Source organism: Dothidotthia symphoricarpi, assembly GCF_010015815.1.
Source record: "Dothidotthia symphoricarpi CBS 119687 unplaced genomic scaffold P153scaffold_20, whole genome shotgun sequence".
NCBI lineage: Eukaryota > Fungi > Ascomycota > Dothideomycetes > Pleosporales > Dothidotthiaceae > Dothidotthia > Dothidotthia symphoricarpi.
This window is the reverse complement of record NW_022985027.1, coordinates 458520-720793: the sequence shown is the minus strand read 5'-3', so window position 1 is coordinate 720793 and position 262274 is coordinate 458520. Positions and strand designations below refer to the sequence as shown.

At 43.9% G+C, this 262274-nt stretch overlaps 79 protein-coding genes across 79 annotated transcripts; 40 read left to right on the top strand and 39 right to left on the bottom strand.

Moving 5' to 3' along the window:
* Positions 1-1594: 1594 nt before the first annotated feature.
* Positions 1595-3006, bottom strand: P153DRAFT_324890 (cytosolic Fe-S cluster assembling factor cfd1). The gene is made up of 2 exons (XM_033665255.1): positions 1718-3006; positions 1595-1667 (listed from the first exon to the last, which is right to left on the bottom strand). Exon 1 carries the CDS (start codon positions 2748-2750, stop codon positions 1830-1832), a length of 921 nt encoding a protein of 306 aa, XP_033519901.1. The 5' UTR covers positions 2751-3006; the 3' UTR covers positions 1595-1667; positions 1718-1829.
* Positions 3007-4426: 1420 nt separating this feature from the next.
* Positions 4427-5877, top strand: P153DRAFT_389660 (uncharacterized protein; the record flags this gene model as incomplete). Its single annotated transcript, XM_033670857.1, has 2 exons — positions 4427-5127; positions 5205-5877. 2 exons carry the CDS (start codon positions 4427-4429, stop codon positions 5875-5877), a joined length of 1374 nt encoding a protein of 457 aa, XP_033519900.1.
* A 622-nt stretch (positions 5878-6499) lies between these two features.
* P153DRAFT_348739 (uncharacterized protein) lies at positions 6500-8463 on the top strand. The gene is made up of 5 exons (XM_033666216.1): positions 6500-6938; positions 6995-7215; positions 7267-7564; positions 7654-7788; positions 7842-8463. Exons 1-5 carry the CDS (start codon positions 6827-6829, stop codon positions 8210-8212), a joined length of 1137 nt encoding a protein of 378 aa, XP_033519899.1. The 5' UTR covers positions 6500-6826; the 3' UTR covers positions 8213-8463.
* A 1218-nt stretch (positions 8464-9681) lies between these two features.
* Positions 9682-11577, top strand: P153DRAFT_300079 (uracil permease; the record flags this gene model as incomplete). The annotated part of the gene is made up of 5 exons (XM_033664312.1): positions 9682-9761; positions 9833-9922; positions 9976-10016; positions 10069-10640; positions 10714-11577. The coding sequence occupies 5 exons, from the start codon at positions 9682-9684 to the stop codon at positions 11575-11577; spliced, it is 1647 nt and encodes a 548-aa protein (XP_033519898.1).
* Positions 11578-11635: 58 nt separating this feature from the next.
* On the bottom strand, positions 11636-12607 carry P153DRAFT_114768 (uncharacterized protein). The gene is made up of 2 exons (XM_033661931.1): positions 12144-12607; positions 11636-12083 (listed from the first exon to the last, which is right to left on the bottom strand). Exons 1-2 carry the CDS (start codon positions 12421-12423, stop codon positions 11695-11697), a joined length of 669 nt encoding a protein of 222 aa, XP_033519897.1. The 5' UTR covers positions 12424-12607; the 3' UTR covers positions 11636-11694.
* P153DRAFT_114745 (uncharacterized protein) lies at positions 12270-12849 on the top strand. Its single transcript, XM_033661930.1, has one exon. It carries the CDS (start codon positions 12465-12467, stop codon positions 12795-12797), a length of 333 nt encoding a protein of 110 aa, XP_033519896.1. The 5' UTR covers positions 12270-12464; the 3' UTR covers positions 12798-12849.
* Positions 12850-13755: 906 nt separating this feature from the next.
* On the bottom strand, positions 13756-15790 carry P153DRAFT_370162 (putative AP-1 adaptor complex subunit MU). The gene is made up of 4 exons (XM_033668977.1): positions 15621-15790; positions 14720-15568; positions 14298-14669; positions 13756-14248 (listed from the first exon to the last, which is right to left on the bottom strand). The coding sequence occupies exons 1-4, from the start codon at positions 15657-15659 to the stop codon at positions 14168-14170; spliced, it is 1341 nt and encodes a 446-aa protein (XP_033519895.1). The 5' UTR covers positions 15660-15790; the 3' UTR covers positions 13756-14167.
* A 199-nt stretch (positions 15791-15989) lies between these two features.
* On the bottom strand, positions 15990-17828 carry P153DRAFT_348731 (uncharacterized protein). Its single transcript, XM_033666215.1, has 4 exons — positions 17375-17828; positions 17054-17325; positions 16881-17005; positions 15990-16794 (listed from the first exon to the last, which is right to left on the bottom strand). The coding sequence occupies exons 1-4, from the start codon at positions 17658-17660 to the stop codon at positions 16098-16100; spliced, it is 1380 nt and encodes a 459-aa protein (XP_033519894.1). The 5' UTR covers positions 17661-17828; the 3' UTR covers positions 15990-16097.
* Positions 17829-18951: 1123 nt separating this feature from the next.
* On the top strand, positions 18952-20885 carry P153DRAFT_324878 (uncharacterized protein). Its single transcript, XM_033665254.1, has one exon. It carries the CDS (start codon positions 19014-19016, stop codon positions 20589-20591), a length of 1578 nt encoding a protein of 525 aa, XP_033519893.1. The 5' UTR covers positions 18952-19013; the 3' UTR covers positions 20592-20885.
* A 266-nt stretch (positions 20886-21151) lies between these two features.
* On the top strand, positions 21152-22077 carry P153DRAFT_370160 (uncharacterized protein). The gene is made up of 2 exons (XM_033668976.1): positions 21152-21381; positions 21461-22077. Exons 1-2 carry the CDS (start codon positions 21174-21176, stop codon positions 22045-22047), a joined length of 795 nt encoding a protein of 264 aa, XP_033519892.1. The 5' UTR covers positions 21152-21173; the 3' UTR covers positions 22048-22077.
* A 132-nt stretch (positions 22078-22209) lies between these two features.
* On the bottom strand, positions 22210-23511 carry P153DRAFT_348722 (alpha-methylacyl-CoA racemase; the record flags this gene model as incomplete). Its single annotated transcript, XM_033666214.1, has 3 exons — positions 22210-22681; positions 22733-23390; positions 23421-23511. The coding sequence occupies 3 exons, from the start codon at positions 23509-23511 to the stop codon at positions 22210-22212; spliced, it is 1221 nt and encodes a 406-aa protein (XP_033519891.1).
* Positions 23512-23819: 308 nt separating this feature from the next.
* Positions 23820-26309, bottom strand: P153DRAFT_370157 (uncharacterized protein). The gene is made up of 6 exons (XM_033668975.1): positions 26263-26309; positions 26132-26201; positions 25976-26070; positions 25161-25905; positions 24215-25112; positions 23820-24163 (listed from the first exon to the last, which is right to left on the bottom strand). The coding sequence occupies exons 1-6, from the start codon at positions 26280-26282 to the stop codon at positions 23910-23912; spliced, it is 2082 nt and encodes a 693-aa protein (XP_033519890.1). The 5' UTR covers positions 26283-26309; the 3' UTR covers positions 23820-23909.
* Positions 26310-26725: 416 nt separating this feature from the next.
* On the bottom strand, positions 26726-29320 carry P153DRAFT_370156 (vacuolar ATP synthase catalytic subunit A). Its single transcript, XM_033668974.1, has 9 exons — positions 29008-29320; positions 28910-28946; positions 28825-28846; positions 28730-28778; positions 28598-28682; positions 27930-28545; positions 27826-27877; positions 26879-27778; positions 26726-26824 (listed from the first exon to the last, which is right to left on the bottom strand). The coding sequence occupies exons 1-9, from the start codon at positions 29014-29016 to the stop codon at positions 26768-26770; spliced, it is 1827 nt and encodes a 608-aa protein (XP_033519889.1). The 5' UTR covers positions 29017-29320; the 3' UTR covers positions 26726-26767.
* Positions 29321-29714: 394 nt separating this feature from the next.
* Positions 29715-31064, bottom strand: P153DRAFT_300299 (uncharacterized protein; the record flags this gene model as incomplete). Its single annotated transcript, XM_033664322.1, has 5 exons — positions 29715-30055; positions 30108-30175; positions 30236-30618; positions 30667-30734; positions 30869-31064. The coding sequence occupies 5 exons, from the start codon at positions 31062-31064 to the stop codon at positions 29715-29717; spliced, it is 1056 nt and encodes a 351-aa protein (XP_033519888.1).
* Positions 31065-34270: 3206 nt separating this feature from the next.
* P153DRAFT_370152 (NADH-ubiquinone oxidoreductase) lies at positions 34271-35364 on the top strand. The gene is made up of 3 exons (XM_033668973.1): positions 34271-34652; positions 34765-34932; positions 35017-35364. Exons 1-3 carry the CDS (start codon positions 34320-34322, stop codon positions 35149-35151), a joined length of 636 nt encoding a protein of 211 aa, XP_033519887.1. The 5' UTR covers positions 34271-34319; the 3' UTR covers positions 35152-35364.
* A 402-nt stretch (positions 35365-35766) lies between these two features.
* On the top strand, positions 35767-36942 carry P153DRAFT_370150 (UPF0047-domain-containing protein). Its single transcript, XM_033668972.1, has 3 exons — positions 35767-36016; positions 36113-36386; positions 36442-36942. Exons 1-3 carry the CDS (start codon positions 35802-35804, stop codon positions 36598-36600), a joined length of 648 nt encoding a protein of 215 aa, XP_033519886.1. The 5' UTR covers positions 35767-35801; the 3' UTR covers positions 36601-36942.
* On the bottom strand, positions 36833-39446 carry P153DRAFT_324855 (uncharacterized protein; the record flags this gene model as incomplete). Its single annotated transcript, XM_033665253.1, has 3 exons — positions 36833-37940; positions 38178-38582; positions 38814-39446. 3 exons carry the CDS (start codon positions 39444-39446, stop codon positions 37194-37196), a joined length of 1785 nt encoding a protein of 594 aa, XP_033519885.1. The 3' UTR covers positions 36833-37193.
* A 185-nt stretch (positions 39447-39631) lies between these two features.
* On the top strand, positions 39632-40981 carry P153DRAFT_370148 (uncharacterized protein). Its single transcript, XM_033668971.1, has one exon. It carries the CDS (start codon positions 39864-39866, stop codon positions 40761-40763), a length of 900 nt encoding a protein of 299 aa, XP_033519884.1. The 5' UTR covers positions 39632-39863; the 3' UTR covers positions 40764-40981.
* P153DRAFT_370147 (insulin-degrading enzyme) lies at positions 40872-44712 on the bottom strand. The gene is made up of 2 exons (XM_033668970.1): positions 41642-44712; positions 40872-41580 (listed from the first exon to the last, which is right to left on the bottom strand). The coding sequence occupies exons 1-2, from the start codon at positions 44385-44387 to the stop codon at positions 41060-41062; spliced, it is 3267 nt and encodes a 1088-aa protein (XP_033519883.1). The 5' UTR covers positions 44388-44712; the 3' UTR covers positions 40872-41059.
* Positions 44713-44991: 279 nt separating this feature from the next.
* Positions 44992-46085, bottom strand: P153DRAFT_370146 (uncharacterized protein). Its single transcript, XM_033668969.1, has 2 exons — positions 45529-46085; positions 44992-45474 (listed from the first exon to the last, which is right to left on the bottom strand). Exons 1-2 carry the CDS (start codon positions 45856-45858, stop codon positions 45100-45102), a joined length of 705 nt encoding a protein of 234 aa, XP_033519882.1. The 5' UTR covers positions 45859-46085; the 3' UTR covers positions 44992-45099.
* A 954-nt stretch (positions 46086-47039) lies between these two features.
* Positions 47040-48071, bottom strand: P153DRAFT_324846 (alpha-acetolactate decarboxylase). The gene is made up of 2 exons (XM_033665252.1): positions 47834-48071; positions 47040-47780 (listed from the first exon to the last, which is right to left on the bottom strand). Exons 1-2 carry the CDS (start codon positions 47870-47872, stop codon positions 47178-47180), a joined length of 642 nt encoding a protein of 213 aa, XP_033519881.1. The 5' UTR covers positions 47873-48071; the 3' UTR covers positions 47040-47177.
* Positions 48072-48528: 457 nt separating this feature from the next.
* P153DRAFT_434530 (uncharacterized protein) lies at positions 48529-50405 on the top strand. Its single transcript, XM_033673088.1, has 5 exons — positions 48529-49060; positions 49113-49132; positions 49181-49285; positions 49344-49732; positions 49783-50405. Exons 1-5 carry the CDS (start codon positions 48829-48831, stop codon positions 50285-50287), a joined length of 1251 nt encoding a protein of 416 aa, XP_033519880.1. The 5' UTR covers positions 48529-48828; the 3' UTR covers positions 50288-50405.
* A 173-nt stretch (positions 50406-50578) lies between these two features.
* On the top strand, positions 50579-52845 carry P153DRAFT_370143 (alkaline phosphatase family protein-like protein). Its single transcript, XM_033668968.1, has 3 exons — positions 50579-50674; positions 50736-50747; positions 50817-52845. The coding sequence occupies exons 1-3, from the start codon at positions 50597-50599 to the stop codon at positions 52566-52568; spliced, it is 1842 nt and encodes a 613-aa protein (XP_033519879.1). The 5' UTR covers positions 50579-50596; the 3' UTR covers positions 52569-52845.
* Positions 52846-52865: 20 nt separating this feature from the next.
* P153DRAFT_348691 (tRNA methyltransferase complex GCD14 subunit) lies at positions 52866-54353 on the bottom strand (the record flags this gene model as incomplete). Its single annotated transcript, XM_033666213.1, has 1 exon — positions 52866-54353. One exon carries the CDS (start codon positions 54351-54353, stop codon positions 52866-52868), a length of 1488 nt encoding a protein of 495 aa, XP_033519878.1.
* Positions 54354-54553: 200 nt separating this feature from the next.
* Positions 54554-57719, top strand: P153DRAFT_370142 (cysteinyl-tRNA synthetase). Its single transcript, XM_033668967.1, has 2 exons — positions 54554-55961; positions 56009-57719. The coding sequence occupies exons 1-2, from the start codon at positions 54769-54771 to the stop codon at positions 57225-57227; spliced, it is 2412 nt and encodes an 803-aa protein (XP_033519877.1). The 5' UTR covers positions 54554-54768; the 3' UTR covers positions 57228-57719.
* Positions 57333-58022, top strand: P153DRAFT_114085 (uncharacterized protein). The gene is made up of 2 exons (XM_033661929.1): positions 57333-57774; positions 57897-58022. The coding sequence occupies exon 1, from the start codon at positions 57438-57440 to the stop codon at positions 57723-57725; it is 288 nt and encodes a 95-aa protein (XP_033519876.1). The 5' UTR covers positions 57333-57437; the 3' UTR covers positions 57726-57774; positions 57897-58022.
* A 1860-nt stretch (positions 58023-59882) lies between these two features.
* Positions 59883-61561, bottom strand: P153DRAFT_370140 (carbohydrate-binding module family 50 protein). The gene has a single exon (XM_033668966.1). The coding sequence runs from the start codon at positions 61535-61537 to the stop codon at positions 60335-60337; it is 1203 nt and encodes a 400-aa protein (XP_033519875.1). The 5' UTR covers positions 61538-61561; the 3' UTR covers positions 59883-60334.
* A 613-nt stretch (positions 61562-62174) lies between these two features.
* Positions 62175-62855, top strand: P153DRAFT_114034 (uncharacterized protein). Its single transcript, XM_033661928.1, has one exon. It carries the CDS (start codon positions 62369-62371, stop codon positions 62768-62770), a length of 402 nt encoding a protein of 133 aa, XP_033519874.1. The 5' UTR covers positions 62175-62368; the 3' UTR covers positions 62771-62855.
* Positions 62856-62964: 109 nt separating this feature from the next.
* P153DRAFT_378915 (SET domain-containing protein) lies at positions 62965-64671 on the top strand (the record flags this gene model as incomplete). The annotated part of the gene is made up of 3 exons (XM_033669836.1): positions 62965-64296; positions 64354-64512; positions 64576-64671. 3 exons carry the CDS (start codon positions 62965-62967, stop codon positions 64669-64671), a joined length of 1587 nt encoding a protein of 528 aa, XP_033519873.1.
* A 42076-nt stretch (positions 64672-106747) lies between these two features.
* P153DRAFT_251036 (uncharacterized protein) lies at positions 106748-107434 on the top strand (the record flags this gene model as incomplete). Its single annotated transcript, XM_033662710.1, has 1 exon — positions 106748-107434. A coding segment is annotated over one exon (687 nt), but the record flags the coding sequence as incomplete, so codon positions are not given.
* Positions 107435-110480: 3046 nt separating this feature from the next.
* P153DRAFT_113972 (SPX-domain-containing protein) lies at positions 110481-112655 on the bottom strand. The gene is made up of 3 exons (XM_033661925.1): positions 112575-112655; positions 110897-112523; positions 110481-110846 (listed from the first exon to the last, which is right to left on the bottom strand). The coding sequence occupies exons 1-3, from the start codon at positions 112586-112588 to the stop codon at positions 110586-110588; spliced, it is 1902 nt and encodes a 633-aa protein (XP_033519871.1). The 5' UTR covers positions 112589-112655; the 3' UTR covers positions 110481-110585.
* Positions 112656-113966: 1311 nt separating this feature from the next.
* Positions 113967-115115, top strand: P153DRAFT_114018 (uncharacterized protein). The gene is made up of 4 exons (XM_033661927.1): positions 113967-114207; positions 114267-114368; positions 114539-114621; positions 114879-115115. The coding sequence occupies exons 1-4, from the start codon at positions 114077-114079 to the stop codon at positions 114899-114901; spliced, it is 339 nt and encodes a 112-aa protein (XP_033519870.1). The 5' UTR covers positions 113967-114076; the 3' UTR covers positions 114902-115115.
* A 125-nt stretch (positions 115116-115240) lies between these two features.
* On the bottom strand, positions 115241-117988 carry P153DRAFT_113999 (uncharacterized protein). The gene is made up of 4 exons (XM_033661926.1): positions 117969-117988; positions 117844-117911; positions 115491-117797; positions 115241-115430 (listed from the first exon to the last, which is right to left on the bottom strand). Exon 3 carries the CDS (start codon positions 117761-117763, stop codon positions 115517-115519), a length of 2247 nt encoding a protein of 748 aa, XP_033519869.1. The 5' UTR covers positions 117764-117797; positions 117844-117911; positions 117969-117988; the 3' UTR covers positions 115241-115430; positions 115491-115516.
* A 495-nt stretch (positions 117989-118483) lies between these two features.
* On the top strand, positions 118484-120274 carry P153DRAFT_400287 (uncharacterized protein; the record flags this gene model as incomplete). Its single annotated transcript, XM_033671805.1, has 3 exons — positions 118484-118717; positions 118775-119755; positions 119812-120274. Exons 2-3 carry the CDS (start codon positions 118896-118898, stop codon positions 120272-120274), a joined length of 1323 nt encoding a protein of 440 aa, XP_033519868.1. The 5' UTR covers positions 118484-118717; positions 118775-118895.
* Positions 120275-120590: 316 nt separating this feature from the next.
* On the bottom strand, positions 120591-121734 carry P153DRAFT_370134 (uncharacterized protein). Its single transcript, XM_033668965.1, has 3 exons — positions 121323-121734; positions 121111-121251; positions 120591-121055 (listed from the first exon to the last, which is right to left on the bottom strand). The coding sequence occupies exons 1-3, from the start codon at positions 121333-121335 to the stop codon at positions 120817-120819; spliced, it is 393 nt and encodes a 130-aa protein (XP_033519867.1). The 5' UTR covers positions 121336-121734; the 3' UTR covers positions 120591-120816.
* A 329-nt stretch (positions 121735-122063) lies between these two features.
* Positions 122064-123081, top strand: P153DRAFT_425865 (alpha/beta-hydrolase). The gene is made up of 2 exons (XM_033672570.1): positions 122064-122167; positions 122214-123081. The coding sequence occupies exons 1-2, from the start codon at positions 122104-122106 to the stop codon at positions 122882-122884; spliced, it is 735 nt and encodes a 244-aa protein (XP_033519866.1). The 5' UTR covers positions 122064-122103; the 3' UTR covers positions 122885-123081.
* Positions 123082-123243: 162 nt separating this feature from the next.
* Positions 123244-125114, top strand: P153DRAFT_324820 (exopolyphosphatase-like protein). The gene is made up of 2 exons (XM_033665251.1): positions 123244-123408; positions 123459-125114. Exons 1-2 carry the CDS (start codon positions 123294-123296, stop codon positions 124661-124663), a joined length of 1320 nt encoding a protein of 439 aa, XP_033519865.1. The 5' UTR covers positions 123244-123293; the 3' UTR covers positions 124664-125114.
* A 337-nt stretch (positions 125115-125451) lies between these two features.
* Positions 125452-131315, top strand: P153DRAFT_113892 (uncharacterized protein). Its single transcript, XM_033661924.1, has 4 exons — positions 125452-125778; positions 125894-127293; positions 127342-127451; positions 127505-131315. Exons 1-4 carry the CDS (start codon positions 125592-125594, stop codon positions 131088-131090), a joined length of 5283 nt encoding a protein of 1760 aa, XP_033519864.1. The 5' UTR covers positions 125452-125591; the 3' UTR covers positions 131091-131315.
* Positions 131316-131546: 231 nt separating this feature from the next.
* P153DRAFT_370129 (uncharacterized protein) lies at positions 131547-134481 on the bottom strand. The gene has a single exon (XM_033668964.1). It carries the CDS (start codon positions 134392-134394, stop codon positions 131992-131994), a length of 2403 nt encoding a protein of 800 aa, XP_033519863.1. The 5' UTR covers positions 134395-134481; the 3' UTR covers positions 131547-131991.
* A 222-nt stretch (positions 134482-134703) lies between these two features.
* P153DRAFT_434518 (uncharacterized protein) lies at positions 134704-138840 on the top strand (the record flags this gene model as incomplete). Its single annotated transcript, XM_033673087.1, has 1 exon — positions 134704-138840. One exon carries the CDS (start codon positions 134704-134706, stop codon positions 138838-138840), a length of 4137 nt encoding a protein of 1378 aa, XP_033519862.1.
* On the bottom strand, positions 138769-139962 carry P153DRAFT_370128 (NDK-domain-containing protein). The gene is made up of 4 exons (XM_033668963.1): positions 139818-139962; positions 139730-139760; positions 139477-139624; positions 138769-139414 (listed from the first exon to the last, which is right to left on the bottom strand). The coding sequence occupies exons 1-4, from the start codon at positions 139934-139936 to the stop codon at positions 139149-139151; spliced, it is 564 nt and encodes a 187-aa protein (XP_033519861.1). The 5' UTR covers positions 139937-139962; the 3' UTR covers positions 138769-139148.
* Positions 139963-140067: 105 nt separating this feature from the next.
* Positions 140068-143479, top strand: P153DRAFT_348662 (glycoside hydrolase family 31 protein). Its single transcript, XM_033666212.1, has 3 exons — positions 140068-140196; positions 140288-141065; positions 141115-143479. The coding sequence occupies exons 1-3, from the start codon at positions 140109-140111 to the stop codon at positions 143231-143233; spliced, it is 2985 nt and encodes a 994-aa protein (XP_033519860.1). The 5' UTR covers positions 140068-140108; the 3' UTR covers positions 143234-143479.
* A 283-nt stretch (positions 143480-143762) lies between these two features.
* P153DRAFT_370125 (thymidylate kinase) lies at positions 143763-145026 on the top strand (the record flags this gene model as incomplete). Its single annotated transcript, XM_033668962.1, has 3 exons — positions 143763-143889; positions 143954-144062; positions 144172-145026. 3 exons carry the CDS (start codon positions 143766-143768, stop codon positions 144587-144589), a joined length of 651 nt encoding a protein of 216 aa, XP_033519859.1. The 3' UTR covers positions 144590-145026.
* On the bottom strand, positions 144597-145703 carry P153DRAFT_378907 (uncharacterized protein; the record flags this gene model as incomplete). The annotated part of the gene is made up of 1 exon (XM_033669835.1): positions 144597-145703. The coding sequence occupies one exon, from the start codon at positions 145701-145703 to the stop codon at positions 144597-144599; it is 1107 nt and encodes a 368-aa protein (XP_033519858.1).
* A 745-nt stretch (positions 145704-146448) lies between these two features.
* P153DRAFT_370124 (histone demethylase JARID1D) lies at positions 146449-152493 on the top strand. Its single transcript, XM_033668961.1, has 6 exons — positions 146449-147185; positions 147283-147331; positions 147387-148223; positions 148281-148387; positions 148437-151120; positions 151167-152493. The coding sequence occupies exons 1-6, from the start codon at positions 146754-146756 to the stop codon at positions 152056-152058; spliced, it is 5001 nt and encodes a 1666-aa protein (XP_033519857.1). The 5' UTR covers positions 146449-146753; the 3' UTR covers positions 152059-152493.
* A 115-nt stretch (positions 152494-152608) lies between these two features.
* P153DRAFT_370122 (mitochondrial export translocase Oxa1) lies at positions 152609-154623 on the top strand. The gene is made up of 3 exons (XM_033668960.1): positions 152609-152707; positions 152807-153775; positions 153830-154623. Exons 1-3 carry the CDS (start codon positions 152618-152620, stop codon positions 154502-154504), a joined length of 1734 nt encoding a protein of 577 aa, XP_033519856.1. The 5' UTR covers positions 152609-152617; the 3' UTR covers positions 154505-154623.
* Positions 154624-154800: 177 nt separating this feature from the next.
* On the bottom strand, positions 154801-155279 carry P153DRAFT_299832 (TOM13-domain-containing protein; the record flags this gene model as incomplete). The annotated part of the gene is made up of 2 exons (XM_033664300.1): positions 154801-154929; positions 155004-155279. 2 exons carry the CDS (start codon positions 155277-155279, stop codon positions 154801-154803), a joined length of 405 nt encoding a protein of 134 aa, XP_033519855.1.
* A 402-nt stretch (positions 155280-155681) lies between these two features.
* On the top strand, positions 155682-157450 carry P153DRAFT_113643 (SEP-domain-containing protein). Its single transcript, XM_033661923.1, has 3 exons — positions 155682-155904; positions 155960-156429; positions 156480-157450. The coding sequence occupies exons 1-3, from the start codon at positions 155827-155829 to the stop codon at positions 157219-157221; spliced, it is 1290 nt and encodes a 429-aa protein (XP_033519854.1). The 5' UTR covers positions 155682-155826; the 3' UTR covers positions 157222-157450.
* A 1073-nt stretch (positions 157451-158523) lies between these two features.
* P153DRAFT_299986 (uncharacterized protein) lies at positions 158524-161013 on the top strand (the record flags this gene model as incomplete). Its single annotated transcript, XM_033664306.1, has 2 exons — positions 158524-159029; positions 159081-161013. 2 exons carry the CDS (start codon positions 158524-158526, stop codon positions 161011-161013), a joined length of 2439 nt encoding a protein of 812 aa, XP_033519853.1.
* Positions 161014-161434: 421 nt separating this feature from the next.
* On the bottom strand, positions 161435-162677 carry P153DRAFT_370120 (uncharacterized protein). Its single transcript, XM_033668959.1, has one exon. It carries the CDS (start codon positions 162389-162391, stop codon positions 161720-161722), a length of 672 nt encoding a protein of 223 aa, XP_033519852.1. The 5' UTR covers positions 162392-162677; the 3' UTR covers positions 161435-161719.
* Positions 162678-162947: 270 nt separating this feature from the next.
* Positions 162948-164127, bottom strand: P153DRAFT_370119 (glutathione S-transferase). The gene has a single exon (XM_033668958.1). It carries the CDS (start codon positions 163906-163908, stop codon positions 163186-163188), a length of 723 nt encoding a protein of 240 aa, XP_033519851.1. The 5' UTR covers positions 163909-164127; the 3' UTR covers positions 162948-163185.
* On the bottom strand, positions 164012-166174 carry P153DRAFT_378899 (dimethylaniline monooxygenase; the record flags this gene model as incomplete). Its single annotated transcript, XM_033669834.1, has 5 exons — positions 164012-164078; positions 164309-165144; positions 165340-165486; positions 165534-165804; positions 166044-166174. The coding sequence occupies 5 exons, from the start codon at positions 166172-166174 to the stop codon at positions 164012-164014; spliced, it is 1452 nt and encodes a 483-aa protein (XP_033519850.1).
* A 456-nt stretch (positions 166175-166630) lies between these two features.
* P153DRAFT_370118 (TauD-domain-containing protein) lies at positions 166631-168261 on the top strand. The gene is made up of 3 exons (XM_033668957.1): positions 166631-167219; positions 167270-167415; positions 167467-168261. The coding sequence occupies exons 1-3, from the start codon at positions 166764-166766 to the stop codon at positions 168011-168013; spliced, it is 1149 nt and encodes a 382-aa protein (XP_033519849.1). The 5' UTR covers positions 166631-166763; the 3' UTR covers positions 168014-168261.
* Positions 168262-168442: 181 nt separating this feature from the next.
* Positions 168443-170090, bottom strand: P153DRAFT_400269 (S-adenosylmethionine decarboxylase; the record flags this gene model as incomplete). Its single annotated transcript, XM_033671804.1, has 2 exons — positions 168443-169917; positions 169970-170090. The coding sequence occupies 2 exons, from the start codon at positions 170088-170090 to the stop codon at positions 168443-168445; spliced, it is 1596 nt and encodes a 531-aa protein (XP_033519848.1).
* A 419-nt stretch (positions 170091-170509) lies between these two features.
* Positions 170510-171063, top strand: P153DRAFT_400268 (uncharacterized protein; the record flags this gene model as incomplete). Its single annotated transcript, XM_033671803.1, has 2 exons — positions 170510-170845; positions 170908-171063. The coding sequence occupies 2 exons, from the start codon at positions 170510-170512 to the stop codon at positions 171061-171063; spliced, it is 492 nt and encodes a 163-aa protein (XP_033519847.1).
* A 107-nt stretch (positions 171064-171170) lies between these two features.
* P153DRAFT_370117 (uncharacterized protein) lies at positions 171171-174396 on the bottom strand. Its single transcript, XM_033668956.1, has 8 exons — positions 174120-174396; positions 173455-174070; positions 173313-173410; positions 173025-173267; positions 172620-172973; positions 172332-172575; positions 171752-172278; positions 171171-171705 (listed from the first exon to the last, which is right to left on the bottom strand). The coding sequence occupies exons 1-8, from the start codon at positions 174213-174215 to the stop codon at positions 171223-171225; spliced, it is 2661 nt and encodes an 886-aa protein (XP_033519846.1). The 5' UTR covers positions 174216-174396; the 3' UTR covers positions 171171-171222.
* Positions 174397-177441, top strand: P153DRAFT_370116 (DNA repair helicase rad25). The gene has a single exon (XM_033668955.1). The coding sequence runs from the start codon at positions 174688-174690 to the stop codon at positions 177097-177099; it is 2412 nt and encodes an 803-aa protein (XP_033519845.1). The 5' UTR covers positions 174397-174687; the 3' UTR covers positions 177100-177441.
* Positions 177402-178833, top strand: P153DRAFT_434506 (NAD(P)-binding protein; the record flags this gene model as incomplete). The annotated part of the gene is made up of 3 exons (XM_033673086.1): positions 177402-177471; positions 177692-178317; positions 178413-178833. 3 exons carry the CDS (start codon positions 177402-177404, stop codon positions 178566-178568), a joined length of 852 nt encoding a protein of 283 aa, XP_033519844.1. The 3' UTR covers positions 178569-178833.
* Positions 178834-179675: 842 nt separating this feature from the next.
* Positions 179676-182301, top strand: P153DRAFT_348622 (uncharacterized protein; the record flags this gene model as incomplete). The annotated part of the gene is made up of 7 exons (XM_033666210.1): positions 179676-180268; positions 180316-180607; positions 180689-180833; positions 180957-181149; positions 181202-181290; positions 181346-181550; positions 181600-182301. The coding sequence occupies 7 exons, from the start codon at positions 179676-179678 to the stop codon at positions 182180-182182; spliced, it is 2100 nt and encodes a 699-aa protein (XP_033519843.1). The 3' UTR covers positions 182183-182301.
* Positions 182302-186432: 4131 nt separating this feature from the next.
* On the bottom strand, positions 186433-188432 carry P153DRAFT_324768 (uncharacterized protein). Its single transcript, XM_033665250.1, has 2 exons — positions 187949-188432; positions 186433-187891 (listed from the first exon to the last, which is right to left on the bottom strand). Exons 1-2 carry the CDS (start codon positions 188395-188397, stop codon positions 186451-186453), a joined length of 1890 nt encoding a protein of 629 aa, XP_033519842.1. The 5' UTR covers positions 188398-188432; the 3' UTR covers positions 186433-186450.
* A 215-nt stretch (positions 188433-188647) lies between these two features.
* Positions 188648-191017, bottom strand: P153DRAFT_370109 (Metallo-dependent phosphatase). Its single transcript, XM_033668954.1, has 7 exons — positions 190651-191017; positions 190216-190547; positions 189911-190168; positions 189503-189863; positions 189379-189456; positions 188860-189328; positions 188648-188808 (listed from the first exon to the last, which is right to left on the bottom strand). Exons 1-7 carry the CDS (start codon positions 190802-190804, stop codon positions 188772-188774), a joined length of 1689 nt encoding a protein of 562 aa, XP_033519841.1. The 5' UTR covers positions 190805-191017; the 3' UTR covers positions 188648-188771.
* Positions 191018-191926: 909 nt separating this feature from the next.
* On the bottom strand, positions 191927-194442 carry P153DRAFT_370108 (lytic polysaccharide monooxygenase). Its single transcript, XM_033668953.1, has 2 exons — positions 193883-194442; positions 191927-193682 (listed from the first exon to the last, which is right to left on the bottom strand). Exons 1-2 carry the CDS (start codon positions 194190-194192, stop codon positions 192283-192285), a joined length of 1710 nt encoding a protein of 569 aa, XP_033519840.1. The 5' UTR covers positions 194193-194442; the 3' UTR covers positions 191927-192282.
* Positions 194443-195467: 1025 nt separating this feature from the next.
* P153DRAFT_425843 (uncharacterized protein) lies at positions 195468-200307 on the bottom strand. The gene is made up of 7 exons (XM_033672569.1): positions 200125-200307; positions 199709-200072; positions 199204-199649; positions 198980-199049; positions 198059-198922; positions 197795-198000; positions 195468-197736 (listed from the first exon to the last, which is right to left on the bottom strand). Exons 1-7 carry the CDS (start codon positions 200219-200221, stop codon positions 195923-195925), a joined length of 3861 nt encoding a protein of 1286 aa, XP_033519839.1. The 5' UTR covers positions 200222-200307; the 3' UTR covers positions 195468-195922.
* Positions 200308-200491: 184 nt separating this feature from the next.
* Positions 200492-202215, bottom strand: P153DRAFT_370106 (NAD(P)-binding protein). The gene is made up of 5 exons (XM_033668952.1): positions 202104-202215; positions 201677-202052; positions 201228-201515; positions 200848-201081; positions 200492-200794 (listed from the first exon to the last, which is right to left on the bottom strand). Exons 1-5 carry the CDS (start codon positions 202129-202131, stop codon positions 200767-200769), a joined length of 954 nt encoding a protein of 317 aa, XP_033519838.1. The 5' UTR covers positions 202132-202215; the 3' UTR covers positions 200492-200766.
* Positions 202216-202475: 260 nt separating this feature from the next.
* On the top strand, positions 202476-203353 carry P153DRAFT_300232 (cleavage and polyadenylation specificity factor, 25 kDa subunit; the record flags this gene model as incomplete). Its single annotated transcript, XM_033664319.1, has 3 exons — positions 202476-202729; positions 202777-203024; positions 203076-203353. Coding segments are annotated over 3 exons (780 nt in total), but the record flags the coding sequence as incomplete, so codon positions are not given.
* Positions 203354-204380: 1027 nt separating this feature from the next.
* On the bottom strand, positions 204381-205106 carry P153DRAFT_370104 (uncharacterized protein). The gene has a single exon (XM_033668951.1). It carries the CDS (start codon positions 204681-204683, stop codon positions 204441-204443), a length of 243 nt encoding a protein of 80 aa, XP_033519836.1. The 5' UTR covers positions 204684-205106; the 3' UTR covers positions 204381-204440.
* Positions 204589-205879, bottom strand: P153DRAFT_113098 (uncharacterized protein). Its single transcript, XM_033661922.1, has one exon. The coding sequence runs from the start codon at positions 205599-205601 to the stop codon at positions 204792-204794; it is 810 nt and encodes a 269-aa protein (XP_033519835.1). The 5' UTR covers positions 205602-205879; the 3' UTR covers positions 204589-204791.
* Positions 205880-206157: 278 nt separating this feature from the next.
* Positions 206158-208918, bottom strand: P153DRAFT_378885 (WD40 repeat-like protein; the record flags this gene model as incomplete). The annotated part of the gene is made up of 3 exons (XM_033669833.1): positions 206158-208690; positions 208739-208851; positions 208901-208918. The coding sequence occupies 3 exons, from the start codon at positions 208916-208918 to the stop codon at positions 206158-206160; spliced, it is 2664 nt and encodes an 887-aa protein (XP_033519834.1).
* Positions 208919-209087: 169 nt separating this feature from the next.
* Positions 209088-210957, top strand: P153DRAFT_400256 (Septin). The gene is made up of 7 exons (XM_033671802.1): positions 209088-209213; positions 209284-209361; positions 209417-209426; positions 209475-209517; positions 209571-209733; positions 209783-210093; positions 210141-210957. The coding sequence occupies exons 2-7, from the start codon at positions 209322-209324 to the stop codon at positions 210717-210719; spliced, it is 1146 nt and encodes a 381-aa protein (XP_033519833.1). The 5' UTR covers positions 209088-209213; positions 209284-209321; the 3' UTR covers positions 210720-210957.
* Positions 210958-211106: 149 nt separating this feature from the next.
* On the top strand, positions 211107-211786 carry P153DRAFT_425839 (uncharacterized protein; the record flags this gene model as incomplete). Its single annotated transcript, XM_033672568.1, has 2 exons — positions 211107-211147; positions 211263-211786. The coding sequence occupies exons 1-2, from the start codon at positions 211135-211137 to the stop codon at positions 211784-211786; spliced, it is 537 nt and encodes a 178-aa protein (XP_033519832.1). The 5' UTR covers positions 211107-211134.
* A 326-nt stretch (positions 211787-212112) lies between these two features.
* On the bottom strand, positions 212113-213190 carry P153DRAFT_300042 (lytic polysaccharide monooxygenase; the record flags this gene model as incomplete). The annotated part of the gene is made up of 5 exons (XM_033664310.1): positions 212113-212344; positions 212446-212560; positions 212643-212856; positions 212914-212941; positions 213060-213190. 5 exons carry the CDS (start codon positions 213188-213190, stop codon positions 212113-212115), a joined length of 720 nt encoding a protein of 239 aa, XP_033519831.1.
* Positions 213191-214298: 1108 nt separating this feature from the next.
* P153DRAFT_324742 (uncharacterized protein) lies at positions 214299-217476 on the top strand. Its single transcript, XM_033665249.1, has 7 exons — positions 214299-214737; positions 214790-214847; positions 214895-214997; positions 215047-215171; positions 215222-216983; positions 217036-217196; positions 217250-217476. Exons 1-7 carry the CDS (start codon positions 214689-214691, stop codon positions 217326-217328), a joined length of 2337 nt encoding a protein of 778 aa, XP_033519830.1. The 5' UTR covers positions 214299-214688; the 3' UTR covers positions 217329-217476.
* A 132-nt stretch (positions 217477-217608) lies between these two features.
* P153DRAFT_324741 (uncharacterized protein) lies at positions 217609-218785 on the top strand. The gene is made up of 2 exons (XM_033665248.1): positions 217609-217881; positions 218053-218785. The coding sequence occupies exons 1-2, from the start codon at positions 217693-217695 to the stop codon at positions 218518-218520; spliced, it is 657 nt and encodes a 218-aa protein (XP_033519829.1). The 5' UTR covers positions 217609-217692; the 3' UTR covers positions 218521-218785.
* Positions 218786-219498: 713 nt separating this feature from the next.
* Positions 219499-221934, top strand: P153DRAFT_370097 (uncharacterized protein). Its single transcript, XM_033668950.1, has one exon. It carries the CDS (start codon positions 219541-219543, stop codon positions 221815-221817), a length of 2277 nt encoding a protein of 758 aa, XP_033519828.1. The 5' UTR covers positions 219499-219540; the 3' UTR covers positions 221818-221934.
* A 19-nt stretch (positions 221935-221953) lies between these two features.
* Positions 221954-222421, bottom strand: P153DRAFT_370096 (uncharacterized protein). Its single transcript, XM_033668949.1, has one exon. The coding sequence runs from the start codon at positions 222359-222361 to the stop codon at positions 222119-222121; it is 243 nt and encodes an 80-aa protein (XP_033519827.1). The 5' UTR covers positions 222362-222421; the 3' UTR covers positions 221954-222118.
* A 23770-nt stretch (positions 222422-246191) lies between these two features.
* On the bottom strand, positions 246192-255386 carry P153DRAFT_400249 (uncharacterized protein; the record flags this gene model as incomplete). The annotated part of the gene is made up of 2 exons (XM_033671801.1): positions 254838-255386; positions 246192-246206 (listed from the first exon to the last, which is right to left on the bottom strand). Exons 1-2 carry the CDS (start codon positions 255369-255371, stop codon positions 246192-246194), a joined length of 549 nt encoding a protein of 182 aa, XP_033519826.1. The 5' UTR covers positions 255372-255386.
* An 804-nt stretch (positions 255387-256190) lies between these two features.
* P153DRAFT_300187 (uncharacterized protein) lies at positions 256191-258264 on the bottom strand (the record flags this gene model as incomplete). Its single annotated transcript, XM_033664317.1, has 2 exons — positions 256191-256833; positions 256889-258264. 2 exons carry the CDS (start codon positions 258262-258264, stop codon positions 256191-256193), a joined length of 2019 nt encoding a protein of 672 aa, XP_033519825.1.
* Positions 258265-259125: 861 nt separating this feature from the next.
* On the top strand, positions 259126-260608 carry P153DRAFT_370094 (esterase/lipase). The gene has a single exon (XM_033668948.1). It carries the CDS (start codon positions 259490-259492, stop codon positions 260501-260503), a length of 1014 nt encoding a protein of 337 aa, XP_033519824.1. The 5' UTR covers positions 259126-259489; the 3' UTR covers positions 260504-260608.
* A 400-nt stretch (positions 260609-261008) lies between these two features.
* On the bottom strand, positions 261009-262273 carry P153DRAFT_370093 (GTP cyclohydrolase I). Its single transcript, XM_033668947.1, has 2 exons — positions 261490-262273; positions 261009-261443 (listed from the first exon to the last, which is right to left on the bottom strand). Exons 1-2 carry the CDS (start codon positions 262183-262185, stop codon positions 261141-261143), a joined length of 999 nt encoding a protein of 332 aa, XP_033519823.1. The 5' UTR covers positions 262186-262273; the 3' UTR covers positions 261009-261140.
* Between the last annotated feature and the right edge of the window lies 1 nt (position 262274).

Below are 262274 nucleotides of genomic sequence, written 5' to 3'. Positions count from 1 at the left end.
TAGCTTTGACTTCACAGCCTGCAGCTTCGACGCCAGAAACGATGTTCCACCACGTAGGTCATCAGTGTTGTCTTCGTGCTCATCCTCGTCGTGCGAAGCTAGTCCGTCTTCCTCGGAATCAGAATCTTGGGCATCAGCCATGTTTGTATCATCCTCGTTTACTTGTCCCTGGAAGTCCTGCCTGCTAGGGCCGGCCACGGTATTATCCCTGATGAAACGTTCCATAGAATCGGTGCGGACGAAGCCATAGCCATCATCCTGATCGTCATGCTCGTCAAGTTCGTCAACGATTTCGTCAATCTGAAGTTCAGCATCGGTGCTGATTGTTTGACGTGCGTCGCACATTGACTCTTCTTGCGAGGCGTTATATTCTTCAAGACAACTGCCGAGCTGCTGTCCCTCAGCTTGCGGCTCCTGCTTAAGCAGAAGAGTTGGAAAAGGGTCTTGATGTCGGTCGACCAGGGGGCTGTTACGCGGACCTTCCAAGATGACTGCACGCTCGGTAGCTTCATCCTGATCCTGGAGCCCTGTAAAGCCTATACTATGTGACAGGTCATCCAAGCTAAAACGAACCTTCTCACCAAGTCCTGGCTCCAGCTTCACAAAACCTTCTGAACCATGATTCATGGCAACGTCGTCTGAAATGGTTTGCTTTACATGGTCGCCGACGGAAGGTAGATATACTTCTTCCTCTGAGATATGAGGACTAGCGGATTGGTGATCTTGGTGCACAACCTCACTGCCCGTATGCTCTTGCACCGTCAACCCCAACTCTTTCTGAGACCCCTCTGCCTCAAGATCTGGATCATTGGAATCGATCATCAATTCTTGCGACGCCTTATCCGTGCTCTTGTTGTGTTGTTGCTGGCCCGCGACCTCAACCTCTTGCCTCGCGTTCTCAACCTGACTAGAATCAAACCTAGTCTTGTGCATGTCGTTGTCAGCTTGGTGGTTACCGCTCGGGTCGTGCTGTGTGTTTCCGCCGCCTTGCAGTCGATCTTCAATATCGGAGTCGCTCGTACCGTCCATGGCGCTCATCGCTCACTGCTTACGAGAACTGGAACAGAAGTTTCGCGGTGAGTCTGCCAAGGGCAACCGGCAAGTTTTCGCTTTCGCAGCGATCGGTATTTGCTTCTGAGTTGCGTCTTGTTCGAGATCGAGGAGAAAGAGAGTCACAAGTTGAGAGGTGGGGTGTAAGATATGAGGTCGCAAATAGGGAAAGGCTTGGTGACGGCTGATTTATATAGCACATATGGCTAGCGTGTGTGCTGATAGCTACACTGGGGCTACCTTTACCTCGAAGCTTGCGATTAAGCTGCCTGGTTTCTCACCTGCTAGCAAAGATTTGTGCAAATCCAGTTGTGGCGAAGAGAGGTGTAGTCCAGTCGCCTAGGCAATATGAGCGCAGGAAGTCCATGAATGACTCATGGAAATGGGGTCTCGAATGGTTGGTGACAAACAAACTACCCATCATAACCCATGATGTAGACAGGCGATGAATGTAGACGAAAAATATACCGAGCAACGAAGGTGTGCGAGCATGAGCACTGCTGTGCATTCTCTATAAGCACAACATGCCTAAGAGTGAACTCGTCGAGTATAACAAGGCTGCGAAAGGCAGTTCGGGATGCAAGTGTGTGCGGGAGTGGAGTGATAAAGGTCGAGTGCTGCAAGAAAGTGAGTCTCAGTCGTGCTTGTCTCCAAAATGGGACTTCACCTCAAGAAGTGAGGAAACGGAGCACCTCGAGTATCGTAATCACCGGTCATGAATACGTGGAATTTGGTATGTTCGTTAAAGCCTTGATTATCCAGTCCTCACAATCTCGTGTCTAGCTCCTACTCCGGATATCATTGACCAGTCGTGTCACAAACCCATCAAACATCGGCGCCAACGAGCAATCTCGATACTTATCCACCAACGACTCCTCCCCCCCTTTTGCTGCTAATACCTCTTTTCCATCAACGATAGTCCCCTTCGGATACACAGGCCTTGTCCCTTCTTCAATCAACTGCACAAACGCTGGATCGATCGGTACACTCCCTAGAAATGGCACTTGGAAGTCCCTCGCCATGACCTCTCCACCCCCCTTTGAGAACACATTCGTGCATTCGCTGCAATTCGGGCACACGAACCCTGCCATATTCTCCACCACACCCAGCACTCTGATCCCCGTCTTTTTGCAGAAATTGAGTTCCTTCTTGACATCGGATATTGAAATGGCTTGTGGCGTTGTCACGATGACGGCGCCAGCAAGTTGCTTGGTCCCGGCCGTTTGTTTCAAGAGGGTCTCGAGAAGTGAGATGTGCTCATCCGAAGTACCAGGTGGTGTATCGATGAGCAAGTAATCAAGGCGCGGCCACAGCACGTCAGTGAGAAATTGACGCACCATTGCGGTTTTCTTGGGGCCACGCCAGATAACTGCGTCGCTGCGGGAGGCAAGAATAAAGCCTAGAGACATGCATGATAGCTCCCCCACTTCTTGCGCTCCATCTTGGTTTGTGTGTGTGGGCAACTTCTGCCGCCCGTGAACCTCAACCGGTATCCAACCCCCAGGTGCCTGCCTGACCTTCTTGTCTTCTATCCCAAAGAATCGCGGTATGGATGGGCCTGTAAGGTCGATGTCCAGAACGCCAACCGTGTGGCCTTGCAACGAGAGCGTCAGGGCGAGCTGCGTGGTGATGCTGGATTTGCCTACCCCGCCTTTGCCGGAGAGGACGAGAATGATGTTCTGGATGTTTTCGAGCGGCATCTTGGACTCAGTCGGGTGCACGCGTCGGTGTGTATAGGAAGGGCGGTGGTGTGGGTCGTAGCATTGTGACTGTGAGGTTGGTACAGTGCTTTGAAATCGATATCGGTGGAAGTGGCGGCGGGATCGGAGGCAGGGATCAGCGAATGAGGCTTTCTGCACGCCCCAAGGGTTCAGTGGCACATCCTCATGGGTCGATGCATGTCTTTGACATGTCTCAAGTACCAAATGATAAAGTCTATCTAGTTGGTCTCGCGAAATGTGCTTTTCGAATTCGTGATATGCATGTAGATTGCAAAAAGCACAGGAGCTAAGCCCGTTCAAAATCCGGCGCTAGATGGCGCGTCGCGTCTCCATTGTGCTGCCACCATCAACATTTGCCTCCCGTCCTTGACGTACTTCATCATCGTAACATTGTCTCAGACACCTCGAAAGTTCGCTACAGCCGCTGGTAATACCCCAGACGCGCGATGCACCATCTGCACCTACGTACCCAGCCTATCAGAGCGCACATCCCAGTATCCTCGACGATCCAACACTGCTCTTTCGCGGAGTACGGGGGAGTGTATGAGGGCAAAGCTCAAATGATAGGCGATTACTCTCTGTCGCAACAGCAACCAACCCAGACTTGTATTGATTGTCAGTCACGATGACTGTGTTCTCAGAACCCTCAGGCCACCTTTTTTTCATTATTCTCGCTCTCATCTCCTACCGACCATTTTTCGAACCTCATCCCTCCGGAAATTGAGCGAGTGGAAGAACCTCTCCGAGATAACGTAAAATGGAATGGATCGAATCCGTGCCCCTAAAGCAGCTCTCCACGCCTACCAAAGACTACACTTGCATAGCCGCGGTTCGTCACATCCATACCACAACACCAGGAGTACTCAATGCACTTTTCCAACATGCCGATCGCAAAGGACTCCAAGAGCTAAATCGATGCACCCGAAAAAAGTCGGTGATATTTGGGATATTGACAAAAGTTCTACCAGAGCCAGACTACCAGCCAACGAGGTTTAAGTACCCAGAAATCACCAGAAAAAGGCCAGCGAGCTACAGAAAAAGCAGAGCGTATCCGCCTGGATCTATAGTTCCGTTCTGGTGTTTAAGAAACAGTTGGTTTACCAGCCAGATCTTCAACATAGGATGGTACTAATACCATGTGACTTCACCTCAATGGAAGCCAGTCGGTTCTAGCTTTGGATCACAGTGAGAGGCATCCTTGTTGAGATAACAAGAGCAGAAACTAAGTCAAAAAGGTACAAGAAGCTTTGACCTTGATCATCATTCTTCTAAAGGTCACAATTTGAGCGTAATTGACAATGCCAATCTCATATCCCTCCGAAGTCTACACCTGCTATGAAGTTGGTACGAACCCCTCATCACTGAACTCCTTCCATGAGGTGTTGATGTGTACCAAAAAAGTAAGTCAGCTTCCCGATCTATTTTGCTTTTGCTGATCTCGTTACGAGATGCCGGTACGCAGTCAATATGGCCTCCAGATATCGAATGATTTTGTTTTAACATCAGCGTGCTTACCTTAACTGCTCAACAACGTGGAGATATGTTTGCGCTTGTCCCAAACCACCTCATCACCCCGCATCGCACTTTCAATTAGTACCAAGGGTTACTACATTCATAACTCACACCTTCAACCTATCACAAACCCTTCTACTACTATGCCATTTTGCCACAAACCACAGTCTCTGGTGCCGGCCAATGCGATTCAAGTCACCGTTGATATCGTTGTGGAGATCAGTGAAAGCAATACATCGTCCAACTCTTACGACATGGCACGTCCAACGACACCTCCAATTCCAGTACCATCCATGACTACGATTGTGGCCAGCTCGTCACAGCACATTTCGGCTCCTGTCGGCGAGCAGCTGCCATCTGGCGATGCGTTTGCTCAAGCGGCATTACTCTCGATCGTCCAAAGCGAGCGGCTAGGGTTCTATCCAACGTTCAGCGTTTCGGACCTACCGCCACTAATCCCTGTGTTCACTGCCGAAGAAGCTGTCAGCCAGATCCGGAGGAGCATGGAAGAACTTGCATGTCTTGGCCAACGACTGACAAAGTCCGAGAAACTGGAGTTCCACGCGGAAGTTGCTCCTGCAGAGGATATTGAGCTATCTCAAAGTGTGTCACATTGGGTGTTCAGTCTTGCAACACTCCAGCAAGTGGATTTTTCGCTATATCACATTCTGCGTGATTCTTTGTATCCTCACACCCCAAGACATATCTTCCTACGCTGGAATGCCTTTCGAAGTCATCTCAACGCGACTGGACATATGCTTGCGAACGTGGTACGGCAGGCAGAGGAGCTACCTCAGCGGAAGTGGTCGCCGCTACTCTGGGAATTCTACTTCCTTCTTCTTGAGTATGTCACCAACATCCACAAGTTCTGCTCGTATCGATGTACCAGCGGTCTTCGAACTTATTGCTGATGCCTAACAGTCACAACAATGCTTTGGCTGAAGACGCTTCGTTTGATCGCACAAACCCTGACAGCATTGGATGCCAATTGAGTGCTTATTGCATTGCTCTTCGTATCAGGTTCTATCTCTGGCGCATGTCGCAAAAGAATCCTATGTGCAGTTTGCGGACTTACAGGAGGCGAGTGCAGGCGGAAAAGTTTCGCGACTACCTGAAAGAGCTTCTCGCCATCTTGGCTCAGGAATTCAACCGCCAGCAAGACCCTGCACTGGGGCACCTCCCCAGTGTTCAACGTACTATTGTTGGCAGACCAGTCGACGTCGCTTCTATCACCGAGCCGCTATCAGGAGCCACCTACGAATTTTGCAGCATCTGTCAGGATGAACACGCAGCAGTTGCATGCGTTAAGTCCCTCGAATGTAATTGTGTTTTTGGTCGAGACTGCCTAGAGCCATTGCTCAATCGCGACACCCCTTTCAGTAGCACCTGTCCAAACTGCAGAGCACACTTCCACAAACCGTTGAAATGGAAGTCCATTCAGACGACTAGCGACCGAGAGCTGCAAGTCGTCTCCCTTTGGTCACTAAGATACAATATGGCGTCGCTCAAACGCGAGATCATGGCTGACCCTGAGCCTTTCGTCGCACGCCAGCGTCTTGTGGACTGGGCGAGCCGCCTCATCCATGGACGCTGAGATCGAATGGGGCTGAAGAGAACGTAGGGTGACTACGGCGATGTAGTGTCAGATACTTCCGAAAGATCAGACTTGGGTGAAAGAGTCTGTAGGTACTGGTTAATCTCTAAGTCGAAGTATGCAACCTTGACAGGATCAATGACAAACTTACCATAAATAATTTTGTTCGAACAGGAGGACGTATACGGGTAGCGACGTAACATGAGATTGACGGATACTGTTCTTGGTATGCAAGGCGACTCATTGGACGGTTTTATCACGTTACATCTATCCAGCTTTGCAGCGCATGATTTCTAAACACCGAACTCCTGAGGTTATTCTAACCTCAAAAGCAGATCATTCGCGGGTCGTTTGACGTTGCCGTGTGCCATGCTTACGGAAGATTGCTGGGGAACAATGTCAAGTTGTCATGTCTCACAGTGCCCTGTCACGGCGAACTCCGAAACGCGAACTTTTGATACCCGAAACTCAACGCGCCTCATACCTTGTCTTGATAAACCGTGTTTGTACCGTAGGGTAGAATCATATTCTCCTGTATTTATCGGCGCCGCTCAATGTGGCTATCTTAGTGTTTGAAGCTGGTGGATACGCTTCATCATGCATGTTGATCTGCAAGGGAGTACCGACTACAAGCACTACCAGACGTTGCCAAGAGTAGTCTGAGGCGCTGACAGGATGTTATCACACACACACGTTCCTTCAGTGTGACGGTAGTATGTCTCGTAGCAGTGGACACCACTGTGGGTACTATACGAGATTATTACTCTTCCTCTAAGCGCCCGACATGGCCTTACGGACTACATATATGAGTTGCTTGCGGGACTACTTGCTCTCATCATCAAACATCATTTGGCTCACACTTCAGTTTCTTTGTCTTTCTTTCAACCCTCCTTCTATTCTATTCTATTCGAAGCGCCGGACGCACTCTTTATCTTAAACCTCAATCAAAATGTATTACAGCTCTCCCATCTTCGCGCTAGCCGCACTTATTTCCATTGCGCATTCGCATGGTGTCCTTCTTTCCGCGGTGGGAGACTCTGGTGAGAGTCAAGGCTTTTTAGGTACGCCTACATTTATTGCAAACCATCGTCAGTGACCTCCTACTAACACTGTCCAGTTAATCCTGAACTTGCGCGTAACTGTACCACCATTTCGCCCTGCCAGCAAGACTCAACCATCATCCGCGATTCTGAAATCAAACAAAACATTGTCAACGCGTGCGGACGTACCGAAATCGCCGGCAACATCGACATTGGAGAGCAGACAGAGAACGAACTAGCCGTGAAACGAGTTACCAAGGTTTCTGGAGGCAGTGTCCTGGCCGTGACTATCCACCAGGTACATCTACCCACACTTTGACTGCACGCAATGTAAACTAACATTATTTAGGTCAACGCGGACGGCGCGGGCCCCTATGAGTGCGATATGGACGAGACCAGCAACGCAACAACAGATTTCACCCCGTTAACTGTATCCAACAACATCCCAGGCGCCAACGGCCTCTCCCAAGCGAAAGAACAAGACTTTGTCATCAACGTGCAGATGCCAGACAAATTTAACTGCATTGGTGCCTCCACGGGCAACATCTGTACCGTGCGATGCCGCAACGCCGCTGTTGCAGGGCCGTTTGGAGGATGTTTTGCGGTCCAACAGACTGATGGGCAGGGAAGAAAAGCCGGTGCTTCCGGTAAGTCCAACGCAATTTCCTAGGTCTTTCTATCGATCAAGACACATGCACCTCTATATAGTTGGTGAGTCCATGCTGAGGTTCGCTAGGTGTCAATACAGCACAGACACTTAAAGGTATTCAAGCGCAGATCCTGCAGAACCAAAAAGATCTTGATGCTGCTATTGCGGCGAACCAAGCGGCTGGGGCAGCGGGAGGAAATGAGGGCGCGAGTGCTATTTCTGGTGCGTTTTTCGCTTGATAACAATGATGGAAAAGAGGCTAATCCAATGTGAAGCACTTGCTACTGCGACTGCTACGGCGGCAACGACTTCGAATGCTGCGGCCACTGCTTCAGCCTCTGCTACGGCGGGTGCTGGGAAGGGCAACGGCAGGGGCAAGGGCAACGGAAATCAGAACCAGAACGGCCAAGCCGCTGGCCAGAACGGTAACACCAACGCCGGTCAGGGGGGCAACGGGAACAGAGTCGGAAACGGAAATGCAGCCAACAACCAGCAGGGTAACGCTAATGCCAATACCGGTGCGCAGAACGGTATTGGGAACACCGGTAATGGAATTGGCGGCGGCCGTGGCAACGGCATTGGCAATGGCAACGGACGAAATCAGAATAAGAAGAGGGGTGCGAGGTTTATGTCCAAGATTTGGTAGGCTTGGCTTGGTCTTGGGATGTGAGGATGGAGTGTCGAGCTTTTGGTAAACACTCCTTCTCTTTCTCAACTTGAGCATAGGATGAAGGAGCTCGTTTTGATTTTGTCCTCGTGTAGATATACATAAGACGTACTTCGCAGCTGGTGAGAGCTACTGCAATATACTAGGGTCCTTGAACGATACTTTCGTATATTGCTGTAGCTTTGTTTATAGTTGAAAATTGTAGAGATAGTGGTTATACTCCTTGGTACAACTTTGAGAAACGATGAGTGCTACCCAATTCCTGTGCGGGTCAGATATGTTCGACTTGACGAGATACGTATGTTGAGAAGAGATTGAGAGTAAATGTTGAATGTCATGTATGTCAGCGGTGTTATAACATAAATCATTTTCCCATTCGTTAGTTTTACCTTGATTTTTTGCTGTTGCTAGCTGTATGGAACATGTATACCAGCCCGCACTGCATCTCGGTGTCATGTGTCCTATCTATTAATCCATAACTCGCTAGCGTTCGATTTGTGTAGAGCTGAATTATGTATAACACGCTAGCACTGACGTATGACTTTGGCGTTCTCTCTAAGACGCCAACATGCTAACTCTTCAAGAAATGGAAGGATCATTTTGAACAGTTAATACTCTACAATCGCAGCATTTTCAAGTCCGTAATTGTGACCAACAAAACAAATCCGAACAAGAAGAACTCAATGACGACGACGGCGCCACTGACCAGTACGGCAAAATGCCAAAGAAATCCAAGGCTACCCCAAGGCTAACCCCACCGAACGGGAAGGCGAGCTCTCGGTTAAATGTAAAAGCTAGCTACCGTTGCTTACTTCTTAGCACCAAACCACGACGAAACCCCAGGAATCCATGCAGCAAACAAAGTTGTTTGGCGTATACCTGTTCTACTTAAAGCACTTAAACTTAGAAAAATTCCGTCTGTAGCTGTCAAGCTGCTGCGAGGTCTCATTGCAGCTCGGTCCCAGCTTTCACGCTTAACCGAGAGGGGCTCAATGGATCCTTGCATCTTGCTCATCCGTTCCGGGTCCTTATCTCGAGTGCATATTCACATCGAATGACAAGCAACGGCTATAACCACCTGTAGCACCACGCGAGTGCACGCCCACGCATCAACAAAAGACAACGCTATCTCGGCGCAGATACGGCTGCCATGGCCCAGCTTTGCGCTCGCGTCGTGAATGGTCCCCACGTCCCCGTCTAGCCTTCGAGGCGTTTGTCTAGAAAGGTCCGCGATTGCGGTTTCGGGATGGCTTATCTTATCGCACATGGTTTGGCGACCCAGCACCAGATAGTGGGGAGATACTACTAATACCTCGCCGGAGCAAGGGTAAGTATGACCTCGGGGTTGGGGAATAAAGAGGCACGTTATCCCGTTGTACAGAGGGTGAGCTTGGCTACCTTTGTTCGTCAACTCTACATCCCAATAGGTGAATTGTGGGGTAGATAGAATGCCGGTATTCAAGAAGCCAAATTTTGCGCTGAAGGTTGAACAGCCAAAGTCGACATTTGCGGAAGGGAATGCGAGATGGTATGTTCGGATGGAAAGATGAATCAAGAACATTGGGGAGACATACAGGATATCCTGCTGATACTATACAGGACGAACAAAGATCTCGATCCTGTTCCTCGACATGGGCGAAAGTGGGGAGTGTCGAGCTTCCTCGCGTACTGGATTTCTGATGCTTTCAAGTACGACTCTTCGAAAGTCCGATTCCTTGCACATAAATACTGACTGGTGAAAGCGCTGCGACATGGCAATTTGCATCGAGTATCATCGCAATTGGTATGGATCCCTGACTGGACCTTGCCCTTGGAGCTTGCTAACCTCCACCCAGGCCTAACATGGCGCGAGTCCCTCGGGATAGTCGCTCTTTCATTCTTTATCATCTCCTTCGTGATCGCCCTGAACGGCGCAATCGGTGTGATCCACCACGTGCCCTTTCCTGTACTCGCACGCGCGTCTTGGGGATTCTGGGGCTCCTATATCGCCATCATATCGCGCGCCATCCTCGCCGTCTTCTGGTTCGCTATCCAAAATATGAACGGTGCCAACAGCATCAGAGTCATGATCGCCGCTATCTGGCCCTCGTTTTTGACAATGCACAACGGGATTCCTGAGTCTCAGGGCATCGAGACAAACACATTGATCAGCTTTTTCATCTTTTGGGTGATATCGTTGCCGTTCTTGTGCATCCATCCGAACAATCTGCGTTGGCTGTTCATGGCCAAGTCGATCATTGTGCCGATTGCATGGATCGCGATCTTGATCTGGGCATTCAGGTCCACGGGCGGCGGCGGCGAGATGTTTAATCAAAAGGCTACGCTCTCGGGATCGGCTTATTCCTGGGCTTTCTTGTCGAGCATGACTTCGGTTATTGGAAACTATGCGACCCTTTCTGTCAATCAGGTATGTTTTTGATGGCTCAGAATTGCCTTTCACGCAAAACCAATATGGAACATGAGCTAATCAAGTCCAACAGGCTGATTTTTCGCGTTATTCTCGCGTCAGTGTCAAATGGCAGATCATATACGTTCCTTTCTTACCGCTCGTCTTCACATTCATCGCCTTCATCGGTATCGCGGCCACCTCCGCCGGTCAGATCAAATACGGCGAACTGGACTGGGACCCTATGGCTCTGATCGCCCATTGGGACAATCGTGCATGCCGCTTCTTCGGCGCGTTCAGCTTCGCACTCGCCGCACTCGGTGTCAATATCTCCGCAAACTCGCTCTCCGCTGCAAACGATTTGACAGCGTTATTCCCGCAATACGTCAACATCCGTCGCGGACAGTTGCTTTGCGCCATCCTCGCTTGGGCGCTCGTTCCCTGGAAGATTCTGAAGAGCGCAGGAAATTTTTTGAACTTTATGGCTGCGTATGCAGTCTTCCTTGGGCCTATTGCTGCAATCATGGTGTTTGACTTTTGGCTTGTTCACAAGCGCAAATACGACACTCTTGCACTGTACCAACCGCATGGCATCTACCGCTATACTTATGGCATGAATTGGCGTGCTGTCGTCGCATTTGTTGTTGGAGTTGCACCCAACATGCCCGGATTCATCCAGTCTATCAATCCGAAGATCGACGCTGGAGTGGGAGCATTACCATATCATTTCGGGTGGCTGCTTGGTTTCACGGCGACGAGTTTAGTCTATGTGGTCTTGAGTATGTTGGTCGCGCCGCCGAGAGAGACGTTCATCGATAGGGCGGTACTGCCGGACGAAGTGTATGATGAGCAAAGTATTGTGCATGAGGGCTTGTCTGTCCACGGAAGCGGTAGCGGAGACGAAGAAGGAAGATTAGAGAAGACTGGTTGGAAGGCGAAGATGAACAGGATTCTGTGAGGTGGTTGTAAAAAGGAGATAGAGTAAGGAAGTGGCTTGTTGGTATGGATTAAACTTGTACATGTGATAGCAAGAAGACCCATCACCTCAATTTGCAGCTAACCGAGAGTCTGCATCTTACAAACCCCCCACTACACCCAAGACTGCTGCACCAATTGCCACACCCAAACCCGCAGTCTTCATCGGCACACCACCCGTACTTCCGCCTGTTGTCACGGCACTTGCAGCAGCAACCTGCAGCCCATACGCAGTCGTTACGACGACACTGCCCGACATGGTAGTCGTAACAACACTCGTCGCTGTTGTGCTAGCCGTGCAGCCCGACCACGTAGTCCACGGTGCATCCGTACTCCAGGATCCCGCCGTCCAGCCCGGCCATTCGCTTGGCGGACACACACTGGCATCATTCCACCATGCGGTCCACGGCGCAGAGCGCCAAGCGCTGTTTGTAGACCATTCACTCCAGGGCACACTGCCGCTTCCCCAGGGGCCGTAACCGCTGGGTCCTAGTGGGTGTCAGTTTGTGCTACGAGAAACAAGACGAAAGAGCTCTAGATGTTGCGTACCTCCCCATTGCCCGCCGGAGGCCTGTGGTCCCCAGTTTCCGCCCCATGGTCCACGACCCGGTCCGTAGCCAGTGGTCGGCCAGGGTGCTGCGGTTAATGTAGAAGGGATTTTGCCATCAGACACAAGCGAGTTGTAGATTGAAGACCATTCCGGGTTTGAAGTTGCCCATGGAGGACCAGAAATGCCGTTCGAGGTGATAGTTGCAGCGGGGTCTGCCGTAGTTGATTGCGCGATGACTGGGATGGCGAGTGCCGCGATGGAGAATACAGAAAAAAGCATTTTGTTGCGATGGTTGGGTTCCTTTTTTTCTTCTAACGTGGATGCGTTGTCGGAGAATGTGGGTTGTAAATGTTGTTGTTGCTTTTTGCAAAGTAATCCAGTATTTGGCTTGGAAATCCACGGCAGTAATGATGTTCGTGAATGAAAGACAGAAATTTACCACGCGACAAGCCAACCTTCAAATACCATCCGGAACGACGTACGCGGCCCTTGCCATCATCGGTCTCAGCTTGCTTACTTACCTGAGACCCGTCGCGGAGGAGAAAACTAAGCCGGAGGGGTCCCGCTGGGGCTCATTGATCATTGCGAAGATGGGCAAAAACATTATGAGTGCCCACTTACGCGTCATAATCGGCTTAGTCTACCCTCTATAAGTCTGATGTGCTGATGGTTTGGTAAGACAAAAGTGCTATTGGCTTGAGAACAGCTGCAGGGCAATTCAGCCTCGTGTGTCGAGCAGCTGTCATGGAGGTCAAGTTAGATCTGATTGCTTGGCCAAGAAGAGGGGCTGGAGAAGCACACGGTATTGGCTGCGGGACGCCACGGATCACTGAAACAGGTCGAAGTGCGCGTGAGATTCGACTTCGGAGAATTGGGCGGGGGTTCCGTAAGGCTTGTTAGTTATAGCAAAGATGGGCGAAACCAGGTCACGAGCGCTAAGTACACGTTAAATTTAACTTAGTCTACTAATCTTCGGACTATCACCCGCGTAGTATAACTAAATAGATAGCAATTTGCTTTAGGATGTCTGCTACTGCGCATAAAGTGCATACTCTGCGGAAAGGGCTTCTAAAGTTATAGTCTCTTAGCTACGATTACCAGAAGATTGAGTTACAACGTTAAGAGACACCGGAGTTCAAATCGTAGGAGTGAGGTATTGTCGGAACCGAGTTAGGCATCCCCCGACGACGATCAATTTTAGATTCACATCGGCGAGAATAGACGCCGATGTGAATTGAAACGTGACACCATCTACCGTTGACAGCATCATAACACGACATATGCGAAGTACTCTACGCGTCGTTTTCTTAGCTGAGTACGTGGCTGTGTGGAGATCAGCATGAGGAGTGACGTGAGCTTACCAGTATACCTCCGACATTTGGTAGCACATTTATGTCGGAACCAAGCTCCAGCAAGATCTTACGCACGTCTGACTATGTCGATTAGTTGCCATTTTGTGCACAAACAAATGCAGCTTACTTCGAGCCTTTACACTTAACCGAGAATCAGACAGGTTTAGAGTGGGAGAGCAAAGAGCAGGGAGAGTTCTGGGTTGATGGATGAATACACTGGTATGACGTCAACGGGTCAAATGTGCGGTCTTTACGATTATGTCTAATCAATCTTTTGTGCTCATTGATGAGACACCACCCCACAATGCAACTTAGTCATATCTACTTGCAATCTTGAAGTACAATTTTGGTTTACACGAGATCAATCTGGAGCTTGCCGATGTGCTTCCTCAAACTACACCATCGAATCAAAGATTGTAGCCACAGCCGTATCGTCAGACTCCATGTCAAACTACTTCCATAACGACGACTCACGCTCAATATTCGGGTGTTGGTCGTGTAAAACCGCTGACGTCTTCGTTCGCGACTTCGTCTTATACACCACACAATACACGTAAGCTAAGACTTCTGTACGGTGAGGAGGATAAGCTTGGAGTGAACTAATGACGCGCTCATGTGCTTCATATTTGCATTGGTATATTTATCGTCGTCAAGTACTTGTTCAATATACACTAAGCCACGTCCGGTAATCGCACAGCGATATCGCCTGACTGTGTAATGTATCGCACCCAAGGCAGCGAGGGATATTGCAGCTGTACGTCCGTTAGTAGGTGTGGTAAGACCCCTCGAAAACCTGCTTACCTTGGGTTCAATGATCTTCAAATACCGGACCTGGATGCCAGACGTGGTGAAATATGGTATCTCAAACTTGACGTTGATTGGTCTCTTCGCTTTCCCACCTCCAACACCACCCATGCTACCTCCAAATCCACCCATCATGCCGCCACCCTTTTCGTCGTCACCGCGCACAGATGGCAGGTTGAGCTCTGCGCGCATGAGAAATTCTTTGCCACCGCCAAACTGCTTAATCTTCCATACTATCGAAGATGTTTCGGGTGCATAGTGTACGGTACCGATATTTGTGCGGAACCGTGGTGAGTCTACATCTTCGGGGACAGGTATTGAGATTTGGACGTTGTTGGCTGTGCTGCGCCGCTTAAACTGTGCTTTCGCCTGGATATTGTCAGTCGCCATTGTCAACTGTATAATGAATACCGACGCACCTTCAACATATACTCTATCCTACTACCAGAATGGCTCTCAACTATGCACTCGACCCAAATCAACGGCTTCACCTGTGTGTTCAATCGGTAGCTCATCAACTCGAACTCGCCGTCTGGTGGGATAAAGCTGATGGTCCTGTCGTTCTCAAATCTCGACAACCGCACGCACTGGTGGAACTTGACATCCTCCATCTCAACTGCCTTTCCCCGCGTTGCTCTTCCTGTTGTCTCGAACATGGCCTTGTCGTTCAGCCCTAAGCGCAGCTCAGGCATGCCCGACAGATAACACTTCATCTTGACAGCGCCCAGGATCTCAGACCGTAGTACATTGCCGGTCGCAGAAACAAGAAGGTTGAGAGACTCGACAACGTCAAGAAACACCTCGTTCTTGCGGTAGCGGATACCCTCGCTTCGCCAGCTGACTGCGTTGGTGACTGCAATGGGCGCACGTGGCTGGACCTCGAGCTTGTGCGATTCCTGTGTGATGTACTCTTGCAATATCTTCGTCTCGGTCGTTTGTGGGTAGCCAAAGTCCATCATCTCGTCCAACAGCTCATAGATGACGACAAAGTTGTCGCGTATGCTCTCCTCCTCAAGCTCCTTGAAGTACTCGGTGAAGACCTCGACTATCTTGTGCAAGAACAGTAGAATCTCGGCGGCGTTTGAATTTCGTTTTGTGAGGGCGAGAAGGTACAGGTTGTTGTGGCGGATGTAGAGGTAGTTGATGCCCTCGTTGGAGAAGCATGGCGGGACGGCGGAGTTCTCTTCTTCGGCCTCGCTGAGCAGTACGGGGAACTTCTCGACAGCTGACATGGGGATATCTCCCCTGTAGTTGCGCGCCAGAAGGGTCTACAGGAGCCCGTTAGCATGCACTCCTCCCATGACTGCCCCACAAGCGTACCTTGCCCTTGAGGTCGAGAAAGAATAACGCCGACGCCATTGTGAAGGAAGGAGATGGCCAGCAGGGGAGGGAGTATATGGCTCGTCTACCGGAGCATTGTTCGTAAGGTAGGAAACTCGCGACGGCGTGCAGACGTTATTGTTTAGCCCAGCGGTGATGCCAGAGTCGAATGCCCGCGGTGAGGCAGAAACCGTGCTAGCCCACGTTCAGGATAGTACTGATCTTAGTCATCCACATGCTCACCTTTCCGCAACTGTCTTCTTTTACTTAACATTCAACTTCCACCGCACAGCTCGTTTGCCTCTGCGGTAGTCTTCGAATGTACATCACATATGAGGTCATTACTCGCGTTTGGGATAGCAAATGTCTGCAAACATGTAGTATTACCTCATTCTGGACTCAACGATACAACATAGCTACCAAGTCAGACATGCCCCACCTCAATGATTTCCAACTAGTCAATGTATTGCGTTGTTTCTACCACCCATTCATCGTGGGATTATGCTGAGCGATCTGCATAACCTCGTCCCGAACAAGCTCTTCACTTCCAGAGAAGACTACTTCGACCCACAACACACTCCTAACAACCTGCATAAGCTCATCCCATTCCCTAATCTGCATACCACTCATCATCACCGCCATCATCAAAACGAACTGATTGCGCTCCGACAGGTTCTTCGTCTCGATTGTAGCGAAATATAGAACCCAGACAAGTGCCGGTTTGAGTTCGTTCCACTCCACCATGTTTCCCATCAACACTCTCAAGAGGTTTCCTGATATTCCCGCAGTCCATACTGGAGACTGTCCCAATACTCTCCAGACTGGAGCTAGGAATAGTAAAGTACCTAGACGTAGCACTTCTTCAATCACGTGTCCATGCAGCAAGGGCCGGATGACGAGGAGACGCCATATTGTGGGCTCCATCCAGCTCCCGCTCGTAATCGCCAATGTCAATTGCTCTTCGTTAAACGCGTGGTCGAGCGAGATGAGATGAGCCATGTCGTCGAATATTGTGATCCAGTCCATTTGCATCGGTAAGCGTTGTTTCCAGATTAGAGATATGGGACTGTATGCTCGAGGGGAATTGGGTGGAGATTTAGAATTTGCTTCCCATTTCCGGGGTAGAGGCACGAGGGGAGTAATATCTTGCGAGAATGAGCCGACGAGATCGACCCTGTTGACGAGTGAGACGCCGTACATCTAGTAGCCAAGTGTAGGAAGGAACCATATTCGGGAGAATGAAACATACAGTAAACTCACCAAGACAAGGTGATTCGAAGGTTTTCCTGGTCGATGGCAGCAAAGCCGCCTCTGAGCTCAACGATGTTGATCAGAGCGTTGCGATGTTTGTGCCATTCTCCACCAGCGAAACTGCCCAGCAACGACTAAGACGCATCTGTTATGCACCACGAACTGAATGGACATAGACTTACATGATGGCACATGAAAGATGCGACAGTGCCGACAGTCTCATCGCTCATGTATTTGGTAGGATCATTGATCATCTCGTTAGCAAGTCGAAGAGCTGTGTGATGATGAGTCAACGCTTGTGCATTATCCTGCGCTGGAAAATGTCCATGAAGCTTCTCAAAAATGAAGTTTTGCGAGTTCGACAGAACGTTGTGGAATGTTGCTGCGCAACTTAGCCCGACGGGATACCAGGAGCCTCGCAATTGACTCGAGTGATTCGTATTGTGGCTGAAGACTACAACATGTCAGAGACGTAATAGCGTCAAAAGAAACTGGCTTATCACTGTTTGCGAGCAGAGCTTGAGAAGACTCATCAAGTTGTATGGGGTATGGACCAAATGGGTCTATTGATCCACTACTGAAACGGTCGAAGTCCAAGCGGTCTTCCCTTCGGTTGTAGATATCGGTTGTCAATTCATTACCCTTGCGATTTGAATTTAGCCTCCTGCGTGATTTGCCTACCTCCCTCATCGCGAGTCGCCGTATTCGTAGCTGCGTCTCCTCATCCTTGAGGTCGTCAGGATGTTGGAGATTGACGAAATTAAAACTCGGTCTCGTGGAACGGTCCATGTTGTTAGCTTGAGGGCACTGCTGAACTTTGGGTGGGAAACTAAAAAGTCGTTCTTGTCATTTGTTCAGAAGTTTAGTGCGTCCGCGTGTGATTCTGTTTTGATATCGTTGCCGCTTGCATAGCAGGCTTAGGCGGGGAGTGGCGGGGCTGGAAATTCCACCGACAATGCAGGCTTGCAGGTAAAATGCAGACGAGATCGGATTGCTGCAAGCAAATCACTCAATCATATGCAGTGCACTGCCATGGAACCTCTCAGAATGTTCTTGTGCGCTTTCGTGATTGAAATTTCTAACGTAAGGATAGAGTATTTGTATTTCATAGCTGTGCATTAGTAACGCCACTCCAAACACGCCATAGCGAAAGGCTGCACTGCGTATCTATTACTCTGGAAGACGCGATGTGGAAAGTGGAGTCGGAGATTCCCAGGAGATCAGAACGCGCCTGCCCGCTCACTCTGGACGCTAGCATGCTTTTGGGCTGGCGCGCCAAGCTATCGTCTTGATAAAACTCTTCGTGGAGCCGCATCTTGTTTGCTTCTTAACGCACCATCAGACAGTTCAACCGTCCATCTCATCCGCTTCTCTACGTCTTGTATTGAAGCGCACCGAGTTTACCTATTGGACGGCTGCGATTTAGCGCTGCGGAGAGGAAATCTGGTACTCCATTAGAGCTGGCTGCGCATCTTTTCGGTTGCGCAGGCGGTGTCATAGGGGTGGCACATATCACACTCAATCTTTGCTTCTTGACGACGTCATGTAGTCACTAGTCACTCTCTGCTTGAGTTCGGCTCTTGAGGAGAGTTCCCGTGTATTTGTTGGTCTGTATGTTCCGTCAACTATAGATCGAGGAAGTCAGACTCTGCATGCTGCCAAGCAATCATGAACGTTGAATTTACGAATCAACAAGTATTCATGCGAACTGTATCAACAGTGACGACCAGTACCTAAACACTCATGTGGGTCGTCTACAAACGGTAAGAGTTCATCGTTCCAAGCAAACATTTCGAATCAAAGTCCGTCCTCGCTTCATGTTGTTATGTTTTGAGGCGCAACAACGGTATAATATACCTTGGAATGACAAACATCTGGTAGCATACTTAACCACCACAAATCCGCCCATTTCACTCAATGACTGAGCTCAGCCTCAGGATGTGAAAGGATACAAGCACAACTTTTTGTATGTCCAACTGTCGGTGAATGGTTTCACGGACTGATGGTCTCACCGTGCTGCACAGATCCCTGTCGCTCTCGGGTTACTGCTTTCATAAGTTAGAAGACCACCACGTCGTCGCTCTCTATCAACCAACCACCCATATCATCGACTTTCTTGCTCTCATCTATCAATCACACGTGATGGCGACAGATGAACCAGTTTCCCGTTTGGAGTCACTCCCTGCGGAACTCTTCAACCGTGTTCTAGGCTATGTTCTTTATCCTGACCGTTCCGCAATCCCAGATTCATCAACACAGTTCCGCACCTATCGCTTTGACACAGCAATTCTGCGCGTCAACAAGGCCATACACCAGCTTGGAAAGAGCTATCTGCACAATTCTCTCTCGTGGATTCGTTTCGACATCAACTGGAGCGCATTCCTCATCGATCCGCATTGGCTGGGTGTATCGTACATCACCATCAATCGCCGCGACATACCGCAATCATTGCCGTATTCATACAACGGTAACTCCAAGCGTCGATGGATAGATCAGGATGCCCCGGCAGGACGTCTACATGTACGCGTCGCATTCCCGCCAGCAACCACCCCGGGGCAGAAGGAAATTGAAGAACGAACCAGCAACTCTCACTTCACATCGTCCATGTCGTTACTTGTGCTATCGACGGAGTTCAAGCGCTTCCTTAACGCACTGCGAATGAACGACCTTGCTTTTTGTAATCGCACGTCTTTTGGAGAGACCGCTGCTGAAGGAATGCCTGCTGATCCTGGGATATCATTCGATATTCGTGTTACAGTTGGCCAGGAGCTTGCCAAGTTCAAACATCTAATTCACGAGTTTCGAGTCTTTCACGGACCACCTCATCAATGCAATATATTAACTGCATCGATCGTCACAAATATGGATTCCGTACTGAGATTGCGTAACAGCGAGGTAGCACGCTTACAGACGTTTTGGGAGGGCGTTTCACACTTGTTCTATCTGAAGTGGAAGGGCGATGAGTATCTGCGTACGAAACAGTATTCCAATGCTTACATGTGCTATGATGCGGCGTTGTCCTTGGAGAAATACTGGCTAGCACACGATTCGAATTCATCGAAAGAGAGGTTCTGGAAGCCTACTGAAGATATAGCCAAAGTGTTTGGGTTATCTGTTGCTTGCAATATTGCCATAGCTGAGGTCGCTGGAGGGCTACGTATGGGCAAGAAGCGTATCCGCGGCAATAGCATGTTACAACACCTGCGTACACTGTTACACACAACAAGATCGATGGCACTCAACACAATGCTGGCAGTCATATCCACCGCGGCTCTGTTTGAGGTGTTCACCGAAGGACATGATCTCATGGCAACACGACAGATGCTGGAAATGTTTACTACGGCATGGGAGCTGCATCATGGGACAAACTGTGCGCATCGCGCTTCAACTGGCTTGGGCAAGATATACAGCTCCGCCAAGTTAGTCTTGGATGCTCTGAACGATTGTCCGAACCATCCGAACGATATCGGAAAGCGTGTTGAACCTTTGCGTCCTGTTGCAAAAGGCGTAAACTTCGAACCGATGAAATGGGCAGTCCACGAATCACTAATCCCTGAGCGTCTCAAACTCCGTACCAAGCCTTTTCTAACGACGGTCCAGATCAGGAAGAATGGACATTACATCATACCATCAGATATTTTGGTGGTGATCCCGGGATTCAATCAGCCCAGTGAAGAGGCGACCCGAAATGGTGAGGAGGGGAAGAGGTTCTTGATCTGAAGCATCTGAACGCGTCGAATTAAGGACCAAATTGTAGTGATTTTTCTTTGAAGCAACAGAGCCTGGAAATATGAGAGTACGTACGGCTTCGATACGGCTCATTGGTAGGATGGACGTGTATTAATAAGAGTTGAGACAAGAGAAAATAGGTGCAACTCATGTGGTTTTCAGATTAACGAACTTCCGGTTCGCAGGATAACATGACAGCATATGGAGGCTTCTAGGATACCGACGACATATGACGTTGGGTACGTTTTGTTGTGATATGCATGATGATTTACAAATATGATGCCTTTTGACTAGAATTGGGAGTACGCTTTAGTGTCATTGAGACGATAGATTCAAACGTGCAGATGCCTGCATAACTTGTGTGACCCGTCTCGACAACTCCTCTGTACACTATTGATCCCGGGCTACGTCGAGCATGGCTGGAACCAACCGTCGTACTAACTGTGAAGGTTGGCTGTCCCAGCAATGATGAATATGCGGAACCACGCTATGCCCAAAATAGAACCCCCGCCAAGCATCCCGAAATCTCTCAGACAAGCAACCGCAACACTCACCGGCCAAAGCAGAGTAGCCATGCTGCTCCCACGATTACTCGCACCCGTGCGCGCCTGCACAAGATCTACCGCCCCATTGTCCCGCGTCTTCGAAGCCCTGCGCGCGCCCACGACGGTGCCGACCCTCGCCCTCACTTTTACCAGGAACGCCTCACATCAGTCCCAAGGACGTGCCAACGGCGCAAAGGACGGGCCGGGAAAACGACTGGGAGCGAAGAAGACTGGAGGTACGCAACAGGCCCTCGCCAGTTCCTCGTCATCCGCGGACATTCCTTAGGCATGAATGCTAATGCATTGATTGCACAGGCGAATATGTAATTCCCGGAAACATCATTTTCCGCCAACGTGGCACTGCGTGGTACCCCGGTGAGAACTGCAAATTCGGCCGCGACCACTGCGTCTTTGCCACGGAATCGGGCTATGTACGGTACTACCGCGACCCGCGGAAACATCCCAAGAGACAATATATTGGCGTTGCCCTCGAGAAAGACCACACGCTGCCGTATCCACCAAACGCCGCGCGGAGGAGGAGACTCAACATGCTGGCTGTGCCCATCGAGCCCGAGACAGATGTTGTCGTTGACCCGCAGTTGGTCGAGGTTGAGGCTGGGGATGTGCAGGTGGTAGAGGCGAGCGAGGGCACGCCGCGGGAGCAGACAAGGAGAGCTTTGACCATTGGAAAGGGATATGCGTACCGGGAGGCCAATTGGCAGATTGGTCGCGCGGCGGAGCGGGCGAATGTTCAGGTCAAGAAGTTTGTGCCGGGAGATCGATGGGCGGCGTGGAGGAAGAGCAATGCGCGAATTGAGGCGAACGCTGAGAGGAAGAGGCTGCGGAACGCGGGTAAGAAGACGGCGAAGCCTAAGCAGCGCCAGCAGAGGCAGAGAGCGTAAGAGTTGAGCATGTATGAATACGGGTATCGCAACCACAACCACAATCACAATCACAGTAAGACGAAGATCTGCAGACGAGTTGACACCTTTGTTAGTCTCTTACTGTGACTATAAACAGGAATCCATGAATCATTAGAGCTAAACACTATCATCTCTCATACACTACAACTTCGCTCCATCCCTCCACTCCAAGCCCCCCTTACTTTCAACAAACTGCCGCCCTCTCGTCCAACCCATCCACGAGTTCAAAGTTTCCTCCCCTCCATCGCCAGCTTTCAATCCCCTCTCTACCCATCCACTTCCCTCCACCCCCGTCCCCTGACCCACGGCTGCCTCTCTCGCCTCCCCTCCCTCCTGTATCGCGTATCCAGGCGTCGCCCTCAACGTGACAGCAGGTCGCTGATCGAAACCCTGAGCCTCAAGTTCTGCATGGGTAAGCACAGGCGTGACGCATGCATCCGTGCCGTCAAAGATAGCTTCCCATTCCTCGCGCGTCTTGGACTTGAACGTGTCAGCGAAGAAGCGTTTTATAGCAGGCCAGTCTGATTTATTGTCCCGTGTGCCGGGGAGGTCCGACGGAGAGAGATTCAAGCCCTTGAGTAGAGCAGCGTAGAATTGTGGTTCGATAGCGCCTCTGATAAAGTGTAAGCATCTGTCATGAGTGTGTAGTATCGAGCGGACTTACACAGCAACCCACCGCCCATCCGCCGTTTCGTACGTCTCGTAAAACGGCGCCCCGCCATCCAACATATTGGTGCCCCTCTCCCCGCCCCAGCTCGCCCCCTTCAGTCCCAACCGCGGCATCGTAGCCAAGATGGCACTCCCATCCACCATATTCGCCTCGACGACCTGTCCCCTCCCCGTCCTCTCCCTCCCCAACAACGCGAGCAGAACCCCAATGAAGCACATAGCGCCCCCGCCCGCAAAATCCCCCATGATGTTCAACGGCGGATACGGCCTCTCGCCCTGTCTCCCGAACAGCGACAGAACACCGCTAACAGCAATGTAATTGATATCGTGCCCCGCCATAGCACTGTACTTCCCGTCTCTCCTGAAGCCCGTCATTCGCGCCAGTATTACTCTGGGGTTGATACCGAGCAGGACGTCTGGGCCCAGACCAAGCTTCTCTAACACGCCTGGTCGGAACGGATCGATCACCACGTCGACTTTGGGGATGAGCTTCTTGATGAGAGAGATGCCCGCTGCGGATTTCATGTCGACGCGTATCGACGTTTTGCGACGCGTGAGCTGGTCGCTCGGCGTCGTGGTGGGTGCTGTGGTTGCGCGGTCCAAGCGGAGGACCAAAGCACCGTAGTCGGCGAGGAGGAGGCCTGCAAAGGGGCCTGTGTGTATTGTCAGCTTAAAAAATCAACATACAGAGATAGAGAGGAGCTTGCCTGGAGCCAGACCCGCGAACTCGAGCACGCGGATCCCAGTGAGAGGGGGTTCTTGGTGTGTTGCCATCGTCTTGGACTGCGGTGTGATTGTTTGGCGTTGGAAATTCAGGTAAGATGAATATGAAAGGGACACTCTTGCGACAATGTCAAAGCATTCGAAGACATGCTCGACGTCGACATTGTTGATTTATGAAGGTCGGCTGGAGACTCCCGCGGGGAACCTTGAACGGCTGCCGAGGTGTGGAGAGCTGGGGTAAGCTCCAATGACCGGCGAGTCAGCGACATCACACAGATACCGATACAGCAATTTTCGGATACAAGAACTCCTTTCAAGACATGAATCGGATCACATTCTGGCACCCGGCTACCAGGCACCGTACATCATGAGTAGACTAGAGTGTCACCCAAACACTAAAACAAGTCAAATCTGTCCACCCTTCCATTCCTACCTTCACATCCACCAGACTACTGCACCTGGTTGACAATCTCCTGCGCCTTCGACAAGCTCTCCACCATCTGTTGGCAGTCCTTCCTCCTCTTGACTGTGTACTCGCTTTCTTTGAGCAGCTCATCAAGCTCGTCGGTCTTGTACATGTTCGTCAGGAGCTCGCCTTGCATATTCTCCTTGCTCCATGATACAAGATTGAGCATGATAGCCTTGGGGACCATGTCAATCATTGTCCGGCGGACAATATTAAAGTATGAGGATATCAAGAGTTCTGCACGGGCATTAGTAAACGATGACTTTGAGTGGTAATTCAAATACTTACTGATCACTTCAACCTCCTGAGACTCCTTCTCTGAGAGCGTGCCCGAGGCCTTCAAAGTTGCAGGCGGAGGCTCCATAGCCGCCATCTTCTTCTTGTTCTTACTCGCAAAGAACGAGCCGAAGAAGCCACCACCGTCGTTGACCTCCAGTGTAGGTGATATCGATCGCGGCGGAACCTGGGGAGGGAGGGGCTTGCCTGACTTGGGGTCTACTTGCGTCGGCCTTGTGTTGTGTCGCTCGTGAACGATAGCCATAGCTCTGGAGCCGTTGATAAAGTCAGGATGACCCGTGTTGATGTAGCAAGACTCCATGGCAACCAGATCCTTAACGAGCTTATTCGTTGGCTCCATAGCTTTCTTGAAGAAGTGAACGACAACTGCGTGCAACTTCTCCTTGAGTGCAGGATACCGTCTGAATGTGTTCTTGTTGAGGAGCTGGCCAAGAATGCGGATCAACTCGTCGTAGACCAAGCTCACACATTTAATGCTGGGATCTTCCAGGCGCTTGATCTGTTGCTTGACAATGAGTTCAAACGCAGTGGTGCCAACAAACAGCGCTGGCGAAGATCCGGAAGAGTTGTACAGCACCGTCCGGATATCCATATCCTTTACCTGGTCGAAAGGATCCACTGCCTTGACACCGTTGGCGTACAGTTCGTGGTAGACAAATGAGATACGGGCACCTCCGGAGAGTTCTATCGCAGACAGCTCCTGGTTGTTTCCCTCAAGAACACCTCTGTACTCGTTGGTGAACTCGGTAATCATGTTGAGAACGATGTTCGAGCTGTTGGTAAGTAAAGAGGGTCCGAGCTGAGAGAGTTCTGCCGCGTATTTTTGCAGAGAGGATGCGATACGCGCCTTGATGTCGGGGAGAGTTTGTTTGATATGCATCATGAGGATCTAGAGCGGTTAGCGATAGTAGGTCGAACATGACATGAGGAAACCCACCAAGTTGAGCTTGCGCGCCAGATACGGTGTACCACAGTAGGCGGCCTTGTTACGGTACGCCTTGTGGTTCTCGAAGAATTGCCTCTCGTGCTCGAGAGCATAGGAGATGGCCTTTTTGTTTTCAATATCCCTTTGCCCTCGATTTACCACCGGGACGTAGCCCAACCGCAAGGGAATAATGCGGCCGGCGAGAATGTCCACGACGTCGGTTCCATCGTCCATCAGATCGACCTTGGTCAGCACACCGATTGTCCGCTGGCCCTCTGGGTCGACCTCTCGCGCGAGCTTCAGGCCGTCCGAGTTGGCCAAATCGGTGTTGGCAGCGGTGACGGCGAGGATGATTGCGTTCGATTTGCTGATCTGCTTCAGCACCATCTCGCGAATCTGGCGCTCGATATCTCTCGGCTGGTCGCCGACAGGCACCTTTGTCAGGCCCGGCAAATCGACCAAGGTGAGTGTTAGGACGTTGGGCGAGTATATGCGCAGGTTGATGGGGGCCGGCGAGATGCCTCCATTGCGCCCGGTCTTGGATTCCGTCTCGCGCACGATCTCCTCCCGAATCTTGCTGAAGTCGTAGAACTTCTGGCCGGGGACGTGCAGAAACTCGCCCCACTCGTCGGTGTTGGCCGCCGAGTCCGATGTCTTGACTTCCTCACTGACGCCGTTCGCCTGGCCCGATCCGGCGCGATTGATGAGCTGGAGAATGAGCGGTCTCCGCGTGACGATGCCGGTTCCTCGAGGTAGACTGGAAGCGCAGACTGTCAGTATACAGCCTGGGAAGCTCGCGCATAGAGTCGGGGGCTGCAACCACTTACAAGTCTCGTCCGACAATGTTCTCCAGCACCGAACTCTTACCACTGGACTGCGATCCGACGACAGCAATCTGCGGCAGGTCTATGGGGTTTTGTACCTAACGCAGGCGTCAGTATGCTGAGAGTCGGGCGTGGCAGGCAACACGGGCAGCGACATACTCCTACTGTCGTAAACACATCCTGGAGCTTGTTTACGAGGGTAATCAGCCCTGGGTCGTTGACATTTATGCTGCATGGACGTCAGTTCTCCACATGTCTAATCCCAGACCGCATCCCCTCGAGATACATACGCATTTGGGTTCGTCGCCATGACGAGCGAAGCTGGCAGAGAATGGATAGAGGTTGAGGTCGATCTGTGTTCGCGAGTAGAAAACCAGGTGCAAAATGCGTGTTATCTGCCTTGTCGAGGGCGAGCTTGCGTTGGAGGGTGTTGCGGGTTGCGGGTTGCGTAGTTGGCTGTGGCAGGTGCGGTGGGTCAAAGCTCAGACATGTGGCTGAGTCGTGAAAGTGGCCACCACCCTGCACGCAGCAAACGGCAGGCAAAGGAACCGGATAGAACCTACACGTATGGTCGGTGATGGACAGCGGTAGCCTGAAGGAGAACAGAGAATGAACATCCCGCTTGGGCTTGACGCGATTCAGCGCGGGTGACGACGACTACCGTCACAAGATGCGCATAATGCGTCGTCAGCGATTCAGGCATCAACATTCAACTCATGATACAATTCACAATCTATCTATCTTCAGGAAATACTCGACACAACCGCGCATGCAAACACCACTAAGTATCCGCATTTACTCGTCAGCGACCGCCGCAAACTTCTCAGTCATCTTCTGGAGCAGCTCCTCGTACTAGACAAATTGTTAGTCCAATGTTCATGCACAGGCCCAAGTCGAACTTCTTACCTTCTTCGTGATCGCCTCTTCGCCTTCGCTAGGAACTTCAAACTTCATCGAGCGAAGTTGGCCCTGGATCTCAGATGTCGAGTCGCGGATCTTGGGCCAGCTGTGTCCTTGCGAAACTGCCTTCTGGGCCTCATCGTGGAACGCCATCATGTTCCTCATCATCCACTCCGTCTTCCACAATGGGCAGAACTGGTCATAGTCCGAGTAACCGTTTTGCTGCAGGAAGTCCTCCTTAAGCAGTGTTGCCACATCGAGCGTGATTTTGTCGCCGTCACCCAGAGCTGATTTACCGACAAGCTGCACAACCTGGTCAAGGTCGTCCGAAGTAGTGAGCAACTCCTTGATGCGATCGCGCAGACGAGGGAAGTCGGGGTTGTTCTTCGCGTAGTACTTGTCGAGCGGCGTTGTGTACTTGCTGTAACTGATTGAAGTGTTGACGGAGGGGAAGTGCTTTCGCTGGGCGAGCTTCTTGTCGAGACCCCAAAAGACCTGCACGATGTTGAGAGTACTGGTGGTAACAGGATCCGAGAAGTCACCACCTGGAGGGCTGACAGCACCGACAATCGATACACTTCCATATCGCTCAGGGCTACCCAAAGCCTGGACGCGACCGGCACGCTCGTAGAAGGACGCAAGCTTGGCACCGAGGTAAGCAGGGAAACCTTGATCAGCAGGCATTTCTCCGAGACGACCAGAAATCTCACGAAGAGCCTCAGCCCATCGAGAAGATGAATCTGCCATCATGGCGACATCCTTGCCCTGGTCCCGAAAATATTCGGCGACGGTGATACCAGTGTAGATGGAGGCTTCTCGGGCAGCCACAGGCATGTTGGAGGTGTTGGCGATGAGGGTAGTTCGCTTCATGATGGGCTCCTTCTTGCCGTTTACTTCGATGGTAAGCTGTACCAGTCAGCAATGCGCCCGATAGATTAGCTAGCTGTGCGCACCTCGGGGAAATCCATCAAGACTTCAGCCATCTCGTTACCACGCTCACCACATCTGCAAACAATCAGCAATGTACCCAATATTCTGGCTGGCTTTTTGTGCATACCCGACGTAAACAATGATGTCACTGTTGGAGAACTTGGACAGAGACTGGGAAATGACAGTCTTTCCGCAACCGAAAGCTCCAGGAATGCACACAGTGCCACCCTGAACACTGGGGAAAAGGGCGTCAAGGACGCGCTGTCCGACGATAAGGGGCTGGTCAGAGGACAGCTTCTCGTTGGAAGGACGGGGCACTCGGACGGGCCATCGGTGCATCATGCTGTACTCGGTCTTAGTGCCGTTGAAGTCGAGCTCCAAGATCTTCTCGTCCACGGTGTAGCTGCCCTTGTCTGAGATGCGGGTGATGGTTCCGCGCGCGCGAGGGGGGAGCAAAATCTTGTGCTCGTTGAGAAGACTGTTCTCGAAGACGGTACCAAAGACGTCGCCTCCCGTGATGTGGTCGCCGACCTTGAGGGAGCCGGGGGTAAAGTCCCATTTCTTCTTGCGGTCCAGGGCGGGCAAGTCGATACCGCGAGGGATGTAGATGCTTTCCGAGTCATCGGCGATGCCCTTGAGGGGACGCTGAATTCCGTCGTAGATGGTCTCCATCAGACCAGGGCCCAGCTCGACGGACAACGGCTGTCCAGACCTGAAGACGGGGTCGCCGACAGTCACACCAGCTGCTCAGCGTCAGATTTGGTTGTCCAGAGATGCGCCTTGCGCTGAACGTACCGGTCTCCTCGTAGACTTGGATGGTGGCCTTGTCGGCCTCGATTCGGATGACTTCGCCGACCAGGTTGTCGTGACCGACGCGGACCTAGAAGCGTCAGTGGAAGCTCGTGCAAGCTGCAGCGTGCCACCTACAAGCTCGTACATGGCAACTCCAATCATCTGCTCGGCCACAATGACGGGGCTACATCTATCAGTATGCGACTCGATGCGGCGGTGCGGTGACGTACCCGGAGACGGAGTAGACGGCGCCTGCAGAGCGTCAGCAGCTTCTCTGAGAACAGGATTGCGAACATGTCGCATGTGATGACTTACCATGCTCTTCACCATCGTCCTGCTTCGTCTGTGGTTTCTGCCGCCCCGCCAATTAGCCATGTGCGCACAATCTTGGCCCGACTGGTGGCAGAGCTTACCGGACCCATCTTGGCGGTGGGCGTCTCTTTGCGTTCCTGATCGCTGTCGGTGGGCAGGATGAGGAGCGGCGGCGAAAGCTCGCTGGGGGCCCTGCGCGGTGATGTCGGTGGGCTCGGTGGCAGCGGGACACGGAGGGGCGTGTCGTCAGCGTCAGGCGGGGGATTGGGTGCGGCGTGCGAGCGTCGAGATGGCGTCAATGGTCTTCTTCTGGATGAGGTGGAGAAGAGAAGGCCGTGTCTGCAAGCGAGGACGGAGATGCAGCATGCAAAGGTCGACTTGGACGTTGTCGCTCACCTCGCACTAGCTAGCTCCACTCACCGTCCAAGCTCCTCCAAGCTGCCGTCATTCGTCATTCCTCCCACTTTCCTGTATGCCCCATCCGTTTGTGCACATAACGGCGGCTGCTATCGAGCTGCACAAAAATTGCTCGTTTGTGACATGTTGTGCAGTCTTGTTCCATTGTGATCATCAGACTGGCATAGAAGCATAGGTCCTGCGAGGCGTGTAGGTCGAGTTTTCTTTTGGGTACGTCATCATCTACTGTCAAGCTCGAGAAACATCAGCCAAAGCGATAAACATACCCTCGCAACTTTGAAATGCTCTTAAATACGGATTCATCACATAGATCCGAAACATCTCGGTTAATATGTGTGCACGTTGCTCGAGCAGCTTGGATGCAAATACACGTGTTGCATTAGTCGTACCATTATATAGTAGCAGGACTTCCACTCCTCAGACTCCTCCTGGGATTCCAGGTCCTCTCCGGCCTCTCAACCATCCCTGTCGTCACACCACTCATCTGAAGTGCGGTATCCCTCCTCTCAACATCATCTTCCTGCTTCTCCTCCTCTGTCGCAACCCCGTCCAGCCATAACAAACCCGCCAGTTGCCTCCACTGCCTCACATCCTCACTGGCAGACATTGGTTGCTCAGACACCATAGCCGGGATGAAACGTGCGAACAGCGGTTTCATAACGAGCAACGAGGCGCAGATGATGGAGAGATTGACTTCGAGTGTCGACCAGATAAGGACATACGTGGCGGATTCTGTTTGTGTCAGTGGGTTGGGGATCCACCAGGCAGATGGAGGTCGACGTACTTGTGACTTTGCCTTGCTCTGCGAACCTGTGGACGAGGACAAGGCGGAGCACACTGACGATACAGACACTGCATATGGTGGTCAACTTCATCTCCAATCCCAACGTACTCAGCAAACACTCGACTTACAATATTCCCAACCCAAACACGACCACCAATCCTATCTTCTGCCGTTTTGGCAACCTTAATCTCCCCACCACCGGTATCGGCAATACCCAAATCGCGCAGTCAAGCACAATGCCCATCACACTCGTGCTCCATAAGTGCATCTCTGCATCGACGCAACTCGAGTGATCTGTGAGGGGCTCAGACTCAGACCCTTGCACCGACTTGCATAGGAATATGATACCAAACCCACCCCAAGCTGCAGCGCCAAGAATAAACCCCAGAAGCGCATAGCATATGTATATCATGGGTCGGAAGACGGAGAAGAGATGCATGTACTGCAGAACGAAGGAGGCCTTGACGAGGTTGATGGTGATATGGTAGAGAATTGATTGCGCGTAGATGATCTGAGTATGTTAGCTACAGATAAGTGCCATAAAGTATGTGAACAGTACCTTGAACAGGGTGGCGAATGTTGCCAAATTCTGCGCCTGGTCCTCATGTGCGCTCCCAAGGCCATACTCTGGATGCAGTCAGCCATTGCCGCTCTATAGTACCTAACTCATGGTATCACTTGCCTACTCCGACTAGACATGTTGTACCTATGGATAGAAACTTTGAGTGTCAACATCAGCTGCTACTACGCCCAGTTCATACTCACCATAGCAACAGTAACAAGATAGTCTTCTGTCTTGACATACCCCGGCCTCAAAAAGATCCGGCTGCACCACCGCAGAACAACCACACAAAGAGCAAGGAACGAAAAGATCGCCGCCGGGATAAGCGCCGCATGTCGAATGTTTGCGGTCGCCTGAGACGATAAAACAAACCACTCCCGATCTTCAGAATGCATTGTGACGACCAAGTAAGTTGAGTGTGTAGCATTGACGATGACAGCATCGACGTAACAGCAAAAGGAACATGAGAGCCACTACTACATCCGTCAGCATCTTTTGGTTTACTGGCAGGCTGGAACGGTCCACATAGTCGAACTCGTCGAAATTATGGTTGAGATGATGTCGTACATGAGCAGTTCGGGAAACTCTCCAGTCATCGTCCATAAGGCCAACACAAGCCTCGTCGTCTAGAGCTGCTGAACATATCGAACAGAGTCCGTTACCGGAATGATGTCAATTTAATTGTAGCGACGTGCGACACAATTGTTTTGCACACATTGCATTGGTCGACGTCGTGGGACAATGGGGTAGCGAGACCCTTGGACAAGGGCTGGAATGCTCGTGAACTATGGTTCACATGTGGGGTTGTTGGATCATCGTACAAAGTACGCACAGTGGCTGGAAGGACGGCGCATCGGTAGGAGTGACGTTATCAGAACTTTCCACGATGAAGATACGTGGCGCAAAGAAGTAAAGTTTGTCGTCAGTGAGACATGTTTGGAATACACAGTTAAGGTGAATCTATCTGCCACGCGTTACTACAGTTTAACTGATGACGTGTTGATTTGCAGTCTTAGATACAGGAAGCTCACGTTTGCTTTTCGAATCGAACGCTAGCTCAAGACAGAAGTGCTGTACATTCCAGATAGGGTCTTTGCTCACAAGATAGTCTTGAGGTTTCCAACTCTACTTCCGAGGCGAGTTTAATTGGATATTGTTCATGTTGAAGTATTATCTTTGTGCTCGTTAGTTGCTCTCGATCACAATGGGAACAACAAACGATGGGTGAACCGAAATGTGAAATAGCTTTCAGTCTGTGGTCTCTGTATTGAACAAAGTCTCTCTTCCCACTTCTTTCCCTTATCTTGTGACCAGTAACTCAAATACATGGCCTGATGAGGCGGCAGAGATGAGCAGCCCCCAAACGATGTCATCAATCAGGAATTTGTTATTACTCTGGGACTGCTGATAGGCTCGAGTGCCAAACAAAACTCGTGATAATCAGCACCTTGCAAGATGATGGAGATTCTCCAAGGATGCGAGCCGCCTAGAGTTGTGGCTGCAGATATCAGGGTGTGTGAGCCAATATCACACATGCAAAGGTTGTATTGCATGCATATCTATGCTCGAGGCTGTCGCAACCCAAGCTCTTGGATCAGCTAGTATTTGTCAATGAGCCAAGGAAGGGAGGCCTAATGAACATGTATTCGTCGTATAGATCGTACATTAAGGTTGCGATAAAAAAGCACCATACAAGTACCACTGCGAAAGCGTGAATTGCGAGTTGATTTGCGATTGTGGAAACTAGCGTTGGCTGCTGAGTACATCTCTACATGGAGACTGCTCATCAATGGATAAATATGACAAGCATGCCCAAGTCGGTCAAAACGCTTATCCGGTCCATGGTCGTTCGGTCCGAGACTTCGTTGGAATTGATGCACCAAGGCGTCAAGAAATACAATCTCTCCTTGAGCTGCTCCACTGTGCCGCAATCTGCAGCTGCGCGTTTGTATCGAAAATGATGTCCAAGCGGATAGACATCGATATCGTTCAGTGCCATCTTGATAACATACCTAGCTTACCTGGGCACATTTTGCGACGGTCAATGCATTACGGCGACCATGCGGGAAAAGTTGACGTTTCAACATTCGCGAACCTGATGCCACGCTGACAGGGATGTTTTAGCGCGGATCTCGTTTGGAAATATTTGGAATACTCACCACCAAACACCAATTAGTCGCACACCGTTTCCAGTGGCTCGCTGAAACCCCGTCATTTGTCAACGATGGCATGATTGTGTCTTCGCGTATTGCATCAACTGCAAGTTTAGGCTCGAGTTCGCTGGCCTCTCTCTTTCCTATTGGGTTCAAGCGACTCTTCTCGAATGCGCGATGGGTTAGCCTGTTGATCCTTGTGGAGCCACCCGTAACTTGAATCTGCAACACAGTGTAGTGTCATTTGTCGTGTCGTGGCAGACTCGTCCTGGAATCACATGGAGGTGAGGTCGCCTAGGTGCTAGTACTGTCACAGACTCCACTACGAGGATGATGAAGATAAGCTGTTCATCATGCTTTACAAATTGTCCAGTGCCCATATATTATGTCGTCGAACCCACGACTTAACCTGATCAACAAGTCTTTCCATCCACAAACACACCCATCTCAAATCCATCTCACATCTATCATCAATCTCTTCCTCAACAAACATCATGATCACGACACCTGTGTCAACTCATGGAGCGCCTCATCCCTACTTGACGCCGAGTCGAGCATCCTCAATCTCGTCATGGACTTCGACTTTGTCTGAACAGCCCTCATGTCCACACACAGTATCAGAGGCCGAAGCGAGATCAAGAGAGGCTGCCATCGAAGACTACCAACGTCTCAAGCTAGCTCTCTTCTCCAAAGCGTGTACCTCGACTTCGAAATCGACCTGATCCCTTCGCGATAATGACGACCGAGGAATCCGAGGTTACGATCGTGGCAATACAACCTCCAGACATCACCCTTCTCGGCACTCCGTTGTACTTGTCGGTGTAGGACTCTGCCAACTATTGTCATGGCCCAAAACCAATTCGGATTCCCACTGGCCAATGACGAACGTTTTACATTATTCGCGATACCCACAATTAATGAGCAGCGGGCGTTACTTTGGAGCATTTTTATTTGTTTAGGCGTTGTTCTTGCGGGGCGAGTGTGTCGCATTGGGAGTCGGGCATCTGATGATTGCCGTCAATTTGGAATTCTTGTGTAGGCCATAGATTAGCGCCATCCGATGAAGAATGTTATCTCCAAGACCAAATGTCGTATGGCCGCGTATACCATCGATCGACTACGTCTACCAGTGCTTGCTGACCAGCTTCTTGGAGTACTGACACCAGCGTTGCATTCTTCAGGCTTCATGACCCCGCGTACACCCAACTCCTTTTGTGATCTATGTTTGTCCGAGTCACGAAAAAGCCGACGAGTGCGTTGAGATTGCTTATGCTGCAAATGTGTCGTCGTATCGTCCGTAAACGCCTACGAGCGTGCGTGCGAATATGCTGATTTCTGCTGTGATATTCACGAGAACGATGTTGTGTGTTCTAAGAAGGCACGATGGAGATGTGGGTCGCTTAGTAATCGATGTTGTCGTATTGGCGTGAGCTCCAACGACGACACCGAAACCGCCTTGCACGCCCAGCAAAGCAATTCGCTGCCACCACATCCACAATGCTGACCCGTGTTCTCCGTTCACGCAGCGCCTTGCGTACATCCGCCCCCCTTTTCCGCGCCTCTTATGCTTCGACCGCGACCACCTCAAACCAAGCGCCCGCCAACGACCCGGTATCGCGAGATGTCAAGCCAAACGTATCTGCAACCAATGCAACGCCCACATCTTCGGAGGGGTCCTTCGACAAGGTCCTACAGGAGAGCGTACAAAAGGGAGAACAATTGAGGACGGAGCAGGCGCCCAACCGCAAGGGCATTTGGAGCAGGAGCCAGAACCCTCGAGAGGTTGCTATGAGTGGACCGAGGTTCGAGCAGAGTATTATGGAAGATCAGGTGAGTTTTGGTACCATTGGAGCTATCGATTTGGAGAGATATGGCCTATACAGGGGTTCAATAGCATGGTGAAGACAAGCTCCGGAGTGTTGGCTGACAGAGCTATGTGTAGCCCCGTCCTTACGCTGCCATTGATCTTATTCACAAGCAACCCGTGCGCTGGACCAATGAGCGTGTTGTTTCCTGCGATGGAGGAGGCGGTCCTCTCGGACACCCAAGAATCTTCATCAATGTGGACAAACCCCAGATCTGCATGTGCACATATTGTGGTCTCCCATTCGTATGTTCGCCCCAGGTCCCTCTGCCTTAAGGAAGACGAGACCAGGCTCTTCCAGGTTGCTTGGATAGTGCTAATGATAGATAGGCCCACGAGCACAACAGGGCGCACCTCGAGTCCCTCCCTGCATCAGAGCTCTCATACCCACTTGCACCTTCGGGCGACGTAGCCGAAGTCCCCGAGTCCCAGAGAGTTACAGACGAGCCCCTCGGGCAACGGTGAAGCACGTATTGCTGAGACCACATCAGAGATGGGGACTGCGTATAGGTATTGCAAGTAAGGTGTGAGTGTTCAATGTAAAAACGAAGTCTCAAACATTGCGATTACTCTATGATGTTGCACGTCTTGAACAGCTTTCCGGCCCTTTTCTGCTATCTGCGTAGTACTGGAAACATCCAAGTATAACTTGGCTAATGACGAAGAATGGCTGCTCTTCTGAATGATCAACTCGCGATGACCTTATTCTGATAAAACCACCCTGATCAGCGTGTATGAAGAAATTGACGTAGTTGTGCACGAGAGGAAGAATACGAAGAAACAGAATGAGCAGCGACCGAAGTTATGTTCCACCAAAAGATGAAGTGATGACAAGAAAACATTCTAACATTTGAGAGTGTGTACCAAGATGCATGGATTCTAAGCTAAAATACCGTGAGAACTTTTAGGCTTTGCGTTGGACGTTACTTTCTAGCTTTGGATTCTTTGACTGTAAAATGTATATATTTCAGTAGTAGAATAGTCAGGTTAAACATAGAAGTGAGTGTCGGAGTTGGATGACGAACTCGCTTAAACCTTCCTCTCACCCCGCCCGTTATCACTTGCCAAAACTGACGTCATCCACCGAGTCCATCGACACTCTCAAACTTTCCCATATGTCCCCACAACAACGCCACACGTCGACATCCACACTGACCCCGTTCTTGATTACCGTATTCTTTCTCCTCGCCCTCTTCCCTGGCCCCTTCATTTCCCTTGTCTGGGCGCCCTACAATACCCTCGTAGCCTACTACTTCCCTCCTCCAGCGCCCCGCAGCAGCGTGTGGTGCTCAAGTCCAAATACTTGTATCTCAGGCTCCACGATGTCTTGGTATGACCCCTTCTAGACGTTTTCCGTGAACTTCCATAAGAGCCCAATTCGAGTTAGACTCCAATCTCATATTAGGAAACTAATTCGTTATGCTAGGTTCCAAAAGTCCCTCTCGCTGCCCTCGCGTAGTCGTGGCTCCTACCTCGTAACCGACACAATCGTGAAGGAACTCCCCGAGATAAAGCAGTACAAGACTGGACTCCTAAACCTCTTCATCCAACATACATCCTGTGCTTTGTCTTTGAACGAGAACTGGGATGAGGATGTGCGCGCGGATATGAGCACGGCGCTAGATCGCATTGTACCTGAGGATAAGGGGAGTAAGAAGGGTCTTTATCGACATGATGCTGAGGGGAGTGATGACATGCCTGTACGTTTAAGAGGAGAAAAGTAAACGAAGACGAGAACCACACTAACAATGACAGGCGCATGTCAAGTCCGCCTTGATCGGCGCGAGTGTAACGATTCCAATTACCAATGGCAAATTGAACACAGGTACTTGGCAAGGGATTTGGTATCTCGAGTTTAGGGATATGAAACATTCGAGGAAGGTAGTAGCCACGATTCAGGGCGAGAAGATGTGACTTGGTGAGGAGAACGAGGAGACTATGGTGCATGAAAGGTTGAGGCTTTGAAGAATCAGGTTGACATATGCGAGTAACAACGAAAGATATGCCAGTTCGTGGGATGAGTGGGGGGACAAATAACGATAAGCGACATCACAGCAGTACATGAACATGCAGGACATGGTATACATTGGCGAGATAGTCTAAGCTAGCATCTCGAAAGCAGACAGTCTGATCTACTGGTCGAGTCCTACCGCATCCGCATCCGTTCGCTGTCTCCGAATCTGAACTCCAACTACCGGAAGACCGTCGGAGTGAGACATGTCATCGTAACCTTGCACACCCATCCATTGAAAGCCCACAAAACTACAAAGTCCGTGTTCGTGAGATAGTCGATATCACCAGTTGACCAAATCAAAAGAAGCCAATGATATGTCTAGAACTGAGATGATGATGCTGAAGGAGTCGAGTTCGAGTCGCCAATTAGAGATCTCCATCATCGGAGCATTATAGATCTGGAGCAGGTCGCGCTGCTATCGAGCCAAGATGTGCGCACATTTGTCGTTCCTGTACTGTTTGTGTCGTCCAGGGTCAAGATAAAGAAGAGAGCCTCAGTCACGGTTGAAGACGAGGAAACCCAGCTCAGCATCCATGAGCCATCGGCCAGGGTAGCACTCGTTCTCGATCTGGTAGTAGGTCCTCAGGTGCCACTCGCCGTTGCGCTCCTTGCACCAGAACGGGTCGTCGTCACGCGCATCAGCCGGCTTGATCCTCCGGGCATCGTATGCACCACGCTCCGTTGCGATTCGTCGGTTCTCCATCTGGATGTCCTCGCGCGTCGGGCCTTGACTGTGGTTGCATGCATGCCTCGTCTCGGTTCTGACTTGGGGGGGCGAAGCAACGTGCGCATGACTGTTTGCCACATGATATGTCGTTGTGGTAGTGGTTGGGCCAGGGGGATAGACGTGAGCAGTGTAGCCGTAGTTGGGTACCGTATTGTAGAACGGCCTCTGGTAAGGAGAGTAGAAGTTAGCAATCGGATACATGGAACCATACAGGCCGTAGTTGTGATAGCCGCCATACGAGGCATGTGTGTAGGCTGGGCTGTAGTAGTTGGCGCCGTATGGATATGAGGAGTAGGTGGGGGTGTGATATACCCCAGGATAGGCGGCAGCCATGCCGACACCGACACCGACACCGACGCCCATGCCAACGCCCATGCCGACGCCGTAGCCCATGCCATTGGGAACGACGCCGGTGGGGTATGCGCCGTTTGGCTGCTGGCCGGCATAGCTGAGGTAGCCGCGCTGGCCGTAGCGAGGCGTGTAGATGTACTGATGGCGCGGCTTTGGGAAGGCCTCCATCGCGACAAGGGAGAGATCGGGGGACAGACACAGAGTGTTGTGGTGAGTGTAGTGATTGGTATGCGTGGTAGCAGAGTGGAGATGGCACAGGGGTTGGTGCAGTGGGAAAGGTATCGGAGACGGCGTGCAGTGGTGAGATGTCACTCCAGCCAGTGAGGTGTGGGGGCGATGTACAGTGAGAGAAGGTACGTGGACCAGGTGATTGGATAAGAAGGGAAAGAGCAGACTCACCGATACAGCGCTGTTAGGCATCGTGGCACGAACTCCAGGCAAATAGCGACCGACCCCATAACGAGGCACGACGTCTCTAGGGGATCCGACGTGCTGGTGCTGACCATGCTGTGCATACCCAATTGGCTGCAAATGGCGAGCTGGGTACGCCATGGCACCGCTCATGTAGCGGCCACAGGGACGCTGAGCATAGTACTGCGTGGGATAGTAGCGACCTCCATGCCTCGAACGCTGCGTCTGTTCTGAATAGTAGCGATTCCCGCTGGCGACACGCGTGCGAGTCGTATACTGCTGCTGTCTGCCATTACCGAAGCACGAATTACCTCTTCTATCTTGATAGTACCCATTGCCAGTAGCAGTATGGGTCCGAGCAGTGTAAGTCCGTTCGCTGCCGCCAAAACACATCTTGTCCCGTCAGATTGGTTGGTGTGCTGAAACAACAAGACTGGAGAGGAGAAGTAGATGGAGAAACAGCATGGAAAGTGAGTGGGGACGAGTGACTCAATGACGTGCCACGAAAGACAGGAAAGAACTGATCTTCACCACTGCGTTCCCAAACGCATTTATTTCAGCTTGGCTGCACCAGAACAACATTCGTCTTCTTCAGCTCTTCCTACCACCCTTGCTCTTCACCACGCCCCCCTCGACAGCCCCCGTCCCCGCACCCGGAACTCCCGGCGTCTTCTTCCCCCTATTGAACACCTTCCCAGCCCACCCCATCAAGGGCACAACCGTCCGCTTGGCAAACCACGGCGTTCCCCAAACACTCAACACAACCCTGATCGGCAACAACATTTTTGTTATCGCATACGCCGTCGCGAATTCCACTACAAGTCTCACGCCCCCTTCGCCCACATTCCACGCCCTGTCTCTCCTCCTCATCTCCACTTCGAATTCCGCTTCCTCCGCCTCTCCGCTGCGGATCCACCCTTTCCTTCTGAAGTACTTCCCGAACCGTTCAACACCATTGAGCACCCAAGCGCCTTCTGCAAACCATGACGGTAGGTAGTGCGTGTAATGGAACGTCGCCGCAAGGCCGAGGAGTGGGATTATAGCGGTCATTTCGTGCAGGATTAGAAAAGATGTTATGTGGGAGACGGGTGCAGAAGCAAGAGCCGCCGTGTGTTTATGCAGAAATCTGGGGAGGCGGCGGTTGATGCGAGCGATACGGGATTGCGTGCTTGGTGGAGGCGTAGTCGGTGCTGCATACCGACGACTTTGCGGTGGTGAAAGACGCGATCGTGCTCGCAAAATGGTTTGTCGAAACATGTTAAAGTTGCCGCCGTTCTACACTTGCAACTACCTATTCACCAGAGCCGCGCGAAAGTTTCAACGAAGTCAGAGTTCTTGTTGTTGCTGCCATCGTTGGATGTTGGATGGGCGGAACATCGACGGGCCGTGACGCGCTCGCGTCCACGCCTTGAACATCAACATCACCACTTAACACAACAAGGCGCTCGGGTTGGAATTTGAGACATCCCAATAATCAATATGCCGCCTCACTACTGTTTTGGGGCCCTATTCCTGCGTCGGCTCATCTTTGCAGAAGATGTCCACATGACACATGACCAAGTATTTGGAGATTGACACCAATGAACTTCAGATATCTCGAGGTAGCATCTATGTCCCAGACATTGTCAGTTTGTCTTTCAGAACTCATCACGGAGATCTCTGCTGTACTTGGAGATGGATCTACTCTCTCAGTATGGCTCATATGAATTTCTTCCTTACCTCTCCAACTCCTCTCCCCCAGATACACCTCAGAGGAGCTTGGCAAAGATCCTACCTTCCACACAACCGCAAGCAGAATCATCCCTAACGCTCCAAAACACGTCGACATGGACCTACTGCGGCCCCCTTCTCGTACCAAACTCCATCACTCTTCCACCCTCTCTCCACACCTGGACCACGACAACAGTCTCATCCCCATCGGCCTTCTTTTCCCGCCTCCTACCTCTGCTCACTTTCCTCCGCACTTTTCTCTCAGAAGCCGGAGTACACCACTACTGGCTTACAGTCCGCGCCACGAAACCGACTACCGAGTATGATAAGCCTCGATGGCACGTAGATGACGATTTCTTCGCCCCCACCGGCTCGATAGACGGGGACCGGGTGCAAGAGAAGAAGAGCAGAAGAGAAAAGAGCGAGGCTCGTTGGAAAGTATGCACCACGCTACTCGGCCCATCAACACTCTTTCTCCCCTCTCCCACCGCCCTACCACACCTACGCCGGGTGAAAAGCCATCAAAAGAAATCCCGGGAACACCCATGTACATCGGTCCGCTGCCTGGGATGCGCCGACACAGGCGATGTCATCCGCCAAACCCTCGCAAAGGACTTTACGGGTGAAGATGTTGAGTCGCACAAGTACGGCGAAGTGGCTTTCTTCCGCCTCGGTGACCAAAAGGGCGCCGTACACTCTGAACCAAAGTGTGATGTGGATCGTATATTCATCAATGTTGTACCGGGAACAGAGGAGGAGATGCGCGCGCTTATGGCACGATGGGGTATGGGCTTCCCGCGGGCATGGTGTTTCGGTGTGCCGGTGGGGTTAGTGAGGAGTGACGAGTTTGACCGTCCGAAATAAAACAGTGAGTATATTAACGCAAGAATGGGTGGTAAGGTTGCGGATGAAGGCGTGGATTGTGTTGAGATATTTGGGCAACTGTAAGAACAGTGGTTATTGGAAGCAACATGACAGAAAAGCTCTAGTGAGAGACAATTTGTCAGAATATGTCTTGATTTCTTAATACATGACACCGCCAAACGTTTAAACGAGGTTGATCCGCTCTTTTCTATCTACCTTTACGTTCCTCTACGCCTGACCTCTTTGTCCGCCTATCCAAGTTATGTTGGTACAATACCACAGGCATTTGCCCATACTCAAAGTTTTTCTGCAACCTCAACAAAGTCCTCCAAGTTCCTTACAGGCTTTGCCCCAATGCCGACTTGTACTTCTGCCTTCCAAGCGTGGACGTCATGAACAAGCACCGGCACCACGCCATCTTTGTTATCTGCGTCCAGCGATACAGCCGCATCAGAAAGACCTAGCGCTGCTTCCGCCTCGTCAATGACCTTTTCTGCGGTCTCCTTTTCAAGTTTTAGGTCTTCAGTAACATATTTCGCCAATGTATCTGAAATAGCGTCTACAGAAGATACATTGTCAATGCGGGACTTGAGAGCGTCGGTATCGGGCGAAACTTTATGCTCTGCAAGTATGACATTAAGCGCGTTGATAGAGGATTCTTTTCTCTCGTCGAGAGTGGGTTCTTTGGGTTTGGATTGCGCCTGTAGATGGACGGAAAGCTTGGCGCGGTGGAGAGACGAAGGAGAAAAGTGTTGGGCAAAGAAGGCCACGACGCTGTCTTTGGTGAGTTGATCGATGGCTTGGGCGTCGACATCCGCTGTTTTACGGTTAGCATGTCAACGAATCCGAACCATTAAATTGGGCGCGACCAAGCGTACCTTGCAAGAAATCATATGAATCACTGTAAATATGACTCCAGAACCTCGCGTCCTCTTGCCCAAGGTTCTTCAGCTTCGCTATCCTCTTGTTGATAATCGCCTTCTTGTGACCCTGGAAGTCTTCGTCACTCATCTCTTCAAGCTGTTTCTCAAACGAAGTCAAGAAGTTCTCAATCCGGCCCTCGAGGTATCGACAGTCCTTTTCACTCTGAATCAAGATGCGGTACCCGGCCCAAGTATCCTGGAATTGGTAGCCGGAGAAAACTACATAGCCGAGCTGTTCCTTTGTCCTCAGCTGGTTGAAGCACGGTTCGTCCGTCATCTGCCCGATGAGCATGAGTTTGGCGCGCAACACCTTATCGTAGCGATCACCAGCATACACGCTGTACTCGATGCAGTGGTTCACATTAGCTGGATCCTTAAGCTGCTTTTCGTAGATGAAGTTGCTACCTGATGGCCACACCAGGTTTCGTTTGATGGTCAGCTGGGATGCAGGAAGCTTCTTGGGTTTCAACGTGCGTTCTGCAAGGTCTGTAAGCTTCAACGCCTCCTCCTTGTACAAGTTACCATGTGCAAGGACTTCGAGCTGGCATTGGGCGAGAATCTGGGGGTAGAATTCTTGCACGTCTTGCGCGGTGACACCATCTAATTCTTTTAGAAGATCCTCGTTCATGAAAGCTTTCTCGCTCTTGAAAGTTCGTGTGTAGGATCCAACTTGGTGATACGGTTGTAAGTAGTCCGAATTACGTAAAGAGCGCAGCATCCTGTCATGGACGATCTTGAAGCGGTCTGGGCGAATCTCGAGATCTCGTGCCTGTAAGAGAACCTTTTCTAACAAGACGTGGAGTTTGTCATTGTATCCGCTGATGGTGACTGATAAGCCGTTGAGATGGTTTGTGAAATCATAGCCTAAGCCAGAGATATCGGCGTCGTATGAGTACTCGACTAGGGCGTCGTTGACAAGATCGCGATACAAAGTGCACATGAGCACAACACGCGCCGTGGCATTTGTTATGGGTGTCTTCAGGTAGATGTGCACATTGGCTTTGGGGACCCAGTACTGATCATCCTTTTTCCACCAGATGCGTACGTTCTCGTCATTCCTGATGAGTTTTGGCTCTTTTGACGGTACCTCTACCTCCTTCTTCTCCACGTCTAAACGAGTTGGAATGAATTCGTTCTTGTGCGGGAAATGTAACTCTGCTGGCCTGCTCTTGCTCTCGAATGCCTGTTTAATCTCGTCGAGGAAATCTTTGGATAGCTTTTCGACCTTGTGTTCTGTGCCATACCATTTCTCTTTTCTATCCCATCCACCAGGAAACTCCTGACTGACAACCACCATACGGAAGTTATCCGGTCGCAAGAATTCCATGGCTTCACTGATCCGATCTGCGTCGAACTTGCGAATAACAGCTGGCCCGCTCAGCAACATTGTGCGGTCATAGGGTTTCTGCATGACGCCCGCAAGGGAGCTTGCTGTTCCACTGGGAGGACTTTTCTGCTTAAACCTGAAATCAACCTCGCTCATCTGCATCTGCTCGTCGACTACCCATTTCTGAGGTGGCTGATCGCGGATCATGCCGATGTATTGAAAGATGATCTTGGCGACCTCTTGGTAGTTTTTCAACCCCTCCTCGGTCAGCTTCACGTTGACTTGGAACAGGCCTGAGCCAGGACAGAGTGTGGAGCCACCCGCCCCAAGACTGTTACCCCAACCCTTGGCCTTGAGGTGGGCAAGGATGCTGCCTGGACCTTCGTGGCCGACCAAGTGGCTGAGATACCTTGACGGATGCGACTCGTAAAACTCCTCCTCGTCGCGGTATAAGAATTGTAGCTCTAACGACCTCGTTTCGAGTACGGGCTTGGCGAAAGTCTGGGTGAGCAGCTCGTTCTCGGTGTAGACGGGCATGTCCCAGCGACTGCGAGGCAGGTCTTTGTTTGGTATCTTGTCGAAGATCTCCTCGACCCATTCTTCCAGGGTATCTAAGCTCTCGCGGCCCAGAACGACCAACTTCATCTTGTTCGCCGAATAGTGCGTCGAGTGGAAGTTGATGAACTCGTCCCGTATCTTCACGCCTCGCGCGAGGGGGTCGTCGTGCAGCGTCTTCCAGCTTCCTGTCGAGAAGTGGCAATAGGGGTGCTCGGGATTGGCCAAGGCCTTGTTGAGCTGATGCAGCCGCCATGTGTCGTTTTGGAGGTTCTTCTTGTTCTCTGAATCGACGGCCTTTAGCTCGCGGTCGAGCACGTTGTCAAGAAACAACGGGGCAATGAAGAACTGGCCGAAGCGGTCCAGTCCTCCCCACAGCGGCGACTCGTCTTTCAGGTCCTGCGGGCTCGCTTGCGGGGTATCTGGTGTCGCAGCCTTGCCACCTGTCGATGTCGAGGACGGGTAGGAGAGCTCGAAGTAGTAGTTTGTGTCGGTGGCGGCGGTGAAGGCATTCGAGTGGCCGCCGTGCTTGGCCAGATACTGGTTGTAGGCATTCTCTTGGGGGTACTTTTCAGTGCCCATGAACAACAGGTGCTCGACGGCATGCGCGATGCCTGGCATGTCCTCGGCGTCGCTGAAGCTGCCCACATTGACGTCCAGGGCGGCGCTGGCCTTGTCGGTGCCCGCCTCGTGTATCAGCAGCACCTCGAGCTGGTTCTGCAGCGTGATGATGCGGTACGCGCGGTCGTCGAGCTGTGGCCTCTCCAGATGCTCGATTCGCTGCCGCGCGCCGACGCTCCTTCCCAGCTCTTCTGCCATGTTGCCGCCGTGTGTTGTCCTTGTCGACGACACGATGTGTCTGGCGAGGCGAGGGGTGGTGGTGGTGGTGGAAGTCTGGGGCAAGAGCCGTCTATGTGTACAGCGATGTCGCAGCGAGTACCGCGCAACCGAGCGCAGAGTGGGGAAGATGTTTTGTTGTCGTGGTACCAGCAACAATCGCGTGCTTGTGAGAGAGAGCATTCACAGCACTGCCAGCGGGGTCAACCAACGTTGATTAGCCTGGCACCGTGTCAAGTCGCGTGGCGATGACTATTCTCCTATGAGCAATTGCGCAAACTGGGGCAGCTGCGACACACAAAGGGCGGTGAAGTAGTTGTCGAGACGCAGCACTGGCTGAAGCTGCAGACTGTGAGAGTAAGCGTCATGCGCCGCCCCGGTACTCAGCCCCGTACATTGGATCGCTACCACCATCATCCGACCTATCATCTCACATGGTCGCCGCGGGCCATCATGGTGCCTGAAGCACTCCACGTGGCATCGTAAGTGGCATGCACAAAAGACGCATCTTCGTCATCATGGAGCATGAGCATGAGCATATGTTGTTGGGCAAGCATAGAATTGCCAATTCAGCATCACCGTCCTGGACAAAATGCAACACTCGCTGGGTATCTCATAAAACGCGCAAACCTAACAATACACGACACCAATGTCCCGACCCTTGGCCTCTGCCTCTCCCCCTGGGCTTCCGTCCCTACCTTCGGCCTCTGCCCCTCCCCCGCCCAGCCGAACCACGAGGTGCCCCGCCCTTGGGGCAGTTGTCCCTCATATGTCCTTTCTGCCCGCACTTGAAACACTCTACTTGGCTGCTATTACCCCCGCCCGGCCTGCGACCTCCCGACAGAGTAGTCAGCCCGCCAAGGTCCATGTCCTCGTCGAGCTGCCGCGGTGGCCCTCTTGGTGAGCCGTCGCCTAGACTTGCTCGTGCTTTGGCTTCGCGTCGCTGCGCGTTGACTTCGCGTTTGGTCTCCCGTATGAGCTCTGCCGCAGGGTCGTCCGAGTCGTACTCGCCAGACGACGATTCCGTCTCACCCTCTGAGCCTTCTGCTGTTTCAAAAGCGACCGGTTTCTAGACCATGTTAGCACTCCGGACCCCCAGCTCGAGGCGTTTGATCAAGCTCACCTCCTTCTTCTTCACACCCCCACCGTACTGCTTCCTGACTGGCCGTACCTCCTCTTCCTCCTCTTCCTCGGAGCTATCCTCCGCGTCTATCTCCGCAAACCCCGCTTGTCTGACTTGCATCGCCTCTTGACGCTTCCCCTCTAGCGGATCCTTGAAGCTCAACACCCACTTTGTCTCGCCTGTGTACTGCGCGGCCTTGTCGAGTGCTTCCTGCCGCTTCTTCTCCTCTGCTACCAGCGCTGATTGTAGGATCTCGTGATCTGGTGTGCCAGGTGCGGATGCGCCATTGTGTGAAAGACGCGCCTTCTTCGAGGGTGGTCCATTTGGCATCGATGGTGATGGCTTCGCTACAGATTTCGCGGCTGAGCGTTGCATAAACTGTGCGATTGTCAATTATTCCTCAGCGCAGGAGGGGTGTGAGTATATACCTTCATCGTCATCAGACGGCTGGACATTGTTTTTGACGTGTCTGACGGCATTTTGGAGAACGACTTGAGGTTTTTTATGGAGTTGATTTAACCAAGTGAGCCGGCAGGGCAGTGTTGTTGGGTTTGCTTCGCGTGGATTGGCGAACTCGCGAATAAAACGGCGATCTCCAAACTTTTGACCGACTACACGCTAAATTAGCGCGACTACTTGCGTCACCAACTGCTAACATCTTCTGGGTGCGAAAGCAGCTGAAGTCGAGAAATCACAGACGCTGAGGATGGTAATGTTGAAGATTGTTGAGCGGTCTCTTTCCTCTGCTATGAGACTAGCAACCTTCTATGCACTACTAATGCTCCAAGTATAAGGCCATGCGTCGATTTAGTTGGCAGTTGCAGAAGTAATGTTTCGCTGACCTGTTGTGCGAAGACACAACAAAAGTGAGCATTGTCGCACTCTACGTGGTACGCCAGATATTGTCCATAGATCATCGATGTCCGTTATCCCTCCCCATGATCTCGGCTGGTCAGCAAAAGCTACCGTGAAGAGGCCGTGGTGATGGAATATACCGCGCGTTTCGTACAATACTTCCCAGATACGTCTCTTCACAGTCGTATCTAGTAATCAGAGAAGCGTTGCTTGTGCAGTATCGTCCTAAATCAGAGGGGTATGCTTTCATGATCTTGGTGCTCTTCGCAGTAGAAACTGCAGCAGCAGTGAGCACGTCGCCGACTGTGCTCCTCAGAAATATAAGAACTACTATACGCGTATAAGGCGAATACGGCAAAGAGAAACCAGAAGCAGTCGGCTGCTCATGGGCCGACAGCACCTTACGCCGCAACAAAAAAGACAGGCTGTGAACAGAATTGCAAGGTGAACAAAGAACGAGACAAGTTGTGGAGGCTGTTTCACATGTCACAAATGAATAGTAGATGTTGACGGCGAGGATTTATGGATGTAATCAAATCGAAATAAGGAGCGATCATAAGGACGGGATCTGTATGCGATTTGTATGGCGAAGAAAGGATTTGATCTGTAATTGGTTGTTTTGTGCTTCAACTCTGGGGATCGAATGGGAAAAGAATGGCAAAGTTTGTTTGATTATGCTGGTTCAAGTTTGTTTGTACGTCGAGCGAATTCTGTCCAGACCTACGATCGCTCGCTGCTCATTCACATGTTGCAGCAGAAAAGAAAAAGATTTTGTTCAGTCTCAACACCTCTTCTTATAATCGTACCTCTTCCCATTCTCCACCTTGCGGAAATCCCAAATGAAACCGCCCACACCTTGCGAAGCACAATGTTGCGTCTTCAGTCGTATCAAAATCTACGACTTTCCCACCCATCTTGCCATGCATATCCAAGAAGTGAGCATGAATTCGCGGCCCACTTATAGCTTTCATCCATTTTGGAACGACGAAGCCAAAGATGACGCCATGAACAATAGCAGATCCAGACGTGCCGTCCAAATAATCGATGGACTTGAACTTCCCCGTGATTTTGAATGGCATCAGCGTGTTGACGCTTTGCATGTGAATTTCCTGGAACAAAGAACTTGATGTGGCGAGGTCGTCAAGAGCATCCATGTCAATCTCGGGAATTGCCATGCGATGGCTGGGCGCAAACGTGGTAACCATGGCAAATGGGAGGCGGGCATTCATGGGCGCAACATTCGCGGTGCCGTCTTTGGCGATAGCGTACGCATCCCCGTCCCTCAACATCAAGAGGCTTCCATCCTCGTAGACGCCGACGCCATCGGTCCCGTGCGAGGTTAAGTCGGAAGTTCGCGGCTGGCCCGTATTGAAGCCGGCAGCGAGGGCTGAGTGAGTCCAGTTCATTCAGCATCTACTGTGTGTTGCAATCAAGGGCAGCCAGAACTTACTGAGAACTGAAAGATGTCATTTGGTATTGAGGCCACCATGCTTATAGTGGGTCTTTTGATATCCTTCCTGAGCGAGCGCGGGTGGAAGAGATTAGATAGCCTTTAGACTTGCGTGCAGCCCTCTAAGAGGCGCGGGGTGAGAGGAGAGCCGAGCCGACTCGCCATATGTCCGCATCACGACTTCGAACCCTCCGGTCGTTCTCCACACAACGCAAGATGTCCATAGCAAGATCGTGTCAGTGACAACTGCGGTAGCAATCCGAGAAGCGATTGCCGCGCGGCGAGGCGAGGCGGCACCGCGGCTCACGCAGATGACTTCCGAGGATCGAGCCAATGGGGGGCAGTTCTGTTTATGCCTTAGCGGATGACCTCGATCCTTTGACAAGTAACGCACTTGCTCGCTGCTTTGTGCTCATTCCGGCAGGTAAAAGCAAGCGTAGATCTAGATGCGCAAAAGGATTTAGCGCGAGAGTTCACGAGTGTAACCGATTGACAGCAACTGGAAGTTGACTGCGCGCAATCTTGATAGATCTCAGTTGCTGTACGCCACAGATCGTTGCACAATTGCTCTGACTCGTGTAACATATGAGAGAACCCGCAGAGAATAACTTGCTGTTACCAAAAATTGTCTAGTGCCTTGTTTGAAGCGTCGTTATTCCCGATTGTCCACCAAGAGTCGTCTTCAAACTTACTCCCAGACTGGGTCACACAGTGGACAAATCGCACATAAAGAACAAAACCATACATTCGTTTCTATGCAACGGTAAATCTTGTTCCTATACGCAGGGACCAACGCACGACATGAAATCCAAATCCACTCACGGCCGACATGATCAGCCGCTAACTGTGCCTCCCACTACCGATGGAACAATTCCCAAAACGGATCTGAATAAGAACATGGTTGACAGTACAGACTTAGAAGCTCCTAGCTTGAACATATGAAGCCAGTGTACCATGGCTAAGATGGGGCTCTCATTCAAGTTCGATGTACTGACATGCCCTCCACAACACGTTGCTCGGGAGCGTTCATCCACGCGATAATTGATACTTGCCCAGGACTACTTCCGCGAGAGAACTCTGGAGAACTGCCTTCTTATGCTGATGTGAACGGTGGACATGCAATTGCGACAGCAGTAGTATGTCTGGGTCTGGTACTCCCCGCACTACTTGTGCGTATATATACCAGGTCCTGTATACTGAAAAGACGGCTACTCTGGACCGAGGATTGTAAGTGACGCATTGATCGGTAGAACCGCGCGCTGGCTTACATTTCTCCTAGATTTTCTTGTCATCTCAACGGTAAGATAACAGATAGCTTACTGACAGTATTGAACTGATAGCCACAAGGCACTCCTCATAGTCTACGCCGGATTGTCACTGAAGGCGTACACTTACAACATCAGCAATCATGATTGGAAGATGGATCTTGTCAAAACAGCCACAGCATTGAAGGTGAGCAACGTTATGAAGTTGGTGTCCCATGTTTGAGGCGCAAAACTAACAGAATTAGTACGTATACGCCGCCATGTGTGTATACGGCCCCATTATCATGTTCGCCAAGCTCGCAATATTGTTCCAGATCAAACGCATCTTTCTCGTCACGCTCATGGAGAGAAATTTCACCTACTGGGCGTCCTGGTGCCTCATCGTCGTCAACGCCATCTCATACAGCTCCGTCATCTTCCTTGTCATCTTTGGCTGCAATCCTATTTCGAAATTTTGGACTCCATACGGGTCTGGAAAGTGCTTGCGTCAATACACAGGAACGCTTTCAGGCGTCTTCAATCTCATCTCCGATCTTGGCATCTGGCTTCTACCCTTGGTCGAGGTGCTGAAATTGCGCCACCTGGATAACAGTAAGATGGTTGCTGTTGCAGCTGTGTTCGGTATGGGTGTGCTGTGAGTATTTCCAAGTCGCAGCTTGTGGTCGACATGTTGACGTGAATTAGTGCTGTAGTTGCCAGTGCTTTGCGTCTCTGGCAGTCGATTAAAGGCGAGCTCACCGTCGATACGTCATGGAATACGTACCCCACAGGAGCGTTTGTTGCCAACTACTTGATCTCCTGGGGCGGTATTGAAGCTGCGGCAGTCATACTCTGCGGCTGCTTCCCAACATTTCCGCGCTTCTTCCTGCACGTAAAGGGCTTGTGCCAAGCACCCAAAGAACTGACATACGTCAGAGCATCTGAAGAAACGATCGGAGGCAAACGATCAGAACGTGCGAAGAAGATTAGGCCTACTGAGAGCGAGTTGAGATCGAGGTATGCGCGTGAGGAAAGCTTTATGGGGACTGAGTTTCGCTTGGATGAGATTGCCTTGTGCGATTCGGGGGATGTTGAAGAGCAAAAGCACGTCGAGACAAAGACGGGTAGTGTGGACCTGACCATTAGAACAGAGGAATCAACAAGCTTGGACGGGAACGCTGCTAGTCAGATACCGCGGTCGTTTCACTGAACATAGAGCGGAAGACATTACAGTCAGGTAGTTTATCAAGGTCAAAAAGCTTCGGAGGAAATTTGTTTGTTTGCGTGCATCCTGGGGGAAGCCTGTCATTTTGTAGCATCGAATGAAGACATGTATTTCATAAGTCTGGAGTGCATTCTTTGGAGATGTAATTTGCACACAGGTCTGAAGAAACACTGTGGTCTTCAAAGTGATTGTCTTAGCGTCGGAATGATGTCAGGGCGACCAGAGCTCAAGAACCGCGCGTTTCCGCATCTAACAACACCACGACGGCCAAGATATGGTCAATAGTCAGCAGTCATGCCATCTGCAAGCGACATTGTCACGCTAATCAGCTCGCTCGTATTGCGAGGGAGCATCTATGTGTTTCTGAGATGGGTAAGCACGCCCACTGTGCCATGTCCAGCCTGTTCAACCAACTGACCTCGCATGACTGTAGATTCCTACCACGGTAAGCAGATGAACGCGCCTCGAACGCGCCATCTAGCACGTCACATGTACTAAACATCGGGAAACTCAGGCCGTTCCGCCGCTTGCAGCAGCACTGGCGCTCATCTACATCCCCTCCTTCTTCAGCAGCTTCCAGGACACGGCCCAGTACCAGGTCATATCTGACGAACTCGACATCATTGTAAAGGAAACCGTGTCGCGTGACGATGACAGCGAGGAGGTAGAGCTCATCGACGGCGCCGAGGATGGGCCGCTGGAAGAGCTGGATGTGCAGGAGACGGTACTCTACGAGGAGCGCGAGCCCAAGATCTTGAGGACGCTGCTGACCGGACTTCCGAGCCCCTCATCAGCCTTCTGGAGCTGGGTCACGTTCGGCATCAACATGGCTTTGCTGGCCATGACGCTCGACGTCGTCTACCGCGCTCCGCTTCTCCACCCGTGCCACGACGCGTCGTTCGGACGCGTCGGGTACGTGTCGGACCACAGCGCGAACATCCTGGTGAGAGAGCCATATGCCTTCGACGTCAAGGTCCTCTACAGGTCGCTCGACGAGCCGGATCGCTCCTGGATGCACACAACACTGCATGCAAGCCAGCCGGATGAGTGGTTGACACGTGAGACCGACTTCACCACTGTCATGAGCCTCGACCGTCTGCGTTCTGACACGCCGTACGAATATGTCATCGAGACGTCTAGCGGAAACAAGACGGGTACCTTCACGACTGCGCCGCGGCCCGGACGCTTGTCTCTGCTCAAGGAGAACAAATACACGTTTGTGCACTCGAGCTGCATCAAGCCACGCGTGCCTTACACGCCCTTTCAACACCCACTCGAGTTCCCCGGCATGAAGCATCTAGCCAAATGGTTACCTGAGCTCAAGCCTTACTTTATGCTTTTCCTCGGCGACTTCATCTACGTAGACGTTCCACACCGCCAAGGAAAAGATGCGGAGACGTACAGACGTGAGTATCGCCAAGTTTACTCATCGCCGTCCTGGCCCGCGGTCAGCAACAATTTGCCCTGGATCCATGTCATCGACGACCACGAGATCCAGAACGACTGGAGTGGGAATATGACCGGTGTCGCTGTTCCCGCCTACGATGCCTTCCACCACTACAACGCAGCCCCCAATCCACCTCCACACCGCAAAGGCCACACCTACTTCTCCTTTACGCAAGGTCCAGCCGATTTCTTCCTCCTTGACACGAGGCGCTACCGCAGTCCTGAGACAAGTGACCCCAACGACGAATCGAAGACGATGCTTGGTGAACAACAGCTCTCGGATCTGCTGGCGTGGATTCACAAAACGCCGCCGCAGGGTGTACATTGGAAGATTATTGTAACCGGCATCCCCTTCACCAAGAACTGGCAATTTGGCTCTGAAGACACATGGGGCGGTTACCTACACGAGCGCCGTAGGATCCTCGAAGCTAGCTGGGACCTTTCGTCATCGTCGGATATTGGCGTTGTTCTCCTTAGTGGAGATCGCCACGAGTTTGCCGCTACCGCGTTCCCGCCGCCCAAAAACTCCAAATGGCCGGTAAGCGCGACGGTGCATGAGTTCAGCACGAGCCCGTTGAGCATGTTTTACCTACCGGTGAGGACGTACAAGGAGATTGATGACGAGGATGTGTGCATCAAGTACTTGCCTGATGGGAACAGCAAATTTGGCGCTGTGGAGGTAACGACCCCGCAGCATGGCGAGCAGAGTTTTCTGAATTACCGGCTGTTTGTTGATGGGAGAGAGGTGTGGACGCACGTCATCTCTACGCCACCCGTGAGGGAAGGCAGTCAAAGAGCGAGGGATGCCGTTTGGGGATAGAGTGTATTCACGGCAGGAATCAGATTGAAATCAGGTGCTTAACAAGACGAGAAATTGCTTTAGGGTGGCGCACGGGATATATCAGGAGTAAGTGGGTAGTTTGCACGGCTGCTGCAACCCGACCATGGGAATATCTAGCGTTTGAGGAATTGTCACCGGACAGAAAGAATCTATTCACAACAGAATGGAATGGCAGGACTTGCAGAGGACTTGTCAAGTTTGAATCATGCAGTGTTTGAAATGTGCTGTATGACTCCATTGTACTTTGACAAAGCTACACATTCCAGAAGGGGATGCTCATGTCCACGTTTTCCTCGCCTTCTCCTCGTGCTCCTTTGTCCACTCCCTTGGCAGCACCGCAAAGACGAGATACGACGTGTGGGTTTTAAGCTCAGGCTCGGTACGATGAACCAGTCTTCCCTCTTTGAACAAGGTCCTGTTTTCTTGGTCCCTTTTCGACTGTGCAAGACGATCGTGCTTGGAGGGCGGTAGACGGTCTGCGGCGGTCTTTTTCTTGCTCTTGTCTTGGTGAAGAGCTTCATCATAGCCACTGATGTTTTCACCCCTTTTCCTCCCCTCGGCTTTCCGCATAATCTCGTCCTGCTTCTCCTTCTGCAGACTGTGGAAGACCTGGGCTCTGCCCTCGACGTCCCTCAACCGCTGCACAGCCTCTTGCACCGTCGCCGCGGTTGCGTTGCCTCCGCGCAAGCCTTCTTCAGCCAGGCCAACGCGCTCGCGGCGCACTTCGAGGCGCTTGTGTTGGACTTCTACCATGTCGATGTCGACCCAGCCGTAGGAGCGCAGCGCGGAAACGGTCTTTGTGACCTGCTCGATGCACGGGCTGAAGGTGCATATCCGGGCGGGCGTCTTGGGGTTGAGGGGCGAGCGAAAAGGCGAGACAATGGGGGAGGACGGGTCGGATGGGGATGTTAGCGGGGATGGAGAGCGGGTCAGGTGCTTGAGTGCCTGCCAGGGCGCGGGGAGGTCGAGGAAGATGGCGTCTGCATCGGGACCCGGGCCGTCGTCCAGGCAGAAGCCGTCAGCGTAGACGTCGCGGTGCGTGACGGTGACCAGGGGGGCGAGGCCGTGTTGCTCGATCTCGACGCGCAGCTGCTGGGCGCGCGGTGCGTGGTACTCGAAGCTGTACACGCCGCCGTGCCGCTTGGGGCGTCGACGGCGCTTGGCCACGCCGACTGCGTCTTCGTCGTCGCTGCCCTCGTGCGCAGGCGGGGCTGCGGGATAGGCGTTGAAGACTGCGCGCACCGCGGCGTGGGTGAAGCTGCCACTGCCCGCGCCGGCCTCGATCATGTGGTCGCCGGGCCGCACGCGCAGCCTCTGCAGGACGTAGCTGTAGTCGGGCGTGTAGACGACCTGGGTGCGGTGTGGCAGCGACAGGGTCCAGAACTCGGGCGTGGGCGGGATCAGATGGGCGAAGCCGCTGCTGGCCGCCGCGGCCTTGACCACGTCCCTCTTCTCCGTGGCATCGGCGGTGCCCGTGTCGGCGCCCTCGTCCTTCGCATCGCGCTTGCGCTTCTTGGACCGCCCGCGCGAGCCCGTGTCGACGACCGAGGCGAGGATCTGCGTGCCCCACGGCTGGTCGACGAGGGTGCTGTGGGGGAAGGAGCCGAAGCGCGTGTTCTCGACCTTGCCCTCGGCGTAGTCCGAGTCGCCGTCGGGCGCGAGGATGGCTGGGATGAGCTGGTCGCGCCGCAGCTGGAGGATCCCGAGCGTGTCTGCGCGCGCATGCGTGCCTGGGTCGAGGAACGGCGACGGAAGAGGCGCCATGGCAGCGAGCGTGAGTGGAAGCGGCGGCTGCGTCACCGCGTCGACGAGGAAGGCGCGATTACAGTACAGGGCCAGGGCCTGCCCAAAAAATGAAGTCTGGCGGGGAGCTTTCGACGCTGCAATTGGCGGGGGACGCGCACAGACGCGCAGCTCGCCCACCCGTCCAGCAATGCACCCAACGTGACCCAAGAAGCCCAGCTCGACCAAGAGTCACAGATTCCGCCATTGGAGCTCCACTTTGCTACAGCTTCTCCTTCGTCCATGTCCTAGTCGCTCCTTCCCTCCTGGCTTACTTTCCCCCATTTCCTCCTTGATGGTGCTTGGTTGCCGTCTCTTGTCCCGCAGGATCTCCCCACCCACACACGCAACCCGCATCTTCACCACACGACCACTGCAACCTCGTTTCAAAGCCACCATGGCGACTCCAGCGCGCACTCAGCCGCCATGGAAGGAACCTCAATCATCCGATGCTGCCAAATTAAAAGTCTGGAATTCATTGACCCGATCCAAGAACGACTTTGTCCCAATCGATCCAGAAGGCAAGCTCGTCAAGTGGTATAGTTGCGGCCCCACAGTTTACGACGACGCCCACCTTGGACACGCTCGGAACTATGTGACCATCGACATCCTGCGCAGAGTCTTGGCTGGCTACTTTGGATACGACCTCCGCTTTGTCCAGAACATCACCGACGTCGACGACAAGATCATTCTACGTGGACGCCAACAGCATCTGCTGGCACAGTTCAAGACTCAGAATCCAACCATAACGAACGAGGTTCTTAATGCTACTACCAAGGCATTTGATGCATACGTGAACAAGAACCTCCCTCTCCTGAATTCACCCCTCAAGCCCGAAGACTTCAGCTCAGAGTCTGCGGACAAGTACGCCAATGTCATCACAGGGAAGTCACTTGACGGTACTACACCACCCGGGGACAAGGAAGCAAAAATAAAGATGCATCTTAGGACCGCCAGCACGGCAGTGACGGCGTTGCTATCGCCTTCAAAATCCACAGCAGAAGATATCCAAGCCTTCTACACTGGGGCTGAAGACGTACTTCTACCCTATCTCGACTCGCTGCATGGCTCCTCAATCGATGCCAGCGACCACAGCATCTTCACCAAGCTCACGCAAAAGTACGAGGCGCGCTTTACTGAGGATATGCGCAACCTCAATGTCTTAGACCCGGACGTAGTCACTCGAGTGACAGAGTACGGCGACCAGATTGTGACTTTCGTGGACAAGATTGTCGAAAACGGGTTTGCCTACAAGACCTCGGATGGCTCGGTTTACTTTGATATCGACGGCTTCGAGAAGATCCCTGGAAATCACTATGCCCGTCTAGAGCCTTGGAATCGCGGTGACAAGGGTTTGCTAGCAGACGGAGAGGGCGCATTGTCGACGCAGAAGACGTCAGAAAAGCGCGGCGATGCTGACTTTGCGCTTTGGAAGTCAAGCAAGCCGGGGGAACCTGCCTGGAAATCACCTTGGGGGCCTGGACGACCAGGATGGCATATCGAGTGCTCCGTTATGGCTAGCGATGTACTGGGAGAGCAGATGGATATTCACTCTGGTGGAATTGACTTGTGCTTCCCTCATCATGACAAGTATGTTCGGGTCCCTACACGGCTTCTCACATGTTAACAAACCTTAGCGAGCTTGCTCAATCAGAAGCTCACTGGTCCTCGAAAGAGGGTGGACACCAATGGGTCAACTACTTTTTGCACATGGGCCACCTCTCCATCTCTGGTAGTAAAATGTCAAAGAGCCTCAAGAATTTCACAACCATCAGGGAAGCGTTGACACGCGGAGACTGGACTGCTCGAAGTCTGCGTATCATCTTTCTGCTTGGTGGCTGGCACGATGGTATTGAGATCACGGACGACATGCGGAAAGGAGGAGCATCATGGGAAAGCTATGTCACCAACTTCTTCTACAAAGTCCGTGACCTGGAGGTTCACCCGAACATCAGTTCTACGGGTGCGCAAGACGAGAAAGTCCGAACAGCATTTGAACAGGCCAAAGAGAAGGTCCATAACGCCCTAGCCGATTCCTTCGATACACCAACTGCCATGCGTGCCATCTCTGGTTTGATCACCGACTACAACTCTGCGAACAAGGCTGGGCTATCCGATGACGTCTCATTCGACATCGCACGCTGGATCACCAGAATCGTCCGAACATTCGGACTCGACGGCTCCGCTGACCCATATGGCGGTGACATCGCCTGGGCAGGCATCGACATACCCTCCGCAGCAAAAGAATTTGTATACGCCGCGTCCCGTGAGCGTGACGCAGTCCGTCAACATGCAATCGCAGGCGACCTTTCCGACTCAGTCCTAGAATCTATCATTGCTCAACACAAGCCAGCACAGCAGCAAGACACCGCTTCCTCCCAGTACGCAGAAGTTCTCTCTGCGTTTCAGGAATCTTTGCGCGGTCTTGCAGACAAGAAAGCTCCCGCCAAGGATTACCTCGACCTTTGCGACGCGCTCCGCGACACCCATCTCTGGGATCTGGGCATTTATCTCGAAGATCGTGAGAACGCGCCCGCCATGGTACGGCCAGTAGATCCAGAGCTCGTCGCTGCACGCCAGCAGAAAGAAGCCATCGCAAGACAGAAGAGTGAGGCGAAAGCCAAGCGCGAGCGCGAGGAGGCGGAGAAGACGGCAAAGCTGGCGGAGCAAGCCAAGATTAGTCCCAAAGATATGTTTAGAACAGAAGAGTATAGTGCGTGGGATGAAGAGGGACTGCCGACCAAGGACAAGGACGGAGCGGATGTGCCAAAAAGTAAGGGCAAGAAGCTGAGGAAGGAATGGGAGAAGCAGAAAAAGCTTTACGAGGAGAGCTTGAAGAGCAGTGTTACATCGTGAAGGACGATCTATCTGGTCGTTCGCGGTAGAGCGTACCCGGACGTATTGCGTCTTTTCCTCACGAGTTGCGATGCTGACAAGGTAGTTCCTGCCGTAGGTGCATTACGCTATTATGAAAGCGAGATATCACCATCCTTCTACATCTGCCTTTGTGTCGCCTCACTCTGTTGCACAACCAGCTCATCACAGTTCAATCGTCGTGCTCCAACCATGCGACTCATCAATACCAAAACTCGTGCGTTTGAAGAATTTATTGGATGGCATGTTCAGGCGTATGCTATCCTATCACGTACATGGGAAAAGGAGGAAGTCACGTACAAAGACTATGTCGATGGCCGATATTGTAACATGAAGGACTCTAAGAAAATTGACATGACCTGCCAGAAAGCTCTAGCTGAAGAAGGAAAAGAAATTCTTTACGCATGGGTTGATACTTGCTGCATTGATCAGAGTAGTAGTGCCGAGCTGACAGAGGCCATCAATTCTATGTTCCGCTGATATTAGAGGGCGCGGGTGTGCTATACGTTTCTCTCCGATGTGGAGCCAGGTACGAACTTGAACGAAGCGTTACCAAATTGCCGTTGGTGAGCCTCATCTCCACACGACCTTGATCCGCAGCTCGGCATGTATTATGCTTTTGCGGCCGCTGACGTGTACGCCATGAGCCAGGTTCACTCGGGGATGGACGTTGCGAGAACTCATCGTCCTCTGGCATACACGGTTTTTCGATGCGGGTTGGAACGATAGAGGCAGTAGTTACACTCTCTACTGGGTACTCTACTCAATCACAGGGAATGATGTAGATGTTCCTGCTCATACGATAGATGTCGAATCCATACCAATTACCGTAAGGATGTCTTGGGCCGCTAATAGAGAGACCACCCGAGTTGAGGACATGGCATATTGACTTCTCGGTATATTGGGTGTTAACACGCCCTTGCTTTATGGAGAAGAACACAACGCATTCCGGATGTTGCAAGAGGAGATCATCCGCATTTCAGCAGATCTCAGTATTTTTGTCTGTTCATTCCAGGCATCGTCACAGACACGTGCATACTATTCGTGTGCGCGTTATCTCTGTGGAACCCTGGCCACGTCGCCGGCGGAATTTCTGCAATGTGGCAACCTGAAAAATCTACCCGCAACTGATGCTCGCGAGATCTCCATCACAAATATCGGCGTCAAGGCTCGCACGCAGGTACTAAATGGGTACCGCTTCGTAACGCCATTCAGTTGTTACTCAGGTATATCTGGAATATCACTTGGGGTATTACTTCGCAAGGTTGGCTGTGAGCAATATCTCCGGGAGAACCCAATATCCCTCCATGAGTATGCAAGCGACACTCTTCGACCGCATCCGCCTACCGACAGATATCTACTTACCACACTACCAGAACTTCCTCGAGATTTTGCAACATCTGACGAACAACGAATGCTGCCAGCAGCCGATATGCTACCACATCTTCGTTTACGCCCATTAAGGTTGTACTACCCCCGGAAATGAAAATCGATAGTGCCTGACCTACAGACCGCTGGGACGAAGAGGACACTTTGTTTTTCGTCCCAGGCGACCCAAGATGGGACTCTGGTTTTATCGAGCTTACAGTCGATTTTGGGTATCCCATAGGCAACAACCCAACAGCAATGTCGAGATTCGGATAAACACTGTTTGTGACAGGTTGGTCAGACGGCGCAATCGTATCCGTGGAGAGCCCGTCATCCTCTCGCTTCACTATAGTGAGGGACGGCTCTTACCGCCATGAACTCGACGAGCTGCGATCAGCGACTGAAAAATGGGACCTGAACGCCGCGCAGGTTTGGAGGGCGATGCAGTCACAATATACCCATGCAAGATACTTGTGTACACGAGATGCCCGGAACTCGCTATGAACTTCGTGTTTCGCTAGAACCTCTTGTTGACAAAGAGCCTAGAATTTCGCAACAGCTCTTCTTCAGAATTCACTTCCGATGCGAGGTCTGGAATATGCATGTCAAGAAATTAGTTTGGTCGTCGAGCTCTGCCGAACTCGATGCAAGCGCTATCTGATGGTCTTTGACTGAAGTTGACAGGCTGGTATCCTGATCTCATTTCTAACATCCATGCGTGACTTCCTGTTTCGAAAATGACCTCGATGACAGTCTAGAAATACCCAATGAATCTTACATCTAATAAGTTCTACACCGCTGCCTCAACTGCGTTTCTCCAAGTCCCCTGTTTCGAATCATGGCCTCGCGAATCTCCCGTGCCCTCTCATTTCAGTGTTTCCTCCTTAGATCCTGCATGCTACTTATTTGCCATTTCGTAGGAACTTTGTTCGTCTTTTATTGTTTAGTTCATCATCATGTTTTCATACTAAGTCTCATCGCTACATTGCTATCACAAACTTCGACAAACAGTTTAGAAATACCGATCCCTAAAAGTTCATTGCACTTTGTTGTGTTGGACATTGCTTTCCCATCCCAAACTTAGGCTAGAGCGACGACACACTCAAGTAACACTGATCCAACGGCTCATACAACGAACGTCACTTTCAAACTCACCGACAATCGGTCTGACCCCTGGCGGGGACCGTACAACCAGTTTGGCACAGGAAGTTACCAATAGCAAAGACCAGAAGGGGAATGAACCTACTAGAACATAAAATATGATGTAAGGTTCGGACTCTCTCAATCAGATTTCGCACTGGATGTTTATTGATGGAATACTTTACAATGGAGTGTAGGCTTCTTTCAAGATTCGCACAATGATAAAGCTTTTGAGGATAAGTCAAACCCCTAGATTGAATAGAGCGGTATCCTTCGCGCCAGAATGACTGAGAGGCGCTAATTCCAAACTGGTAACGAGCGCTTGCTATATAGGTGAGTTTGTCTCGCAAGTCTGACAACGTTACTCCTGAGAAAAACGGCACGGAATTCGCTGAGTTGAGCATGGCAATACTTGCAAACGATGTAGATCTTTTACGATGTAATCTCTTTTTACTTATGTTGATACAAGCGACCGCACTTCGTCCAATCTCATAAAATGTTGAATTCAATGGCCATCACCACCCCTAGTCCTCAGTCTGGCAGAACTGCATTTCTTTTCTGAGCGGATAGTGTCACGCCGTCTACACAAACTCCAAGCATCCATTCACATTCCCAATTCTCTCGTCCAAGACGATCGAGGCCTGCACCCACCTGCCATCGCGCTGCAGCTCGCCTTCCAATCTCTGGCCCCCATCGACGAGACGCATGTCTTTAGCCGATGCGCCGAAGTTACCCCCACTTCCACTACCACCACCAGGAACGCGAAGCACTTGGCCTGGGTAGATCATGTCCGCATTTTGAATACCATTATGCTGTGCGATCTCCTCAAAGCCACAGTTGTGCCTAGCAGCAATAGCCCGAAGCGTATCACCCTGCTGGACCGTGACAGTTGACGGACCTCCATGGTTCTGGCTAGACCAATGGAAGCTGCCGTTGTCATTTTCCAAGAACTTGTTCAAGGAAATGGTGCTGGATTCGTAGGATCCGTCTGTTCTCCTGCACTGAGCGTGTAGACTGTACTCGCCATGGGCGTCGAGACGAATATCCCTCGCAGTTGCAGTGAAATTGCCCGCGAAATTGCCACCGCGAGGCTTCTGGTCCTGCTGTTGGTGGTCTTGTTGGTTGTGTTGCTGTTGCTGCTCATGCTCCTTTTTCTTCTTCTCGTCTCGCTCGTCTTTCCAGTCAGACGCAGCTTCCTCACCCTTGTGTCCCGCAAATGCACCCGCCAGAGCACCTGCGATCATACCCGATGTGCCATGACCAGATTTTCCGCCGAGAGCATGACCGCCGTATGCACCTGCGGCTCCGCCGGCTATACCTCCCATGATGCCACGTTCGCCTTCTGGGTCACCCTCGCCGTTATACTGGTTTTGGGAACCTTGATTGTGCGAGTTTCGGCCTGAGTTTGACGAGTGAGAAGCGGTAGACGCGTATTGTTGGTATTGTGGTGGTTGGTGGCCATACTCTTGTTCACGGCTGTAATCTTGCTGACGACCATGTTCTTGTTCACGGCCATAATCTTGCTGACGACCATGGTCTTGTTCACGACCGTAGTCTTGTTGGCGGCCGTGGTCTTGTTCACGACTGTAGTCTTGTTGGCGACCGTAGCCTTCTCCATGCCTGTTTCCTTGTTGATTGTCATATCCCTGGTCACCGGAGAATGATTGCTGGCGATCAGAATGTCCCTGGCCGTAGTACTGACTGGCTTCTCCTCGACGATCGCCATCGCCATAGCCATTGTTGTGGCCATTGTTGCCGTAGTTGTTGTCGTTGTAGCCAGACATAATGAGTAGATGTATTGTTACTAGTTTCTTGATTGTGAGGCGATCAGACTGTCATGACGAGGCAGGGACTGTCTTTATAGATGCCATTGAGAGTTGCACGGATGTTCAGCCTACTCAGACACCGCCACTCCCCGCGGTGGAGCGGTGGAACGGTGGAAACGTCATCGGTCAGCCACAATTGGTCCATTTACTGCGGACCACGACCCACGACACAAGAGACACGGCTGTGCATCAGGCATTCGTTGGTCGAGTGGGTTCTAGCCACATTGCATATGTTAGGACACGTGTAAGAGCGCTCTATAAATATCACGACAGTGTTTTCTGCATTGAGCATCATTGGGCCTGTAGAAATCGAGGATCTTGATTTGTCTAGGAGCTCAATATAGCGCATGGAAAAGATCGCATCGCGCCCAATTATTGCATGATGCCTTGGTGCATATGGAGCTCGATGCTACTTAGCTGAGTTAGAACAATGACACATCACTTCAATATATACGTGCATTCCAACAACGAGAAATTTATTGCCACATAAGCTGAGTAGCAATTTCTGCAATAAAACCTCGAAATAAGCCCGCATTTGAGCTTCATAGAGAATTGGAATACGAATTCCAAGTTTAAACGCGAACTCCATTGTTAGCCGAAATCACTAGCCTGTTGTTGGTATGCAGTTCTGGACAACGGATTAAGTTTCGCATAAACTGTGTGCGTGATTTTGCTAAACTCGTTATGGACTAGAGTTCCTCGAAACCCTGAACTGAATATGGTACACTTTGTTCCGCAGTAACTCGCGTTAGCTCTAACCTGAAATACATATCTCGCAGCGCTAACAGAATGCTGTTCGTCACCATGAAACAGGACAAGCCATCAGACAGAGCGAAACTACATTCATCTTTGGCTTTCCTTATAACTCTACATGCCACTGAACCTTCAGTCGCGCTTTCTCTTCACTCCTGCCCGGCCAAGGATCACTGCGTTTCGAAAGAAGGGAGAGGCAGCTGCTCCAGATATTTGGCTTCCGTGTTAGACTTGGACGAGTCTAGGTGTGCAAAAGCTTGGCTTGATCCGACGCTCTACCATTTCTGCCCCTCCAACCGCTTGCATCAAGTTCACATCCAGTTACTTTTTGCTCGGAAGAATGTGTGGATTCCTGCATCACAACGCCAATGGGGAAGAAGCAGTCATAGATCAAAGACGCAGGTCGTCCTATCCGGCTATGAAGCATGGATACCCTAAGCGCAGCCAATCTCCGGTGGCTGCAGATATCACGGCTGTTACATTACCCCGCTGTTTATCTTGACAAAGACATCGCATCGCCCTCTAACGCTTTCTCATAAAACGTGAATTAAGGGCCCTAGGCGTAGTATTTGAAGAGTTGCCTCTAGGAAGAGGCAAAGGCCAGCGCAATGGGAGTTACGGCGAGCGTACCTATGTACGCTGTTGAAGATGTGCCCGGGAAAGGTAAAGGCCTCGTTGCTACTAAAGACATACCCAAGGGCACACGAATCATCTCTGAAAAACCCATCATCGCTTCAAGTCGACATGTCGCAAACGTGGAGCAACTACAGATTCGCGTTAATCAGCAATTTGACACTCTAAACAAGGACCAGAAACAAGAGTTCCTTTCTATGGGCAACGTGTATCCTTACACCAACTCTACAGAAAGGATGCGCGGCATCTTTCGAACGAATGCCCTACCTATCGGATCGAAACTAGACGGTGCGGGCGTCTTTTTCAACGCCTGCCGAATCAATCACGCCTGTGACAATAATGCTCAGAATTTTTGGAACGAGAACCTCGACCTACTCACGATCCATGCTGTAAAAGACATCTGCAAAGGGGAAGAAATCACTATATTTTACCTCAACAGTCGTAGAAACCGCCGGGCACGACAGGAGGAGCTGCAGCAGAATTTCAAGTTCACGTGTTCCTGTCGACTCTGCTCTTTACCACCTGACGAGAGCAGGAACAGCGACTCAAAGTTGGATCGTATTCATGAATTAGACTGTATCATCGAACAAGGTGGTATAGCAGGGCTTGTTTCACCTGCCAGGCGGATGTTCAGCTATGTCGAAGAACAGGTCCGGCTCTGGAACGAACCTATACCGGACGAACTAGGTCTGGCTCGGGCATATCCCGACGCCTTTCAAATTGCTATCGCAAATGGAGACTTGGCGAGGGGGCGCACCTTCCCAGAGAGATTGGTGCCTCTGTATCTGAATGCTCTCGGTGGCGACAGCCCTGATGTAATTCAGTACCGCAAGCTAGTTCGAGACCCCACGACACATGATTACTACGGCATGTCAATGAAGTGGAAGACCACGCTGGATGAGGTTCCACAGGAACTAGGACCAGAGGAGTTTGAAGATTGGCTTTGGAGGCGAAAGAAAGATACTGCCCAAGGGCAACTAGCAGATCTTCGCGACCGCGAGACCTTCCCTAGTTTCAAAGATCTCCCGGACGAGCACGACCTACAATCAGAACACTTCGAGTGCAGAGAAATGGTAAATTACCGGCCCATGCATCACTGGTGCTTTCTGGCGGAGATTCAGGATTTTGACTGGTCTATTCACCTGCAGATGGCCGTCAAGGATGTCGACGGCACAATTCTTCGACTATCATTACAAACTAATCCTAGAGGTACTGAATATGCCCAGTCACAGATCCAAAAGGGATATACCGTTGCGATTCTGTACGCTGTACGCCATACCTTTATGTTCGGCGAACCCGGCATCCGCCACGAGAAACCCCAGATGATGAAGGCAGGTAACCAACCTTGAATCTAAGTTGACCAAAGTCTACTAACTGAAAACCTACAGATATTCCCTTTATCATTGAATGAGTTGCAGAACTTGACCGAGAATGTTCAGAGGTTCTCCATGGAGCTTGACGGTCTCAGGACATGTCGTGGGTGTGGTAAGAGGGGCACTTCTTTCAAACGATGCGGCAAGTGCTCCTCCGTCTGGTATTGCAACCGGGTAGAAAATTCACTCATGTAACTCAACTTTTAGTCATCATTCAAATTGACATTTTGTAATCAGGCTTGCCAAAGGGCCAACTGGATTGAAGAAGGGCATAAAGCTGAGTGCAAGGTGTTGAAAGACCCAGATTGGCGAGCACTTCTCCATCTCAAATAGGACGAGTTTGACGATTATGTTCACTTTCCACTCTACATCGAAACGGGCTTCTAGGTGTAGCTAACGAGATGTTTTAGGAGCAGCTGCATTAAGAAAAATAGATTGTCCTGAAAGATTACTATAGAAAGTAGCATACCAGTCTTAGTGGAGTTAGAAAACGCGAAATTAAGTTTACAAGTAAGTAATAAATAAACAAAAAAACAACTAAGGCCTTGAACGTAACTATAGAAATAAATAAGCTTATATTCTTATTATGTTTAAGATATTAATAACACTATATAAATCTTTAATCTACTAAAAAGGTTTAATTATTAAGTATAGAAATGCTATTAGTAATTTTATCCCTAGAGGACAGGGATTAATGTGTAATCTTATTATTGTGTTTGTACGTTTTGCGTTAATTAGAGTTATTACGACACAGCTAATTGCAATTATTAGTTATGCACGCGTTTTAATTGTTTATTAGTTTTTATTGTTTACACTAACTACAGCAGCTAAAGTTTAACCTAGTCGCAAGTTATTAGCCCTCCGCTTCCTATTACTATTACTATTACTGTTACTGTTGCTATCGCTGCTACTTCTAGCTTTGTCCTTGTTCTATATTAATTGTCCCTGTAGTAAGGTATTGCACCTCCTAGATTACTACTATAATTCTCTTTTTCTAGGTAGTATACCTAGGATCTATAAAAGCTTACTTAAAGTAGCTCTTATCTTTAGTTAAAGCAGCGTTGTTACGCTGCTTAGTAGTAAGCTTATTAAGTTAAAAGAGCTAAGTATTAAAGAAAGCCCTATTAGTTTTATAGATTTATATAAGGAGAAGCTAAGCTCTAACTTTATAGAGCTATACTATAAGTTTCTTATTAACCTTAAAGTACTATAAGATATCTTTATCTTTTAGGTAGAAGGTATTACTGTTATACTAAGTAATACCCTTTATTTCCTCCTACTACCTAACTAGGTCCTTAGAGATCTTACTAGAGATATCTAGAGTACTATACTAGTACTAGTAATTACTTATATTAATCCTTTAATTATTAGTTTATTATAAGACATAGCGTAAGAACTCCTAGGCTACGCTAATAGAATTATATTATTAATTAGGCATAATCTTAGTAGTAAAGAAAGATAAGATAAGATAGATAGATATATAGATAAAAATTTTAACTCTTAAGGTATAAAAGATATTTATATGTTAGCTTATTTATATAAACTGTTATTACATAGTTATATATTTAGGATTACTAGTTAATTAAAGAGTTTTCTTAACTTAACTATAGTTTATAACCTAAAGCTAAACTAAACTTTAATTACTACCTAGGCTCTTAAATACGCGTCTATATTAGTATATTAAGTAGCTAGTTGTTAAGAGACAGCTAATTAGCTCTCTATTACCTTTACTATAGACTTCTACTAATATTTACTATATAAAAAGGGGCTAGGTATTAGCTTCTATACTAAGTTACTATGTTAGATTCTTACTGTATTACGTCTATCTGCCTATACTACAAGCATAAATACGCTATAAACCTAAAATAAAAATTAGTAATTTTATATAAGCGTATATTAGACTATCTTTTATAAACCTCTTAGCTAAGAGTATAAAGCCTTTTAAGCTTTAGTATAAAGTAGTTATAGATCTTTAAGGCTTATACTTTAATAGTTTATTTATTATTTTTATAAATAATTATTTTCTTAAATTCTTATATACTAATTTAAGGTTCTTTAATAATCTAAATCTTTTTAACCTTAATTTAAAATAGGTAGTTTATTTAAGATAAATATTTTTATTTACTTTTTAATAAGAAATTAGTTTTCCTTTAAAGGAAAAATTAGATATTAAACCTAAAATAGCTCTATAAGTATTAGTATGTAGAACTTATAGTAAGCTAGCCTAAAAGTAAAGCTTTACTAATTATATAATAATAATATAAAGCTAAAATTATTAGATAAAAACTTTAAGGTACAAAGTAAATTAATTTAATATATTAAATATACTGCTTTAAAAAATTTCTAAATTTAGGCTTTTATAATAACTTTTACTTTAGAAAATAATTTATTATCTTGTTTTTATACTATAGCTAAGAATTAGTATTAATAAAGTATAGAAATTTATTTATTAGTCTAGATTTTAGATAGCTAATTTTAATATTACTTTTAAAAGTTAATATCTAAGAAGTACTACTTAGTAGTAAGTAGTATATTAAGTTTACTTTAATAATCTTTCTTAAGAACTACCTTTTAGTACTAGGTAAAATTTAATATACTTAAGCCTAAAAGAGTTAAGTGCTATAGTAAAGCTATTCTAGTTAAGTTCTAATATAGTAAGTATTAAGTTTAGATAGAGTATAGAATTCTATAATTTAAGTTTCTAGAAAAGTTTCTTAGTAAGTTATTAAGAAAAATATAGTATCTTAGTATAGAGTAGCTCTAGAGGCCTTTAGTATTTTAAGATTATAGTGTGCCTATACTGATTATATAACTAAATCGACGCACTATAATAAGACTATAGTATAGTTACTTAGTATAGAAGCTAATACCTATTCTGTTATAATTTTAAAGTAGTAGTAAAAGTATATAAACAAAATATTAACAAGTAGATTAAATATTTCTTATTAGTAACTTACTTTATATACTAGTTTATATATATATATATAGGACTTAGGTAGCTTTTAGTTAACGTTTAGTTTAGTTATAAATCTCAGGTAAAACTACCTACCAAATTTAAATTATAAAAGCTTTCTAAATTACTGCTAACCCTAAATAGATTACTAAGGTAGCTTTAGTAAGGATATAGGTAATTAAAGCTTATATTAAAAGCTTCTATCTAAATATCTTCTATATATCAAAGGTTTTTAGTTGTCTATTGTATTTTCTTTATAACTATAAGAATAGTAAATTAATAATATAACTCTATTAGTATAGCTTAAGAGATTAAATCTTATATCTTATAGTATACTAACTAAAAAAAGATTAAAGTAAGTAGTTTCTAGTACTAGTATAGTACTTTAGATATCTCTAGTTAGATTTCTAAAGACCTAGTAAAGTAGTAGAAAAAAAGAAAAGTATTTACTAAATATAATAGTAATACTTTTTACTAAAAGATTTAAGCTTTCTTATAGTACTTTAAAATAAATAAATAGAATTTAGTGTAGATTAAAAAAGCTTAAGTTTAGCTTTATTTTATTTAACTCTATAGAACTAATAAAGTTTTTTTTTATAACTAACTCTTTTTAATTAATAAGTTACGGCTAAGTAATTTAATAATCCTATTTCTTCTCTATTTAAAAGCTACTTTAAGTAAGCTTTAATAAATCTAAAGTAAGCTACCTTAAATCAAGATAATATAAAAGTAATCTAGAACGTATAAGACTTTACTATAGAACTATAGAACTAATATAGAATAAGAACACAGCTAGCTAATCTTAAGGTAGCTATTAGAGTAATCGTAATAGTAATAGTAACAGTAAGAGAAATAGTAATAGTAATAGTATTAGCAATAAGAAGTAAAGAGTTAACAATATAGAAATTTGAAAATAAGTATAAACTTTAGCTTTAATTATTAGTATAATTAACAAGAATAATTAAGCAATTAAAGCAAGTGTATAACTAAAACAGAATAATTACGATATATATTCGTTTATATTTTCTAGGGCTGGAAAACTTTATAACAAAAACTTATCTAGTAGTAAGTATAACTATATTTAAGAATAACTAATATTTTATATAATAGACTGTAGTTAATAAGATTATTTATACCTTGACTATTATATTTATAATATTAAAGAATATAGTATTAGACTAAGCTTTTGTAAAGTATACAAAGTAATATAAGCATTAAAACCTTAAGTAGTATACTAGTAGCTCAATATATTTCTTCTTATTAAAACTATATTATAAGGAATACTTATTTAATAAAATCTATCTAAAGCTAGTATGTAGTAGTAAAAATTATAAATTAAAAGACTTATTATTTTAGGTTTATAGCGTATTTATGCTTCTAGTACAAGCAGATAGACGTAACATAGTAAGAACCTAACATAGTAACTTAGTATAGAAGCTATTACCTAGCCTATTATTACATAGTAAATATTAGTTAAAGTATACAGTAATAGTAATCGAGAGCTTATTATAAAAAGAATTATAACTTTTAGTGTAAGCTATTAAAGCTTCGTAATAAAAATCTTGGTATAAAAGTAATTTAAAAACTAATACATAAAAGTTACACTAGAAATCGGCTTTTTACAGTCCTAAAACTACTATAGGTATAAAGGAAAGATAAAAACTATCTTACTTTATAAAGATAGAGTTATAAGTTACTTTTCAACGTTAAAGTAGCTCTAAAACAGGATATTAGTTTAAACTTCTAAGAATATACTAAACCTAACCTACTAATAAAATACCTTAAAGCTAGAATTAAAGTAAAAGCTTAGTTGTAAATACTATTAATTATTAAAAGAAAGATAATTAAGTAAGGCCCAAAGTAGAGAACTTATATTAGCTAGATTTTAGACTTAAAAAACTAAAGCTTATAAAAAATACATAACTTAGATATAATTTTGTATTACTTATAGCTTACCCTAAAGAATAGAGATTAATATATAATCTTATTATTATATTTTTGTATACATTTTTATTGTTTCTTAGTTTTTACTACGTAGGTTTACATTAACTATAGTAGCTAAAGTTAAACCTAGTTGTAACCCTCTGCTTCCTATTACTATTACTATTACTATTACTGTTACTATTACTACTGCTTTAAGCTTTGTCCTTATTTTATATTACTTATACAGCCCTCTAGTAAGGTATTATACATTTTAGATTACTATTATTATTCTCTTTTTCTAGGTAGTATACCTAAGATTTATAAAAGCTTACTTTAAGTAGCCCTAATCTTTAGTTAAGATAGTATTCTTATACTACTTAGTATTAAGCTTATTAAGTTAAAAAAGCTAAGTAGTAGAAAAAGTACTTTTAGTTTTATAAACTTATAAAAAAAAAAACTAAACTTTAACTTTATAAAGCTCTACTTTATATCTTTTATTAATTTTTAGGTACTATAAAATATCTTTATTTTCTAGATAGAAAGTATTACTATTATATTAAGTAATACCTTCTATTTCCTTCTACTACTTAACTAGGTCCTTAGAGATCTTACTAGAGATATAAAAAGTACTATACTAGTACTAATAATTACTTATATAAATCTTTTAATTATTAGTTTACTATAAGATATAGTATTAGAACTTTTAGAATTTGCTAATAAACTTATATTATTAATTAGGTATAATTTTAGTAGTAAGAAAAAAAAAATTAAGATAAATAGATAAATAAATCAAGAACTTTACTTTTAAGGTATAAAGGATATTTATATACTAGCTTATCTATATAAACTATTTTTACCTAGTTATATATTTAGCATTTCTAAGTAATTAAAGAGTTTTTTTGACTTATATATAGTCTATAACCTAAAGCAGACTAAACTTTAATTACTACTTAAGCTTTTAAATATATATCTATATTAGTATATTAAGCAACTAGTAATTAAATAAAAGTATACTAAATAGCATTATATTACTTTTACTATATACTCCTACTTATATTTACTATATAAAAAGAGGCTAGGTACTAGCTTTTATACTAAGTTAATAGTTTAGATTCTTACTATATTATATCTATCTACCTGTACTAAAAGGATTAATACGCTATAAACCTAATTCAAAAACTACTTTATAAATATTATAAAGAAAAAAAGTAAACTAGTAGAAATTTTATAAAAGCTGTTTTATAATATATCTAGAAAAGAATATTTATTATTATAAAAATTACTAGTATTTAATTTTAACTGTTAATTTTTTTAGATAGGTAGATTTAATACTACTCCTCCTATTCTATTTAAAACGAAACTTAAAAACAAGTAGCAATACTACCAAAGTTACTAAGCTCTAAATACTAATATAAATAAGAATAAATTAGAATAAATCCTTTTTTTTAGAAGTAAAGTACAGTAATAAATTAATAACTTAAAGAATTAATAAAACGTAAATATAATTTCAGCCTACTACTAGATATATATAGTAGAAGAAGATGAATTAAAAAGAGTATATATTCCTGTTCTATCTTATATTAATATTAAGTTACTTTATGTAGCGTTACTAATATTCCAAGTAAAATCTAATAATAGATATACTAGGTACGTTCAAAAGACATAGATCTCTGCTAATTAGCGTGATAAAATAATATACTTTGTTAATTAGATATATTGTAAATAACTAATAGCAGCTTATTTCTGCGCTGATGGATTGTGTTGTTAGTTGGGCATAATCTCGGTTTTGAAGAAAGATAAGATAAGATAGATAGATAGATAAATAGATAGATAAAGATCTTAACTCTTAAGGCGCGAAGGATATTTATGTGCTGGCTTACCTATATAAACTATTATTGCCTGCACCCTCTCTAAAGATACCCTAGTTATATATTTAGGATTACTAGTTAATTTAAGAGTTTTTACATTTTAGCTATAGTTTATAATATAATCTAGGGTTTATAACTAAACTAAACTTTAACTAATAGCTGCTTAGGCTCTTAAATACGCGTCTGTACTAGTACATTAAGCAGCTAGTTATTAAGAGACAGTGTACTAATTAGCTTTCTATTACTATTACTATGTACTCTTACTAATTTTTACTATATAAAAAAGGGCTAGGTATTAGCTTCTATACTAAGTTACTATACTAGATTCTTACTATGTTATGTCTATCTGCTTATGCTTTAAGCATAAATACGCTATAAACTAAAAATAATAGGAGCATAGTTAAGAAAAGTATTAAAAAATTCAAAGCATTACGCTTAGAGCTTGCTATAGATAAGTATAACTTTAGTATTAATAAAACTAAGTTTAAAAGATTTAAAATTTAAATAGGTACTAATATCTAGATAAACTCTAAAAAAAATAGCATAAGTCTATTTTTTAAAAGATATTAGAAGTAGAAAAGAAATTTTTAGTTTTATTAGATTTATAAACTTCTATTAATAGTCTATTAATATATGCCTAAAGTTATTACTTATAAGTTAAACTTAGTTAGAAAGAGATAGTAATCTAATAATAGATATCTTAAAAAAAGTCCTTTTAAAGCTGGAAATTACCTTTGTTTCTAATCTAGAGGTAGCTAATTTAAACTTTAAACTGGAAATAGTAATAAAGTAAAAGACTTTTAAGTAAGGTACTAAAGATATTCTATTATAGTGTAAGGTATTATTTTAGGTTTTAAGCGTATTTATGCTTCTAGTGCAAGCAGATAGACGCAATATAGTAAGAATCTAATATAGTAACTTAGTATAGAAGCTATTACCTAGCCCCTTTTTACACAGTAAATATTAGTTAAAGTACATAGTAATAGTAATAGAGGGATAATTAGAACACCGTCTCTTTAACAATTAGTGTAAGGAATATAGGCTACTCTATATAGTAGTCTACTACTTAGAAACAATAAAATAGCTAAAGTAAACTATACTATAGATAACAGAAGATAAATAGCTATTAAAAAAAAATATAAACTAATAAAGTTTTCTAGATAAGAGATTTTCAAGTTTACTACTACTACTTATAATCTAATCTTAAAACCTTCTTTTACTATAAGGCTACTATTTAAGAGGTAAGTATACTTATTAAATGTCTTGGCTTACGTAATTCTTTGTTAAAATACTACCTTAGTAAAGTTAGTAAAAAAGCTAAAAAACAATTTTAATAAAGAAAACACTTACTTATAATTTTAGGGTAGAGGTATAGGAAATTAAAGAAATGTTTACTTTTATAGCTATAAATAAAAAGCTAACTTTAACTTAAAAAGAAAAAATAAAGAAGTATTTTATTTTATTACTAAATATAGAGCCTATAACTTTTAAATCCTATTGATATACCTATAATAAATAGTAACTTTCTCCTAGAACTTTATAGTAAACTTATATAGACTAGTGCTAACTCTTCCTTATGCTGTAATAACTTAAAAAGAATTTAAAATAGATAGAAAACTATAGCTAACAAAAACTTAAGATATAAATAAGTATAAGATATTATAGAAATAAGATAAATAAAGTCGTTTTAAAACCTAGATTAAAAAGTCTTATTAGTTAAGTATACTTTTAATTAAAGAAAATTCTTAGACAACTAAAAGCAAAAATAGGTATTAGATTTAATAGAGCTATATTCCTAGATTGTTTTAAAGAATTATAGAAACTTAGCTATATGCTACTTAAGATATAAAAGTACTTATAATATAAGTATAGAACTATCTTTTTTTGTAAAACTAATATCTGGAATAAGTTTATTTAATCTTAAACTCTAATATATATATAAGAATATAGCCTAAAAGAAAACTTAAGAAAAAATTAGTAAAACTGCTTTTTCTTTTAAATAAAGTATAGAAAGAAATCTCACGAGACGTTATAAATAATTTGCTTATAAGTAATAAATACTAATATTCTATAGTAGTAACTAATAGGCTAAATAAAGATATAGTACTAATTTTAAGAAAAGGCCTAGCTACTTAAATAGTAAAAAGAGCAATTATAAAAGTAATTTTCACTTAGTATTTTGCTTTAAATAAGGTTATTTCTAATTATAGCAGCTAGTTCGATAAAAACTTTTGAATTTCTTTAATTAAAAATAAAGTATTACTTACTAAGTATTTACTAGCAACTACTTATAAGTTAATAGTTCTACTAATAAAATAGAAAATATAATAAAAGCTTACTTAGAGTCCTAAGTTAACAAGTAATAAAATTACTTAGTACTAATAGATTTTATAGCCCAAAATTTCTATTTAAAGCAGAACAATAACTTCTCCCAGTATTAGCTTATTTATTTAATAATATAGGTATTATGTATATATAGTATTTAAAAAGAAAAATAATTAGCTATTAAATAATAACCTATATACCTAAGAGATAAATCAAGTTAGCTAAAGTAACTCCTAGAAATCTTTTAAAACTACTAATTTATATATAAGTAATAATAGTAGAAGCTTAATAACTCTTAAAAATATAAGCTAGTTACTATTAATTATAAGTATTATCCTCTAGTCTGCTAAAAGAAACCTACAAATTTAAGCCTAATATTAGGCTAATAAAAAAAGAGCTTAGCAGTAGTAAGTTAGTATAAAGTAAATGTTATAAACTTTAAACTTAGAAGCTATTATTTAAAGTAAACTAATTTTCTTTATTTTTATATTATATATTTGTGTTTTATAACCTTTCCTCTATCGCTCTACACAACTGCGCTAATTATAATTTATTCTTAAAAATACACCGATTTCCTAAGAAATAAAGAAGAAGCCTTTAACTTTACACCTCTAAGGTTGTCCTAAAAATAAGCTACTAGAATAAAAACTACTTAAACTTAGTAACTCTAATAATAGAGTTAGGCTTTATAAACCTTACGATAATTATAAGCTTTAGAATTAAACTACTATTAAGCTTTTTAAACTATTCTTCCCTAATATCAAAATTTCAAAATATGCTGCTATACTAATAAGAATACCTATTGCTAATAGCCTAAGTCTACTCTAGCGTATACCTACATATAGTCTAAAAGAATAATAGATAAGATCTTTAGTTACCTAGCTTTATAGATTTATATCGATGTAGACTATAAAGTATAAATTCAAGACTACAAGTACTCTAATATTTAACTTAGAGTAGTCTGCCTCTATCTATAAAGATTATTAGCTATATTTAGTTTAATTAAATTAATTATAACCTTTAGAATATATTTCTATGTAATATTAGTATCTGATTTATATATCTATTTTAATAAGTACAAGAGCTCTTTAAAGTTTTGCTTCTAAATTACCTAATAATACTAAGGTTATAAGTAATACTTCCCTCAAGAACAGGATTAGAACTTTTACATTATTATTGTATTTTAGTTACGCACGTGTATTAGTTACTTACTAGTTTTTATTTAGCTAAAGTTTAACCTAGTTATAAACTTTATATATTACCAGCTTTCTGCTTTATATTATTATTACTATAGCTATTACTATTACTTTTACTATTACTACTACTTCTTGCTTAAACCTAATTTTATATTAATTATAAAGCTTTAGAGTAAGGTATTATAACTTTTAAAGTACTACTTTAATTCTCTTTATTTAGACAGTATACCTAGGATTTATAAAAGCTTACTTAAAGTAACTTTTATTTTTAGTTAAAGTAGTATTATTATAATTTTTTATAGGTAAATAATTAAGTTTAAAAAGCTAGGTATTAAAGAAAGCTTTATAACTTTTAAAACTTTATATAAGAAGAAGCTAAACTTAAACTTTATAAAGCTATACTTTAAGTATCTTATTAAGCTTTAATAACTATAAAACATTTTTCTTTTTTAAGTAGATTGTATCCCTTTTTACTTATTAATTTTTCTTAATTCTTTTTATTACCTAACTAGGTCCTAAGAGATCTTATAAGAGATATTTAAAGTACTTTACTAAGACTAATAATTACTTACTCTAATAATTTAATTATAAGTTTACTATTAGATATATTAGAAAAATCCCTAAGCCAAGCTAACAAGATTATATTATTAGCTAGAAATAATCTTAGTTATAAATAAAGATAAGATAATATACAGTGGGGTGACACAAATAAAGATTAGAAAAAAAAGGCTATAGTTTTAAAGGTTAATAACTTCTGTTCTAGAAGGCCTAAATTTATAAAAAGTAATTTTTTAGAAAGCGAAGAAGCTGTTTAATAACACTAAAGCTTAATATGTACTGCTTAGTAAGCAGCCTAAAATACAGCGTGTCACTAAAAAGACCTCTAAAAAAAGAGATAAATAGAAGCCCAAATAACTATTTTATCTAGGTAGAAAAATACCTAAAAATTCTATATATCTTACTTCTATATTAGTAAAAGAAATACTGAGGTTTTTAGTATTAGTTTACTTACTAGAAGTAATTAGATTTTACAAAATAGTAAAAGTAGTTAAAATAGAATAATATAATAAGTAATAGCTAACTAGTACTTAGTATACTAACCTTTAGCGTCTATAACTGCCTTATAACGCCTAGGCATAGATAAAATACAGTTATCTATGCTCTGTTGTGGGATTAAATCCTACTCTTTGTGTATAGCCCTTATAAAGGCCTCTACACTAGCCTTACTAGCTCCTACTCCTAAACTAGTAGCTATTCTGTTATCTAGTCTATCTTTTAATAGACTCTAGACGTTTTTAATAGGTGCTAAATCTAGACTATAAGGCGGATGGCTAAAAAGAGAGATTTTGTTTCTCTTAAACTAGGCCATTATATTTAGCGTTTTATAGGTTTTAGCGTTATCTTGTTAAAATTTCTAGCCTAAATAGAAGTTATTATAAAGAATTTTTTAAGAATTTCAAAAAAAATAAAAGAGTTAAAATAGAGGTAGAAAATAATAAAATACTAATAAAAGGAGAATAATTAACTTACCTTTTTTAATAGCTAGTTTAACGTGGCGTATTAAAACCTTTCTTAGGTAGTCTTTATTTATATAAGACTTTGTTGTAAAAGGCGTTTTAATAACCTCTAATTTAGAGCGTCTACCTATCCAAATTGCTCCCCAAACTTGGATAGAAATGTCCCGGGCTGTAAGAAAGTCAGTTTTAGAGCTATAAAGAAGATAGTTAAATAAAAATAAAGAGAAAAAAAAACTCTAAAACTTAGCCTACTAGGAAAAATTTTAAACTTACTTGTATTAGTTATATTAACCATTTAGTTACCAACTTTGTTATTTCCCTTCTTTCTGTAATATTCTTTCCTAGCACCGTGCCCACGCTGGATTGCTGACTCATCAGAAAATACAATCTTATTAAGATTTATATTTTTTATATTCTTATCCTGCTCTTTAGCTTAAATAAGCCTCCTTTTAGCTTTATTCTTATCTAATATAGCCTTTTTAGAAGCTATATTAATAGAATATCCTTCTCTTTTAAAAAATCTTTGTAATGTTCTTTTATATATAGGAAGGTTATTTTTAACTAATACACTCTTATTTTTAACCTTAGGGTTATTTATTATAGCCCTATTAATAACTCTTTCTTCTCTATTAGAGATCTTTGAAATTCTTCCTTGTTTAACACAGTTTAAGGTAGTATTATTAGAATTTTTTTTGTTAATTCTAATAATAGTATTTAAAATACTACTAATAGGCTTTTCTAGCGTTATAGCTATAGTAGAAGTAGAAGTTTTAGCTTTTAAAAGAAGCTTAACTTAGGATTCGAATTTTAAGAATTTTGGCTCCATTTTGAAAATATTGCTAAGGGAATAGAAGTCTAGGATTTTTTTTCCAGAAGATATAGCTTATATACTACTATTTTAGTATATTATTACGTAATTCTAGCTTACTAATTTACTACTACTAGATTTAAAGTTAGATTTAAAAATCTTTTAGTTAATAAATATATTATATAAATTTAGTGACGTAATGCTTATTAAGCCTATTTTAAGAATATAAAAAAAAAACTTAACTTTATACGTCTAAAAAATAGTTCTACCTAACTAAAGTTTCTAGTTTTTTTTTCTCTATTTTTAGACTAATTTATTAACCAAACGCTATAGTAAACAACTTAAATATAGTAATAAAAGATATTAATAGGATAAATCTCTATAAAATTATTTACTTTTTATTTTTCTAGCTATTTTACTTATCTAGATATAAGCCCTTTAAAAAGTAGACTTTTATTTCTAATCTTTATTTGTGTCACCCCACTGTAAGATAAATAAATAAAACAATAAGTTACGTAATTAGATCTTTACTTTTAAGGTATTTATATAATACTTATATATCTATAGAGGATGGGGATTAATGTGTTACGTTACTATTGTGTTTTAGCTACCTAAGCGTTTTTATTGCTTATTAGTTCTTATTGTATTTTTATATTAACTACAGCAGCTAAAGTTTTACCTATTTGTAAGTTAATAGCCCTTTACTTCCTATTACTATTGCTATTACTATTGCTATTATTACTGTTACTGTTGCTATTACCCTAAGAGTTATAAGTCCTTATACTGCTAATAGTATATATAGGTTCTGTACCTACTTAATTACTACTACTAATCTTATTTTCTTATTATAATACTTAAAACCTATAAAAGCTTACTTTAAGTAGCTCTTATCTAGAGTTAAAGTAGTATTATTATACTACTTAGTAGTAAGCTAGTTAAGTTAAAAGAACTAAGTATTAAAAAAACCCTATTAGCTTTATAAACTTATATAAAAAGAAGCTAATCTTAAATATTATAAAGCTTTACTTTAAGTGTTTTATTAAGCTTAAAGTATTACTAAATATCTAGATCTTTTATTTAAAATATATTACTATTATATTAAGTAAACTTTCTATCTTCTTTTACTATCTAGTTAGGTCTTCAGAAATCTTACTATAAATATCTAAAGTACTATAATAGCATTAAAGATTATATATAGTAATTTATACCTTATAAAAGTACTACAGTATATAGTACTTAAATATCTAGGCTTTAGTAATATTATAATAATATAGGTATACAATTTTAGTTATAGTAAGATATAATTAATAATAAAATAAAGGATAAGGTAAAAGGCCTTAAAGTATAAAAAAATTTTTTAGTACTAGCTTATAGATATAAACTATTATTACCTAAACCCCTTTAAAAGTTAATAATTATATAATTAAAATTACTAGTTAATTAAAGTATTTTTTATTACTTTGCTTTAGTTTAAATTATAAACTAAAGTTTAGAACTAACCTAAACTTTAACTAATAGCTACTTAAGCTTTTAAATATACATCTATATTAGTATATTAAGTAGCTAATTATTTAAAGATAGTATACTAATTAGCTTTTTAATACCTTTACTATATACTTCTATTAACATTTACTATTTAAAAAGGGGCTAGGTATTAGCTTTAATAAAAAGTTACTATATTAACTTCTTACTTTATTACGTCTATCTACCTGTACTATAAGCATACATACGCTATAAACTAAAAAATTAAAAACCTAAAATTCTTATCCCATAGTCCGCTGGAATAAGCCCGTGGATTTTGGCCAATAGAATTATGTAGGGCAGGTCTGAAGAACATCAAAATCAAAATTGTGCACCAAAAGAACCCTAACGTAGGGCTTAACACTGACTTGCTAACGCGATTTAACTGGCTAATAGCTGGCCCTAAATCCGGGGGTTAATTCCAGCGGACTATGGGATATTTAAGCTTATTTAAATAACTATTATTACTTATACTTTTTCTAAAGCTACCTAGTTATATATTTAGAGTTACTAGCAAACTAAAGAGTCTTATAAACTAGCTTTAGTAATAATAGAATTTAGGGTTTATAACTAAGCTAAACTTTATTAAATAGCTGCCTAGGTAGTTAAATCTTTATTTATATAAGTATATTAACTAGCTAATTGTAAAAAGATAGCTACTTAGCTTTCTATTATATTTACTATATACTCCTACTAATATTTACTATGTAAATGGGGGCTAAGTCTTAGCTTATGTATTAAGTTAGTAAATTAGATTCTTACTATATTACGTCTATCTGCCTGTACTAGAAGCTTAAATACGCTATTAACCTAAAATAATAAACTACAGCAGAATAAAACCTAAATAAATAAAATTTTTAACTAAAACTCTAGCAAGTCTCTAAAAGCATCTAATAAAATAGATAATAAGTACTAAAGTCTATAAATATACTAAATTTAATAGCTAGCCTATAATAAGTAATAGCTACTAAGTAATTTTATAAAAAGCTTAATTGAAAGTTCTTTTAAAAGATGTATATAATCTCCTGTAGACACTAAAATAAAGAATTACTCTTCTTTAGAACTATACGCTACTATTACCTACTCCTCTTAAATAAAAAGTTTAATAATTAGAAGAAGAAGTATATAGACTAAAAATAGTTCTAGGACTAATCTTTTTTATAGTAACTACTAGAACTTGTATAAAAAGCTTTAAAATATTAGATCTTAACTACTTTAATAGTAAATAAAAGAACTTTAAGAGGTTTAACCTATAAACTATAAGATAAAATACAATATCAATTAACTAAATTTAGGCCCTAGGTATATTTTAAACAAATTAAAAAACCCATAGCAAGTATTAATATATTATAGATAGATTACAAAAAAATAAGTACTAAAGAAGTTTATAAATACTCTTAAAAGTAAAATAAAATATTAATAACCTTTATACTATAGACGCTAAGTTAAAACCTTTTTTTTCTAGTAAAGGAAGCTCTTTTATAGTGTTTTAAGATTAAATTCATAAGGCTAGCTTTTGAAATAAAAACAAAAAATAATAAATATAACTTAAAAAAAATATAATTTAGTACTTTAGAACGTAGCCTATAAGATTAAATAGTTTCTACAGAAGTACTAAGTAACTAAACTATCTAGTTACTAATTTTATAGGAATTTACTATTAAAGAAAGTCTCTTTAAGCCTAAAATTAAGTCTCCCTTTTTAAATATAAAGTCTTTTTAAGATAACTCAATACCTAAAGGACAGGGGTTTATGTGTTACGTTACTATTTTGTTTTTATATATATAAATTCTTATTATTTATTAGTCTTTATTCTTTACACTAACTATAGTAGCTAAAGTTTAACCTAGTAACAATTCTTTACTTTCTATTACTATTACTACTACTATTACTATTACTATTACTCTTACTCTTAATATTACTACTACTTTAAAACTAGCTAGCTTTATCCTTATCCTATATTTTATTTATAGCCTTATAGTATAGTATTATAGCTCCTAGATTACTACTATAATTTTTTTTTTCTAGGTAGTATATCTAGGATCTATAGGAGCTTACTTAAAGTAGCTTTTATTTTTAATTCAAGTAGTATTCTTATACTACTTTATAGTAAGTTTATTTAGTTAAAAAAGCTAAGTATTTATAAAAGCCTTATTAGGTTTTATAAGCTTATATAAAAAAAAGCTAAACTTTAACTTTATTAAGCTGTACCCTAAGTATTTTATGAAACTTAAGGTACTATAAGATATCTATTTCTTTTAGGTAAAAAGTATTACTGTTATACTAAGTAATACCCTTTATTTTCTTTTATTACTTAACTAGGTCTTTAAAAACTTTACTAGATATATCTAAAGTACTATACTTGTACTAGAAATTAATTACCTTTATCCTTTCCTTATTAGCTTACTTTAAAACGCTGTATAGGTATACCTCAGCTTTACTAATAAGGTTGAATTATTAGTTAGCTTTAATTATAGTTATAAGAAAAGATAATATAAGATAGATAGATAAAGGTTTAAACTTCTAAGGTATTAAGTATATTTATATACTAGCTTATTAATATAAACTACTATTTACTAGAGGACAGAGATTATTTTATTATATTACTATTGTGTTTTTATATACGCGTATTAATTATTTGTTAGTTCTTATAATAAATTCTTACTAACTATAGCAGCTAATGTTTAATCTAGTTTTACGTTATTAGCCTTTTACTTTCTATTACTATTACTATTACTATTACCCTTACTACTACCTTCTAAAAATACTAGCTGGCTTTATGTTTATTCTATATTAATTTTGCAGTCTTATAGTAAGGTTTTAGACCAATAAAATTACTTCTATAAGTCTTCTTTTTTAGGTAGTATACCTAGGGTCTATAAAAGCTTACTTTAAATAGCTTTTATTTTTAGGTTAAAACAGCGTTATTGTGCTACTTAGTAGTAAAGCTTTAAAGTTAGAAAAGCTAGGTATTAAAAAAAGCCTTTGTAGCCTAATAAACTAATGTATTATAAAGCTAAACTTAAACTTATAAAGCTTTACTTTAAGATTCTAATTTAGTATAAAGTATTACTTAGTATCTAGCTTACTAAAGTAAATTTTATTACTTTTATACTTAATATTTCTTTTTAATTCCTCTTACTACTTAAATAGGTTCTTAGAGATCTTACTAGAAACCTTTAAAGTACTATACTAGTACTAGTAATTACTAACTTAAATTCTTTAACTATTAGTTTACAATAAGATATAGTATAAAAATTTTTAAGCTATACTAATAAAATATTAATACTAGTTTAGGTATAATCTTAGTTATAAAGAAAGATAACTCTAGAGGATAGAGATTAATGTATTACGTTACTATTATATTTTAGTTACGCACGCGTTTTAATTGCTTATTAGTTCTTATTATATATTTACACTAACTATAAGCTAAAGTTTAACCTAGTTGCAACCCTCTACTTCCTATTACTATTACTATTTCTATTACTATTACTATTACTGTTACTGATGCTATTACTATTACTCTAACAGTTACTAGTCCTTATACTGCTAACAGTGCATATAGGTACTATACCTACCTAATTACCTTTACTAATCTTATCTTCTAATTATAATACTTAAAATCTATAAAAGCTTACTTAAAGTAGCTCTTATCTAGGGTTAGAGCAGCGTTATTACACTGCTTAGTAGTAAGCTAGTTAAGTTAAAAGAGCTAAATATTAAAGAAAGCCCTATTAGCTTTATTAACTTATATAAAAAGAAGCTATACTCTAACCTTATAAAGCTTTACCCTAAGCCTCTTATTAAGCTTAAGGTATTACTTAATATCTAGATCTCTTACGCAGAATATATTACTATTACGCTAAGTAATACCCTCTTTCTCCTCTTACTATCTAGTTAGGTCCTTAGAAATTTTACTATAGATATTTAGTCTACTATAATAGTATTAAGGATTATATATAGTAATCTATACCTTATTAGAGTACTGCAGGATATAGCGCTTAAATATCTAGGCTTTAGTAATAGTATTATACTATAGGTATAGAATCTTAGTTATAGTAAAATAAAATTAAAGATAGAATAGAAGATAGGTTAGAAGGCCTTAAGGTATAAAGGATCTTTATAGACTAGCTTACCTATATAAACTATTATTACCTAGACCTCCTCTAAAGCTACCTATTATATATTTAAGATTACTAGTTAATTAAAGAGTTTTTATAACTTAGCTATAGTTTATAATATAAACTAAGGCTTATAACTAAACTAAACTTTAACTACGCTAGTAAATAAGTTAGGGTTGAGTAGGGGTTGGGTCTTACATAAGCATAACCTAACCCCTACCTAACCCCAACCCAACGCACAGTCTACCCTAACCTAACCCTAACCTAATATTTTAACGCTAGTATTAGGTTAGGGTTAGGTTAGGGTCGCACAGACCCTAGGTAGGAGTTAGGTTACATTATATCTGCCCTAAAATATTTCTAGTAATTAGAATTTTATATTATATAGGTAAGCATTTTAGTAAGCATTAGATTAGGGACAGTAGTTATTACAGTTATTTATTACAGCTTATAGAAGGTTTTATTTAAACTATAAATCTAAGTATTCTTATATAGAGAAAGCTAATTATATAAACCTATTTATTTACCTAGAATCCTATTATACTAAACCTACTATAGTAACGTCTTACTAGTACTAAGTCCTTCTGCTAAATAGTAACCTATTTAGTATAAATAGCATTAATATTATAGTCTTTTATAGTAAGTACAGTACTAGCAGTAGTAAAAAGAAATTAACTATACCTTTAAAATAACTAATAAGAAATAACTTAGTTACCTTTTAGAAGGCTTTAAGTACAGTTTTCTAATAGCATATACTTATACTCCTTAGTAAGGCTTTAGTAATCTTATAAATAAGGTAAGAAAATAGTAACTTATAAATAAAGAGCTTAGTAGACTTCTAATACTTCTTAATATCTCTTAAAGCTACAGCTAAGTATTATTAGCATCTATCTATAATTAAAGAATGTAATAATATACTACCTTACTTAAATTAGCACTTCTTCTTTACTAGTATCTACTTTCTACTAGTTATTTTCTTTACAGTAGTCTTTTACGCAGCTTTAGTAGCTAAATCTTTCTTTAGCTACTTAGCAGTAGCAGTATTTAGCTTAGGTTTTTTTATTCTAGCTATTATAGTAGAGTAAACTTTAGATAATATAATTAAAGTATATAATAATTAAGTATTATTAGAAGTATAATAATAGTAGAATAAGCTTATTAAAGTTTTAAGAATAATAAGTAGTAAAGGTAAGTAAAAATTTACTATTTATACTAAGTAGGCAACGTATATATATAGGCTACCTACACTCTCTTACCTTAAGTTTTCTATCTAAAACCTACTACCTACCCTAACTTAATAACTATACCTGTACTACGTTATTACAGAGGTTAATTATACAATATGCAATAGATACTATTAAGGAAGAGCCTAATAATATCCTAGAAAGCCTACTGCTAGCCCTAGAAAATAACCCTCTAATAGGTTTTAAGCGTTAGGAGTAGTTTAATCTAACTAAGGTATTAAATATATTTATTTATTATAGTAAATGCTTACTTATATAGAGGTTTAATTATAAAGAGTATAAAGTCTAAAATATCCTTATGTAATGCAGTTAAGCTAGTACTTAAAAAGGTTACCTAACAAATTTTAGAAAACTATTTATAGGTAATCTTAGTAATAGTAATTATACTATTGCCTAGAGAGACTAAACTACTCTACTTAGTAAAGAAAAAAAAGCGCTTCTTACTACTAAAGCTATAGATTATACTATAAAGTATTAGCTTAACTAGTAACTTAAAAAGATAGATTAATACATAGCTATAAGTAAAAATAAGCAGGCGAAGTATCTTAAGGGAAAACTTAAGGAGCTAGTATAAGATTACTTTAATAATTAGAAGAGTAGTAAGTTAATATAGTTGTTTATTACATAATCTTACTAATAAACTTTAGCTAAGTAGTTAGAGGCTAAGCTTAATAAGGTCTATAAGAAATAAGAAGATCTATACTAGGAAGTTAATATACGCTAATATTAATAAGTTCTGTAAAAGGTTACTTAAGTAGGCTAGAGCAGTATAAGTACTAAACCTTAATCTTATACCTAACTATACCTATTTAGTACTAGTAGTGCCTTTAAACAGATTTTGTATAATACCTATAAAGAAGAATTAGTAAAGTTAAATAGCTAATCTTTTAAGAGCAAAGGTATAAAAGAAGAGTAGTAAGCCTTTATTACTAGGCTTATAGTAGAAGAATTAGTAATAGTAACTAGTAAAAATTAGTTATAAGTTTAATATATACCTTTATTATATTTATGTACTAATAGTAATAGGTAACTTAAACCTACGCCTATATATAAACTCCTAGGCGTAAATATCTCTACTTTACGCAGTAATCTCCTATATATTTAAAGGAATAATAGTAATAAGTATAAAGAGAAAGTTAATATTAATTTAGAAATTAATAAATACTATAACTAGGGTAAAAATAAGTATAAGGGCGTTAATAAGTATAATAATAAGACTAATTTTAAAGGCTTTACAGATTTTAAAGGCTTTTTAGATAATAATACTAAGGTTAAAAGCTTAGGTTAGATAGTAGTAATATTAGCTAATAGTTACGTACAATAATATAACTTAAAACCTATAATATTCTTTAAATAGTAACTTAGATAAAATAACCTAATAGTAAAGTAGATATAAAGCACTAGCTATAAGGTATTTAACTTAGTGTTTTACTAACTCCTAATAATTAGTTTAACTTTCTTAGCGTACGTTATTATTAGAGTAAAGACTTAGAGTTTTATAGTTAAAGTAAGGATTATATATAATAGTAAGATTACTATAAGTTTATCCTAGTTTTTATTACAGCTTTCTATTATAGTTCTCCCTTACTATATTAATTAATACTACTAGATATATAATTAACCTATCGCCTAAGCCTGTTTAAGAAGTCTAATAATCTTATAAGCTACTACCTAGCCTTTATATATTAAAGTTAACTACTCCTTAGATTATTAAAGGTAAAGAAAAATTAAACCTAAAACTTATTAAATACCTGCCTATAGCAACAGAGCAGAATAATAATAATAAAAATATACTTTTAACCTAGAATAAGTAGTAGAGTAGAACTAAATAGGCTATTAACTCTATAACTAGTTGTCTATATTAGAACTCTACTATACGCTATAGTTAAGTATAGCTATATTTTAGTAAGGCTGTAGACTCTATAAATAGTTATCTATATATATACTACCTTAACTGCAACCTTATACTTTAACACCTATTAGCTAAAAAGACTATTAGAATAAAATACCTACTTAACTATCTAAACTTAAGGAGCTATAAGTCTACTATTGTTTCTATATCCTTATACCTATTAATACTTCTTAATTAGTTTACCCTACTTAGTAAGAAAAGAACTTATAATTCTTCTCCTTTATATTCTGCTTTAGACTTTAAGAAAGAGCTTATACAGCTAGTTATTAACAGCAATTTATCCTTCTAAACAATTAAATAGCTATTATTTAATTACTTTATTTAATTCCTATAACTAGAGGCTGTAATAATTAGCTGTTATAAATTCTAGTGTAACTTCTATAATTAATACTATAAAGTAAGGACATCTGTTCTCTGTAATCTTAGTATAATAACTAAAATCTTAATTATATTAGATAGGTAGTCTATAAGTAATTACCTTAGTTTCCTAGCTATTAAAGAGTACTATATTAATACTAATTAGAAACTTTAAAAGAAGCTACTAGATTTTATTCTAATACGTAGTAGGTATACTAGTATTTCTATAGTAGAAGAGGTAGGTAAAGTACTTTCTAAAACTAGTACTAAGTATAGGCTTCTTACTATTACCTATAATAACGTTAGTAATAATACTACACTTACTTAGGCAGTTAAAGTAAACTTATAAAATAATAAAATTACCTAGAGCTTATAAGAAAATACTGTTCTATACCTTACCTATATTATTAACCTTATTATTTAGGATATTATCTAGTATCTAAAACTAGCTACTCCTACTAAGGTTATTAATACTCTATAAAGGCGCTATATTTAAGATATTAAAGTGCAGATGTTAGTTCTAAACTTGCTTTGTAAGAAATATACCCTTTTATTATATATATTAATTATATGCTAATTAACTACTAGCTTAGAGCTATTTATATTATAATTAATATCTTACTACAGCGTTATAAGCACTTTATATTAATATAGCTATACCTCCTAGTAAAAGATTAGCTATCTGTTATTTATAACATAAAAACAAGATAGAATTCTACCTATAATATATATAAGCATGCAATTAAGCTGCAGAGATATATTAATAAATAGCTAAGGTAAGAGATTATCCTTAAGGCTAATATAGGTGCTTATACTAGTAGTATTTTAGCTAAAAATAACACTAGCAAGGTAGACTTTTATAATCTAAAACGCCTTTAACTATCTTCTATTAAGTAGTATTACCTTAAGCTAATAATAGAGATACTTAAGTAATTTAAGGACGCAACTAGCTTCCTAAGTAAGAACTAGAAGCTATAGATCTAGTATATATAGCTTATATATAATTAACTATTTAACTTTTTAGACTAGATAATAGAAGACCTTAATAAGGACGTTATAAATTAAGAGAATACTAATTAGCTAGCTATAGTATAAGCTACAGCTAGAAGAGGTTAGGCAAAATTAAGTAAGTACTACTTAAAAACTAATATAGAGTATAGGTTCTTATTTAACTGCGTAACAATCCTTAACCTAACTTAGAAACTTATAACGTATAAGGTCTATTTATTACAGTTACTTATTACAGCTATATACTAACTAAGTACGTAGAATAAATTATAGGATTCTTAGGATAAATATATATATTATATATAATTTCTTAATTACCTTAGCTGCTATAACTAAGAAGGGCAAAATAAATCTATACTAGGCTTAACCCTTTATCTACAAAAATAATAAGGTAGTAAATAGTTTTAGAAGCCTTCTACCCCTCTATTATAACTAAGTAGTTTTTCTACCTTAAGTTAGAGTTCTTAAACTTAAGAAGCTAATAATCCTAATAGCTAAACTGTTTAAGAAGAGAAAGCCTACCTTAGCACTACGTATATAATAAGTAATAGCTCCTTTAATATTTTAGAGTAGTAGAAGGCTAATAAAGGTATATATCCTTAACTAGCCTAGGTTATAAAGAATATATTAGTAATACTAATTACCTAAGTTAGTATTAAGCGCGTTTTTAACATTACTAAGGATATAATTAGTAATTAAAGGTATTACTTATCTAGTTAAATAATTTAGTAAATTATAATTCTTAAGGATTTAATTTCTTAAGAGGTAGACTAGCTAATAAACCTTTTAGATAGGGATATAGGCGTATATAAGGCTCCTTATAATAAGGCTAATAATCTATTAGATCTTCTAGCTCTAGTAGAGTAGATAGGTAACCTATATAAAGTTATTATTAAAGAGAAGGATATTAAACAAGAGAAGGATATAGAGGGCCTATTAACACGTCTAGCGCGTAAGCGTATCTACCCTGCCTGTTACTATAATTAATAGCTGTAATTAAATAGTTTAAATAATATTTTTATGTTTTCTATGTAATACTAACCTACATTGTTATTATAATATATACACATCTTTATATAATATATACACATATTTTTATAGGCAACCTACGTAGGTACCCTCTACCTAACCCTAACCTAAGCTTTAACTACCTCTACCTAACCCTAACCCTAAGCTTTAACTACCCTAACCTAACCCTAACCTAAAGCTTTAACTACCCCTACCTAACTACGACCCTAAGCTTAGACTACCCTAACCTAACCCTAACCTAGAGTCCGTGCGACCCCAACCCAACCCTAACCCGTCGTTAGGTACCCCGAACCCATTTACCAGCGTAACTTTAACTAATAGCTACCTAGGCTCTTAAATACGCATCTACACTAGTATATTAAGTAGAACGTTACTAAATGACAGTTAATCTACTTTTTAATACTATTATTATATACTCTTACTAATATCTACTATATATAAAGGGGCTAGGTATTAGCTTCTATAGTAAGTTACTATACTGTAATCTTACTGTATTGCGTCTATCTGCTTATGCAACAAGTATAAATACACTAAAACCCTAAAATAATAAAGAAAGATAAGGGAAACTAAATTAATAACTAAGCTATTAAGATCTTAACTTTTAAGGTGTAAAAAGTATTAGTATACTAGCTTAACTATATAAACTATTATAACTTATACCCCTTTTAAAGCTACTTTAGTTATATATTTAGACTTCTTAGTTAATAAAAAGGTTTTTATAATCTACCTAGAGTTTATAATATAATCTAAACTTTATACTTAAATTAAACTTCAACTAAAAGCTACCTAAGCTCTTAAATATATATTTATACTAGTATTTCAAGTAGTTAGATATTAAAAATAGTATACTAATTAGATCTTTATTCCTATTATAATAAACTTTGCTAAATTTTTATTATAAATAAAGGTGCTAGCGCTTAGCTTCCAGACTAAGTTACTATATTAGATTCTAACTATTTAATGCCTATCTACTTATACTTTAAGTATAAATATACTATAAACCTAATAAAATAATAAAATGTTATTATCTTTACTTCTACTTTAGCTGCCCTAGTTATAGATTTAGAATTACTAGTTAATAAGAAGTTTTTAAAACTTAGCTATAGTTTATAATATAATCTAAAGTTTATATTTAAACTAAACCTAAACTAATAGCTACCTAGGCTCTTAAATATACGTCTGTATTAGTATATTAAGTAGCTACTTATTTCGAGATAGGTAATTAGCTCTCTATTACTTTTACTATATACCTTTACTAATATTTACTATATAAAAAGGGGCTAGGTATTATCTTTTATACTTAGTTACTATATAAAATTCCTACTATATTGTGTTTATCTGCCTGTTCTATAAGTATTAATACAATATAAACCTAAGATAAAATATCTTAATAAACTAAAAACTTTAATTAGCTTACTTTAGCGAAATAACTAAAATAATAGGCGAAATATATTAGAAAACTAAATAGGTAACTAAAAAAGAATACCTTTTCTAAAAAAATAAGTACTTATACTTATATTATTATTTTCAGTTTATCGCTTATTAATACTTATAGTATAGGTAGATAGAAATAATATATTATGAATTTATTATAGTAACTTAGTATAAAAGCTAACACCTAGCTCTTTTCTATATAGTAAATATTAGTAGAAGTATAAAGTAAAAGAAATAGAAAGCTAATTAGTATACTATCTCTTAATAACTAGCTACTTAATTTACTAATATAAACGTATATTTAAAAGCTTAGGCAGCTGTTAGTTAAGGTTTAGATTAGTTATAAACTTTAGTTTATCTTGTAAATTATAACTAAGTTGAAAAAACTCTTTAATTAACTAGTAATTTTAAATATATAATAAGCAGCTTAAAAGGAGGTCTAGGTAGTAATAGTTTATATAAGTAACTTAGTATTTAAATATTCTTTACACGTTTAAGCTTTTTAATATTAGTTTTTCTATCTTTAATTTTATTCTATAAAAATAAATTTATAAACTTATAATATAATACTCTTACTAAATCCTAATTATTCAAGTACTATATCTTGTAATACTTTAGTAAAGTATTAATTACTATATATAATTTTTAATACTATTATAGTACTTTGAATAATAATAGTTAAATTTCTAGAGACTTAACTAAAGAATAAAAAAAGATACAAAGTTTACTTAATATAATAGTAATATATTTTAAATAAAAGATCTAGATATTTAGTAATACTTTAAGGTTAATAAAAGGCTTAAAGTAAAGCTTTAAATAATTAAAGTTTAGCTCTTTCTTATATTAATTTATAAAACTAATAAGGTATTTTTTAATACTTAGCTTTTTTAACTTAACTAGCTTACTACTAAGAAGTATAAGAATACTGCTTTAACCTAAATTAAAAGCTACTTTAGGTAAGCTTTTAAAAATTATAAGTATTATAATTAGAAAATAAAATCATTAGTAGTAATTAAGAAAGTATAGAATCTTTATATACTTTTACTAGTATAAAGAGTAACTATTAGTGCAACAGTAATAGTAATAGTAATAATAGTAATAGCAATAGCAATAGCAATAGAAAGCAGAGAGCTAATAATATAGAAAGTTTATAACTAGGTTAAACTTTAGCTGCTATAGTTAGTGTAAATAATAAGAACTAATATGTAATTAAAACGCGTACGCAACTAAAGTATAATAGTAATATAACAAATTAATCCCTGTCCTCTAGTGATACTTATATTATTAAAAATCCAGGTACTAGATTAATAAGTACTTTTTAGTACTAGCTAATTATCTAGCTTAAGCTGCTTCTATTATAACCCTTAGCCTAAAAGAACTTTTAAATAAGAAATATATAAATATAGCAAACTAGAAACTTTTATATATAGATATTAGTAGGAATATAAGAATTAGGACTAGCAAGAGAAAAGACTATAAACTATTTATAGAATAATAAATAATATAGCTGTAGTATCTATTTTAAATAACATTAGTTACTTATCTTATTTTATTATCTTTTCTAAGTTTGTAAGACTGAATAATTAGGGATATACTGTAATAAAAGAAAAACATATTATAAGAGTTAAATAGAAGTCTCCTTAAATTAAAGTAAGAAACTAGATATAAATAGATATAGATAGCTATAAGAAATAATATAAGACTAGAAATACAAAGGAGATAAGAAGTATAATCTTATAAAAAGAAAACGTTAAGTAAAAATGTACTAAGTAATACTAGTACTTAAAAAGAAATCTATATTTATTTAAAGTAGCTAGATAAAGATTTAGAACTAGAAGAGTAGAATACTTATAGGAATTTCTAAAGCTATTAGTATATAAGTATTTTTAGCTCAGACTAAATAATTTAAAAAAAAAAGTTATTCTTACTATTCTCTACTTCTGTAGTAGAATTTAAGAAACTACTAAAGAAAAAAAAAATAGTAAATTGTTAAAAAAAAACTAATAAGCTATTTATAGAACAAGTTTAAAATTTTCTTAAGAGAGAAGGCTAATAAGCCTATACTAGAACAAGGAGCTACTATTAAGTACTTTATAAAGATTATTAATAAGTATAGTAACTAAGTAGAAACTTTGTAATTACTACTATATAATATATCTATAAAAGAACTACTAGTATAATAGTAAGAACCTATATTATAACTAAACTATAGGTGTAGCTAGGTAAGTAAATCTAGTGCTACTACTTTTATCTTTATTTTAAAGAGACTTAGAAAGAAGCTATAATCTTTTATAGATTATTAAGCTTTAAATACTATTATATATAAAAATAGATATCTTTTTTTACTTATTAATAAGATACCGTTTTGAATTATTACTGGAGAATAGTTAGCTAAAGTAAAGATTATTTAAGCCTTTTACTATATATACGGAGTAAAAAAGGTAAAATAAAAAAAGGGAATTCTAAACCTAATTTAAGTAATATAAATAGCTAGTTACATTGTTTAGCCTTACCTTTATTTTAACTATATTTTTATAATTTTTTAACTAAGTTATTTAAAAAGACTTACAATATTTTGATTAGCCTGAATAAATACGATTCTTAACTACTTTAATATATTATAAAAAAAGTTTATCAATACTAAGTTAAAGGAATTATTTAGAAACAAAAAGTAGTAAGTTTTTATCTATATATTAATAAATATAACTTTAGTTTTAAGAAGACTAAGTACCTAAAGTTTTTAAGAAAATTGGGCACAGGTATATAAAGAAAAGTTAAAGAAAATTACAGTAATCTACACTTATAAATAACTATAAAGTAATAAAAGTAATAAAATTCCAAAATAGATTTCTAGCTTATACTAATAGTTAAGTAATAAAGTTTAAAAGATTATAACTTTAATAACTAAACTTACTAAGAAGAAAGTAGTATTTCAATAAAAGAGACTTTACAAAGTAGTTTTTTTGAGCTTAAAAGTACTTTAACTTTTAAACTAGAGTTAACTAATTTCAACTATAAACTAGAAAAAGTATTAAAGTATTATACTTTTAAGTAAGAAACTAGTAAAGTTTTTTTATATTTTAGAAAAGATAGGCTGCTTTATATAGGAGCTTACTACTTAGTTAAGGAAATTATAGCTTAGATAAACTATACTATATATAGCTAGAAGCTTCCAGCTATTATAAAATATATAGATTAATAAAAAGCTAAACTCTAATAAGTTTTAGGATTTACTATTATTAAAAACTATAAGTAAAATAAGTACTTTTAAACTATAAAACTACTATATAAGAGGTATATCTACTAGTTAAATATACTTAGCTTACTTAGATTTATCTTTCTATACAATTTAAAGAAAGGTTAATAATAACAATTACACACTCTTTTTATAGAAAGAAAAATCTACTAATAGACTTAACTAATAAGTATAGAAAGATAGGATAATTCTTGCTTTTGTAGCCCTAAATAAAAAGCTAACTTTAACTAAAAAGAAAAAAAAAAGTAAGTATTCTAGTCTACTACTAAATAAAAAGCTTATTAATATAAGAACTTAATTAATCTTTAATAGTAAATAATAATTCTTTTATAACATCTAATAGGATACCTAATAAACTTAATACAAACTTTAGTTTAGCTTATAACAGATTAAAGGAGATAAAAGGAACATAAGAAGTTATATTTAAAAATAACTAAATATGTAAAAAAATAGAAAAAGCTAAAAAAAGAAGTTATAAGAAATTTTCCTTAAACTTAAACTTGAAAATTTTTTTTTACAAAGTCTACGATTTATAAAAAAAAAATTGTATACAACTAATAGTAAAAATAAATAGTAAATTAAAAAGAACTATATTTAAAAGTTATTTTAAAAACTTATAAATTCTTACCTATAGGCTACCTAGGATATAAAAGTACATTTATAATCCTAGCTTATAACTACTGTTCTTTAGAAAAATTATTTATTATTTAGCACCTTGTCTTGGAACTACTTTATAAATAAGAGAACTAAGCCTTAAAGAGAATTTATAATAAATCTACTAAAACTACTTTCTTTTTTAAATAAGGTATAAGAAAATTTTTTAAATAACTTTATAAGCTGCTTAGTTTTAACTAATAGGTACTAGTATTTTATTATAGTAACAAATTAACTTAGTAAAGATAAAATACCTATTCTAAAAAGAAATTAAAAAACTTAAATAACGATAAGACCTTTTATAAAAACAGCTATAGCTTACTTATAGCTCCTAGAAATAATTATTTTTAATTCTAGTAATTACTTTATTAGAGACTATAATAAAGCCTTAAATAAAAAGTAAAGTATTACTTACTGAGTATTTAATAGCTTCTACCTAGAAATTAATAATACTACTAAGGGTATAAATACTACTAGAAAAGCTTACTTATAGGCGTATATAAACTAAGAATTAAATAACTAACAACTAATATACTTTAAATTCTAAATAACTATTAAGAAAAGAAGTATAAATTTTACTAGTATTAACCTATTATTTCTATTACATAGATATAATATAAATATAGTAAAAAAAAATAGAATAGGCTATCTAGAGATAGTACTAGCAAGTTAATTAGTTAAAAATGTTGGATAAAGAATTGTATATAAGAATCTACTAAAATACTAAATTATATCTATACAAGAATAGTAAGAGTCTAGTATCTTTTAGAAGCTTAAGTTAATTAATATAAATAAGAAGTACTATAGGTACAAGAAAGAGACTAAGTTTAGCTATAGTAGAAAAGATACTTCTCTAATAGTAGGCTAAGTAAGAAACTAGACTATAAAAAATAAAGTTTTAAATAAAAGAGTTACTTTCTTATTATACTGTTAAATTAGATACTTTCTCTAGTATTAACTAGGTATTTAAAATAGTTATGCTTTAGCTATGCTTTAGATACCCTTTAGTAGAATAAGAGTCTAATATTTACAAACTTAAAAATATATTAGAAAACTTTAATAATAAACTAATAAACTATTAATAAATAGAAAAGATTATAAGTAAAGAATAGAAGTACTATAGTAGAGGGTAGAGAAAATTAAACCTAATAAGGCAAAAGAATTATATAATAACTTTATAGGAAATAGTAGTAAATCTTAAAAGAACTATTATTTATTATAGGTTTATAGCGTATATATGCTTCTTGTATAAGTAGATAAACATAACATAGTAGGGATCTAATGTAGTAACTTAGTATAAAAGCTATAACCTAGCCTTATTTTAAATAATAAATATTAGTTATAGTATATAGTAATAGTATTAAAGAGCTTATAAAAATACTATCTATTTAATAATACTACTATATACTAATATAGATTTTTATTCTAGAGACTAAAGAGCTATAAGTTAATATATAATTTAGTTAATGAGATTAGATTTTACTTTAAGCTGAAGCTAGGTTATAAATTCTCTTTTATTATATATTAATTTGAAATATATTATCAAGGTAGCTTTTAAGGGAGTATAAGTAATAATACTTGCTGTTAATAAGCTAGTATAAAAATATTTTATATATCTTAGAAGTTAAGATCCTAATCTATTTCTTTTTTTATCTTATTTACTTATTAATTATTTACTATACTAAAACCATAATTAAGTAGTAATATAATCTTATTAGTATAGTATTCTTTTAGGTCTACAGCGTATTTTTACTTGTAATACAGGCAGATAGATATAATATATTAAGTATCTAATATAGTAACTTAGTTTAGGAGCTAATACTTAGCCCCTTTTTACATAGTAAATAATAGTAAGAGTATATAGTAAGGGTAATAATTAGGTTCTTAGAGATCTTGCTAGAGATATCTAGAGCACTGCACTAGTACTAGCAATTACTTGCCTTAATCCTTTAATTATTAGTTTACTAAAAGACGCAGTGTAGGAACTCCTAGGCTGCACTAATAGGATTATATTATTAATTAGGTATAATTTTAGTTATAGAGAAAGATAAGATAGATAAATAGATAGATAGATAGATAAAGATTTTAACTCTTAAGGTATAAAGGATATTTATGTTTAGGCTTGTCTATATAAAACATTGTTACCTATACCTCCTTTTAAGATGCCTATTATGTATTTAGAATTACTAGTTAATTAAAAAGTTCTTATAACCTAACTATAGTTTATATTATTATCTAGAGTTTATAACTAAACTAAACTTTAACTAATAGCTACCTAGGCTTCTAAATACGTGTCTGTACTAGTATATTAAGTAGGATGTTACTAAGAGACAGTTTTTTTATCTAGTTTTTAATACTATTATTATATACTTTTACTATTTTTTACTATGTATAATAAGGCTAGGTATTAGCTTCTACCTTAAGTTACTATACTGTAGTTTTACTGTATTGCGTCTATCTGCTTGTGTAACAAGCATAAATACGCTAAAACCTAAAATAATATAGTAAAGGTTATAGAGAGCTAATTAGCTGTCTCTTAATAACTAGCTGCTTAGTATACTAATACAGACACGTATTTAAGAGCTTAAGCAGTTATTAAAATTTAGTTTAGCTTTAGGTAAAATTCTATAGTAAAGTTAAAAAAAATCTTTTAATTAACTACTACTTTTAAGTATATAACTAGGTAACAATAGTGTATATAGATAAGCTAATATATAAATAACCTTTATATATTTAAACTTAAAATTTTAAGTTATTTATTTATTTATGTTATTTTATCTTCTTTTACTACTAAGATTATACCTAATAAATAATATAATTCTATTAGCGCAGCCTAGAAGCTTCTATACTCTATCTTATAGTAAACTAATAATTAAAGAATTAATATAAGTAAATAGAAGTACTAGTATAGTATTTTATATATCTCTAGTAATATCTTTAAAAATCTAGTTAAGTAGTAAGAAGTTATAAAAGGTATTACTTAGTATAAAAGTAATATTTTTTACTTTAAAAATAAAGATATCTTATAGCACCTTAGAGTTAATAAAAGACTTAAAGTGTAGCTTTAGAAAGTTAATCTTTACCTTCTTTTTATATAAGTTTATATAACTAATAAATTTTTTTTTTATACCTAGCATTATTAACTTAATAGCTTTACTACTAAGTAGTATAATAACACTGTTTTAACTAAGTATAAGAGCTGCTCTAAGTAAGCTTTTATATATCCTAGCTATACTAGATTAAAAAGGATGTTTATAGTAGTAATTAAAAAGGTATAAGACCTTACTTTAGGTCTTAATAATTAATATAGAATAAAAATAAAGCTAGCTAATCTTAAAGAAGTAGTAATAGCAATAGTAATAGTAAGAGTAATAGTAATAGTAGTAGTAATAGTAATAGTAAGTAATAAGTTATAAGTAGGTTAAATTTTAGCTGCTGTAGTTAATATAAATAGTAAAAACTAATAAATTATTAAGATGTATATAAAAAAATAGAATAATAAGATTACACGTTAATCCCTGTCCTCTACGAATTAGTATAGCATAAGAGTTTTCAAAAAAACGTCTTTTATTAAACTAATAGTTAACAGATTAAAGTAAGTAAGTACTAGTACTAGTATAGGACTCAAGATATCTTTAAAATAATTTTTAAAGACCTAGTAAAGTAATACAAGAAAATAAAAAAAAATTACTTAGTATAATAGTATTATATTCTCCCTAAGTTATTAATATTCAGAGTAGTATTTTATACTAAATAAAGGGTTTAAAGTAAAGCTCTATAAAGTTAAAGTTTAGCTTCTTTTATATAAATTTATTAGGCCAATAGAGCTTTTCTTCGAATTTAACTTTTTTAATATAATAGTATTATTACTAAGGAGTATACTTATACTATTTAAACGAAAATTAAAACGTGTTCTAAGTAAGCTTTAACAAAATCTAGGTTTACTACCTAAAGAATAAAACTTATAGAGGTTCTTTACTAGGTAGAAATCTTTTCTATAAGACTATAAGGTTAATATAAAATAAAAACAAAGCTAGCTTATTTATAGTAGTAAAGGTAATAGTATTAGTAATAGTATAAGAAAGGAAAAAGCTGTAATTAAGTTAGACTTAAGCTAATATACTTAGTATAGAAAACAAAAACTAATACTTTATAAAAACGCATAAAATACTAAAAAATAATAGTAATATAATATAGAATTTTCTATTTTTTATAGATTTTGAAAAAGCTATTTTACAGGTAAGCTGATTAGCCTTTTTTAGAAAAAAAAAATTAAAAATTAGTTAATCACTAAAAAGGTTTTCGAAGAGTTATTTTAATAAAGTAAAATAAGACTAAAAGCTTTAAAAATAGTAGGGAATAGAAAAAGAAATAGTAATTCTAATAATAATACTACTATAAACTATAAATGTATACTAATAAGAAATTTTACTAAAGCTAAGAAAATACGTAGTTAAAAAAAAACAAAGACGATATAGGTAATAAAAAAGTAAGTTAATAAATACAAAATTAACTACTTATAAAAAGCTCAAAAAAAGGAAATATTAAAAAAATAATTGTAGTCTAAAGCTAGTAATAGTTAAAATTTCTTTATTTTATAAATACTAAAGAACTTAAAGATATACTAGTAAAGCTTATATTTAATTAGTATTTATAGCTTAGAAATAACCTTTTTACTCTTCGAGATAAATATAAGAATTACTATTACTAATAGCCTTTAATTTTTACAGAGTAGTCTACTTAGAATTTAAAAAAACTAAACCTTTTTATTATAATTTAAAAAGGTACTTGGAAGAGCTAATAGTAACAGCTCAAAAGCTACTATCAAAAGAAAAAAAAGCTGAGATACTAATACTATAGCTATAAAGTAGTAAAGAACATTACTAAGTAAGAAAATAGCTTAACTTTTTAAATTTAATATCTTTCTTAAAAGCTTAAGTAATAAAGTAAGTTTAGTTTTTTATAGTAAATGCCAAAATAGCTTACAAATTAGCTAAAAAATAGAGTAGAAAGTAAGGTTTTATATACTAGAAAAAAGACTTACTATGTTTATTAGGACTTAGTTCTAATTTTACATATTAGCTTAAATTAAGTTTAAATTATTAGTAATTTAATTAAGGAAACCTTAAGTAACTAGGTTAAAAGTACAATTATTTAAGTATTTTTTTTATATAAGAAGTAGCTTATAAGCCTTATTTAAAGCTTTCTTTATATTTTAAATAGAGCCTCTATTTAAGTCTTTAAGCTAATTAAAAACTATAAAATAGTTTCTATTAGTATACTATTATAGGTTTATAGCGTATTTATACTTTTAGTATAGGTAGATAGATCTAATATAGTAAGGATCTAATATCGTAATCTAGTATAAAAGCTATTACTTAGTCTCTTTTTACATAGTAAATATTATTAAAAGTATATAGTTTTAGTAATAGAAAGCTTATTAGAACACTATCTATTTAATTAGTAGCTACTTAATCTATTAGTATTCATATATTATAAGGGGCCTAGGTAGCTATTAGTTAAAGTTTAATTTAGTTATAAACTTTAAATTATATTTTAAATAATAGCTAGCTTATAAAAACTCTTTACTTAACTAGTAATTCTAAAAATATAACTAGAGTAGCTTTAGAGGAGGTATAGGTAATAATAATTTATATAAATAAGCTAGTAAATTTATATTTAGTATACTTAAAGAGTTAGAATCTTTATTAACTTCTATATCTATCTTATCTATCCTATCCTATCTTTCTATCTTATCTATCCTATCTTATCTTTCTATATTACTATAATTATACTAAAGTAATAAAATAATTTATTAGTACAGCCTAGGAGTTCCTATACTATTTTTTAAAATAAAATAAGTGTTAAAGAATTAAAGTAAGTAATCTAGTAGTTGTAGTATAATACCTTATATATCTCTAGTTAAATCTTTAAATACCTAGTAGGTTGTAAAAGGGAGTAAAGAAAATTACTTAGTATAATCGTAATATATTATACTAAAGCAATCTAGTTATTAAGAAGTACCTTATACTTAATAAGAGGCTTAAGGTAAAGCTTTATAAAGCTTAAGTTTAGCTCTTTCTAATATATACCTTTAATACTAATAAGGCTCTTTTAAATACTTAGCTTATTAAACTTAACTAGCTTATTACAAAGTAGTAAGATAATTATACTTTAACTATAGATAAAAGTATCTTTAAGAAAGCTTTTATCTTTTATAAATATTAAATTCTTATAATTAAAAGATAAGATTAGAAGAGGTAATTAGGCAGAAATAGAAATAATAAATACAATTAGTAGTTTAAGGCCTAGTAACTATTAAAGTAATAGTAATAGTAATAGTAATAGTAATAGTAATAGCAATAGTAATAGTATTAGGAATAAAAAGTAAACAGCTAATAACTTTAATAACGTAAAACTATAGCTACTAGAATTAGTAATTATATCTTATTAGAATAAATAAGTAATTAAAACGTATATAAAGCTTAGGTAAAATAGCAATATAATATATTAATCTTTATTCTCTAGGGTCTAATAAGTATATAAAGCTAATAACTATTAGTAATTAGAAGCTTAAGCTTATTAAGAATTTAGATATATATAAGCTAAGAACTATAAAAAAGAGTAACTTTATTATACTTATAGTATCGTAAGTAAAGCTTACTTTAGTTAAGTAGTAGTACTAAGTTACTTAATAGTTCCTTATGTAATAGATCTTACTTAAGGTAGCTAGGTATATTATATTATTAATAGAATAAACAGAGTTAAGCTTACTAATAAAGAAGATAAAACGTTAAAAAGTAAAGTAGTTAATAAGCTACAGAGTAGGTATCTATTAAAATAAAATTATAGATAGGTAAAAGAGTAAGTAGAATATAGATAAGAAATATACTTTAAGCTTAGAAGTATACTACTTAAGTATTAATATAGTAGTATTAGTAGAGAGCTTAGCCTTAGCTTAAATAAAATTTATTTTTCATTTTTTTATTTTAGATTTCTGTTTTTAATACTAGAAGAGTATTAAGTTACTAAATATAAACTACTTACTGCTAAAGGTAAAAGTTATATAAGTAAATATTATATTAGTAAGAAAAGAAGAAAAATAATAAGATAGTAGGTAGTAAAAAGGTAAATAGGCTAGAGCTAGAATTAAAAATAGATATAGGTATAGGTATAGTAGTAAAGTAATATATTATATTAGTAAGAAAATTAGAAAAATAATAAGTTAGTAGGTAGTAGAGAAGTAAATTAGCTAGAGCTAAAATTAAAATTAGATATAGGTATAGGTATAGTAGTAAAGTAATATATTATATTATAGTAGAGTTAAAATAAAAGAAACCTTTTTAAAAGAAAGGCTTAAATAATAAGCTAGGCCTAGTAGAACTTTAGTAAGTAAAGCCTTAAAACTTAGTAAGCTTAATTACTAATACTAAGACTACTAGCTATCTACTAAAAATACTTAGTATACTACTAGAAAGACTATAGGTAGATAATAACTAGTACTATAGATTCTTCGTGAATTTATCTAATTAATACTAGTAACTACTCTTAAAGTTAGCCTCGTAGAAGTTACAGTTTACTATATACTTTAATATATTCTATAGATATCTATATTTATTTAGAAAAAGAATTATAAGATATTACAACTTTAAGTAAATTAGAAACTATTTTTATATTACTTCTTTATATAAACTCAAGAACTAATTTTTATATCTATTAAAATAAGTTTAGAAGTTCTTTAATAAATTAATAATATTAGTTTATAATCTAAAGCCTAAAGTAATTCTAAGCTATAGATAAGAGCTTAGCTTACTTCTATAAGTATACGAAGAAAAGATTATTATAGATTATTAGTCTAACCCAAATTTATATTTAATATAGTACTTTAAATAATCTAAGTAAAATTTTAAATAGCGCTCTTCTAGTAAGATTTTAGCTAAAAGAGAAAGCTTAATAAAATTAACTTATTTTATATAGCTTTTAGCTTTTACATAATAAAGGCTTTTCTACTTTAATTATCTCTTTACTACTTAACTAGTAACGTTAACACCTAGCTTTTTAAGCCTAATAGAAATATAATTACTATTATTCTAGGTTTAAAGTATATTTATACTTGTAGTATAGGTAGATATATATAATATAGTAAGAATCTAATCTAGTAACTTAGTATAGAAGCTAATACCTAGCCCCTTTTTATATAGTAAATATTAGTAGGAGTATATAGTAAAGGTAATAGAGAGCTAAGTAGTATACTATCTCTTAATAACTAGCGGCTTAGTATACTAGTATATTTATTTATTTAAGAGCCTATCTACTAATTAGATTAAGCTTAGTTTGGTAATAAACCTTAGATTACTTTATAAAGTATAGCTATATTATAAAAACTCTTTAATTACCTAGTAATTTAAAATATATAACTAGGGTAGCTTTAGAGAGAGTGTAGGTAATAATTATTTCTATAGATAAGCTAGTATATAACTGTTCTATACTCCTTAAGGGTTAAGATCTTTATTTATTAATCTATCTATTTATCTTATTCTGGCTTTCTTAATCACTAAAATAATGCCTAACTAATAACACAATTCTATTAGTACAGCCTACCCTAGAGGATAGGGATTAATATGTAATCTCTTTATTATATTTTTACGCACGTGTTTTATTATTTTTTAGTTTTTATTTAGCTAAAGTTTAATCTAGTTCTAAGCTATTAGCCCTCTGCTTCTTATTACTATTACTATTACTATTACTATTACTATTGCTCTAACAGTTACTCCTTATACTGCTAATAGTGTATATAGGTACTATACCTACCTAATTACCTTTACAAATTATATCTTCTAATTATAAAACTTAATATCTTTAAAAGCTTACTTAAAGCAGCTCTTATTTAGGGTAAAAGTAATATTATTATACTACTTAGTAGTAAGCTAGTTAAGTTAAAAAAGCTAGGTATTAAAAAAAACCCTATTAGCCTTATAGACTTATATAAGAAGAAGCTAAACTTTAACTTTATAAAGCTTTACCTTAAGCCTTTTATTAACCTTAAAGTACTGCTAAATATCTAGATTCTTTTTATAAAATATATTACTATTATACTAAGTAATACCCTCTATCTTTTTCTACTATCTAGTTTAGTCCTTAGAAATCTTACTATAGATATCTAAAGTACTATTATAGTATTTAGAATTATATATAGTAATCTATACCTTAATAAAGTACTATAAAGTATAGTACTTAAATATCTAAGCTTTAGTAATAGTATTATACTATAAATATATAATCTTAGTTATAGTAAAATAAAATTTAAGATAAAATAAAAAATAAGTTAAAAGGCTTTAAGGTATAATAAATCTTTATATACTAGCTTACTTATATAAACTATTATTACCTAAACCCTCTTTAAAGCTACCTATTATGTTTTAAAATTACTAGTTAATTAAAGAGTTTTTATAACTTAGCTATAATTTATAATTTAAACTAAGGTTTATAAATTAACTAAACTTTAACTAATAGCTACCTAGTCTCTAAAATATACGTCTATATTAGTATATTAAGTAAAATATTACTAAGAGATAGTTAATTTACTTTTTAAAACTATTATTATATACTCTTACTAATATCTACTGTATATAAAGGGGCTAGATATTAGCTTATATACTAAATCACTATACTGTAATCTTACTATATTGTGTCTATTAACTTATATAATAAGTATTAATATACTAAAACCCTAAAATAATTAGTACAGCCTAAGAGTTTCTACGCTGCGTCTTATAGTAAGCTAATAGTTATACAAATAAAAAGAATAACTATAGATAACTTATATATACTTTTATTATAATCTAAAGAGATTAATAAACTAGAATAATAATAAAAGGTTCTATATAAAAAAAACAAGTACTTTATGAAATAAGTATAGATTATATTTCCTCTTTACTATCTTAGTTATAATAGTAACCTTTATAAAGTACAAAGCTATAGCTTTACTAATACTATTATTATAGCTACCTAAATAATTCTCTAGCTAGCTTTAAGACTATACCCTAGTAGTACTATTATTATTACTATTACCTTTCTTTATATAGCCTATATAGTCTATACAGTATATTTAAAAGACAAAGAGTAATTAGAGGCTAGAGCTTAAGCTATTATCTACTCTTAGTAGTTTTTCTTAAAGCTTTTAAGTAAAGCTTATTAATATTAGAGCTTAATTTATTAAACTCAAGTAAGGCTCTATATACTTTAATACTATAAAAAGAAAAATAATTAGGATAATAGCTTATTCTAAATATAATATTAAACTATCTACTATAATATATTATAACATAGTAACTTAAATTACTATATAAAAGAAAAGCCTAATCAAGATATTTACTAAGGTAGTCCTAAGATATATAACTCTAATTAATATACTTTAAAACAAAATAAAGATTAAAGAACTCTTTACTATATAGAATTAGTTTATAGATAGATCTAATTATATTAATTAATATTTAGTATTTTATTTACTTTAATCGCTCTACTATAAAACCTAGAGGCTTCTATTTACTATTTATTTTATTCTATACTAATAAATACTTCTAAGCTAATTTCTAGTAATTATAAGACTTTAGTTTTTAAATATAATACTTATAGGAGGCTTCTTTTTAAGCTTATAGTAAAGCTTAAAGGGTTATTAAGGTAGTTAATACTATTTCAAAAATAGTAATAAACTTAAACTATACATTTAGATTTTGAAAATTTATAAATTAGGTAGTCTATATACTTAAGATAAATACAAGCTGTATTTAATTTAACTTATCTTAACTCTTTAGCTACTAAAAAACATTTTTAATAAGATATTTTAAGTTTTAATCCAAATATATTTTAGAATAAGCTATTAGAAAGAATAGTCTTTTAGTATTTATAGTAAAATAAAATATCTATAATCTTTAGGAGTATCTTTATATAAATTAGCTAAAGCTTAAATCTTAGCTTACTAGTAATAATCTACGCTTATAGCTTAGGCTAGTGTTAGATTTATTCTAAAAAATTAGTATTCTTTACTAAATATAATTTTATAAATATTAATTAAAAATAACTTAATTATAAACTTTTATATATAATCTCTAGTTAAGTTCTTTATTTTAAAAGTTCTTAAAATATAGCACTATAACGATTTCTTTTTAGCTAAGATTAATAGGATTAGTATTCTAGTTTATAAAATATACCTTAACTAATATTAACTATATAAGAAGTAGCTTAGTATTAGTTTTAATACTTAGCTACTATATTAAATTTTTATTATATTTCTTCTATCTACTTATACTAGAAGTAAAAGTATACTTTTTAACTTAATATAAAATAGTACCTATAAATCTATAAGGCTTATACTTTTAGAACTACTTTAATACCTTAATAAATACCTATTTATAGTGCTCTTAGACTTATTTAAATAATCTTTAGTAAGAATAATAACTTCTAAGCTACCTGTTAAGAAATCTATTTTTTACTATATTATTATTTAATTACTTTTTTACTTTTTATATATAACTCCTTATTATTATAATTTCTCTTAAATAAAGTTTATTTAACTTTAAAGTTATACCCTCTTTCTTCTTATCTTTATTTATATTACTGTACTATATAAGAAAAGAAAACTAAAATAGAATCTATTTAACTAATTATATCTTTTTAATACTTTATAGTCTTTTTTCTTTAGGTAAAAAATATAGTATTTCTTAGTATTTAAATTTAGATAGAATATATCTTCTAATTTTAACTTTAACTACCTCCTTTAAATTACGCTAGTAAATAGGTTAGGGTTAGGTAGAGGTTAGGTCTTATATAAGCATAACTTAACCCTAACCTAACCTATACCTAATACACAGTCTACTCTACCCTAAACCTAACCTAAGTTTTTTATACTAATATTAGGTTAGAGTAGAGTTAGGGTTATACAGACCTTAGGTAGTAGTTAGGTAGGCTCTACTAATTAGAGAACTTTACTATAGTCTATTATTATATACCTAATTAGCTATACCCCTGTCTTAGTCTGTGTAACCTAACCCTAACCTAACCTAACGTACAGTCTACTCTAACCTAACCCTAACCTAAAGCTTAGACTACCTCTACCTAACTATAACCTTAAGCTTTAACTACTCTAACCTAACTCTAACCTAGAGTCTGTGCAGCTCTAACCTAACCCTAACCTATTATTAGGTACTCTAAGCCTATTTACTAGCGTAGTTTAAATAGAAGTCTATTAGAGTTATTATTTATTTTTTTTAGTTTGTATACTTATTTTTAGATTTGTGTTTATAGCTTTCTAGGTATATATTGTTCTAGCAAATCGTCTATTGCAGAGTTACAGACTTTTACAGTATTATAGATAGTAGTAAACTAAACTATTGTAGATTGTAGCAAGCTGAACTATTGTAAATTGTAGCAAGCTAAACTAATGTAGATTTTAGCAAGCTGAACTATTGTAGATTGTGGCAAGCTGAACTATCGTGGATTGTGGCAAGCTGAACCCCAGTCTCGAATGGGCTATATGGCGATCACGGGCTCGGCTGTCTCGCCAAGGTTCTGCTCTTAGCCACTGCGGGTAAGCCTCCCAGCTGATATGTAGTCTTCGCTAGTACTGGTGCCTTCTCGACCCGCTGCGCTCTTTCTGATTCTCGCCTAGTTTGTGGAGTAGTGGCCGTGGCCCCCTCAAAATTCACCCATGCTTAACTCAATATCCTGCTTCTGTCATTTGTGAAAGTCCTGACACACCTCGATTAGCAAAGTGGTAGGCTACGACTATATGGAAATACGTTGCGTGTCCTCGATGTTTGCTTAAATCTGCCAATCGAGCGGCCTCACCAGTTGTAGCATGTAGGCAGGCCCTACTTCAAGTAATTCAGCCTCGCTGTCGCAAAGTTTCCGTAGTATCCCTGAGCTTGATTCAGAAGATCAATTCGTTTTGATCTTCAGCTCGTTCCATTTCAGGGTCGAGGCGGGCTTGGCCATGTCGACTGTCCCATCGTGGTGCTTGGATGCAAATCTAATTCGCGCGGGCGGTGAGCTACTTTGGTTGCACTAATGTCCCTGCATTGCTTTACCATTAGTATAAATTTAGTACTTCCCTTCTAGGGAGGTATATTCATCTTCTATTTGACTTAATACGGACTTTTCTTTCAGCAACAACCTTTCCTACAGATCGATAAGCTGGCACAAAGTACTCGAGATAATCGAGATTATCATCCTAATATCTAATACGCCTATCAAACTGACCGACCATGGCCAACACCGACCTCATTATTCCCATCGTGGTAGCTGCAATCGGCTTGCTTGGCACGCTCGTCAGCCTTGCCTTCAGCTTGCGCGCCGATCGGAAAGTCAAAAGACTGGAACTTCAAGCTGAACATAGCCAAACCGTAGCCGATCTGACGGAAAAATACTCCCAGCCGATTCTCGTCGCGGCATACGATTTGCAGCAGCGACTCTACGAACTGGTTGAATATCCTATTAGCCGACAGCACCTCTCCAAGGTTGATGGGCTTGACGACTTGAAGATCTACACGTGCTACCTCCTTGCGCAGTATCTAGTTTTTACGCACATACTCCGCACGCAGACGGGATATCTGTCGTTCACCGAGAACACGAAGTTGAAGAAGCTGCGGAAACAGATGTATATGATAGACGAGGAGCTAGACCGACGTCGCGATCCTGCTGGATGGAACGTTGGGGTTTGGCCTGCTGCTCGTGTCTTGGTATGCGAGCGAATGATCTTGAAGAGAGGCGATCTAAATGATGCCCTAGACGGGGGATTTGGGATTGAAGTCAAAGGGTTCAACGAATTTCGCAAAGAGTGGGCAGACCAATTCAAACAGCCGATGGGATATTTTTGCGAATGGATCGACAACATGCTGGAAGGACGGCTGGAGGAGCAGCCCTATTCCGACGCTCCCATGCGTGTCCTCCAGCACCTGCTCGTTGACCTGATCAAAAACGTGGACATCAAGGAAGCCTATATAACACAAGACATTCGAAGCCTGAAATGTAAGCAATCGCCCAGGGGTTGTGATTGCGAAGATGATCGGGGTGACACAAGCTTGGATCAGGCTATGGAGACCCGTCGAAGGAGTCGATTGAACGACGCCGGGCTTTGGTCTCCTGATGGACATCAACCGTATAGACTGACGGAGCAATATGAAACCGCCTCAGACGAAAAGTCAGACCTGACAGAGGTAAAGAAGATGACTCATGTCGTTGATCTAGTTTAAATTAATAGTCCCCGGTCAATTATATATAGAAATAGGATTCCCTTTTGGCCTGAGACACTTTTCAAATAGACGTAAGCCACTGAGTATAGTAAGATGAGAGTTATAGAAGCGCCTTCAATAACCAAGCAGTTGACCATAGTCTAAAGGTAACAAGAGGGACGAAGCATTGTTTATCAACAATTGTGTAACTGTCCATAACCAAGTAACGGATTTAAAAGCCTAAGAACCCTGGAATTGATGAGCACCAGGACAGAATACGATTACAACCAGGATAAAATGTACGTCAGCTTAACAACCAAAGGAATACTCCTTGATTACCCACTCCATAACTGGCTTGATGCAGTAATATCATACCATCCTTCGGTTCATCTTCTACCTAGGATTCGCAGTTCGACGTCCTAGCTCGTTTCGTGCCGTCCGACCAACATGCTTCTTCTTGATCGGCTTAAGAAGCGTTTCAAAATCACTCTGATATTGTATGACCTTACGTTAATCGTCCAGAAGATTTGTCACTTTTTTAAACGCGTCCAATATTATCATAAAATGCTCTAGTTAATAGCCAGCACCTGGAGCACAATGTCAAATTTCCAATACCCTATGCCGATCTATGATATCTGTTTGAAAACCTGGCCGCGAGCCTATCTGACCGTTGTTCGTAAGTGTCAACCCAGTGGAATTCGAACGACTTCAGCAATAAACAGGATACGCTTGCCCATGATCTTCGACCACATAAATAAACTGTAAAGAGCACGCCTACCCAGGTTCTTTGCCAAGTGTGTAAGTCAGATGCAGATCACAGCAAAATCATGCAACAGCGTGGTTATTACATACAAAGAATCGTGAAGCTCAAGTGTTCACCTGACCTATTCAAAGAGTACATTTTCTTGCGATACCTTTATTGAGTGTTTGTCATTAGAAAGACGCCCAGTTTACTTCCGGCTTTGAGACTTCTCCGAGATCTGAGAAGCGGACATCAAGAATCTCTACACTACTAGCATAAGGTAAATGACACCTCAAGAGATGATGACCTGTTTTTTGGCATTTGCGTGGTGCAATTTATGGGGCAACACTGAACATTCCTCCTCCAGATTGTGACTAGGAATACCATTAACATTAACACTAGTAAGTTACGGAAATTCGTCGTAATAAAAACATGATAAGAAGTTGCGCGTGTACTTTGAGCAGGTATTGGGTACGCTGGCCAGCTGACGTCGCTTGCCAAGAGAGAAATTGCGTCGTCTGCAAAACGCATGGAAGAACGAAAATCTTTTATGGTTATTACCGCTTAACAGTAGACTGTGTGTAAGCACTATCCTGCACAAGAGACACTGAAGCGAATGGGCAAGAACTCTGCAGAGTTGGAGCTTAGAACAAGTAAGGATCACAAAGTTGGCACTTGGCAGAAAGCTATGAAAGTGATCTTTGCGATATGCGCAACAAATGACAGTTGTCAGCAATAGATTACCTGACGGGATTACTCGTTTTCCTGGTCGATTGCTATACTGGCTCTTCCTACTGCAAGGTCCTCCCTGATTCTACTCAACGCGCTCTCTTCCTCATCATCTGCAACCTCCTCCTCACTGTCTGCACCTCGGCTAGCCGTTCCGCTTGCTTGAGCCTCTTCATTATCGGATTCTTCGTCCGATTCTTCTTCCTCATCCTTGGCATCTCTCGGGTCACGACCAAGCTCAGGTTTGCGCTTGCGCTCAAAATCTTGCGCGTGAGCGACGCGAAGAATATCCCCGACATGAGTAAAAACGCGTTGTAGAGGCGACGGCCGAACTCCATTCTGGTAGCCGCGTCGCTGTCGTGCAGGGGAATTGACGCGGTCAACGTCCGCACTTGTTGTAGAGCCATAATTGGCATGCGCGCCGAGCGCCGAGGCTGCAGGCGTCTGAACGGACTGCTCCTCGTCGGCTGTGCGATTGCGCTTGGTTGTACCCACGACTTCGGGGCTGGAAGGAACGTGATATGGAAGCGGTACGTCTCTACTAGCTCGGAACCGACCCACGTTAGTGCAGTGTTCGTTTTCCACCCGGAAAAGTGACCACATTCCTCTCCTGCATATTTCGCTGATCGACACACAAAAAGATGTGACAGCCGAATGTTGCAGCTGGAGCGGTACTACGGCGTATGGAATCCAATTGAAACGTAAGATAGGATCGACAAATATGGCCAAGTAGTACATCCAAATCTTTTTGTATCCCAGCTCTTTGCGAAGAAAGGGGTGTTTGGCACGCGGGTCCCCAAGACTCCAGTCGTAGTATATATCCCAGAAGCTGGTGTAAACACTGTTTACGATGGCAAAAGTGATGAATGCCGCTCGCTTCGGCGGGGTCTTGTCAAGACGGTAGATGCTCAAAGTCATGTAGAACAGAATGGTGGCGATGTATTTGCCACAGTTGAGAAGATGAGGAAACTTGTTGCCCGTGTCCCAATAGCGCCGAATGCACTGCAAAGCGCGCCATACGCCAGGAAGAGCAGCCACGAAACCTAGAACGCGCGAATGCGAGGAGTTGCATTGACCGGGGTTGCTCCAGCCTTGCGCATATAAGCAGGAAAACAGCGCGATATTCTGCGCGAAGTCAGCTTCCAGATGTTGAATGAGATTGGATATAACTCACACCCATGCTATACGTAAGGGAACAGAACATATCGCCCATGTAGAAATCACGCCACTCGACTGGATACAACCCCGCTAATAGCAAGCGCCACTGGAGGGATTAGCAGAGCGGCGAATGATCAAGTGATAAGACATACCAGAGAATACAAAAGCCACATTCGACTTCTATAGTAAAAGATCTTGAACGGATTAAATAGGACGATGACGGATATGCCCAGAAGAATGACAGGGTAGTATATGTAGAGGGTATCACCCCCAACTTGGTGGAAGTTGATCATCATGCATAGACCAAGAAAGAAGAGATACCAACATGGAAGCTGTAAGTTGTAAATAGGTGAACGATGGGCTTGGCGCTTGTGCACTCACCTCGGCAAGCTGCCTCCAGTCCAGATAATGGCGGGTATCGTATTCGAAGATGAAGACGTAGTTGATCTTGGCCTCGTGCCACACCCGACACGCCAAGCAGAACAGGAGAAGTAGGAAATTGATCAGAAAATATCCAGCGTATATCTAGATACAATTAGCTTGAAACAGGGCGTAATGTTGGTCGTTGCACTGACCTGCAAGAGATAGCTCGTCTTCATAGAGAGGATGCTGTTGTCTGTATTACGCAGATCGGCTATACTGGTAGCCTTGATCAGACCCTGTAGACCAAGAATAGTACCAGCAGACAACAACAGTCCGTTTCGGAATGTGTTGTCAGTGTAGTCACCAGCTCGCGCGACCTTGATGCGGAGTTTTCCTACGGCGACTTTGTGGTTACCCCGTTCGAAGTATCTTGCGTACAAATCCTCGGCCTGGCGGATGTGTCCCTCAATAACGTCGCTGTTGACAAACCATGCTTGATTGACCTTTTCGGACATATACCGCATAGAGGGCCGGGCATTGACAGTTTTGTCATACTTCTTGTTGATCTTGCGGAAAGCGGTTCGGTTTAGCAATGCATATGATTTGAGGAGCTCAAGTCCGCGGTAGTACTCTTGCAAGGCAACCTTGAGCTTCCTCTTAGCCGCCTGGTAGGGGACATCGGGCAGATCAGGACGACGAACGTAATCGCGGCGGTCATCGGGGTGCTGATTGGGCTGGAGGCCAGATGGAGAGGCGAGCTGTGTCATGTTCTTGGTGCTGTTGCCATATTTGCCAGCGCTGATGGCCTCCAATGCAGCGTCTAGTGGAGTCAGCCACGAAGCGCTCAGGGCGTCGCCGTTCGCTTTGTTGTCTCGAGGCGTTTCGTCGCCCGGACTGTGTGTGTGGCCGTGCAGTTGCTGGCCATGGACAACATGTTTCTTGACTGACTTGGCCTTCATCTTCGCGGTCTGTCGTCTGATGAGCTCGTCGAGACGGCGGTCGCGCATGATGTGCAGCTGGTCACGCAGGACGTCGAGACGGTGCGTCGCTTCGGTTTCTTTTTCCTTGTAGAAGGACTCGACCTTCTCCAGCTCGAGGTCGAGGAAGCCGAAGAACTCGGCTTGGCGGAAATCGAGTTCCCGGTAGGCTTCGAGAGGCACGTCACCAGGGCTGGGCGGCGGGGACTTGTTGCCCATGGAGAAGATGCGCCTGATCGAGGGCCGGGGGTTCGACTCGACCGTCGGGCCGGGCATCGAGTTCATGCGCTTAGGGCTGAAGATGCTCTTGTACCGGGCAGGCAGCGAGGCATGCGGCTTCTGCGGCGACCTCGTCTTGCCCACCTCGAAGGCATTGTCCGTCTCGAGCGCCGACTCGGGCAGCTGCACCGTCCGCTGCTTCTGCTTGCGTGGGGAGGCGTCGTCGGGGTCCAGCGCCGCGCCGGGCAGCTGCAGCGACGGCGGCCGTCCGCCCGTGATGCTGCCGTAGCCTGTGCGCGTAGCTGCCCGCGTCAAGGGCTCCTCCTCGGGCGTGCGCGCAGCACGGCTGCCGTTGGATCTCTCGTGGGCGCTATTGCGGCTGTTGGTGATGGCGAGGGCCCTCAGGTCGTCCGGGTCCCGTGCCATGCTCGTCGTGTCGCGCCCCAGGTTGTCGCGGTTGAGGAAGGCATACTTGGGCGCGGCGTCAAAGGGCGACGGCAGGATGTTGGTGCCGTGGCGTCGCAGTCGCGGCGTCTGGCTCACGTTGCGGAGGGCGCGGTCGATGGCCTTGAGCTTCTTCTTGCCGCCCTTGTAGTCGAGGTATTTGGCCCGCCACTCGGGGATCTGGTCGCGTTCGAGTTCCCTGGCTGAGTCAGCACACGGTCAGGCGACGACGGGACGCGGGGTCTGCTACTTCGCAAACTTCATGCTGGCGGACGGAAACGGCCTTTTCGTAGGGCCACCTCGAGACGCAACACGACTCTTGCGGTGCGGCGGGCTGGTTAGGGGATATGGCCAAGCACAAGATTCAAAGACTGACTCGCTTAACCCCTGTCACCTAGCTATGCCCAGCGTAACGTCCCTCCCTGTTATACAGCACCACGTCACTGGCACCTCATATCTCATGCACACTCGATCATACGTTCAAGATTCATCAGACCGTGGCATGGTGTGTAAAAGCCAAGTATTCAGATCGAAGTCTTGCTCTATCTGCTTCTTGATGATTCGAAATACTAGGACCTAAGGTGCAACGAACCCTTTGCAACAGCCTGACAACTACATCTGAGACTAGTGTAAGACTTGTATGCCTCAATTCCCAGCGCGATATGCCTGGCATGTACCTTGGTGTATTTTCATCAGCATGGATTGTAGGAATTACAAAGAACACATCTTACTTTTTCCTTTTATAACCAACCGAGAGTTACTTCTTGATAGAACAGTTGCTTTGATAAACCAATTGGTCTTTGAGTACAGGTATCTCGCCTACGAAGTCACTTTTCCTTAATCCTGCAGTAGAGGTCTAAAATTGGGGCGAACTCGATGCTATATAGTGCTGTCCCTTCCGTTCTGAGGTGAGTGGTACCGGAAGTGCTCTGAAAGAGATGGAAATATGCGAGAAGCTGGCACTCAAGAGGATTGCCGTGGGAATCGAATGGATCAGTGAACAGGCGTGCGCGCAATATCGAGCCTACCACTGGTGCCGTGGCATATTGGTTGTGCAACAACATGGGTGAAGGAACAAGATAGGCGTCAGTGATGTGGGTTTCCAGCAACATAGGCTACTAAGATGTAGGTATGAGGTGTAGAACAGCGGTATCCGCTTCTGCTGTTGGTGAGTGAGTGGACAGTCAAGCGTCGCGCCTTGATCATCGAGCTATGCTGTTATACTATAGATGCACACGCTGACCAGACAACAGCTACCCACACTGTGAGAATGTGAACGATCTGGGGCACCGGCCCCAGTATATCCATGCATCTTTGCATCAGAGAGTTGATGTATCGACGAGGGTTGTGCGTCTTGTGCCGCATATCGAGGTCGCCTCGTCGTGCCTTCCTCCATGGTGCCTTCCGTCTGAAGTAGCGCGCCACGTGTGGGCGGTTTCAAATATCGCCATGCATCTTCCTCGCCTCATTTCTGTAACAAACAAAATGAGGTGAGTGATGCTGTCCAATGTACACGAAAAGCGTATTTAACGTGATGTAGTTACTTTACCAGTGTCGTGCGCTCCGGCGTCGAAGTCACCGCCCCGGCGTGGCGCAGTGGGCTCACGCCCGAGCCTGACAACATGTCGTGGAGTGAGTCTCTAGCTGTCTACCTTACACAGATTCCCTTCCCAATCCAGCGTTATACAATTTCCAGCTGCACTATACACACGGCTATGCTGGGCCGAGAATCTAGCCCATTGGTAGCATAGCATGTGGGAGGTAGTGTTCACTGACGACCGAGAGAGCTTCGAGTCCACCGGCCGCAATACACCTTCAAACGTTTGGAAGAGTGCTTATGCTAATGTGAGATTGCTGTGTAGAAGTTGTTCACCATCAAGATCGTACGTTGAGTGTCGATACTCGGTGCACCGCAAGTGAAGCAATGACCAACAGCATATAGCCGCCGTCGAAGACACTGCTGGCGCGCCGCCAGTCGACGAGGTCGCCGCCGCCGCCGCCGCCGAAGAAGGAGAAGAAGAAGGAGAAGGAGAAGAAGGAGAAGGTAAGTGATAGCTAGATGTTTGAGCACATCTCATCCAATACGGCGTCAAGAGGCAGTTGAAGCATTACACCAATCCCAACCATAAGCGTTGCTTGTATGCGCACACGGCTGATATGAGCTGATCGGACACCAAGACTTAGGCGTAATACTTGCTGACAATTTTGATGTAGGTGCCGTCAGGCAGGCGACGCCTCGGGCTCCTCGCCCGCAGAAACGCGGCCGCCGCGGCAAAATGCCGCCAAAAAAACGTCGAGTAAGTAAATTTCGTGTTCGAATTTGATGATCATATCCAATTCTGGATCTGGAGATTTCCAACACCCGAGTCATCAGTCAACGTTCTCAACGTATATGCCATTACCCGCTAGGGGTAGCATGTGTCAGTTACTTCATGCCCAACATGAATCGTTATCACGGTCATCATGTTGCTTAACGGATCGTACTTGGGATCTGGTGCTCACTGCATAATAGTTTTATTGTCCAACGAACAAGATATGCTAACCAAGTACGTAGTCGCGATTCGTAGTCGTGGATAGTGAGGATGACGAGGACGACGATGATGACGACGAGGAAGAGGAGAAGAAGGAGGGAGAGGACGAGGAGATGGAGGATGAGGACTCTGCTTAAATATTTTGGACTGTTATTTTTGGTCAAATACATTCAGTGATCAAATTTGGTATGCCTTTCCCATGTGTTAAATGAAAATCCGGTCGAAATCTAACTCAAGACACCAATTCTATCCTATCCTGAAACTCTAATCATAAAATGTTATAGCTGTAGGGAAATAACGTGCCAGAAGAAAAGGCATAAATCAATGAGATGAGTAGTACCGTACTCGCTCAATCCCAAACATCTGACGGAAGAAAAGTAGAGAGATAACTCAATCGAGAGTTCAATGGCGCCTTTGCTTGCAAGTGACCCACTCTTGTCCGCCTTCGCCCGAACTCTGGAGGACTTCGCAGTTGATCTTGATCCCAAGAATGATGTAAACAAAAGGAATAAAGCCAAAAGCAAATCTGATAATGTGAATCAGGTCTCACAGAAAGCATTCGCTGTCGTAGAAACCTGCTATGGGAAAGTCAGAAGATGAGCCGGCGAAACTGTGAGAATAATAGGAAAACTTACATGTGATGAAAGCTGGGTAAACTGAACTACATCTCCTCTTCATCCTCATCCTCCACGTCGACTTCATCCTCAATCTCGTCGCCATCGTCCACAAGATCATCAGAGCTGTCCAGCGCCCTGAGCTTGTTATCGAAGTTCTGTAGTGTACCAGCAATCTTAGTCGGGAGCTGCAGAAACAATGCCGAGCAGATGGCGTTCGCTTTTACGATCTCTTCTGGACTGAACTGAGACATGTCCGGAAGCATTTTCTTGGTGCCTCTAGTCCACGAGCAGCACGGCCGACCAAGATGACGACAGTTTTCACAGACTCTGCTGTTACCGATTCGCAAACACGCGCCGTTACGGAGTGGTTTGTTGTGCCTCCATACCACAACACACAAATCACACTTTTCTCTCTTTCTATCGAAAGAGGCCTTGCCCGTAAAAGCGCCGAACTCGCCGTCCACATTTTCGAGTTTGTGCTTTGGATCCCGTAACTCAGCTTTGATATCGTCATCATGTTTCCGCGCGCCACTGATCATCGGGATTTGATCTGTAGGCACTTGGAAGCGGACTGTCTGCTTCATCATGTCGTACTCGGCCTGTAGCACGCGGGCGGCTCCCGAGTATTTCTTGATCCAGTTGTGAGTATGGGCTGGCGGCGCGTTGCAAAGCCACTGGAGGAACTGGATGGATTTCGCATATATTTTCAGAGATCCGGGGACATTCTCATCTGCGAGAGCAAAAAGGCCTCCTCCTGAGACGTGCCCAGCCTGAAGATATGTGAATTGCCACTTTCCCGAATTCTTAGGGTTTTCCCACTCAATTCGTACGGCCCAAGATCGTGCTTGGTTCCAGTTCTTGAATGGACCAACCTCAGGGAGTCGTGACCATGACTGGGGATGCGGCGTTCCATCCTTGCAAACTTCGAAGACGAGTTGGTATGGCGTACCCGCAATGGGACCCTCCGCTCCATCTGTCCAAGGCTCATGAGTGAAACTGATGTATCCTCCTATCTCGGGTTCACGATGCTTGAAGGCGACAACTCGGCCACTGGGAGGGACGACATTCATCTTTGTACGTCGAAAGAATGCCATGGGAACTGAGCGTCCAGTTAATTCGTCCCTCACCTGAGCATCTGTACGGATGAACAGTGTCTTGTCAGACATGTTAGAGTACTCAAGCAGTGGTGAGCTGTAATTCGTGCCCTCAGATATCCCAAAGGATGGTCGGTTGACAGCACCACACCAGCCAGTGATGCGAAATACTTCTTTTGATACGTCCAAGAAGTATTTAGTGGCGTAGGTAAATGAGATGGTGTTCGCGTTGCCGGAGGATGGGATTGACAGGATGGCCCTGTATGTTTCCAATATGCAGACAAATATCTGCTCAGTGAGGTAGAAAAATCCATGTTCAAGAGTTGAGTCCAACACGCACAGAGCGACCGAGGACAGCTGTGTGGAATTTCGAGTCAGATCGCCATACAAGGCCTTATTTGCTCGGTGCGAGTCGAACCTCTCGTCGAAGTCTCTCGAGAAGCCAGTGTAGGCATACGTAGTGTTAGGCTTCCAGTGAGTGACGTTTGGGCCTGATTTGTGGAACCTGGCGTAAACTCCGGCTTTTTTCGAAGACGAAGAGCTAGGAATTTTGCATTTCGATTGGCGTAGAAGGTCTTGCATCGTGAAGTTCGGCGTGTTCAAGATGTTATACAGTCCTGCTGCCTTGATACCGTCGATGATAGTTTGACTGACGGAAGCAGAACCGCCGTACCGATCGATGAAGTCCGAAAGCTTGATACCAAGATAATCTGGTGGCTGTGCACGAAAGGCGGCGACAAGCTTCGTCACAGTCTTTCCGAGAGTACTGTTGTCAGGTTCCCGATCTGTCTTCCACCTGCGAGAATCAACTATTGTCGTGAATAGACTTGCTTCAACCTTCCAATCTTTGAAATCGGCCTTCCATGGCTGGCCTACGTCGATAAAAGCGCGCGGTACCCATCGATTCGGGTATTCCTTGCTATCAGTCACACCCCTGATGTAAATCTTTGCGACTTTGGTGTTCACGTTGCTAAATCTCTCCTCAAGAAAATGGCCTTGCATGCCCTTCTTGTACGAAATGATATCGTTTTTGTCGTTGTCATCGATGAAGTCTCGGTTGATCATGCATCCGTATTCAGTCGGCCGTATCGTATGGGGGGCAGGGCCGATCGGTTTTCCATCTGCCCAGTCCATCCACTGTTTCGTTGGAATGGCGGATACCAGGTTGCGCGACGCTCCTGGAGGCAAATGCGGCATCTTGTGGTATTTGCCAGGCGACAACGGCGGGCTGCTACGTGAGTAAGTATGGCAAAGTGGAGTAGAACAGAAAGACCTACCGGGGAGGAGACCAAGACTGGGTGGGTGGAGAGGAGATGGAGGCGGCTACAGGCGCACTTGTATAGTGCTCACGGATGTTGTCAGTTACTTGAAGCTACCAAGGTAGAGGGTTTTGGAGCAATACCTGAAGTACGGATCTGTTCGTATCCGCCAAAGCCGATGAAGAAGGTTGAATCTTGAGGGGTATCAGAGGAAGTTGAACCTTGAGGGGTATCTGAGAACGTTGAGGGAACTTCAAGGGAAGGGCGAGCAGGTTTATATGGATAGAATTGCAGCCCTATCGCATGCCAAGGCAGTGAAAATGTGGTCACGTAGTAAAAGTGCAGCTTCAGGCAGACACGCGCTCTGTCATCGCAAAGCCAGAATGACCCAATCCGAGCGCACTTGATAGGTAAGAGGGCCTGGAATTCGAAAGAAAATGCCCATTTGGGAGCGATTGCGTGATCACATGCGATAGCTTTCACGCGTTTGACAAGTGATAGATCACGGAAGACGGGCCCACACCAAGCAATCCGTGGAAGGTGAGAGAGAACTTGCAGTCAGCCGACACAGAGTGCAAACGCTCTTGTAGGCAGCCTCTCATATATAAAGTTCCCTCAATACCAATTCTACGCGGTCACCTCTACTTCTCATAGCCCGAATATCCTCTCAACTCCACACTCTCTGGTCGGCTTCCTTTTCTGATATTCAACACTACACCCCCATCTCTTGCCTGCCATTGAAGACGCTCAATCTCGATCGGTCTCTAGCCCTCCCTTCTGACACTCCGCCACCAATCTCGTCTAACGCTTCTCAATCTTACACGGCGGAGGTCGTTGCACTACCCCGCTGTAGTTTCCACGCGCAACATTGGGCGTGTGAAAGCAAGTAGTGGTAAGACAAATTCACACCTCTTCGAATTTGCCATACAATCGCTGATCTCACTCGCAGATACCTCACTCCTGATTCCACTTCCAAACCCTTCCTCAGGTCTACGATCCAGCGAATCTCTGAACAACATCACTGTTACCCTTTTGTGCATTCGGAAATCGGCACACCTCAGCACCATATCATGGTAATCTACATTCCGACCGAGAATCCGCAGATAGTAGGCAGTGTGTTGGCAGGGACTGCAGTGGACAACCACGCTCAAGCCTACCGTGATCATGGACCACCGCCTCCCAATTATCGCGTTGAGCGTTTCAGAAGGAGCTGGCAGGATCCGACTACAAAGAAGACTGTCAATCAACAGACACAGAAATATACGAATATGTCAGTACCCGGCGCCAACTTCTCTTTCAACCATCCCTTGTCTCCAGCTGGTCTTCAGGTGAACCCCAATCCAATCATCGAGAACGAGTTTGACGACGTCCGGCAAACATGCCGCGGGTTCTTCCAACCACCGCTTGTGTACAAGTCAAACCAGTGGAAGTGGAACTACTTCAGCAGCTGGCAGGGCGCGTTGACTGATGCACTCCGCTACTACAAGGTAAGCAACAACAACAAGCTTATTCAAGAAGCAGACATCAGACAACTTCACACTCTTCTCAAAAAGAACCCAAAGAAACACGGGCCAGCCCAACACCACACGCTTTATCATCCCGCCGATCGAGACACCATGGTCTTCGATGGCGAGACTGATTGTGCTCTCACACTACGCGAGATAAACATGAAATTCAGCTTGGTGATAGTGAGTCCGGTAGTGAGCAAAGAAGGCATCGATTGGAATCGCTCGTGGGATACTCACAATCGACCTCCAATTTTGGCAAGGTGGTCTACTGGACCGCAGGCACAATACCAGCCTCTCATCCTGGGATGCTTGCCCATGGTGACCAGCATGGCAACCAAGACCAAGCGAGACGTGTTATGGTTCTCATTGACTCCAATTGCTGTCAACCGAAAGCATCCGTGGTTTGTCGAATTCAGCGGAAAGTAAGTGACTTACAAAGATTTAATCATCGTGGAAAGCATTTGCTGATTAAACACAGGATGGACGTTGTGTCAATCGGCCAGCGTGTTGGTTTTCCGATGACCAGGTTCAAGGCTTTAGGCGAATCCGTTTTCCTTTGGGCGGTGGTTGCTCTGCATCGTAGGATTGTTCTGGGCTTCACCATCCCCGAAGATCATCTAGGCTGCTGGCTTGGGCAGTATGGCGTGCATCTAGCTGAATGTGCTGAGTGGACTAACCCTCATCCGTCTCCGTTCGAGTATGATCGTTCGAAGTTCGACGAGTACCGTCGCAACAACTACATCCGCGTCACCTTCCACATGCTCACTGCATGGATCCTCAATCCTAGCAGCTTCGGCAACGGCACCTGGATTGGAGTTTACGCGAGGAAGTGGGATGAAGCTATCGACACCCAGATCCAGTATCAACTCGACAAGACTGACGCTAAGTGGAGTGTTTTTGGTGCAAAGATGGAGGCCGCTCGCAAGCTTCCATTCGCATGAAGCACTTCCAAGGGTGGGTGAAGACTGGGGTTTGTACGAGTGCAAACATGCGAAGACTGCAAACATGCGAAGACTGCAACCATGCGAAGATTGCGAACATGCAAACACTGGGAACACGGTAATACTGAGGATATGGGAAGACCGAAATTGGGCAGAGTCTTGGAATTATGCGAAGATTTGGAATTATGCGAACATTTGGACTTATGCGAACATTTGATATCATGCGAAGGCTGGAGATCGTTCGAAGACTGGAGATCATTCGAAGAATTGGGATTGCAGAGGTCAGGGTTTGCGTGTGTGTCAAGGATTCATTCTTGCATCTTTTGTTTTCAGTCAGCTATTCATTAGGTGTTTTCTTGAAATGTTAATCTTCTTGGTCAGTCATTATCTCAAGATCCAGGGGCGTTTAGCCCCACCTCAATGCACGTTGAAGGTTGATGTTGGTGAGATGCTCTGCTATGACACGTTTCTATTGGCTATTGATCAAGGGCTTGAAGTGCCGGATCATGGTCTTCCTATAGCAATATTATGCCTATAACCGCTCACCATCCGCGCCTTTCGAATTGTTGGGGGCGTTCGTATTGGTTAGGATCGTACTGATCAGCACCCTGGTTGTTTACGTAGTGCTCGTCGTACATTTGTTCTGCCTGGCTTTTGGCGTCCCTCTTAGCTTTCTCTCGGTCAAACCAGTCCTCGCCCTTAGTCTCGGCAAGCCTATCGACTTCTGCGGTTGCGAAGCCTGCGAGCAGCTCCTTAGCAAAGGCGTGGGATACGGGCTTGCCTGGTGGTGGTGTTGTCAGTTTGGGTCCACACGTGACTTGGACTTGGCAACGAACCTTCACTGCGTTGATGATCTTCGAAAGCCTTGAAGCCAGCAAAGGCAGCTCCACCGGCAATCACCTCATGTCCGAGGCTGGCCTTGTTCTCGTCGAAGTTGTCGTTCTCGTAGACCTGCTGGTAGTTCTCCTCGTGCCTGTCTATACACAAGCAAGTCAGTCTTCGGAACTACAGTAATTTGCGGAGCTCCAAGCTCATGTAAGTAACTCACCAAAGAAACCCATGATGAATGTGTTGTAAGGGGATTATAAAAAAGGTGACGTTTTGAGTGTGTATAGGTTGCGTTTTGTGAAGATGGGATGATTGCATTCGGTGGAGGACCTGAACGCGGCTTTATACGATGTTAAAGCTTCCCCGCCCGCTCTGGACCATATCTTTCGTCATTCCTAACCAAGCTCCACTGCATCTTCTGCCATGGACTAATCAACTCAAGCATGCCCGCAATGCCCCTTGTTGCTTCTAGCCAGTCAGCCATCCGGGGCTCAGCTATGGTACTGGCCCCTGCCCTTACGTAGCTTGGGGGGCGTATGATGCCACCGGTGGGTGGTTTTGTGGGCTTCTCGCAACAAGAAACGTCTAATTGCCTCGAATCGAGTCTTAGCGCATGTGTTGTACGTTAGACGCGGACCGCATTCCGTCTAGCATTACGAAGAGGCCAAGTAAACCAAGCTTTCGTTTCGAAGCTTAACTTAGCTTATTTCCGACTCCTTAACTCCTTTGACAGTGTGGCTACAGCCATATGTTGGCTGAACACGAAGGACGCGCATGTACCGTTGTGAATGAGCAATAATGATTAATTAGATAACCCATCCTATACACTGTGAAGAGCATGTTCATATCTCACCATATCAAGTTCCGCATTGACATGGAGACAGACGTTTCGTAGGCTCGCGATACGATCTTCCGTGATCGCAACTATGGCCCCACTACAGACGTCAGAACCAACTATTCTCCTCAACGTACGCGTCCCAGCGTCCCCGCGCTCAACAGCCATGCCAGGTCATCTTCCCACAAAGAGCGACTTCCCCACGTCCGCCAATCTCAGCATCACACCCCGTATGCTCCTAATAAGATTGTAACTCACGTCCGCTCACATGCACAGCACCCGCTTCGCAGCCGCCAACCAACGTCCTGATTCTCCTCCATGGTCTAGGAGATACCAATGCATCCTTCACCAAACTGGGACAGCAATTGAATCTTCCAGAGGCAGCATGCATTGCTCTGCAAGCCCCGACTCCTCTGCCATTCGATCTTGGCGGCTTCCACTGGGGTGACGACCTCATCTTCGATCAAAATACCGGCGACATGGACGTAGACACTGGTTTCAAGGCGGCAACGCGCCTGTTGCTTGACAAAATCATCCGCGAGGGACTCATAAACAAGTGTGGCTATAAGGCACGCGAGATCATAATCTTCGGCTTTGCCCAAGGTGCGATGGTCGCGCTGCAAGCCGCTGCAGAGATTGGCAGTGATGAACTCGGTGGAGTTATCAGTATTGGCGGCACGTTGTCTCTGTCACTGCCCTTGAAGGCTTTAGAAGGGAAAAGAAAAACGCCTGTGCTTGTTTGTAAGGCATCAAGACAATCGGCGGTTACCGACAGCGCAATTTCGAAACTCAAGGATGCATTCGAGTTCATCGAGATCAAAGAGTGGAAAAAGGTTGGTGATGGCATGCCGAGTAGTCGAGACGAAATGCTGCCGATTATGCAGTTCCTCGCTCGCCGGTTGCGGAGTATGAGGGGTGTGCCAGCTGGTAGCGTTGAGTTGAGTTGAGCCTTGCATTGTTACGAACTAGCGTTGGGCGATTGCTTTCTCAAACTCTAGAAATAGTATTCGCAACCAAGAGATAGGTGATTAAGAGTACTACATGAGATGTATATGCATCCATTTATATTTCGCCTGATCGTCATCGTTATGATGTTTGTATGCTCAGTTTGAATGTTACGATAGCTATGATCAAACATATCCTGCGTCTCATTGAGTACGATAAGTTTCACAGATGTTTTCCGCCCTACTCATATGTCACAGCTGTCAGTTCTCAAGAAGTAGAAGCAGATGCTTGTATGTGCACGTGTTGTGGTCCGAGCACTCCATCCATTGATATCCAGGCGCGATGACATGTGCTGCATCCCCATCTACAGCCAGTCAACTTTCTCTGTGTTGCTCACCGCCTGGAACAAATATGGCAGTCTCGAGGACCTCGCTGCGTGGCTTTCTTACTCAGGCCAGAGGCGCTTTGCGCGCTGCTGTTGGTTCCAACCAGAAGATCACTTTCGTCATTGGCAATGAATCTGCTGGTGAGAGAAAGTACACGAACTTGAATTGTCGGATATTAATGAACAGTCAGACCTTGATTCTATGGCATGTGCAGTCCTATACGCATATGTTCGATCAATGTCACCGCCAAAAAATGCTTTTACGCCGCTCTACGTGCCAATAACGAATATTCCAGCCTCTGACATTCAACTACGACCTGAATTCCTGGCCGTGTTCCAGCATGCCAATGTAGAGCCTGAACATTTGATAACACTTGATGATCTTCCAGCTACATCTGATATACAATCCAAACTTCGTCCGGAGAACACGGCTTGGATCCTTGTCGACCACAACACGCTTCAAGGTCAGCTAGGCAAAATCTACTCAGACCGCGTGAGAGGCGTCATTGACCACCATGACGATGAAGGGACGGTACCCAAAGAAGCAGACAACGAGCCCCGCATTATTGAAAAGAGTGGTAGCTGCACTAGTCTGACCACGAATTACTGTCGAGCAGCATGGGACATGCTGAGCGGGTCTGCGTCGTCCGCAGGCGCTACGCACGCCCAAGGAGACAATTTCTCCGACGACGATACCGTTGTCAAGCGCTGGGATGCAAGTGTCGCCCAACTGGGATTGGCGAGTATTCTGATCGATACAGCGAATCTCCAAGACCAAAGCAAAACGACCGAGCACGACGTCAGAGCTGTCGAGTACCTCGAGGCTAAGATCATGGCTTGTTCTCAGCTATCAGCAAGCTTTGATCGAGCCAGCTTCTACAACGAAATCGATACAGCGAAGAGAAATATTGGCGCGTTGGCACTACGAGACATACTCCGAAAGGACTATAAACAATGGGATCAAGGCGGGCAGAAGCTCGGTATTAGCTCAGTGGTTAAACCTATTGAGTTTCTGCAGGCGAAGGCGGGTTCTGAAACCAACACGCAGCCTCCTTATGCTGCTTTCTTGGACGAATTGGAGTTGTTTGCGAGTGAGCGCGAGCTGGACTTGTACAGTGTGATGACTACATCGACGTCGTCGGGTGGGGAATTTCAACGGGAGCTTCTTCTTTGGGCGTTTAACGACGGGGCAGTAGCAGCTGCGAAGGCATTCGTGTCAACTTCAAGGGACGAGCTGGGACTTGAGGAGTGGCATGAGTCAGGCGACGTGGTGAATGGGAACCATGGCAAAGGGCAGTGGATGCGGGTCTGGTGGCAACGGCAGGTACAGCACAGTCGGAAGCGGGTTGCGCCTTTGCTCAGGGAGTCGATGAGCTCGGGGGAGAGTAGGCTCTAGTGCACATTTGGGGTTTCGCGATGTAGTTTGTCACGGCATTGTAGGCCTATACGCACGATAGCTGTGTCGACGCCCGTCAGACATGTCATGCTCGTATAGTAGTAGGGATGAGGATTGAGGAACTAGCGGTCTGAAACGTGCAACTCGTGGGGGGCGGGGCGACAGGTGCATGTGCTGTTCCGTATTTCGCCTGCTGCCAAAGACGCTTGAGGATGGGCAGGTAGGTGGTAGCGCGGGTGCCTACGAAAGGTCCCAAGCCGTGGCGAGCATCTGCAGGCTGAGAGGAAGTGGGGACGAGCCAGTCGAGTGTTGCAGGCGGACAGGTGTTTCTCAGCGGACTGGACTGGATCGCCCCTGCACTGCGCTTGATGTGTTGGCAGCTCCGCGCATATCGCATATGCAGACACTGCTGTCAATCACTTGCCGACCAGACGCATCTGCACCGACGACTGGCGGAGACTGCGAGAGGGAGCGTCTGCTGCGTTGGGTTGTGTTTGAGGGTTGGGCATGCGAAGACGGAGGGCTGGGCGTCGTGGTTCGTCTCGCGTGGCACGGGATGTGCTGGTGGTGCGGGCGGTGCTGCCAGCCAGCCAGGACAGCACAGGACTGGACTGGACAGGACAGGACGCGAGCAGAACAGACAGACGGGCAGGCAGGCGGTCTGCAGCGGCCACCAGCGGAGAGCAACACGTTGCAGCCATGGCATCGTCTGCTCTTGCAGCTGCAGCAGGCAGGCGTCTCGCGTCCCGGATCTTGGTCAGCGCCCGTTGAGACGTGACTCGAGCGGGCAAATCAGAGGGCCTGGCGCCGTATCGATAGCGAAACAGGCCAGAGGCTGCGTTGCCAGCGCACCGCGTCGACGCCGGGCTGGGAGGAGTCGCGCCCAAAGCAGCCGGCCGTCTCCCAAGCACCAGCGCTGCATCTGGAGATGGGGAGCGCGCATCAGGAGCCCTCAGACGGGGCCCGCCCTCATGGCGACAGCACCGCGATGCGACGCACCCAACACTCGGCCTCGCCCGCCGCTCAGGCACTGACACTGACACTGACACCGACACCGACTTCGACACCGACACAGGCACAGGCACAGGCACAGGCCACGGCCATGGCCCCTCCTCGTACGTGTGGCCCCGTCGCAGCGCGTCCCTTCTGGAGCAGCAGGCTCGGCCCGGATCGACATGCGCTGCTCTGTACGATGAGCTGTCACGCAAACTAATACTAACCGTCCACCAGCCCTATCTTCCGCCGCTCCCCATGTGTCGTCGTCCAGGAGCCTCACGCCCTCGCACACCACCGACCCGCCTGCAGAGGCTCCGCCCAGGTCGCCCTCACCTCCCTCCAAGCAGCCGCCGCCAGCCATGATGGGGAGTCGCGCTCACGACGGCCCGGTCGAGAGGCTGCGCCCTCAGATCCCGCCCTCGTCCATGTCTGCCCCCGCCGGCCGCCTGCCCCGACTGCTGCCCGCCGACCTCTCCTCGTACTCGGACTCGTACCTGCCCTCGGCCACCATCGCCACCTCCGCCACGTCGCTCGCGGAGTTTGCCCACCTGAACCGCCAGCTGCGCTACCAGGAGCAGCGCAAGGCCCACTCGCGCGTCCGCCTGCACCGCTGGCTGGTCTCGAGCGCTCTGTCCGCGCGCCTGGTGCACTGCGGAGAGCTCGCCTACCGCACCCTGGTCGACAGCTTCAGGTCCGACGACAAGAAGGCGTTTGCCTCGCTGTACAACGCCCTCCACGACGTCCGCAACTCGTGCGACGCAACCCACCAGTACGCCCTACTCGAGCCAGACCTGGAGTTTGGCAAGTCCAAGAGCAGCAAGAGCGACAAGCCCCTCACCTTCTCGTCCTTCCTCAACGAAGTGCCCTCCCAGACGCTGAACGACCTCTTGGAGTTCATCTCCGAGGTCCGCACCAATCCTGATTTCCTGGCTACTCGCGTCTCCATTCTTTCCCCGCAGGAGCTCGCCACCCTCTCCTCGTTCCGCCAGGCCTTGGACCCCATCGACTCGGTAATAGCCCGTGGCAAGAACGCCGGCCCCCAGAAGCCCAATCAGCAAGGCCCAAGCCCCATTGAGCGTCTCTTGTCGTTCCAGCGACACGACCCTCTGGCGGCCCTCATCTACACCATCTTCGCTAACTCGTCCGGCCCCGACTCTGCCGAGGATCTTCGCCGCACTGATGTGTGGGCCACAACCTGCACTCGCCTTATCAAGGACTTGAAACCAGGGTCTGAGAAGTTCATCAAAACGGTTCTCGATGTCTGGGCCGGCATGCGAGAATGGCCAGGAAAGGCCCATCTGGAGCTGTATCTGATGCAGTCTCTGCAAGACGGCCAATTTCTGCTCGAAAAAGCCGAGGAGCAGTCTGCACGGCAAGGCAGTCAGCCCATAGCCCGAAACACAAAGGACACTATTGCAGCTGATGAGTTCTTTGACAAGGCCGTCAAACGCCTTTTCGAGGTCGTCGATGACGAGCCCAGCGCTGGAGGCATCCCAGAAGGCGTGCTAGAGATTGGCAACGCTATCCTCCGAAAACTTGAGGAAGAGAAGGGTCCCCGAAAAGCGTCACAGAATTTCTTTGTTTCCCGCTGGCTGTTCTCCACCTTTCTGCTGAACGCGATCATTCATCCAGAGGCAAGTCTCGTCCAACACGCCCTACGATAATTTGCTAACTTGCTACAGACCCACGGTATCATGATCGGTCACCATATCAGCGAACACGCCCGCCAAAAGATCCTCAAAGAAATTGCGATTCGAGCGCAAAAACATGTCCTGGATATGACCTACAATTGGTGAGACTCTATTGTTAGTCCCCGCTCCCTTACGCAGCTAACACGTGTGCTAGGCGTCAGCAAGTACCTGTTCTTCCTGAGATCCGCACTCACATCGAGAACATCCTGGCCAGGTTCAAGCACACGAAGACTCATACGAAGCCGATTCTCTTGCCTGCAAAGGCCATCACCTCTCCACGAGAGACTGTGGAAGTGCAGCCCTTCATTGTGCTCTCTCCATCTGACATCATCACTCTGGTCGAGACGCTGTTCCCCGAGCGTCGACCCTCATCTAGCCATCTTGACAAGGACAACCAACGCCGGGCTGGCCTAGCATCGTCAGCGTCCTCGGTATCTGCCATGTCTATGCAGTTTCGTAGTACGTCTGCCACAGCGGGCGATGCAAGCTCCATACTCAGTGCCAGTGCGTCCTCAATGACAAGCGACACTGCTTCCCGTGAGCCCCTCCTGGATGGCATCGTCAAGTCTCTTGATCGTCACAACCCATCTCTTGTAGAGAACCATCTTGAGGCCAAGGTCGCACCTACAGAGGTGTATGGAAAACGTCTGAGAATGGCATGCTCCGAAATGACTCGCACTCTGGGCCTTGACGCTACATCTGGTTCATGCCACCCTTGCGCCGAGCGATGGGCCGTGCTGTACATCTCCGCAGATGGAAAACAACTGAAGCCACGCATGCGCAAGGACTTTGACGACGAAGATGAGCATGACGATGATTCACCTGAGAGTGATAGTAGTGACGACGAGGGTCCTGGCGACAGGATTGATCTTGAAAGTGATTACCATCAACTGAAGGAAGCCATCGCAAAGCTTGTCGAGGAATATGAGATTCCCAAAGAGCTTGCACCCGATAGCGAATCCAAGAACTTCAGCAACCGCATGACGACCCGAAGGAGCGCTCGAGGCAGAGGCACAGGACGGCAGACGGTTGAAAACCTCGGGTCGCGCAATCCGTACAACCAACCCCAGGGTCAAAGCCAGAGCCAGAGCCAGCTTAGCAACCTGATTGCTAGCCATCGACACGTTCCCACACGGCATCGTTCTCCGCAATTTCCGAGAAGCAACAGCAATCCTCAGATTTCAGAAAAGTCAGAGAACAACTCGGTTCTTGCTACTATGCTTGAAACCGCCATGTTTCAATGTCAAGCACGCTCAGATTTCGTCAATGCGCATATGTACTACAAGACATTGCAGAGCCTTCGAAGGCTCAATTCGCCTACCCTTGTGCGGAACGGATATGCTGCTCTCCTCAATTACTTTTCACGCGGACCCCGCGACTTGCTTAGCAAAGCAGCAAACGCTATCGAGGAATTCGAAGCGTGGTTCGTATGGCTTAAGCAGTCTCAAGAGAGATCCGATGCCATGATCGAAGAGATGATGATGGGATTCAAGAACATGCGAGACAAGATGTGGTACGTTACTGATGTCCGCACCTCTGCGCCTTATGAGGAGGCAAGGAGCGTCGCGCTGGCTCTCAAGATCATGGGTCAACCAACCAGGACGCTAGACGGCAAGCCTATTCAAGGTCCTCGATCTCGAAACTATTCGAAATCATCCTCGAACAACTTTCTGCTCAAGAATGAAGCCATGCTAGTCGACATCATGGCTGCTTCTCAGGACTTCGGTGGGCCTAACAAGCTCTCAGATGAACAATCCGAGATCACTTTGAAGTGGCTCAACCAATATGGCGTTGAGAACTTTTGCAAGGGCGAAGAGAGAATTCATCGTTTCTGTCTCGAGGTTGATAAATGTGTCAACAAACTCGTTGGTGAGAACATCATTGAGACTCCTGTTCTATGGGCGGGCGATCTGTACAAACGGGACAGAGAGATACTCGAGAGCGGGCGGCAGAAAGGCGATCTCTTCCTCACTGGCGTTGGCACACTGTCTATCGCGGGTGACGAGGAATACGAAACGCATGGCCGATCTGGATCACGCAACCTTGACTTCGCTCAACGTCCGAGCCACAGCAGTTTGCGATCCGCTGCCAACCGTAATGAGCCTCAGCAAAGCTTCGATCAAACGGTGCACGATCTCTTCGGAGGAACTTCCCCCGTATTGACTATTGATTCGGCCACTACATTCTGGTCGCCTTTCCAGCCTCAAGTTCAATCGCCGATGAGTGCTACTAGCATTCGTCCTCGCACTGCATCATCATCAAAGGGTACCGTCATGCTAAAGCAATCAGCAAGCGTGAACGAAGACAAGCGTCGCTTCCTGCTTGACTTGAAGCAAACACTTACAGGTCTGCTGCTGAGTGACCTCGGCACCATGTTGTTCTCGAGTGGAAGCGAGACAGACTCTTGGTTTGGTGGTGATTTGCTCGAGGACTGTATCGAACGCAGAGACGAAGAAGAGCGTAAGCGGAAAAAGCAAATGGCGAAGAAGAAGAGCATGAAAGACATGCGCCGGATGACCCACTCTGACCAACGAAATCCACTCGAGGCTCTTGGTCGCACCGAGAGGAGCCAAGTCGCACCCCCCATCGCGACGTATCAGCATGCTGCGGCTTCCGACGCTCACCACTCTGCAGGCGAGCATTCCTCAGCGTCCAGCGATGCTACGTCGCGATCAGCCGGTATGTCTACAGCAAAGAAGGCCGGCTTGCTCGAGTTCCCATACAACGTGGCCTTTCGACGTCTTCTCAGCAAGTTTGCTACACATCCTAATCCGTACTCCAAACTGCACGCTCTATACGAGCTCGAGCTTCTCATCATTGCGTCTCTTTCTTCCCGATCTGGAAAATCTTACAACAACCGTCGAGATACGCTGCCCACTGTTCCTCAGTCACCAACTCTTGGTGCTATTCCTGAGCTCAGTTCGCGTGAGCCAGCGACGCATACCTCGCGTGCACAGAACCTGGAAGAGGCCATCGCCAACTGTGAGGAGCGACGCTCTCATAGCATGAATCAAGATCGTGTCCACAATGCTTCGCCAGTCCCCAACCGTAGCGGCGCTCGATCCCCTGTCGGTCCACCAAGCACAGATATGATTGTGGAGGTTATGCAAGGTCTCTTCCGGGATGCCGATATTCGACCCAAGACACTCTTCAGAGATCTTCAGTACATCGCTACGTTTGTTCCTGCGCAGATGCTCGACAAGACCGCACGTGGAAAAGCATTCTGGGATGTTGGTCTCGCTGCACTGGGCCTCAAGCAGGATGTCTGCCGGATCATGGTCGAACTTGTCGAAGAGGTGATCACACAAAATCTGAAGCGTGACGCCGTAGTCCCACAAAACAACGGCGGGGCGACGGAGAAGTCAGGCACAAGTACTGCTGCGAATATGCCAATGGATGATCCGGTATCTCGTTACACCATGGAGGATGCCGCCCGCATGCTTCTCATCACAGCCAAAGAAGGCGATTCCGTCGCGGAGCGTGAGCTTGCAATCTTCTATCTCACTTCACCCGAACTTCTCCACCGCGCTGTCTTGCCGCTCACAAAGCCAAGTGACGTGTTCAAGACGGAGCTTCTCAACCGCGAGAGGAGGGCTTCGCAGGACCCTGCGCGCAGTGATCCAATGACCATGTGTGTCGCACAACATTGGATGGAGCAGTCTATGCGGGGTGGTGACCATCTGGCCGCGAAGTACTTGCGCCAACGCAGTGAGCTAGAAAACATCCCATCGCGAGTTTAGTCCACGACCTTGTTAGCGGTGCTGCAGTTCTTGGTTTCCTGTTATACCCTGAGGCACTTTGTGTTGCCAAGTTCTTCGACATCCGCGGTGGTCTGTATTGCATTAGCGAGGCGTTTCATTGTTGTCTTCCTAATGGGATTTTCATGTTTGTTTTATGTTTTTTATTTGGTACGCATGATTCCCCCTCTTGCCTTTTCTTGTCGCATGAGTTGTTGTTCTTTTTTCGTTTTTCATTTTTCCCATCGGGTCATGATTGTTTGGTAAGTCGCCATGCCTGCATATTCACAACAGCACATTGTCGATCAATTGTTTGTTCTGAATTCACCAAAAATGCGGACACGGGGATTGGTAGATATGACGGTAGGCACTTGTAATGAGGTGATGTTTTCCAAATAGGAGAGCAAAGGAAGTATGTAGTTAGATGTTTGTGTTTGAGGTAACGAATTCCCTTTAGATGAGGTTATGGATATGGTACATGGAATGTTTGTTATACCTATTGTAGATGATCTTGAATGGGTAAAAGAGCTTAAATCGAAATCTTCTCACAAATATGTTGTCATTCCTTCCAGAAATCTTCTTCCCCCTTCTCCAAGATTCATGTCTCAGGCCCAACTCTTCAGCACCCCTTGACTTGCCGCATAGTGTCATTGACGGGGCAAACACTTATCGTGTAGTTATTAAACCGTGATCAATGAGCCTATGGCAGTACATCATACCCTAGCCTATGAATGATATTTGTATGCTACACAGACCATACGTCTACAACCGCAAAACTGTACAAAAGTGTAATTTACATATGCCCGAAGAACTGCTCCACCATCTAGCCTGTGCAGTAACAGAAAGACGCTATAGAAATACACGCTATGCACGCAACGAGATCAAGAAAAGCGTTCTGACGTTATCATAACAACATATACATCAAATCTGGCAATCCACCCACAATGTCCTTGACGATCTGATCCTCGTCTGCTTTCCTTCTAGTCGCCGAGTTCGTTATCCCAGTAAGTGGCGGCGTCGACGTCAAAATGTTTGGCGATGAGTGTGAAACAGGCTGTGCTGGCTCTTCTGCCGCTGGATTTGTGAGGATGGAAAATGAATCGGAAGCGTGCTGTTGAGATGCGGGTGGCTGAGACGGAACACTTGATTCGAAGATTGAAAAGTCGGCGTCGGCCCAGGAGTCGACTGGTGGGTTTGTAGAAGATGGAGCTGCAAGTGAGGTAGTGGAGGCAGACTTTGAGGAGTGGTCATCTTTTGTCGTTTCTGATACAGATATGGGGACTGCTGGTTTCCAGGCGAAGAACTCATCTAAGTTACCGCTCTCCTCGGGGGTGTTCTGTTCTCTTGCGCCTGGTTTTGTTTCTGAGGGCAACGGGCTTGATAGCTCGAGTATATTAGTCTCTGGCGTTGAGACTGCCAAATCTTTTGCTAATTCCAAGGTGCTGGATCCAATCGGACTGTGCTCAATGCTGGGTGATACAAAACTATTCCTCTGAGAAGAACCTGATGTTGGCGATATGATGTTCCCAAGTGGAACGATGGGAGAAGCATACGCCGTGTCAGGAAAGGCCCCAAATGACTGAGGTGGAACGGACACTGCTGGGCTCTGTATCATTTCGCCCCAATCGTCATCATCATCGACCTGAGCGCTCGCAGATTCTTCTCTGGAGATTTTGGTATCGAGGCTGCCAAGATTGGCCCACGGATCTCTTGAGTCCATGGTGGGAAAGGAGACAGGCGGCGGGCTTGAGTTTGAGATGTGTGTTGCTTGTCCATGTTTGTATGGTGTTAGATCTGCCGACATGGAGCGACTCCCATGCTTTTGAGCGTTGGTGATGGCAGCGTGTTTCAAGATTGAAGGCGAAGATGTGGATGGTAGAGCAGGGATATGATGCTGCCAAGGATCAGCTTGTGCTGATGGAGAGCTCCAGTCGAAAGCAACGGATGCGTTCGTCGGTAGTGGCGGTAGACTGTGTCTCGCAGGCGCAATTGGATTCGAGGTAGGAGTTGATGTCTTGTTCCGAACGTGGGTCCTCGTTGTAGCCAGATCGACTGGAGCGGTTGTGTCCCAATAAAAGGAGGCTCTCGCGCCTGCTCCAGTGCCAGAGATGCGATCTTCACGCGCCCATCGACCGACAATCTTGTTAGCTTCCAACCTGACATGAGAATTTGCCCAGGTGACGCGGATGTAGTTGTCTTGGTCGTATCCGGCATTGTGCTCTCTCATCGTCTGCTTGCGAGTCAATCTGTACCAAGCCTTCCGTGCTGTTGTTGAGTATATTGGATCCTCTGGCGCGTCATGCAGGTCTTCCGCAGTGCTCGGAGACGGAAACAGGTCAGCCACCAAGGCCATGTCGGGAGAGAACACTCGAGAAGCGGCAGCATCTTGAGTAGTATCTTGGCCGGTGGTGGTTGTGGGCAGGTCGGGGGCACGGTCAGAGTCCACAGACCGGGGCTCATCGATGGTCTTGTCAGGTCCAGCGTTGGGCTCTGTCTCGTGGTGTTCCTGATGTGGCACAGTGACTTTCCCAGCGCCTTCCTCTTCAAACGAGGTTCTTGACGACTCGGCAGGCGCGTCGTTGTGGCTTGTCTCGGATGGAGAGGTGGAGGCGCGTGTCGATAAGTCATCGTCGGGTTGAGATCGAACAGGTGGGGAGGCGTCGTGGGGTTGTTTGGTAGTCACAGCGTCGGATGTGCCTGAGATGGCATCATCTGGGCCCTTGTCCTCGTCGCATTTTGCCGTGTTCCTCTCTTCTTGTTCTACCGTGTCCTTGCCATCGCCTTCTCCTGAGTCTCCCCCTCCATACTCTGCCGCATCCCCATGTCGATGTTCTGTTGTGTACTCCTCCTCACATTCTACCGTCTCCCCTTCTCCATCTTGTATCGTGTCCCATGGCGTACTGTGGAGAGGCTGTTCAGGACTGGTCCATTGCTGCAGTGTCGCGGGACTCGATGTGGACGTGCCCAGGCTCACCGTCTCTCCATGCTCCAATGTGGTGGGCTTCTCTCCCTCGCGGTGTTCTACCTTGTCCCACGACACACTACTGAGAGCGTCTTCGGTTGCAGTGGATACGGGTGCAGATGTTCCCGTGTCGATGGGAGTACGAACAACTGTTCCCGGCGACGTGGCCCAGGCACCAAATGCATCGCCCTCGCTGTTCCCCCAGCCGGCATCGTCGACAAAGACATTGAGCAGTGCAGGCGGGGCGGCGGAGGCGGCAGGGGGCAGCGATGCTAGCTCAGGCTTTGTGGGAGAGTCGTCGTAAGCGTCGGTGTGGTCAGCCCAAGGGTCGCCCCAATTATCCATGTTCGGACGGGCGGGTCAGGCTTCATAGTGAGGCGCTTCTGCTAGAGAAGCATTCCTCGGTCCGTGTTCCGTGCTGCGACGACGCGGTCTGGCGTGCGATGGGAGCAAAGAAGGCAGCTGCGGCCGAGGCAGACTAGCCGCATCAGCTTGGCGGGCGGACAAGTCGCGTCTCACTCACAGCAGACGCCGCCAAGCTCTGCTCGCATTCACCCACGACGCGCTCCGAGTTGGACGGCTGCTCGGTTGCCCACGCACCCATCATGTCAACCTCGTAACGCGACCCAGCCCACGCGGCGCGCAATCACCACCATGGAGCACCCAGACGACCACGAGCGGGTCCGCATCGCAGCGCTCACGCCCGCACTGCCCGCGCCCGAAGGCAAGCAGTTCAAGGCCGTCGTCACCCTCATCTGGCCCTACTCGTCGTCAACGCGCCAATTCGCCCTCCTCCTCGCCGAGCCCGAACTCCGCCTGCGTCGCAACAAGGGCCAGGTCCGCGCGCGCTTCCACGAGTCCAGCGCAAAGGCCATTGCTGCGACGGGCGTCGGAATCGGAGACGAGGTGGTGCTAGACCTGGGTGGCGCCCAGTTTGTGCAAGACGCCACTGCCAGCACCCCGGGCAAGACCATCGACTGGGACCTCTCCTACCACGGCATCCTCACCGCCCGTATCTTCCGCAGTGGACGTGAGCTGGCCAGCCTCGACCTCGTCCATGCTGCGCCCACACCAGCGCCGCAGTCTCCTGCCCGCCCCCACGCCATAGCAGCCCCGAGCCCTGCCCAGCAGTGGTCATCCCCGGCTTTCCTCAAGCGCGCCCGACTCTCCGACAGCCCTGTTTTCGACGCCCCCCATGATCCGTTTGCCGACGGGCCTGAGGCTGGCCACGACAAGAAGCGCCGGAGGAAGTCGTACCGAGACTGGACAGCATGGACATACTCGGCGAGGACCCCGTCGCCTGACAAGGAAGACGTGACCATGGAGGACCAGCTCGAGTCCGCCGAGCCTTCGCCCAGCCGTTCAACCCACTTGCCCAAGACGCCCATATCTCCGCCTCTACTGGAGCGACAAGTCATTGAGGAGGAGGAGGAGGAAGATGAAGAAGAAGAAGAGGAGGAGGAGGAGGCACGAAAGGCACAGACTGCACTGTCCAAACATGCTTCACCTGCGGAACAAGCTACCACTCTCACCGACACAGGCTTGCTTGCGGACGAGGACAGCTTTGTGCGCGACACCAGTTATGACGCGCTCTCTGTCGCACCTGACGACACCCTGCCTTCAGATGCACAATTTGCCTTTGGTGGTGATACAGAGCTTGACACCGAAGTAGAAGAAGAAGAACGTCGTCAAGACGGACACTATGATGCTAGTGTCAGTCTGACAGAAGCCGATGTTCTCGAGCCGAAAGACAATCCTTCACCACCAACCGAGGACGAAGCCGATCATGTTGCGTCCAGTGTCAGTGACCAAGACTACGCCGAAGAAGACGTAGGAAGTGCGACTGAGCAAGATGGTCCAATTGCTATTACAGAAGCTAGAGAAGCTACAGTATCCGCGCCCGCGACAACGACAGAAAATTCCCAGCTTTCAGTAACAGAAGAGCCCGTACATACTGCGCCTTTCCAAGATGCTCTCCGGATTGCTATGCCTCCTCCACTTTCGATCCTCGAGACCAGTTTTCCTTCAGGCATGCGAACACCCCTTGGCAAAGAGCCTTCAAGTCCAACTCTGAAGCCATTGGATTCTTCTACTCTTCCGCTTCCCTCTCCGTTCCCAGGAGAGCACGACTCCACCGTGACATCGTATCTCGACCACATCACGACTAATGACCTTGAACACTCCGAACTTCCAGATACCGGAGAAGAAGATCCGACAGACGACGCCGACTACATCATCGAAACAAGTTTCTACAGCTCGATAAGCTCGTCCAAAGCCGGCGCGTTTCACCCAACGCACGAGTCGGCTTTTACTCCTGTGCGATTCACTTTCGGCATGGATGGAGCTGGGTTTTCTCGCCCATTGGAACTGTCTTCTCCGGAACCGCAGGGGCAAATAGAAGTTGAAGAGCATGTACAACGGCATGTGGAAATTGCCGACAACGTCGACAACCCACCTGATACAGTTCCAGCAACGCCCAAGTCAATCTTTTCCCTTCACGACACATCGATGCAAGACGAAAACGTTCAGATTCTGGACAACGACGATGAACTTGTCAACACTCAGCAGTCCGCAGTCATTTCAGAGATTATCGACCTAGGTTCCCCGTCCGAAGATGATGGCGAAGAGGAAGATATTACGGTTGGATCGCAACACATCGATACTGATAAAGAAGAGTCAAAGGAAGGAAATATACAACTCAGAACGGCGGCAAGTCACTCTTCTACTCCTGTTCCGCGCCAGGATCCCGTGACTAAAGTAGTCGTACCGGGATATACGAACGATCATAGTGAGTTAGCAGCCGTGGGCCACATGCAAGAGGTTCCGGCGTCAACCGCCTCGCAATCTGAACTTGCTACTTACACAAGCCCCTCCCAGGCACTCGACAATGAGAACAATTCCTCAATGGAACAGTATACTATGGTAGACGACTGGGAGCCGCAGCTAGGCATAGACTACTCGGATGCCGTGATGGAAGACTCAAATCTACAGGATGAGGTATTAAACTCGCCTCAACAGGAGTCACACATTGAAGACATGTTCCCAGGTGTTAAGATGGAATCAGTTGAGGAAGACTCTCTGTATCAGATAAGCCAGCAAGATGGGCAACCATCACAGAACGATCAAGATTCTGACAAGTTATTAATCGCCGTTCCTCAGGAAGGAGATAAACTTGGCAAATTACAACTCATTGCCGTACCTGCCACTGGCCCCGCCAGAAACACAAGGTCCAAGACTAAAACCTCGATGTCCCCACCCAGGGACGATGTACCCACATCTCAACGCTCGACGAGGTCGAGCGGAGCTGGGATGTCCTTGACTTCCCATGCGCGTACAACTATATCTCCACCCAGAACGCGGGGGCGTTCGACTATTTCCCTATCACAAGATGCTTCACAACTCTCACCATTAGATTCTCACTCACGGTCAAGATTGCTGTCATCTACTCAAAGCCCACAAGTGCCTGCCGCTGCCCCTACGCACTGGAGTGCTCGCAAAACTGCCTCTCGAAGAGGCATAAACTCATATTACGATTTTGATCCATTTCAAGAGCGCGATACTTTTGCGACTAGTCTCGAGCCATCCCAAGAGTTAGGTGCTTCGCAAGGTCGATACTCCAACGTGTCCTATGTGAAGGACTCCGAGGAGGATAGCCTCCACTCCGAGCATTCCATATCCACTGTTCAGCAGTCTGATGATTGGGATGGGTCCGCTATGCATGACGACCGGGATTTTGAGCTTGTGACACCGCCAAGGCTAAAATCACGCGTGCAAGGTACATCTCATGTTGAGTTGCCTGGTGAAGGTGAAGGTGATCAGCCCCGAAGCTCGCCTCCTCAGCCGACCGATGTAAACGAGTCTACGCACAGTTCACCGCCCGTCATTGCATCTGAGGTTCCATCTACCAGACAACAATCGCTCCATGACAGGCACAGTTTGATCACGCCGCAAGCGACGCAGCAAACTACGGCACCATCACAATCTAGGCAGAAGCAGCATTCTGTACTTCTGACACCACAACTCACCCAGACAACCTCCTCGGGTCTCCCTTCTTTTAAGTCAGTAATCGAGACTCAATCAACCACCGAATCACCCATGGCGAAAGTAATACCCCACCACGACGAAGCAACCCTTGAAGTAGCCTCCTCCCCTAGCCTGCACTCTACCGACAACTCCAACTCGGATGACGAGGCGACACTCATCGCGCGCCCTGAAGATCCTTCTGTCGGCCTCTCCACCCCGCTCGCGTACTACACCCCACTCAAAGATCTGGTCTACTTCCTGAACCGCTCGTCACAATTCCATTCCTCCGCCAATCCTGATATCCTTGGCCTCGTCACCTCAGCCACTACCCCAGCTGCAAAAGCTGCAAAGGGCCCGCAACACTGGAACACCACGCTTCACATGACGGATCTGAGTACCTGGCCCGCCACAACAACGGTTCAGATCTTTCGCGCGTATCAGACCGCGCTACCAATTGCAGAGCAAGGCGATGTCGTACTACTGCGTGCTTTTAGCGTCAAGAGCTTGAACAGGAGTGCCACGTTGATCAGTACGGATGAGAGTAGTTGGTGTGTCTGGCGGTATGGAAAGCCTGTTTGGGGTGCGAAGAGGGGTGCCTTTGGAGAGACAAGGGCCAGAGAGGAGGTCAAGGGGCCGGCAGTGGAGCGGGGAGAGGGAGAGTGGAAGGAAGTAGAGCGGTTGAGGGGATGGTATGTCAACACCGTGAAAGCGGGCTCGGACAGGAAGAAAGAGGAAAGCCAACAAGGAGTGGAGAGTGAGACAGCTTAGGTTTAGATGTCCTCCCGCAATCAAGCCAACTTATTGCTTTGCTTCGGCGTATCGATAGGCCTTGTGAATGGGTGCTGTCTATCGATTTGCATGACTTTAGACCATCCATAAGAGTGAGCATGGCGTTGTTAGACCACATCAACCATGAATAAGCATTGTGTTGTCTGGAGATCAATAATAGTCTCATTTTTGTGTGTTCTACGTGACGATCATGTCATTTCGTGTCATTTCGTATCCTCATTGACCATCTGTACCCCTCAAGTGTCGACTGACGTTACGCCAATCTCAACTGTACTAGGAGGATGCATCTATGGCTTCTCATAGACCCAGTCGAACTGAGCGATCTTCCAGCTCTGGACCTCGCCCTCCTTGAACCAGAGAGCAATCTCCTTCTTGGCGTTCTCGACGCTGTCGGAGCCGTGGCACACGTTGCGGCCAACATCGAGGGCGAAGTCGCCACGGATGGTGCCGGGGGCAGAGGCGAGGGGGTTGGTAGCACCGAGGATGGAGCGGCCGGTCTTGACGGCATCACGTCCCTCCCAGACCATGGCGCAGACGGGGCCAGAGCCCATGTCTAGGTGTTGTCAGTATTGGATCTGTGTAGTGTAGTGGGATTGTGGGGTCGTGGGGTCGTACAGGCAATTAGTCCGGGGAAGAAGGGCTTGTCGCTCAGGTCCTCGTAGTGCTTCTCGAGGTGCTCCTTGGAGGGACTGACGAGCTTGATGGCAGCAAGCTTGAAGCCACGGTTCTCGAAACGAGAGACAATGGGTCCAACGAGGCCGCGCTGGCAAGGATTGTTAGCATCGTGTTGTAGTGTTTACCCCGCATTGCACTCCACCACCCTCAGAAGAGCAGTGGCAGGAAGATGGGAGACAGTAGAGTAGCATACCTGGACACCATCAGGCTTGATAGCAATGAAGCTGTGCATAGCTCGTTAGCCCACCGTCACTTGCTACCCCTCGCGGTGCTCAACGTACGTCTGTTCGGTGGTCATGTTGGCGGTTTCTTGGGCTTCGATGTTACGGCGTAGGTGGGATCTGTCTTTGTGACCGAGTAACTTGAAGATAGGAGGGTCGTGGCTAGTGGAATCAGACATGGGATTTTATCTCGACACTACTCTAGGTGGGGTACTCTCGTTGGCGTGTCAAGTTGTGGCGCGCTTGGCGCGTCCTGAGCGACACGTCACGTGACGCTCAGCATCCGCGAAACTACAACGTGTACCTGTGAAGCTTGTTCGCGAGAGCTGTTCTGCTGCTCATGTTCCAACCATGATTGTGTCCAAACCCAAGTCTGCTCCCCGGTGGACGACCTCGGTTTGTCTGTTAGCAGCGCTATGCTGTGTCTTTATTCCAGCTGGTGAGTTGCTTAGCTTCGAGACCCCCAATCACTTATCATGCTCAGTCTATCCTCTCTATGCTCAAACAAAGCGTCTGACAAGCACCTATAGCTGCGGTCAAACATGAAAACTTCAAGACATGTGATCAATCCGGCTTCTGCAAACGCAATCGCCAATTCGCCGACGACGTTATCGCGAGCTCTACCGTATCCCCATACGCTCTCGATCCTGCATCAATCACGTTCAAAGACGGCCAATTGAGCGGCGTTGTGCTCAAGACACTGGCAGATGGGGACAAAGTCCAGCTGCCCCTCACCGTCACGTTCCTCGAGTCGGGCGTCGCGCGAGTCACTCTAGACGAGGAGAAGAGGGCGAAGGGCCAAATCGAACTTCGACATGGCAGTAAAGCGAGGAAAGAACGATATAACGAGACCGGTAAATGGGCACTCGTCGGAGGCTTGCGGCCCTCGACAGGCGCAGCACTGGGCGCAGATGCTGAGCAGGGCCATACCAACGTCTTCTATGGCAAGGGCGGCAAACAACAAGCCATTATCCGACACCAACCTTTCGCCATTGAATTCCAGAAAGACGGCGAGACTCACGTGAAGTTCAACGAGCAAGGTCTTTTGAACATGGAGCATTGGCGAGCCAAAGTCGAGAAGCAGCAGGAGGAGAAGAAGGAGGATGGGGAGGAGAGCAAGGATAGCGAGAAGAAAATAGAGGAGAAGACGGAAGATGAGAGTACATGGTGGGAGGAGAAGTTTGGTGGTAACACAGACACTAAGCCCAAAGGTCCTGAGGCGGTCGGACTCGACATCTCGTTTCCTGGTTATGAGCATGTGTTCGGGATTCCGGAGCATGCCGCGAGGCTATCATTGAAGACTACGAGGTGTGTATGTCAATCTCAATGACCACTTCGTAAGACTAACATATCGTAGGGGCGGCGACGATGCTTTCACTGAACCTTACCGCCTGTACAACGCCGATGTCTTTGAGTACGAGCTGGACAGTCCAATGACGCTCTATGGCGCCATTCCCCTCATGCAGGCCCACCGCAAGGGCTCGACCGTCGGCGTCTTCTGGCTAAACGCTGCCGAGACATGGATTGACATCACAAAGACGAAAAAGTCAGCAAACCCTTTTGCTCGCTCGAAGAGCAATACTGATACCCACACCCATTGGGTTTCGGAGAGCGGCCTCTTGGACGTCTTCGTCTTCCTCGGGCCCACTCCACAAGATCTTACCCGCCAGTATGGAGAGCTTACTGGCTACACTGCCATGCCACAATCATTCGCTATTGCCTACCATCAATGCCGATGGAACTACGTTAGTGACGATGATGTGAAAGACGTGGATCGAAAGTTCGACAAGTTCAATATCCCATTTGATGTCATCTGGCTTGATATCGAATACACGCAAGAGAAGAAATACTTTACCTGGGATCCCCTGACCTTCGATGATCCCATCGACATGCTCGAGCAGCTTGACAAGCATAAGAGAAAACTTGTTACTATTATTGACCCACATATCAAGAACACTAATGACTATCATGTCATCGATGAGCTCAAGAAACAAGACTTTGCTGTCATGAACAAGGACGCAGAGCAGTTTGAGGGTTGGTGCTGGCCTGGATCTTCTATGTGGGTCGACTGCTTCAACCCAGCCGCCATTACCTGGTGGAAGAGTCTGTTCAAGTATGATAGTTTCAAGGGCACTGCGCACAACACCTTCATCTGGAACGATATGAACGAGCCCTCTGTGTTCAACGGTCCTGAGACGACCATGCCCAAGGACAACTTGCACTACGAAAATTGGGAGCATCGCGACGTTCACAACCTGAACGGCATGACCTTTCACAATGCAACCTACCAGGCCATGGTCGAGCGTAAGAAGGGCGAGCTTCGTCGTCCCTTTGTGCTTACTCGCTCTTTCTACTCGGGCAGTCAACGCAGCGCCGCCATGTGGACTGGTGACAATCTATCTCAATGGTCTCACCTCGGAGCTTCCATCCCCATGGTCCTGAACCAAGGTATCTCCGGCTTTCCTTTCGCCGGCGCGGATGTTGGAGGTTTCTTTGGCAACCCGAGCAAGGAGCTCCTGACTAGATGGTATCAGGCCGGCATATACTACCCTTTCTTCCGAGGCCATGCTCATATTGACACACGCCGTCGTGAGCCTTACCTCGCTGGCTCCCCATACACCGAGATCATCACCCAGGCTCTTCGTCTGCGATACCAGCTGCTCCCCGCCTGGTACACCGCTTTCCACGAAGCTTCTACCACCGGAGCTCCTATAATCCGACCAAATTTCTATGTTCATCCCGAGGATGAGCGTGGTTTCGCTGTCGATGATCAGCTTTACATTGGTTCCACTGGTCTTTTGGCCAAGCCGGTGACCCAAGAGGGCGCTGATAGTGTCTCCGTGTATATCGCAGACGAACAGCCGTACTATGACTACTTCGATTACACCACATACAAAGGTGCTGGTCATCATACCGTTCAGGCACCGCTCGAGAAGATCCCGCTTCTTATGCAAGGAGGTCACGTCATTCCTCGCCGCGACCGTCCCCGTCGGTCATCAGGTCTTATGAAATATGACCCCTTCACACTCGTAGTCGTCCTCGATAACGATGGTAATGCCTCTGGTTCCATCTACCTCGATGACGGTGAAACCTTTGATTATGAACAAGGCGCCTTCATCCATCGACATTTCTCGTTCGATGGCAAACGCAATGCTCTGACGTCATCCAATCTTGTGACTGCAGTCAGGTCAGTCAAATGCGAGTCGTATTTGAAGACAATGGATAAGGTGCGTGTGGAGAAGATCATTGTTGTCGGCGCGCCGAGCACATGGAAGGACAAGGAGGAAGTTATTGTCATGGAAGAGGGTACAAAGGAGAGCAAGAGGAGGAAACCAGTGCCGTTGGAATATCATGCGAGCCAAGGGAAGAAGGCTGCCTGGGCGGTGATCCGGGATCCCAAGGTCGGTATTACAAGGGGGTGGAAGATCGATTTTGGGAGTGGTTCTGCACATGTGCATCACGGACACGAGCATTGAGAAGTTGGGTTGTTTAGTTGGCAATAGAGCGTGTATGCATTTAGGGTTGTGGATCTGGATACATGGCTCAAGCGCGTGGTTGTCTTGAGGTGGGAAATATTATGATGACTTGTAGAGCATAGATGAGAAATACTCAACAAACACTGCTGGTGCAGGAATTGATAACGACGACTTTGGTGGATGAGTACAATAAGGGATCAGGGTCACGCCAGTCTCAACAAAAGCTGAAAATCTTGTACCACCAACAATTTGATTCCGGTATTTACCTGACGACATAGTTCCTTCCATTGTAGAAACTTGCATAGCGTAACAGAACCAGATCATGACTACTAGGTAAAACGGAACGGTGTTCTGGACTCGAGAAAAACATCACCCTAACATGCACAAAGTTCACTTTAGTACGACACTAATCCTAGCTCAGCCCACCCTGCTTGTCCGCTCCTCCCGGTACCCCGGTCATCCTTGCTATCCTGATATCACGCTGCACTGCCATCCTCAAACACCACAACTACAACTCCCAAATCCGCCCAAGATGACACGAGGCAAGCTCATAGTGTTCGAAGGACTTGATCGCGCCGGAAAATCAACGCAGTGTCAAAAGCTCGTCGAGAATCTTCAGAAAGATGGCGTGAAGGTCAGACACATGCGGTTCCCTGGTAGGTTTCCTGTTTGGCGCGGTTACGTTTAATCTGATGTGCTGATTTCGAGATTTGTGAATAGACAGAACAACACCGATAGGTCAGATGATCAATAGCTATTTGGCTGGTTATAGCGAGCAAGAGGATCATGTCATTCATCTTTTGTTCTCTGCGAATCGGTGGGAAGCTGCGTAAGTGCATGGCCCTGTGTGTAACGACTAATACACTTTCCTTGCAATCCCCAGAATGTGTGCAAGTTTTTGATATTCTAAAGTTTCTGGAGTTGACCAACCCACGCAGACCATCTATTCAAGCTGACCTTGCCGCCGGCACCACCGTCATCATAGACCGCTACTATTACTCTGGCTGCGTCTATTCCGCCGCCAAGCACAATCCCAGCTTGAGTCTCGAGTGGGCTCGTCATCCCGATGTTGGTCTTCCACGTCCTGATCTGTGTATCTTCCTCGACATCTCTGCCGAAGATGCAACGATGAGAGGCGGATATGGTACTGAAAAGTACGAGAAGAAGGAAATGCAAGACTGGGTACGCGTGTTGTTTGAGTCGCTGATGGAGAGGAAGGAGGGAGGTGACTTTGTGAGGATCGATGCGGGTGGGAGCTTGGAGGAGGTACAGGCCAAGGTCCGCGAAGAGGTCGATCTATGTATGGAGCAGGTTGTTGGGAGGGAGTTGCCGTTGAGGTTTGTCGAGGACTGGTGAAGAGGTATCAAGTATGGGTTGGTTTGGAAGACTTTTCTTCGTCATCGTCTACATCTAGCATCCATGTTTCGTCAAGATCTTCGTCATCTTCACTCAGTTCCAGTGTCTCCCCCGCTTCCGTTTCCGAGACATTGTCCGCGCCCTTCCGTTTTCGCTTGGGTTTGAACATGGCTTCGATCTCTGCTTGACCGTGGGTTCGTAGACTGAGTTCTTTCATAATGGTCACCCACTTGAGGGGATTGCGACATCCAGGGCATTTGCCTTCTATGGGAACTAGGGCATCTTGATTTCCTTCTTCTGCGAGAAACTTCTTAGACAGACAACTCAGGTGCGAGATTGTCTGGCACGATTCGATCGGACAGATCAGAATGAGCGAAGTACTCGCGTCTGCTTCTGTCTTGCACACGCCACAAAGCTGCGTCTGCTCATCTTCCAACTCTCTCTTTGCTTTTTCGACATACGCTTTGCAGTCTTCGTATGCGACAGGGATGGTCCGAATAATTTCTGGGATATGGAATACTCCAACTTCTGCCCAGACGTCCGCTGCTAGTTTTGGGAGTTCGGCGGGAGTGACATGGATTGTTACGCTCTTCCGCAGCTTGGTTGGCAACTTTGCAATGTGCCTTTCCCATTGCGCAAACACGTCTTTCGCGAAGAACCTGAGGTCCAGTGGCCATCGGCTAAAACTCCCAACGCCCAGTAGATGATGCAGATTCTTCAGCCTCGCTTCCATACTCATAGGCGGTCTCTTCCGCCTTCTGTTCGGTGATGCAGATGCCACTTTCTTGCCCTTCTGTAGCTCCTTGACTCTTGCGTCGCGGACCTCTCGCTCAATGTGCCTCGTTGCGTGCGTGTTTTGCCACGCCCATTCAAATTGCAATGCAGCAAAGTGCGATGGAAAGCCAGTGACGATGCAAGTCATCTCCCACGGCCGCTTTCCCTGCATTGCTGTTCGTTTTGCGCCACCCTTGCTCGAGCCATTGTGCTGACCAAGACGACGTGCTGGGTTGGGTGTACTACCGATGTAGAAGGCATTGCGTTTTTTAGAGCGGAGTAGATAGCAGCAGTAGAATGCAGGTATTGGCTTACTTTCCATTTTGGACATAGTCAACATGGAACTGGGCTCCGTGTTGTTGTTGTGAATGGTGCCGGGAGTAACGAACTGCTGCAGGGGTGCGCTAACGATGATTGGGCAATGTTTGAGCCTCCCGATGCAGCCTTCCTCCCGACTTCAGGCCTGCTGCGATATGCGAGAGCTGGCACGAAGCACTCTAAAATTGGAGCAAAACAGTTCGCTATGAAGATTTGAACAGACAATCAAGATGGCAACCACTAATCACAAGGCCTTGGAAACAGACAGAGGACTGAGCTTGCGTGGCGACTTTCGATGCACTCGGGTTATCTAATGAAAAATTGAAAATAGAAAGCAACAGCAGAGTGATAATGGTTATGTATGTACCCAACTAAGCCAAATGAAGCCAGTTGAACACGTAGAGAGGCTGAAGGGTAGTGTGGGTGAGAAAAACAAGAGCGATGTTCACGCCACAAAGCGAGGTGTGGTCTGCCTGCAGCCTTGCGGCAACTGGATCGGCATGATGTATGTTTAATCACCAGCAACGATGGCGCTTGAGCGCAGGCCTGACGTATACCTACTAGAATGCGCCTGCAGTCACGAGATGATCGAGACAATGCAACAGCCTGTACAAGATTGAGAATTGCATGTACATGCGAGAGCGAGGCGTGCTGTGACAGGTGCTCTCTCTTCAATGGGTAGCATGGTTATGGTTCAGTCTCGCTAGCGGCGGGAGAGACCTTGCACTCTCCCTCGGACTTGCCCATCTCCTTCACACACCACGGAACGTTGGCCAGCGCTGCTGCAAATACTCTCTCTCGACCACGCCAGTCGCCACTGGGCGTGATTTGATTGTCAGCACACAGTTGTTGCGCCTGCGCACGTGCCTGGACGATATCCACCCGGCCAAAGACAATCGCGCCCTCTACCACCGGTTCCATGCCCGCAGATATCTCGCCTCGATAGCCCCCGCAACCGACGAATTGCCACACCAGACCGACCGAGGGAGTGCGCCAAATCCGCTGAACAGCACCACGAAACCACGAGCAAGGCAAAATTGGCAGCAGCGCTGGGTGCAGCAGCGGCAGTGACATGGCCGACTCGATGCCCCCGGGCGGGCCGCCAATAGGTGGCACCATGGCGACCTTCCGAGTCGCTGCCGAGCGCGCGACGCCCGACGCCGGCTCTGCAGTGTCCAAGCCTCGCATGGGCGGCGCTGCGAAGTCGGCCGTGGGTGGCGTGCAGACCAACGGCGCATGTACGATTCCTTTGAGCGCTCGCAGGGCGCAGGCGCTGGATCTTGCCACGGTCGAACGCAGGGGATACGGCGCTCCCAGCAACCAGCCGCCAAAGCCAAATCGCATGTTTGGTCTGCAGGAAGCCCCGACATATAGACCCACCACCGAGCAGTTCAAGGACCCCGTCCAGTACATTCAGAGCATCCGAGAAGAGGCGCAAAAGTACGGCATCGTCAAGATAGTTCCGCCCGATTCCTGGAATCCGTCCTTTGCTGTCGATACCGAGGTGAGTCATGTCAGACGAAGCGCGTCCCCACGTCACAAATTCGTTCCATGCTTCTTGGTCCATGTCTTGTAGCCTCAGTCCAATTGACCGTTGACAGCGCTTCCACTTTCGCACACGGCGGCAGGAGTTAAACTCAGTCGAGGGTGGTATGTACTATGCGCTGCCTCGTCTACTCATTCCGCGCAGGCTAACCCATCATAGGCACACGCGCCAATCTGAACTATCTGGATCAGCTCGCCAAATTCCACAAGCAACACGGCTCCAGTCTTACCCGCTTTCCCAGCGTAGACAAGCGCCCACTGGATCTCTACAAGCTCAAGAAAGCTGTCGAATCAAGGGGCGGCTTCGAGCGTGTCTGCAAGGGGAAGAAATGGGCTGAAATCGGGCGCGACCTCGGCTACAGTGGCAAGATAATGTCTTCTCTGTCTACATCGCTCAAGAACTCATACCAGAAATGGCTCCACCCGTATGAGCTGTATCTGCGCGTAGCCAAACCTGGCGTGCAACAAATGCTGGAACTTGAGCATGGTGGCCCCTTCACTCCATCGCCTGCCCATTCGCCTTTGAAAATGTCGACATTGGGCACGCCTGTTAGAAACGGTGCTGATTCACCTGCTATGCAGGCCTCCGCCGCTCTGAATGCGACACTGCATAGCGATTCTGTGCCTACGCCCACTGCGGACTTACCTCGACCTACGTTTACGCCAGTGAATCTGGGGGGTTTCACAGCAGTCAATGCACACCCACCTCCAGCACATTTTACGACGCCAAGTTCTTTCTCTGCTGTCAATGGTTCAAATGGCCTGCATCGAGACAATGTTGATTCGCGAAACTCCACACCTATGCGAGGCGGAGGCAGTCCTATGCTCTCAGAACACAACACCCCAGATCTGCGACCGACAGCACTCGGTCTGACTCCACTCCTGAATGGGCACGCGGCGAACCAGATGAAACGATCATTGTCGCAAGACGAGGAGGGTAGTATAGACGGCGAGATGGATGAAGCGGATGGCAGACGTAGTAAACGGCTGAAGAAAGGTAACTGAATTTGTGCACAAGTACCCTTGGAGTCTAGCATGACTGACGAAATGACAGACGCAGCACCCACGGTCGCCGGCTCGCACATGACCCAGCCTCGCCAGTCGACTCCAGGCCGGACTTTCTACCCGCGCGTCCGTGCAGCTGATGAGCGCCCAGGCGATGTAAGTACATTGGAGTTGTTGCATTGGATACGAATACTGATCAGATTAGCGATGCGAGACCTGTGGAACCGAGAATGACCCGTCCCACATCCTGCTCTGCGATAGCTGCGATGCAGGCTATCACGGTTACTGTCTTGACCCACCAATCAAAGGAATTCCTGCGCATGACTGGCACTGTCCGCGCTGTCTTGTAGGCACAGGGGAATTTGGTTTCGAGGAAGGTGGCGTTTACTCGCTCAAGCAATTCCAGGAGAAGGCCCAGAATTTCAAGCAGAGCCATTTCGCCAACAAGATGCCTTTCGATCCTGTCACTAATACGTCTAGATCGGTGACCGAAGATGACATTGAACGCGAGTTCTGGCGACTAGTGGAGAATCTCCAAGACACGGTCGAAGTTGAGTACGGGGCCGATATCCACACAACAACACATGGAAGTGGATTTCCTACTATCGAGCGCAACCCACGAGATCCCTACGCGACAGACCCCTGGAACTTGAACATCCTCCCCTATGCCCCAGATTCGCTCTTCCGCCATATCAAATCGGACATCTCCGGCATGACTGTACCTTGGTTATACGTTGGTATGGTTTTCTCTACATTTTGCTGGCACGCCGAAGATCACTATACATATTCGTCCAACTATCAGCACTTCGGCGCAACAAAGACTTGGTATGGCATACCGGCGGAAGATGCAGACAAGTTTGAGCGAGCAATGCGCGAGGCAGTCCCTGAGCTCTTTGAGACACAACCGGATCTTTTGTTCCAGCTGGTGACGCTGTTGACGCCTGAACAACTAAAGAAGGCCGGGGTCAGCGTTTATGCACTGGATCAGCGTGCGGGTGAATTTGTCATCACATTTCCTCAGGCCTATCATGCTGGGTTCAACCATGGATTCAATTTCAACGAGGCAGTCAACTTTGCGCCATGCGACTGGGAACCGTTTGGCGAACATGGCGTTCAACGTCTTCAGGACTATCGACGTCAACCATGCTTTTCACACGACGAACTTCTCCTCGCGGCTGCGGCGCGAAAGGACACGACAATCAAAACGGCCAAGTGGCTTGGTCCAGCGTTGGAGCGGATGCGCGACAGGGAATTCCACATTCGAGCCACATTTTTGGAGAAGCACAAAGCCGCTAGAGAACATGCTTGCAGACTTGATGGCTCAGGCGAAGCCGAGCCCCAGTGTGAGATAGATTTTATCATCGACGATGCCGATATCCACGAGGATGAGCTCATTTGCAGTTTTTGCAAAGCATATGGTTATCTGTCTCGCTTCTACTGCGGCACCACGAAGAAAGTTCTGTGTTTGCAACATGCTGGATGGTTTGAATGTTGTCCGGGAAGCTTAGAAAATGAGCGATACACTGGAGCTCGAGGCGAACACACGCTCGTATACCGAACGCCCAACGAGACGCTTACAGCAATTGTTCAAAAAACGGTCGACAAAGCAGGCTTACCAGAGGCGTGGGAAGCCAGACTGGAAAATCTTCTTGCAGAAGGTCCTCTGCCTCAACTCAAAGCTTTACGCACGGTCCTCAACGAAGGCGAGAAGATCGACTGGGAACTCACTGGATTGTCCGACCTGAGAGACTTTGTCGAGAAGTGTTCTGAAATTGCCGAAGATGCTATCAATTACACTACTCGAAAACAACAGGTTCGCCGCAAGAACGAACGAGTCCGGACAGGGAAGGGTGCGGCAAGCAAAGCTGCCGCCGCCGCTGCAGCTGAAGTTGACGAAAAAGAGCGGGACTATCGCAGCATGGAAAAAATTCAAGAACTTCTTAGCAAAGCAAACAAGTTGGGCTTTGACAGTGCAGAAATCAGCGCGCTTCGGGAACGCGCTCAAAGCATTGCCGAGTTCCAGGACAGGGCACGCGCAGCGCTACGTGACCGGCCAGCACAACAGAGTATTGCCAGACTGGATGAACTTCTTGAAGAAGGCAAGGGTTTCAATGTCGACCTCACGGAGCTAGAATCACTGGAGAAGGTTGTGCAACAGCTCAAGTGGCTGCGGGAATCTGATGATTTCAAGTTCAAACAAGCTACTACATTGCAGGAAGTCAGCGAACTCATTGCGCGAGGCGTCGAGTTTGGCATCCCTGAGAACCATCCTGAGATCCAATACTTGCAGGCCAAGAAGGAACAAGGCGAGTTTTGGGAGACAAAGGCTAAAGAACTGATGGCGGTCGAAAACGTGCACTACCAGCAGTTGGATGCCCTCTCAAAACAGGCAACTAGCTTGCCTGTTACACCAGAAACTCGTGCTGCTGTCGACGCGATTTTGAAGAAACAGCGGGACGCGCAAGAGCAAATTCTGTCTTTGTACGAGCGGAGCAGGAACCCGGATCCTATCCATCGACCAAAGTACATGGAAGTCAAGACGGCTATTGAGTCACTGAACATATTGAACAGCAAGCCGGCAGGTACGCTCGATCTGGAGAAGGAACAGAGACGACACGAGGACTGGATGCGTCGGGGCAAGAAGCTTTTTGGCAAGGCAAATGCGCCTCTCCATATTTTGCATGCGCATATGAAGCAGGTCGATGAGCGAAATCGGTCATGTTTCGACTTGTCCGATCAGCCACGGATGCCTGTTGAGCCCGCCTCCCGCGAGCAGAGCCCAGCAGACGAAGAAAATGTGGATGGGTCAGGGTCGAGTCGCGATGTGTTCTGCATCTGCCGCAAGCCTGAAGCAGGCATGATGATTGAGTGTGAACTCTGTCACGAATGGTATGTTTTCCGGCTGAAGGATGATGACGTGGACTAACGCTCGTAGGTATCATGGCAAGTGCTTGAAGATTGCGCGTGGCAAAGTCAAAGAAGACGACAAGTACACATGTCCTATCTGCGACTACCGCGTGAAGATTCCCCGCGATGCCACTCGACCAAAGCTGGAAGACCTTCAAATATGGCAGGATGAAATTCCAAACCTACCGTTTCAGCCAGAGGAAGAGGAGACATTGGATTCACTCATCGCCCATGGTACCAGGTTTCGCGAATACGTCGTACAGTATATCAACCCATTGATGTCCAGTCCCGATGAGCTCACAACACAACGCTTCTACTTGCGTAAACTGGAGGGTGCCGAGATCCTGCTCTCGAACGAGATCAACTTCTTCCGCCAGGAGCTCCATAAGTGGGCCCCGGTAGCTCCAACGCCACCGCCAATCTTGCAGGTTTCTCTGTCGACGCGCAAGCCACGGCCGACGAAACAGCAAAAGATTATGACCCAGCTCGGCATTTCGAACCCAGATGAATTACCGCAGCATTTGAGGACCAAGACACATCATTTCAAGCGGAAGTCGCTGGATCCTACAAGGCCTCCAGGGCTGCAACCCAGCCATGATTCATCACACACACCACCAGGCGAGCCTCGGCGTGGCTTCCCAGAAAACGACTATTTTGACTCTGCGCCGACGTCGACTTTCAACAATTCGCCAACGTTTGCTACAGACGTCCCGCTCAGCTTTGGACACGGCTCCTCTATTGCGCCGTTAGACCCAGGTCTGTTCGAAAGCCATGCGCCCGTCCTTACCAGTCCCATCATGCAGGATTTGTTCAAAAGCTCAGGCAGCGGACAGGAAATGTTTGGTGAGGCGATGGAGATGGTTGGCGGCCAGGCAGAAGAGGCGCTGGCTGTGACTGAAAGAAGCGACTACATGGACTAGCAGTCCGATTGAGTCGGAGTTTCCAACGGAGATGAGCAGCAATGAGGCGCCAAAGTTTCGTATGAGTCAGCTACAGCCCACGGCATCTCGAAGCTACGTTGCTCTCGATGGTCGACGGTCACAGGCACAGCTTCGCTCCGTCTAACGTTTATTCTTCTGTTATTGCGTCTGCGTCTGCTGGTATTCGGCATGTATATTTGTTTTGTTGTTTTGCGTGCATGGAGTAAGGAAGACGCCATGGCTTCCCCATTGCAATTGTAGGGGGGCTGAGTGTATGTTTAGTTTAGGTGGACGTGGGGATTTTGTTGCTGCATTCTAGTAGGTGTTTATGGGGTTAGGGCCGCGGCGACAAAGGTCGATATACCCAGTTAAAAGGCATGGGAAGTACGTGTTGCATTGTAATAGTCGAGTCGACGAATGTATAATTCAATCTTGGGTTTGTACGCAGATGGGACGAGTGAGGGTGTGCGCTTTTGGACTAAACGGCCGGCCGAAGTGTAGCCGTTGCCGGAAGTCGAAAAAGATGCAGGCGGCCGACGACTTTGGACGACACCTCACCATGCTTCCGAGTAGAGGGCTGCGGCCCGTCCAGTATGCCCCTTCAGCTGCGCGGCAATCGACGCTTGTGCGGTGCAATGCGTCGAGGAAGGTGCGCTCACGTCTCCATGCCCCGTCGTCTGTTGCCTCGCAGTGCCCGAGTGTGATGGTGCGGGTTGAATGCAGCGCAAACTGACCCACGGCCATACAGTTCTCTTCCCTTCCCCGAACCGCCGCACTCGCTGCCCCGCCATACCGAACAAGCCCGCTCCAGCACGCACAATGGCGGACAGGCGCGACAGGGAAACCGCATGCCGTGCTGACAGCGTCGTCTGTCCGCTATGCATCGTGGTATGCGCCGTGGAGCTGGGGCCAGTCGAGCACGCCCGGCGCCCCCACCGACGCTGTCGAGGCCGTCCGAGTAGCCGAGTTCTCCCAAGGCCCCGCGTTGAGGCAGCATGACGCTGTCACGTCAGCTACGCCCGAGATTGCGCCTGCGGGCATCGACAAGGCTGCTGTGGTCGACAGCGTGCAGAGCACAGCGGCAGGCAGCGTACCAGGCGCCTCCACTGCGTCTAGCGACCCGCGATCCATCGACGACCTCCTCGACCTCGATCCCGTCAAGGACGTCGTCGCCTTGGACCCCACCCACCTCGTTGACCATGCTGGGCATCTGAAGGAGCTGGGCTTGGACTACGGCTGGGGCATGACGGCCACATTCGAAAAGCTGCTCGAGACCATCTATCTGTCGTCAGGCTGGGGCTGGGCTGGGTCCATCATCGCCGCTGGTCTTGTTGTCCGCTGCGGTACCTTTGCCTTCCAGGCCCTCGCCTCGGACAAGCTGGCTGGCATGGCGGCCCTGAGGCCCATCACCGACCCTATCAACAAGAAAATGGAAGCTGCTCTTGCTGCTGGTGACAAGCAAAAGGCAGACATGTACAAGATGCAACAGGCGCAGGTTATGAAGCCCTACATTGGCGGTATGGCATCAACCGCCGGCTTCATGATCCTACAGGGTTGGGTCGGCTTCTCGGCTTTCAGGTGCTTGAGGGCTATGGGCGAGCTGCCTGTCCCGGGATTGAGTGTTGACGGCTTCCTGTGGTTTGCTGATCTTACTGTCCGCGATCCATACTTTATTCTGCCAGCTACCACCTCCGCCATCATGTACACCGTCTTCAAGGTGCGAGCACTCTCTCACCCTCCTTATTGACTACGCTAACTCAACTTGGCGCAGACTGGTGGTGAGGCAGGTATTTCAAACGATGCCACCGGACTCATGAGGGGTAAGGTCATGCAATTGCTTGCTCTGTTCATCGGTGTCGTCACTGCTTTCCAGCCCGCTATTTTGCAGCTCTACTTTGTCACTTCGGGTGTTTTGGGCGGTTGCACAGGCGCCCTGTTGCGTCAAAACAGCTTCCGCCGCATGATTCGCATTCGCCCTCTTCCCAGCAAGGAGAGCAACGCCGTGTACAGCAAAGTCGTATCTGGAGAACTCAAGCTCAAAGACATCAAGGGCCGCGACGGCAAAATCCGCTACCAGGCCCCCAACACACCATCGAAGAAGCAGGGCAACTTGGCAAAATCTGGAAACGGCGGCATCAACATCAAGGCTGGTACTCCGGTGCCGGTGCATTTTCAATCCAAGCCTGCAGTGCAGATTAACGGAGAGTACCCCGACCGTGACATCGACTTTGAGACGCCTCCCACGGGGTTGGGGCCAAGGCTTGACTGGTTCCGCAGAAACTACAGGCTCGCCTTCATGTATCGCAGGACCAAGGAGGGCATGGATTCGTTTATGAGGAAATCTGGCTATGGAGGACCAAAGATGACGGCCAAGCAGGCGAAGAAGAAGAGAGATGCGGAGCAATATGAAATCGAGCGACGCAGGAGGTTCGAGAACAGGAAATAAAATCGTGGTGGGCTTCGTTTGTATGATAGCGTTTTGACGTGATCGGTCCTGTGTGGACAGATTATAGAGTACTACGCACTAGAGGGAATGTACGATGGGTCGGCAATTGTATGTATAACGGAGCACGGTCAATGGCTCCTGTATAGATAAGGAAATGGAAGACATGACATGTATTGGGAGTTTTGGCTAAGTGATTTGTTCATAACTGATGCAGTCGCCGTAGTGTCCAAGGCCAGGCGATCGTTCGACGCTAGTATAGTGGTATGTACATTTGTGCCTTATGTTGTGTCTTCGTTCTACTCCATGGATGTGTACATGTCTAGTTCCTGTCCGTTCCTTCGCCTCCGCTCTACAGGATCAGCACGCATCTCAACGCCAGGCCCCACGCGGCGGGAGTCTGAGCCGGATCGATGGGTAGGAAATATCTGGACCGTATCGTTAGCATTTCACGTCGGTGCTACATGGGGTATAAAACATAGAGAGAAAAGGTGGAGAATACCTTTGTTCCCGACCACCCCAGCCTGTACGCCGCTTCGTTCGCAACCAACTCCCCAAAGCCCAGCATCAGCCCGTTCACAAACGGCAGCAGCAGGTTGATTGCCGCACCTCTTAGCAGACCCCATAGCGTGGGGGGCTTGTACAAAATCAAGGGCGACGACGACGAGGAAGGTGGTGAAGAAGAGACATCGCGGTCGTGGGTTGCAGAGTAGGTCTCGCTGTCGGAGGGCATGGTTAGGCCAGAGTCGGCGAGGGCGTCGCGGGGAGGAGATGCCATTATGGGTGTGGGGTGTGAGGTGGTGATAGATGGCTTGCGGAGGTGATGCGGAGGAAGGCGCGTCCCGGAGGTTCGACGAAGACTGTTCGGATGGGTGTTGGCAGTGGAGTAAGTGGCTCGAGAGAGCGAGACGCGCACGATACTACTCTAGACGCGCGTGTGGAGAGCTGGGCCGCTTCCGAGGTAGGTCGCAGCTCGGTGGGGATGGAGTGGTGGAGGCTCTGCGGAAGCACAATTCTAGGCTTGGCAGAGATTGACTTCAGCTTGGGTTTGGCGACTGGAACTGGGCGCCATGTACATGCAATTACAGTGGTCAATCGACGTCAAAGGCGCAGCTCGCCAGACAGCGAATGGCAAATGGCAGCCAAACACGCACAAACACGCAGCCGTGTGGCACGCGTAGAGTGAAGTGAAGGAAGGTGCACGGCCATCGACGTCAGCCTACTTGGTCCCCCCACCGCAACCAACGAAGCTCTACCAGACAACCACGAAGCTCCTCGCAGCTGCACTTCCCACTCGACCAAGCCCCCCTACAGCACCGCTATCCATGTCATCAAACACACCAGACTCGGGCGACGAGCAGATTGCACAGCTTGCGAGCCTGACGGGCCTCGCTCCAGCTGAGGCAAGTGGAGAGAAAGTCGTGGAATCACTGAGCTTCCGACTGACCCGCGCAACAGGCACAACGCTACCTGGACATTGCAAACGGCGACCTGACCCTCGCCGCATCCCTCTTCTTCGACGAGTCCGCCGGGCAGGAAGCTGAACAAGACGTCGACATGGCCGGCGATGACCAAACCGCAGACGCGACGCCCGACGCCCCCCAGCAGCCTGTGCCTGGTGGCGGACGCACGCTGGGAGGTGCCTATGTTCCGCCCACTGCATCGTCGTCGTCTTCATCATCACGCCAGCCAGCCACGCAGAGACAGGCCCCGCAGCGGGGTCCCAAGACCATCAAGGACCTGCAGTCTGCGGGTGGCGGCCAAGGACACGGGCACGCCCACGACGACGGGGACCGTGACTCTGACGATGATGACGACGAGGACCAGGACTTCTTTGCTGGTGGCGAAAAGTCTGGCCTCGCTGTCCAGAACCCCAATCAGTCGAACCCACGAGACCAAATCAACAGCATCCTGAAGCGGGCGCGACAGTGAGTCTGCAGCAGGGATATGGTCGGTTGCTCGAGCTAACACGGCCCAGGAACGCTCCCCGACCGGGCGGTGACGAGGAGCAGGACACCTCGCACTTCCGCGGCTCAGGTACAACGCTTGGTGGCGACGATGCTCCCTCTCGTGTCGTCCCCGACCCCAACGCCAACATCCCCGCGCCCCTCCCGCGTGCTCATCGCGAGCTGCACCTCTGGCGAGACGGCTTCTCCGTCGACGACGGGGCGCTCTTCCGCTACGACGACCCCGCAAATGCGCGCACGCTGGAAATGATCAACACAGGCCATGCCCCGCTGCACATACTCAATGTCGAAAATGGACAAGAGGTGGACGTCGAGGTACACGCACACAAGGACGAGAACTACGTACAGCCAAAGAAAAAGTACGTTGCCTTTGGAGGTTCTGGCCAACGTTTGGGTAGCCCAACACCTGGTGCGACTTCTTCAACTGCCCCCGCAACGGCTGCCACCTCAAGTACAACCGCATCCACTTCGACCGGTTCTGCACAACCAACGGTTGATGTCGATTCTTCCGCTCCCACAGTTACTCTCCAGATCCGACTCGGTGATGGTACAAGACTACAGTCGCGCTTCAACACTTCACACACCGTCGGCGACGTCTACAACTTCGTGAACAGGTCAAGCCCTGCTAGCAATGAGCGCGACTATGCTCTCATGACGACTTTCCCTTCAAAGGAGCTGACAGACAAGGCACAGGTGCTGGGCGATATGGCAGAATTCAAGCGCGGGGGTGTGGTTGTGCAGAAGTGGAAGTAAGGATGCACAGGAACATGGTGTTAATTGGTGCTGCTCCAAGTTTTGTGTGGGACTACCTTCTGTGGGGTTTGCGGGCTGCCCTCGACAAAAGGAGTTGGGATCAGAAGTGAACGCGTCAGCCTCATTTTGAACTCAACGTCTATCAATCACGTCTGATCTCGATCGGAAAATACCGAGTTTGACCCTGCAGCATGCACACACTGAACGCAATGCAATGCGCCATGCCAGATAAGCGTAACCTTCAACCATGTTGCACAGCGCCGGTTGTGACGTGAGAACTGCAAAAGCTATGATTGGTTGAGTGTTGTTGCTGTCAGATCGTGAGGCCCTTGCATGCGCGGACCGATGTGGACGGGAGGATTTCGGTCCTAAACCGAGCTTGGCAGTCGTTTAATTAGCTGGTTTGACTTCATCTCGCCCTCCCACGCATCCTTCAGCCCTGACGTCCTTTTCATCAATGTCTGACTGTGTTTCCTGGTGTGCATCCATCGTTATCTTTGGTGGTTTTGCACAAGGTACAGTCGACGGCTCGGTAGTCAATCTTTGCCCCTGGTGTGTGACATGTGCAAGGGCGAGTCATTTATCGCTGGGTAGGTTTGCGAAACACGTAGCAGATCCTCGAGATGAAACATTCGCTGATGATCGTAAAATTACCTACCATGACTGGCAGGCGCGAGCTGTGTGCAACGTCATTGTTGTCCGGGGTGCCTTGTGGAGATGAGTGGAGAGGTATCAGAAGAGACATAATCGCCCGAGATGAGAAAAGTTCCGTGATTTGAGGTGCTGTTTGGAGCGATAACGCTATAGCTGGGGTTGTGCATTGACTCTGTTTGTCCCTCCGCTTTTCTCATCTCTTCTCTTTTCTGTCTGCTTTGATCCGTGTCTGCTTCGTTGCAACGGTTCACCCTCCTCTGCTCTACCTTGTCCGACCGCGCGCTGTGCTGCAGCAGTCACGTCGAGTTGAGTTGAACCAAGTCGAGTCGAGTCGAGTCTGGCCTTCCTTGTATTGCAGTGCGATCGCTCCTTCCCTTTGATCACGACGATTCGCGCGACTCCGAGGCAGACCTCACTCCAGACCCACCTCCATTCACTCTCCATACGGCCTCCAAGGCCCCTACAACCCCGCGAAATACGCTTCCTAAACACTAGCTAGCACGTTCATTCACTGCAAGCGATGCAACGATTTCTTTATCGGTAAATCCCACGACTACGCGCCGTCATCCTACTCCATACCACAACACGTTAGTAAGCACGCCTCAAGCTACGAGTTTACATATAAACAACACCAATACGCGCTTCACAATGTTCGTCCGGTCACCCCGCAGATTTGCGATTCTTTCTTGCGTAGCATTTATTTTCATTGTTGCCGTGTTGCAACAGAGCCCGTGGGCAAACGAGAAAGTGTACGAACGCATTTCGCTATTCAACTCTGGAACAAACAAGCTAGACCAGGAACCGATACCACCTCAGGATGATGACAAATCTCTCCCAGAACAGGTCGCAGATTTGTTGCATGAGACAGTGCCTGTCGCAACACCAATCGCCATTGATGTCGAGCTGGCGGCTGGAGGAGCGGGCTCCAATCCGGTAATACTGCCTGTTCCAAACACCAAGCCTCATCCACCATGGGTGACTGCACCTTCGAGAACGGCTTCATTTATTCCGCCGACCCCGCGACCGACAAATGTCAGAGAGTACTTGAAGAAGATGCTGAAATGGAGCCGTCCGAGCTGGAATGGACATTGGCCACCTTTCTCGGATTATATCAACATGGAGTACGATCCAAATCGGTGGGAGCAATTTGACATGTGAGTAGTAACCTAAGCATTTATGGCACGGACGTGACTAAGACGTTACAGGGACTTTCGCATCTACGAAGCCGGGCATGATAAGCTCAATGACTCCATCGCATCAGACCCGATAGCCTATAAACCATTTCCGAAGTATAATAACCCTGAGTGGAAGAAGAAGTGGAAGGGCGAATACAACCCTTGCATAGGCCCGAGAGGTGTGGCACTCAATGAGAGCACAGACGACGAGGTGCAGGTGTACCGGGGTGTTCCTACCGACTTTCCTCCTGTGTATGCTGGTGGTTATGATGTTGTTGGCCTGGACGATGATGTTTGTTTCGATCGGTATTCTCGATACGGTCCCTATGGCTATGGCGACGATGAGTTTCCCGACGATGTCAAGAATTGGATGGCTCCCGAAACTGTGCCCGACTGGCCTCAAGTAAGATGGGGAGAGCTTCAAGACGATTGCCTTGCACGCAATAGCGAACGCTATCGTCCCGGCGCGAGGACACCAATCGTCAAGGTTCCCAGCACTGCGCTGCCAGCGCCCGCAGTTGCATCATCCGCCTTTGCGACCCCGGAAAACACGAGCAGAGGTAATCTGGAAAACAGAGAACCGCAAGAGCAAAAGTATCACCATCGTACGGCCATTCTCATTCGTGCCTGGACTGGCTACACCTATGAGGAGAACGACATTACAGCAATTCGCGCCATGGTTTCAGAACTCTCGCTTCAATCCGGAGGAGAATATCAGGTATTCCTCTACGTACATGTCAAAGACGCCAACATTCCAATTTTCTACAACCAAAAAGTCTACGACCAAATTCTAGAAGAAAATGTTCCCGAGGAACTCCGCGACATCGCAATCCTCTGGTCAGAAGCCATCTTTCCCGAATGGTACCCCAAAGTTATGGACTGGCAGGTCTATTGGCAGCAGTTTATGTGCTTGCAGTGGTTTAGTCTGACGCATCCCGAATTCGACTATGTCTGGAACTGGGAGACAGATGCTAGGTATACTGGGCACCACTATCACTTTTTTGAGAAGATTAGCGAGTTTGCGGACAAACAACCTAGGAAACTACTATGGGAACGAAACAAGCGGTATTACATTCCGAGTGTACATGGGGATTATCAATCGTTCGTCGAGAATACGCACAAGGACGTTCTCAATGCGTCAGCAAATTCGCTCATTCCGTCGCCAGTATGGGGTCCCCGACCGTGGGTACGAGCGGATCCTCCACAGAAACCGCTTGGCCCAACACCACCGACGAGCTTTGAGGATGACGACTTCGAGTGGGGTGTCAATGAGCCAGCGGACTTCATTACACTCCTACCAATGTGGGATCCTCGGAATACAACTTGGTCCTACAAGGACAAGATCTGGAACTATCTCCCTGGCATTCGACCAATCTTCACCCCAGAAGACGGCCACGCAGACTCGTTCACGCACGAAGACTTCGAGCAGATCGATCGCCGGGTTTTCATCAATACTGTTGTGCGCTTCAGCAAGAGAATGTTGCAGGCTATGCACGAGGAGAATCTTGTGGGACGCAGCATGCAAGCTGAAATGTGGCCCTCGACTGTAGCTCTCCAGCACGGGCTCAAAGCCGTGTATGCACCACATCCCATCTTCAACGACCGCCATTGGCCTGCTGCATATTCGGAAGCAATTTTCGATACTGCATCAACCGTTGATCCGTATACTGGTGGCGCCGTTGAAAGTCGACAGGGAGCGTGGACGGAGGAAGCCGATTCGCCGTACAACCACGATCGCGAGTACAACTTCCAGGGTTGGTCGTGGTATTATGCAAGCAGGTTCCCGCGCAACCTGTACAGAAGATGGCTCAACTGGCCCATTGCTAAACAGATGTGGGGCGAGGATGACCACATCGACGGTGGACCGGGCTTCGACGGGAACTTAGAGGAGCAGAGGATGTGCATGCCAGGGATACTACTGCATCCTGTGAAGAGAATGGTCAAGGACAAGGCAAAACTGTGAAAGAACTGAGATCTTGAGGAAGGATATTCGGAGGGTATGGGTGGAGGATATTGTCGAAAAGTTTGACATGCGTATTCAGCATTTTTTTCTTCTTCTCTTCTTTCTGACAAGGCTCTCTGAGTCTTCTAGGTTCTGTAGGGGTATGAGACATATGGGCAATATGTTGGGCGCATGGGCGTCGCAGTCTTGGGCTACTGGTATAGCTTCTTCCTATGGGTCTTATGTTGCCGAGCACACTGGACTCGAGTCGACATCTAGCGAGCACTGTGTGTATGGGTAGATAAACGCACTTTTTGATATGAACGAAACGATTAGATTACATACTTCAGATTCTGTGCCTGTATCACCTATGTTACATCTTGAATGAGGATTGCACATGAACTTCAAAAAGTGAATACGAGCATTCAAACCAACGAGTGGTATGGCTGTAACTAATCGCCTACTTTAGTGCAGTCGATGCATTTTCAGGAATAGGTGTAAAAATATGCATTAGTAACGCGAGAAACACGTCGACAATGAGATAATACCTGATGATGTGAAGACGTAGCGGATAGAATAGAATATAAAACTATTGAAATACATTTCTTATATTTTGATTGTGATGCTTTATGTGTGAGCCCATGGCGATAAATTCCCCAACTTCTTCTCTTCATATATCCCAGACATCCTACACGGATTCGCGAACGTGTATATTTTGGTCGTACGTTCAGTTCCAGGACTCTACACTCAGCTCCTCACCCAGCTTCGCATCGTTGCCCTCGACAACAATCTTCCTCACGACCACACCTACTACATCCCACTTGCTGTTGGTGTTCACAAACTCAAGCCCTGAATCCCGTCTCTTGCCCGACTTGTCTTCTCCTCCAACCTCGCGCATGACCTCCCAGTTGCCATTTCCAACATCGACAAGCCGAGCACGCTTGTAGCTCGCGTTGGAAACCTGGCGAGAAGCGACGACAAAGCCAGCCTCACCCTGCTCCTGGATCCACTTCTTAGCCTCCTCATCCTGCCACACCTTCTGCAGCGCTGCATCCGCATCTTTGAGCAGCCTCACGCGCTGCTCCTCCGCTTCGATGGTGCCAGCCTCCATGCCTTTCCCAAGAGGCTTCTGCAGAAGATGTGTTCCACCAAAGCTCTCGATGAAGTGGCCGTTGTCCGAGTTGAAGAAGATGACATCCTTGTACCAACGTGTACCGACGTCGTCGTAGTCACGGTCTTCGAGCGTCGTGGGAGTGAGCTTCGACCCTTTGGAGACGAGCTGACCGCATGGTAGTGTCTCTGCGGGAAGGGGCTGCGGCAGGAGTGCCAAGTCAGGGACAGCCGAGGGGGACAGGGGAGCTTCAAGGTAGCTCGGTCGGCGAGAGTATTTCGCTGCCATGTTCACAAACTGTATTTGATAATGTAATGTTGATGAATATATCAATGAGATGCAATTGAGCAGTAAATAAGGATTTGCAAGCAGTATATAGCTGGGCTGGGACGAGCTGTGGACGTGCTCTCGTGAGGGGTCAATAAGCTTTATGTGACTTCATCCTACCGTTCGGGGGCAGTAACCCCGCATTCTAAACGTCACGCTCGCGTTACAGTACCGGGGATTGCCAATTGCGAGGCTGTGGTGACGGTGATTCGACTCGCACTGTATCCATGGCAGTGGTGTGACCGATCAGGTGCATGTGAGGTTGGAGGCGAGATGGCGTGTTGTTGTAGCAAAGTATCCCCGCCAAGACAAAGATATGGAGCAGCATGTCCCGGTCCGTTCCGTCTCCAACTCTTTTCTGTCCACATGCAACACCTTTCGATGATCACAAAGCCCCTTCTCGCCTGCGGCTCTCGGTAACATGATCTCTTGTGCTAACAGGTTTGCGGCTTTAGTTAATATTCATCGAGATTGATCAATAGCTCTGAAACCAACTCGCTATATTCAGGAGAAAAGATGACACTACTCCATGTACTTTGAGAAGAACCCTGTGACCATGTTCTTAACGCATGATTTCGTGTCAGTAACGTGCGTGAAGACAAACTGAACTTGTTACAGGTGGTAAAGGCAGAACGTGCCACTTCCGCTGAAGACAGTTGTTTATTTCTGACAAGCATACCTACAAGCCGCCTCTACAACTTCTCATCTTTCCTGGGCGCATCAGCACCATCCTGCTTGAATACGCCTTGAGTTACTCACGGCTTCGCTGCCATAGCCTTGGCGAACGCCTCGAAAATCGGCGGCCCCTTGGCACTCAGACCCTCCTCGATATCTAGCTCTGGGTCTCCCTTCTGCATTGCACGCCTGTAGGCCTCCCTCTCCCCAATTCTCTTCAACCACTCCAAGATGCCCTCATACTCAGTCAAGTCAACCGGCTCGAATTTTCGCAACGTTGAGAAACAACATCCGGTCATGATATCTGCGGCTGTAAACTCCTCGCCAGCAAGCCATTTGTTCGAGAGAAGGCGATTGTTGATATGATCCATGGCCGCTGCGACTCGTTGTGCGTTGCCCCTGTAACGTATATCGGATTCGCCAACCATGCCACGGGCCAGTGCGCGACGCATCATGCCAGATAGCAAAGTTGCGTTGGAAAAGTGGAACCAGTAAAGATAGTCTGCGTAGTTCTTGTGATCAGGCTTCAAAGCAAGTCTTCCGCCGCCGTACTTGTAGATGATGTACTCGGTGATCGCTCCGGATTCAGCAAAGGTTACAGGGTTTTCAGCATCGGCGGTAAAGTCTTCGAGTATGGGAGAGGCGCCCATGGGGTACTTTGCTTTGAGCTCGGGTGGAGAAAGGAGGGGAGCACGCTGGTAGAGCTTAAGCTCGTATGGGATGTCGAGCTCTTCAAGGAGCCAGGGGATACGTTCTCCCTGGCCGACTTGGAGGTGGTGGACCACGAGCTTGGGCGAAGACATCTTGATAATTAACTTTTGGATGGGTTTGATTGTGCGGTTACTGGGCGTGATCAAGTATTTATTCACTCGGTCGTTTTCGGCTCTGTGGAGTTGATTTCCAGTATCACATTCCGCTAAGATTGATAAGGCCTATCCGAATATCCTCGACGAATTGACGTTGACGACCACGGCTTCGTCTTAAGCTTCTTTGAGTTACCTCGAGGTGGAGGTGACGGAGGGTCCGTCTTGCCTCGGCCAAATACGCCTACGTCATTTTTAGTAGCGGCGGGCGACAAGATCATTCAAGCATGCCATTGGCGTAACTTCATCACGAAATCGCAACTTCAAAGCAGGTAATGGGAAAGCACAAATCATGAAAATCTCGAAAAGATACACAGACCTGAATGATTGTACCATCTACCAGCACGTCACTTCAAGTTTTCTGCCTGGTGTCGACTCAACAGCATACAAGGCTTTCACCCTTTGTACCTGTTCTTCTCTCGCGGTTTTCCACTGTTCTGTATAACCCTCCAATCTCTGTTCTCCAACAAGGTCAAGGTCTTTGTTCACCCAATCTAAGAGGCCGTTTACATACTCCTCTTCCTGATTCCTCAGGCTATGGAATGCTTTCCCATACCCTTTAGTCTTCACTCTCTCCTCGTACTCTGCTCGCATGACCTGTTCGCTGGGAAGCTTTGCTCTTCCAGATAGTACCTTGGCCACAACCATAGCCTGAAACTCGAAGAGCGTGAAGGTCGCAGTGAAGAACGGTACGCCAACGAATGCAAGAGAGGGGTCCTTGATGTAGAAAATGTCTTGGTGCAGGTTGTGAAATTGTGATCCGTCTGTGACGAGAAGGCTTTCATTGGCCTTGTCAACGGCCGTTTCGTCGGAGTGAAGATGCGGGAGGAACGGCAGAGTGGGGTGATAGCCCGTGCAAAGTATCACGTGGTGAATATCACAGAGCGTTTGCCCTGATCTGAGGGCTATGGTAGCTGGGATAGGTTCTTGTGTGGCCAGTGACGAGCTGATTTTGCTATTCGAGCTGTCTTGACTGCTGTCACTGTCTTCACTACTTTCACTGCTTCCTGTGTTGAAAGATATGACCTCAGCAATTCGGATTCCGTTCTCTGGCAGTAGGTTCGCGGAGAGATCGAAGGCACCGTTCCGAGAACTCTGGTAGATGGTTTGGGCTGTTGGAGCAAGCTCGCGAGCGATGTCTGTCGCAGACACACCCCCTCCAATCAGCAAGAAGTTCTGTAACATGATTAGAGGTTTTGGGCTCATGTTTGGATTCTGCTAGGCGAGTGACGCGAGTGACTATGGGTTCAAAAACAGAAAGTGAGGTTTTGCATCTTATGTGATGGTGACACTCGTGTTGAGGATATGACGACGAAAATGTAATGAAAAGGTAGATAGCTAGGAGAACTGATGAAAATCATGCCTACATACCTTGCCCTGGAACTCTTCTGGTCTCCGGTAACTTTTCGAATGTTGAATTCTGTCAGGCCATCTACGTTTCCATTCTGCTAAGCCATGGATGTCAGGCAGTCTTGGCGAATGGTAATGCCCAGATGCTACAACAACGGCGTCGAACTCCTAGATCGCGTAAGTCAGTATTCCTCGTCCACAAAACATCAACTTACTGAAGAACAAGTCTCCTGGAAGATGCCTCCAGACGGGTCAATACGAAGGGTCGATGTCTCTACGACCCATTCTCTTTCATTTTTCGTCACGTTTCTGACTTCGGTATCGTACTTCGTAACGTCATGAACTCCTGCTCTTACTGCAGTATCTTGAATGTATTCTTCCAGTACATCATGCGTTACAAAATCTGGAGTGTCGGTGGGAAACCGGTTCAATGTTGTTTCCAGTAGCCGCGTGCCCACATTGTTTTTCAACCCCGAGTAACATGGACTTCATGGAGTAAGTTGATGGGCTACAAAGTCTCTCGTACAGAAAAGTTTCCCATACCCTGGTGGTGCATGTAACAGCTTTTCGGTCTCTGAATCGTTGAAACCGCTTTTGGTGTAACTCAGCCCAGCTTGTGATGGTGAGACCGCAGGGTATATCGGCTCTAAGGGCTTTCTTTCGTCGTATAACCTTGCAGGAGGGTTAGAAACATCGATGTGAATCAATGGCATTATACATCTTACCATACACCTCCTGCCGCGTTGGAACGTTCAAAAACTGTGACATCGATACCCTCTTTTCTTAAGTGGCCAGCAGCTACTACGCCGCTTATGCCAGCGCCGATGACAGCAACCCGCTGAGTGTGAGGAGCCATAGGGTAGAATTGAAGTTAATATACACTACTGATGGTCTCCAGAACTATATGAGTGAAAGAGAAGATATGTTGAACAACGAAGCAACAACAGGAGCGACCTTTACTCGAAGCAACACGAGGGCAAACTGCCAACACAAAGACAGTAACTCGATGCATCTCTCATGCGAGTGTAACATATCGTGATCACAAGTGCTTGGGAGCACAATCATCTCATCTGCTGTGGGTATTGCGTGTACCCTTCTCCACAACGTCGTTTTCCGAATTGAGGAATCCGATGGATTTCCAATCACTCAACGTCTGAAATAGTTGCATGCCACTGGGTATTAGAGCCATGGAGAATTGTCGGAATGATAAGGTCGGGGAAGTTGACTGGATATGCGCAATCATCCTAGCCGATGATGTGATTACCCTAGCCGATGAGGTGCTACGTGAACGCATACTCCGCTCCACGCCCAATATCACGTCAATAATTATGGTGAAGCGAGTCAGATATATTGAGAGAGGAGAAGTATAAGACTGATGGTCAGTATGCTATGAACACAGCATAGACAGTCTTTCACTTACTGTGTATTCGTTGTCCTCGATCACCATGGCTCCAGTAGCACTACCCATCCACACAGATATCCAAGAAAAGGATACCGTCCCTCAAAAGAAGGATACCCTCGGTCTACCAGAACCAGCGAGGCGAAGGCTAGAGAAGGCTGGCATCGACCTCTCCAATGGATACCCCCACAGACCAGCGAGGCCCCTATACCTCGACGACGTATACAAGATCCGTAATTATGATGTTGATTTCGTAGACCCTGGTTCCCGAGCAGACCCAGAGAAGAAAGCTTTATTCGGAGCCGCGAAAGAAGTCATTCATCTCACTGCACACATTGGCACGGAGATTGTTGGGCTCCAACTCAAGGATCTTACCGACCAACAAAAGGACGAGCTCGGTCTTTTGATCGCTGAGAGAAGTGTTGTGTTCTTCCGTGATCAGGACATATCACCTCAAGAACAGAAGAAACTTGGTGAATGGTATGGAGAGATTGAGGTCCACGTAAGCATTCCCCGGACTACCATCTGATCTATCACTCACTATAATTGCAGCCCCAAGTTCCTCATGTCCCTGGTGTTGAAGGAGCATCTGTCATATGGCCTGCACTGCAGGCTCTGGAACGTCCAGCCAGTTTCAGGCAAACTGGTGGAGCATCCCGATGGCACACAGATCTTGTGCATGAATATCGTCCAGCAGGGTGAGACCGAAACAATGAGATCACTTTGAAGAAAAGCTAAATTTGTGTTAGTGTGACCCATCTGCACAACGACACCATTCCCAAGATCGGCGGTGACACCTTGTGGGCTTCAGGATATGCTGCGTACGAGAAGCTTTCCCCTGACTTCCGTAAGATCATAGATGGCAAGCAGGCCGTCTATCGCAGTGCACACCCGTACCTAGACCGCAACGACCCAAGTGCTGGACCACAGTGGGTTGAACGCACGCACCCGCTCGTTCGTGTTCATCCTGCTACAGGCTGGAAGGCATTGTGGGTCAACAGGGCCATGACGGATAGAATCGTGGGACTGGACAAGGCTGAGAGTGACGTGATCCTCAACTACCTGTACGATGTGTATGAGAAGAACGTCGATATTCAGGTTCGCTTCAAATGGACGAGTGGAAGTTCGGCATTGTGGGACAACCGCATTACGATCCATAACGCGAGCTGGGATTATGAGGGTAACGAGCCTAGGCATGGCACAAGAGTGACGGCGCTGGCTGAGAAGCCGTTTTTCAAGGCAGATGCACCCACGAGGCGGCAGGCGCTGGGGCTTGCTGGGCCAGAGGATATCTGATAGATCAAGGTATTCTGCGGTTGATACAAGGATTAACGGCTTGTTATACAAACCTATGTATCAAATATATTTCGTCGGTGCGCATATGTAGACCTTTCTTGAACAATAGGCATCAGCTGAAATTATTGTATCATGTAGAGTTCAAAAGACGCTGTACGTGACCGAGAAGATGGTGATGATGTAAGGAAAACAGTTGAGAGTCGTGATCACAGCAGTTCGTATGTGCACGCATAATTTAGAAACGACAATCAAGATTCTTCAAGTAGGAACATCTGGCTGTAACGCAGCAAAGGACAACACCAATGAAAAGCGTGATGAAAGCACTCTTGAGAAATAATATACAAAACCTACAAATTTGTTCGGTGCGAGCCCTGCATCATCCCTTGACAAATTCCATTACAATTGTCCACCTCAAACCACAGTCTACTCCTAGTATACCTCTCCCAGCCTCGGCTTGCCTCCTTGCCAGTCATTGCGCTCGTAGTATCGGAACACCAGATCATACCCATCCAGATCATGCACGATGCGATCCACGCGCCTATAGCCTGTAATAGTCTCCATGCGCTTGCACTTCTCGACAGCGGCGCCCTTGGCTGGGAGTTCATCTGTAGGCTTGGCTTCGAAGAGCGTGACACTGAAACGCCCAGGCTTGAAAATCCCCACTACATGCTCAACGATGTCAGCCGTCTCTCTTCCAGTCTGACGGGCAGGCACGTTAGTCTCGAAGGACGCATAAGAGCACTGCGGTTCTGGCGTGACGTGAACAGTGAAGTAGTGTGTGGCGTCGGAGCCCTTCTTGGAGCCGTTGGGAGCGCCGCCAGGGGCAGGAACAACGCCGTTGGCAGAGAAACCACAGGGCGTAAAGAGATAGGCATCGATGCGTGCATCGGGGTACTTGGACGTAGGATAGACATCAGCCAAGCCACAGGCTTCGGAGACGACGGTGCCAAGAGAGTGTCCTTCGGTAGTTAGCTCCTCAGGGAATGTGAGCTCTTCGTCAGAGCTGAAACCAGAGTTATCAGACGAAGTCTGTTCGAAGACGTCGAAGCTATCGTCGGAAATGTGCGTGGTTGTCGCAGAGTTTAGGACAGTAGATCCACCAAGACTCTCGCACTTCTCCTCGGAAATAGACCCAAGGGCTTGGATAGCGTTTTTGCGAGCGTCACGAGCTTTCTGGAGATAACGACCTTCGGCGACCGCACTCGCGTCCTCGAGGTAGAACTGGCGGGCATTCTTCTCCTCGAGGTCAGTCATGAGAACCTCCAAGGTCTCATCTTCCTCCTCCTCCGTAGCCTGCTCACGCAACAAGCGCTGAGGGTGGCTTACAAACTTGGTCTCGGTCTCGTGAATCTCACGACCCGGGCTGGGAGGTGGTGTCAAGGTAGTGTCCGGGCCGGTGATGTACAAGTACCAATGCTCTCCATTCATCTTGCCAATCATGTAGGCACTGCCACCCTGGAATCGCTGATCCATGAAACGAACCTCGTCTCGCCAGCTGCGGTGAGGTCCATGCTGCTGATCAGGGTAGAGGAAGTTCTTCCTGCTGTAGAAGACGCGATACGGTGTGGCAGCCGGCGCAATGCCGGAGGAGGGCTGAGGTGCCACGTAAGGGAAGCCGGCGTCGACAGCAGCAATTTCCAGGAGGCGAGTGAGGCCCCAGAGCAGGGTCGTGGTACCGCAGGTCTTGAGAACAACTTTGTGGGGGAAGACGAAGAAGCTGGACTCGGACAGAAGATAGGCATCAACGTGCTCGGACTCGATTACAGAGAGAACCTTGCAGTTGACCAAATCGAGCATCTCCTTCCAAGTCTCAGCGGACACCTTCTTGAGCCCGAGGGGACCGGCCTGGCCAGGCAGGCTGGTAGCAGAAGCGCTAAACCATACTTCTAGGAGCTTCTCGGGGCCTGTCATGCGTTAGTGGGACATGCCAGCTATGGGGGAGTGTCGCGTATTTACCCTCGAAGGCATTGGAAGAATCGAGCTCAAGGGTAGCTTCCTTGTTGATGGTCAGATGTGGGGTGCCAATGTGCGACGACGGAGAGGCAGTGTAGTGCTTGGGAATGTCTGTAGCGACCATCTCTTGGGCGTGTTGCGGTCGAGCGCAAAAAGTTGTCGTGGCAGAGGTGGTTGCTGGGTGGGTTGTCTCTGGCGGTTGAGCAGTGAAGCACTATCTGCCGCCCAAACAAACAATGCGGTGCTTGCCCGAGAAGAGAAGGCCCACGGCGTGCGGGGTGTGGGGAGGCTGGCGCGTGCCAGCAGCAGCGGGAGGGTGATGCGGGTGAACGACAGCGGTCGTTAGGGAGGTCGGGCGGAGAGGGGGATGAACGAGGCTTTGGGGCGGGAAATGTTGTCAATCGGCGGTCCTCGCGCGACTAGAGTCCGATACCCTGGGCAAGTATCGGGTCCAGCAGACGAGGGGATCTGCTCAGGTGGGTGGGAGGGTGCGTGGTAGGGCGCGTGTTATCTGGGCCTGCGCTGGTCAGCACTGCTGCATACATGTACGGCGCGCAGTCGGGGCAGCACTCACTTCGCGGGCTTGGACAGAAAGCGAACCAGATCCTCTTGACGCATGGAATGGGGGAGACGGGCGGTGAAGAACGGGCTGCGGGCTGTCACAGCCTAGGCAGTGTGGTGGAGCGTGAAGAGTCGGTCTGCCAGCTTGACGGTGTCTGCGGGCAATGGCCGTTGGGCGCTGAGCAAACTGTCTGCTACGAGTCGCGTCTACACTTTCGCGGCCGTGGCGAGTTGGAGCAGGGTCGCGTACGGGAGAAGGCAAGAGCGAGCTTTGTAGCGGTCAAGGGCAGGCAGAGTCTGCTTACACGGCAGGTGCGGGTGCGTAGAGAGGGCAAAGTCGCGTGTGTGAATTTTTCATGCGTTGTTTTCTACCGTGCTAGCCCAAGTTGCCCAACGTCACCGCGCCCGCTGTGGCTGGGCTGGCTCGTGGGAAGCGAGGCGAGCTCCTGTCATCTCAACCCTGTCCAGCCCAACCCGTCTTGGCAAGCATCCTGCGTTTGGCTGCGGTATGGTCGGACAGTTATCATGTGCTCTAACCATGATGATAATATAACCTTACAGTTACAATCCGATTTAAAGATCAAGCATACCGCATTAACATCACCCAGTCACAGTACTATCCAACACAAACATCATATTGCATTCCTGCATAGCCACCTCTCGCCGCACACATCAAGCAGTATTGTAATACAACGCTACACATCTCTAACCGTCGCCGAAGCACTCCCAGCACCGCTGCCAGAACCTCGCTGCGTCGCCTGTGTGGCGGCTGCTCGCAAGTTCAGACTACCAATGCGTTGCACCAAGTTGCTTCCCACCGCATCCACCGCTCCACGAGGTGCCATAAGAGACGGTGTCTGAGCAGCACCTTCTTGCACCTTGAACAACCTGATACTCGTCTTGTTCCAGACACCTGCTGTACCCTTGGCTACGAGCATTTCCCCAGCGAAGATGAAGCCCCAAAGCAGTGACTCGTACCAACCAAGTGATAATGGAGACCATTCGAACATATGCACTCTGATAAGTGAAGGTTCGATACCACGTACCTCGGTCTCACGTATTGTTGTCAATGCCGCTGCTGTATCATTGGAATTTCCAGAGTTGACAAGCTTGGGTACGAGCTCTGAGATCAACATGAGCGCCGTGTGAAGCGGCAACTCGGAAAGCCAGCTCTCAAGCTGAGCGTAATGTCAGCATAGTCGACCATATAAGAACCTTACTTACCCATGTAACAGACGGCGTGAAGAACTCGTTCGCGCCCAGAGCTGGCGCCGCCATGCTGGCGAGGCTGCTGATGCTGTTCTGGCGAGAGAACGCCGGTTGTCCAACTGGCATTTTTCCTCGTGCCTTTTCTGACATGCCTCTCAATTGAAGTGGTACAGACTCATCAATAGATGATGCGATTGATGCGCTTCTTGACGCGCTTGACGGCGAGTGCAACGGTGATCGTGGTGGGTCTGGCTGGCGAGGTTCGTCTACATCTGAGTCGCTATCATCGCCATCATCGTCATCGTCATCGCCAATAGCAAACGCGCTATCCTCTTCTGGGACGTTGCTCAGCGTAGGTGTCCGGGAGATAGTAGGACTCCGCAGACTGTCGATAGAGTCGGTCCTCTGCAGCTCTCCACCCCCGTCCTTACGCAGTTGGCTCTGACGCTCAATTTCTTCCTGGCCACTCTCGAGCGTGAAGTCCCGTAGCGCCTGGAATCTCTTGCGAGAACGGACAATTGCATACACCAGATTTGGGTTATCTATTAAGCGCATCAGTTACCCCACAACGTCATAGCTGCAGTAAAGCACTCACGTTGATACTGGTGCTCAACCATAGCATTTAGAGCCTCCAGCAACGATTGAAGCAGAGTGTGGTTATTCTCGTTCGCAAGCAAGAAACTTGGTGACGACATGGATGCGAAAAGTTGAAGAAGTTTGGAGCTAGATGCACGTCCAAGGTTCTGCACGTATGCTGCAATATTGTTCAAGATAGCGAGTAGAGCAGGGTAAATGGCATCTAGTCTGCCTTTCCCTGTAGTAAGCAATGTATAGATTGACTGGAGACGTCAGCAGAGACAAATTCATTGCACGGGGCACGTACAGTGATGAGATAATCAGCATATGTGCCGTGAAAATTGGGTATCCGTATGCTTGGTGGAAGCGATTCCTGTCCCTCAAACGTCTTGTTCAGACTCTTACCAAACTGTGGCTCAACGCTCAACGTCTGGAGTACGAAAATGCACATTCGCACTAGCCCTTGTTTCGTGGGATCATTGCGCTGATCAATGGCATAATACAATACCAAGACGACGAAATCGTGTGCCCGGTCTGTGTCGATGATGAAGGAGCGGAAACGCTTATTGCATTGCAAGGCCTCCCAGAAAAGCATGATCATTTCGGGCGCCCATGTCAACGACTTGTGGCTTCCAGGCAAATATGCTGTGTTAGCTTGAAGCTGCCTCACGTTAATCATCGATGCACATGCGCTGTCATGAGATCTACTTACAGGCTGGTTCAGAATTCTTGTCATACCATCGACGAGGAACTGGAAGTCTTGAGGTCGATGTAATCGGCCAAGAAAATGACGGAAAAAGTTCTTTGGTGCTGGCCCGTTACCAGCTTCAGGGATGGGATACAGTATCAGTACCAGAAGTAGTTGGAGGCAGTATGTGACTAGTATCTGCCTTTGGTCTCGGAAGACCACATGGTCGTATGGCACTCGCCATGTGGCGGGGTTGTACTTCAATGTCTACGCGATTTAGCATTCTGGCACCGGAGCATATAGCATACGTACTGTGTTGAGAAGAGAGCATAATAGTGACAAGACGACTTGCTTCTCGGGACTGGTTGCGATGTACGTGATGGCCTTGACACCTTTCACTGGGAGTATACCTGTACATGGTTATAAGGGTCCATCGCCAGACTGACAAGCTTACCAGCGGACATGTACATGGACTTGCTTGCCAGAGTCAGCAGCAGCCGCAAGATCTCGGTCCTGTTGCTTTCAAACTCCTTGGTCGAAGCTACTGGCGTGTTGCAACCCACGCCACTCTGCCATATGGCATAGGAGACCTTGTTCTTGCCGGTGGGGACTTTGGGTAGAGTGAAGTCCGAGAAAAAGAGAAGGTCGACCAGCGTGTCGATGATCTCCTCGGCGAGTGGCTTGGCCTTTTCGAATTCTGGCTCGTTCGCGTTGGGCGTCTGCTCGGGGTCGGCTTCGTCAAAGATGACCTCGCTCCGCACAATCTGGCCCCGCCGACTGCGCCTTCGCCGCGCAGCCCAGAAGAACTTGTCCTCCCATTCCTCCAGATGGTCGGCCTCGTAGATGAACGGGAGCAGGCGCGTGAGCACGCGTATGCAGTTGAGGGCGTCCCGCTCGGGTGCTAGCTCGGGGTCGGGGAAGGAGGGGTGGTTGCGGAGGACGCAGAGACGCGAGCTGACGGCGAGGACGAGCGTCTCGAGGTTTTCTAGGTTGTTGTCGCGGGTTCGGCGGATATCTGCGGGCGAGAAGAGCGAGAAGACATCTTCAGTGGATTCAGGCAGCTCCCAGAACTGCCATAGGTGTTAGCACGGCCACACGGCTATGGCGCGCAGCACTTACGCTTGTCCAGTAGGCATCATCGGCGGGGATCTGGGTGGGCTCTGCCAGGCGGAAGATGCCCTGCTTGAAGGTGAGTTTTGAGTCGGACGCGCCCATTGGGATGCATGTCACTGCTTCATGGGTGTACTGTGTATTGTGTGTATTGAAGGGCCGAACCCTGGCTACAAGCGTTGACGTCGGCAATACAAGCACCGAGCTCACATGCTTTCGCGATTCTGAGCGTCGCGTCTCTCGCAAAGACGGCTCCAGCCTGCTATCACCTACCACTAGCCACTCACTGACTCACTCACTCTGTACTGGTTTGCTGACTTCTAGACTCCTCAGTACACTTTGGTACGGGTCTGTGGGGACGTGCAAGCGTTACGTCATTACTAAGCACCGTCTTATCTCATCGACGTCTACCTTCGCCTCTTCCCTCACGCCTGCACCTGTACTTCCACCCACCTACACCTGCACTTTTCCCCAGCACACCACGTCCTCCAGTTCTACCCATCACATCCAGTCGTCGCTCACAGGTGTATATGATAAAGGAAGCTCTCGCACACCGCCCAGACGTTGACTAACCATCATGCCTCCCAAACGTAAAGCGTCCCAGGTAGCAGCCGATACCGATGACGACGATAACTGGGATGAGCAAGATGACGGGCCCATGAGCGACCAGGAGACGTTTGACAAGCTGAAGAAAAAGTTCGACGTGAAGACCATGAGAAGAGAAGCACGCGGCAATCAGACCAAGGACGCAGCCGCGAACCTGTTCAAGAAGTCTGATCAATGGAACGCGCCACTGAAGCCTGATCATCACAATCGTCCTCTTTGGGTCAATGATTCAGGAGGTATCATCCTCGAATCATTTCATCCTCTCTTTGACGAGGCTCAGGATTTCTTGATCAACATCGCTGAACCGCAGTCGCGTGTCTCAAAGATCCATGAATACCAGTTGACCACACACAGTCTCTTTGCCGCAGTCAGCGTTGGCCATTCAAGCAAAGAGATTGTGGATAGGCTAGACCGATATTCTAAGACAGTCTTATCTGACACCATCATCCAGTTCGTCGGGAAGTCGACCAACGCATTCGGCAAGGCTAAAATTGTATTGAAGAATACGCTTTCTTACATTGAGAGCGAAGATCCTGCTCTTCTTCAGAAGCTCCTACGCGATGAAACCGTAGCCGCGTGTAGAGCAGACACTACCGATGGCCTCATCAAAGAGGCCGCACCCAAAATGGGCCAAATGGCCATCCCTGGTACCAAGATGGCCGCTGGCCAGAACCAGATGGCACAACAACCCCCCGCCGAGAACCCAGCACCAAGCGATATGATTGCCTCGTTGAGAGAAGATGACGGTGATGAAGACGTCGCTCAGGTCCATTCATTCCAGATTAAGAGTGAAGATCGAGAAAAGGTCGTCAAGCGATGCCGACACATAGGCCTCCCGCTTACAGAGGAATACGATTTCAATAACGATCACGTAAATGCAAATCTCGAGATCGACCTTAAGCCTCATGCGCAAATTCGATACTACCAAGAGAAGGCTCTGAGCAAGATGTTTTCCAATTCGCGTGCACGATCCGGTATCATTGTGCTTCCTTGTGGCGCAGGTAAGACTTTGGTTGGCATCACCGCAGCTTGTGGTGTCAAGAAATCTTGCATTGTTCTGTGTACCAGCGCAATGTCCGTTGTTCAATGGAGAGCCGAATTCATCAAGTGGTCCAACATCAATCCGGAGGATGTCGCTGTGTTTACATCGGACAACAAGACTAGCTTTCCTCGTAATGCGGGTATCATCATCAGTACATACTCCATGATCAGTAATGCTCGAAAACGATCTCACGACGCTGAAAAGGTCATGAATTTCATTCGAAGTCGCGAGTGGGGGCTTCTGATAGCTGACGAAGTGCACGTTGTACCCGCCCAGATCTTCAAGAAAGTCACTTACGAGATCGCCTCCCACACCAAGCTTGGCCTCACCGCCACACTACTCCGAGAGGACGACAAAATCGATGATCTTAACTTTCTCATTGGGCCGAAACTCTATGAAGCAAATTGGCAAGAGCTGTCGGAACAAGGTCATATCGCTAGGGTGCAGTGTGCGGAAGTATGGTGTCAGATGACGCCTGAATTCTACACAGAATGGCTAAAGCCCTCTTCGTTACAGAAAAGAGCCCTGCTTGCGATTATGAACCCCAAGAAGTTCCAGGCTTGCCAGTATCTAATCGAATACCACGAATCGCGAGGAGACAAGATTATTGTGTTTTCTGACAATGTCTACGCACTAGAGAAGTACTCCAGAACGCTCGGGAAAGCATTCATCTACGGCGCAACTCCACAGAGCGAGCGACTGAAAATTTTGGAAAACTTCCAACACAACCCCTTAATCAACACTATATTCTTATCCAAGATTGGTGATACGAGTCTGGATCTACCGGAAGCAACGTGCTTGATTCAAATTTCTTCGCATTATGGTTCACGTCGTCAAGAAGCACAACGACTAGGACGCATTCTTCGGGCAAAGCGGCGAAACGATGAGGGATTTAATGCATTCTTCTATTCCTTGGTCTCAAAGGATACAGACGAGATGTATTACTCCTCGAAGCGCCAGGCCTTCCTTGTTGACCAAGGGTACGCATTCAAGGTCATCACCCGCCTGGAGGGGTTGGAAAATTCGCGTACCTTATCTTTCTCCACGCCTCAGGACCGACGGGAGCTGCTAATGGATGTTCTCCTTGCCAAGGACGAGGATGGAAGAGCCGAGAAGATCGAAGGAGATGCATTCGATTCGAACTATGCATCCAACAGAGGCAACAAGAAGAAGAAAACAGGCGTGCGAAGAGCAGCAGGCACCCTGTCTGAACTGTCTGGTGGTCAGGATATGGCATACCTAGAGACGAATAAGAGCAAGAACAAGGAGCTCAAGGGAACAAAAGCAATCAAGAACCAGTTCATCAGGGGGCTTGCGAGAACAACTGGGAAGAAAACTTAGGTATACGTATCACTGGCGTCGCTATCTTGCGTTTGGAACTTAGACCTAGCGCAGCTTGGCTTCGACTTGGAGGATCGGAGACCAGGCCGTAATTGAGGCGTCTTTACAATCCGACAGACTAATCAAGGTTGGGCTCGCGTGCTTTTGACAGGTGTGCACTAGCTTGTCATTTTGTCCCGAAAGCATGGGTCCTTTTGTGGCTTGACGCTGAAGTATATTTTCACTGCATTTGGCTTTTGCTCACATCTTCAGCAATGGGCTAGGTATCATTGGTGCAATAACGTACAGATTGAACGACCAACATGTCCCACATTTTGATTTTGCTTGTGATTCGCCACGAGGAGTATCTACGCGAGTGTTTTGGCGCAGTTGGTCAGCTGGACGCCTGTCGGAGTTAGGCTGCTCTCGGATTGAGCCAGCATCTATCCCAACAAGGCGCTGCGGGATGTGACTATGTGACTCCCAAGATTCCTCCACCTCTCTCTTTCTGCGGAGATTTGACCTACGTTCCAATCAATATTTATTGGATAAGCGGACATGGATCGTTTATCATTTGACCTGGGCTTTGAAAACACCCACGTTCTTGTTACAGGTGGTTCCGGATTAATCGGCCGCGTTGTTGTTGATCATTTCATCGCGGCAGGAGCGAAAGTTTCATCTCTCGACATTGCCTATCCCAGCGACGCTCAAGCACACGCTACACAAACAAATCTCGTCACAATACACTGCGATGTGGCCAGCGAGGAATCTATACAACAGGCCTTCGCAACAGCAATCCAGATCTATGGGCCCGTTGAGATCTGTATAGCGCTAGCGTCTCTTGACCTCTCAGTTCTGGAGCCATCGTCGTTCGCTGATGCGTCCTTTGCCCAGTTACGCCGTGTACTTGATGTCAATGTGGCAGGCACATGGTTGACAGCACGAGAATGGATTCGTGGGTTACGTCAGGCAAAACGAGACAGCAAGCCACTGAACCATCCAAACTTGGTCATCATCGGAAGTGAGAGTGGTCATTTTGGGGAACGGCAGAACGCAGAGTACAGCCTGGGAAAGAGTGCAGTACAAGGTGGCCTGCTGATGAGCTTGAGAGCCGAAGTACCAAGGCAGTGGCAAGGCGCTCGTGTCAATGTTGTTGCCCCGGGACCGGTACAGACGGAGAGATGGTTTGAAGAGTGCAAGTCTAATCCAGACCAGTACTACTTCGAGGCTCAAGCCACGGTATTTGACACCTCTCCCGTCATGCAACACCCAGCCTTGCCCAAATCGGCACTACCATCACTAGCAGCTGCTGAATATTTGCTAACTTGCTCAAGACTGCGCTATGTGAGCCAGTTCCTGTCAAAGCTGTCGCAATGTCCATTCTCGCTGTGGCCAGTCACAACTTCAGCAGCCACGTCCACGGTCAAATCCTAAATGTAGATGGCGGCAAACAGGGAAAAGTGGTGTGGACGAGGGACGAGGTAGTTTGACCCCTGGAACACATACAATTCGATCGGCACGCTCTTCCGTGCTGATACCCATCATTGTTGATTACTTTGTAGACGTCACCTTTAGACGTTACCGGCCAAAAAAAATTGCACTACATCAAATAGACTGCACACATGAATACTTACATCTATCATGATTTGACAGGAAGCATTGGCATGTTGCTTGCTTAGCCACAAGGCATCAATCATCTACACACTTAGCGTAAACTCGGATCACGGACGGAGTTTGATAGAGGGTCGCGCGGCTATAGTTGCTAATTCGCATGCTGACATTTACCCATCCACACACGATGAATTTGCAGAGCTATGCTCGTTGCAAGCACTGCCCAGGCAGACCAATGTTTCCGGCGATGTGGCGCATGACCGAGCCTTCTGATGCAGGCCAACTTAAAACAGTGCGCGCAACCGGCCATGACTTGCCATCTGTTACCTGGGACCAGGCACGTTGTACCTGATCTGTGTGTTCCTCCGTGCTCAGCAGCCGGATACAAGTACGCGAGCCTTGGTAGGTAGTGTGGCTTCATCACCAACCGGCACCGGCCGATTTGACGCACGGTAGAGCTACCAATCCGCGCCAACGGAGACGATGCCGCAGCGAATCAATTGCCCGAGCTTGCTCGAGCTGCTCAGCACTGCCGCTACATTCCGCGGAGCAACTCAAATCGGCATGCTCGTATTAGACCCTGGAGCCTGTTATACGAGATCGAACCCTGTGCTCGTCATCGACCTCGTTCCTTCTGTTGAAACGTCGATGAGCCACAATCATAGGCAATGAATGGAATCTCCGAGAGGCAAAAGCCTGCCAATAAGGGCCAGAAGATTCTCGCCAGACAGATCCGAGCGAACAGGGGGCCTTGTATCTGGTGCGCCTTCTCCCGCCGGCATGCCTTCCCCACAGAAAACTCTTGTTTCCTTTCCCATCACGACTCTGCATCTTGATGCCGTGCCATGGTCCCGCTGCCTTCGACAGGCCGATATCAATGCTGTTGACTCGCACAACGTCTTGGCTCAAATACACCTCTGCAAGATCTTTTCTTCCCCTTCTGATATATCATAATGGCAAACTTCCGCCCTCTCCAACCCGCTCCCATGGATCAAGAGGCTCCACTGCAACCGCAAAGCAGACCGCTACTGACTCAGAAGCCAAAACGGACGGTAACTCTGGGTGCCTGTGTCGCATGTAGGAAACGAAAATCCAAGTGCGATGGCAGCCGTCCGGTGTGTACCTGCTGTGCACAGAAGGACACCGAATGTGTATATGAGTTGGGCCCAAACGAGAAGCCGTCACAGGCTATGAAACGGAAGAACGAAGAGATGCAGGGTGAACTGCTGAATCTGCGCCAACTCTACGACTTTCTCCGTTTGCGTCCCGAGCATGAAGCTCAGGAAATCCTCAGGCGCATTCGAGCGAACCCTCCAGACGCTTCACCATCTCAGCGTATCCAAGAGCTAGCAGACTTTGTTCGCCATGGAGACCTTCACATTCAACGGCCCTCTTACAGACTGCATTCTACATACTACGAACCCGGGTCTGTAACTTTGCCACCTCTACGTCTGGCACTCGACTCGCCCGGTGCTCTAGGGTCCGATACTCTCTCCTTTCCTGGCATGTTCTCCATGGGGTCAGATGGACCATCAACTCAACGACGAAGACTCACTTCGGACGTGAGTGTGCCAGCTCGGTACGTCGACACTGGTCGCCTCCATGCGCTTTTTTGACCAACTTCAGCTCAGATAGCCAGAGCTCCTTTCATCCTACTTCGATAGAGGCTATCATAAATCCGTCTTCCTCTGCTGAAGCTGAAAGTCCGAAAGTTGATCGGCGATTGAGGTCAGTACAAAATTGGACTAAAGCGACGAATGATGTTACTCTCTTGGTTGAACTCTTGACGCGGTGGACAACATGCGAGCACGACTATTTTCACTATCTTGAACGAGATTCTTTCCTTGACGATATGGCAAGCGGACGAACCGATTTCTGTTCCGAACTGCTTGTCAATGCGATGCTGGCTTCTGCTTGTGTAAGTCCACGACGATTCCACATCGCTCTGGACTTTTTGGTTGCTCCGTCCATCCTCGATCACTGGCTTACGTAGCGATAGCTCCACTCCCCCGCTATAAGAGACCGAGCCAAACCGTTTTCAAAAAAGTCTTTTACGATTGTGTTCTATGAGGAGGCCATGCGACTATGGAAGCTCGAAGAAGGCAGGGTCAGTTTGACCAATTTGCATTCTGCCATTGCTCTCTGTAAGTTTTGTTTGACCTCTTAGCTGTGTCCACAAAGATCACTGTGAGATTCTTTCGTTGGTCTGAGAAGCTACGACTCTCGATATTATACCAAGAACCCCTATTGACTAAAATTCGGTACAGATATAGTGTTTGCCAAGTATTGCAGAGACAAGGACGGCTACGTATATCTTTTGGAAGCCTGTCGTATAGGTCACGAACTTGGTCTTTTCCAACACCAACCGTCGCAAGCCAGCCAGAAGCCACCGCACGTTACGCAAGCCAAATGGGATAAAGTCCGAGACGTTACTGCATGGTCGCTTTTCAACTTTCAACTGTAAGTCCCATCTATGTCCTCAATCGCACAAGCTAGAGCTGATTGCTTTTAGATCAATGTCTTTCGTGTACTCATTTCCAGTGCCTATCAGAACTGTACCGTCCGTCACAATTCCATATCGGGACAAACCTGAGAGTGAAGGTATTCTGCCTTGCCTAGAGCAAAACAAAATTCAACTAATGTTTTGGCCAAAAAGCGTTTTTTCGTTCAGAGTGTGCTAGACACGTTATCATTCTCGACTCACTCGAAGCCTTCTCGAGTCGCCATGAGTCCCACAGACAGAGACAAATGAAGCCCGAACAGATAGAAAGGATCTACCAACGTTTGAAGGTGTGGTTCGATTCTCGACCGTCAAGTTTGAACCCAGACAAGGTGCCAAGCCGGGAAAACCTTACGAGCGCGTATGTGATCCACAATTTGACCTCAATGTTTTGTTGACCTCTGTTACAGTATGCACTACCATATACATGTTTTCCATTTGTTCCAACCGTTCCTCGAGGGTGAAGCCTACCGTGACCGCTCACGCTCTCTCGTATCTACTTCACTCAAGGAAATACGGCGACTTCTTGCTCTGCACGAGCTACGGCATGGTTGGGACAACGCCATCCCAATGGTCATTTACCCCCTCACTGTCGCAAGTTTTGGTGGTTTAGAAGAGTTGTTCTATGACCACTCACGCCAAACTCAAGCCGAACAGGACGAGTTATACCAAGGTCTACTGACGTGCGTTCGCATCTTCGACGCGTTGGCGAGCTATATGTTTTACGCGCAACTACTTTTCCGACTTTTGACTCAAAAGTGTCAGAAGCTTGGTATACAGCTGCCCGTTGAGCTGCAAAGTATCCTGAATTCATACTTGAGTGAAGAGTGGACGAAAAATGCAGCTTCGCTTGTCAGCAGTTCGTACGTTGTGGATACCCGAAAACCGTCGCTAGATGTGGAGAATGCTAGGATGGACGATATTATCTCACAATGGGAAGGATTAGCTCTAGACGAGATAGACGCAGGGAAAACACTGACCGCCATTAAGTGAGCAATATCAAGTGCTGTGCGTTTTACGTGTTGCAGGTGCTGCGGGTGGTGTCAATCCCTGTCTGTCCTGTCATTCGTATCTTGTCTTCCCGAGAATTGCAACATGGCCTGCGATGGACCGATAGCGCCTGGTTCCTTCCAACATAATTCTTGTAAATCTATCATCGTTTTCTATAATTTCTTTTTGTGACTTCGGTCGTCCTCGGTAGTACTTCAGCTTAAATGGGGGCGTCGCACAGCTTTGCTCGTGTTCCCCCTCTCCCCCACTTCCCGACGCTTTCCCAAACCTTCGATTCGTTCCGAGATTTTCCCCAGTCTCGTCTTCGTTCCGACACTTGCCCTACCAATACCAGCCATCTAGCCACCAAACCTCACCGCTCATACCATCACTGCTTGTTGAGTCGGCCCTTCCCTGCATCGACAAGCCTTGGAGAATGATTCGGTAAAAGTTGGCACTACAACGCAGTCGACATAGGTGATCGACCATAGCGATGGTCAAGTTACAACGCTCTCTCTCACTCCGCGGCTTCAAATTCAATGTGTGAACATGTGGGGCGGCTGAAGTGGCTGCTCGGATTCGTGTTCGCACTGAAGCGTCAACGTTTATTTTGCCGGTGATCATCACTGTGTGTGCTTATGTTTGTGCTTGTGCTTATGCTTGTGCTTGTACTTGTGCTTGTGCTTGTGCAATTTGCTTTTGCAGGGGACGGGTAGTCTAACGGTTGCTTTACCGTTTGGAAAAAGAGCTTCCGAGTTCCGCGATTTGGATCCGTCGAGACGAGGCAAGTGCATGGGCCTGGGTTTTGGCAAGGTTAGGAACCATGGTCGCGAGCTCAAATACTGCTTGAATAGGTCTAGTGACGTTGCTTCGGCAATTCAAGCTTGGGGGCCAGGGTTCGGCATTGCAACTTGCATGCCTACCCTGCATGGTCGAAAATTGACATCGACATCAACGTTACACGGAGATTTCGACTTGCGTAAGGGCTCCAGTACGCTCAGCCGTCGTCTCTGTTCGTCTTTCCATCTATTCGCGGAGCTTTGCATGGCTTGCGACTAGCAAGGCGTCAACAACTGGCTTGCACTCATCCCTAGTTGTGTGGATGGGCTGTGCCCTGGTAATCCCAACCCCCGTCGCCACTCACCAGCGACAGCCTTGTCAGAATGTAATCTTCCGAGGCCCCACAAACGACGGAGGCCACTTCCGGTCAGCCAACTGCATGTTTGTGCCTCATGGCATCAAGCATACGACGATCGGAGGATCCGAGAACGAGAGCGGGGGTTATGAGGGCCGATTTGGCCTGTACAACCTCGACTTGACATCATTCACACGCTTCCTCGACAAGTGCTGACAAGTGCTGACATGGCTACAACCACGCCTCAATGCTTCCAACCGACGTAAATCTCCTGCAACATTGCGGGACAGACCCGTCCACCCCCGAGCACGTTCTATTTGGCGGGACCGCATTGCATGGAGCTACCTTTACGTAACCTCCTCAGATTGCTGAAGACATGTGCACATACGCGTTGCCATGATCAATATTTGAAGATCGCTTAATTTGTCATTTGGGTTGCCGAGAAGCCTAGTATTGGCATCATGGCTTGTCCTCCATTCTAAAGAACGGAACGAATTGGGGGTTTCGATCTACCGCAGATAGTGACATGTGCCAATGTGCTTTTTCAACCCATGGCTGCAACTCCGAAGAGATGTATTTGGTACAAAGCATGGAATCCGTCTCTACAAGGGCCGGGCCTAGAGCCTTGGAAAAACACGGGCTCATGCGCGCCACAAGAGTCGATCTGTCGGGTGGCTAGGCAGCCGATTGGGGAAACTTTAACGACCGAGTGGCTTAGCATTACCACATTCCGTGATTTCTTAGTATTACATTCTCGCTCGCGGTAGCGCGAAACCCGGAAATAGTGTAGTGATCGGGTCCGATTAATATGACACGGAACTAGCAGAATACTATTTAGTTTTAGTAAATTCTTAGATGTGCAAAGGCTTTACGTGCGTCTTGGAAGTCTACGACTCCTTTCCCAGATTTTTCAGTAATGTGCTGTGGTCGCTGCAGTAGGGCATTGCTTGTTGAAACGACAAGCTTAGTTCCTGGTTTCGCGCTACCGCGAGAGTGTTACATTCCTGAATTGCATAGGTACTGAAAATGGCATAGCTGCAAACGACCCAAGTTCATAAATAGCATAAAAGTCCAGATGTAAGCCAGTTGCATTCCAACCGTGCTTAAACGATTCCAATACGACAATTTGTTTACGTTTTCGAGAGAAAAAAAGAAAAACGTAGAGTTGTTGCAACAATCGAGCAATCTCATTCTTGCATGCTTGATAAAATCACATGTTTAGTGGGTACATGAAATATAAGATCGTACTCTTTGTGCTACGCGGGCTTGCACGCTTACGCACGCCTATTTATGCTGTTTAGGGTCAAGACACACATATCTCTAGAGCGGCGATGTTCATCATAGTCGATTTTTGACTTCGTGTGGTGATGTTTGGTGCTGGAACTTGAATTATATACACCGCTTCAGAGGACAGGATGTGGTCATCCATAAGCATACATCATAACCTTACATTTCCAGACAAGCTGAACCGAAAAAGAGCTCATACCAAATAACCAGAACGTGGGAACTTGAACAACTTCAACTCTGTTTTGCATAGCAATGACAGAAAGAATTGTGTGATTCTTGCTACCCTTGAAAAAACAATATGTGATTCTCTACGATACATCTTATGTAAGACATTCCATGGTATTAGAATTATATAGCGCTAAAGATGGTAGCCTTGTTGGTGCGGGCTCTTTTTTTTGGTTCAGTGTGTTAGAGTTGATACTGATTCTTTTAAATACAACGCCAGCTTAACCACATCATTAGTCTTGATATTCCACTTTCTGTGTTCTAACATTAAACGCCGAACCTTTCTGATCCAGGATGTGGCACAGCAATTCAGGACAAGCTCATGGTGGGCCAGAGAAGCTGTTCTACAATCTCCAAGCTCCAACAAAAAACATCCCTACGCTGAATGAAGATTCATTACATCGAATAGTGCCCTCTTCTCTCTACTATAGAGAATATTGACCACATCTTCCAAGAACACATTTCATTTCTGCGAATTCGCCGTGCCCACCACTTGATTAGAAGGATACAAGCTTCAATGCTTACAGAGAATTGAAAAGCATCATCGACACAATAAACTTCCTTGGTGGGGGTATCAGAATTTAGAGATGCGCAAGCCTGACAGTGTAAGCTTCTTAGGTGGGCACAGTTCGCTGGAATCGTGAGGTGTTTTACCCAGCAGAGTGATACATGATACTCGGAGTTACTATTACGCTTCAAGAATACTCTCAAGTCCACGCAACAAGAGGTGCTTTGTTAGATGTACTTGGATTAGAAAGGTTCAATAATCAAACATAGTGACGTTATTGCCCTGCTCTTGTTACTATGAATCGAAACGAGATTATCAAACCGCATTTTTCTTCTACAAAACAAAAGAATGCTTGCTGTATAACCAATTCAAATGACTCAGTGCCTCAGTGCCAGGTACCGGTATACTAAATGAAATGATGGTTTCACCAAATAGTGCCCGCCAACTTACATGACAGAATGCGTAGACTTGACATCGCCAGTTTAGTAGTAACAAGCAGACAACTCGGAACAATCGGTGCAGAGACATCCTCTTTACAATTGGAACCAAGATCGACCTAGCACAAATGACATACGCTACGTTGTAGTATCCGACGGAGGTTTTAGCAGGTTTCCATCATTGTGACTTACTCGCACTGGATGTTGGAAACAACCGCAACTCGAACCTAAATTTGTATTAGCTGTTGAGATCTGTTTGTAGAACGTATGTATGGAGGATGGCAAGTTGTGGAAACATCTGTGGAATAAGACAATAAAACGAGAACTGGATGGCTTCAAGCGAGTACAGTGAGGAGCCATTACAGAAGAAGACGTACGACGACGAGTAAAACAGCGTCTTGCTTGGATATGGCTATTGCGTACTTATCTAAGTTGAGTGTCGTTCGGTAAGGAGGAGACAAAGTATGCGTGTCACAGGCAACAGTTCTGCATAGAGTCTGGAATAGAGTGGGATAATAGCACCAGTACTCGCAACAGCAAAAGTAGAAACCCCTGCTTAAACCTCGCACTGAATGAAGAATCAGAACAAACGAAAGAACCTCATCACGAGACAAGACCAAAAAGAAGCCATCGAACACAAAGACATCATAGAATATCATACAGCTACCATAACCTATCCTTACAAACCATCATTCATTTTCTTCAGCGCCTCCCTAACTTTGCTCACAGCCTCCCTCGCCGCCCTCCGATCCTTCACACTCTCGCTTTCCCCACGACCCAGCATCTCATTCTCCTTGTGCCGAACAATCGTCCTGACCAGATCCTCCGTGCTCTTCAACTGTAGCCTACCTTCTTCTCTCACGGTTCCTTGCCACGACTCCCGCGCACCCTCCCATGTTCTCTGCATATGTCGCAGGGAGAATGTGAGACCGACGGCTGCGACGGCACTCGCTTCGAAGAGGGTGAACGACGACGTAGCGTAGAGGAGCGCCGATAGAGCGGAGGAGATAGATGTTGTTGAGAACGTGGCAAGGACGAGGCGCTGAGCAAGAGCTTGTAGAGGTGGAATCGTCGTGTCGATCAACTCCGTGCGCGTCATGGATATAGCCTCAGGCCAAGGTTGTGGATTTCGCACCTCAGTGCTCAGATCTGTGCGGGGGTTCTCGATCGTGGGCGCTGTCTCCCATGTGGTGGTTTCTGGAACGGTGTTGACGACTGAACCTTGCAGATCCTCTGGGTAATCGGCTTGGTTCATGCGGCCTGCAAGGTAGATGCTGTTCTTCTCTGCAGAGACGAGCCATCTCCTCTCAAGGATCTCGGAGGTTAGCATTGTCACATCGTCGACGCGCCAGAAGAGTTTCCACCAAGACAGTTTGTGCCAGTTTTGTGCAGAGAAGGCTACGTCGAGCTGGTCGCGCAGTTCCGTATGCGACTTTTCGGCCCAAGTCTCCAGATGGCCGATGATTGACGCTGATATCTCTGTAGGCGGAGAAGCAAGCTTTTGTAGTTGTGCAGTATCTTCTTTCAGTATGTTTGCTTCCACGTCGTCGGCGATGGAAGAGATCAGCGTCTTCATCGCAGGCTTGATGGGATCTGAGGTTTGGATATCATGGGCGAACCACTTGGACAGTCCTGCTAGCCCACTCCTGAACCATCCTCGTTCGTAGGCGACCGAGTTCTGTATCGATTCGCGGAAGCTAGCGAGTGCTTCTGTACCGAGCTCGACATTAATGGCTGAGGTGGCAGTCTCCATGTCTGGGTTGGGCTCTTTGAGTGATGCTGGGAGCTCGATTGCCATCTTGACCACATCATCCAAATCTTCGGCGCTGTCTGATGAGAACCTTCCGAAAGCCACTGCGCTGTCAAGGCCTTCACCTAGTAACAGCGTCTTGTGCACCGGGTACGGCACAGGCAGACCTCTCGTTGCAGTGGCCTGCAGCTTCGGAACCAGCACCGACTCCTTGGAGCTTTCTGCTGACGAAGATCCGACGATGTTCGCAACATTGACGTTTAGGGTTGACACTAGCACCTCCAAATTATGCGTTCGCAGGGTTCTCGAGGGTACGGAAAGGACCTTGTACAACGGTGAGGGCGGATATGCGTCGGAATCCTCTCCAAACCTGACCATGGTCGTCAGCTACTGCTCACTTTTACGTATCTAATTGGTGTGCGCTCACTTCAATAGCACGGCCCCCGCATCCCCGCTACTAGGCTTGTCCAATTCCTTCTCCCACCACTCCTCGGCACCCAGCGGGTCTGCCAGAAGCAGTCGCGCAAGGCGCTGCGCGCTCACTTGGCTGTTCAATCCAAGCACTGCGACCCGTGTGACGGCATCCTGCGCCTCCAGCCCCCGCAGCGCCAATTGCAGCCTGCTGATATTTACATGAGTCTCCGCAGCCCCGCTTAGCGCCGAGAGCGCATCGTGCAGCTCCTGGTTCCTGGAGGGGATGTTGGGGCGCAGATTTATCGCTGTGGGCGAGACCTGTGTGGATGCGGAGCGGGCGCGGAGGTTTGGGAAGCGTGGTTTGCCGTCATGACGACAGCGTAAGGCGACCGGAAGGCGTTCAGTTACTCGTCCCGCGAGGAGAGTCGTTGATCGCGACACAGAGGCCACCCATGGAGGCATCGGGCTGAGAGATGTGCATTGCCATGGACATCTGGCTTGCCAAAGTTCATGTTGCGGAATCACCTTCGGCCCGGCCCGCCGTCACGTGGTTAAGTTACCTCATCCATCTCACTGTATACAAGAAACGGAGTGCATCTTAGGAATGGTATTTCATTCAATGAGAACTCGGCTCAGTCATGGCACGGCACTTGGCCAGCAAATTAGTACCGCTCGTCGTAAGGCCACACCTACTGGCTCCCTGCCTGCACACGCTTGCCTGGTATACTGATCACATCACAATTCGTTCACCCCATGAAACCAAAACCCTACACGTTGTTTGACTTCTTTATTTGACTTTCACCGTCACTCCATGATCTCGAACGCATCAGGGGCTTCTAGCTCCTTTTGCTGCGGCTGCTGGATCCAGATGACCTGCGCACGTCAATAACCACACTTAGTAAGAGGGATGTAGAAGCTACTCACATGCTGATTCTCCTTGCGACGTTGGCCAGTCCCTTATCGTTGTCTGCCTCTTTGGTTGCCTTCTCGAGAGCCTGCTCTCGACTGACCTCCTGGGACTTCCGTACCTCTTCGTGACTTGGCGGGAGTCGCTCATTTTGTAGATCAACTTTACGGGCATCTTCGAACGTGTGGATCGCTTGCTTGATTCCCTCTGCACCGAGCATGAGCGTGCCCGCTGGGAGCCGACCTCCAGATGCTGTTTTCAGTTCAGTAACCCGTTCAGACTCTTCACGTAGCACTTGGAATACGCGAGAGAGACGACCAATGGCCAGAATCTTGTTCTTGATGGCACGTCGCTTGAACTCTGTCGAATCTGGATCCAGGCTGGAGAGCGGTGGCGATGAAGGTGCAGATGCCAAAGAGCTAGGGGTCTCTTCCTCGAGTTCTTCCTTGGAGCAGGTATTGAGAATGGCGATAAGCATGTCGGTGACTAACAGAGTTAGGCTATGACGGTACGCGCATACAAGCGGGGCAACATACTCTTTTCGCCAACAAAGGGCAGAGACCAGGTGAAGACATCCATGAAGTTGGGCAACCAGTAAGGATGCGGTGTGCAGTCTATGTCGGTTAGTTGGAGTAGGGTTATATTCATTGGCATACGTACTAAATTGTCGAATGTTCATGACGTTGTTCTCGTATTTCAAAACAGCTGCCTTATTGTTGTACACGTCAAGATAGTTCGGTGCACTAAATATGGTCATGACACTTGGGAATCCAGTGGTCCGAGTCTTCCTATACATTCGGTAACCGGCATCTTGGGCTTCGTGAGCACGGATGATTGAAAGCAGGTTATTCTTCTCGAGGAAGGCGCATGCAGCGGGGTACGAGAAGAAGTACGAGCATCCGCGGACGTGGTTGTGAATGAAGAAATCGTTGGTCTTCTCTTGTCCGAACTCCTCAAGCGGGTCGGCCCACAGGATGTCGCACATCAGGCCATGTGTAGGTGGTTCGCGGAAACGGTCGATCTAGGGCAGTCAGCACCACTCTCACGAATGTGTCCATATTCACATACGCTCTTCAGATCGTCTAGTGTGTGGAGCTCAGGGCTCAATCCACCGTGTATGCACAAAAACTGTTTGTTCATGACCGCCGCCAAAGGTAGTGCGCAGAACGAGTCCATGCAGGCCTCATAAACTGCCTCTGAGTACTTGTGCTTGCATTCGAGTTTGAACGTGAAATAGTCAGTCAAGTGACGGCATTCGTGGTTCCCGCGGAGCAGCCAGAGCGTGTTTGGGTACCAGATCTTCAAGGACCATAGGTACAAGACACACTGTTACAATCAGCATTTGCGTGCGACTCAGTCTGCGGGCGTCTCACCTCTATGCTGAAGTAACCTCGATCAACATAGTCGCCCAGGAACAGGTATCTTGTCTCTGCAGGGTCGCCGCCGACCTCGAACAGCTTCATGAGGTCGTAGTACTGTCCGTGTACATCTCCGCACACTGTGATCGGTGCGTCCATCTCCAGAAGGTTGGGCTCCGCCCTGAGAACCTCTGAGCCCTTCTTTAGGATCCATAGCGCCTGCTGCTCAGTCAAGCGGCCTTCGCGGTAGAAATGCTGCTTCAGGAATTGAATATTGGGCTTTGACCGGTCTTGGGGCGAAAAGAATTGGTCGTCGGTCGGTGGGAGGAAGGCGGGTGCCTGAACGTCTGACAGTCGCAGCGGAGTTAGCGGGACAGTTCTCTGGGTCTGTAGTCGCAGGAATACATCTAACAATCGCAAGATACGAGAGAGGGCGTATGGCTAGCGTACCTTTGCACACGCGGTCCAAAGTGCTCACTTGTGTGCCGTCTTCCATGGTGTGCAGGCTAAAGTCGATTTCAGGCAGCGGCTTCTTCTCCTGCACGGCGCGCATTGCATTGTCGATGTAGTTCGCAGACTCGAGGTCTTGCTGGTTGTTGTCCATCTTGGGCAGGATACGTAACTAGCTGGAGTTCTGGCTGCGGAAAGATGGTCGAGGGAAGAGGGGGGCGAGTGGCGGCGGCGTAACGGTATGGGATGGTGCCCAGGCTAGTCTGTGCTTGCTGATGCCCCAAAATAATATCTCGCCTTCGTTTGAGAGGAGGAGACACTTGTTTTGTCCCGTGCTCACTGTGCGCTGGCGGTGAGAGCTTAGGGCTGAGAATGGGGTGTGTGAAGCTGGTATGGCATTCCCCTCCGACCACACTAGCCCGAACAGGAAACCGCCAACGAAACGTCATGGGGAAGCTCTCTGAGCCTTTACCACAAATTCAACTCTGCGCACACTCACTTAGAGCTCGATATGATTGTATCAATGACCTATACAAGAAGGATCGGGGTGGAAACTATCACGTCACGATTGTTAGTACTTTGTTCCCACCATTATCATCGTCACAGCCTAGAGTAGCATGCAAAAGGACGACACAATGGTGAATATGCCAAGCTTGCATCGACAATCTTCCAATACAACAGCGAATCGGTTCAATATACGAACCTTAGCCCCATAGGGCTGATTGTAACGTTTTCTGCAGCCGCAACTGGGATCCTCTTGGTCATCATCTTGACTTTATTTTCGAAAACGACCCCAATAAGCTCTTATCATGAGATTGTAGAGAGTATGACTTCAGCTCAATATCGGAGTCACACGCTGCAACAAACATGTGCCGCGCTTCTAGTCATATGCAGAGGCACTTTTGGAATCTGTGTAAAATTGAACCCAGTGAGGGGTTGAAAAGTATATTGTTGTAATGGTTCAGATTTGAACACAATCCCACTTGAGGGACGGAAACGTTCATTTAGATTTCTTTTTGAGGGGTAGTGCAACATAGTAATCGATAATGTTGTGCCGAACTGTTATCACAAGGGGTCAGCACAGTCAATGGACTGATGACTTTAATTCGTTTCTATCAGACAGATACGATCACAAGAGGTCGAGGATGGACAACTACATGCGATGCCCGACGATTGCTTACCTTTGGGTCACATAGTACAAGCATGAATTGGCGTTACAGCACAGCCATCGAATCAAAGCTCATCAGTCTCAACAATCCTCAAAGTGAACATTATATTCAATGAATGTTTGATTTTCAGTATACTCTTACTTCAGGATGTACACTATTCAGCTCACGAAGAGCTTTCCCTCACAAAAAACAGGACATGCTGAACCGATCAAGGCTCAGTCACGAACGAGAGAAAGAAAAAAGAAAATCCAAGCAGCACCCAGATGGCGCCCATGCAAAACCAAAGACGAAACATGAAAAAGAGAACCCCTTGCGAGTCGTGGCCCGACTCTTCCGACCATCCCAAATGCGTGACGATGCGCAGGTATACAATACGTCCCCCAACTCCAAATGATGCGTTATACCAACGCGACCAAACCCAATATTTAACAAAGCACTTCTCAAACACAACGGGATGTTGCATCTAGAAGAAGCGCGAGCCGTGGCGACGGTGAAGATGGGCGCGGGGGAAGTTGACGTTGCGCTTACGAGCGCTGCCAACAACGACGCCGTTGGTGCAAGACATACCAGCAGCAAGGTCCTGAGCAACAACGCAGCCACGGTTGCAAAGACCGAATTGGCTGGAGCCGATGCAGACGACAGCGCCGTCATCAGTGCAAGGCGTGCAGTCCCCATCGGATGTTGGCTGTTCAGTAGCAACAGGCTGAGCAGCGGCAGCGGTGGTGGAGGGTTGTGTTGCAGGAGCAGAAGAAGCAACGGGATATGATGGAGCTTCCGAGGACACAGCCGAAGGAGCAGCGGCCGTGGAAGAGGGTTGAGTTGCGGGCGCGGAGGAAGCAGCACCAGGGGCATAAACGCCGGGGTTCGATTGGACGGCCGACATGGCAGGCGCAGATGAAGCAACAGCAGCAGATGAAGCATCAGGCGCGGATGAAGCAATAGGCGCGGATGAGGCAACAGCCGCAGATGTGGCGACAGACGCATCGCTGGACTGAGCCTGCGAGGAACTACCTTGAGAAGGAGTGCCAATCTCACCACTTCCAGCACCCATCGCGGTCATTGCAGTGCATCCAGCGCCTGTAAGAGTATCACCAAGAGCAGCACCAACGCCCTCGATAACGTTCTGACCAGGATTGGGGTAGTTGAAGTCTTGGTTCTCGCTGGTGCTGCATGAGGTGGCGGGAATGTTGGCAACAAACATATCTGGAAATGCTGAGAGAGCAGAAGCAGCGCTGGCAGTAGATGCAGAATCAGAGCTTCCAACCTGGATTGGTGCGCAGTTCATGTAAAATTCTCGGTTACCGACCTTGTTGAGCCAAGTCCAAGCAAAAGTGTACCGACCGTCAGGAATGGTTGAAGGCATAGTGACCGGGAAGGTTGCTGCGAGACGTCCGTCTTCGTTCGTGGGCAGATTTCCAGAGACGTTTGAAGGGCAGCCACCAATAACGCTCTCAATGACTTTCCACTGGGACTGCAAGGTTGGCTCTGCATCCGTAGTAATGGAGAATTGGCATGAGCCACCGCCGTGGACAGCAGATCCCCTGAAGCTTATCGTCTGAGTCTCTCCCGCGTTCCATTGGTTCATCTCGGTGATATCGTAGACGCCAGAGCGTTGCTTGCAGGGAAAGTCGGCGAGCTCTAACGGGGAGCTGTTGAGTGTGGAGTTGCCGAATGGAACAGGATTTAAGATGGTCATGTGTGCGGAAGCAGTGGCAATGAACGCCAGGAGAGCAGCAGCTTGGGAAAACATCTTGGTTGTTGAGAAAGTGTGGTGGATTTGGGTATCAGGTGTTTGGGATATCGTTAGACCGGCTAAACGATAGAACGATTGTGGGTATCTGAAAACTGCTGGGTCGTGCTGGTCTTGCTCAAAGTTAGCATCATGCTCATCTTGACTTGTGAATAGGAGGTTGGATATTTGCATGGAGATGAGATGCGCTGATCCTGTGCATGAACCATATGATAGTACGTTCATGAGACAGCCATTGCATGGAAATTGAGCCATGTTCCCCACGACGAACCTTTACTCGCACAGTCTCAAACGACAGAAATTTAGAACTTACCAAGAAAATTGATATACCAAGAAGATTTGCGATCAAATTCAGCAAGTTTTCGAGATAGTATCAATGCACAGCGATTGGAAGGAGTGTGATATCTGCCACAGGCAAAATACTGAAAAGCGAAATAGGAATAAAGAAGAAAGCTTGGAAAGTGTGCTGTGGTGAGCGTATGATGAGAAACAAACCATATGCGGGATACCAAGATATATAACTCTATCGACTCCCTGAGCAATGTGTGGCGGTATGCAGACCACTGCAAGGAACCAGGAGCTGGTACCACCAAAACCCATGACTGGTCATGATCAGAATACATGGTGGTCCGGCTTGATCGCCCACCATGGCTTAGTGTTTGGACTTGAAAACGGGATAAGTAGTGCAACTGTCAGGCTGGATAGGCACAATCAGGCAGTGATTGGCTAACGGAACTTTGGGTGGGAATTGTTTTTGAAACAAAAGAGCGGAGGGGCTTCGTCGTCCTCGGCCGTCTGCGTGTTTGACGTTAAGTCAGACCGTCTACTGCGACCCTGCAGGGGCCCAGGAGCCTCTCCTATCGACAGCCAGGCCCAAAATGGGTTGGTGTCGAGTGGCGATCGCCTCCGTCAAGCTTGAAACCTTAGCACCAGTCCTTGCGCACGCTCCTATTCGCCAGACTCGTCATCTCAGCGCAGACCGTCTCGCTGTCGACCGACAAACCATTTCACGCCGTCGCCATGTTATTTGTGACGTTGGCCGTGTTGCCGCTGTAGTGTGACACAGGCGCAAGTGGGGATTCTGCTGACGAGGGTGGCAGACGTGGTGAAGATATGGTAGGTTGGAATCCATAGGTACATACGCAAGCCCGGTGGATGTCAGGCATGTGTCCTGTCGGCCGGGCACCCCTCCACCCACGCATGAAGTCTGTTCTGGGAGCTCCTTCTTTTGATGACCCACGTTTCTCTCTCCCATTTGCGTATCGTCATTTACGCCATGTGCGTAGGAAGCAGTGCAGTGACACGAATGTGGCTGTGCAGTGCCAGCTTTGTCTGCACGGTAGCGCGATATCGGTGAGAGGTGGATGTTGCACAGGCGGTACGGATGCAAGCATCAAGAGGCTGTGGCTGTCGTCGACGTGCTAGCGGCTCCCAGCTGGTTGGTGACCCAGATCAGCCCGCGATCAAATCGCCGCGTTGTCAAAGACGACGACTTTGGTGAATGATTGGCCGGCAACTGCCGCTCTTTGCAAAATTCCCCTGTTTGATAAATCACTCATCTGACCGATGGTCGCTTCTCCACCTTACAGCAGATCCTGTGGAGATGCAGGCCTCGAATGCTTGTTTGCTGTTCCTGGCGTAAAAGTCCGCTGACGCACGTCGGCAAGTCGTCAGCTATGAAAGAGTGGCTGGCGCGAAGTAAGACATGGAATCGCTGAAGTGTCAAACGATGTCCTGAGCGACATCCGTCGACAGGATGTAACAACACTGGGAACATTCAGGACCCCGAGATCACACTAAACCTAATACCACAAATAGAGTTACTTCCACACTACTACGTCGAGCATTTATTGTTGTAGTTCATGGCTTAAAGATAGGCCTGAAACGCCAAACCACCGTATCCCAGAGCAAGGTATGACATAAAAACATAGTTTTCTCTCCTCTAATCTCATCCACTTCCGAGCCTCTTCATGTACTCTCAGAACCACCTTCATTTCCAGCACGTGTGTTGGACTTCTATATTCTTTCCACATAGTGGTTGAGTCATGAAGGAGACCATCACAATGTTCATTTCCTTTCCACTTTTGTCTTGAAGCCGAGAAGCATTCCACATGTCATATCACTGGCCGCCTCTTGTTGGAGTTTCGGTGATGGCAGGTTTCATTTCCCGAGCCGCCTACGATCACTTGTTCATTCAAGCCACAGTGCTTCGCATACTAGTCTGCTTTCTAGAGTTGGTATTCATTCGTCCATCGCTTTCTATGAGATGAAACCTTCCTTCTACAACAGAAAAGCCGGGTCTGTCGTCGCCGGATAACTTGACTATGGCCCAAAAGACTTAGTAGCGCGTCGACTAAACCCCTCCCGCGGAACCCTTGCGAAATGAAGATACCTGCTTTTCCAGCCAAGTAGTTTTCGATCGAACTCTAACAAAGGGAGATTTCTCAACACCAATATGAACTCGCCCATCTCCCCAACCAATAAAACTTCCGTATCCATAGCGCGAATCCAGATCCTCTAAATGTCGGGCACGCCCTTTCTTGTCGAGGTATGAGGTATCTCTCATATCTTGAATAGCAGTGCTGGCGGCGAATAATGCTATGATAGATGCTATCGAGGTCGGAAGCCGCGGCAGATATTGGCCCGGTCGCCGCATATACACTATGATAGCGACGATTGCGTAGATGCAGAGGATGCCCTCGGAGATGGCGAACATAGGCGTTGAGACAAATAGGCGTCGTTCTGACTCGATGCGCCAACTTTTCTCCACGGGCGATTTCTCCTTGTCGTAGGCTACGAACAGCTTGTTTTTGTTCGTACCCAACCATATGGCAAACAGGTTTGAATACGCTTTATTCAGTGGATCTATGATTTCGCCGAATGTTGGCACGCCTTGCTTTGGGTTGACTAAGCGATTGCTTTCGAGACTGTTATTTCCACTGCGGATGATGAAATAGTTCATGAAATCATCGGCAAAACTGTCGTTGTGCCAGCCCGGACTGTCTCCTTTGAACATGTATCGATTTGACTGACCGGCCAAGTTGACGGGGTCATTGCTGAATACGTGTGATATGTTCTCCTTCGTCTTGTCATCCAACACGGAATTTTCTGCTTTTCGTTGCAATCGTCCATCATCATTGACAAGGATAGTTGAATTTCCTGTAATCCAACGTGGCCGGCATTGGATCCATATTGAGTTCTGCTTGTCAAATTTCATATCTTTGTCTCCTGGGCACGAGCGTTGAGGATCACGAATCCAGCCTAGAACGAAAGATTCCATGCATGCTTCTCGTTCTTCCTGTGTTGCATTCGTTCGGGGCTCTAAGGAAATAGTGAGTTCTGCTGCACTCGGACCTGTTACACATGTTGCTGTCTCCCGGATTGGGCCTTGGCGCAACTCCAAAAACGCATGATTGGTGCATCGAACGTTTTTCGAATCCTTAGAGATGGTGATATTGATGGATGGGCGTAAACTAGGGAGTGCCCCACCATCTTCAACGAACAAAGCGGCTTCGAAGTTCGTGCCTACATCTAATTCAATGCAGTCCAGTTCTGCACCAAAGGCCTGAGTTTGTGCCTCAACGTTACTGCCATTTGTAGCATTGGTTCCCTCTGTGAAAAATGGCATGTAGAACATCTTGTCATCGGTCCATGCTGGCAGTGGCGTTCCTTGGGTGTAGTTAGACTCCGCAATTAGGAACTGATCTTCTCCAGTACCACCCTGGTAGGCACCGGAAGACTCAGTGGAACCGAAATCCGAGCCTGCTATTGGTCCAACATCCCCATTAATTGAGACGAACTTTAGCTGGTAAGGTAGATATAGCTCTGTGGCGTATCGCATATCAATCGTTTCTTGTTGGAACAGACCTGCAAAGGCAACTGCGAGCAGGTTTGCGAATAAGGCCATGGTACACACGGCAGCGAGGACAAAATGTCTCGACCGCAGTGCTTTAAACAAGACTAGCTGCGGAGGAAGAGAGCTATAGTCACAATCGATTGACTTCTTAGCTCGTGCATTGCAATCCCGGAGCTCCTCAATGGGCTGCAGCATACAGAGCAGACGGTTAATCAATACCCAAATGGGCTCGATAAGCGTGGCTATGACCGTCGGAATGTAGTTTTCGATAATGTTTTCCACAATTGAACTTGAAGAAGGAAGCGGGAGTCCTACTACCGTGTCAGTAACTGTGGCGCAGAACTCTTTCCACATGCACGCTTTACATACCCTGTAACCGAGCCTTGACAAACACCGTGACAAGAAGCACAGCCAGCCCAATGAACAGACTTACAACGGGGAATGCCACCCATAAGCTGAACTCCACAGGTCTCACGGGCTTCGCAATATCGGAAAGAGTGTCTCGACGCTGGCTCAGAATCGTTGGCACCTGGGACTCATTATCACTGTCGGGTGCTTGATCTAACTCGATGATGCTGCAAAGGAATGTCAGTATGTCTGAATTTGCATCATCTGGTACATATGGAAACTGACCCAGTTCTTGAGCCGTCATCGACAAGCTTATATCTTTTGTGACTTAGAACAGCTTTCATTCCATCCGTCGTACAACAATCCAAGTCCTGAAAATCAGATAGCAGTGGTTGGTTGTCAGCAACCAGGCCCATGATACTGGCGATAGTGCTTGGGCTAGAACGCAGGTTCTTGGTTCTTGTTAGTGAGAGATATATAAGTGCCATAATGGCGAGCGACACAACCCCCAAAAGACCTTCAACAATATAAACGAAGAGAGGTTCGAGAACAACTGCTTCGGTCGTGGCTTGGACCTGGCCGGTAACGTTTTCGACCGTGGCATAGTTCTCGTCCAAGATTTCTCGCATCGCACGAGCGAACATCAGTCTGTAGGCATCCGCATATGACTTACTGAGCACCTGCCAGTCAAGGTAATCGGCCAATGGCCGGTTACCAACAGCGACCGCCATGCCGACCATAGGTTGGACAATACCACCGCCCTGAGGGCCAGTGCTCAAGCTCAAATTGGTCCCCGCAATAGTCTCTAAGTACTTCGGAGTAGCTTTGCTCGGTAACACGTCGCCCCTAACTTCGCTTGAGAGTGAGCCACTACTCATAAGTGACTCGAACCAAGTCGTGTTGAACAAACCGTCTTGGAGCGGCTGCTTTTCGCCGACAGGGTTAACATCCAGGACATTTAGGCCAACCGCACTGACCGTCGCGTTGACGCGCTGCTGGTAGTATGTGGGCCAGCAGAATATGGCTGTGACGTTGTTAGGTGGGTCTTCGACTCTGGCCTTGTTACGCTGGAACGCTGCGTAGAAAGTGTGATTACTCTCAGCCGGACAAGCGTAATCCAACGAGTAGTCTGCAAAGCCCAGGGTGTTCCTGTGTCGAAGAGATCAGTTCAATCCAGGCTTCAATTCCGACGAGCGTGTGACTAACCAATAACCAACATACATAGCGGTATATTCTTTATTCTCAAGAACTTCCGGGTCATTTGCGTTGTTGGCACCTAATTTGAAGAGTCTGTTAGTCAATCATCAATGGAAGTCGACCGAGTCATAGGAAAAATCACATGGCTCAGCTGCCGTTTTGGCAATCTTAACTTAATGATGACTGCCACTTGAGCACAGCAGAAATTTACATAAATCTTGACCATAACGTACCTTTCGTCAGATTCCCGGTAAGGGCCATGCTGAAAGCACAGCCATTAGTGCTATTGGCGTAAAAACCACCGTATAAGCTTGAGCCTTGACTTGCTACCTGACAATACAACTGTACGCTATACATAGTTGTTGGCGCGGTCCAGTTTCCATAAGATGGCATATCATTCAACCCCTTTGAGGCAGGTTGGAATGGTGCGAGTGTGTAGTTACGGGCCATGTACTGAGTAAGTGTTTCATTTAGGGTCGCAATGGCATAAGTTGATTGCGCATACGTAAGTGGCAAGGTGGAGGTTTGTTTGCTAGCAGGAACAAATGATGTCGAGCGAGCGAAAGGCAAGGTAGTGGTCCGTGTGATTATTTTCGTAGAGAATATACCAGCCTGCGTAGGGACTATGCCCCAAGTAACAAGGAGGACAGCGAAAGATGCCCAGAACACAGGCCAGTGCCTGTCACTAATCAGCATGCGGCCAACTCAAAGAATTGTTATTCGAGTGTCTCTACTCACCGATCTCTGAGCGCTTTGATCGGAACGAGAGGGAGAAAGTCGAAAGGATATTGTAATAGAAGAGAGTCTCGCCCCAGAGCCCCATTCTCTTTACTCAGCTGATAAAATGGCTCCATCCTTTTTGTCTCCAAATCGATCCATGCCCAGTAAATGCTAAACAGCACGGCCACGATAGTGGGGAAGTACAGATATACAAATGATTGGCTTAAGGGTAGGTCGCTGACCCTTGGTGCAAATATGATACCTCCATCTCGCAAACTCTTTGTGAGAAATATTTGAAGCACGGCAATTAATGACCAGCATATGAGGATGGCGATAACAAGGACTGGAGTTCGAAGCGCTGGTGGTTTCCATTGTTTAGAAGCTATGGGATAATTAGTTTGATTGTTACCGATAGTGTCAAGAAAGTAAAATACCGGTATTGTTTTCGTTCAGTGCGAATATGGATAATCTTGAATTGCCCTTGGATACTCCCTCGCTGGTTGAGGGCGCGGCCGGCGCGTTGTGAGCCATTCTTCAAAAAAATTCGATCAACGAATGTGATTAGTCCAAAAAAGAAAACGACAAAAACAGTAAGAAAAAACGGTAGATGGTCGAAGTGTGCCCGGCTTGCACAGCATGATGGTACAACGCGCATGTACTTAACGAGGTGTTGGCGGAGAGTAACCGCCGCCTATGCAGCTACGCGCCGAACCGCGCCGCATGGAGCAGCCTCTCGTCCATACGTTTAGCGACAAACTCCACTCCCAAGAAGAAGTCACGATTCATGTAGTACGGACAGAGGCTAGAAATAGTACTATTTGTTGTCGCGCCCAATCCAGCGCTGTAGAGAGATGGTAGTGTTGCCACGTCCTGCCCGATTTGCACGACAGGGTCCATATCGAGAGTTCAGGCTGCACGGTGCGCAATTCGGTTTCTGAACGTAACACATCCGTCAAGGTTCTACTAAGTTTGCTTGGAAGGAGCTGCGTTTGACATTTAGTGGCATCGTTATATTTCAGATCTGTCGGACCGAGTCCGCCGCGTGCGACAATCGTTTCGCCTTCCTAATATCACAATCACTTGAACGCACCAAGTTCGCGTCTCCTACAGGTTGCATAAGTACACTGGACTAACTGTATGAGTTGAAGGATACTCACCACCAGGTTTTGAAATCGGTAGTTCTCACGTCAATCCCCAGTTCCCTCAACGCGCTAGTGTCAAGGTGACAATCGAAGGGCCGAACGGTTCCGTCTTTAGGCTCTTCCTCCGGTCTAGAGGGCTCCATCCCATCGAGCGGAAGACACATGATGTCGGCAAAAGTCTGGCAAATCTGCCATTTTGTCATTTGGTCTTCGGAACTAAATTGGAGGAGGGTTGGTAGATCACGACTTCTACAGGACATGGTTAGCAGACGTGGGAAGGAGTTGCGACTTTTACATCAGCCGTCGTCAAAACTCTATGAGTTGGGAGATTATTTGAAAGATGGGGGTGGTAAATAATAGAAAATTACTCAACCCAAAACCTGAAAGTGACTTACTCGTTTGCAGAGTCAAGGTACAATTGTGAGATATCGCGGCAGACCCTGCCAACATCATGTGTGTTTGTAGGAAACCGAAGTGCATAGTCGTCGACCTTGATCTTTGGCTGTCCTTCTTTCTGAGCCGCCCAAAGCTGTGACATGAGCATATTGACTGCACTTTCCTTCGGCTCGTTGCACGACCCATACAGGATTGGGACTCGTAATACGACGACTTTGTTCCTGGCACTTGCTTTGCTGGCTACATCAAGGACAGCCCTCTCTCCATCAAGTTTAGTCTGGCCGTATCTGGAGTATATGTCTGATTAGTGGGTTACCCAAAAACATCAAGATCTAACCTGACAACGAACTAGCAACTTATCCTTTTAGGAAGTTTTCAGATGATTCTGAGAGAGATCAAATATACAAAACAAGTGAGACTTGACATTTAACATCATTGGTGAACTTACGTATTGGGCGGGGCGGGTGTCGAAGTCGTCTTGTAAGGAGCTTCTCCAGGACGACCCGAAAAGACATAGTCAGTCGATATGTAGATAAGAAAGATTCCTCGTGCTGTTGTCGCCTCTGCTAGAGCTCTACTTGAATCCACATTCAACTTCTTGGCCGCCTCTGGATTTGCTGTGCATGAGTCCGGGAAACGGTTAGCTGCACAGTGTACAACGACGTTTGGCTTCACTTCGTCCAGCACTTGCTCGATCTCTTTCGGATCCAAGATATCGAGTTTGATAACTTCCGGAGGGTTGATCCGAGTAAGTCCGGTTCCGATAGACCTCCAGCCATCCAGAAAGAATTGCTTCTGCACCTGTCGACCGAGAAGACCACTGGCTTCACTGCATAGTCAGCCGGTGATGGGTGGACAGTGGGAAGCGAGCTCACCACCGGTGATCAGCACAGTCTTTTCCATAATACTCGCGTCAGCTAAAAGTAGGTTGTCCCAGTCTTTTTTGTGAGTATGAAATCGATAATAGACTCTGAATGCACGTTCGAGTCGATGAATATCTCCACCGGACAAAGGATGTTCTAGGACCAATCAACCAGAGTGGAGTCCGTGCATCACACGTGAGTACTAGCGCGAATGATCCCTGTCGCGACTCCGCGACCGCTTGCGCGACAGTCGCGACAGTGTACTTTCACACCTTACAGCTACAAGCAAGACGCGATGTCGACTATAACACAGCAAGCTTCACAAAGCTCCTATCCGTGAGTTCTACCCCACATGTTTACCTTAATAATCACTAATATCTTGCTAGCCCCATCCTACCCAAGGACTTCAATGCGAACCAACCCAAGACCATTCGCCTTTACCCTCTCAGCAACTACACATTTGGCACCAAAGATGGTCAGCCAGAAGAAGATCCGTCAGTTTTGGCGCGTCTAAAGCGGTTGGAGGAACACTACCAAGAACATGGGATGCGCCGGACGTGTGAGGGCATCCTGGTCTGCCATGAGCACAACCACCCTCACATTCTCATGTTGCAGATTGCGAATGCTTTTTTCAAGCTGTATGTGGTGCGCTTTGAGTTTCTGGGCAACCGCTGATACTCCACAGTCCTGGTGACTACCTCCGTGCCGAAGACGACGAGATCGAGGGCTTCAAGGCGAGGCTGAACGAGCGCCTTGCACCAGTTGGGACACAATTCACAGGCGAGGGAGTCAATGACGAGTGGCAAGTCGGCGACACACTCGCACAATGGTGGCGGCCGAACTTCGAGACATTCATGTACCCATTCATCCCTGCACATGTTACCAGACCGAAGGAGTGTAAGAAGCTCTACTTCATCCAGCTTCCCCGCAGCAGTACGTTCCGAAAAGCTCGCACCAAAAGGCTACTTACTAACACCATTGTAGAAGTGCTCAGCGTCCCGAAGAACATGAAGCTCCTGGCCGTCCCTCTATTCGAACTATACGACAACACAGCACGCTACGGACCACAGCTCTCAGCCATCCCCCACTTGCTCTCGCGCTACAACTTCGAATTTGTCGACGAAAACGGCAACGTAGCGGCAGTGACACCCGGCGTTGGACCACCAGACGGCTACGTACAAACGAAGGTCTTAGCAGGAGGGGAGGACGTCAAGATGGACCAAAACGGAGACGGAGCATCGAGCGATATCACACTATCGTAGATTGCCTCCCACATACCCCTCTTATATCCATGTCAAGAAGACTAATACATGAACGGCGTCAGGAGTTCTACCGCGTCTGCCTCGCAATGCGGCTCTGATCGTGATGAGACTGATGGGTTTCGGTGCGTTGCGAGTTCTCAGGAGGAAAAGCGCGAATCTATCGGCGTTCTCATTGGTCGACGACGTCGTTCCTCGCCCCACGCATCATAGGCATGCCAATGTGCGGCAGCGGTAAAAATCTGGTGTTTTGAAGTCCTATATCGTGTTTCTGAATAAACGCTTGCATTGCTACTCTCAACAACACACCTTTCATCTGAACCCCTATCAACTTCTTTGAAATATGTTTCCCGTCATCCTAACCAACACCCCCAAGTTGTTAAAGTTTTCTACCACTGACCAAAGTCCGCTAATCCACACACCACCCACACCACCATCTACTTCCATCTTCCCCACGTCAAGAAACAGAACCCCTACAACACGAAAACCCAACGAATCCCCCCCACCCCCAACAAGCGCGCCCAAACACCTCCATCCTGCCACAAAAACCCACACATCCCCGCCAGCCCCTGATTCCCTAACGATCAGCTACCTCCCACCTCACGCCCGTACCCAAGCATCAACCTTCTATCAAGACTTCACGCCCTAATATCGCATCGTGGAAAGATGGAAGGGGAAACGCTCGAAGAAGAGACTGGATTGCTTTAGTCTTACCCTGGTTTGCACTATGTGGGAGTTGAATCGTCCATTTAACGCGCATGATGAGGTGGATGTACAGTAGCTAGGCTGACTGACTGGAAACTTTTGGGGAGGGTTCAATGCGATTGAGATCCTGAGGTCTGTTTGCACACACCTCTCCTGTGCGGAGGGAAAGGGAAAAGGGGGGAGTGGGTTGTGGTTCGCGTGAAGGATATGCATATTGACGACAGATATCTACAAAAGGGCTGTGTTGAAGGAAAGGGGCAGTGCGAACATGCATCTCCCACACAACTCAAACGACGAGGAAGTCTCGTGAAGACGTGTATTCACAGATGAGAAGATACGCTGCTACGGAAGTCTATCTACCAAGACTAAACAACAGCTATGAATCTCATGTATAAGACGCGTCCAAGACCAGAGTGCGCGATGGAATAGAGAGTGAGAGTTGGAAGTTGAATCGTGGGGTGATGGTGTCGATGATGGCTGGGTTGTGTTGTTCCTGGGAGTGAGTATCGTAGTCGTATTCGGTGTAACCGTCGTCGTAGTCGATGTAACCGTCGTCGTAGTCGATATAACCGTCGTCGTACTCGATACAACCGTCGTCATACTCGTACCCAGCCAAAGCAGTGATCATTGAAGCGGCAGTGTAGAACGACCGACTACCCCCCACACAAAGTCAGCAACCAACCCACACGCGAAATCAACCCAACATACCACCCTCGGACGTCTCGTCGCGAGCAAGCTACGCCTCGACGATATCCCGCACACTCCCCTGCGCATCCGCATCCGCATCCGCACCCCCACCCCCAGCAGCAGACGGATGCGCCTCGCGCCAGCGCGCCGACCACCTCCTCTTCCCACCTGGATCAGCGAGCGACAACCCGCGCTGGATGACAGAATCGAGCCTCGACGTCCCATCCTCAGTCTTATACACGCTCATAATGCGCGGCCTGCCGTGCTCTTCCCTGTACAGTCTCTCAACCCACAACCGCCCCTGCTTGTCGTTGAGTATATGTCTAACGGCGTACTTGAAGCGCTCCCACGGGCGTATGCGCGGCAGATCCGCGGCCTCTGGACTGTTGTGCCTTGCTTGTTGTGGCTCCGGGTCGACGCACTGCTCGGAAAACGACTGCAGCCACCGCGCAAACGTCCACTGCGTGATGTACACTGCGTGTGCGCCGAGATGGCCTTGCATGTTGTCGTATCTTGTGAAGGAGCGGAGGAACGCGTGGATGCCTGGCGAGGAGCAGAAGGCGTGTAGGACGGTGAAGAAGTCCCTCACGCTTGTGGGGAAGCGGGTTGTGAGGTCGGTGCTGAGGAGGTCGTTTGCTGTGGCGATTACGAGGGCGCAGAAACATTTCCCTGTTCTGTCGAACGTTGAGGCGCGCAGGAGGGCGATGAACTTTGGCTGGAAGTGGTTTTCTAGGACCACGTCTGAGGGGAGCGTCCAGTCTGGACGGCAGCCGGTTTGGGTTGGGAAGTCTTGGTCTGGGGAGGATGGGCTGGCTAGGCGGGACACGGGGGATGGGGTGCGGACGCGGATTTTGAACATGTTGGGCGTGGGTTAAGGGATGTTGGTAAGGCTATAGTGAGTGTTGAAGATACATGAGCGTTGGTGATGAGATGGGAATAAGATGATGGTTGGGTTGGAAGACATGATGACGGGTGTTTGGTTTTGTCGAGTGGACTGGCCATTGCAGTTGCCGTCGTAGGGAATGGATAGGTGCGAGTATTCGATATCGTCGGAAGGAGTGCTGAGTTCCATGCTCCCTGTGTACTGGATGCCCTTCGAGTTGGTGTTAACAGGCAGTAGCGACGAGGCGAGAAGAAAGACCATATAGCCGAAAGAGATCGTAGAGTGAGAGAAAGAAAGCGGAAGCGGACGAGACAGGAAAGTGCAGAGTATTGGTCACTCATTTGCAACTTCCTCTCCTGGAAACGTACATGATTGTTCCAAGACAATTACAACGTCGAAATACGAACAAACACCTCCCCCATATAACGCCGGCAGACACTCCCTATCACCACCAAGATGAAGAAGTGCACGTCTAACTTCCATCAGCCATGCCCAATCGTACAGTAAATGTTGTTGCTTTGCATCTCACAATCTAATCGAATCCCAACCAATCCCCCTCATCCTCTCCATCCTCCATCTCTTCATCATCCCCCACATCTGCATTCCCTATCTCTTTGACCCCAAAATCTAACAACCTCTGCTTTTCCTTCTTCTCTACAGGCTGCGCAAGTAGATATTCGATGCGGTAAACATTCTCATCGGCCAACCGCGCCAGCTCGGCTTGAATCCTTCTAACCGCCTTCTCCACACTCCTCAACTCTGCCTCAAGCCCTGCCTTGTTGTCCTTCATCCATCGACCGTGCTTGCTCAGCAGTGCTTCGATCCACACCAGGTTGAATTCCAAATGCGGCGACTCGTCTGCCTGGACGGCAACGAAGCGTAGTAAACGGCCGAGATATACGGGTGGTAAATCTTTGACGACGAGCGGAATGTCGGAGATGGGCGTGGCCTCGTAGACGCGGCGGATGAGGGTGCGTTCGTTAAGACGGAAGGCCATTACTAGAGCTTTTAGGTATTCTTTCTGTGCGAGGGTTTCGAGTGTAGTGCTGGGTGTGACGCTGATGTCGAGGTCGAAGGGGTCGAATTGGAAGGTGTTGTCTAGCGAGTAGATGAGCAGCCCCTCTGTCGATGCAGCGCAGAACGCGCGTCCTGTGGGTGAGAATGCTACCGCTGGGACGCGGACTTCCGGTCGTGTTCGTCGTGCGCCGACACCCTTTTGTGCGCCAGGAAGTGTGGTATCGCGTCGGTCTTCGAGGTCTGAGGCTTCGCCCTGGTCGTCGATGAGGCCCTGCGGCCCAGCATCGGTGAGCAGTTTGCTGTTCAAAAACTCTTGTGTGCCATCAAGGGTGAGGTTGACGGAGACGGTATATTTCTTTAGAAGAACACCCGATTGTGCATCATACAGGCAGATGTACTTGCTGTTGCCACCTGCGAGAACACAAGTACCATCTGCGCTATATCTCACTGTTGTAAAGGCTTTTGTGCCTGCAACGTTGGCGGCTGTTCGCCGATCAGACATCTTGCGACCGCCTGAGACGTCTCGCCGGGCATCGATGCCGTTTTGTTGTGCGGCGTCGGACACAGACCAGAAGGTCAGTTGGCCGTCGAGTGTTGTGACTGCTATTTGCTTCGAGTCGGGGCGGAAGGCGACGCTGAGAACGTCGGCCATGAGTTGCAGTGGCTCGCTCGTCTGTGTGCGGGCGAAGATACTCCAGACACGGACGGTTTTATCCCAACTCCCACTGACCAGTGTTCCAGCGTCTGGGGAGAAGGCTAGTGACGACACAGGCCCTTCGTGGCCGGATAATCGATCGAGTAATTGGCCAGTCTGAACGGACCAGATGTGGATGTCGAAAGAGTCGACGGATCCTGCGCATACCACCTCACCGCTTGGATCGACTGCCAGAGAAGAAAAGGATAGCCTTGAAGGTGCGGTGAAAGTGCGGAAGTTGCGATATCTGATCAGATCCCATGCTCTTACTGAGCCGTCCAGACTGGCTGTGAAAAGGACGTTCCCTCTCTTTGCAAACTCGCAAGCCGTCACCCCACTCATGTGCTCTGTGAATGTGACGACGCAGAAGCCGGTATTGACGTCCCACACTTTGATCTTTCCGTCGTCGGCAGCTGTTATAATGCGCTGGCCTTCGGGAGAGTATGCGATGGAGTTCATGGAATCGAAGTGCCCCTGTTGCTTCAGGATGTATGATTCGGATTGCCACTCCCAGACGAGTAGCTGCCCAAGTTTCGAGGCACCGAACGCGAGCCACTCGCCAGTCTTGTTGATTGCAACGTAGTCGATGTCGTTTTGCGATATGCTGAGGCTCTGTATTTGCGCAAAGTCGGGCAACTCGTGGATGAAGAAAATGCCGTTGGAGAAGCCAGTGACGAGCAGTTTGGACTCTGGATGGAAGCCGGCGCATGTGACGTGTGCGCCGTTCTGCATGAAGAAGTGGCGTTCTGCGATCCCCCACTGCAGATTATCGTCGTTGTCCTCGTCGGCATCCTCGGGCGCATCGTAGCGCAGCATGTATTTCCACACAAAGAGGGCGCCGTCTTTGCTGACTGTGTATATCGTCTCCTGGTCTTTCGAAAACCAGGCGCCCATTATGGCCTGCCTGTGTCCGCTCAGTGTGGTGTGCACGAAGCCCTCCTCTTGCTCCATGCTCCATATGCGCGCGGTGAGATCTTTGGATGCGCTGAGGAAGAATCGCGAGTCGGCGGACCATTCGAGGCTCTGGACGATGTCATAGTGGCCCGTGTATATCCGGTGTCGCACAAAAGGCGCGAACTCCAGGTCGCCTTCTGCTACGTCTGGTGTGGATGGCGTGTGCCATACTTCAATCTGGCGGCCGACGGCTGCTGCGAAGTGTCGGCCTGAGGGCGAGAAGGCGAGTGCCGTGACCTCGCCGCGGAGGGAGAAGTGGTAGAGGACGATTCGGCGGGGGACGTTTGTGAGGATGGCGCGGCCGTCTTCGTCGACGGAGAGCAGCAGGTTGCCTCGAGGGTTCAGTGCCAGGCGGGCGATGTTTCGGCGGTGCGCAAACGGGAGCGTGTATGATTTGGAACTGCGGGCCAATCAGCACGAGACGCGGCTGCCGAGTTGGCTTGCATACTTGACGAGGTCGAAGACGGTGACGCGGTTGCCCACCGGAGACAGCAGACATGTGCCATCTGGAGTGAAGAGTAGGTTCCCTCTGCTGTAGACGGTGCCGAGCAGGTTGGAAAACTGCGCATTGTTAGTCGCGTAGCATATCCGCACCACCCGCTATTCTCACCTGGAAGTCGGTCTTCATTTTGCACGATTGCAGCCAGTGTGCTATCGAGACATTGTGGCGGGGCTGCGGGAGCGTCGCATCGTGAACTTTTTCTGGCGACTGGAGCTCGGGCCCGCGAACGAGGTGCATTAGCGCGGTTTCCCCGTCAGGGTCGGTGTGCCTGCCGAACGGGCCTTGTGCAGAAAGGGGACGCCAAATTGTCCGCCAACACCACGCTCCCACTCCCCGACACTCTCGACACTTTGCACCGCCCACACCAGCGCCGCTCTCCTGCACTGTTGCTGCCGCCATAGTCACTCGACGCCGAATCCACGTCAGTCGCCCTGAACAACCCAGCGAAGCCTGTCGCGGAGGTACCTGAGCTGAACTGACCATCGCCGCAGACCCCTACTTGACCAGCAGCCCGCCCTCGCACCGCACCATGGCCGAGTCAGCGACCCCAATTGGCATTGCCAATGTGCGTACACGCCCTTCCACACATCTATGTCCCTCATGCTGACCTGTCACTGTAGCTGCCCAACCAGAGGTACATCTCGCGAGCAGCCACGCACCTCCCAGTCCTAACGTAGCACAGGCACAAGATTGTCGCCAAGCGCGGTGCAGCCTTCACCATCATGGTACGCACACCATTCCCGCTGAACCATACGTACACACCCTAACACGCACCCAGGTTGCCGGCGAGTCTGGCCTCGGAAAGACGACCTTCATCAACACGCTCTTCTCCACCACCATCAAGAACTATGCCGACCACAAGCGACGACACCACAAGCAGATGGACAAGACGGTCGAGATTGAAATCACAAAGGCCGAGCTCGAGGAGAAGTTCTTCAAGGGTAGGCCGAGTCCGTCGTCCAGGGCCATGCGAGGTGCTAACACGTCCAGTCCGCCTGACCGTCATCGACACCCCCGGCTTCGGCGACTACGTCAACAACCGCGACTCGTGGCAGCCCATCATCGAGTTCCTCGACGACCAGCACGAGTCGTACATGTTGCAGGAGCAGCAACCGCGCCGTACCGATAAGATCGATCTCCGGGTCCACGCCTGCCTGTACTTCATCCGTCCCACCGGCCACACACTGAAGCCCCTGGACATTGAGGTCATGAAGAAGCTCTGCACCCGCGTCAACCTGATCCCCGTCGTCGCCAAGGCAGACACGCTCAGCCCCACCGACCTCAACAAGTTCAAGCAGCGCGTATGTGAACACCCCAGAAACCCACTGCACATGCTAACTGCTCGCAGGTGCGCCAAGTCATTGATGCTCAGGGCATCAAGATCTACACGCCCCCGCTGGAGGACGACGACGCGGCCGCCATGCAGCACGCCCGCAGCCTGATCGACGCCATGCCCTTCTCCGTGATAGGATCCGAGAAGGACGTGCAGACCAACGACGGCCGCACCGTCAAGGGCCGACAGTACGCCTGGGGTGTTGCCGAGGTCGAGAACGAGGAGCACTGCGACTTTAAGAAGCTTCGCGCCATCCTCATCCGCACCCACATGCTCGACCTGATCCACACCACCGAGGAGAACCACTACGAAGCATACCGCGCAATGCAGATGGAGACGCGGAAGTTTGGCGAGGCCCGCCCAAGAAAGCTGGACAACCCCAAGTTCAAGGAGGAGGAGGAGGCTCTCCGCAAGCGCTTCACGGAGCAGGTCAAGGTCGAGGAACAGCGATTCAGGCAGTGGGAGCAGAAGCTCATTGCGGAGCGCGACCGCCTCAACAAGGACCTCGAGGCCAGCCACGCCGAGATCAAGCGTCTCGAGACCGAAGTCGACTCGCTCCAGGGCAGCATCAACCGCTCGCACGGCCGTCGTTAAGTTTTGCTTGGACATGGATAGGAGTGGCACCGACGATCATGGGGTGGTGGCTCGCGACAGTATTTCTTCTAGATTCCCCTCCTTTGTTTGTATGTTTGTAATGTCGCGTCGCGATGGGATGGGATGGGATGGGATAGGATCAGTGGGTGTGTTCCTGGCTGTGTAGGAGAAGTGTTCTTGGCAGACCAAGGCGCCCGGCTTTGTGACTTGGTAGAATAATCTAGCTGTTGCATCCTTGCAGATTCGTAGTTGTTGTCGTGAGATTGCCTGGGTGGCTTGCCCCACTCGTTCGGTAGTGCCCGAGCATGAGCGTTGGGACCTGCATCATCTCGCTCCTTCTGACCCCACTTGAGCTTGTCACTTCACCCAGCAACCTGACGAACCCGAGATTCACGTAAACCACTCTACCTCCACAATGCACGACGACCGTGAGTCCCCCAGTTGTGATTGCAGTTCCAGCTCCAGCGCTCCCACCACATGCCCTATGCCATCCCAGCGCCACAACCCAACCAAGCAAAACAAAAGCTAACACCCACCCCCCAGACCCCCACCCCCTCCTCTCCCAAGTCCCCCTCGCAGTATCCCCCTTCATCTCGCTCCCCACCGCCGTGCCCCTCCCCTACTCCTACAAAACCCTCCCATCGACACTCCCGCCCTCTATCCTGCAGCCCCCGCAAAGCCAAACCCAGGACCAAAACCAAACACCCGCATACGTCGTCTCCTCAACAGGCACAACCGCCACGCCAGACCAGATTCTGCATTCTTGCGTCGCGCTGCAGAAACATCTAGCGGAGATACGGGATGGGGCCGCGAGGGTGTGGGGGGAGTGGGTGGAGAGGAGGGGCAGGGAGGAACTGGTGGAGAGGAGGAGGGTCGCGCCGGGGTGGTTGGATAGTGGGGTGCATTTGATAAGGCCGGAGGCTGTGGGGGGGAGGGAGGAGGAGGGGGAGAAGATGGGGGGTGAGGAGGAGGGTGTAGCTGGGAGTGGGACTGGGAGTGGGAATGGGCGGGATACGCAGGAGGGGGAGGAACTGGATCGCGTGTTTGGGGGGTTGGGTGTTAAGTAAAGTAAAGTAGGGGATGATGGGTTTGTGGGGTTGGTGTTTGGTGTTTGGGTCTGGGTATGTTGTTGCTTTTGTGGGAATTTGTTGATATCACGGGTGAGGATATGTTGGAACTGAGAGGTGGGTGCCAGATTATATCTGTTCATTATCCGGTGAGGGTATACGCTTACCATGCAAATCACTCAAGTCCTGAATATCAATCTTCGTTCATCGTTACTTCATTGCGCATGTATCAACTATCATCAATATACGAACAAAACAAAACAAACACAGCACCCCCTCCCTCCCCCAAACCCAAGCCCCACCCCCTCCTTACCCCCACCCACCACCTAACAGACAAGCGGTCTCGGCCCGGGAATCGTATAACTCGTCGGCTTGGGATAATACAGCTGAAACGTGATCCCGGGGTCGCTGCCCTTATACGCACCAGGAAAACTGACCGTCGCCGGCGCCGCGGAACCTCCACCCGTCACGTTGATCTGCGCGCATTCCATGTACAGTTGTGCGCCGGGGTAGCTGCTGGCGGCGTGCAGCGCGATGAGCTCCGCGCGGAGGAGGTATCTGCGTGGTTGTTAGGGGGGGTGTACTAGGGGGGAGAGGGGGGGAAGAGGGGTGAGGGGAGTAAGGACAGCAATGGATAGAAGGGTATTAAAAAGACGTACTGTCCATTCGCAATGCAAGACGGGAGTGTGAAGGTCATTTTTCCTTTGTTGTTGATTAGGCGGGTTACGGCCCATACGCCGCTGCTGTCTAGGCCGTCTTCGTAGACTTTGAACCCTGTTTGTGCGTTAGTCAGAAGGAGTGGATATGGATATGGATGTGGATGTGGGTGTGGATGGTTTGCTTGGGGGAGACATACATTTCAAACCTGTCACGGTGGTGGTCAACGCACTGTCTACTTTGGCGAGGTAGATCATTATTGGGCCTAGGTGGCTGGAGTCAATGGGGTCGGAGGAGTCGGTCTCTGGGGTCGAGGTGAGCGTGTGGTGCCATTCTGTTGTGAGCTTGTCGCCGGCTTTGACGTTGATGATGTCTTTGGGGAGAGGGGTGTTCAGCGGGTTGGGGCTGCAGTCCTGTCAGTTTGTGCCAGTGAGGAGAGTGGGTTGTGCTTGCCCTCCATTGCAGATCACGTCGTTGGACGTCACGTCGGTGATTGGCCTGGTATTGTGAGTCAATGTAATTGAAAGGCTGTGGCAGATTGCTGCTGTGCACTACGAACCCATCGAACGTCTACATATTGAGTTAGTAAGTGGTTCGAACCATAGTTAGAGTCTACCAAAGACAGCGTACCGGCACACGAATGCCCTTTGTTTGGCCCTGGCCCACTCCATTAACATAAAGCTGGGTGAAGATAGTGTGTGCCGAGGCACTGGCAAGCAGAGTGGATGCGACGACAGTGTACTTCATAGTGACTAGAACCGCTTGAGATTGTCGACTAATTTCACGCTGCTACGCGTTCATAAATAGCTCTACAAATCCACATATTCCATATTCGATTCTACTGAGCTCCACTTTGGGCACGGAGCCGGCCGAAGCACATTGGGAGGGTTCGAGAGTGATCGGCACACTGTTGAATGTTTGACGAGGCCGCGTGATTGTGTATTGATTAATCGTCTACTCGAGCAATATGGATGCACGACGAGCCCAAAACCGAGTAGTCTCGACTACCCTGGGGTAAAAAGAAAGTAATGGGATGATATGAAGACTTGTAGACAGATTAAGAGAAATGAAAAAAAACGAAAGCAAGAGGATCTGGGGCCTGGGAGATGTGGAGGCGAGGTGCGAAACACTAAAATTGATGATAGAAAAGAGATGAAACGGGGTACGAGATTGGAGGATATTGATGTCCCGATTTACAGTCGTATCCTCCTAAAGTATAACCCATTCACCACCTCTACGAACTGACGATACATACCTTACGGGCAGCCTCGGCAAATGCATGGAAGTGTACCTGCTTAGAGTACGAAAAGTGGAGCTGAGCATACATCTCAAAGAATACCAGAGTATGGTGGTGCTATAGAAAGGTGGTCCATAGTGGGTCATAGATGTGTTGTCGACAAACCTTTAGCTGAAGATAACTGAACAACAAGACCGAGGCTTGCAATATGCTGTAGGACGAACTTTGATCAACGTTAGTGGTTGCTCTACACAGAACTACTACCATAACGTGCACTGGACTTGATCCTTCAGTGGGCCTTAAAACAAGCCTTTAGAAACATGTCATTTAGCGGGAGGCGAGCGCTTCCTGGGAACGCGGGGTGGAGCGGGCTAGAAGCCAGGAACGCGCGACACCGTTTTCAGACGGACGTGGAGATTGAAGAGGGATACCGTGGCGCAGGAGAGATGTTTGAGAAGCGCGGAAACTGGGGAGGTGTTCCTACACCAAACTCGGGCCATTCCCGTTCAAGTGATGTAAGCGAGAATAATTGGCCAGATCAAGCATAACTCCGCTTGGCAACCTAGGCTTAACGGCCTTGCAATCCGTCCTTCATCAATGCTCATCAATCTATATCAACCACCATATGTTTCCATCCCTGATGTACTGGTTATACGCGCCTCGAATCTCGCGTATGTAGTCTCCGTCGGTATTGTCCAGTAGGAAGATTGTTTTTGATCAGCAGGCCCTCTCACTTGGTCTATTGCCACAAGGATGCATTTCAGAATGGTGCAGGTACCAGTGCATGGGCGTAGCGTCCTTGCAATACCCATGGCCACGAGATGGGAGGGTTGTTTATGTTCGCTTGGCTAATCGGGCAAGCTCAAATCCACTATGGAGCGCCTGGCGAAAGCCCTGTATAAAATGAGAATATATATAGTGCACCATAGCGCCAGGTTGTGTAGAGGGTTGTGGCTGTTCGATCTTTGCTGGTTCATCTGATCAATTCGGTTCGTTCTATTCTCCAAGATGAAGAGCATTTCTTTCATCAATGCGGCTGCGCTGCTTTCCACTCTTTGTGAGTCCAGTTTCTCCTTCAAGACCAATTGAGAAGGCACTGACAAGTCTAGTCACCCCTATTGTTCTCGCGCAGGACAAATTTACTCATTCTTCCGGCATCGAGTTTTTGTAAGCCTTTCAATATATGCTGGATGGGCTTTTGCTGACCTATCCAGGCGACAGGTCATCCCCGAAGCCCAGACTACCGGTGGCTTTGAATGGGGCTACGCTTTGCCAGGTGCGCCCACCGGGAGCAACGATGAGTACATTGGATACATTGTAAGTAGCCCCGACAAACCTTGAGTGAAAGACGACTAACTTTTCGTAGCGCGGTTCCACTCCAAACAAGAAAGGATGGTCCGGCATCGCTCACAAGGCCGGCATGGCCAACTCCCTACTGCTTGTAGCATGGCCAGATGGTACCGCTATCAAAACTAAATTCGCGTTCGCAACGTAAGGTCGTCGAATGTGATGCATCAATGCAATTTGCTCACATTTCGCAGCGGTTATGTGGCCCCCGAAGACTACACTGGCAATGCTACCATCACTCAAATCTCGCACCAGATCAACGATACAAACTTTGAGTTAGTGTACCGCTGCCAATGGTGTTGGATCTGGAACCAAAATGGTGCGGAAGGTTCGCAGATCCCGGCAGACACTCAGGTCATCAGTTGGGCGCAGCACAAAGACGTCCCAGGCACCACTTGGGTGCAGCACGACAATGGACAATCAATCTTCGGTATTCCAGTAGCAGGAGCTAGGAATGCGAAGTACACCGACTGGGTCAAGCTGGCCGGCGGTGGCGCTACACCAACGTCTTCGGGCGTCTCTACTGCTACACCGACGTCAGCAAAGCCGTCCACCTGCACTGGCCAGGCTGCTCCTACCGGATCGTACGACTACATCGTTGTTGGTGGCGGTGCCGGCGGTATCCCTCTCGCTGATAAGTTGTCAGAATCGGGCAAGAGTGTTCTCTTGATCGAGAAAGGTCCGCCATCACTGGGACGATTTGGTGGCACCATGGGCCCTGCTTGGCTCAAAGGAACTGGTCTTACTCGATTCGACGTCCCAGGTCTCTGCAATCAGATATGGGTCGATTCCGCCGGTGTCGCTTGTACTGATATCGACCAAATGGCCGGATGTGTCTTGGGCGGAGGCAGTGCTGTCAACGCTGCGCTGTGGTGGAAACCAGTCAATGTTGATTGGGATACCAGCTTCCCCAACGGATGGAAGGCTGGCGATGTCAGTGGTGCCATCGATCGGGTCTTCAAGCGCATTGCTGGCACAGACACACCTTCAAAGGATGGCAAACGCTACAAACAGGAGGGCTACGATGTTCTCTCCGGCGCCCTCGGTGCAGATGGCTGGAAAGAGTTGACTGCCAACGACAAGCCCAACGAGAAGAACCGAGTGTACTCTCATACCCCGTTCATGTATGAGAATGGACAGAGACAGGGCCCTCTTGGTACATATCTTGTCACCGCGCTCGCAAGGAAGAACTTCAAACTCTTCACGAACACCGCTGTTCGACGTATTGTTCGCACTGGTGGTAAAGCTACTGGTGTCGAGCTCGACGGTGGTGCGGGCGGTTATTGCGGCACTGTGAAACTCAACACTGGCGGTCGTGTCATTTCCTCTGCCGGCACTTTCGGTACTCCCAAGCTCCTCTTCCGAAGTGGTATCGGACCTAAGGCGCAGCTTGACATTGTCAAGAACAGCGCTCAGGACGGATCCACCTTCATCAACTCGACAGAGTGGATCGACCTTCCAGTCGGATCTAATCTACTCGATCACGTCAACACCGATCTCGTTATCAAGCACCAGAACATCTCTTTCTACGACTTCTATGCGGCATGGAACTCACCCATCGCTGCCGACAAGGCCGCCTATCTCGACAACCGCTCTGGTATTCTTGCCTCGTCCGCCCCCAACATTGGTCCCCTTGCATGGGAGGTCATTCCGGGTACCGACGGGATTGACCGCGCGATCCAATGGACTTCACGTGTTGAAGGGCCTGGCGCGAACGATACTCACCATCTCACCATCAGTCAGTACCTTGGTCGTGGCTCGACCTCACGCGGAGCTCTTTCTATCAACGGTGCCCTGAATATGTTCGTCAGCGACTCGCCTTATCTCAAGAACCAGGCGGATACCGATGCCGTCATCACTGGCATAAAGAGCATGCTTAAAGCTATTCAGAAGAACCCAAAGATTGAAGTACAGGTCCCGCCTGCGGGTACAACGGTGGAGCAATACGTTGCTAGCGTATGTTATTTTCAGTACCATACTTGAGTGTATCTTGCTAACTTCTTTACAGCTTCCCAAGACTCCCTCTGCTCGTCGTGCAAACCATTGGATTGGAACGGCTAAGATCGGATCGGACAGTGGTCTCACTGGCGGCACGTCTGTCGTTGACCTCAACACGAAGGTCTACGGCACAGACAACATCCATGTCGTCGACGCCTCGATATTCCCTGCGTAAGTCGTTATGCTACATCCTTTGACTCGCAGTAGTAACTGACTATCTCTAGCCATATCACCACCAACCCTACATCATACATTGTCACGGTCGCCGAGCACGCTGCAGTCAAGATCCTCGCCTTGAAGTAGACGGACAAACCGAGTTGACAGGCTTGGACGTGTGTTTTCCTTTGTAGAGTTCGGATGAAAGAGTTTACCGAGACAAAGAGGGATTTCGTTGTACATATTTAACTTCGTATATACTTGCTGTTGTATATATCCACCTTCCACTATCATAAGGAGTTTATTCCATGCTTCCTGTTCTCTGAGCTCGTGTGATTGTGTCAAGGCGCGTGGCTGATAGCGCTATCCTGCTTCCGTCGTAGTGACCTCATCATGACCTCTTAACCCTCTAAACCTGTCTGGGTCAGCCCATCTCGCAGCTTTGAGCTCTGCCTCACCCCACGCATTCGAGTTCTCAAATCTACTAATTCCTATTGAATCAACAATCTCAATGGCTTCCAAATGCCCCTCTCCGTCCCTGAGGTCTGCAGACGTCGCGTTGCTGAACGTGACCGAGCTTTTGCACGAGCGATATCAGGACGCCCCGACAGACGACTGGGAACGGCTGGTAAAATGCTGGGGTTATAACGATTGCGGTGATTGCCATCGGAGTAAGGGTCATTGTGGATGGTGTGCTATCGTAAGTGAACGTTTCTTCGAAACCCTCTTATCGCGTCCGCTCCCGCTGCCTCAGTGCAAGTCGTGTTCAGAGAATCCAAGCTCAAGGCTCTGATGCCCATATTCTTTTGGGGCGGATGTCGTCCTTCTCGAAGTGAAGTAGCACTCATTGGTTCTTGTCTTACCATCGCAGTCTGGAACATGCCTACCTCTTCCCAAGGATCGACTGTCCCGCGCATTTCCCCTACTCACCCCCATCCGACACAAGAACATCTGCGCTCTTGGATCTGAACGCTTCGAGCTTCGTACTTCAGGTCTGGGATGCCAGGTTTCCACGATCACGTTCCTGACAGCCATCGTCACCATCTTTGCGACAATCTTCGGACTTCTGGTTTTGTACGGTCTGGTCCAGTTGCTCAAGTGGGTCAGGATAGCATTCAACAACGGCGGTTGGAGGATTCACGAGGACGGAACGGAAGAGATCTGGGTCAGAAAGGGTGAGAGCTGGGGCAGATGGTGGAGGCGCCTTGACGGAGATGAGCGAGAGTTTGAGGTTGAGGAGGTCGATGGGGGAACGGCGGAGAGGTCATGGCATGCGTGGGGCGCTGGAGGGAGGGGACAAAATGGATCTGCGGGTGAGAGAAGGTCATTGCTCGGTTGAGCTGAGGTTGAAATTGTGGTATTGATGCGTTTTATGCTGGAGTTGAACTTCAAGGGAGGGCACAGGATCACATCGGGCTCACCCAGGTTTTCTTTCGGACGGGGCAGGCGTTCTCTTCACCTTTACTCCGCGTAATTTGAGTTGCGTGATATCAAAACAAGACGGTCAATAGCTCTGGACCCGTGCTGTTTCCCTTACCTTTACCACTTCGCCGCGCTTTGACCGCTTCACTGGCCCAACAGCTTATAATTAACATTTCCGCTTGTCTTCAGCTACTTCTCTCCTCCACCACATCTCTCAACTCTTACTCTTTCGATCTTTCCTCACTCTTAATCTTTCTCTTTCAACCACATTCACGATCTGCTCTCAAGCATGTCAACCCACCAAGTCGCTGAATCAGACAGCACTCCGTGTGAGTCTTCATACGACTCCGACTCCATCAGTGACGCGTCCGAGCTCGTCTTCACCCCGCCTGGCCCTGACGAGCCCACCACTCCCAAAGACGACAAACACAATATTCGCGGTGCCGACATGGATATCGAGGTCAACCATAAAGCCCCTCCCCAGGACTTCGTTCAAGTTTCCTGTGACGACGCCACAACTTATGTGCGCAAGCTCGAACGCGTCATGGACGTGTGTATGGATTCGATTCGAGCCATTTCGCCCTCAGACGCCGACTTCTCGAACACATTGTACCTTCGAAACCATGAACTTAACGACATTGTCAAGGAAATACAGCTGGTCATGCAACAGAGCGTTGTTCCACGTTCTTACGCAGTTCAGAATAGATTACCTATCGCTGACTACTTGAAGCAAGAACATGCGAACGGTCGGGTGAAGGTCAAGATCGCAGGCAAGCCACGCGTTCGGGAAGAGAGGTACGGCGCTGCATCTCATACTCTCCCGCTGCCAGCATCCAAGATAATGCCCGCAATGGACAAAGCCTACGACCTCAAGTTCTATTCACTCAAGCACGGCGAAAAGGTTCGTCCCGTGCAGCCGCTACTCTTCGACCGGAAAATGTCTGAAGTTCGGCACAGGCTGAATGCAAGCTCCTCCCCGACTCGAATCAAGATATCCGCCACGAACGAAGTCAAGCCAGTCGCCGTCGAGGACTTCGGCCACACGCGTAACACGAAGCGGTCCATACGTCAGACCTGGAGGGAACTCATAGAAAAGAACACTGCTCAGAACAAGAACACCGCTGAAGCGAATACCGCCTCCAACTGGCATTTGGGCGATCCTAGCTCGCAGTTCAGTACACTCGACAACTCCTCTGGTACCAAATTCAGAGACGATGACTACAATACCTTCGACTCCCTCAAGCCCACGCAGGAAGCCCTCCCTCCCACGAAGGTCGCGAAAGCAAGCAAGCGCTCTAGTATCCCAACCACTGCCGAGATCTTACAGCCCCAGTCCCCGAAGGTTTCGACATCCGAAGAAATTCGAGCAAGCATACGCAACGGACAGCGAAAGAAAGTCGCCAGGAGCCCCTCGACCATTATTGAACTCGACGAGAGTGGTTCGATAATCTCAACAAACACAGATCTTCCTGGGACTACGGCCACAGCCGCAAATTTTGACGATGACAATGACATTCTGCCATTGTACCCTGATGGAGAATCAAGTGTGTACGAGTACAGCAACTTCGATGAGGTTGATACATATCCAGAGCTGAAAAACCGGGACGACCAGCCTGTCTGGAGCTTTGTCGATCCGAAACACTTTGATCCTCGAGATGACGATGTCGCAAGCGATGTGATCAATTCAGGTTCAAAAGGTGGAAGTGATCTGGATCTACGCATGATGGAAGAATACCAACATGGAAAGATCCATGTCTGTGATGTCACTTTGGGCTGTGGTGGTTCGTGCCTCAACTGTGCCGGTCAGGACAGCTATGCCACTGCCACCGCTCAAGGCGACCATGAGCCTGAGAATTCAACCGACGATGGAGTTGCTCTCGCATTTGCCTGCCCCTCTTCCAACGACAAGAACAGTGTGATCGATGACCCGGATGCCCAAGACGATGCCGCTGACACTGCGTCTGCACTAAGACTTGCTTTCGAAACTCTCGGTCTTGAGGAGTACAGTTCTGTGGAGCAAGAGTTCTTGGATGGGCAATTGACTGCACTTCTGAACCATACACCTGGTCTCAATGTGGCACTCGTAGATTCCTACACGACCATTCGCAAACATCAAGAGAAGACTGGAATCTGGGAGACCGTTTTCATCGAAGAGGGACAGTCCGAAACTCTGTCAGAATTCAACCCGCAAGATGCATGTGCCGACGCCGAATCACCTCTGAAGAAAGCCTTCATAACTCTTGATCTGCAGGCGTACAGCTCAGTGGACTTTGAGATCCTCAGGGATGCTGTTATGGAGTGCATGCTCGATACTCCCGAACGCGCGGATGATGCTGCGAAGGCTTTTACCGTTATCGTCGAGCACCAAGACGTGTCTGGCTGTTGGGATCTGATCAAGAACTGGAATGAAGAGATGGACCAAACTCTCATGAACCGGAAGACCGAGAATCCAGAGATTAGTTGGGCCAAGATTGGAGAAGAGTTGGGTATGCCTGGCACGGTTTGCAAACAACGTTTCTCGGATATCAAGCCCGAGGATTGGAAACCGAACACAAAGACCACTCCCGCCAAGAAGAGTGCAGATCAGGAAGTCGAGGCTCAGATCAAATCTGCTAAAGCTGTTCTAGAGAGTGACCCTTCTTGTGGTTGGACAGTTCCTACTCCTGAACCAGAAGTTTCAATGTGGAGAGCTGGAGCCCCAAATTCTGGTGATGAATGGGATAGCTGGGACAACAATAACCATGCATTGGATTCTGGCGTGCAGGACTTATTGGATTGTGTTCCACAAGAATTCAATTCGAAGAACAATAAAACCGAAAACTTCAAGCGATATCCATGGTCCGTCACTGCCAACCAGAAACAGGAGGAAGCCATGACCTACACTGTCACCTACCATGCGATCCTCAAGTCCGGCGACCAAGAGCTTCGTATCCCGATCGACAGCAAGCACGTTTCCGGTCCTGAGAAGGATATCGCTGACAACAACATGAAGAAGGTGTTGAAGTGGGTGCATGACAAGGGCCTCGACGAGAGGATCAGTCTCCAGGATGCTTTCGATCTGGCTAAAGATATGCAGGGCGAGGGGGGCGAGAAGGAGGAGAAGAAGGACATTGTTAACGACAAGCATGTGAGTTCCAACATGGCGGAGGAGACTGTATATCAGTGCGATCTTTGCTGGGGGTGTGGTGAGTTGAAGCAAGTTTGCATTTGCTGAGAAGTACGAAGAAGGCGGCAGCATGAATGGTGTCCTGCAACATGATATTACTTAAATTTTGGTTTTTTAAATGTTTCGGCCGGGTACATGGCAAGGGAAGTTTCAAGAGCGTGGGAGAAGACAATCTTTCATTTCTAGATAGTTTACAATGGCATGAACGAGCTTATGTATTTTCCAACCCAACTTTGCATATGGTTATTCCGATGTTGCAACAATTCCCTGTAGCTTACTCCCAGCCCTTGCACTTGCCCAAGAGAACGCTGTAGTCCTACAAACTCAACATGAGAAGTAAACTCCTCCCTTAGACCACAGTGTCACCGCTCAAACTATCTCCCTCGTCTTCCGTTCCTTGCTTTCCACAGACCTCCTCATAAGCAGGCAGGCTATCTCCAACAACATCATGCACCGGCTGTGCCTCCTGTGACTCCGTCTCCTCCTGCTCTGAAGACGACGAATACCCTTTCCCCATGAAAAATACGATCGGTGCTTTGATAACAACAAACATCGCCATGATCAGGAGCCCCACTACAGCAAACATCGCCATGGCCAAGGAAGCACCTATAACCACCAATGCAGATGCCGGCAGACAAGGCAGCCACTCCTGATGCAATGATTTGTTGCACCTCAAAAGGATACACTGAGGTACTGCGTTAGTGTAAAATACACTAGGTTAGGTAAAATTATACTGCGTATAAGGGTAAATTTATACTTTTACACTATATCTAGCTAAATTTACCTAATATTCTAAGTAATTTATACTAATATTAAAAGATTTATATATTTTATTACTTTTAAATTACTACTGTATAAGAAATCTTTATAAAGAGAAAAAAGTAAAATAAGTAAAAATAGACTTTTATTTATAATTATTATATAATTACTACCTCTTCTTTCTAAGCCTTAACTAAATTATATATTCTAGTATAGTACTTAATAGATTAAATACTATATTAAGGCTATATTACTATAAGTAAACTATTTATAAGTAGCTTAAAATATAACTTTATACTAGTTAATAATAAAGAAGCCCTTACTTAACCTAAATATACTAGGCTAGAAAATAATACTATTAGAGTTATACTTAGTAGTAAAAAGTATAATAATTAGGTTTCTACTATAGTTAAGTAAGTACTAAGTAGTAGTATTATTACTTAAGTAACCTACTATACTAATATAATATAAAAGAAATATTATAAAGACTATATAGCTATACTTAGTACTAGTCTAAAGATCTATAATAATATAATATTAATTATTTATAGCTAAGACGCTATTTAGACTACGTAAGATACCTAAAGTAAAGATATTATAGTAGTATATATTAAATAGAAAAAAGTAAGTTCTAACTAAAATAGCCTAAAGTTACTATTAAAAGTAGGCTATAGTTCTAAAAGTACTAAGTATTAGTAGTATAGCTATATCTAAGCTTACTCTATTTAGAACTATAAAAGAACCTACTCTATTATTATTATATATAAATATATAGTTAAAGGAAACTTATTAGTAGCTATTAATATAGTTATCTTATAAACTGTAATTAGTATTATTAATACTAAAAGTAGAAGGTTAGATTAAGGTTAGCTTATAAAGTAAAGTAGGTAAGATATATAGTAAATACTATTATATAAGAGGTAGTAGTAGAAGTCTCTATACCTATTATTATAAGTAAGAAGGTAATTAGAACTAGTATAGGTATAAAGGTAGGTAGTAACTAATTAATTACTATTTAGATAGAATATAAAGACTATAGATAATAGAGAATATAATTAAAGATAGCTATTTCTAAGTTAAAAAGATTAAAAGGTTAGAGTTAATAAATAACTATAAATAAGTTAAAGTAGGTAAAGGTATATAAGAGTAAAGTTATATATACGTAGGCTAAGCTGTAGTAATATTTAGTTATAGTAAAAATACTTATAATTCTAAAGATATTAGCTACTTAAATCTACCTATTTAAATAGTATTTATTAAGGTTATAAGAAGAAAAACCCTATATAATAGTAGTTAGTAAGTAGTATTTACTTAGGCTATTATATAAGTTATACCTATTATTATAGCTCCTACTTTAATATAAAAGATACTAATAAACTTAACTATTTATAAATACCTAGAGGTTTATAATAGTAAATAATATACTTAGAAATAATTTAATAATTAATACTTTATATTAAATAAGATCTACTTTATTAGCTTTATACTATAATCTTAAATACTAAGTACTAATAATAGTAATATCCTATATAATTTCTAAAAGAGGTAGAAACTCTATATACTAACTATAGTAGGAGTTAATATAGTTATATATAATTATCTTATATAGGGTATCTAGTAGACTACTATATTAATTCTATAATACTAGTTACTAAGTTTAAGCCTAATAGAGAGTTTAGGAGAAAGTAAGCTATAAAGTAGTTAAACTACTTAAAAAACACTAGATCTAAATAAAAATAATTATACTTATAACTCTATTATAAATAATATAGATTACTTACTATTAATAAAAAAGTATATAGTAAAAAATTAAATATCTATACTACTTAATTTATTACTATTATAGGCTTCTTTATTATAGAACTTTATAGATAATACTTTATATAAGTAAAGTATATTATCTTAAGTAATTAGATATATTTATAATATCTTAGTTCTAAGTAGCGTTAATATGCGTTAGCTGCTAGTACTGCGTTATATTAATATAAATATAGATAAGTATACTAGGCTTAAGGCTATTACTATAGCTATAGTAGATATAGTAGTAGTACTACTTATACTTATAGCTATATATACGCCTACTACTATAGTTACTAGCTTATTACTTTAATAACCTAAAACTATTAAGTCTATACTGCCTAGTTTACCTATAATAGTTACTATAATTACTACTATAGTAGCTATAGTTATAGAGCTAGTACTATATTCTACTAAGTATAGTATAAATTTATATATAGTATTATATAAGGCTATATAGTATACCTTTTTCTAAGAAGCTACTCTTAACCTTTAAAGTAAAGTCTTATAGTATTCTAGCTACCTTTTTAAATAATAATATATAAAGAATATCTTTAGTATATACGCTAGTAAATCTTATAAAGTCTATAGTACCTAGCTAATATTCTAGTAGCTATAAAAAATACGTAATTAATAAAACTACTACTATACTTATTACTACTTTCTACTATAGCCTTCTTAATAGTAGTAGGCTAAAGTCTTATAACTTTATATAAGATAAGATCTACTATTCTACTACCTATATTATAAATAATAAATCTATTATTAATTATAAACTAGGTATCTTATACTATACTACGTAAAGTCTTAAAGTATATAATATAGTAAACTTTAGTTCTATTATAATAATAATATCTTTAAGTTAAGGAAATTTTAATAGGTTAAAGCTAGCCTTTTTAATAGCCTAGAGTATATAGTCTTTTGCAATATTAGACTAGACTACTAGTATAGTTACTACTAGAGTAATAAGTAAGAATTTCTAAAGTACTTTTCTATACTTTTTATTAAGATTCTTAATTAAATAAGCCTTTACCTATATAAGAAAATCTGTATACTAGTATAGAAGTAATTAATAAAGTCCTTTAAAGTACTTTTTTATACTTTAAGTTAAAGTACTTAATTAAGGAAGCTTTTAGCTAAACTAGAAAATCTATAATAATATTAACTAGTTACTTACGTATACTCTAAGCAAATATAAAGAAAATCTTAGATATATATCCTATCTATTAGCTATTAAGCTAAAGCTCTGTCTTTTAAGATACTATATTAAGCCTATAAAGACCTAGTGTATTTATTATATATATCTAAATTATTTATACTAGTCTTAAATATATTACTATTATTTTAGTTATTCTTATTACCTACAGTATTCTTTCTTATATTACCTAGGTTAGTAGGTATAAGGTAATTATTTTAAGATAATATAGCTTTTAATAATATTATATATTTTTTACTACTAGATCTAATATTAGATAGCTTAGAGATTTCTTTTATATTATTACTACTAAAGTCTTTACGTATATTAAACTAACTATTAGCCTAGCTATATATATTATATATATTACGTAAGGTCTATTATAACTTTATATTTAGTTATAATTACCTTTTTTAGAATAATAATTTAAATTTCTTTAAGATTACTATATATTATATAGTTATTAGAAAATCTATTACTAAAAAGTAGAATATCTCTAATACTAATATATTCTATAAAGTTCTAACCTTTAGCTATATATTTTATAAGAAGATATCTTTTATATTAGAGATCTACTAAGCTTTATATATATTACTAATATACTTATTAGCATTTACTAATATATAGTTAGGTACTCTATATAGTAGTTAAGAACCTAGTTAAGTATCTGCTTTATCTATAGAGTAGTTATCTTTAAGTACCTATAGTAATCTAGCGTCTCTGCTAAGCTAGGTATTTTAGGCTAAATATTAATAATCTTATAACTTTTATAATTCTATACTAGAAAGGTACGTAAGTAAAGATTTAACATTATTTAGCTTATCTATACTAGACTAGGTAGTAGATATAGTAGTTCTATAAGAAACTCTTTACTCTACTAGAAGATAACTAGTAATAGTATTTAACTACTACCTCTTTAATTAGGATAGGTATTTCTATATTAGCTACCTATTTAGATTATATAAGCTATAACTACTAGGATATATATCTTTATTAGAGTATAAGGTTATACTGTATAGAAGTACTAAGTCCTTAAACCTATTATAAGGTTTAGCCCTAGGCTTATTCTTATATACTAAAGAAGTTAAGAATAGCCCTATATATCTAGAAATAGAGCTTAATATTAGAGAGTATACTTTCTTAGTTTACTTATATATAAGTAGTACTATTAGTTAACTTAAGTTTAGTAAGTTACTTTACCCTCTAACTATAGCTATTCTATCTTATATCTCTACCTTAATATATTCTTTGTACCTCTCTTAGTAAACTTTAGTAAAATATTAAATATAGAGTAACCTCTTATATAGACTAATATAATATAATAATTTACTAGCCTTAGACGCCCTTAGTTAATAATTAATTAGAGGACCTAGGACTTCTTTATATAGGTTAGGTAACCTATATATAATTTAGTCTTCTTTCTCTTCTACTAGTCTTTTATATTAGTATAATAAATCTTATATAGGTCCTAGTAAACCTACCTCTTTCTACTTAAGTAGTAGCTTTCTTGTAGTTTATTTATATTATCTATAATACCTATTTAATTAGCTACCTACTATTAAAATACTTAGATACAAATAGCTAGTACTCTAATATAGTATTTTATATTATTATAAACTACTCTACTATAAGGTTATTAAATTTATAAGTATCTTCTATATACTATTATAAGTTATATACTAAATAAACCTACTGCTTCTAATTCTTTTCTCCTTAAGCTATAATAAATTTAAGATAGTTATACTCTAAAATAAGGAGTCTTGTATATATAGTAATATAAGCTGCTAGAAGTTTAAAGTTACTTAATTTAGGTTAAGTATACTTCCTATATAGTTCTAAGATTACGTATTACCTATATTTCTTACTATATATTAGAGGTATAATTTTGTCTAGTAAGAGTCTAGAATTTATAGTTTTAAATTAATTATACTTTTTATTAGAATATTTTACTATTATTATAATATTTAGATATTAAGCTAGGTAAGAATGTTATAATAATAATATAGATACTTAGGTTATAAATACTTAAAGCTTTTTAATATAAAGGCTCTTTATCTAGTCTAAGTATATAAGAAACCCTATATATCTATATTACTATAAGCCTCTAAATCTCCTTAATCCTACTTCTTATATATTATTATATATAATTACATTAGTATTAGATAAGTATAAGGACTAGATATTATACCTACTTCTAATTAGTATAATTACGTAGAATAACCTAGTAGTAGATTTATAGAGTTAATATTATCTTCTCTTTATCTAGTAGAAGGTTAACTATTACTATATAGGCCTAGTATATAAATGCCCTTTAATACCTTATAATCTAGTTTATTTTTATTTAGTTATACCTTAAGGTAGTATCTTACCTATAGTTAAATCTTATTTACTACTTTTATCCTTACTACTTTCTTATAATATTACTAGTTTATAGTATAATTATCTTAGTAGAAGTACTTTTATTATTATCCTTATTATTTCTTAAAGTAATATTTACTAGCGTCTAGTAACTATACCTAGTTATTATATAGTTAACGCGTTTTATTATTTTCTATACTAGGCTCTACTACTATTTATATTTAGGTAATATAGGATAAAAGTACTAGTGTTTTTAACCTCTTAGAGTAGTTAAGACTTTTATAGACTATAAATACGTTCTATACGTATTAGTAGTATAATTTTATAGGACTTATCTAGTACTTTTATAGAAGGCTTATTTATCCTACTAATTAGCTAATTATAGTAAGTATATAAACCTATCTACTTTTTTTTAAGTTCTAATTTAAATTAGCTTAGCCTTTAGGATAGTAATACTCTATATATCTATACTATAGATAAAGATTTATCTTCTAATAATAAAGATTAACTATTTACTCTTATAGAGGCTACTAAGGAGAAGATTAACTACCTATAGTCTAGAGTTAAATATAAGAGGGCAGAGCTAGAGACTACTTTTAGTAAAAATAAATATATAGCAGCTTAAATTTTAGCCTTTTAATCTAGTATTTAACACCTTAAGAGAGACCTATAATAGAGATTACTATAGTTTAATAACGTATAGAGTAAATACTTAGTATCTAATAGGTTAAACTTAGAGTTAGGTAGTATCTAGCTAATAATACTAAAAAAAGAGTATAGTAATATACGTAGTATACACAGCACTAGTATTTATAAATAAGCGTATTATTTATTATTTTAGGAATTAGTTCTAGTTCTTATATAAGTTTAAAGTTATATTTTAGTATCTTATAAGTAAGCGCCCTTATACGTTCTAGTATAATATTAGTATAAGAATAATTACTAATATTAAGTTGTTTTATATACCTATACGCGTTTAGTACTACGCTAGTAAATAGGTTTAGGGTACCTAATAATAGGTTAGGGTTAGGTTAGGGTTATATAGACTCTAGGTTAGAGTTAGGTTAGAGTAGTCTAAGCTTAAAGTTATAGTTAGGTAGAAGTAGTCTAAGCTTTAGGTTAGGGTTAGGTTAGAATAGTTAAAGCTTAGAGTTAGAGTTAGGTAGAGGTAGTTAAAGCTTAGGTTAGGGTTAGGTAGAGGGTACCTATATAGGTTACCTATAAAAATATGTATATATATTATAAAAAGATGTATATATATTATAATAATAATATAGGTTAGTATTATATAGAAAATATAAAAATATTATTAAAGCTATTTAATTATAGCTATTAATTACAGTAATAAGTAGAGTAGATACGCTTATATACTAGATATATTAATAGGCCCTCTATATCCTCCTCTTATTTAATATTCTTCTTTTTAATAATAACTTTATATAGGTTACCTATCTACTCTACTAGAGCTAGAAGATCTAATAGATTATTAGCCTTATTACAAGAAGCCTTATATACGCCTATATCCCTATCTAAAAGGTTTATTAGCTAGTCTACCTCTTAAGAAATTAAATCCTTAAGAATTATAATTTACTAAATTATTTAACTAGATAAGTAATACCTTTAATTACTAATTATATCCTTAGTAATATTAAAAATACGCTTAACACTAACTTAGGTAATTAGTATTACTAATATATTCTTTATAACCTAGGCTAGTTAAGAATATATACCTTTATTAGCCTTCTACTACTCTAAAATATTAAAGGAGCTATTACCTATTATATATATAGTGCTAAGGTAGGCTTCCTCTTCTTAAATAGTTTAGCTATTAGGATTATTAGCTTCTTAAGTTTAGAAACTCTAACTTAAGGTAGAAAAACTACTTAGTTATAATAAAGAAGGGGCAGAAGGCTTCTAAAACTATTTACTACCTTATTATTTTTATAAATAAAGGGTTAAGCCTAGTATAGATTTACTTTACTCCTCTTAGTTATAGTAGCTAAGGTAATTAAGAAATTACGTATAATATATATATTTATTCTAAGAATTCTACAATTTATCCTACGTACCTAGTTAGTATATAGCTATAATAAGTAACTATAATAAATAGACCTTATACGTTATAAGTTTATAAGTTAGGTTAAGGATTATTACGCAGTTAAATAAGAACCTATACTTTATATTAGTTTTTAAGTAGTACTTATTTAATTTTACCTAACCTCTTCTAGCTGTAGCTTATACTACAGCTAGCTAATTAGTATTCTCTTAATTTATAATATCCTTATTAAGGTCTTCTATTATCTAGTCTAGAAAGTTAAATAGTTAATTATATATAAGCTATATATACTAAATCTATAGCTTCTAGTTCTTACTTAGGAAGCTAGTTATATTCTTAAATTACTTAAGTATCTCTATTATTAGCTTAAGGTAATACTACTTAATAGAAGATAGTTAAAGGTATTTTAGATTATAAAAGTCTACCTTACTAGTATTATTTTTAGCTAAAATACTACTAGTATAAGTACCTATACTAGCCTTAAGGATAATCTCTTACCTTAGCTATTTATTAATATATCTCTGCAGCTTAATTATATGCTTATATATATTATAGGTAGAATTCTATCTTATCTTTACGTTGTAAATAACAGATAGCTAATCTTTTACTAGAAGGTATAGCTATATTAATATAAAGCACTTATAACACTATAGTAAGATATTAATTATAATACAAATAGCTCTTAGCAAGTAGTTAGTTAGTATATAATTAATATATATAATAAAAGAGTACGTTCCTTATAAAGCAAGTTTAGAACTAATATCTACGCTTTAATATCCTAGACGTAGTGCCTTTATAGAGTCTTAATAACTTTAGTAGGAGTAGCTAGTTTTAGATACTAGATAATATCCTAAATAATAAGGTTAATAATATAGGTAAGGTTTAGAACAGTATTTTCTTATAAGCTTTAGGTAATTTTATTATTCTATAAGTTTACTTTAACTACCTAAGTAAGCGTAGTATTATTACTAGTATTATTATAGGTAATAGTAAGAAGCCTATTCTTAGTACTAGTTTTAGAAAGCACTTTACCTACCTCTTCTACTATAAAAACACTAGTATACCTACTATATATTAGAATAAAATCTAGTAGCTTCTCTTAAAGTTTCTAATTAGTATTAATATAGTACCCTTTAATAGCTAGAAAACTAAGGTAATTACTTATAGACTACCTATCTAATATAATTAAGATTTTAGTTATTATACTAAGATTATAGAGAACAGATATCCTTACTTTATAGTATTAATTATAGAAGTTACGCTAGAATTTATAACAGCTAATTATTACAGCCTCTAGTTATAGGAATTAAATAAAGTAATTAAATAATAGCTATTTAATTATTTAGAAGGATAAATTACTATTAATAACTAGCTATATAAGCTCTCTCTTAAAGTCTAAAGCAGAATATAAAAAAGAAGAATTATAAGTTCTTTTCTTACTAAGTAGAGTAGACTAATTAAGAAGCGTTAATAGGTATAAGTATATAGAAATAATAGTAGACTTACAGCTCCTTAAGTTTAGATAGTTAAGTAGGTATTTTATTCTAATAGCCTTTTTAGCTAATAGGTGTTAAAGTATAAGGTTGTAGTTAAGATAGTATATATATAGATAACTATTTATAAAGTCTACAGCCTTGCTAAAATATAGCTATACTTAACTATAGTATATAGCAGAGTTCTAATATAGATAACTAGTTATAGGGTTAACAGCCTATTTAGTCCTACTCTACTACTTATTCTAGGTTAAAAGTATATTTTTATTGTTATTATTCTGCTCTATTACTATAGGTAGGTATTTAATAAGTTTTAGGTTTAATTTTTCTCTACCTTTAATAATCTAGGAGCAGTTAACCTTAATATATAAAGGCTAGGTAGTAGCTTATAGAATTATTAGACTTCTTAAATAGGCTTAGGTAATAGGTTAATTATATATCTAGTAGTATTAATTAATATAGTAAGGAAGAACTGTAATAAAAAGCTGTAATAAAAACTAGGATAAACTTATAGTAATTTTACTATTATATATAATTCTTACTTTAACTATAAAACTCTAAGTCTTTACTCTAATAATAACGTACACTAAGAAAATAAAAATAATTATTAGGGGTTAGTAAAATACTAAGTTAAATACCTTATAGCTAGTACTTTATATCTACTTTACTATTAGGTTATTTTATCTAAGTTATTATTTAAAGAATATTATAGGTTTTAAGTTATATTATTATACGTAACTATTAGCTAATATTACTACTATCTAACCTAAGCTTTTAACCTTAGTGTTATTATCTAAAAAGCCTTTAAAATCTATAAAGCCTTTAAAATTAGTCTTATTATTATACTTATTAACGCCCTTATACTTATTTTTACCTTAGTTATAGTATTTATTAATTTCTAAATTAATATTAACCTCCTCTTTATACTTATTACTATTATTCCCTTAAATATATAGGAGATTGCTGTATAAAGTAGAGATATTTATACCTAGAAGTTTATAAATAGGTATAGGTTTAAGTTACCTATTACTATTAATACATAAATATAATAAAGGTATATATTAAACTTATAACTAATTCTTACTAGTTACTATTACTAATTCTTCTACTATAAGCCTAGTAATAAAGGCTTACTACTCTTCTTTTATACCCTTACTCTTAAAAGATTAGCTATTTAACTTTACTAATTCTTCTTTATAGGTATTATACAAAATCTATTTAAAGGTACTACTAGTACTAAATAGGTATAGTTAGGTATAAGATTAAGGTTTAGTACTTATACTACTCTAGCCTACTTAAGTAACCTTTTATAGAACTTATTAATATTAGCGTATATTAACTTCCTAGTGTAGATCTTTCTATTTCTTATAGACTCTATTAAGCTTAGCCTTTAACTACTTAGCTAGAGTTTATTAGCAAGATTATATAATAAATAACTATATTAACTTACTATTCTTCTAATTATTAAAGTAATCTTATACTAGCTCCTTAAGTTTTCCCTTAAAATACTTTACCTACTTATTTTTACTTATAGCTATATATTAATTTATCTTTTTAAGTTACTAGTAAAGCTAATACTTTATAGTATAATCTATAGCTTTAGTAGTAAGAAGCGCTTTCTCTTCTTTACTAAGTAGAGTAGTTTAGTTTCTTTAGGTAATAGCGTAATTACTATTACTAAGATTACCTATAAATAGTTTTTTAAAATTTATTAGGTAACCTTTTTAAGTACTAGCTTAACTGCGTTACGTAAGAATATTTTAGACTTTATACTCCTTATAATTAAACTCCTATATAAGTAAGTATTTACTATAATAAATAAATATATTTAATACCTTAGTTAGATTAAACTACTTCTAATACTTAAAACCTATTAGAGGGTTATTTTCTAGGGCTAGCAGTAGGCTCTCTAGGATATTATTAGGCTCTTTCTTAATAGTATCTATTATATATTATATAATTAACGTCTGTAATAATATAGTATAAGTATAGTTATTAAGTTAGAGTAGGTAGTAGGTTTTAGATAGAAAACTTAAGGTAAAAGAGTATAGGTAGCCTATATATACGCGTTACCTACTTAGCGTAAATAGTAAATTTTTACTTACCTTTACTACTTATTATTCTTAAAACTTTAATAAGCTTATCCTACTATTATTATACTTCTAATAATACTTAATTATTACATACTTTAATTATATTATCTAAAGTTTACTCTACTACAATAGCTAGAATAAGAAAACCTAAGCTAAATACTACTGCTACTAAGTAGCTAAAGAAAGATTTAGCTACTAAAGCTATATAAAAGACTACTATAAAGAAAATAACTAGTAGAAAGTAGATACTAGTAAAGAAGAAGCACTAATTTAAGTAAGGTAGTATATTATTATATTTTTTAATTATAGATTAATACTAATAATACTTAGCTATAGCTCTAAGAGATATTAAGAAGTATTAGAAGTCTACTAAGCTTCTTATTTATAAGTTACTGTTTTCTTACCTTATTTATAAGATTACTAAAGCCTTACTAAAAAGTATAAGTATATACTATTAGAAAACTATACTTAAAGCCCTCTAAGAGGTAACTAAGTTATTTCTTATTAGTTATTTTAAAGGTATAGTTAATTTCTCTCTACTACTACTAGTACTATACTTACTATAAAAGACTATAATATTAATACTATTTATACTAAATAGGTTACTATTTAGTAAAAGGACTTAGCACTAGTAGGATATTACTATAGCAGGTTTAGTATAATAGAATTCTAGGTAAATAAACAGGTTTATATAATTAGCTTTCTTTATATAAGAATACTTAGATTTATAGTTTAAATAAAACCTTCTATAAGCTGTAATAAATAACTATAATAACTACTATCCCTAATCTAATACTTACTAAAATACTTACCTATATAATATAAAATTCTAATTACTAGAAATATTTTAGGGTAGATATAATATAACCTAACTTCTACCTAGAGTCTATATAACCCTAACCTAACTCTAACCTAATACTAGCGTTAAAATATTAGGTTAGGGTTAGGTTAGAGTAGACTATACGTTAGGTTAGAGTTAGGTAGAGGTTAGGTTATACTTATATAAGACCTAACTCCTACTTAACTCTAACCTATTTACTAGCGTATTTAGTACTTTATTATAGGTATATTTTATAGTACTACAGCTTAAAAAGCAAGGCCTATATAAGATAAAATAGTTATAATCTTTACTTAATATAGCTAGCTTATAACTATACGCGCTGCGTTACTTTTATAAACTTAAAAAATACAACCTAAGCCTAGCAGTGTAGGTATATAACGCTAAGTTAATTTACCTTACTTATAACGTCTACTACGCCTCTACTAATACTCCCTACTTGCTTAATATACTTACTATACCCCTAAATACACCTCTATTAGTTAAGCCTTCTAGGTATATTACAATATATTAGTAATATACCTAAATACATCTCTGTAGATTATCTAATATATCCCTAAACTTACTCTTAAGATTACCTATTTTACTCTATATACTACTAATTATACCTAAAAAACGTACCTATTATATCTCTAAAGTACCTATAAAGTAGTATAAGGTACTAAAGTTACTATATAACCTTCTCTATTATAAGAGGCTTTATAATATATACGCTCTCTAACACTATAGGCATTCTATAGCTATAACTATAAAAGAGTCTCTTAATTTACTACCTATAAGGTAATAAGTTTAATAGACTCTACTCCTAAAGCTATTAATAAATCTTAATAGCAAATAGAATAAACTATAGTTATTATTAAATTCTAGACTAAGTAAACTTAGTACTTTAAAGATTAATCTTGCTATAAGTATAGAGTATTATATAGAAAGTCTTTATTATTAAGGTAGTATTACCTTCCTCTTTTAGTATAATAGACTTTAGTAGTTAGATGTAAAACTCTACTTCTAATAGGTAGTAGTAGTCTAGTCCTTTCTTATATTATATATATAGGCTCTGTAATTCCTAAGTAAGTATACTTAGAGCCTATACTTAGGTTTTACGTAAAGAAAGCTATTTTTAAGAAAGTAAACCCTAGTAATTAAGATAAAATTATAGTATACTAGCTTAAAGGCTAACTACCCCTAGAACTAACTATTTTTAAAAGTATACTAGCCTAAAGGCTAACTACCTTTAGAACTAACTATTTTAAATACCTAGTATACTTTTTATTAAGCTAATATATAGGCTACTAAAGTTCTCTATATACCTTTTAAGATATTAGGTAATCTATCTTACTAAATAAAAATACCTAAAGAGATCTTATATTATTAGTAATCTAAAATATAAGACTATATAAAACTAATAAATAAGTATAGTAAGTTACCTTATTAGGTTCTTTTTCCTTAAGTAAGCTTAAACTACTATATTATACCTTTATAGAAGTAAGGCCCTAATATTACCTACTTTATTACTAATAACTAATAATTATACTAAAGGCAGTTATAATATAGTATCCTAGATTATAAGATCTCTATAGAGAGACTCTAAAACCTTATAGATATATATATAGGTACTATAATAGGTACACTAGCCTAGCTTTATTAAATCTATTAACTAATAATATACTACTTTATATTTATATGTACTATAATATATATAGTAGAGTAGACGTATTTAGAGACCTATCTTTAAGAGATATAACTATTAAGAGATATAAGTACACTACAGCGTACCTTACCTATAGGTAGGCTTCTTATAAGGAAAAGACTAAAGGTTAAGTCTAATAATATACTTACTACACTATACTACTAAGGTTATATTAATTAGTAGGCCCTTTAATTAAATAAACTATTAAGTAGTACTAATATATAGTAAGTAATAATAAAGTCCTTACCTAGATATCTAATAAATAGAACCTCTATTATTAAGTACCCTTATTAATAAAGGCCTAAACTCTGCTAATAAAGATTATATATAGTAGTATTAGCTTAAGAAATATATACCTTAGTACCTTACTAGCTATATAATTAGTAATAATTATTATAGTTTCTAAAATATTAAGTAGGTTTTAACTTAAGACCTTGTTATACTTCTACTATGTAGTATGTAGAGTATAGTTTAAGTAATACATTTAACTTAAGTATACTACTAGGTTATAAGTATTACTACTTACTAAAGTAAGTAGCTTATAAGGTTACTAATAAGGCTATTATATCTAGTATAAGTACTAGATAAGCTAGAGCTTAAGTAATATAGGTATAGAAGAGATCTAGTATAGGGCTGTAACTATAAAGGTGTAAAAAGTTCTTAGTATAAGTATCTATTATAGGTACTATACTACTAGGTAACCTTAACCTCTTTATAATTAAATACTAAAGAGTAACTTACTTTTATATAGATACATCTTTAGCTAGAGTTAATATAGCTAACTACTATATAGAAGAAGAAACTACTAGTATAGAACTATAATTATACTAAAGTGTAAGATAGTTTAAAGTAAATTAATATAAAGCTTATTAGACTACTTAGCTATAATAAAGAATAGAGTTAAACTATATTAGTAGTATATTAAATATCTAGTAAGCTTATAGAAGATAATTTAAATAGTTAACTCTAATATTTAACTAGGTAGCTCTAGGCTTTAATACTTAGTATACTCTAGGGGTTTACTAGGTATCTCTAGGGCTTTTGTACCTAGTGTACTCTAGATATTAACTAGGTATCTCTAGGCTTTAATACCTAGTATACTCTAAGGTTATACTAAGTATATAGGCACTGCCTACTTTATATTAGTTAAGTCTTATATAGTAGAAATAGGAAGAAAAGGTAGCTTTAATAACCTAGTTATATTCTAGAGCTTTAATAACCTAGTTTATACTCTAGGGCTTTAGTAACCTAGTTTATTCTTTAGGAGTTATAGTTTATTTAGAACTACTTAAGTATTAGTGTAATTAATTATTAAAATAAGTAAGTACTTCCTAATATTAATAGCCTTATTACTAAGCCTTAAAGAGTGTATGCTAGACCTATATATATATTAGTATAATTAACTATTTATAGATAATAAGGTATACTTCTTAGTATTAGCAGCCTAATAGTTATTAGAATAAAGAGTTTTACTAGACCTACTTAAGTATTAGTATAATTAAGTATTAGTAATAGAGAGTACTTCTTAGTAGTCTATTACTATACCTTTACTATTACTAGTACTTCTCTCTACTTTACCTACCTACCTAGCTTACTCTATAATGCGCTAGCCTTTAGTAACTTATAAATATTTACTACCTTAGGTATAGGTATTATAGTTAATAAGCGCTAGTAGTTAGGTATATAGGTATAAGGTATTATAGTAATAGAGGTTAATAGCTTACAGCGTTAAGTATAAACTCTAGTAGCTAGGCCTTAGTATTTTATAGAAGTTTATAGCTTTTACTATAAGTAGTAAAATTAAAAGTAACTAATTAGCAATTAGTATTTTAGTATAACTATAGCCTTCTAGAAACTTTAAGCTTTTTATAATATTTTAACTAAGTTATAGTAGCGTATCGTAGGCTAAAATTTATATATAGGATAGATAGTAAAATTTATAAAAACAGTAACTAAGAAATAAATATATAGGATAAGTAACACTAGCCTACTATAAATATATAGTATTATTATTATCTTAGCTAATTAAATTATAGAATTATCCTCTAGTTAATAGTAACTTTAGGAAGCTTATTATATAAAACTTCTACTATTTATAAAATATAGCTCTTTATATTCCTATTTAGTACTATTTTAATCTTTTATATAATTTAAGTCTTTTATATAAAGTATAAACCTCTTAAGGTAAATAGACTATACTATAAATACTTATATACGCCTATATTATATATCTTAGTATCTAAGTTAAGACAGTCTTACTAAGTAAATAATATAAGAAAGTACTAGTTATATATAATACTATCTACTAAGGCAGAGGTATAGATATACTTAATACTATAAGTATTATTTCTTATAAGCTATCCTAGATATAAACTAGTATCTTTTTTCTATACTACTTTAATCTATATAGTACTAGTATTTAGTTAAACTAACTAACTAATATAATTATCTATATTATAGTCTATATATTAGGTAGTATAAATTCTACCTAGATAAAAGAGTATAAGAGCGTAGATTATAGTACTATATTTAACTTACCTATACTTATTACAGTCTATAGTATAACTAGAAATACTCTACTTATATACTATAATATCTTTCTTTAGTAAGTAATTTATAACCTTTATCTCCTCTATAAGTTATATAGAGATATTAGTATAGTCTAAGTTAATATAGTAGAAGGTATAGGCTAGTATAGTAGACAGCTTAATAGATTACTTAAATATAAGTCTATTATTAGGATAGTTATTTCTAGTTTAGTTACACTTATACGTAATATTATTAAATATAAACCTACTAGACTTAAATAAAGTAGTAGAAGGTGTATATAGTATATTATAGGCTTCTATATTAGCAGCTAATATTATATTAGGTTATATAAGTTTAGTAGATAGTACGTTTAGTGTCTTTCTATATAGTATCTTATAGATAAGTATAATAGGTTAGAAAAAAATAGTAAGATTATAAAAGTAGCTTAGTAAGAAATCTATACTTCTAAGAGTCTTAATATATATAGTATATAAAACTTATACTAACTTACGTTATTTAGACGTACTGCATTAATACTAGAAATAATAATAAGTAGGTATATTACTAGTCTCCTATATAATTTAAGCTAACTAAGATATAATCTTCTTTTAGTTAGGCTTATATAATAACTCTAATAGTCTAGTTAGTAACTATAATAAGATAATTAATAAAATATTTACTACTACTTAATAGAAGGTATTCTATTCTCCTTAGTACTCTAATATGTATCCTGTAACTACCTAGTATACCTATAGAAACAGATACTACTGTATTTAATATACCCTATAGTAGCTTATAACTTATAGGTTAATAGTAACTAGACTATATTAATAATACTATAAAGGTTTAGTATAAGTGTTAACTACTACTATACTAAGGCGCTTACTATACTATTAATTATTAATAGTACTATTAATATAAAGAAAAGTACTTTAATAAAGAGTTTCTATTTATATTAGGAAAAGTAGATACACTTAAAGTTAACTTTTAAAACTAACTCTAACTAGATATACTAGATTTTAATAGCCTAGATAATAATAATAGTCTAACTAATACTAATATAGAGTTACTTAAGTATATTATCCTACTCTATAATAACGCTCTATAGAGAGTAGATAATAATAATAGACTAGAAATAACAGACTAGGTATATAAGGTAATAGAGGCTATAGACTATATAAGTTATAAAGAAGACTACTTTTCTACTAATAGTATCTATAAATAAGTACTTAAGATCTTTAATACCTTTATTAGTACCCTAAGATAAAAAGTAAAGAAGATATATAAGGTAATCTAGAAATACTATAATATTAATATAAGAGACTCTATCTAGATTAGATATAAAGTATTAGATAATACTATTAAAGATATAATTAAACCTTAATATATTAACTACTATATAGATAAGTATATAGTATTTATTAGTAGGCTTTTAGTAGTATCTACTTACTTCTTATATAGTAAGATATAGTATAATAATTATAGTTAGCTAAGATACGTATTCTAATATATTCCTTTCCTACTACGCCTCTATCTCTAGTATAGTTATATATTAAGGTTATAGTAGCTCTTATTATATAGAGCTACTTTTAATCTATCTATACTTAATTATAGATTAAAAAATAATATATTTAATAAGAGTTAGTTCTATAAATACTATAGTAATAGATATTTCTAAGATATATATAACTTTATACTATAGTTTACCTTAGACGTAATTAGTACTATTAAGTACCTAAGAAAATACTAAAGTATTACACTAGTTATACTTTATATATTAAATCTATACTCTAAGATAAGAGATAATGCCCTTAATACCCTTACTACCTATATTATACTAGGCAGGTTTAATAAGATATATACTAATATATAACTTACCTCTCTTATAACTAAGCTATATAAGTTATATTATAAAGTAGTAGTATATAATAGAGCTATTAAATAAGATTTCTAGCTAAAAGCTTATATTATATTAGTTACTAAAGATAGTTCTGCTATTATAAACATAATAGGTATAAAAAGTCTAAGAAAGTTAAAATAAAGTTACTAGATATATATATTCTTTAGGATGTAAAGAAGAAGAAGTAACTATTTCTTCCTAAATAGCCTAAATTTAGAAGTAGAAGTTAACTATAACCTTAAGGCTTATATTAATAAGATTAAGTATTCTTAAGGTATAATAAGAAATAAGGAGTTTAACAACTTAAAGAAAGATAAAGGAGTTAACTACTAATCTATACTTCTTAACCTACCTACTATATACTTCCTAAGGAGCTTTTCTATTAATACTATATACTCTATAAACTATAATATCCTAAAATTAATATTTTATTTATAAAAAGAAAAGAAATACTAGAGTAAGAGTTATAAAGTAAAGAAGTATCTATAAGTTATTCTATAGTATAACTAGAATTTAATAGACTAAAATATAACCTCTTTTTATACTTTTATTCTAGCCTATATTAGTACTTCTTTATATATAACTAGCAGCTATACTAACTAGACTATATATAAATAGTAGATATTTTTCTTATTATATAGCGTACCTATAATATAACAGTTCCTGCTAAAGATATACTCTAATAACTTTCTATAATACTACTAACTTCTTTAATACACTAGCTAACATAAATTTATAAAATATAATATTAATAAAGTTAAAAGATAGGTATAGGCGTTTATATATAAGTATAAGGATCTATATTATTAAGAAGATCTAGACCTACTACTATTATATACTATCTAGTATTATTACCTACTTTACCTTAAACAGAATATATAAGATTTTAGTTCTCTATCTTACTATACCTAATAGTTACTTAAGTAATTTCTCTATATAGTAAAGAGGTTTACTATATCTACTAGTTATAAGTATAAAAGTATAGAAATTAATACGCTTATTTAGGAATAATATGTTTATATAAGGTAAAGTAGAGATAAGCGTATAGACCTTATTAGAGATAATAATATAGTATATTAAGATAATAATAATTCTTAAGATAATATATATAACTTTATAGATAGGATAAGTATACCTATAGATTCTTAATAGTAATAGAAGCTAGATAAGATAAAAGATATTAATACTACTTAGTATACTAAAACCTTACTATAAAATATAGTAATATTTTAGAATTATATCCTCCTAAATAGATTAAAATTTAGTATAATCTTTTCTTATAGCTAAGGTAATAACTTACGCAGTATAGTATTTATTATATACTATATAGACCTATTACTAAATATTTATAAGTAATTAATATAGTTATTATTTAGTACAGTTATTATATTATTTAAAGACCTATATAATAGTTCTAAGTAGGTAGGTATAGTTAGATACTAGAAGGTATAGCTACTAGAGTTAGTTATATTATAGGTATTTCTATCTAAGCTCCTGTCGGCCTACCTTTAGTAAACCTTTAGGCTAAGGGCGTAAGGCCCTTAGAGCTCTAGTATATAGTACTTACAAATCCCTAGAGCTTATACTTTAAGGATTTATCTAATCTCTTAATAAATACCTATTTATTTTATATCTTAATTACCTGTTTACAGTGCTCTTATAATTTAAATCCTTTATACTCCTTCTTAGAAAAAGCAGTTAATTTAAGATAAATAGGAGCTATTTTCTTTAATAGAAAAATAATACCTCTTTAAAGAAAACAAAACGTTATGCTTAAGAAGGGCCTAATAGTATTCTTATCTAGGACTAAAAGTAACTTAGCTTTAAAGTAAGGCCTAGCTACCTACGTTAAAGATATAGAAAGCCTAGATAAAGAAGAAGAAATCTCTAAGTAGGAAGTAACTTACTTCCTAACAAAGAACTAGCTACTTAAAGAAATACGTAAGAGCTCCTTAAGATAACTTTTAATTAAGGAAATAAGCTATATACTTTCTTTTAAAATACAGCTAGAAAGTAGTATTAATAGGGTTTTAGAGGTAATCTACTAGTTTAGTATTTTATTACCTCCTTAGGAATTACCCCTAAGGGTCTATATATAAGTAGCCCTACTAAGTAGTAAGTAGTATATTTAATTAATCTTAAATAGGCTCCTAAAAGAATAACTTTAAGGTACTAGCCTAGAACGTATTATAATTCTAGAAAGATACCTCTAAGTTACTTTATAGTACTTAGGCCTAGAATACTCTACTACTTTAGTAGAGCCTTTCTAGTTAGTATCTAATACAGTAGAAAGGCTAATTAGAGTACTTAATATAGTAAACTCTAAGCCTAAATTAGGTATAGAATTCTATATCTCTACTCTCTAATAAGTAGATTAGTAGGTTAAGGATATAGATACAGTATTTAAGTATACCTAGGTACTAAAGAACTCTATAACTAGAACTTACTAGGTAATAGGTACTATCTAATACAGAGTATACTAAGAATTAATCTAATAAAAGATTAATAAGGAGGTAATCTATACCTAGGCTAACGTCTATATAGAGAAGTAGAAGCTAGTATAAGACCTAGTTCTTACGTAGTATAAAAACTACTTAAAGTTTTAGAACTTTAAGTAGTATACTAATAACTTAGTTAACGTATTTTTACTATACCTAAACTATAGAAAATCTCTACTCTATTAAAGCTTCTTTAAGCTTATAGATAGTAGTATAGATAATAAGTTAAAGATCTTCTTAGTATAGGTAAAGGCTTCTAAGGCTTACTAATAAGAGATTTAGTATAACAGAGTATTAGAAACTATTACTAAATAGTTAAAGTTTAAGTAGGCTTTCTATAATATAGAGACTACTATAGGTATAAAGATAGAGTTAAAACTATTAGACTCTATAAAGCCTAAATAAACAGCTACCTTTCTAACTTAAGGTAGCTATAAGAAAAGATATAACTCTAAACCCTTAAGATAGTACTAGAACTAATCTACTAGTACTCTACTCTAGGCCTAGAACTAGGGTAGTAGGTAAGTAGTAAATACTAGTAATAATTAAAATAATAAGGAGAAGAGTTAGTAGAAACTAAATTAAAAAACTAATACTAACTAACTCTAAGACTTAAAGAGCTAAGGCCTAGGAAAAGAAAAGCTCTAATTATAAATCTTTTCTAATTACAGCTAGAGCTAGAGTTAAAAGGGAAATAAACTTATATTAAAGTTACTATAATCCTATAAGGGTCTAATAGGTCTATAATACTTCTCTATATACTATATAACTTAGGCGTAAAGATTAATATTATTAACTAATATATAGTTAAGAAGAGGAATCTTCTCTATAGTCTATTTTATTAGAAGCTAGTAGTAAGCTTTATTAATAGTAATTATTTAAATATTCTTAAACTATATAAACTTATACTCTTATATAGTAATATAAGGAGAACTACTAAAGAAGTAGGCCCTTAGATATTCTAGATAGTAAACTTTATAGGTTATAACCTTATACTAGGGTATCCTTAGCTGTAAAAGGTAGATCTAAAGATCTACTTCTTAATAAGTAAGTTTAAATAGTAGGCAGATAATACTAATAAAATTTAGTTACTCTCTATAGAATAACTACTAAATAATATAAGTCTAGGAGAAAGAGTATATATTCTCTACCCTAGTAATCTAGTATATAAGCTTCTACCTAGTAGCTAGGAAGCTCTACGTAAGGAACTTCTATAGAAAGACTCTAGAATACCTATACCTATAAGTAAAGTATAACTAGAAGGGGATATAGTTTAAGACGTAAAGTACTATTACTAAAAGGAGATCCTCTAGTTAAAGAATAAGTTCTTAGAGATTATTAATTATCTTTACTACTACATACAGAACTATCTAGACTTAGCCTAGCTACTAGAAATAGTAGCCTATTAAATAGTTACTAGTATATATAATAAGAACCCTAATTAGGCTAGACTACCTTTAGGTATAGCCTATATCCTAACTAATAATATTAAGATAGATACTCTATATCTAGTAGTTAAAGATAATATACTTAATCTAAATAAATTTAAATTTATACTAAAGAAGCTATACTATAAGTAGCTTACGTTTAGTAAGTATTAAGTAGGTATACTTTAACCTAATAGAGAGTATAATTACCTTATTAACTTAAAGCTAAGGACTAAAGTTCTAAATCTTCCTATCTATAACTTCTCTAGCTGTAAGCTAGAAATTCTATAAGACTACCTTAATATAGCTTAGAAGAAGAGATAGATCTATTCTAGTAAATTACCTATAGGTACTCTAATTCTCTTTATACTAAAAGCTAATAGAATAATAAGACTTTATATAGACTATTATAGACTAAATAAAGTTATAATTAAGAATTAATACTCTATCCTACTTATAAGTAAGATATTAGATTAATTATTAAAGGTAGCTATCTTTTTTAAGCTTAACCTCTGCAAAGCCTATTATAGGCTATAGATTAGAGAGAGTAATAAGTAGAAAACAGCCTTTAAAACAAGGTATAGCTATTTTAAGTATCTAGTTATACCTTTTAGATTAGTAAATGTGCTAGTAACGTTCTAATTCTATATCTATAGAGCCTTAGGTAGCCTAGTAGATTATATCTATATAGTATATCTAGATAATATCTTAATCTACTTTAAGAATAAAGAAGATTATAATACCTATATTAAAGAGATCCTTAATAGGCTTATTAAGTAGGGCTTATACTATAAGGTAAGTAAATGCGTCTTTTTAATAAAATCTATAGAGTTTCTAGGCTTTATTATTACTCTTAGTAGTATAGTTATAGACCTAGTAAGGGTATAAACTATTAGAGAGTAGCTAGAGCCTAAAAGATATAAGAATATATAAGTATTCTTAGGCTTTATAAACTTCTATAGAAGATTTATTTATAACTACTCTAGTATTATACGCCCTTTAGTAGACTATATAATAGCTACCTAGTCTCTAGTACTAGCCCCTATAAGAGCTAGCGTAGATAGGAAAGAGAAGAAAAACCTAAAGAAGACTTAAAAGGGTTTAATAAAATAGTATTAACTATAGAGTTAGCCTAATAAGGTTTATAAGGCCTTTCTTTCTATTTAATTAAAGTTTACAGAAGCTTCTATACTTTAGTACTTTAATCTAGCAAAGCTAGTAATAGTCTATACTAATATATTAGACTTTACTATAGTAGTAATCTTACTTTAGCCCTAAATATCTAAGCTAGTAACTAACCTTTATTAGAAGCTAGTAGTGTTCTAAAGCTATAAGTTTACTAGCCTATTAATTTAATAGTATATATATAATAAGAAGCTTTTTATAATTATAGAATTATTTAGGCAGTAGAGATACTACCTTAAATACGCTCTATTAACAATCTAAGTCTTCTTTAATTATAATAACCTTTAGTACTTTATAACTATAAAGGAACTCTTCTCTAAATAAGTATATTAGGTAAAAGAGCTAGCTTAATTTAACTTTAAAGTTAAATATAAGCTAGGACTAGAGAACTTAGCTAATAGTTTCTTAAGACGCCCTAACTATACATAGGGCCTTATAGTTAGAGAATAATAGGTACTTTATAATATAATATTACCTATACTTTAATAGAAGCTTTAAATATAGACCTTTTAAAAGTCTAAGGCTTAACTAATTAATTAGGTAATTTTAGTAGAAGACTACTCTAGAAGTAGGCTAGTATAGCTCTATTAACTCTCTAAAATAGTCTCTAAATAGGAATTTCCTAATAGTAGTTTAGCTACTAGTAGTACACTACTCTTAGCTCTTAACAGCTCTTCTATAGGCTATAACAGTTAGAGTTAATCTAAATTATTTAAAGCTTAGAAGTAGAACTTTAATATAGCTATAGTTTAGACTAGAAGCTTAATAATTAGGTTCTAGCCCTTATATACCTTATAAATAAAGCTATATAAGGAGAAAATACTTATATACTAGAAATTCTAAAACAGCTTTCTAATTTTATTAAACAGGTTTAAAAATAGAATAAGGCCTATTCTATAAATAAAGTACTAGTAATATAGAAAGATAGTAGAGTAATTAAGGGTACTACCTTATAGAAAGTTAACCCTAGTAGTATTCTACGTAGAAGTAGGAAAGTGTAAATTTCTAATAATATTACTCTACGCTAAAATATACTTATAAGGAACTATAATAATTCTATAAAAGGTTACTATAAAGTTAAAAAGACTAGAGATCTCCTTATAAAGAAGTATTACTAGCTATACTTTAAACTAGATATCTATAAATATATTAAAAGGTATACTACTTACTAGTTAAATAAGATTTAATAGTATAAGCTATAGAGGATACTAGTACCTCTTTCTATACCTAATATAGTATAGTAATATTACTTTTTAGAATTTATTACTAACTTACCTAAGTTAAAAGATAACCTAGGAAATATATATAATTTAATTCTAGTATTAGTAGATAGGTTTAGTAAGTATATCTACTACCTCTTTATAACTAAAATAATCTTATCTTAAAGGGTAGCTAAACTACTTTTTAAATAAGTATTCTTAAAATAAGGACTTTTAGATACTCTACTATTAGATTATAGCTTAGTATTTACTAGTTAATTCTAGTTAAATATATACTACTACCTTAAAATTAACTATTACTTAAGTATAGTATTCTACCTCTAGACTAATAGTTAGACTAAAAGGCTAAACTAGAAGCTTAAAATATACCTACACATCTATATAAACTATAAGCAGGATAACTAAGTCTTATTATTACTATATACTAAATATATATATAACTCTAAAGTATACTTTATATATAGAGAATACCCTATTAAGGTAGTATTTAAGTTAAACTTAAAAGGCTTTAATAGAATTTTAGATAAGCACTAGTTAAGGTAACCTTCTAAAGTCTAGGATAAGGATATAAAGGCACTAGAGCTTTACTAGTAAGTTACTAGAAAACTTACTTAATAGTAAGAAATATAGGAAGAAGTAAAGTAGAGCCTTAAGTATACTTAGAAGGGTATAATAAAATAGTATAATACTAAGCGCTCTAAGAAATACTATACTAAAGGTAAGTAGGTACTTTTTTAAGTAAAAAATATTACTACTAGGTAGCCTTTAAAGAAATTTAATACTAGGTACTTTAGGCCTTTTATAATTATAAAGTGTATTAGGAAATTAGCTTATAAACTAGTACTGCTACTCTTTATAGAGTATATATATCTAGTATTTAATATATTATTACTTAAACTATAGCAGGAACTCCTTACTAAGAAGGGCTTCTAGCTAAGGCCTATATAACTTCTAAAGGATACTCTACCTAGAAATAGGTATAAGGTTAAAGGAATTATAGAATACTATAATACTACTACCTAAGGGTAGAAGTATAGAGTAAAGTAGCTAAGTTAGTCTAATAAGGATACTACCTAGAAACTACTTAAGAATCTTAATTACTATAATAAGATCTTTTAAGACTATCTAGTAAACCTATAAGATATATTTTAGGGTACCTATAGGCTGCCTAAAAGATATAGGTAGAAGGTAAAGGCCTTACTAGATCTAGAAGTTAATAATTTACTAAGGTAGAAATAAGAACGTCCTAGAAAGAATATCTAAAAGAAAGAAGAAAAAGAAAGCTAGAGCTATAGTATAGTAATTACTTCTAAAACTAAAATTATAAACTAGTATAGAATAATATAAGCCTTAGTAAAGATAGAAAATTATAATTATTATTCTTTATACTATTTAAAGGAACTAGAATATATATTTAATAAGGAAACCTTTATAGTTACCTATTAAAATACTATAAAGTTAGAACTAATACTACTAGAGTTATACTTAACTATTAGAAAACTAGAGAAACTAGTAGTAAAAGCCTTTTTAGAAGTACTATTAGCTACCTTCTAACTAGAAGTATAGAGAGCTACTAAATAAAGATACTTCTAAGGTAATAGTAAGAATAAAATCTCCTCCTTCTTAGTATTAGGAATATTAGTGCTGTAGTAGTAGAAGTGCTAGTTAATATTCTTAGAAGTACTATTATATAGAAAGTAAGCCTCTATAAAAGTATAAATAATAATATTATTAGGATAATATAGGCTAGTAGTACTAAGACCTAACTAGAATAGATTAGTAATAGAAAGACACTAGAATAATAGTAGACTAACCTTATATTACTCTAAGTTATACTAAGTAGAAACTTAATAAGTCTAACTAAAAGCTATAGTAGAGAAACTACTATTAGTAATAGTATAGCGCTTAGTATAATTATACTTAAGGAAACTCTTATAATAAGCCTTAGTATAAGTATAAGTATTTACCTAGTTAGCCTATACCTAGTTATCTATAAAGAGTATATTAAAGTTAGTAGTAAATATAAAGCTAGTAAACTCCTAAGTCTTACGTAAGGTATACTTAAGGTAGTAGTTAAAGACGTTAACAGTATAATAGAACTTAGGTAGGATTTATTAGAGTTAGTAATAAATAAGGTATAAATAAAATAAAATAAGAAACTTACCTTAGTATAACCTCTAGTCTTAGTATTAAAATAACTACTATAGATATCCTAACTAGCCTTACGTTTACAGTACAGCTTATTACCCTACTATAGCTTAAAAAACAATATAATAGTACTATTAGAAAGGCACTTTTAGGAGGTAGTAGTAAGAAAGTTAATACAGCCTATATACTAGAAGTAAATAAGAGTAGGCTAAGGGGCTATACTAGTAGAGAGCTAGTAGATCTACTTAGGTAGAGGCATATTACTAATATAGAAAGGTAGAAGTATAGTAAGTTAATAAGAAGAAGGTTATTATAGTAATATTAGAGTTATAAGGTAATATATAGGTATTTTATACCTATCTAGTACGTATACATAGGCCCTCTAAAACTACTATAATACTATACTACTTTACTTTACTTTACGTATACTAATAACTATAAAAAGTTATTATAATATAAATAAATAATAAACGCTGCCTAAGATACTAGAACTATACCTAGTAGACTACTTATAGAGAGCTAATAGACTCCTATAGAAGAACTATAGTTATAAACTCTATAAAGAGTGTAATAGGCACTAATATTAAAGTAAGCACTACCTATATAGAATAAACCTCTAAGGAGGCTACTAGTAATATACCTTATAAGGATAACGCTAGCCTATAAATAATTATATAAGTTAGTATAAATACTAACTATAATAATAGAGTAAGTAAATAATAAATTATTATAAGTAAACTCTATATTAAGCCTTTACTTTATATAATTATATATTATAAAGTCTTTAGAATAGGGCTAAAGAAGTAATAGAGCCTAATAAACTATCTGTATAGTTAATAGGCGCCTAATAAGGTAAAACTTATAAACGTAAAGTTACTAATAATAATATATAGTAAGTATAACTATGCCTCTAAGGATTATAATCTAGGAATAACAGTAAATAGGACTCTCTACAGAGGCCTAGTAGTTACCTATAATAAACTAGGCTACGCTTACTAAAGTTATAAAGACTTAGTAATAAGAACGTAGGCTTAGTATAGTAGGCCCCTAGGCTAAATCTAAGGACTAGCCTAGAGAGAACTTAAATAATTTAGTACTAAATTTCTCCTAAACTATTTTCCCTTTATAGAAGGTTTTTATAAAGTTTAATTAAGGTAACTATATAAATTAAATACCTATTTATCTACTCTAAAAATTCTAGCAGTTTAGGATAAACTATAAGAAGAAGAGGAGCTCTGTTATAGGTATTTCTATCTAAGCTCCTGTTAGCCTACCTTTAGTAAACCTCTAGGCTAAGAGCGTAAGGCCCTTAGAGCTCTAGTATATAGTACTTACAAATCCCTAGGGCTTATACTCTAAGGATTTGTCTAATTTCTTAATAAATACCTATTTATTCTATATCTTAATTACCTATTTATAGTGCCCTTACAGTACAGCTACTAGAGTTAGTTAATAGCTAGCTACTATATCTCTATAAAATAGATAAAGAGAATAATACTATATAATAGATAACTATTAATAAGATTATAGATCTTATTAGTATAGCCTCCGTTTATTATTAAGTTAGGAATATAATACGTACGTTTTATTTTATTATTAATAAATATACTCTTTCTAAGCAGGATAGGCTGTAGAATATATAGTTACTTAGTAAATACCTTATAATAAGATATTAATAAGGTAAGCTACGCTTTATATACTACTACTATATTATAGTATAATATAGTAGAAAATAAGCTCTTCTATAAACCTACTACGTATATTCTAAACCTATATAATATAGATAAGTAATATAGGCTATATCTTTTCTATATTTACTAAACGCGCTTTAATAATATATAGGTTATTATAACCTCTTTAGAATTACTATCTAAGTATATATTTTATATATTTAACTTTAGATGTAAGGTTTAGTACTTTCCTTTCTAAGTATATCTTTAATACCTTAGGTAAAGATTAGAAGTTTATAGAAATACTATATATAACTATAAGTATTTTAGAAAGTAACTAGCCCTTTAATTATAAGAATAATAAGTAGGCTGAGTAGTACTATAACCTATAAGTTACTATTAACTTTCTTAAATAGTATTCTAATAAGTTTAAAGTTAAGGACTAGTATAAAGTTAATATAGATATCTACTTTACTATTAGGGTAGAATTCTATTACTAACTTACTTTTAAAGTAGGCTGTAATTAATACAGCCTACTAGCTAGGTTAACTAAGAAGAAATAATATATTATACTCTAGCTCTTTTTTAGTACTTAATAAATTAGCAGCTATAAAGTTTACTATAGAGGGCTTAAGTTTTATTATTAAACTACCTTTAAAGTAGGCTGTAATTAATACAGCCTACTAGCTAGTTTAATTAAAAAGAAATAATATATTATACTCTAACCTTCTTTTTAACCTTAATAGTCTAGTCTTCTAAGATAAGTAAGAGGAGGTTAAGTTAATCTAGATAAAATATAAAGCTAGGATAGTATAATACTTTAAAGTAATAATATTAGAATTTAATATATAGATAATACTTATTAATTAGAAGTAAGCCTTTAATTAGTATCTTTACTATAAATACTTAGTTATTAAGAAATACAAGAAGACTAGAAACCTAACAGCTACTAACATTATTATATTTAATAATTAATATATAAGAATATATATTAACTTTATACTTAAGCTAATATATTATAATTATAGTATATAGGACCTTATACCTACTAAGTTATAGAACTACCTTAATAGTAGTAAGAGTTAGACCTTATACCTACTAAGTTATAGGACTACCTTAATAGTAGTAAAAGTTAAATCTTATAAGACTAGATTAATAAGGTTAGGTAGTTAAATATAATTAGTACTTTACGTTTATATAATATTTAGTATATATACCTTTAGTACTAATTATATTTAACTACTTAACCTTATTAATCTACAGCTATAGTACTAATTATATTTAATTACCTAACCTTATTAATCTATAGCTATTTATATTCTAAGAGTTCTATAAATAAGATAGTTTAAATATACTATTTAGTATTACTTTCTTTATAAGTAGCTTTCTAAAGGTCTAATTTCCTATACTTTTAATAATCTAAATAGATAGAGGGCCTAAAGTTATTTTTACTATAGAGATAGTTTTACTAGAGCCTTATTACTAGAAAGCTAACTTCTACTAAGTATAGGTATTCTAGTAGTCTTAATTATACTAAGATAGAAGATCTAGTTAGGAGATATTATACTATAAGATATAGTAGTCTTTATAGTAGACTTAGTAGTAATCTTTATAGCACTAATATAAGAGCTATACCTAGGGGTAGTAGGTTTAACTAGGACTAGATATCTGTAATATAGAGCTATTACTAGAATAATAACTTAGAAAGCTAGTTACTTCTAGAGGTAGTAGGTTTAACTAGGACTAGATATCTATAATATAGAACTATTACTAAAATAATAATCTAAAGAGCTAGTTACTTCTAGCAGTAGTAGGTTTAACTAGGACTAGATATCTATAATATAGAACTATTACTAGAATAATAACCTAGCTATAGTAGTCTTTAAGGTAGACTTAGTAGTAATCTTTATAGTATTAATATAGAAGCTATACCTAGAAGTAGTAGGTTCTACTGCTGTATTAGTATATAAGCTAATTACTCCTAGAAGTAGTAGGTTTAACTAGGACTAGATATCTATAATATAGAGCTATTACTAGAATAATAACCTAGCTATAGTAGTCTTTAAGGTAGGCTTAGTAGTAATCTTTATAATATTAATATAAAAGCTATACCTAGGAGTAGTAGGTTCTACTACTATATTAGTATATAATTTAGTTATACTAGAAACTAACTTCTACTAAGTATACTAGAACTAGATATCTATAATATAAAGCTATTACTAGAATAATAACCTAGCTATAGTAGTATTTTAATAGAGGAGCTTATAGCGTACTTTTATTAACCTAGCTATAGTAGTACTCTAGAAATAGTAATTACTAGCTCTAGCTTAACTATATTCTTAGAAACTACTAGCGTATTAAAGCTAGAAACTATTATATTTTACCTTTCTAAAATTTCCTTCTTTATATTTAGTCTATTAAATCTTAGTTAATACCTACTTTTTATATTTTACTTTCTTCTTAGCTTTTTATCTTATAGCTTAATACTTTTAGGAATCTATTATATATAAAACTTATATAGAAGTTAAGATATAAAACTAAGTTACTTTTTAGTAATACTACTAAATCTATTATTAATATACTAACTATTTATAAGTAACTAAGGTATAGAATACTTTTTAGTAATACTACTAAATTTATTATTAATATACTAACTATCTATAAGTAACTAAAGTATAAGATACTTTTTAGTAATACTGCTAAATCTGTTATTAATATACTAACTATTTATAAGTAACTAAGGTAGAGGATTCTCTATAGGTAAGCTTTAGAAGGAGTAGATTATTATAAGTAAATAGAGTAAAGCTTAGTATATAACTTAGAAGATATTTTCTATTAAAGTATCTTTCTATTTAATAGCTAAAAGTATATTTACTATAATATAGGTATAGTATTTAACTAAAATATAATCTATAAATAGAGAAGGTATTTATATATATTTTAACAGCTTCTTCTTATATATCTAGTTAATAAAGATATTAAATACGTTAGTATTAACTTAGTAGATAAAGATAATACTATTAGCTATTTCTTTAAACTTACTAGATAGTATACCTTAAAAGAAGCCTAAATAGTACTAAAGAAGCTTTTTCTATTAAAGTATCTTTCTATCTAGTTAATAAAGATATTAAATATATTAGTATTAACCTAGTAGATAAAAATAATACTATTAGCTATTTCTTTAAACTTACTAGATAGTATACCTTAGAAAAAGCTTAAATAGTACTTAAAAAGCTTTTTCTATTAAAGTATCTTTTTATCTAGAAGCTAGGAGTATATCTACTATAAGGTAGAACTAATATTTAATAGAGATATAATATACTAAAAAGAAAAGTATTAGTATATTCTTTAATAGCTTCTTTTTATATATCTATCTAATAAAGAGGTTAAATATATTAGTATTAACTTTATTAATAAGGAGAATACTTTTTATTACTACTTTATACTTCCTAAGGAGTATACTATAATAGAGTTTTAAATAGTAATAGAAAAGCTTCTTATAAAGGGTATATTTCTTCTTTTAGCTTTAGCTATAATAAAGATAGTACTTAACTTAGTAATTATACTTATTCTACTTTAGCTCTAACTATAATAAAAATAGTACTTAACTTAGTAGTTATAATTACTCTACTAGTAATAAACTTTAAAGGTAATAGGTTAAAAAAAGAGTTTAAATAGTATTAAAGAAGTTTCTTATAAAGAGTATATCTCTTTTTTATTAAATAGAAGTATATTTATTTATATAGTAAGTTAAATAACTTATTATTAAAATACTAATAGTAATAAATATAGGCTTTAACTAGATTTTTAGTATCTCTTAACTACCTAGTAAAGTATTCTAAGATATTAATAGTAGTATTAAGAGTTACTGCTTAATTAAGCTTAAAATAGTAGTAGTACTTAGAGTCTTACCTAATAATAAAAACTCTATATAGTATAAAGATACCTCTACTAATATACTTACTAGGCTATAATAGTTAAGAAATATACTATTTATAGTATAATTTAATATATAATAGTTATAAACGTCTTTATATACTTATTATAAAATAGAGTATAAATTTACCTACCTATTTAATAATAAACTATAGTTATTTTATACTAAGTTTATATAAATTTACTTTACGTTTTATACTGCATTATAGTATAAAATGTAGTCTTTCTTCTGTGTTTTTTACCTAACAAAGCTGTGGGGTAAATTACCTGATTTTGTACCTCAGTGATACAGTCCACCAGTGCCTTGAGAAACGCAAGACTGGCGGTTGCATACGGGAGAATTATGAAGATGACGACTAACCACCATTGTGGCTGCGCGTCGCTGGGTATGTATTGCTGGCAGGAGCTGCTTGCGTGAGACACCATGTAGATTTCGCGCATGAGAAATGCAAAGACCACGGTGATCGGAGCGAAGACGATAATTGCAGCGACGAGTCGGTTTGCGCGGACAGTGGGCGAGGCGGGTAAGCACAGGGGTTCTGGTTCCTGGGCCTCGGGATCTTGGGGGCAGGGTGCATTTTGTGGTAGGATCTGGGGTTGTGGCTGCGGCTGCGGCTGCGGCTGCGGCTGTAACTCTATGTGTGCAAGAGCTTTAGGATCCAGGTTTAGGTTTACTAGGATTTCGAGTAGGATGACGAGTATGACGAGTATGAGGGTGCACCAGTTTCTCGATGCTTCCGTTAGGGTGTAGAGCTCGTGTGTGCAAGCACTCTCGTTGAGGCTTGCTTGGACAGCATTGAGGCTGGCTTCCATGACTTCGGTTTTGAGTAGGGGGTATTGCGTTGAAGGATTTAGTAGGGTGCGAAGAGGCGTGAGGTGCAATTTATACTAATACTAAGGTTTGACCTCATACATATGTTTGGTATGGTGGCTCAGAAGGCTCTCATCGAACCACTATTCTTCGCCTTAGGCACCTAGTTATTCGAGCGGGATGTAATCGGATCGTCGGCGCTTGATGGAACCATTATGAATGAAATCATATTTAACGGTTGAGAGGGGCAGTGCTGGTACAACAAGTCTGATGATAGGTTGGAAAGGATCTGAATTGAGGAGTCGAGAAAAATATATTGGTACGTAGTTAACCACCAACCCATTTTTCAGTGGTAAGCTAAGTAAACAAAACCCAGGTTTTATGTTAGGAAATAACCAACCCATTCTCAAACTAGGCCCCTTCGTAGCATTCCATTCCTCCACCTTCCCCATCGCCTCCTCCTTGTCCCCATCATCTACCTCTCCTCCTGCAATTCTAACCCCCAATCTCCACCCCTACCCCTCACCGAAGCCCCTCTAGCCCTCCCCACCAATCTCTGAACCTAGTTTTCAATCCCCTCGTACCCCACCACAATATAGAAAATCGGTACGCACGGTGTCTGCACCCTCGGCCACTTTGGATAGCCCAGCATCCCGCGCGCTGTCAACATTCGCCTTTTCGATCAACCTAGCTTTTCTAGATCAGATTCGTCATAATTGAACATCGATCAAACAAACATTGAAGATAAAGGTGAAGAATAAATATCTAAGCTCATAACACTAAATCGTCCTATCATAAAACCGAACACAATCCCCACACGCTCAACCAAAAACTTCAATCATAAAGCGATACTCGATCTTCCGCCCCTCATTCCGCGCCTTAGCCGTCATCTGCGAACACTGATCCGCAAGCTGTTGTCCAATAACAGGCGGCCCACAGAAGAATATACCAACCCTAATCTCCTCATCCTTGACCTTCCCACGCGCATCTTTTTCGCCCAGCCTCTTAGCCTGAACCTTGCACATATCAGCGTAGTGCCGCTCCATAATGTCGGGTATATCCGGACGACCGAAATGAGTAGGGTTTACGAGTCCTGTCATGGGGGACTTCGGGTGCTCATCTGTACGGTGCTTTTCTAATACCCATCGCAGCACGTGCTCGGAGATTTGCTTGCGTTTCTGCGTCACGTAGGTCTGGATGCGGATGTCGAGGTGTGTGCTGTCGAGGTCCTGGGCGCGGGAGACTTCGTTCAGGAGGTCGGAGAACCAGAGGAGGTTGTTTTTGTCGCGCACCATCCAGTGGAAATCGACTCTTCGATGGCCGGCATATGGTGATGAGCCTTTGGACGTGGCTTCGGGTTCGACCACAGTTCTGTCGGAGAAATTGCCAGTCTGAACACGTTCGAGTTCGTGGTATTGTAGGTCGGTTAGGATTCCGGAGAAAGGTGTGACGCCGATGCCAGCTCTGGGTTTCGACGTTAGTGTTCGCCTTTTTTTGCGACGTGGAGGAGTAAACTTACCCAAAAACCATGCTGTACTCGAAATCGTAGAAGCGTTGCGCAGGCGCGCCAAATGGGCCATCCAGTCCGACCTTGATTGCCTTTGTGTTTCCGGCCTTCGCAATGTCTCGCAACTCATTTGTCCAGTCTCCGTCGGCCTTGATGTGGACTTGCATGGTGTTGTTGATGCAGGTGGAAACTGTAAATGGATGCCATTGCCATCTGGAGATCTGTGGTACTTGCACGAAAACGTACTGGCCAGCCTTGTAATCCCAAGGGCGAGTGTGAGGAACGTCAACACTGATCACGACTGTCTCGTCATCAAGGAGCTTGAGATCTGCCACGATGGGACGGAATCCCAAGATCACACGCCAAGTGCGCTCGAAAATGACGAACAGAGTGGGGACAGCAAGCCAGTAGCCAAACATGGGCCATTGGAGGAGACCAGCAGTGCCGTGAGCAATCATCAGACCAATGATGGGGAACATGAGGAGATGACCGAGCTGGAAGACCTCGTAGCTCCACTTTCTGATCCGTGGCATACTCATCATGGACAACAAGTAAAAGCAACCCAAAGCTGTGAGTCCAGTCCAGCCAGGTACTGTGCGTATGTAGTCAACGTATCTGCGCGGCACTGCATGTTTTCCAAGAACCACGGCGACGGCATGCTGTCGACCTGCCATGCTACCGAAAACAAAGGATCCAGTTAAATGACCGATTGCGTGCAGTGTGGCAAAGAACAATGCGGCAATGGACATCTTGATATGGAAGGACTGGGAGACGTCCCAGTTGACGAACCGCGAGATGAAGTAGAAGCGTCGGAGGAACGTCGCCAGCCAGCGAGACATCGAGAGGATGAGGAAGAAGAACGTCGGATATAAAACACCTGCACTGGTTTTTGACAAGACGACCCCCCAACCGAATGCTGGCGTGAACTGGGCGAAAGTAATGTATTTGACGAGTTGCCAGACTCCAAACGCAATCATGAACGCCGCTACCAAAGCCAGGAAGGCGATTTCCGGCCCCTTGACTGCCCAGTAAGCCCGCAATCTTCTGTACCTGGACATCTTCTTTAGGTAGTCTTCTTCCTCTTTTGCCTCCTTTCGATCTTGCTCCAGTGATGGAATATCCCATGTCTTCACACATGCTGCGAATTGGTCGTGTGGGATGCGATCCTCGCGTGTTCCCATAACGCTTCGAAGAAATTCATGTCGAGCTTCATCGCTGCGAGACTGGTGGTGGAGATGATGTGGTTGCGCTTTCGGAGCTATCTCCTTGTAAACCTCATCTAGCTTGCGTTCCACTTCCCAGTAATCGACATAGCCGCTGTTGTTTAAATCGAGGTCTTCGGTGAATCGTTTTATCTCTTCGTCTGTGAGATACTGTTGTTGAGCCATATCGTCTCGTAACACTTATGAAAAGGTCTAAGAATTGACTTACTGCTGCCACATGTGGCATATCTATTCCCTTTATGATATCTTCGCTCACACCTTAATTCTGTAGCGTGTGGTTGACATGTGCACGTACGTGCGCCCAGGCGACAACTTTAGTCTTAGTGACCGGAAGGGTTAAATGCCATTGAGAAATGAAGCTAGACGCTTGTCTCCAAGAGGTACAAGAGTGACAAGGCGGAGCAGATGCCGACCGGACCCAGTGGCTTCCGTAGAGATGCACATTTAGCGTCTAGTTTCACGGTTCTCGATAGGCTTTCCTGTTGCGTCCTCTGAGGATCGTTGCTCGAATACTCTAGCTCTTCCCTGAGGCTTCCTTACTATCGGTACTGTCAAACTTACAACGTGGATGGAGGGTCCTGCCGTCCCCACAACGGATGGAGTGGAGTTGAACAGATCCGCGCCTCTGCATTTGAAGTTCTCCGGAGGGGATCACGAGTTTTGAGGGATTTGGCAGTGTAGACGCTTGCCCTCTGTCTAGAAGTACTAACTACGCACCCTCTCTTTCTCTCCACTAGCCAATGTCGCAAGAGTGACTACGTAGGACATGGATACGAGCATCTCCTAGCAGAGCTGGGCTATCTGCGTGTTGAGACTCGTAGCCGGTGGAGCGGAGCGGAGCGATCATCCATGATAGGCGTGATTCCGCCCACTGCAAGACAAAACAAGTGTCGCCGCGACAGCCAAGAACACCCGCTGCTTGGATCAGGGACATGGCGCTTGCATGGCGGTTGTGGTGATGAGCTTCTAGGAATAAATCCTTCCAGTCGCTTGGCGCTGCATATCACGTCACCAACCTCGTCTTCATGCACAACCCCGTCACGACGTCGTACCTACCTTGTATCTATTCACACGCTTCGCTCGAGTACCAGAGATATCCAGCTCTGTCAAGATGTTGTCTTGTGGTGATGCTAGTTAGCCTTTGGCCAACTGCGCTGCTTAGATTATCTATGCTGCAAAACCAACGACGCCACTCCGATCGCGTCAAAAGTCAATGACGCGCTAGACCGACGCGTAGGCGACGATGTCCTTCATGCTACACGATCTCACGCTTCTTTCTGCGATTTAGTACCATAATGTGTAAAACGTGGCATTCTTTCCTCTCGTCAAGTCAACTTCTCTTTCCACATCTTCCAGATACTCCAAATTTCTCAACTCCAGATACACGAACATGACGGAAACGCATCAAACCCACAAAGATGTCTCATCCATCCGAGTCACCCACCGCGATGACCGCTCTCTACCCATGTCCCTAGTCCTCTTCCTCGTCCGTTGTTTCCGCAGCCAGCTCAACAGCGGCACCCCCAAGCACAGCGACGGCTCGATAGAATTCAGCCCCTCGAAATCACACTTGAGCTCCTGCACGCTTTCCAAAAGAACAGTCTGCGACGTGCACATATACGACGTCGTCCCACCCAACAAGCCCACAAAAGGTCCGGAGAAGCGCATATACTACTTCGCCGGCGGATCGTGGCAAGAACCACCTTCAAGCCAGCACTGGAAGATCTGCGCCAAAATGGCCAAAGACATGCCCGAGGCCACCGTCTCCATGGTATCAACACCCCTCGCGCCGAACAACCCCGCGCCCAGCTCGTTCCCGTGGTGCATGAAGCTGTACCGTGCGCTGATGGCGGCAGCAGACGAAGCAGGCGAGAGAGTCATACTCGCTGGAGATTCATCAGGGGCCAACATCGCGCTAAGCCTCGTGCTGGAAGCTCTGCGGGAGGACGCTGAAAACATGGCCAGCACCGGCCTCGACATGCAGCAAATACCCCACGCCATGGCCGTCATGGCCATCAGTCCGTCGACGGACCTCACGCGCAAAAACCCCGATATACAGAAAATCGCACCCCACGATCCGCTTTTGACGCCTGATGTGATCAAGCAGACGGCGAAGGCGTGGCATGCGGATTGGGATCCGGCGGATCGCAGGGTGTCGCCGGTTAATGCTGATGTTTCGTTACTGGCCAGGCGCGGCGTCAAGGTCCATGGGGTGACGGCTGGTTACGATGTGCTGAGCCCCGATGGAATTATATTCCGTGATAGTTGCGCGAGGGAAGGTGTAAAGGGTGAGTGGCTGCAGTGGGAGAAGCAGATGCATTGTTTTGTCCTGATGATGCCGTATGGCATCCGGGAGGCAAAGGAAGCGGTGGAATGGGTGGTTGATGTACTGAGGAAGGAGTAGGTGGTGGTGGTGGCTGTTCGATGTCATAGATACCCCTCGCATATGTTTGATGTTAGACCGGTCTATTGCTGTATGGTAATTCTTAATATTATACATCTATTCTGATCCAGTTGGCCGGTGAATACTGTCAATCAATTCGCTGTGAAGAACACCTCTAGAAGAGGATTCTACACCACAATCTGTAGTTTGTCGATACCTTGCCTGTTACAAGCCTACATTAATTGAAAATGTTGAATGTGTGAAATGCAGGCTACTTTCGCAACTAATGTCGATTATCTTTTACCTCCATTCACTCGTCAAGAGAGTGTTGCAGAGTGTCCAAGATGGAAAAACACGGTCAACATACAAAGTCAAGTATTTTGTTTCAGTTGATGCATTTGTTATGAAGATACAAATATCTAAAGTAGCGCCTGTTGAAGGCCTGGCGCTGTTGAGAGGCCAACGCATCTGATGATAGTAAAGCAAAGCACCACCGCCGTGCAAAGTGGATGAACACCATAACGAACGCCTTTACCGCCCCGATTCCAAAGCCTATGTGGTCACCAAAAAAAACTCCATGTATGAAAAGATCCCACATGCAAAATGTTCCTGGTCTCTCTAGTGAAAGAAAGTCCGTGTACCCAAAATGATGCAATGTCTATGGCCTGTTGATGAGGTTCAGGAACTCCTCCCTTGTCCTGGCCGTCGAGCGCATGCGCCCGAGCATGCAGCTTGTGGTGGTGGTTGCGCCTGTCTTTTGGACGCCGCGCATCACCATGCAGAGATGGCTCGACTCGACCACGACGGCGACACCCTGCGGTTGCAGAACTTCGGAGAGGGCGAGGGCGACTTGCTTGGTGAGGCGTTCTTGGACCTGCAGACGACGGGAGAACATCTCGGCGATGCGGGCTAGCTTCGAGAGGCCAATGACGCGGCGGTTGGGGATGTAGCCAATGTGCATCTGAGGGTTGTCAGTGGTGTTGGTGGGCGTGGAGTGAATCAAGTACCTTGCCCGTGAAGGGAACTAGATGATGCTCGCACAACGAGAAGATCTCAATGTCCTTGACGATGACTAGCTCATCGTGATCCTCATGGAAAACGGCGCCATTGACGATGTCGCGCAGATTCTCTTCGTAGCCCTTTGTGAAGAACAGGAGCGCTTTCGCGTACCGGTCTGGCGTAGACAACAAGCCCTCACGGTCGGGGTCCTCGCCGACACATTCGAGGATAGTCCTGACAGCGCCTGTGAGCTTCTCCAGGCGCTCCGCCTTTTCTTCCTCAGTCGCCTCCTTCCTCTCGCGTGTGCCCTTGCTGGGCCAGCTCAGGCCATTGAAGTCGACGGTGGGGTGCTGTGTGTAGGGGCTTTGGGCACGGCTTGTGGCCAATGGTGTGCGGGGGACGGCGCCGTCGTGGTGGCTCTCTCCGTCTATCTCGCTGTTGATGCTGGTATGGCGGTTGTGGGTCCTGTTGCCGTTCCCATTACCGTTCCCATATTGGTGGTTATGCGAGGAACTGGAGGGGAAGTAGCCCTCGGGCCCGTCAAAGTTGACGGCCTGGCGGCCTCGGTGCGACGTCTCTATGGCATTGTAGAGGCTGTCCCTCTCCTTCTGGTCGCGCTTCTCTGTCGTCACGCGCAAAGGCGACCCTCCATTCATCATGTGTGAGGGAAGGGCAGCTTTTGGCTTGGATGATTCAGCGTCCATTGCGGGGGAATTTGTCTTGAAAAGATGTGGATCGGGCGTGGTTTATAGTCCAGATCTTCTGAAGGTGGCTAGCAATGTGAGACAGGCAA

Excerpts from the sequence above, each read along its gene's own strand:
- P153DRAFT_370134 (XM_033668965.1), bottom strand. Across the intron at positions 121,056-121,110 it reads AGATCATCAACGCAGTGAAG|GCAAGCCCGTATCCCACGCC; the intron begins GTTCGTTGCCAA and ends CACCACCACCAG.
- P153DRAFT_400256 (XM_033671802.1), top strand. The coding sequence starts at position 209,322 with ATGGCCGAGTCAGCGACCCCAATTGGCATTGCCAATGTGC. Across the intron at positions 209,518-209,570 it reads GTGCAGCCTTCACCATCATG|GTTGCCGGCGAGTCTGGCCT; the intron begins GTACGCACACCA and ends ACACGCACCCAG. Across the intron at positions 209,734-209,782 it reads CGAGGAGAAGTTCTTCAAGG|TCCGCCTGACCGTCATCGAC; the intron begins GTAGGCCGAGTC and ends TAACACGTCCAG.
- P153DRAFT_370147 (XM_033668970.1), bottom strand. The coding sequence starts at position 44,387 with ATGGCAGAAGAGCTGGGAAGGAGCGTCGGCGCGCGGCAGCGAATCGAG. Across the intron at positions 41,581-41,641 it reads TTCATATGATTTCTTGCAAG|CGGATGTCGACGCCCAAGCC; the intron begins GTACGCTTGGTC and ends ACCGTAAAACAG.
- P153DRAFT_114018 (XM_033661927.1), top strand. The coding sequence starts at position 114,077 with ATGTGGGAGGTAGTGTTCACTGACGACCGAGAGAGCTTCGAGTCCACC. Across the intron at positions 114,208-114,266 it reads AGTTGTTCACCATCAAGATC|CCGCCGTCGAAGACACTGCT; the intron begins GTACGTTGAGTG and ends AACAGCATATAG. Across the intron at positions 114,622-114,878 it reads TGCCGCCAAAAAAACGTCGA|TCGCGATTCGTAGTCGTGGA; the intron begins GTAAGTAAATTT and ends CCAAGTACGTAG.
- P153DRAFT_324820 (XM_033665251.1), top strand. The coding sequence starts at position 123,294 with ATGGCAGTCTCGAGGACCTCGCTGCGTGGCTTTCTTACTCAGGCCAGA. Across the intron at positions 123,409-123,458 it reads CATTGGCAATGAATCTGCTG|ACCTTGATTCTATGGCATGT; the intron begins GTGAGAGAAAGT and ends ATGAACAGTCAG.
- P153DRAFT_370140 (XM_033668966.1), bottom strand. The coding sequence starts at position 61,537 with ATGTCTGGCTACAACGACAACAACTACGGCAACAATGGCCACAACAAT.
- P153DRAFT_113972 (XM_033661925.1), bottom strand. Across the intron at positions 110,847-110,896 it reads AGACGAGCTATCTCTTGCAG|ATATACGCTGGATATTTTCT; the intron begins GTCAGTGCAACG and ends AATTGTATCTAG.
- P153DRAFT_370118 (XM_033668957.1), top strand. The coding sequence starts at position 166,764 with ATGGCTCCAGTAGCACTACCCATCCACACAGATATCCAAGAAAAGGAT. Across the intron at positions 167,220-167,269 it reads ATGGAGAGATTGAGGTCCAC|CCCCAAGTTCCTCATGTCCC; the intron begins GTAAGCATTCCC and ends CTATAATTGCAG. Across the intron at positions 167,416-167,466 it reads CATGAATATCGTCCAGCAGG|TGTGACCCATCTGCACAACG; the intron begins GTGAGACCGAAA and ends AATTTGTGTTAG.
- P153DRAFT_370096 (XM_033668949.1), bottom strand. The coding sequence starts at position 222,361 with ATGGCGATGTTTGCTGTAGTGGGGCTCCTGATCATGGCGATGTTTGTT.
- P153DRAFT_370143 (XM_033668968.1), top strand. The coding sequence starts at position 50,597 with ATGCCATCTGCAAGCGACATTGTCACGCTAATCAGCTCGCTCGTATTG.
- P153DRAFT_370124 (XM_033668961.1), top strand. The coding sequence starts at position 146,754 with ATGGCCGACTCGATGCCCCCGGGCGGGCCGCCAATAGGTGGCACCATG. Across the intron at positions 147,186-147,282 it reads CCTTTGCTGTCGATACCGAG|CGCTTCCACTTTCGCACACG; the intron begins GTGAGTCATGTC and ends GACCGTTGACAG. Across the intron at positions 148,388-148,436 it reads CTGATGAGCGCCCAGGCGAT|CGATGCGAGACCTGTGGAAC; the intron begins GTAAGTACATTG and ends TGATCAGATTAG.
- P153DRAFT_370097 (XM_033668950.1), top strand. The coding sequence starts at position 219,541 with ATGTCTGAAGTTCGGCACAGGCTGAATGCAAGCTCCTCCCCGACTCGA.
- P153DRAFT_113098 (XM_033661922.1), bottom strand. The coding sequence starts at position 205,601 with ATGTTCAAAATCCGCGTCCGCACCCCATCCCCCGTGTCCCGCCTAGCC.
- P153DRAFT_324878 (XM_033665254.1), top strand. The coding sequence starts at position 19,014 with ATGGCGACAGATGAACCAGTTTCCCGTTTGGAGTCACTCCCTGCGGAA.
- P153DRAFT_113892 (XM_033661924.1), top strand. The coding sequence starts at position 125,592 with ATGGGGAGCGCGCATCAGGAGCCCTCAGACGGGGCCCGCCCTCATGGC. Across the intron at positions 127,294-127,341 it reads ACGCGATCATTCATCCAGAG|ACCCACGGTATCATGATCGG; the intron begins GCAAGTCTCGTC and ends AACTTGCTACAG. Across the intron at positions 127,452-127,504 it reads CTGGATATGACCTACAATTG|GCGTCAGCAAGTACCTGTTC; the intron begins GTGAGACTCTAT and ends CACGTGTGCTAG.
- P153DRAFT_114768 (XM_033661931.1), bottom strand. The coding sequence starts at position 12,423 with ATGCTTTTTTCTGTATTCTCCATCGCGGCACTCGCCATCCCAGTCATC. Across the intron at positions 12,084-12,143 it reads CTCCGGCGGGCAATGGGGAG|GACCCAGCGGTTACGGCCCC; the intron begins GTACGCAACATC and ends GACACCCACTAG.
- P153DRAFT_370108 (XM_033668953.1), bottom strand. The coding sequence starts at position 194,192 with ATGTATTCTGATCATGACCAGTCATGGGTTTTGGTGGTACCAGCTCCT. Across the intron at positions 193,683-193,882 it reads TTGGTATATCAATTTTCTTG|ACCAGCACGACCCAGCAGTT; the intron begins GTAAGTTCTAAA and ends ACTTTGAGCAAG.
- P153DRAFT_370142 (XM_033668967.1), top strand. The coding sequence starts at position 54,769 with ATGGCGACTCCAGCGCGCACTCAGCCGCCATGGAAGGAACCTCAATCA. Across the intron at positions 55,962-56,008 it reads TGCTTCCCTCATCATGACAA|CGAGCTTGCTCAATCAGAAG; the intron begins GTATGTTCGGGT and ends AACAAACCTTAG.
- P153DRAFT_348662 (XM_033666212.1), top strand. The coding sequence starts at position 140,109 with ATGATTGTGTCCAAACCCAAGTCTGCTCCCCGGTGGACGACCTCGGTT. Across the intron at positions 140,197-140,287 it reads CTGTGTCTTTATTCCAGCTG|CTGCGGTCAAACATGAAAAC; the intron begins GTGAGTTGCTTA and ends AAGCACCTATAG. Across the intron at positions 141,066-141,114 it reads CTATCATTGAAGACTACGAG|GGGCGGCGACGATGCTTTCA; the intron begins GTGTGTATGTCA and ends AACATATCGTAG.
- P153DRAFT_370117 (XM_033668956.1), bottom strand. The coding sequence starts at position 174,215 with ATGGGCGCGTCCGACTCAAAACTCACCTTCAAGCAGGGCATCTTCCGC. Across the intron at positions 174,071-174,119 it reads ATGATGCCTACTGGACAAGC|TTCTGGGAGCTGCCTGAATC; the intron begins GTAAGTGCTGCG and ends CACCTATGGCAG. Across the intron at positions 173,268-173,312 it reads TATGCTCTCTTCTCAACACA|ACATTGAAGTACAACCCCGC; the intron begins GTACGTATGCTA and ends TAAATCGCGTAG.
- P153DRAFT_370129 (XM_033668964.1), bottom strand. The coding sequence starts at position 134,394 with ATGGATAATTGGGGCGACCCTTGGGCTGACCACACCGACGCTTACGAC.
- P153DRAFT_370162 (XM_033668977.1), bottom strand. The coding sequence starts at position 15,659 with ATGGCGTCGGCGTTATTCTTTCTCGACCTCAAGGGCAAG. Across the intron at positions 15,569-15,620 it reads TTCTCGACCTCAAGGGCAAG|ACCCTTCTGGCGCGCAACTA; the intron begins GTACGCTTGTGG and ends GGGCTCCTGTAG. Across the intron at positions 14,670-14,719 it reads GGATAGAGTATATGTTGAAG|GCGAAAGCACAGTTTAAGCG; the intron begins GTGCGTCGGTAT and ends GACAATATCCAG.
- P153DRAFT_370109 (XM_033668954.1), bottom strand. The coding sequence starts at position 190,804 with ATGGACAACAACCAGCAAGACCTCGAGTCTGCGAACTACATCGACAAT. Across the intron at positions 190,169-190,215 it reads GAGGTTACTTCAGCATAGAG|TGTGTCTTGTACCTATGGTC; the intron begins GTGAGACGCCCG and ends TGATTGTAACAG. Across the intron at positions 189,864-189,910 it reads CACTAGACGATCTGAAGAGC|ATCGACCGTTTCCGCGAACC; the intron begins GTATGTGAATAT and ends TGACTGCCCTAG.
- P153DRAFT_324890 (XM_033665255.1), bottom strand. The coding sequence starts at position 2,750 with ATGCCGCTCGAAAACATCCAGAACATCATTCTCGTCCTCTCCGGCAAA.
- P153DRAFT_425865 (XM_033672570.1), top strand. The coding sequence starts at position 122,104 with ATGCCAGGTCATCTTCCCACAAAGAGCGACTTCCCCACGTCCGCCAAT. Across the intron at positions 122,168-122,213 it reads CAATCTCAGCATCACACCCC|CACCCGCTTCGCAGCCGCCA; the intron begins GTATGCTCCTAA and ends TCACATGCACAG.
- P153DRAFT_324846 (XM_033665252.1), bottom strand. The coding sequence starts at position 47,872 with ATGGTGGCCTCAATACCAAATGACATCTTTCAGTTCTCA. Across the intron at positions 47,781-47,833 it reads ATGACATCTTTCAGTTCTCA|ACTCACTCAGCCCTCGCTGC; the intron begins GTAAGTTCTGGC and ends TGAATGAACTGG.
- P153DRAFT_324768 (XM_033665250.1), bottom strand. The coding sequence starts at position 188,397 with ATGCCTCCATGGGTGGCCTCTGTGTCGCGATCAACGACTCTCCTCGCG. Across the intron at positions 187,892-187,948 it reads GCGGGGGCCGTGCTATTGAA|GTTTGGAGAGGATTCCGACG; the intron begins GTGAGCGCACAC and ends GACCATGGTCAG.
- P153DRAFT_370094 (XM_033668948.1), top strand. The coding sequence starts at position 259,490 with ATGACGGAAACGCATCAAACCCACAAAGATGTCTCATCCATCCGAGTC.
- P153DRAFT_370116 (XM_033668955.1), top strand. The coding sequence starts at position 174,688 with ATGCCTCCCAAACGTAAAGCGTCCCAGGTAGCAGCCGATACCGATGAC.
- P153DRAFT_370156 (XM_033668974.1), bottom strand. Across the intron at positions 28,847-28,909 it reads GGACGATGGTGAAGAGCATG|GCGCCGTCTACTCCGTCTCC; the intron begins GTAAGTCATCAC and ends GACGCTCTGCAG. Across the intron at positions 26,825-26,878 it reads AAGAGGCGATCACGAAGAAG|TACGAGGAGCTGCTCCAGAA; the intron begins GTAAGAAGTTCG and ends CAATTTGTCTAG.
- P153DRAFT_370148 (XM_033668971.1), top strand. The coding sequence starts at position 39,864 with ATGGATCTACTCTCTCAGTATGGCTCATATGAATTTCTTCCTTACCTC.
- P153DRAFT_370146 (XM_033668969.1), bottom strand. The coding sequence starts at position 45,858 with ATGCCAAATGGACCACCCTCGAAGAAGGCGCGTCTTTCACACAATGGC. Across the intron at positions 45,475-45,528 it reads GGGGTGTGAAGAAGAAGGAG|AAACCGGTCGCTTTTGAAAC; the intron begins GTGAGCTTGATC and ends AACATGGTCTAG.
- P153DRAFT_370160 (XM_033668976.1), top strand. The coding sequence starts at position 21,174 with ATGCTGCTCCCACGATTACTCGCACCCGTGCGCGCCTGCACAAGATCT. Across the intron at positions 21,382-21,460 it reads GGGAGCGAAGAAGACTGGAG|GCGAATATGTAATTCCCGGA; the intron begins GTACGCAACAGG and ends TTGATTGCACAG.
- P153DRAFT_370106 (XM_033668952.1), bottom strand. The coding sequence starts at position 202,131 with ATGGAAAAGACTGTGCTGATCACCGGTG. Across the intron at positions 201,516-201,676 it reads ACACCCGCCCCGCCCAATAC|ATACGGCCAGACTAAACTTG; the intron begins GTAAGTTCACCA and ends CATATACTCCAG. Across the intron at positions 200,795-200,847 it reads ACCGATTTCAAAACCTGGTG|GAGACGCGAACTTGGTGCGT; the intron begins GTGAGTATCCTT and ends TGCAACCTGTAG.
- P153DRAFT_114745 (XM_033661930.1), top strand. The coding sequence starts at position 12,465 with ATGCGTTGTCGGAGAATGTGGGTTGTAAATGTTGTTGTTGCTTTTTGC.
- P153DRAFT_370093 (XM_033668947.1), bottom strand. The coding sequence starts at position 262,185 with ATGGACGCTGAATCATCCAAGCCAAAAGCTGCCCTTCCCTCACACATG. Across the intron at positions 261,444-261,489 it reads TAGTTCCCTTCACGGGCAAG|ATGCACATTGGCTACATCCC; the intron begins GTACTTGATTCA and ends GACAACCCTCAG.
- P153DRAFT_114085 (XM_033661929.1), top strand. The coding sequence starts at position 57,438 with ATGCGACTCATCAATACCAAAACTCGTGCGTTTGAAGAATTTATTGGA.
- P153DRAFT_370119 (XM_033668958.1), bottom strand. The coding sequence starts at position 163,908 with ATGTCTTCGCCCAAGCTCGTGGTCCACCACCTCCAAGTCGGCCAGGGA.
- P153DRAFT_113999 (XM_033661926.1), bottom strand. The coding sequence starts at position 117,763 with ATGCCGCATTTGCCTCCAGGAGCGTCGCGCAACCTGGTATCCGCCATT.
- P153DRAFT_113643 (XM_033661923.1), top strand. The coding sequence starts at position 155,827 with ATGTCATCAAACACACCAGACTCGGGCGACGAGCAGATTGCACAGCTT. Across the intron at positions 155,905-155,959 it reads CGGGCCTCGCTCCAGCTGAG|GCACAACGCTACCTGGACAT; the intron begins GCAAGTGGAGAG and ends CCCGCGCAACAG. Across the intron at positions 156,430-156,479 it reads ATCCTGAAGCGGGCGCGACA|GAACGCTCCCCGACCGGGCG; the intron begins GTGAGTCTGCAG and ends AACACGGCCCAG.
- P153DRAFT_370104 (XM_033668951.1), bottom strand. The coding sequence starts at position 204,683 with ATGATCACTGCTTTGGCTGGGTACGAGTATGACGACGGTTGTATCGAG.
- P153DRAFT_348739 (XM_033666216.1), top strand. The coding sequence starts at position 6,827 with ATGTATTACAGCTCTCCCATCTTCGCGCTAGCCGCACTTATTTCCATT. Across the intron at positions 6,939-6,994 it reads TGAGAGTCAAGGCTTTTTAG|TTAATCCTGAACTTGCGCGT; the intron begins GTACGCCTACAT and ends AACACTGTCCAG. Across the intron at positions 7,216-7,266 it reads TGGCCGTGACTATCCACCAG|GTCAACGCGGACGGCGCGGG; the intron begins GTACATCTACCC and ends AACATTATTTAG.
- P153DRAFT_370128 (XM_033668963.1), bottom strand. The coding sequence starts at position 139,936 with ATGTCTGATTCCACTAGCCACGACCCTCCTATCTTCAAGTTACTCGGT. Across the intron at positions 139,625-139,729 it reads TCAAGCCTGATGGTGTCCAG|CGCGGCCTCGTTGGACCCAT; the intron begins GTATGCTACTCT and ends AATCCTTGCCAG. Across the intron at positions 139,415-139,476 it reads CTTCCCCGGACTAATTGCCT|ACATGGGCTCTGGCCCCGTC; the intron begins GTACGACCCCAC and ends GACAACACCTAG.
- P153DRAFT_370150 (XM_033668972.1), top strand. The coding sequence starts at position 35,802 with ATGTCCCCACAACAACGCCACACGTCGACATCCACACTGACCCCGTTC. Across the intron at positions 36,017-36,112 it reads TCAGGCTCCACGATGTCTTG|GTTCCAAAAGTCCCTCTCGC; the intron begins GTATGACCCCTT and ends TCGTTATGCTAG. Across the intron at positions 36,387-36,441 it reads AGGGGAGTGATGACATGCCT|GCGCATGTCAAGTCCGCCTT; the intron begins GTACGTTTAAGA and ends TAACAATGACAG.
- P153DRAFT_114034 (XM_033661928.1), top strand. The coding sequence starts at position 62,369 with ATGCTGTTCGTCACCATGAAACAGGACAAGCCATCAGACAGAGCGAAA.
- P153DRAFT_370122 (XM_033668960.1), top strand. The coding sequence starts at position 152,618 with ATGCTTCCGAGTAGAGGGCTGCGGCCCGTCCAGTATGCCCCTTCAGCT. Across the intron at positions 152,708-152,806 it reads GGTGCAATGCGTCGAGGAAG|TTCTCTTCCCTTCCCCGAAC; the intron begins GTGCGCTCACGT and ends ACGGCCATACAG. Across the intron at positions 153,776-153,829 it reads TCATGTACACCGTCTTCAAG|ACTGGTGGTGAGGCAGGTAT; the intron begins GTGCGAGCACTC and ends AACTTGGCGCAG.
- P153DRAFT_425843 (XM_033672569.1), bottom strand. The coding sequence starts at position 200,221 with ATGGCTCACAACGCGCCGGCCGCGCCCTCAACCAGCGAGGGAGTATCC. Across the intron at positions 200,073-200,124 it reads ACTGAACGAAAACAATACCG|CTTCTAAACAATGGAAACCA; the intron begins GTATTTTACTTT and ends ATTATCCCATAG. Across the intron at positions 198,923-198,979 it reads GCTATGTATGTTGGTTATTG|GAACACCCTGGGCTTTGCAG; the intron begins GTTAGTCACACG and ends TCTTCGACACAG.
- P153DRAFT_370152 (XM_033668973.1), top strand. The coding sequence starts at position 34,320 with ATGCTGACCCGTGTTCTCCGTTCACGCAGCGCCTTGCGTACATCCGCC. Across the intron at positions 34,653-34,764 it reads AGAGTATTATGGAAGATCAG|CCCCGTCCTTACGCTGCCAT; the intron begins GTGAGTTTTGGT and ends AGCTATGTGTAG. Across the intron at positions 34,933-35,016 it reads CATATTGTGGTCTCCCATTC|GCCCACGAGCACAACAGGGC; the intron begins GTATGTTCGCCC and ends AATGATAGATAG.
- P153DRAFT_348731 (XM_033666215.1), bottom strand. The coding sequence starts at position 17,660 with ATGGACCGTTCCACGAGACCGAGTTTTAATTTCGTCAATCTCCAACAT. Across the intron at positions 17,006-17,053 it reads CATCTTTCATGTGCCATCAT|TCGTTGCTGGGCAGTTTCGC; the intron begins GTAAGTCTATGT and ends GATGCGTCTTAG. Across the intron at positions 16,795-16,880 it reads CTTCGAATCACCTTGTCTTG|GGTCGATCTCGTCGGCTCAT; the intron begins GTGAGTTTACTG and ends ACTCGTCAACAG.
- P153DRAFT_324741 (XM_033665248.1), top strand. The coding sequence starts at position 217,693 with ATGGCTTCCAAATGCCCCTCTCCGTCCCTGAGGTCTGCAGACGTCGCG. Across the intron at positions 217,882-218,052 it reads ATTGTGGATGGTGTGCTATC|TCTGGAACATGCCTACCTCT; the intron begins GTAAGTGAACGT and ends TTACCATCGCAG.
- P153DRAFT_370157 (XM_033668975.1), bottom strand. The coding sequence starts at position 26,282 with ATGGCGACGAACCCAAATGC. Across the intron at positions 26,071-26,131 it reads ATGTGTTTACGACAGTAGGA|GTACAAAACCCCATAGACCT; the intron begins GTATGTCGCTGC and ends CGCCTGCGTTAG. Across the intron at positions 25,113-25,160 it reads TGGCGCGCAAGCTCAACTTG|ATCCTCATGATGCATATCAA; the intron begins GTGGGTTTCCTC and ends TAACCGCTCTAG.
- P153DRAFT_370120 (XM_033668959.1), bottom strand. The coding sequence starts at position 162,391 with ATGGCAGCGAAATACTCTCGCCGACCGAGCTACCTTGAAGCTCCCCTG.
- P153DRAFT_434530 (XM_033673088.1), top strand. The coding sequence starts at position 48,829 with ATGCCCTCCACAACACGTTGCTCGGGAGCGTTCATCCACGCGATAATT. Across the intron at positions 49,133-49,180 it reads ATTTTCTTGTCATCTCAACG|GCACTCCTCATAGTCTACGC; the intron begins GTAAGATAACAG and ends GATAGCCACAAG. Across the intron at positions 49,286-49,343 it reads AAACAGCCACAGCATTGAAG|TACGTATACGCCGCCATGTG; the intron begins GTGAGCAACGTT and ends TAACAGAATTAG.
- P153DRAFT_324742 (XM_033665249.1), top strand. The coding sequence starts at position 214,689 with ATGAAGAGCATTTCTTTCATCAATGCGGCTGCGCTGCTTTCCACTCTT. Across the intron at positions 214,738-214,789 it reads TGCGCTGCTTTCCACTCTTT|TCACCCCTATTGTTCTCGCG; the intron begins GTGAGTCCAGTT and ends TGACAAGTCTAG. Across the intron at positions 216,984-217,035 it reads TGGAGCAATACGTTGCTAGC|CTTCCCAAGACTCCCTCTGC; the intron begins GTATGTTATTTT and ends ACTTCTTTACAG.